The following is a 288,358-nucleotide window of genomic DNA, read 5'->3' on the forward strand; positions in this document are numbered from 1 at the left end:
AAAAAAGCTCCATATGCTGTTTTTAAGTAATAAACTATAGAATAAAGTCAAAACATATCAAATTATTTTACAAGTTTTAGGAACATGGCCTAACTATAAATTCATCTGCATGAATTTCAGTTTGCATATTGCAGACAAAAGACAATTGCACACGTAACACAAATGCAAATGTTTGACCATCCATGAAAATCTGAATGAAGTGCCAAGGGCTTGACCTTGTTTCATCACAGCGCTGGAATAAATTAGGCCAGATCCACTGTTGACAGTCCTGGCTGGAGAGTTATTGATATTCATACTAGCAAGTATTGTACGAGAGGTCCCAGTGTGAATGTCTCTCTGCAGGCCTCCTCAGCAAGAGATTGAAGGCAAGGGGGGGTGCACTGTTCACCCCCACACCTTATGGGAAATCCCCCCTCACCTCTGATCTGATCAGTTTCTGAAAGCGGTCAGCTTGTTTCGAAGCTTCAACATGCTCCTGGTAAGCTAGAGGTACCTAGTTAGAGTTTTACTAAATAAATAGCGTTGACTGTAGATAAAGATGGATGATACGTCTCCATCTCCTCCAGTTGTTCAAAAATAAAACCAAAATACCCCCTGTGTCATGAACAAGCATCAACCTCCGGTCTCAAACTATGAAGCCCATGCAGAAGTGTTATAAACTGTAATTCATTGAGAATCTGCTTGAGGCTGGCTGCAGAAACACCGGAAACCACATAGACACCAATTCAAAAAAGACGATCTTTGCAGCATTAATAAACATGTTTACAGCCTGGTACAAAAAACGACTTTGCCCTACGTAGCTAATTCCTCTATCACTCCCGGATGGGAACACATAGCTGTTGGCTAGGAGGCTCAAACTCCGCCCCTTTACGTCACCCTCTGCCTGGTTGAGTTCCGCATTTCCAATATGGCTGCCGCCGTCGATTGGCTTCAAAACAGTGTTCAGGAACAGATGGGTGACGTCACGGATACTACATCCATTATTTATACAGTCTATTGTCGTGCACTGACATCTTGCACATTTGGAGCCTGAGTCTGTGCAGTTGAGGTTAGTTCCAAGTGCTGCAGTATTGATATCCCACCCTTTTAGTAACCAGGAATCTATAACATTTCATCTCTTTGTTTTCTCAGTGTTTCTTTCTGGTAGTATTTCTGAGCAACATTCTTGGCACAAAAGGATGGTTATAAAATCAATGTCGGGTCTTTGTGGATAAAAACTGCAACACGTCTCTTATTACTGGTGTTAAAGGACAGATTGGTTAATGCTTCTAAAGAGGAAACCATAAAACATCTCACATGGGTTTTACATGAGGTTAATGATATCAATGTCCTCTACAAGTCACAGAAACAGCTGGTGCAGATGGATGATGGATGAGTAGGCTCACTTGTCCATTTTACGATCAATCATTTAAACACTAGGACCACAGCTCTGGGCCGCTGAGCTTTAAACTGGAGGAGTCTCAGTGGAACCTGATGAGAGGTGGAGGAGTTCTCATCTGCCACACATTCTCTGATTTCTCTCAACATCTGAAAAATCAAGTCCCCTGCCAATTCCTGACTTCTGTCCGTTAACTATATGGACAAAGCAGATCTGAGACAAGAGTGGATTTTATGTCCATGTGGTCTGGGGTGCTAGGTTGCCATGGCAATTTGGTTTAACAACAGATTTGGATTGCCATTAGCACAGGTCATTAGGCAGAGCTTCTTCTGGGGCCAGGTGAGGTCATGAGAACACCACTAACCCCTGGACAACGGCCTGTTCAGAGACGATAAACGGACAGGGATGTGGAACAAAAGCTGTTCATCCAATCCTTCCATAGGGCCTAATCCCAAAAGCAAACAAGGACGAGGGAAAATCTTGCAGCTTTGGACCATCTTTGAAAATCTCTGTGATCCCGTTGGATTTGTGTGGGTTAAGCATCAATCACTTTTGCCTCATTTAATGCGCTTAGACGGTTGATAGGAAGCTATTTTCCAACTCAAATCAAGCTGATGATACCCTGATTATTTTTACTTTCATTCTTAATAATGGAAACAGAGTTAGTATCTGACACCAAGACCCTCTGACACCGCGCAAGACAAATTCTATCCCACTCCAACCACTTCTGTCATCCATTAGAGTGGCTCCCTGACAGAGTTTTCAAATAAAACATGATGGTTAAAAAGCCACCTCTATAATAAGAGAGATGTAAAGTTGAAAATGGAGTACTCTACGCAAACTGCTGCTCTTTGCAATAAGGGCTATCCTCTCTTCCTTTGAGGCTATAGGCACAAAAGAACCGAGGTCATTAGTTCAGCCTGTCTCAAACCCTCCTGAGCCAGGGATGGCAAGACATTCATCTGAAAGCACAATTACAAAAAAAAGAGTCTGTGTTCAGAAATGCAGAACAGGGCAGGGCAGAGCGTAGTGCCATAGAGGGGAGAGAGAGGGGCCCTCAAGCCCAAGACTGAACAGAGGTCTCCACAGACTCCCACACACACTTTTCTTAGAGTCACACAGTGTGACAGCATGGGTTAAGTCTGCATAGAGAGATGGCAATAGATGAGAAAAACAGACTTGGAAATATATCAAAGTCAACCAGACAGAAGGTAGGCAATGGACAGCTAGTACTCTGTGTTTCTGAGAGCTTCCTCTGGGTCTTCTGCACAAAGAAGCAACACTTAACTGGCTAATTTTGATCACAGACAAAGGATGTTCAAGGTATGAAAGCAAAACGGAAGAGAGACAGAAGGAATGTGTCTGCCCAGCTCAGGCAGGTCACGCTGTAATTAGAACAACCAGTGGCCTGCTGACCTCTCCAGCCAATGAAACGCCAAAACAGCCACTATCGTCCCTTCAAAGTGTATCTCAAGCAGCCTGGCATGTTGGCTGATAAACTGTTTTTCCTCCTCTTTGAAGTATCAAGAGCAACTATTTTCTCATGGAAAGGGGGGTTGGGATAAAGGGGGGCTATCACTGATGTGTTGCTGTGCTGTAGATGACATTACCCCCTGCGTCCACAGAGTCCGCATGTATTTGTTTGGCTTCTTGTCTGTTGCTGTGCAGACATTTCCAAGGTCAGAGGCACAATCGATGCTGAGTGTACAAGAGCCAAACTAGGGTAATGGAGAGTGGTCGTTGGCTGCTATGGCAGACAGGAGGGCCTCTTGGAACCATTCTCCAAAATCTTCCCTATCAGAAGCCACTGGACAGAAGCAGCAGGAACAGATTTGACCGTTATCTTGTCTGTTCAGCTCTTATTCATTTGTCATTAGTTGGATGTCACTTAAACAGAACTATGGGTAGCCAAATACAATCTAAATGTAAGCAAGATGCATGTTATGCTTAGGGATGCACCGATACCGATACTAGCCGATCCGATCCCGGTATTGATTTAACAATCTCTATTCCTTCATGTGAGGATAGAATCATGTTTTGGCAACTTCAGGCTTTTCTGACTTAGTAAACCAAAATAAAGTAAACATTTTTAAACTGACAGTATCACTATTCAAGAGACTACAAATGTGTACCAGCAGTCTGGTGGGTTAATCTTCATAACCAATAGATATTGTAAACACAGAAAAGCATAGAACTGAGATGAATAGATCTGCCATATGGATCGGCACTATATATTGGCCCCTTGTCACCGATATCCAATCTAGCCTTTTGAGTCTGATCTAGATGATATCCAATACCAGGATCGGATCGGTGCATACCTAGTTATGCTAACAACTTCGAAGGGAACTTGCAATATGTGCAAGTACAAGCTAATGCACGTTCAAGTTAACTTTGCAAGATTCCAAAATTTTATTTCAAAGCGTTTCAAACAGGTCTCGAATCATCCAACCTGATTTCAACCGAAGAGGGAAACAAGTCAGACAAGCAGAGATTTGAAGATGGGATTAAAAGTTGGTGTAATGTTGGCGCACAACTCACTTACCGGCGACATCCATCAATGAAAATCGGAATAGGAATATGGCATCAAGCATGAGTACGATTAAAGCAGCTTAAAAGATGAGAAAGATGTGAAAGTTATCACTGGCTGACATATTTATTACAGCCTCTATGTCATCTTGAAATCATATGTGGTGGTGAGTTACTAAAAAGGGAAATTGCTGAAATGAACATGGCAGGCTAAAAGAAGAGGTGAAATGAAATGGGGATTGGAATCTTCACAACTGTGTATGGGATGTAATACTGATTTAAAGTGGGTCTTGCAGAATGAATTTGAGACATGACTTTTATTACTCTGTATTCAAGTTACAAACTCACAACTTGTAATGCAACTGGCTTCAAAGTGGTTGCTGCCTTAGTCTTGTTTTTAAAATGTGAAATATTTATGTGTTTTCTAATGACATGTCAAGAAATGAAAAGTGGGACAACATAAGGTTCCCAAAAAGTCCCCATAGCATCAATGTAAATCTGGATGATTAGCTGAAGCACCATTTAAGGATTGTATCAGTACATTTTGGCAACCATGTCTATTTAGAGCCTTGGCATATGATCAGGAAATCATGAGCTTCATAAGGCGTTTTTCAACCGCAGGAACTTTACCCCGGAACTAGGGACTTTACCCCTGAACTACATGCGTTTCAACCAGAGGAACCAGGGTCTAAGTTTAGTTCAGGGGTAGATGATCATCCCCCTGAAAAGCCCCTGCTTTGGGGGTAGTACTTTTCAAATATCCTGGGACTTTCAGCTGAACATAACGGTGTTTGTGGAGTTTACACAGTTGTTGAAACACAGAGGGAGTTCCTGTGAATGCATACTAAGCAAGACTAAGATTATTAAGATTTCAAAAATATTCTCTGTACTTTTTTTCTCCATACGTCACTGGCCTGATTTGCACAATCTACCTGGGACTTCAGCCCGCGGTCGAAACGCAGACAACAATGGGGGGAGAGGAACCTTTTAGTTTGGGGTAAAGTAGTTCTGGGGGCTAAAAGACCCCAGAACTCTTGGTCGAAATGTACCTATAGCCTTTCATCTTACATGTCCTTAGTCATGTGATGAAAAATTGAAATGTAACCGAAGAGCCTAGTGTTTGTTGTAGAAGTCTCTGCAAACAGAAAACAGTGAGACTGTCCGAGCAGGTTCACAGCTTTCTCCAAGAGCCCTTATTTTGCTTTGCACAGAGGGAGAGACGGTGTGTGTCTAATGTGGATACACCTGAGGTCTGTAGGCGTATGTGTGTGTTTGTGAATGTGTGTATTCGTACATGAATGAGTGTGTGTGTGTATGTATGTGTGTGTGTGTGTGTTAGCGAAAGATGTGGTTTGAGCTACGCCCTGCTAATGGTTGCCTGCTGGCTGCATAGTGCTTTGATAGTCGTGTAGGTCTGCACACTCAATGGTCCTCTTTGTAGATCAGGTGCATTCTTTTCTCCACCATTTTCAACCCTGTGATGACTGTCTGGACATGGAGATCTAGACAAACATGTCTGGGAGCTGAAACAGCAAACATGAGCCAAAAAGCCTCTTCACAGTTCTCTTTTAATTAACATGACCAGAAGAGCACTAGATGGTAACATAAGTAGAACATTTGTTTTGTTCTTATGTGAAAGCTACAGATGTGTTTGTCCCAGAATTTTGAGACTTGAAGGCTCAAATGTGAAACTACCCAAACTCAAAGCTGCATGAGTTTTTTTCAGAATAAAGTGTTTTCCAAAAGGAAAACCATGAGCTGATGATAAAGGAGTCAGTGGTTCTGGTCTGAACACTAGTTATTATGGTTAATCAAAGGATGTCAATAATGTCTCTTGAGGTTGCTTGCCTCTCTCTCTGTTTCTCAATGTGTGTGTGTGTGTGTGTGTGTGTGTGTGTGTGTGTGTGTGTGTGTGTGTGTGTGTGTGTGTGTGTGTGTGTGTGTGTGTGTGTGTGTGTGTGTGTGGCATAACATGGAGTCTGTCTTCCTGTCCTGTACAGGTCACACACCGCATGTAATCTGTGGTCTAGACATCCTGCGGTCGACTGTGTGCATCTTGTTTGTCTGTCAGTCTCCGTTCAGCTCTCTAAAGTTTGAAGGAATCCCAGAGAAATGTAGGAAAATAACTATTATTCATTCTAAGTTATCATATTTCTGTATCACAGTATCACGGACTTTAGTTTTCCTGTGCTGTTTTAAGCAAACAACGGTTTTAATCGAGACCGACACCAGCACTATATCTTGCAGTGCTTCTTCACCTGGAGCTCTCGCTCAACCTTGATTTAAGAGCAGCTCTCCTAATAAAAGAAAAAGTTAAAAACTTCCACCCACATTGGAAGAAAACTATGAGGGAGTTTTCTTTGAGTTCCCTTACAAGCCACAGGACAAGGAGGGAGCGTGTCTCAAAATGGCTGCGGTAGATATGGCTTTGGAGGAGGCTGCCACCCAGCTGTTGGTGGAGAAGAAGCAGGCTAACATCGGCACTTTGACACTGGAACCTGTGGGCAGACTGTGTACTGAGCTGTGTTTGTAAATGTCTGTGAGGTGAGGTGAAGGTCGGCCACCTTGTATATGTAAATGTAGGTAAGAGGGTTCACTGTGATCATGATGAACCTGGTTTGGTGTTTTCTCTACTGTGATGTTGGAAGAATGCGCCTGACCGACGAATGCCACACACCTTAGAGGAGGAAAAAAAGAGCTTGGAAAGAAATCTGTGCAGCCCGTATTGGTAACATGGAGCACTTCCTTTGCCAGCTAGATGGCTATAAGTGTTCTGAAGCCAAAGTGGTTGGCATACATTTAAAAGATCAAATAAGGAGAGGAACATGTAGGGTTAAAGCAAGCCTGTAGAGTTTTTGGTATTTAAAGCTTGTTTTTCTGTTTGAACAAATAACTGCTAAACCACCTGTGGTTATTGTTTATTGAAGGAAGTCTCCCCATAACAGTAAAAATTCCTCTTCGCAAACCCCTGAGGGCATCTGAAAGAGAAAGAATACAGACAACAGAGAAGGAATCCCTGCAATGTCAGCTGCAATTTTACTGAATCACAACAGAAAGGGAAACACGGCACAGACAACAGATGAAAGATTACAGAAATCAATGCTGCAATCTCTGCATTGTCTGCTGCTCTGTTCTTCCAAACTAAAGCACAGAAACAACAAAATAGTGAAAAAGACTGCTTCAAAATTATAAGCAGCTTTATCACCACCTCACTGACAGGCACCGACAAAACTTAGGATTACAAACTTCAGAAAGGAAGTATTTATTATGAGGCTATCGTATCCCCCTGAAGGAAATCCAGCACGTAATGTTAACCTATGACCTCTATCATCCTTGTGGTGCTTTAGTTTTTCAAGCTCCATATGAAATCCTACAAAATCCTACCAAAAAAAAGTCCGGCTTTGTAACCAATTTGCTGTTGTCTAACCCCTAGTAACAAATCACTGCTTCATGTCAAAACACCCAGGAACTCACAGAAACTGCAGAGACGGCATGTACCAGTCACCGCCACAGCTGAGGCAACAGCATGCGGTGCTTAATAGCCTCTCTCTCACACACACTTAAACACACACCATTAGTTTGTGTATGTATCCTCTACCTCGTGAACACTCCCCTTCATCTTTTACTTATCCTCCTGAAATCTAAATGAGGTTGCTTCTAAATTAAAAATGCCATTAAAGATTTAACATTTCTGCAAGGCAGCAAAGTAGTACGTTGAACATCTTTGTCTAGAGCGGCTTATCCTCAGTTGTTTCTCATTATTTTAAATTGTCATAAGAAAAAAGCACCCTCGACGAAGTAGAGTGGCCTCATGCTCACTTTTAAGAGGCAAGATATAGTGAATTTGAAAAAAAAAGTAGGTATGTCTCATTTTAGTGGGGCTTTGTGGTGCAACTGCAGTACTGTTCAATATACAGATAATGTACTCCTCTTCTTCTTCGTAATTAGTAGGGTTGCAAAGGGTTGGAAAATTTCCATGGGAAGTTAAACTGGGGAATTTTGGAAATATTCCAAATTGGAAATTAAGGGAATTTATGAGAGTTAATCAGAATTTATGGTAATTAACTGGGAATTGAGAGTAATTCAATGGAAAGGTATCATATGCCAGCATAAATATTTGTTTTATTATAAGCAGACATCCATCCAAAATAATACAATTAAAACAGTTGTATTTGTAAGTAGAACTTTATCAGTGTTAAATATTTTATGGAACAATCAATTATTTCATTAAGACCAAAACATGAATGTTGAGTTAAATATTACTCATCCCCCTGACCCAAACCATTCAAAAATTTACAAAAAATACAATCCCTACAAAGTCCCATTTAAAATGTTCAATGAAAAGAGCCGCTTTCCCTACAACAAAGTCCCATTCAACAAATAATAAGTGCATGTAGGGGGCGTGGTCTCTATAGCCCTACCGTCAGAAGTGTGCTATGTGCATGATATTCAACTGTTGTTTTAGTCAGGATTATGCTTAAAAAAAAAAATCCCCAACTATATTTAAGTTCCCTATTAAGAGCCAACTTTCAATTTAGTAAATTCCTGGTTTATTCCTGTTAATTCCCATGGAAAGTTTCCATTCTTTGACAGTTCTGGTTTCATTTCGACATTTCTGTCCATAAAGGACACTTATTGTCCCTTTGAATACAGCCTGGGAAATTAAAGCTGGTCAGTTTGATTGACCCCCATTTGCTGTGCGGGCCATCAACAAGGGGGCTGCTGCCTCCCATCCAGCCAGGTGCACAAGTAGCTTCTGTCTCCCTCACTGCCAAACAAAACTGAGAGAACTCCCTGCCAACTGGAGATGGTTGCATATCTGTTTGTGTGTACATGGCTTGTGTGTGTGTGTGTGTGTGTGTGTGTGTGTGTGTGTGTGTGTGTGTGTGTGTGTGTGTGTGTGTGTGTGTGTGTGTGTGTGTGTGTGTGTGTGTGTGTGTGTTGGGGGTTGCAGGAATAAACAGCTGAAACCGTTATCAGCCACAAAGAGTGCGCGGCAAAGCGTGCTACTGTGATTAACACTGCGTCACCCACAACAGACGGACAACTGTCGTGCAGCTGCCTCAACGAGTGGTTAGCCCAAGCTGGTGGGCCCTCAGAGGCACATGCAGTCACACGCTTAGCAATTAAAGCAGAGGCAAAAAATGCTGGTTCTCTGGGTCACATAATGAACAGGGTTGACAACACTCCCAGGGCTACAGCAACGGACACAACAGAACACTTTCATTTGTTTGAGTTTATGAGATTCAGCCATGAGGCCTCAGAGAAGTGAAAAAAAAGAAGCAGCCTGCAGATCACTTAAGCTAAAAAGTGAATTTAATATTGGTGGGAAAATGTAGGCTTTTTCTCAAGTGTTTCCAAGGGATATTCAGGGCTTCGAGTTTAGATTTACTTGCCCCAGAAAGCTTTAACCTAGCCAGAAACTAGACATTCATGGGATTAGCCTGTGATCAAGTTAAGCCCCATGCACTTCTTCAGGCTGGCAAGAAGAACCAATTGATGACAAGTGACTTTATTATGGGCACTGTGGACTGGCATCACCCTATGTGCCTCAACGCTCTTTCTGCAAAGGCCTTCTTGTTGAAATGAGAATAAGAGTGACATTTCAAAAGAAATTAAGAGGTGTCCAAGTACCTCTGTGTATGCACAAGGAGGAGGAAAATCACTGCAATGCACAGGGTATCGTCTGTTTGGAATTACTATTGGCTTCTATATCAACAGAGCTGCAGAAGGATGTTTGCATCGGGAGAAAGACAGGAAGCAACATATCCTCACATGGGACTATCCCAAAACAATTCTACAACCCTTAGAAGAAGTAATTTGTTTTGCAGTGAACTACAAAGCAGACACTGCTGTGATTTAATGGGAAGTCATAGGTGAAACTCGCAGTAAACTCCAAGAGGGGCCTCTATCCTCAAAGAGAGCACCAATTAAAACTCGGTTTGATTCTTTACAATATAATCATCTTCTTGTGCCTTGGGGTCCAAAATCTATTAACTCCAGTGAGGCCTGCCTGCAATGTAACCTTTCTCAGAGAATGCTGACATCAAAGGCAGCAGGCCACAGCAAACTTGCATCCCCACTTGTGGAATGGCGGACCATAAAAAAAAAGAGACTACTTAAAAGGGATTAAAAGGACCAATTCCACACAGATTCCTTGCAGATTGAGTCTAGAAGTCAAGAGGAGGAGGAGGAGGAGGAGGAGGAGGAGGAGGAGGAGGAGGAGGAGGAAGGATCTAGGAGGAACACATGATGGAGAGACTAAATTAGCAAGCTGTGTGTTTTTTTGTGGTCTTGGCATTGGGGAGATCCCAGAGGAGAGCTAATGACTGTAGCGGTATCTGGCATGGGGGCCAAGTTTCCTTGACTGCTTTAAAGTTGCCTCCAGTCCATAGCCACCATGTCATGAGCAACATATGCTGAGCTATCTTGCAATTATACCATTATCAAGGTCCTCCTCCGCTGATTTCCATTATATGTTGCTGAGCAGACTTTAGAGGAACTTTGTCTTTCGGGTCCGTCTGAAGGATGGAAAGTCTGCACAGCATGACTTCGATGAAAAATAGCCAACAATATGGGATTTTTGGGACTGAAATTCATTTTGGAGAGAAAAAAATCTGTGAGTCTGAGCTTGAGTGTGAATAGAGCTTTTTATAGACTGTTCAGCATTATGATATGCACAGGAACTCAGGAGGCTAATTTCTTAAACAAATAACAGCTTGTTGGCATAATATCTAAATGATCCCAAACACTGATGTCTTTCTGTGTCCTGTAAAAAGTGTGTTCACACTTACAAGTATCTGAAAACATTTAAAGAACTCCATTACTAACACATTAGCAGTTACCAAAGACTGTATAAATAATGGACGTAGTATCCCTGACATCACCCATCTGTTCCTGAGCGCTGTTTAGAAGCCAATCGTCGGTGGGAGGCATATTGGTAATGCTGAATGCAACCTAACTGCTGGAGAGTGAGTGTGAGGTAAAGAGGTGGGCTTCGAGCCTCCTAGCCAACAGCTACAGTGTTCCCACCTGTCAATCAAGTCAGTCATGTCCTTAAATGGGCAAAACTCATAATCTTAGTCGGGTTAGAAAAAAAGTCACCATCCCGTGCAGTGTGTGCCGATTGAGAAATGAGCTATTCAGACCGAATCCCGTTTTTTTAACCAGGCTGTAAACATGTTTATTAATGCTGCAAAGATCGTCTTTTTTGAATTGGTGTCTATGTGGTTTCCGGTGTTTCTGCAGCCAGCCTCAAGTGGATTCTCGATGAACTGCAGTTGTAACACTTCTGCATGGGCTTCATATTTTGAGACCATAGGTTGCCGCTTGGCAGTTACTGATCCAATGAAACTGACCACTTAACACACTAGTCCAGCTCTATGAGTGCAAACAGGACTTTAAGAAACAATTACGTGTTACAGTTTAATTTAACACATTACAAAATCCACTAAAAATAAAAGATACATAAAAGCACTAACTGTTGGAAATATGAGAAAATACCAAGCCTTAAACTGATGCTGTACCTGCTAAATTAAAAAAAGAAAGGGAAACATATAGAGGCAAGGATATAAAAAAAAACCTCTCTTGTACCAGGCATTTCATTTTAAAACAACTTTCTCTCCCAAACCATTTGGGATCCAAATTAAATCTTCTTTCAAGCCTTGCAGAAGGTGAAGTGAATATTTCATGTGCAATATGGAACTATCTTGTCTCAGAGACTGTTAACTGCACTGCAGTGTACCCAATTTGATTAACACGGGCCTCTATCTGTTATACAAACCACATTTAGGAGCCCAGTAAGGACCTGAATTTACAGAAGAATTGTCCTCCTCAAGGACAATTGACAAGTAAACACAGGGTGGTATGACAAGGAAATGTAACACATCCATTGACATAGCTACCTGTAATGACATTCTCAATTAAACTGTATTCCTGACTTAAACACTAACCATATGTAGCTCTTCACAACAAGATCTTGTGAAGAATATTATCAACATGTTAACTATTACAAGTTATTTGCCAATGATCTGAACTTTTCATAAAGTCTGACCTTAAAAGCCATTGGGGCCTGAGAATAAAAAGAAATTCAGTTGAAAATGTTCCCCCATGTAGGAACAACAGAGGCGCAAAGTGACCACTGCTAGCTGTTGTACCTCTGTGACCTCTCATCTGTCCTAAGAGCCCTAAACAACAGATAGGAGTGGCCAGATTTTATTGTCCCAGCATGAGAAAGGGAGACAGAGCTGCTTAGCTTGATGGATGGTGTCCAACTGGGAGAGTAAGGCTGGGATAAAGGAGCTGTATCCCGCCATAAAACTCTGCTGCTCCCAGACTTCACGTACGCAGAAATCTCCTGTGTTTAAGTGTACCGTATATGTGTGTATTGGGTGAGGATGTGCAACTGTTATCAGAGTGATTCATACATGTAAGACAGGTTACAGCAGCTTGATAGAAAACAATACCAGCTGCCCCCCTCCTCCCTCTGTAATGTACCGGAGAGCAATAAATGTGAATGATGCCTTTACTTTTAGCGCCGACTATTGAGTGAAACAATCACGTCAGACATAGACAGAAAGAGCGGGGCTATGAGACATGTACCTACTGTCTACAGTGACTAAACCAAACTACCTGTAAAAACCAGTCCCTGAGGTGGTAAATCAAGTCCAGGCTGGTAGATGCACTGTAAGCATAAATGGCTATTTGCTTCGTCAAGACAGATCATTTGAGGGGGGCCGGTGTATGAACAAGAGAAGAGTCAACAATGAATTACTGAGAGTGACTCATGTTTGGTCATGTTTGGGAAAAAAAACTTCAGATCTCAAAAAAGGAAAAGAAAACATCTGTTATGACACAATGGCTGGGTTGTCTCCACAGTCAGAACCTAGTTAAAACAGATTTAGAAGTTTCAGTGTGCCAATGCTCATATGAACCGTGAATGATTTTTGAGACGCAGTGAGCCAGTGCAGGCTGGGGCTACGTCTATTTTGGAGTACAGCATGCAAGATTACACAGTTGTGACTTTCTCCACATCATCCCTAGATGGACTGAGCCTGCCCTTAAGTGATGCATTGTGGATCATTTATATACAACAGCATTGTAAAACTCTATATTTAACAAAATGTTCAATAACTTTTCCATGAATATTTTTGTATAATTCAAGTTCTATCGGAGGTACAGGAAATGTGCTTTTAGTCTTAAACAAACTAAATATTAGAATATGTCATCTTAAAATGAACACTACCACACACAGCAGCCCCCACACAACCTGCCTTCAGCATTGTTGTTTTTTAGTTTTGTTTTGAGTAGGGATAGGCCGATTATCGACCAGGCCGATTATCGACCAGGCCGATTATCGACCAGGCCGATTATCGACCAGGCCGATTATCGACCAGGCCGATTATCGACCAGGCCGATTATCAGCATTTTGACGCATATCGGCATTAGCCTTTTTTTAAAATCCGACGGCCGATAAGAGATCATTTTAAAACTGGGTTGTTTTAGCCCTGATGCAGCCACGCCTCTCTGTCTAGTGTCACTACACCCTCTGATTGGTTTCATGCAGAGCCACGGCACGGGCAACAGCCAATCAGAAACTGCAGGGAGAAATGGAACGCAAGCTAGGCGGTGACGGTGTCATTTCTGCTACGTGATTTAGGGATTTTTTAAAAGATTCCATTCCAAGCACTCACTTCTGTTTAGGTGTACGCTCCACTTGGATTTGCCGCCGGAAAGTCAGTTCGTTTTCGCACAGCCGCAACACAGACGTGCTCTTCCGCCTGCAGCAGTTACAGCTCCAAATATCGGTTATCGGCCTCCTTGACTACTAATAATTGGTATCAGACCTGAAAAAAACATATCGGTCTATCTCTAGTTTTGAGTAAACAACCTAACTTGAACTGTGTTTACTTTATTCCTTTCATGAAATCATGTTTACGAGCTCTTACTGCAGGTATTTACTTGTGTCAGTCAATAAGAACCACATACTTTACCTCACAGACAGAGCCGCAAACATTAAATCATTCATTGTGTATAACTGCAAACCACAGCTTGATAAGATGTTTCGAATGTTCACTTGAGACTTACCGTGGCTTATCCGCTTTTATCTAGAGTTGTTACAATACCAGAATTTTCAAAAATTTGATACGAGACCAATAAAAGCCAAATTATATGGATGGAGAATGACTTTAAGTATCTTAATATTGTCTTTATCCTGCAGTTCTTACATGTTACTGAGCAAGGTGTCAATAGAGGCGCTTTGAAAAATGTCCCAAGCAGTGTTAATTTCGTTAACGAAATTATGACGATAAATGTTTTTCAACTGACTGTCTGTCCAGTGCGCCTGTCACTGCAGGTACATTCAGGGACCATCATAAATGTGCAATACAGCCCTTTCATGTCATTTTTCTTTGAATCAAGATAATCTAAATACAGTCACAGCAATCACATCAAGAATGTTTTCTTTTAATTTTTTTGTAGGGACAGGATGAATCATTTAACTTAGATATTACAAATGTTGACGATTTTAACACTTAGTAGTCATCTTTGTCGACTAAAACTAGACTAAGACTATAAAGGGCTGAAAAGACTAAAATGTGACTAAAACTAACAGGCTTTTTTGTCTAAAGACTAAGACTAAATCTGAAAATAGCCACTAAAATTAACACTGGTCCCAAGTCAGAATAAGATGATCAGAAGTGTTTGCACATCTGCCTCTGAAACACAGTTTGTGTATAAGTCTCTGGGGTATGACGGTATTTGTTTCCTGAAACCTAGCATGCTTGGGGGGGGGGTTTTATCTGGATCTCTTACATACCTGAATCTTTCTTACTCCCCTTTCCTCCATCTCTGTTCTTCTTTAGCACTGCCTTAAACATGGTAACAATCTTGGAGTCCTCCCTGTAGGGCCCCTAGGACAGAAAAAAATAACAAATTCAGTCACTCAGAGCCACAACAAAAGAGCAGAAATGCATCGATTGCCGGTCATATAAAACCATTGAAATTAGTCATCAACACAAGCAGGGCAGTTTCTATTCATAGGACAGGACAGAGGCCATTTCCTCTGTTCACCTGGAAAAAGAACTGCTCAAACACATGCATGTTGTTTTTTTTAACGCAGAACTATCCAAACAATACAAAATGTCCTCGAAAACCTAACATAGCAATAGCAAAACAGAGTACATCCGCATTTCATACTGCTTAGCTGGCACCCGCCTGAGAGCTTTCCCACAGCACTCCCAATCCTGCAGGTCATCAGTGGAGGGGTGCATGGAAAGAATGCTTCAATATTTAAACAGAAAAGGACAAGTTCTGCTATCTTGTTATGCAGGAAAACACTCGGTCAAATGCCCTGAATTCCACATGTAATTGATGCTATAAGGATGAACTTGGGCGCCTGCAAAGTTGCTTTCTGTGCTTTCCGCCGAGACAGTGTGCATTTTAGAATCCTCAGAGCTAAGCAGTGTAACACCAACTCAGGGTCCAAGCTGCAGATTCTTGGATGTGCTTGTTTACTTTGGAATTATTTATAGTCTTATGTTGTTGGACATTGGTGAAAACCTACATGACTAAACACAGCAGTGTGGGATTTTGGGTTTCTAACCCTCTGAACACAGTATAGGTTCCTACAGGGTAAGCTACTGTATTATTAGCAGCAGAGCAATCTTTCCAATGAAGAGAAAAGAATAGTTTCAACCAAATAAGGGTATGCTGTCTGCAAACAAAACACACAGTCCTTGCAGATGCCAGACTTTATATATCTAGGTTCTCTTACTGCTGCTGTTAAGACAGGCTATCGATCTGCCTCATCTCATTTCATCCTTTATGGTGTCAGAGAAAACAGTGAGGCAGAGCTCACTGAATCAGTTAGGTGAAGTGGAGGCATGGGGGAAATCCCCGATGAGCCTTGCACCTTAAGTTGGCCTTGGCTGGTCCAAAAATCTTTGAAATATTCTTGGGGTTTCACTCAAACAAACGCAACTATAGATCATGTTTTGAAATGCAGTTTCAAGGTAGCACAGAAACCTGCAGCTGTGTTCATTCCAAAGCAGACAGAGAAAAAAAAACACAGATGAAATCCGGCAGATGCAACCCAGCGTCCTTTCTCTTGAAATAAATGCACAGTTGTAGCATCTTCGGTGGAATAATTGGTTTCACGGGGAGAAAACAAATACCAAACTTAGCCACTAACACAATCGGATTAGAGAGATTAGGTACTTTCACGTTGCTGCCTCTTTCAAGCAGCAGCTTGTCTCTAAAATGAAAGCTGCTCAAAAAGTTAAGTGCCTTGATTTTGCCTGTAAGTCACTTGATCTTGTATAACATCGATGATTCTTTAGAGTTCTTACTAAACCAAGTGTTTTCTTTTTTTTGATCCATATCTCTTGCACTAGTTATCACCAACAAGCAGGTATCTAGTCAATCAGTGTAACAGAGCTGTGTCGTATGTTATTTTATGATACATTGAAGTTGTTTATTCCCAGGTTAACATGATAAATGTTCACACGTTATTGAATTTGTATGTTCATCCCTCATGACGCACATCCTACAAGTTAGCTAGAAGTTATAGCCTCATGTTCAGATATTCTCTTCTTCTTTCAGGACAATTTAACAGTTAATTTAAGTTATCCTACCACTTGCACCAAATTTTGACCGAAGTCACCCACTTTGAAACATTCCTTCTTTGGATTTCAAAAAAACGTTGTAACTTCAGAACAGTGACCTTCTACATTGACTTCAGGAACCTGATGGCTCCCTATTATTTGTATATTATAGCTCTTCACGACCCATCCTTCTCTGTTTGTCTGCTGTAGTTCAAAACCAATTTCCTGTGGCCCTTGTTCTGCCAAGGACGACATTTATTTCTGAGTGATCCAGCATCAACAGTGTTTCTTTATCATACGAGCTAGGAGAAAAGTCTTCAGAACATTTGATAAAACAGAGGTACAGTACGGACATGTGCAGAGGAAATACAGACATCACCAACTTTAATAAGTGCTACTAATGTCTTTCACCTAATGGTATACTCAGACAAACAGACATCAAACTACCCCAATTCTTAGTAGGGATCCCGATCAGATTTTTAAAAATATTTGCTGATACTGAGTCCCTATCTGATACTTGTGTTTGCCTTGATAATAGATGCACAAGAGATAAGAGAGTTGAGGTGCACTGTTCTTTTTCTTTTAACAAAAAATAAGTAATGGTGCGTCTGCATTATGGCACGCTTAAATCTGAGGCTGCTCTGAACGCACCTCTCAAAAGACGGTGTGTGATTCAAGATGGCAGAATCCGGTTGCGAGACAGAGAACGTAAACTTTGGGAGTGACAGCAAGATCGAAACCCGCCCGGTTGCATGACACTAGCTACGGAGCGGCATGTTGGTATACAGAGAACGGCAGCTGCCGCTAGCCACAAGGTTGTTAGTTCTAGTATAACAGACTATCCTGTGTTTGGTTTATGATTACGCCTTTTTGAACCACATGTCCCTGGAGAGTTACCGTAGAGTGCGTATAGCATAGTTGATAATGGGATCTGGATTAACTAATTCTTAGTAAACTATATTGCTAACTAAATCCAACATTGCATGTTCTCAGACTGTTCCAGCATGCCACAGTACAGTGCAACAACTCTGGTTTAATGACGCCAACAAGTCACAGTGAGGTGAGATATCACTTCAAAATTTCTTACAATAAAAAGTTGAACCAGCCACTTGTACATTTATTAACCATATGGTATTACCATAGACTGTATAAAATATGGATGTAGTATCCGTGACGTCACCCATCTGTTCCTGAGCACTGTTTTGAAGCCAATCGTTGGCAGCAGCCATATTGGAAATGCAGAACTCAACCAGGCAGAGTGTGACGTAAAGAGGCGGGGTTTGAGCCTCCTAGCCAACCGCTATGTGTTCCCGTCCGGGAGTCAAGTCAGTCATGTCCTTATTTGGGCAAAAACTCGTAATCTTAATATCTTCTGAACCATTGTGTTAGAAAAAAATTCACCCTCCGCACAGTGTGTGCTGATAGAGAAAGGAGCTACGTAGAACCAAGCCGTTTTTTGAACCAGGCTGTAAACATGTTTATTAATGCTGCAAAGATCGTCTTCATTGAATTCGTGTCTATGTGGTTTCAAGTGGATACTCGATGAACTGCAGTTTATAACACTTCCGCATGGGCTTTATAGTTTGAGACTGGAGGTTGCCGCTTGGGTATTACCCTATTAAAGAATGTATGCATAATATAATCCAAAACTGGTACATTGCCGATAGATCACTTATATGAAAACTACAAATTTGTGGAAGAACAACCAATCAGATGGCAGACGAGAAATAATAAAACAAGGATTTTTTGAAAATAAGAGTGATCTATTCTGTGTTCTTATATTGTTCTTGTTATGAAAATACTGAAAGATTACAGGGAGGTCAGAAGTGCAAAACTGGAACTTGATCCATGTAAATCTCAAGAATGTGGTGTCTGAATCCCATCCTCGGGTGCTTAAGTATCTGACAACTAAAAACGAAAGCAAGTCAAGTGCCCGGTGTTTCACAGAAAGAAACACAACTCAGAACTGTTTCCCTCTGTTCTGTGTAGAGCTGTGTAAGTTCAGTATAACATAGACTAGTTATCTTAGCCAGAGGAAGTGCTGACTGCTGTGTGATGTGTGATGTGTGGGAGCTGGCTGCTCATCCTCACTGTAACAATAAACATCACTCAGGTTAACCCAAAGGAAATGAGAAACGCCCTCTCCAAACTCCAAAAGCCAACATGACAAATTCCTTCCACCTCCCCTCCTCCACCAAAATAACCAGACACACACTGTTAGTGCCAACTGTGAGAGTGAGTGAGACACTACCTATTACATCATTATCTACAGTCATCACTCTTAACCTGAGGAGGTATGACGACATGCGCCACTTTTAGCCCAAAGTGAGGGCAGTTGGCCTGAATACTACTTAAACGAAAGCCAAACATGAGGTGGTGTTGTCACTAGTTCTGACTTGCTGGTGAACTGGGGATCACATCATACAGTATATTGTCAACAAACCAAGAGAACAGAGACAGACACAAGCTAGCTTATAGTCAAAGATACAAATGATATCATTGAAGAGTTTTGGAGGTGCAGCAACAATGTAATCATAAGTCACCTGTGTACTGGCAAGAGGTGCGACTGTTAATAATTACTTGCTTCATATGAATAAGAAAGTATGGATGTGGAGTTCTGCGGGTGTTTCCTTTACACAGGAAGAAGAACAGATCTGTGTAGATTTTGTTCATCTCTAAATCTCCAGTTTTTACATCATACATTGATCACCCTTCAGGAGAGAAACCTTGGTTTCAGTTGACACTAGCTGGTGTTTGTTTTGGATGCTACACTGCATCTGACATCTGAAGCTAGCTTCACAAAAAGCAAATATGGTTATATAGTTAAAGCTGGGGTTGGTAGTCACGGAAAACTAGCATGAATTTAAATGTAGCATTTCCTCAGGACTCTGTATATCCCCTCCCCTCAGAGCTCTTCCAAAACGGCGCCCCCGCTCACATGCACGAGCGCCGCTGCTTTGCGACCATATGATCACGACTGATTCAAAACCGGTCCTCAGCACATCGTTTGCGTTTTGTTCTACGTTAACTCGTGTCTCACTAAGCGGGAGGATAACACCAAATCATTATAATAGTGAAAATTAAAAACACAAACAAACATGGCTATTGTTAGTACTCACAACTGTCATGCTTGCATTATCCAGTTGTACCGCTGACACGATATCAGGAGAAAAGCTATAGTATACATTTTCCGTAGGACTTACTAAATGTCATTACTTTTTTTGCTTGTCAGAGCCCCCGTGGTGAGAGGTTTTTAGACTCTGATCCGGACTACAGTCCTGAGTAAAGCACCTCATCGGGTCAGAGGGGACAGGCCCGAGGTTAAGCGAGAGGGGCAGTAAATAGAGGCAGGGGAAGCAGTGGCAGGGGACGGGGACTCGGAGTGAGCGCCAGGGAAATGTACACGCAGGAGGCGGGCAGAACAGCAGGACAGGATTTGATTGGTTTCATAAATTGGACCCTAATGACGGTGATTGGTTGGTGTTTTCCCAGGTTTACTCCGGTTGTAGATAGCGGCTTCTTTCCCTCTTTTTTAAGAACACATTATGTATTGATTGCCATCGGGACATAAAGATCATTGTAACCAGTACAACAAAAAGTGTATCTAAATCTGACTACCAACCCCAGATTTAAGTGGCAACTTTACTGATAGTGAGTATCAGTTTCATCTACTTGAGGCTAAGATTTCCTCTAAATTACAAGGTAACACAACAAGTTTCTCCCTGCAGAGACAAGACATTTTGCTCTAAGTATCTTCGGCAAGTCCTTACTATGAATGCATGATCTGAAATAGGCATGAGGATGATATGTGTTGATGCTGCCTTAATGTTTCGGCTGTTTCTTGGAAGTAGATTCCAAAGCAGAGGCAACGCAGTTGACTTCAAACACAGCTACGCTTAAGCTGTAGTGAGAACATAATTGTGACCTTTCTGAGAAAGTCTCCTCAGAGAGGAGCCATGGACTGCATGGTATGCAGCAAGACGGGCATCGAGATTCCTCAAGCCCTCAAAGTCAGGTCCATCCGAGTGCTTTTAAGCTCTGTTTAGATATCAGCCTCAAAGCATGGGGGCCTTACGAGGGGGCCTCTCAATATTAAAACAGAGCACTGAAAATCCCAGTGTCTCGCAGGTCTTTGTGGACACACACTGGCTGAATGGACCATGGAGACCCATAATGATCACAGCTGCTTTGTGCAAGGCAACCAAAGAATGAGCAGCAGCCCAAGAGAAACAGCTGAGTGTTGTTTCATAGTGCTGCTGCTTCTTTATTTACATCATGAAAAACAGGCTAGTAATTAAAAGTCCTCAACAGGCTTCAGATTCCCCAAAGCGTCTCAAGAAATAAACACCAGACCTTTTTGGTGCATTTGGGCACCATGCATGCTTCCTCGCTGCAAGCATTGTCCACAGTCTGGCGTATGTCAGCTGTATGACCTTCACACGTGGACTGTGTGGTACAGCTCAAGGCAACAATAAAAACAGCCTCCTGTCTCTGATTCAATGTAGAGACAGTTTCCTTTCACACAGAAGAAATTGGAAACCGAGGTGGTTAAGAGGTGCCTCAGGTTATCAACATGTATGTTTTTTCCAGGTCATTCCTGACTTGATAGAGTTCAAATCCACACAGGCTGTGAGGAAGAAAAGATCCTCACCTGCACAATGCTGGTGTGACATGTGGCTAATGGGGCCAACCAGCTATACCACAGTCACCTGAGAAGACGGCTATATATAGAGCGGGAATAAGATTGTTTGACCCAATTGCCTCCGACAGGGAAGCATTTCACATGCATTGGCGGTTGAGTTAGAACCTGTTTTGTTCTCTGTTTGGTGGCACACAATAGAGAGGGCACCCTTAAGCTCAGATCAGCTCCGCCACTCTTCCAGGATTGCAGTTTTTCCCACCCAATGAGTTCATGTCTCGTTTAAACGGCCTGCTAGCTTTCTTCCCCTTCTGATTCTACTCCAATGATCCCGCTCAGATTTCCACCTTGTTGTCATAGCAACATGGAAAGTCTTCCCATGTGCTGACCTTCAAGCTTATTTATCAAACACCGTCTAAGAAGTGATCGGATATTTTCAGATCCTCCTGTGAACTCCATAATTATCTGCTCTTTTGTTGTCCATTCACTGAGGGCAGGAAACAGGCCCGGCCTGGACGGCGAGTTCAAGTGGTCGATAAACAATGGGAAGTTAGCTAACAAAACTTTGAGGGAGGAAGTGTTGGGAGTAAGTATGGAGGACGGCACAGTCTCTGTGTCGGCCATTGTAAGCAAAGGTTGTTATTCACACTAACATAAGTGGAAGGGAAATAACAAAAGAATAGACATTTTATGTCACTAGTCTACCGGTTTGACTCAAGGGCTTCCCGCACTGACCTCCACCTAAAAGCCTGAAAGAAACAAACCCTCATCTCACAAAGAGCAAACACTGAAACACCTCAATAGTTATTCAGCTATAGTTAGGGTTGCAAAATTCCGGGAATTTTCAAAGTTGGAAACTTTCCATGGGAATAAACGAGAATAAACCAGGAATTTACTAAATTGAAGGTTGGCTCTTAATATGGAACTTAAATATAGTTGGGGAAAATATATTTTAGCAAAATCCTGACTAAAAAAACCAGATTTCATGTAAGTATTGTTAAATATCTATGCGATTCCTCAATCACATGCACATAGCACACTTCTTACGGTAGGGCTATTGAGACCACGCCCCCTACATGCACTTTTTATTTGCATGTTGAATGGAACTTTTTTGGAGGAAGAGTGGCTCTTTTCATTTAACATTTTGAATGGGAAATTTTTTAATGGATTGGGTCGGGGGGATGAGTAATATTTAACTCAACATTCATGTTTTTGTTCTTCATTGAAAGAATTGATTGTTCAAAAAAATATTTAACACTTGAAAAAGTTCTACTTTCAAATAAATCTGTTTTAATTGTATTATTTTGGATGGATGTCTGCTTATAACAAAACAAATATTTATGCTTGAATATGATACTTTTCCATTTATTACCCTCAATTCCCAGTTATTTCCCATTAATTCCCATAATTTCCAATTTTGAATATTTACAAAATTCCCCAGCTTAACTCCCCATGACAATTTACGGGAAACCCCTTTGCAACCCCAGCTATAGTTGCAAAAAAATATGCATTGAAAATGTTGCTTTTGAAGTTAAATGAACGCAGTTAAGTGTTCAGCTCAAGTGTTTCATTTTGAAGTAAACCTTTGAGTTCAAATTATCAGCATCTGTATGCAATACAAGGCATCTGGCAAGACGCCCACTGATGCTGTGGCTCTTGAAGAAAAATGAGACGGAGAAGAGAGCTCAAAGGAAGAGAAATCATCTCAAAACAATCAAATCCTAAAGTGACAAAAATCTTGCCACATGCCACATTCTGATTTCCTCACGTCAGAGGCTGCATGATTGTACTTTACTATTTCACAGCATTCAGTGATAAAAACTCCAACCACAACTACTGGGAGCTTATAAAAGTACCACTTTAGGAGCGGGGACATTTCACGGACCCCAATCACAGTCCAGGATCTGAACAGGGAACCTAGTTCCTCTAGTTTAAAAAAGATTGCTGCATCTACAAGAGTGTGCTTTAAGGCTAAAGAGAAGAAGAAGAATATCACCAATGGCTCTGGGGGGGAAACATATCTCTACAATATGTCTGATATATATCACATACTATATGTGAACATGATCTGCTCATTTGAGAGACTGTATGACATTTCATGGGAAGATTCTTCCAAATTAAAAGATGAAAAAAGAGGCTGGTACTCATTTTAAGACAGCTCGGATTATTGACCTTTACCTAGTGGGGATTTATACCGTCTCATCACAGACACAGGCAGATTTAAAGCTGCAGCTTGGGGCAAGGCCAGCTAGCTCTTTATTGGGGAGGCCTAAACACATGGCTCAGTGTGAAATTAAAAAGGATAACAAGTCTGATCTACTCATTACACTACCATGGGAAAACGCACTTTCATTTAGGAAAGACTGACTCCCCCTCTGAGCCCACTTGTCCTTGATCTTCTAATATGACTGATGAATAACTCCAGAGGCAGAACTACATGCTGGCTCAGCAGTGACAACAGGAAAACCTTTGTCTTATTTTATCCCAGCAGTGCTGCTCCAGAAGTGTCAAGGCATGTTTTAGAAGGAGATCATTGCTCTAAGTTTACAGTTACACCCTAGGCTCTGGAAACAGACTAAACCTGCGTTTAAATGTCAGAATAAACACTAGACTCTGAGCTCCACACAGATTAAAGCGTATCCCCTAAATTAATTCAGCTTGACGCAACAAAGTGTTACATTGATTTATGGATGAGTTATGGATGCCCTCCAAGCTTTCACAAAGCGGTTTTGCTGCTGTCAAATTACTCTGAAGTCTTTTCACAATAATTACACACCACCACGTACCCCCCCCCCCCCCCCCCCCCCCTTTTTTTTTGTCATCATCATCATCATCAGGCAGCAACAGTTCTAACTGCACGCTGAGTAACAACAATCATCTCATCAGAGCTACAGTCATTAACTCCTGCTATCACCGCTGATTAAACCTTATCACTCTATTACCAATTTGCTGAAGCAATCAAGTAAGTGTTAATGAACATCTGGAGCAAGAATAAATAAGGCCGGACCGCTGTTGCTTACACTCAGTTTGACATTTGCCTCCCAGTGAGCCTGGTATTTGATTACGGGTAAAACATTAACAAGTTGTGTTTAAAGTCTACAGGAAGTTCCTGCCAACACTTTGTCGGTCAGAGGGTCACATATAAATGACACAACATGTTGGATGATTTATAGATCTGCAGCAATATAGTTGATTTGTGTCAAAGAAAGATAATACCTATTGTAAGCAGGCATGTCAGGCAATGCATATTCAAGAGGGCTGCAAACCACAGAGCACTTTGCAGATAAGATGCCATTATCGCTTGTCAACTACAGGTTTATTCTTAGCCTGACACTCTATGGCTATACTTGGTGGGCAAATACAAATGTTATTAAGTGTTTGGAAGCAAAAGCTGAGGGAAATTAATAAAGGAAATGTGGTGGCCTTTTCATGTCATGACTAAAAACAGACGACTATTAGCCTCCACAAAAAGTATAGAATACTATATACTTGCTCACACATACCTATAATGCAGATACACATGGATAAATCCCATTGAGTGTACATCAAATATTCATTTCTATGACATGAAAAATTCTAGCTGAGTGAAATAATTGTAGGTCCCCCTACTGTTTCTATTGAGGACTTTAAAGGGCTGTTCCACTGGACTCTAAAAGTGCTTTCAGGCTTTAAGGGAAGAAACCACCCAGCCTTACCCCTAGGTTCCACAGGAAGCATGTGAATGTTCTGCCAGCGCCACATGTTCTGGAGCTGATCCGTGCCCACTCTAGTCAGTGCTTGTGTTTCCACCATAGACTGTATAAATAATGGACGTAGTATCTGTGACGTCACTCATCTGTTTCTGAAGCGCTGTTTTGAAGCCAAGCATCGGTGGGAGCCATATTGGATATGCTGAAGTCGACCTAACTGTTGTTGAGCTAGTGTGAGGTAAAGAGGCGGGCTTTGAGGATCCTGACCAACAGCTACATTGTTCCTGCCTGTCAATCAAGTCAGCTGTGCCTCTCATAATGGAAAACTCGTAATCTTAATATTTTCGAAATTGACGTGTTATGAAAAAATTCACCCCCCGTACAGTGTGTGCCAATCAAGAAATGAGCTCTCCAGACTACACTCTTCTTTTGTACCACGCTGTAAACATGTTTATTTCTGCTGGGAAGATCGGCTTTTTAAAATTTGTGTGTATGTGGTTTCAGGCACTTCTGGAGCCAGCCTCAAGCGGACACTCGAGGAACTGCAGTTTTTAACACTTCCTCAGTGGCTTCAATTCCCACTCTTCAAACATTCCTCCAGTGCTCCCTGTGAAAGCAACCACAGAACATTATTGACTAATGATGATACCATGATGGCATACTGGTATATCAGTTCTAATTTAAACTGAGACAAAGTAACAAACTGTTCTTTTTAGTACTTGTTGAATATGAGCCTCACATTCTAGTCCACAGACCCAGAAATAGAGATGTCTCAGTCCAGGTGGGGTTTTAATAAAGTGCTGTCACAGTCATACAGGGATTGGAGGGACTTTTCTGTAGCTGTCAAAGCTAAAATAATTCTACCGAAGAGGAAAGAACAGTCATTTTGCTTAATCATTTTGCAAGATCCACAAAGTAACTACAATATCAATGCCTCAACTTGGTCACAATTACAGAATACTACACTCCTGGTACATATGTATAGGGACTGATAGCTGCATCTCTGCCTTCCTCTGTCTGTATCTGGAGCTTTCAAAAAGGCTTGACAAAAATGTAAATCAGTAACAGCTGTTACCAAGATGCACTCCCCAAACACACACGTGCTTTAGATACACACATGTAGTCAAGTAAGAGCATTCGTTTGCACAGAGACCTTGACAACACACACACACTCACACACACATGCATGCTTACCTTGATTTTCAACAAAGCTACAGAAAATAATCGTGAGCGTCAGGGTGAATTCATGATTGGCACATAGTTACCGAGTGGCACCGCGAGAATTTAAGCCAATGAGGACGTGTTAAAAACTGCAGTTCCTCGAGTGTCCGCTTGAGGCTGGCTCCAGAAGTGCCGGAAACCACATACACACAAATTTTAAAGAGCCGATCTTTACAGCAGAAATAAACACGTTTACAGCCTGGAACAAAAGAAGAGTGTAGTCTGGAGAGCTCATTCCTTATCGGCACACACTGTACGGGAGGTGGATTTTATCAAAACACGGCAATTTCGAAGATTACAAATTTTCCATTATGAGAGGCACGGCTGACTTGATTGACAGGCGGGAAAACTGTAGCTGTTGGCTAGGAGGCTCAAAGCCCGCCTCCTTACCTCACAGTAACTTGACAGAAGTAAGGTTGACTTCAGCATTTCCAATATTGCTCCCGCCAATGATTGGCTTCAAAACAGCGCTTCAGAAACAGATGGGTGACCTCACGGATACTATGTCCATTATCTATAAAGTCTATGATAATTACACAGAAATGTTACGCTCAGACACCATTCAACATCATCACCAAACACAATGGTAACTCAATGTGTATGGCTGTCATTCTGTGATGAATAGGGCAATTAAACAATTACAGAAATTGTTATGAGTCTTCAAAAAACTTGAGCTCCAAGCTCTTAAAACTTTAACACCATTTAATGTTCGAACCAAAATGATGTATCCATCAGCTGATCTTATCAAACTGCTATGGCTCTGTCACAAATGAATATGGAGAATATGTTTTCACTTGTGAAGCTGGTAGTCAGCACCAGAGGTGGTTGGCAATGTATAAGATACTTCCATGAATACACTATTATACAGGAAGCAGCATCCTGTTACCTTGGCAAAATACAATCCCTGAAGAATTGATCAATTTTCCCTCCAGCTCAAAATCTCACTATATCAGCTGCTAGACATTCCAGAGTCCTGACTGTTAGCAGGAGTTCAGTTCTTTAGAGACCCTGAAGAGAGTAAGTGGAACATTTCAATGGTTTTAATATTCGTGGTCAGGCTTGGTTTTAGGTATCAAGTGTCCTAGATTCCCAAATCCCAACAACCCCACACTACAGCATTCAGGATTTGTTCAAGAGCCACTCTGGTTAAGCAGTAGGCAGACTAAGGGTCCCGAACCCAACAAAATCCTTAAAAATATGTCCTTCCGATTGGAACCATGTGCTTCACCCATGAGTGGCCCCTTTCAAAAGTACAAAATCATCAACTTCATCATCAACAACTCAGAGTGTGCTGTCTGTCAGGTCACTGGCTCTAATAACTTTCCCTCCTCAGCCATAACAATGTGACTCTGGTGCCAGCATCTGTTACTGGCCAACTGGCTGGGGACCATGGGAACCAAGCTCTGTAGAGACTGGGAGGCAGACCCTTGTGGCTCTTTCAATAAGACAAGTGCTCTGTAGTGCAAACATCTCATAACCCTGCAGTCGGTAGACAATTGGGGTAGCTCTAACCTTGGCAAAGAGGCATGCAAATCCATGGTAATAGTTCCATAATGAGCGTAAAATTGCCTGAAATGATGTTTGAAAGTTATTACTGACTGTCCCAAGGTTTACTTGCAGACACAATGAGTATAAGTAGCAGATCCTGTTCCACCTGTTGAGTTTAAAATGAAAATTTGGACATTGTATGAACAGCGGAACTGCCCTTGGAGCTACATTAAGACAAGCCCCTTGACACAGCAAACAGAAAATATTGTGGCAGATTCTGTCAAGGTAAAGCGCCAAGGGGTTATGAGCTTATACAGACTACAAATATTTGCACAGAGAGCACTCCAAATCGATGACTTCATGTTCACACAATGATCAAAGCTGCATCCTGACACTTACAAGCAATTTCTCAGAAGGAGAAAACAGAGCTTTGATTTTCAAACACCTGGCAGAGTTACAAGGGGAATCCTTCATTGGAATTATGCTGAAAACAGCAAAAGGCATATAAAGCCAGTGGTCAAAACATCAATGACTCAATCTATGTGGGTGGATGAGATTACAATCCTACTTTAGCCTTAAGCCTACAACTATATCTGGGTTGGGTTCTGGTTTTGAAAACCACCGAATCCAATCACAAAACTACAGACTAGCATTAGCATCAAACAAGACCACACAGTTATTGGAGAAGTAATGAAATATCTTGGAAAACATCTGCATCATACAGTCTGGAAGATGTTATTCTACAACTGTTAGATAGGTACTTATCTTTAAAATATATCTAGGACATTTTAAGAGCTACTGTAACACACATTTAAGCCTGGAATAAAACGCAGCTTTCATAACTCATTAAACTTTTTTAATTAAATTTGGTCCAAAACTTTGAACAAACCTATTTCATACCTGTTTTGTCGAGCCAAGAGCCAAAGATGTTTCAGTGGAAAACTAAGACATTAGTGAAATCGTCGCATTGACACACAAAACCCACCTTTGACAGCCATTTCATTTAGTTTTCTAACTTTGTATGAATAAAACTCTTCAGAAACCACCATTAAAACCGCCTAACAATTAATGTTTTAATGATAACTATCCATTAACCCAGGGGTTCCCAAACTTTTCAGCCCGTGACCCCCAAAATATAGGTGCCAAAGCCTTGTGACCCCCAATGTCCCTTGAAGTGATTTAATGTGGCTTCATTTAGCTGGTCTGCAGAAAATTAGGCTACCTATATGAGCATGTGGCTGTGTTTCCTGTGCTGTTATGAATTAACCTCCTGCTACTGATGCTTTTGATAATTAACTGTTCACTAATCCTAAACTTAGGAGTCATCTGGAAAAAAGAAAGGCAGAAAACTCATTACTTTCTATTTTCAAGGTTTTATTTCAAATTTAGCAACTAATTTTGTTGATATTTTTACTATAATGGGTAAAATTTACCATTTTTGGATAACTTTTGCCATTCAACTTTTTGTATTAAATTTTTTTCAGTATTTCTTTGTTCACCACAAGCTAACAAATTTTATGAGTAATACAAAACCAACAAAGAAGAATAAATAAATAAATACAAAATAAATACAATAATAATAAAGAAATAATAATAATTAACAGTACAAACAAAAAGGAAGATAAACATAAGAAAATAAGGTAAATAAACAAAAATAAATAATCATTTATTTTAGATAACTTAAAAAAAACACACTTTGGGAACCCCTGCATTAACACTTCCCTTGCCATGTATGACGACAACTTTGGGATTTTTTTTTTTTAAGAATGAAGGAAACTAAAGTACACTTAGAATAAAAAAGGGACACAGACACGATCAGCTCATTTAAAAATGTTTGAACATGTTCAGTTTGATTGAGTTTTTAGAGTTTACCTCAACTCAAACTAATCCTAACGGAGGACAAACACACCTGTATTAGTTGATTCAACTTTGCATCAGCCACGTTAAGCCACCACGTGAGTTTGCTGTCAATACAAACTTCTTAAAGTAGCTGTTACTAGAAGGGACAGAGAAACAACTCGAACAAAAAGTCTAAATACCTCCAACAAGTCTGAGATGAAACACACTGCTGTCAGTCCCGTTGGTTTTGACGGCTGCTCAATGGGCATGTCCCGACATTCCTCCCCACAAACTGCCACCAAACTCCGGAGCAATTTCACCTACTTTTCTGAACCGATAATCCGGAGCCTTCACGGTAACTACGTCGACACAAACAGCGTGTAGGTATTTCAAAAATCTTACCTGATAAATGTCATGGATATAAAGTACCACGAAAAGTTTTCCCAGTCTTCCAACAGCGTATCCCCACACAAACTCAGTCTCCACTTGATTCACCAAGGTAGGCTACAGGACGCCGGGCTCCTCCTCCTCCTCCTCCACGCATGAGGTCATCTGGAGGGAGGCTCACCAGCACAGGGAAGGAACCCAGGATAGGCAACCCGTCCTTCCTCCTCCTGTTTTCTCCTTTTCATCATGCGTAGTCTGTGCCAGGGTCTGTGCATGCTTCATGGTCGTGGCATGATGCAAGAGATGACTGTAAAAATGGAGAAATAAGATAAGAAATAAGGAATGTTAAAATCGTCTTCTATTTCATTACTACACCACCTGTTCAATGATTAATCCTGCAGGTTTAGAACAGTGCTTACAAGGAATTTCCTCACAATGAATGACAGTCTAACTAATAACTAACTTTCTCAAAACCAACTGTGTTTGTCATCCCAGTGATTAGTAGACTACCAGATCAGTTTTGGGGGTTTTACTTTGTTTTGTTTTGAAAGGGGTAGGGGAGTTTAAATATTTGGGTCTAAATAGCTGACTAAAATCAACCTGTTCAAAGAGGCATCCTCCTAGCTTTTCTTTAAAAGGCATAAACCCCCTGTTCATTATTAGATGATGATAAGTGTGATTAGTAGACTATCAGATCAGTTTTGGGGGGGTTTTACTTTGTTTTGTTTTTTGTTTTATTTTGAAAGGGGTGGGGGGATTGAAATATTTGGGTCTAAATAGCTGACTAAAATCAACCTATGCACAGAGGCATCCTAGCTTTTCATTTGAAGGCATAAGTCCCCAGTTCATTATTAGATGAAAACTTCTTAGGCCCTTACCTTATCACTTTTCACTATGGTTGCATCTCATGACTGTATGACACAATACAACTTGATTGATTAACTGACTTTTAATTGGCTAAATGGATAATGAATTTGGGAACTACTTGAAATCAAATATAAGGTTACCCAATATGTAATCACTATTTCATAGACTGCTTTAGGCTAGCCTTTATTTTCAGCGACTTCACTTGTAGAGTCAATGTCAGAGTTTAGAGGTGAAATGTTAAAATTCAGAAATTAACCATTAATAATTTTTCATGATTGGAGTACAATGGTTTGAGTTCATTGAACAATACTTGCAGACATTTGTACTCCCGGCTTGTAAAATCTCCTGCTTTTCTGCTGTTTTACTTTTTACAGCATTTGATAAAAACTCTTTCATTTTTTATACCAAAAGGACTTATACAGAATCTCAGTCCCTAGACACTCCTCGATCTCCTCTGTCTTTTATTGGCGGAACAACTGATAGAAAACAACAGATGTATTAATCAATATTGTAATCTATTCTGAGCTACACCCTTAATACAGATGAAAAATACCTTCTTTATTTAACTTTTTCTCCATGTACCAACCGTATGTGTTAAATTATTTGCCATTCTGCAGCACAAGATTTAACACATACAAAGGCGCTCATAAAACATGATGTACAGCCACATTAAACTATCCAAGGGTAGATAAAAAACATGGCCACCTGGACTGTCTAAAACATTAAAATGCTGCTTTGCATCAAAGATTTATCACTCAGAGTTGGGCTTGTCTATATAAGCACGTCTTCCTCTGCTACTCTGCAATGCAATACCCATAAATATGTACTTTTGCATTGCTGAGAATAGATAAAGTTAGAGGTGCATTATTTGTAACAAGTATTGTAACTGTTGATAATCTATTTGAATTAAAGCATCTATTGGTGGCTATTTACAGTTGGAAGTCATGCACCTTAATTCACTCTTCTTAGTCCGAGTCCAATGAAGGTGATTCAAATATTATTCTAAAGGAAAGGTTATACATTTTCTCAAAATGCATGTTGATCAAAACAGTATCAAACCAACTTATTACCATGCCACCACCATGCATGCTTAAAAAGTGCAAAGTAATGCTTAGGCTGCTTGGAATTGTTGGAATAAATTACTTGCTCTGCAGCTATCAAAACTATGAGACTGATCCTAGATGGTGAAACACTACACACTTTAGCCTATAGTGACATCATGAGGTCACAAAATGTAATGCATCTTGTGCAAGATTTCACCAAAGACATGTTAAGCAGCAGATTAGGAACAAACATTGTTGATTTTTTTTGTAGATGTTTTGCATTGCTCTTTGTTGGACTGCAGGTTTTGTCATTGTACAGCAAAGCTTTCATTTTTAAAATAATATTTTAATTCTGCAAACCACATCTCAGTCTTTCCACTCCTGTGTGTGAGGCGGTGTGTTACAGTCAGCGTGCAGTGTTTTCTCAGCAGTGCGGTGGGCGTCTCGGGGTCGGCGAGGCTCCTCAGATGGCCGGGAACAGACAGACACTGGCAGTGAGAAGCACCCCGTCTGCAAGTCAGAAGACCACCAACTGCTTCCCCTCCTCAAGTGGAGCAGAAGAGGTCCCTGAACATCACACACAGATGGTATCAAAGGCATGTGTGAACAGCATGAGCAGTACAGAGAATTTAAGGTCGGGGCATTGTGTTTACAAGGCTATCATCAAGTACTTTGTTGGTGAAGGAAAGAGCAGTTATTGTTTGTGGACTTTCTGATACAAACATGAAGGACGTGTATGAACACACAACAACAGGGACAAACACACTAGAATTTTCTGGATCAACCTCTTGAGGTTTTAAATATTTGGTCTGGGATGTGCCAAGAGGGGTGGCCAAAATCTGATTTTCCACGCCTGGTGCTTTCACTAAATCTTAAACTATGATTGACTGTTTGCATATCTAGAAGGGACCTATGTTAAAATCAACTATATGTACTCTGTTGCAAGGCTGCTTGTAGTTTTCTTTGCATTTTTATGAAGCATTTTTCTTTTTAAACTACTTTACACTTCATATTTGGTCATACATCTTTTGAGTCCTTAAAGCATACAGCTAATATGTTGCCAGTCTGTTGTTTAAGTCCTACTTTTAGCAATAATTAATTCTACACAGGAACAAAAAGCTGACTGATATTTGAACAGATGTGAGTAGATCAGCAAAGATCAGTCCCTTGTGGATGGCAGAAAGTAACATCAATCAAAAGCCTTATAACACATCAGGGAGGGAAGAAGTGTGTGGTAAAGGGAATGAAGAGTTCAGTACTTCTTGAGAAGTCAGTCAAGTCAGTCAGCTGAAGTCCAGCGACAGGTAGAGAACCACAGTTCATAGGATATCAGTAACCCTGTCACTGAGGGGGGTAGTGCTGTTGGGTGGGATAAAGATGGCATAGAGGCTGGCCTACCAGCAAAGGATAGGACCTGTAGGCAAGAATATATCTAGAGTTGCCCTGGGCCATCCAGAGTTAGATGGCCTGGGGCAAATAAAAAGAAAGAATGGCAGATGGTAAAGTGGTTGGAGAGATTGAAGCCAGGTGAGTCGAGAAGATAGAAAGACACAGAGAAATTAGTCAAGGAGAAGAGACAACTAAGAAAGCAATGGAGAAAGGTGACTGTAGATGACAGAGAGAGAATCAATGGTCTGCAAGAAGAGCTAAGAAACTGGTTGGCAGTACTTACAAGGGCAGAGCATCTAAGGAGGGAGACAAAAGAGAGGGAAAGAGTCAGGACAGCATTTTATAGAGACCCTTTTAAGTTTGTTAGGGGACGGTTTAGCCAAGAAAAGGGAGGGCAACTCAAATTTTCAAAGCAAGAAGTAGAGCAACATTTAAAAAAAGACACTCAGAACCAAGAAGAAAAGAAACATGGACCTTCCCCCTGACATACCACAGCTAGGAGAGATAGCATGGGTGTTAGGCCACCTAGGTAGAAGGAGGTAGAGCAGTGATTTTCAACCACTGTGCCGGGGAACACAAGTGTGCCGTTACAGATCGTCAGGTGTGCCGTGGGACATTTTCCAATTTCACTTAGTCCCAAAAAATATTATTTATATACTGCAAATAATTTGCTATGTAGTGCATCTGTACCTGCACTGTAGTGACTGGTGGAGTAATTCAATACTCGTCATACTGACCTTGTTCATTTAAGACAATAGAATTAATGATGCATGTGAGAGGTGTATGTGACAAAAAGTAGGTGTACAACAGTGATGAATGAAAATTCCAAACTGGGCCCTGGACAAAATTCTAACCTGGATGAAGAGCGTAATAAGGGTGGTGGAAAAGGCAACTTTTATGAGAAAAACTACAACGGTGTCTGCGAGAGCTCTCAAAGCTAGCTACTTAGTAGCTGAACTCGTGGCCAAATCAAAAAAGCCACACACTGTGGCAGAGACATTAATACTACCTGCAAAGACCATTGCAAATAAGATGCTTCAACCTGACACAGTTAAAGAAGTGGCCAAAGATCCTCCCTCAGATAAACAGATTAATAAATTGAGAGATTAAATGTGTCATTTTGTAACACTTTCGGTTGGTGGTGTGACTCAGGATTTTTTTTAATGTAAGAAATGTGCCTTGGCTCAAAAAAGGTTGAAAAACACTGAGGTAGAGGCTGTAGTAAGGTGTGAAAAGGCTTCTTCAGCCCCAGAGACGAATGAAGTCCCAAGGGTTTATAAAGAGTCAAAAGTGAGTCAAATCAAACTGACTTCTGTAAATATGGACCTTTAAAATCATTCAGATTAACAAAAATGTTTTGTCTTGGGTTAGACATTTAAGTTCTTATTTTTTTGTTCCACTTCAGCTCAGTGAAGTTTCTAATTTGTGCAATAAACAAGCCAAAGATAAGGCAGACACAAATATGTATTGAGCATATAAAAATGCACAGGTCGGGATCAATTAAGAAGTTGACCTTCCAAAATACAAATGAAATGCTGTTTCCTTTGCAGCTTTAATTGTTAGACGACTAATTAAGTTGAAAGGACCACACTCCTGTTCTTTCAGGTTTGCAGATTGGCGGTTTGTTTAACTAGAGAAAGTTTGGTCCACTCTGAATGGATCTAATGACAATTATTTTAATGTCATTCATCCCACATGTGCAGGACTGCATATTGGATTGAACAGTTTAAGGAAAGTTGTCTTAAGCGTTGCTGAAGAGGGAAAGAAATCTGTTGACATTATACCTACCACAAGCAGGTATGGTATAAGGTGTGTTGTTTGACTACATATGTTATTTAATTTTTGTGTCCTTTTTTTAAAAATTGTACTCATTTAGCGTTTTCCCCCAATGAACCATCTTTTGTGTTCCTTTACTCCCCTGTTTCCAACTGTGCTGGGATGGGATAGGGAGAGGGTTGGAGGATATTGGATAAGCTTCTACGTCAGTTTACTTGACATGCATATTTTGCTTTAGTTGTGCATACCAGAATGTTAAATGACTTATATTTGTATCAGTTTTACTAATGTGAAAGTTCTAAGAATAAAGTGTTCACAAAAGTACAAGAAAAAAGAACCAACCTAACATTCAATTTGAAAGCAAAAACAAACTCATCACAAGTTTACAAGCCGATGAAGGTGCTGGTTTCCTTATCTAAAGAACCTGAATGGCTTGCATAGTTCTTGTAACTCATTTGAGATATTCTTCTGTGCACACATGACAAGAAAGAAAGCTGTAAAGTGAGCAGGTTGAGGAATGTAGAGTATGAACCAGGTGTTTATAATCCACTTGGCACTCCATCCCTCTTTCTTCTACCTCATTTACAATTCACCCCGGGGATAAATTCCCAGAAAATTATTACAACCCTAAACCCCCTGCTCTGTCCAGACAATAGTCATACACAATATGTGTAGCATCCGTAAAGTTCTGGTGAAGTTAGCATGACGAGGCACCCAGGTGTCTTTTGAACAGGCGAGTGCACAGGAATATACGTTTCTGTTACACATAAGCAACCTCTGGATGGCTGCACTGTTACATGTATGGCAAAGCCTTGCCTTGAACAGGTAGAATATGCTCATCAAATTACTATAAATATACATCCTTCAGCCTTATATTGCTTTTGTAAATGTGACATTTTACATAAAGCTTAGGATTCCAAACCAACACAGAGTTGACCTCTTTTCCAAAAAGCTACATGTTGTTTGAGTAATTTACCCTCAAGCAAAGTCATGCAATTTCTGTGGTTCTTGTTGAGTGACAAGACCTGGAAACACTTTATGGGAAATTCCCATGAGCACTTCCAGTCAGACATTTTCAGGACAAGTAACAATCTGACAAACAGGGATCATTCATAACAACCTGGAGTTCAGAAGCAGTACATAAAAAAACAATTGGCAGGAACTAAGATGTTTTGATAAAATAAACTGTTATGGGATTGCATGGTGACGTGTGTAAATGCAAATGAATGTTTGAAAATGTGAGACATTTTTTTTATGGGTGTGCAACTCTAATTTAAGAACCCTAAGTGCCTCTTAAGTCAATAAGCAACTAAATACTGCCATCTAGTGATCAGTTTAGGGTAGTGCAGAAGAATCTGAGAAACAAAGAGATCCACAATCTAGTGATACCATGCGATATATTTTTTTATTAAATCTACTAAGTGCCAAGCATTACATAGTAAAGATTTCGCTGGAAAAAACTGTCTCAAAAACATGATTTACAACCCCCAACCCGTCACCATTAACATACCCAGAATCCATCTGTTTTTCATCAGCTGGTAAACACAACTACAGCACTTTTCTTACGACATTAGAAAAGGGGCGTTAGATGCTGGTTTATAGAATTCTCACAAAGACGCACAGCCTGGACAAAAAGAACTTTCTCTTTCTAGAAAGTAAATACAAGAGTTTGATGAAAGCTTTCTCTCCGTCAACACCGACACTTCACAGACAACCTATCAGTCCCCCTCCCCCTGTGTCCAACACTTCATGTTTGTCTTTCACAGTTGACTTAACAAAATTCCCTCTGTTTTTTTTTTTCTTCTTCTTCAACATGTGTTGTTCACTGCTTCCTCGGCTGCTGGATGAAAAAGCTTCGGGACAAGTGGGGCTTCTCCACGGCAGGCCGCACTTTGCTGTGCCTCACGCTCACTGGCGTCTCAGGGAAGTCATGGCTCAGCTGAAAAACAACAGGATGAAGTTAATTACCCACAAGACTCTGCGGTGTGATAAATTACTTCTTTTTTTTTTTTTTTTTTTTTTAAATGGGAAAAGTTGTTGTTTACCTTGTCAAGAGTTCCTGACAGGAGAATGTTGACTTGTTGCATCCTGTTGGAGGTGGCCACGGACCTGCTGCAAGATCACCAGTTACTACACACTACTTTAAAACTCACATTTTAACTCACGTTTTATGGCTCACTTGAACATTTTGTATCTGTTGAAGATGAAGAATACAGGCCTACCTCACTTTATCAGACCTCTTGGTGTCCTTTTCCTGGGCCCCATGGGTGCCACTCTCATCCAAGCTTTTTTTGGCCACCCGTTTACCTCCAGCCTTCACTATAGAGCCAGAAGAAGACTGATTTTATATCTTGTGTGAAGTGTCAGCAGGATTGAGTGGTTGGCAGAATTTTAAGATACTGCAGTTTAACACTTGAAAACATAGAAATATGATCCTGTAGAAAACAGCAAAGCAACAAATACTAAAATAGTAAGAAATTTAAACTTCTTAAAATGTTTGCTTTTGAAACACTCCAAACACTTCACAGATGGTCAAAGCACCATTGCATTGTTCTGCAGTAACTACAAATCAAGTTGAGGGATTGGACTATATGTCCCCGTCATTTCAGTCAGGGTCAGGAGAAAATCAGAGGTCTGACCAACTGAATCTTTCAGATTTCCATTTTTGCTGATTTCCCATTCATTTTTACAAAAAGACTATAAAAACATCCTGGATACTCTTTTCACTCAAACTCCATGTTTACACTAAAAGCCAACGCTGGGATTTAGAGTCGTACAATTGGACTTTGCTTCACTTTAAATGATCAAGAAAAAAATTAGTAGCATATGATCTTGCATCTTGATGGTTTTTAATACTGAAATCACTTCCACATAAGTACAGCAATTGTCACTCAATAAGAAAACATTGAAATTACACTCAAATAGTATAAATAGCTATATACAAAAAAAAAGAAAAGCCAATTAGCATTTAAGAACAGGCTGTTCCATCAGCAGGATTTTGCATGCATTAACAGGGGTCAACATGAGGATTTATTCTATGAGAACACAGTGTTACTTTCACACAGGGCCTGCGCGAGACGAAGGCGTGCGAGGAAAACACGAACGCAAAGGCGACGGGTGCAATTATTGTTACCTCACAAATCCACGAATCACAAAATAAAACACCTACATTGCGACAAAAAAATGTAGCATCTTTCACGCCATTGCGGTAATGAGAAACATAGTAAATACTGATGGTGACTTTTTGTGTGCACGGCTCTGTGCATGCGTCGTGCTGTGCAAAACAACATCGCTTTGTCTGAACGTGGAGAAGAAATCCGAACATTTCACAGTAAGTGCAAATAAACAGGTTTACCTGCCGGGGGGTGTCCAGCCTTCAGCAGAGGACTATCCCTCGCTCCTGATTTGGACAGTTGCTGCACCATTTTTGAAAGTTTCCGAAGATAAGCAAAGAAAGCACAAAACTCTTCACAACGCCCACCTCGATGTTTTTATGCTCAAACTGAGATGACGTAGGGCTTCCTGGCGACAGGAAGCCTACAGGCAGAGACACGCCTCTTTTTCATTCCCCACTCATTCTGAGCTTTGTTTGTTAGATCTGAAACCTGGAACATCTGCACAATGGCACTTCATCGTCAGTTACTAAATACTTTTACATTTTTGTATATCTCTTACTACTCAACTCAACTCAACTTTATTTATATAGCACCTTTCATAAATAAGACATGCAGCCCACAGTGCTTAACAGAGTAACAGAGAGACAGAAAACAACAGCAATGGTAAAATCATAAAAGGCATGATTAAAAAAGAAATACTTAAAAAAGAAAATCAACACAGTAAAATTAATAAAATAAGTAAGAGTGGAAAGAAAAGTTAAAAATAAGGTAGAGTTAACGATATCAGATGAACACAAAATAAATAAGATAAATAAATACATGTTAAACAATGGTTTAGATAATAATGATTAAAAAAAAATATATTTAAAAAAAAAAAAAAATAAAAAAAAATAATAATAATAATAATAATAATAATGCAGTCCAGGGCTAAAATAAACTACTCCAATTTAACAGCTAGATTAAAAAGAGAGCTCACCGCTTTAATGTCCAGAGGCAGAGAGTTCCAAAGCTTAGGGGCACAAAAACAGAAAGCTCTCTGGCCGGTGTTTGTGTGAGACACACGAGGAACATTTAAAAGGGAAGCATTCGAGGACCTCAGTGATCGGGCTGGAACATAAAATGACAGGAGATCAGTGATGTAGGCTGTTAAAAGCTTTAAAAACAATTAAAAGGACTTTAAAATCAATTCTAAAAGAAACAGGGAGCCAATGCAGAGTTATTAAAAGAGGGTTGACGTTACTACGACGAAACTAGTTTAATGAGAGGAAGTACGTCATCCCCCATCAACAACACACTGAGCATGATGAATAGTTAGAAAAGTACAAATTTGAGGCACATAAGGTGCATTTCAACCAAGAGTTCCTGGTCTTTTAGCCCCCAGAACTACTTTCCCTAAAAACTAAAAGTTTCCTGTGCCCCCATTGTTGTCTGCGTTTCGACCGTGGGCTGAAGTCCCAGGTAGATGGTGCAAATCAGGCCAGTGACGTATGGAGAAAAAAATTATATTAGATAATATTTTGAAATCTTAATAAAAAACTAAACTAGTATGCATACCCAGGAACTCCCTCTGTGTTTAAACAACTGTGTAAACTCCACAAACACCGTTAAGTTCAACCGAAAGTCCCAGGACCTTTGAAAAGTACTACTCCCCAAGCAGGGGCTTTTAAGAGGGGAGATTATCTACCCTTGAACTAAAGTTAGACCCTGGTTCCTCCGCTCGAGACGCACATAGTTCAGGGGTAAAGAGTCTAGTTCCGGGGTAAAGTTCCTGCGGTTGAAAAACACCTTTAGTTTTATTGACTATCTCAGTTTTCTTCGACTTTATTGGCTGCTTCAACCATAAAGTAGAAGCCTGCTGAACTCTGGTGGTGCTCTGTAGTCTCGGCCGCTCCCAGCCATACAGACTCCGGTATGAACAGTACTATACAACGGACTACCTCAAAACTTGCACACTGTACATTTGCACATTCAATTGCACTATGACATAAATAACTCAATAAGTCCATGCACAATATTTATATTTGTATTTATATTTTTGTATTTATTACTAATGTGTTCCTTTAATTGTGTGTTCTTTGTGGCTTTATACGGGACCTGAGAAACAAAATTTCATCCCATATCATGTGACAGCTTGTATTGGTATGACAATAAAAAAACCTTGAATCCGTCAATCCTTAAAGTAAACAGCAACAAGTACCTGCACATTCTAAGTCAATCCTTAAGGGACTGAAGGGCGACTGTGTTTCCACACTTGCAACATGAACATAAGCACACATGCAGTGCAAAAGTCAAATGAAGTTCTAGTGCAAGGTATATTTGAGTAAGAATACACATGCATTACAATTATGGTGGTGGAAGTTGCACATACATCTCTTAAAATACCCCCCATAAAGGAAGTAAACTGCAATACCCATACTGATTTTGCACGACAGTATGAGAACAAACTTGTCATCTGATGGCCCACTTGATCTTTAAATGTGTTGTTCTGGCTGATATCTGACCTATTAGAGTTATGCAAAGCTGGGTGTTCACTATGACAGTTAGTTTCTTTTGAAGGGAAAAACCCTCTTCAAGATTTATGTAATGGAACTGCAAAAACAGGTCTGACAAGTCAGTCAGGAGGTTCTGACTAAACACATTCAGCACATGTGAATGTACTTATCTCTACAGTCAAAAATAAAACAAGTCCTTATTTGTGTATCCTGTACAGCTTGTTGTTTAACCACAGATAACCACAGATGCTTGAACTTCACTTCTGTGGATACTTAGTCTATAAAAGTAAATGTGCAGCCTAGTGGTAATATTGTGATTCTGTGCTATGGCATACAGGGCTTTTCTTTTATCTGGGAAAGTGTACTAAAATAAAAATGCAAACTAGAAGGTGATTGCTATATCACGAAGGCTTTTTAATTTATCTTGACTTTATGTGACAGATTGCATTCAAATTTACATTATGGCTTTCATAATGTGTGTGCAAATGGAAATAAGCTACATTGTTTACATTGCTTTAGAAATGCATTTGAATACTGCTCATTTACCAGCAGAGTACAACTTTGAAAAATAAATGTCACAACTTTGCTATTTTTTTTCTAAAATGGCCACAGGACTGCAAAGTATGTTAATGTTAATATGTAATGTTAATATGAACAGCATATTCGTTTTCAAGTTAACATTATTATTGTAACATAGTTCCTCACAGACCTTCATACCTTTACTTACGTTTTTCTTGCAGAAGTAAAAATGTAGAAGTGTTGCTCTCAGGAACTGAAGGCCGCAGGTTTACATTCCTCCTCTGCTCCCTTTGGCTGTGGAATCTGGGAAGCTTTAGGCAATCACAGCCCATTTTGGTGCACATACACAGGATGCAACATTGCCTTCACAAATACAGCTTAATATCTCGTTATTAAGGTTCCACAAATATACATTTAAACTCTGTCCTTATACACTTTTAATATGTGGAATAGTTTCACTTCAGTTATGTTTTTTGATCCCAGCAGATAAAGCTAATATATGTACTTGCCCTACAGTGAAAAAGACAGGACCAGGTGCTGATCAGTGTTGGCAGGGATTCAGTATTCTGCTTCAGGGCTGTGCAGTTTTTATGGAACACAGATCTACTGGTTCAAAGCTGGACTCCCTCTTCTCATGTTCCTGTAAATCAGTGTAATGAAATGTTCTTCCTGCAGCAGCAGCAGAACCACCTGTGGAACTCCCTGTGTTCACACTCATTCCTGTGTGTGTGCTGAGAACATGACAGGAAGCAGATACACATTATTTAAAAAACAAAACTGACCTTTTATTATTTTAGCATGGTTGTGTTATGATGCCATCTTTGTCTGTTTATTTCTTCTTATATTTATATATCTATAGAGATTTAACATGGCACGAGTTTCTCTTTTAACAAGTGCTGATGAGTGTAAACCAGGTAACATGTTGTTTTTTTCTGTATTTACAATAAAATGAAAGAAATGTACAAGACTCCATGGCATTACACAGCTTTGACATTAAGTACAGATACAATTTGATCCCCCTGTACAATCTAACATCATGTGTTTACTAGATTTTTTTTTTATTTTACAGATGAGTTCATGATCCATTTTGGCTTCGGCACATACATATTCCCCATCTAAACTCTTCCGTCTGACCCTCGCGCACATGACTCACACCTTTCATCATGCTATCACAGCTAAGATTTCATAAAGAAAATATAAACTAACATCTACACAGATCAGGACGCACGGTTCGTCACGGTAGTGTCCGGTATCTGCCCTCGACAGACCCTCTCAAAGCATGATTCCATCTTCTTCTACTTGTTAAAAAATAATTTAAAAAACATTCCTTTACTTCCTTCTTTGGCACACATTCCATCTTTCCATCTGTTATCGCTCTGCTGAACTCCCCTCCATCCTCGCACATTCACTTTAAAACAAACACACTTATAAAGCCAGGTTCATGAAAAAGTTTCTCAGTTTGCTTGTTTGCTCATCTCCAGGAGACACATCGGTGATGAGAATCAGGGATGAAATACGTGTAACACCGGAGCACCTTCAGACCTATACCCAGGAGTCTGGCGAGCCGGGGTACTGCTCTGCCCTGTAGGAAGGCCTCCGCGTGCTAGCATAAAAGTCCACATAGTTAGTGGTGGTTTTCAGTCCGTGAGGGGTGGAGCTGTAGTCCACTGTAGGTGGGTAAGCGATGACCTCATCCAGGTATGAGTCATCATAGCCGTGGGGATGCTGCAGGTACATTCTGTACGTATCGTAGTTCCTCCTGCCTGGGTCGTCTGTATAATACATGGGCTGTAAAGAAGAAAGAGAGAGAGAGAGAGGTAGTCAATTAAAGTAATTAAATTACTTACTCTGGATTGTGCTCAATTGCATTTACTAAAGTAAGCCAGTTTAGGAGCTTTAAATTGTCTGCACACCCTCTATAGAGCTGCAGGCAACCAGATCTCTACCACATCTAACTCTGAAATAAGGTAACCAAAGACTTAACTTTCATTAATTTTAAATACATAAATAAAAAACCACAACATCAAGAATATAGGTCTCATCAAAATATAGAAAGTCTGTACTTTACTCCAGAGGGAAAAAGGTCCAAACTGTCTTCCTGAATGCAATTCTCATTTCGTTAAGCGACGTCCAAACTTGCAGTCTCTGTACAGTGCACAAGCTGTTTCTATCACCATCTGTTTATGCCATGTAGACTTTGCTATCCTGCTAGCTAACAGTAAAGTACTTTAACTCAGCCCACAGTCACTTTGATAGCTTGTGAGTTTTAACAGATGGGACATGGCTTAAACTAGGAAATGAAATACTCATCAAATAAATTGTTCCTCAAACATGCTTTCTGTCAGCAGTTAGTTCTTATCATGCTGATTTATGTCAGTGTTAATTTTTCAGAGAAGCTTAATATTAGTTGGACAGATGATTGATTGACAGCTCTAATGACAAATGTGGGCTCTTGCAGGGTTCAGTACCAGAAGAGGAGAAGCAGTGAGGGAAAACTATAACCACACAAGAGTCATTGAACCTTTCATAACCGGGAGTGTCCACTTCAAATCAACACCACAATCAGTTCTACTGTGGACTGTACCTACCTGAGGGATCTTTGATGTTTTATCAGTAAGTTATCAATGTATTTTGGTTGAGGGAAAGGGTGTGACCACCTTATTGCTAGTTCTTTAAATGCCTGACTCTGACCTCAGGTGCATTTCGACCAAGAGTTCCGGGGTCTTTTAGCCCCCAGAATTTACTTTCCCAGGAACTAAAAGGTTCCTCTGCCCCCATTGTTTTCTGTGAAATTCAGAAGACTGATAGAACTGTGTGTTTTCTGAAATAAATGTCTGTCTTCAAACATTAACTGGTGTCAAAGTGATGAAGGACTCTTTCTGTCTGCTCCCCTGCTGCCTCCTTCTCACTGTGCCCATTATCTGAATGGGCACACATGGACGTGTCCCACTGTGACAGTTTCCTTAGACGCGCCCAGACCATCCCAATCCTAGCAGTCACATCCACTCTGCCTCAGACAATAGCTGATGTGCTGGGTTGTTCCCAGCATCCCCATTTATTCACAGCGGAGTATGTGTCAGTCTCTTTGTATTAGTCAAGTGGGGTGGAAGAGCCGGTCATCCTCACTAGGTTTATGCGGCACAAGGGAGAGATCTCAAACGGGGGGACCTGTACTGGTACTGTCAAACAAGATCCTCCAAAAAGGTTGCTTTTCAAGGGTAGGAAAACCACTGAAGTTTGATTCCGTGCAACAGAGCCAGTTAGCCTTGAAACAAAAGAAAGGCTGAAAAAACGAGTTGAAGTTCAGGGGGGAGAGAGCTCTTTCAGAAGCAGCTCCGAGGCTCCTGGATGTTCTACCACTACATGTTAGTCTGTCTCCCTCGCTGCCTGTTTTTAAATCAAACCTCAAAACACACTTCATTATTCTTTGGCTTCTGGCTCAACATGAGAGGTTACTTTTATCCTTTTCTTTCCTGTTAGTATGATAACATTTAATTATTTTCTTCTTCTGTTGTTTCCATTTGGTCTAATTGTTTGATTGCATTATTTTTTATTATTTTAATGCTTGATTGTACGGCATTTACGTTCACTTTTTGTTGATAAATGTCTTAAATAAATTTGGACTAAATAGGAAAAAATATTGTCAAGATATGGAATTTAATTTGAAACTTAAGGTCATTTACTTAGCAAAAATTTAAAAAGTATTAAACCTTTATTTTAATACTGGTTTAAACAGCAGGATTAATAAAAATCACACACCAGGAAGTTATGTTAAATACTAAAAAAGGACAGCTTTGTAACAGGACAAGTGCATTAAGTTGTAAATTAGTCCCTAATCTGTTCATGATGTCAAATGCTCATTAAAACTAGGTCTCAAAATAAAACCAGAATCCCTAAAATAAAATTGAATCATAAACTCAATCCTAGAGAAGGGAGCAAACACTTTAAAATGACTTCTACAAAAGACTGAGCAAGTTTGAGAAGTCTTACTTCATTTTATGCATGAACTAAGATTATAGCTCCTAACAGTTTTAGTAGTCAGTGTTCCAAAGTAACATATACCTGAGCTTTTCGGATTTAAAATCTGGTAGTATCTTTGGCCCTTAGACTTTTCTTTCAAAGCTATGGGAATCCAAGAGGACGTTTCCTAATTCTATTAATTAAAAAAATATATCAAGTGACAAGAACAGTGTTCGTCATGGGCCCTGTTGTCAAAAAGGTTTATTCTGGATAAAAATGATCCAGATTTGAAATTTTAATTATTTTATCCAGGATTTTGTCCTGTTTTTCCAATGAAAACTAGATTGGATCAACCTTATACAGACTTTAGAGAGGACCTAATTCAGTTTAATCCAGCGATCCACATGAAGCATAATTTGCCCTCAGGTGGCGCCAAAATCCACACAAACTCCTAAATTCCAGCTGCGATAATTTTTTTTTTTTTATATGCTTTAACTGCTATTAAGTGAAATATTCTAGGGGGACTAAGTCCTTCATTTTTAAAAACCCTAATGTCTACTTTCGCTACTTTGTCACAGCAGTCATTTAGCATTTCAAGTGCAAAATAAAAGAACATGTCTAAAATATTAACCTCCTTGAAATATGTGTTTGGCCAGTTTAAAAGTTTTACAACAACCTGAATCCACCCTCTTCTGAGATCAGGGTAATCCTGATTTTTTTAAGTTATTCTACAAAAACCGTAAACAACACACACTAGAGTTTTTATTTGGATAAAAACCTAGCTTGGATTATGATCTAATCTGATGGACAAAAATATCTATTTTGTTCAACAATCTGATCCAGTATGACAGCTTTAATCCAACCAGGTTACTTTTGCACAGCTGGGTCTGCAAATCTTATCTTGGTTGATTTTGTAGTTGTTTCAATCTCTACCTTCACTTATGGCGCCTGTGAAGTAGGAGCAAACATTCATGCAGAGCATTTATATTCACCTGTGTTCTTCTAGGCTCCTCTCTTGTTGGGGATGGGTAGTAATACGGAGAAGGCTTCCCAGATCCTGGAAATAAAATAGTTGAAATAAAACAGTTTGTCTTGAGGCAAAACATTCTTCATTTCATACCAGTGAAAAAGTCTGCACATCCCCGCAGGGCAAATGTCTGTATTTAGACAGGGTAGGATCAAGATGTGCTGTGATGTAAAGGAGAGAGAAAAAACACCAAGTAACGGAGTTGGCTACAGCTCCTCTGATGTTGACTTTACCCATGGGATCGGTATTTTCTGTTGGCATTTTACCCAACTGGAGGAATCCTGGAGCTTGATTTCCAGCTCTGTGTGCAATATACGGACGTTTGAGGCTGCAGCTCGTTTTTGTTTACTCTGCCCTCCCTTAACCAAAGCAGCCTGGCGAGATCTCTCCTCCGGCTGTAGTATGTCTGGGTAACCACTCACTGCCCCCTCCTGTCTGCATGCTGTGACTTGGGCCAGTTAACAATGGCACCATTGTAGACCGCCTTCATCACCACTGGCTGGCCTAGACAACGTCCATCACAAAAACAGCTCTGAATTAAACTGAGTGACTGTCTGAGGGCTGGCAGGCTTTGGTGGGGATGATAAGAGGGGACTGTCTTGGCAGAGACACGAGACAAACCCTGGAATCTGCTCGGAGGGTTATGAGGGATGAAACAGATAATGCCCTGCACAGAGAGGACTGGAGGGCAGCCTGTGATTACAGTCTGGAACAAAATACTGGAAACTGTTTGAAGAAAATTGGAAAACTACTAGAAAGCATGCAGTTTCAACAAATATCAGATATTTGTGTTTGGGTACCTGTATACTGGTTTTTATGGATGCTGTTGTCTCCTTGGTAATTATAAAATTGCATAGTTGACTGTGCTCTCTGATAATCTCTGATAGTGTCTCTATGCTCTTTAATGCCCAGCATTGCAGGAGACGACGTGGCACTGGCAGCTGTGGAGAAACAAAAACACATTTTAACATGACATTCCAGAGGTTTTCCTGTTTCAGAGGCGGTGTCTATTTTCATCTGGCACAGTCTGTAGCACACTGGAGCTCACCAGGGTGGTTGACTGGGGACATCTGAATGGTGCTGGTGGGGAGGGTGGGCTGGGATTTGAGGCGGTCCCGTTCAAGTGTCGACACAGGAGTGAGGAAATGGTTTTGGTTCCATCCATCCTGTTGGGGACAAACATGGAGGAAAAAAAGTGGTGGTTTGAATAACTGGAGCAGAGCTGGATGCTGTCCAACCTGGCTTTAACTTGTGGTATATTCTTTGTTCACTGAGGGAATATATGAAAAATGACTTTGCCTTATGGAAAAAAAAATCCTTTGCTGTATGGACCATATTAAAAGAAGAGTGTACCGTAGGGGCCCTAGTCTCAACATTTTCCTCCCCCACTAGTTTGCACAAGTTTAATAATAATAATAACAATAATAATAATAATAATAATAATAATAATAATAATAATAATAATAATGCATTTTATTTATAGGCGCCTTTCTTGACACTCAAGGTCTCCTTAAATCATTAAAACAAACCGAGTTTAAATAACAAGTAATAAAATACTATTTAAAAAGTTTTTAAGAATTGACAGTGGAGCTGTGGTCAGATGGAGTAAGTCAGTTTAAACAGATGAGTTTTGAGTTTGGATTCAAAATGTGGGAGAGAGTCAGTATTACAGAGGTCAGGTGGGAGAGAGTTCCAGAGCTGGTAACAAGGCGAGCAAGGGGGCAAGTTAATGTCCTTAATTTTACGGAAAGTTATAGTGCGTGGAGGGTTGGATTTTGGAAAGTGAAAGATTGACACTGAAAGACAACAACATATGGTCCGAGACAGGGAGGGAATCTGCTTTGCAGTCAACAGGTGTAACACCTGAACAGCAGATTAAATCCAAAATGATGATTTGATGTGGGTGGGAAAGTTGCTAAAGTCCAAAACTGTCTAAACAGGATGTGAAGTCTTTGGTGAGGGTATTAAAATCCCCCAAAAGCATTATGTTCGGTGAGAGTGTGGAGGGGTGCGTCAGGAAGGCAGCAAAGTCAGGGATACAATCCTTGTTGGACTTTGGTGGGCGATATAAAGTGACAACAATAGTGGGAGTAGGTCCAGAGAGCTGGCCTTGAATGAGTGACAGACAGGAACTGTCACAGGTGCTATCCTCCACTTCTTGCAGTAAATTATCCCGAGACCTCCCCTGCGGCCAGACACATGTGGTTGAGAAACGTAAACAAACCCTGGAGGAGTAGCATCATTGAGCGGAGCAATGTCATTTGGCTGCTTTAAGCCATTAGTCAAGTTTTCATTACACATCAATGATAGTAATTTGATCATCTAAATAAAGGACAAACTGTGATAAAGATTTAAAAATATATATATTTTACAATGGCAGACACCGAGACAAATGAAAAATACTGAGTGAAAAAATGGTAAATGACGCTGAAAATGAGAAGAACAACGAGCAGGAGGCTAAAAATGTTATTCAAAGTCACATACTATGCTAATTTAGATACACGTTTCTCTCTCTGCAGCCAGTGTGCGGTGATATACTCTCACTCTCAGAAACCTCTGGAGTATCCTTGCATTGATTTGCAATTCAGAAAAAATTCCCTTCATTTTTTCAACTGGTGTCTGCACAGCCAACTGTCTTCTGATTGGCTAGCTCTCCAGAAGCCCACCTGTTACAGACCATGACCACATAAGGTGTTCTGTAGAAAACCCAGTGTGACGCTTGGTGCTTAGAGTAGCCTGTCAGACTGAGGTATTCATGAAACTTTGCTCACGTTGGACATTCAACATTGTAATTACAAATATATGTCTGAAATATGGAGCAGCTTAATACTCCATCTTTTGTTAACAAAGTATAACTTTGAGTATTAACTTTGATTAACAGAACTGTTAATTGAAGACTCCTGTTTTTTGTGGGATGATCCAACTGGCTTTAGTTTGCGTTGTAGCTTTTTATCAACAAACATTTGGAGAGCCCTTGTGTGCGGCATTCATAGGAATATGAAAACTATTGTTTAAAAGATGAGGTAGGGGGTGGTAGAGGCACACATCCAAACCTGGCAAGAGTGAGCTCTAGCCTTAACAGGCTTTTCAACCTGCCTCTGCCTTCCTTGTCCTTCTTTTAGCATCTCTCTACATACTCTTCTCTCTGTTAGAGCAGGGGGAGTTTGATACGCACAGCCTTACCCAGCAGGGGTGAGCTCTAGCCCAAGCAGACTTCTCACCTTGGCTCTACCATCCCTGCACACTTTTTAACATTTATCTGAATACTTTTCTCTCTGCTGTTTCTCTTTTCTTGTTTAAGTTGGTGTGTAAATGAGGCGGGAGGTGAGAACTAGCATGAAGGTGGGTGGTTCTGGGAAGCCGGAGCTAACTGTAGAGCCTACCCAAGGTGTTGTGAGCCTAACTCAATGAAACACAGGTGAAGGGAAGTGCCCACTTGCTGCCCATTTATCCCTGTTTGTCTTCATACTTGGGTTTTGGGGGATATTTGGGGTAACATGGTAGGTTATGTAACTTATAAATGTAGCATAGTTGTTAGGGTTGCGATATAATGGGATGAGTTTCTTCCCTGAGTACTTATCCATTCATTAAATGGTAAATGGTAAATTGTAAATGGACTTGTACTTCTACTTATATAGCGCTTTTCTAGTCTGTCTGACTACTCAAAGCGCTGTTACACTACTCGTCACATTCACCCATTCACTCACTGATGGTAGAGGCTGCTATGTAGTGAGGGAATGTGGTCTATCAGTGTTAGCTAATCTCATTCATACCCATTCACTCATTGTTGGAAGAGGCTGCTATTTAGTGACGGACCATCAGTATTAGCTGATCTCATTCATATACATTCACACACCACTGAACAACAGAGGGAGCAATTTGGGGTTCAGTGTCTTGCTCAAGGACACTTCGGCATGTGACTGCCGGAGCTGGGATCGAACCGCCAACCTTCTGATTGATAGACGACCAACTCATGTATACATGTATACATGAGAGCATGTATACATCATGTTCATTTGAAACAAAGTGTTTTCTGATGTCAAGGTAAATAAGTAAGAACATCCTTATGTAGTCTAAACTAGCCTCCAGGCTCGGAGGCATTTAGATGAATACTTTTCTAACATTTAAACTGCTGGCACTTGCAATAAAAACATAAAAAGTGACTTTGGCAACAGATTCCATAACCATTAGTTCATGAGTCGTGATGTTCTTACTTTCTTATAGATGGTACGCAGATCCCGATACTGCCACAGTGTGTTCAGCACCTGAGCAGCTGCTTTAACCACCTTCATGGAGTACCTGAAAAAACACACAAACATTTATTTAAAGAATGACTTTAACCTTATTCTATAATCCACAGTAAATATTGCAGGACAACATAGCTGAAGGAGAAGTGTGTCCTCGGTGTGTTTTAACCTGGAACATTACTGAATATATAGCAGGCTGGAAATAGCTGCTGCTCCATCATTCCACAGGGACATAAAACCTCAATGCACACAAACCACCTTCCCTGTGGCGATGGCTTTCCCCTTCTGCAAGCATTTAAATATTTGAACTTGTGTGTGTGTGTGTGTGTGTGTGTGTGTGTGTGTGTGTGTGTGTGTCTGTGTGTGTGTGTGCATGCTGAAATGTGTCTTAAACACACACTGTCCAATATCAAGGGCAGCCTGTACAGCCCAGTCACATACAGCTGCTTCTAACAGTGCATGTTAGTGAGTCAGCATTGTGTCAGTGTGTGTTTGCGTGTGTACTCTACCCCCCCTGCTAGGAAGCACTGGGACAAGTCTGCACTGCTGTAACACACCTGTCTCCTCTACCCTTGGTGATGTTGACCAGCTTCTCGATGCCGCCTGTGTCGGCCAGGGCCTTTGCGTTCTCCATGTTCTTGCTGGTGACCTCGTGCAGGGTGCAACAGATGGCCGCCACAGTCTCGTCCGACAGAAGGGTGGTGTTCCCCCCGGGGAGACGATTGACCAGGTCCCTCATTGCGTACTTCCCTGAGAGGGAGCAAGGGGAGGTGAGACATAAAGGAAATACTATGACATGCAGTACAGCAGGTTAGTGAGCAGAGGCTTATGCATGGGGAGAAGAGGCGACACATACCTACAGAGATTTTATTCCTCCTCTTTATTACATGTTACATAAAGTAACAGTGGATTCCTGCCTCAGTTACCTGAACTACATTTGCTAATTTTACATCATGAATGACATATTAATTTGGCCTCACACTGCAGTCAGTAAGGCAGTTTTCCTGAATGACACTGCATTATCACCACAAGGACTTCAGAGTCTGTGCATGTTCAAAAAGGGATTGTTCCCCTATCTCTCCTCCAGCAGAGCAGCCCAGCTGAAGGACCTGAATACACACACTGCACAAACTCCCCCTGTCTCTCTCCCTCTCTCTCTCCTACTCTATCTCTCACTCACACACCAGAGCACCTTAGACACACACTGCAACTCCTCCCCTCTCTGCTAACAGGCGTCATCCCTGCATTGCTGGAACAGTAATTCCTTGTTAAGTCCACCGAGAAAGCACATAAAAACATGTTTTATATTAAACAAGACTGTTTTATGAACCATAACAGACTGAAATGAAAGATAATGAGTGGTTGTTCAAATTTTTACAAAATGCCCTGTTTGTGTCTCTGCACCAAACGTATAAAACAGGCTCTAAATACACTGTTTGACATGCTTATGCGGTCATAGGTATAATATTTGCAGAAGTCATAAAGAATGCAACAATCTTGTATGTGTTGCTCTGCCTTTTTAAGTCTAAAAACAATTCGGAGACAATTTGTACCAATTTTCTGAGGAGCCCACTAAAACTCTGTATGTCATGATTTTGCTATTTTCCTGCAGGTAGCCAAGCTGTATCAGTCACGACATGGCTTATCAGCGCAACCTGAACAACTGTTACACACAGGTAAGCATAAAGACTTCTTCTCCCACCAAGTCAAGAGCCTCAGCGTCATTCTGGACAGCACCCTCTCATTTGCACCTCACATTCAAAACATCACCCGGACTGCATTCTTCCACCTCCGCAACATCTCCAGACTTCACCCATCACTGTCCCAATCCAGCACCGAAATCCTGGTTCATTCATTTGTCACTTCCTGTATCGATTACTACAACGCCCTCCTCACCAGACTCCCCACCAAACTCATCCACAGACTGCAACTCATTCAGAACTCGGCCACCCGGATCATCACCCGCACCAAATCATCACCCGCACCAAATCATCCGACCATATCACTCCTGTTCTCATCCAACTTCACTGGCTCCCTGTCCAATACTGCGTCCACTAAAAAACCTTCTCCTCACCTACAAAGCTCTCCACAACCTGGCCCCCACTTACCTCTGCAACCTCCTTCATGAATACACTCCCTCCCGCTCCTTCCGCTCAACCTCTGCAGGACTACTAACCATTCCACCGTCATGCCTCAGTACCATGGGTGCCCGAGCCTTCAGCTGCTCAGCACCCAGACTCTGGAACTCCCTCCCTCCACACATAAGACAGTCTGACTCCATAACATAATTCAAGTCCAAACTTAAAACTCACCTGTTCAAACTGGCATATTCACTCTAACTGGACTCTGTGCACCTCACTAGTTTTTATTTTTTATTTATTACTTTTTGTTTGTTTGTTTGTTTGTTTTTATGATGTTTTAATGATGAATGTTTTTATTATCTGTAAGGTGACCTTGGGTGATCTGAAATGCGGCCAAAATAAAATGTATTATTATTATTATTATTAATATTATTATTATTATTACTTGTCATATTTGTTAATCATCTCACTTAATCTACCTGAATCCATCACAGTGAGAACTTTTAGACAGTGTGACTCCTCACCTATGAGCTCCTTGTTCCTCACATCCAGTGCCATGTTTCTCAGTGCAGTGGCAACCGAACACACCACCCTGTCGTTATCCATCCTCAGCAGCTCCACCAGGATCGGCAGCCCCTTCTCCTTACGCACTGCTGCACGGATGTACGCTGCAAACTGTGCACACACACACGCACACGAACAAGAATGCATTAAACCTTCAAAAGGTCAGGTAGACACACGGGAGAAAAAGATGGTTCTGAGGTGCACATTGCAACATTTGTGATTCCATGTGTAAAACTAACATCAGCTCTGACTGGCGCAGAGGAGGTGAGCTGTTAAATGCTTTTTAACCAGTTGAATAGATGCGTTGTCTCAGTGGATATCACATTCAACGGTGCATATGAAAACAAAACAAAACAAACAAACAAAAAAAAACTATGTGTTTGTTTGTGTGTGAATAGATACACAAACTGTGATATTGTACCTTCCAGTTTCCAGCTGACAGGTTCTGAAGGGACCCGGCGGCGCCCTCGAGGGTGGCAGGATTTGAGCTCTCAGCCAGTAGTGTCAAATAAGGCTTTACCACCGCAGGGTGCCATAGCATCTCCGCACCCTTGGGGGACTTGGAGAAACCGGGGATGGGTCCCACACCATCCCACTGAAAAAAAACACAGAACATAGAATTTAGTAATGAGTCATCTTACATCATGTAAAACAATGCTTAAATATAGGGATGCACCGATCCTACTTTTTAGGTCCTGATACCGCTATCAGGGCTTTGGTATCTGCCGATACTGATACTAGCCGATCCAATCCTTGTATTGATTTAACAATCTCTATTCCTTAATTTGAGGATAGAATCATGTTTTGGCAACTTCAGGCTTTTCTGACTTGATGGTGAACTGTACCTGTGTTCCAAGTGCTAAACCAGAGGCTGGAATCCCTTAATTTCAAGGATCCGGAACAATTAAATCCAATAACCTGTCTGCTTTTTCACACTTTGAATCCATTAATAGAAGGTTTCTTCCTTCTTTGCAGTGGGCTACAGCTCACGTAAACTTCCTTCTTTGGGCTTCTATTATATTTTTCAGCGCGACTGCCATCTGTCGAAACATTACCGCTGCATGTTTCAAGTTTGCGGCGGAGTTGTTAACAAAAGAAGCGTGACATGCACCTAAACTACAGAGCCTCTGTAGTTATCCTCCATCATGCTCCACTGCACTGATGACGTAGGAGACACACATGGTTATTGTAAACACAGAAAAGCATAGAACTGAGATGAATAGATCTGCCATATGGATCGGCACTATATATCGGCCCCTTGTCACCGATATCCGATCTAGCTTTTTGAGTCCGATCTAGCCGATATCCGATACCAGGATCGGTGCACCCCTACTTAAATACAAAGGTTGACCCACTGCATCTAAGATAGGGAGGTAAAAAGGGGAAAAACGAAGGAAAGCCCTGTAGAGTTTGAATCGTAAACATAGATTTGACGGCATGTCAGATGACAGTAATAGTAAAATACTTGAGAGGAATCTGTTGGAGAGGTTATTGGGAAGTTAATCGTATAATAAAAACATAATTACAGAATAAAGTGAACTCAGAGCTTTCGCTATTCATGAAAATGAATGTCACATAAATATAGTCCTCTGTGCGGGCCTGTAATTCTGTTAATTTAGATGTTCTATTCACCTTGACATACATACTGATGACATCACCAACCTGCTGCTGGTTTAAATACATCTTTGAGCCACTTGTAAAACAGCACACTCACTGTATCTTCCGTCAAGCTCTTTTTTTTCTTCTTCTTCTTCCTCCCCCAGCAGCTGGAATCCTCTTCTTTACTGGCCGACTCACCGCCCAGTAAGCCATCCAGCTCCTGCCCCCCTGTCAGACGGGACGGCGGTATCTCCAGCTCCAGGCGATATGACAGGTTTCTTAGAGTGCAAATACAGTTCTCCACCGTCTAGCACCAAGGGGGGGAAGGACAACAGGGAGGTTTTGGGTGGGTAGTTATAACAGCAGCTTTGTAAATCACCATGACAAAAAGCAACAACACAATAAACTCAGTGCAGCACGCTACAGTATCTACAGCCGGTGTGCGGCACACAGGCCTGCTATTCGCTTTGTTACAAATCAATTAGTTATGGAACCCAAGGGTCTCCAGTTAGAAAGAATATCTGCACCAGAGAAAATGGATTAAATTCCACGCTGCTGGAGTCCTCTACAGGCTTTACCTCACAGAATGTCAATGAGCATGGAAGTTTGACAAATTTAAGGGGCCCACTTCTCAGGGGATGAGATTTCCATGTTGCAGACGAGCCAATTGACTCCAGTTTTACACCATATAGATGCACGTGAGAGATCACTACAACTAAGAAATGCTCATATACTGTGTGCAAGGTCAATCATGGGCCCTTTGGGATTCAGGAAATCTACTGTTTTGCATTTATGGGTTGTTCTCAGAGCAACAAAGCACATGAAGCAGTCCTGCATGATGCTTTGAGGGCCATTCAAACACTGATTTAATGATTCCATCTGAGTTAAAAAGACTTTCCCCCAAGCCTTTTTATCATGTGGCAGCATGTTTTCCTCCTCCTGGCTAAATGTGTGAGTGTGTGTGTGTGTGTGTGTGTGTGTGTGTGTGTGTGTGTGTGTGTGTGTGTGTGTGTGTGTGTGTGTGTGTGTGGGTGTGTGTGTGTGTGTGTTTGTATATGTGAGTGGGTGGGTGTCTTGGTACCTTGCTGTCAAAGTCGGAGGTGTTTACACAGGCTTTGATGACGTACAGGAGTGAGTCAACCAGACCCTCACAAATGCGCATCTGTTTTCTGGCCTCCTCACCGGCTGAACTCAGGTTCCTTTAGAGAAAAACACACACACGCACACGCACACACACACACACGCACACACACACACACACACACACACACACACACACACACACACACACACACACACACACACACACACACAAATAAATGAAGCCTTTGATTTGTGACTTTGCTCAACAACCAAATAAGCATATGTGTGTGTTATGTGTCCCGCATGAGTGTGTGATGTGGGGTTTATCATCCTCAGACATGATCCATAACGTATGATGTGTGTGTGTGTGTGTGTGTGTGTGTGTGTGTGTGTGTGTGTGTGTGTGTGGTCTGACTCTAGCTCATTATAGCACTTTGCAGAGTAAATAAGGGACTAACCAAGTGTGCCTCACACACATACACACAACCTATGTTTGTGAAGAAATACGGTGCACACACTCACACACACACATATACAAACACAGTGATTAGGTTGTCACCAATTAAAGGCTGAACTCTATGGGTCTTCAAAGGAGGAGTCCCTGAGAGAGACGCTGGAAACATTACATCACAGACTTTAAGTGTGCATGAACTAACGATGGCTTTAGAACAGGGACAAGAAGTGTCTAAAAGCTTAGATGAAAATATGCACAATTACCAGAGTGTCATGTCATTTTAAAGCCATGCATTCAAACCCTTCTTTGAGACAGTTCTGGTATATTTTTCCCTGTGAATGAGACTCTTTATAGCTCTTTAAGAATGAGCAGCACTGTCTTATTTTTCCTCAAATCTTCTTTAAAGACAGCAGAGTCAGTAGCAGCTCTAACACGACAGATGTAATAGCTTCAGTTGTCCACACAGGGGTGCTAGTGCTCAGCATGTTCATCAGGTGGTTTACCTCAGGCAGCCCGAGGTGTTCCTCAGCACCAGGGAGGAGTGAAACTTCAGCTTGTGGTCGTCATCGAAGGTGGAGCTACTCCATCCGGAGTGCGGGATGATCACAGTGTTGGTCAGAGTCGTTAAGGCGTCCCGAATGATTGTCATCTTGACGGCGTCACATGACGACAGGTTCCACAGCACCCCTGGGGAGACACCGGCACGCAAACACAGACATTCAGAAAAGGCAGGCAGGCAAAACCTCAGGTCGTGTCAGCTGTCGTTCGTAGGCAGAGCAAACCACCAGAGACAGCAACAACTTTGGCTTTTAATAGCTGTGTGTGTGTGTGTGTGTGTGTGTGTGTGTGTGTGTGTGTGTGTGTGTGTGTGTGTGCATGGGTTCACAAATATAAACAAAAACAAGTAAGCCGAGACAGACAGACACACACACATTGAAAACTCTTTCCTTCACAATAAATCAAAAGCTCTGGCATGACGGCATCAGACATTCACATCAAATTTCATCCGAGCAGAATATCCTCGGGGCAAAGATTATTAGCTCGAAATGAAAAAAAGAAAGAGGACGGGGTGGAGATCCATATGGCACCGGCTCAGTCATTTGAAAATGAAACATAAATAATGTAACGGATTTAGAAAATTATGCCATCATTTCACTCATCTCGAATATACTTTTGGTAACCAATGATAATCACACACAGTCCTGGCAGTGCTTTGATGCTGCATCTGTCAGGGATTAGCCAGCATGTAGCATGTTCTTCTAATTAGCTGCCTCTAGCTGCTCGGCTTAAACTGAAGGCTGACTTCTGCTGGGCACCAACAACCTTGGAGGAGGCGAATGCTGCACCAGCTGGGATCTACGGGAGGAAAAGGAGGGGAAAATATGTGGCTAGTGCTCAAAAATGCAACCCCAACAGAACGAACTACAGGGTCAAAATGTGGTGGCTTCTAAAATTAGGCAATCTGAAGTTTTGTTCTAAAACTAGCAACAATGGTGTGAAAATAAAGACCATAATATAACCTAGAGAAAGGGCCTAGCTATTCAGAGCTCTGTGTGAGTATAACTGTGCATCGTATGCAAGACCATCACATTGGAAGAGGACCTCACTGTTATTTCCTCTCTGCACGCTCTCTCTAATTGAACCAATAGAAGCGATAAGAGTCTATAATATGGCCCAGGAGTCCCATTCAGGCACGCTGTTGGCAAGAAGCTATATAAATGGATATGCGACTGCCAAGCAGCATCTCTGCCAGTTATTTAATCAACAGTCTTTTCATTTTCCATTATCCTTCTTAAAACTACATCAAAGGGCTTTAAAACCCATTCAAATCCTTAAGTGAACTTTCATCATTTCGTTTCTATTTGGACAAAATAAAAAAGACAAAGCTGAGAGTCAAGTGATACTCAGCCTCTTAAAAGTTTGGATGCCGCATGTGCTCCTTATCAGAGTTTGCCAGCAGTTCATGTGGGGCTGCATGCCGAAGCCTCAGCATCAGGTGGACTGATAGCTCTGCTCTGTAAGCACAGCATTCTGATCCTAGAGCACAACCCTGAAACTAGGCCACTTAAGCAGTCAAACTCATCATTTCTTGGGGTTTGCTCACCGACTTCCCGATCCTTTTACCTCCACAATGTACTCCCACTCTACGATAAGTTCCTCCACATCCTATCTCCTGTCAATTTGTAGAAATGAACATTCTCTGCCACCATGGAGGCAACGACATGAGGGAGAAATCAGGAGGCAAATTTACTGAGGTGTGACTGACAAAGCTGTCAGTGGTGCAACAGCAGCGGCAATACCAATAAGTCATATCTGTCAGTCGGACAGAGCAGACTCGTGTGTGTTTCGTGTGTGTATGAGTGAACAGAGTCCTAAACTGTGTGTTCTCTGCACAGTGACATGTTCTCAGGTGGCTTGGCCTGGCCTTGAAACTGGGCACAAACATAGTTGTAACACCCGGGCTGATAGTCCATCCTGAGCTAAACTCAGGAGAGAACAAGGACAGAGGAAGTAGCTCAATACAGATAGTTTGAATTCCTGTAATAGCTTAAGAAACACGTTCCAGGTAGTAAGTCAATGAAACTGGACATTAGCCCATCACATTTAGCTCATCTGCAACCTTTCTCTGTTTTTTACATAGAAAATCAATGATGTGAGCCATTTATTGCATCACTACTTTGTTTTTTACCTCCAGTTTTGTTTCTCTTCAACATCCCAGGCTGAACCAAACCAAATCTTTACAGTGCTGATACAACTTTTTATGAGAAATCCATTCTTTTATATTACAAGCATATAAAGAAACTGCTTAAACAGATTAATGGGGGCATAGAATGAGTAGGATAAATTACAAGCTGAGGACAGTGGTGGAGTACTACATCTTGCAAAAGAGAAGGACATATTGGAGATGTATGTCACTGCTTATTTTTCACATTTTTCTTCGTACTGGATATTTCTGGAAGGGAAACGTGACAAAAGGAGGTCTATAACAGACAGTATGGGGTGACATTAATATCCTTAAGGCTCCTTCGCAGAGTTTTACCTGGGTATTAAACAGACTGTTACTAATACGAATGCCACTATATGAGCTATAAAAGCAAACCAGACCATCAGCATAAAGACTATTTCTATGTTATTTTGAATGCCTGAAAACGCAGCCATGGCGTAGATGTCAGACTAGCTACTTGACAGAATGAGACTTTGTTTACATTTTCCTTGTCAAAGTTTCACAGTGAAGGATATTTTGACCATCAAAAGCAAGCGGATAGGATATTCAGTTAAAAACATTTCTTAAAACATGTACAAGGACAAAATCAGCAAAGACCACTTTGTCCACAGGGGGCACCAAAATAGACACAAACAGAAAGCTGCTCACAGGAGCTTTAAGTTAACTTTCTTTCTACCTGCTAGTTGATGCAAGTCTTTTTTTTGTCTAATGGCTCGTTTCCACCAAGCGATCTGGTATGGATCAGTACAGTTTGGTGTGGGTCGGATTGGTAACGCCTGATCCTGTTTGCGTTTCCACAGCCAACCGTGCCCTACTTGGTGTGCGGCGTGTAAGCCGGATGCCGATAGCTGCATCAGCTACATGATAGCGTGAACTCATCGCAGCGTGACACAGTGTACTCCGCTAATGAATGCAACAAAAAAGAAAAACACGAGGAAAGTCTGCACCTCCGCGCTCAACCATGGAACGCTGTTTCTTGACGCCATTTTCCAAACGAAAAAAGTTATCTTCCCGAAGTCCACTGGGGATTTAAACATGGCGGGGTTATGTGTTGTTCTTTATTACCGCTGTCGCACAGGAAGTGACAATTCTTTAGACCAATCAACGGACTGCAGTGTTTCTATCTCCACCTTCTGGGGTTGGATCAGTATGTCTGGCACCCCAACAGAAGGGTACCAAAAAGTGGGAAGGTACGGCTCGGTAATTTGGGGACCTGTCCAGGTTTCAGTCAATGGAAACGCCACAAAATGCGTGCCGTACCGAGACGAACCGAACTGAACCGCTTGGTGGAAACGGGGCTTTAGAGAGTTCACACTTTCAACAGGGCGTACTGTCATCCTGACTTGTGTGTTATATGAGTATTGTGTTGCTGGTGTGAGGCATTTTCTTTTGTAAGCTCCTGAGGGGAACTTCCTATTTGTGTCAATTTTGGCACCACCTGTGGACAAAAGTGATACCTCTCATCTCTTTGCTCATGGTGCCCTGCAAAAGCAGTGTTTTCTGGTATCCTGCTTTCTTTTAATGATCAAATGCAGTAATCTGAATAAATATTTGTCTCTACAGCAGACTGTTAGTCATCTGGTCTGACACCTACCCTCCTAATACTAATTACAGGCATGAAAAAAGACTATTAAAACTGTCCATCTTGTTGCAGATGCTTTTGTTTGCTTTTGTAGCAAATAAAAAGGCATCACAGTGAATTTCAGTCTGATGAAAACTCCTCATTAGAGCTCTAATTCTGAAATATTATAGCCGTCTAAAAGGATTTCTCCCAATCCAGCTCAACACATCGCTACTATTACAACATGATTCTGTGTATCATGGTGCTAATGTCATTAATCCTGCACTTTTCCTTTTGGGGTATTTTATATTAAAGTGATATATTGATATATAAAGTGATGTAAATATTGGGATGTATCATTATATGATTGTCTTGCAAGTTATCATTGACTACATCCCTGCATCATGGTCCATGTTTCTGTTATCATATGGTATCAAATCGAACCTTATCATATCGTAGGTTACCAAGCAATTTCCCACCCCTACTGTCTACCATATGGTAAAAACTGGGCTTTCATTCCTGTTTCAGTTCCATAACAGAGTTTCTATTTCTTGTCCAGGATTTTTTCTGTCCCTCGGCCTTGCAGTGATCATTGTTCAAATTTTGGTCATAATTACATATCAGGCCCCTGGCTGTCTAACACTAAACATGACACACTTATAATATTTGGTCAACATTTAAAGGTAAAAAAACATTGTTGTAATTATTACAATGACTCAAATACCCACTAGGTTTTATGTGACTATAACAAGCACAAAGGCTCATAGCTTTAAAGTTGTGGATACAGCAACGTATCCACTGTTATTTCCTTCTTATTAGGTGTCAGTAATCATTTTAAACAATCTAGTCACCAAAGGAGTTCATTTTTCGCCTTTGATGGCACACATCTAGCAGTTTCTCTATGTCTGTAGTAATTATCTAAACAAAGATTATTAACAACCCACAATTATCTTTCTACTTGACACATTTGAGGTTTAATCTATCCTTGGATGGTTGATTTGCTAGACTGCTACTTTTGACAATCTTTGTCTCAACAATCACAGGCCAGAGTGTCGTCAGCTTTGCATCTACTTTAGTAGGGAAACTGAGCTGGCATTTATTTCAATCTTTGAATGTCTGCAGATCATTCAAAACCACCCACTTTATTAACCTTTCAGTTTTCAGGAGTCTGGCTGAAAACTGCTGCAATCGATCCAGACTATCAGTTTGGTGTGTTTTTTGGAGGATAGTGGGCGTTTCTCATTTTCTCTCTCTTGCAGTGAAAGTCATTCATTTGTGCTCACGGCTATGACTGAATTTATTTTGGAAACAGATTCAGTTTTTCATTTCTCATTTCATCAAAAAAAAGGTCCTAACCTCCTTGGTTTTTGTTCTTAAACAAAACAAATAGCGCAATTGATTCAAAGTGCCAAAACTTGGCAGCTGGTTCTATATGTTGATGCTTCTCAGTCACTCTTAGATACAAAGAAGTCTAACTTTTTTTAAATGGTGTTTGCAAACTAAAAAATACAAATACGCTTCATGGATAGAGTACTTCTTATTTGAAGGCCACTCATCCCCAAAGAACTTTTGGAGTTGCAATTGTAAAAGTGTAGATGACTACAAGTATAATTAAATGTGGCATGTTCTCAAATAAGAGAATACAGACGTGCAAATACCGGTACACTTGCTTTAAATACCTCAGAACAAACACTTTAAATCAACATTGTATCAGCAGTGGTGTGTTGAAGTTTTAGCCGTAAAACAAACAGAGGGATTTTTTTTTTAAATCCCCTTTGGCTGATAGGACACCTAAGAGGGAGAGGAAATGTTTATGAGCAAAGAGTAGGGGATGACATGCATTTAAAGGCCAAGGGTCAGAGTCAAACCTGGGGCCACTTCAAGGACTGCAGCTTCTGCGTACGGTCACCGCTGAGCTGAACCAGCTCCCTGATGAGGAGTTTATTTAATTCATTATTCATCATTCATCCAAGATCCAGAGATTTGTCTCTTCAGTATGACCTCCTGAATAACTGACTCTTTCTATGAAGCAAAAACCTCTTTCAGTAACAAGAAAGGGTTATCTTTAGATCCACTCAGAAACTCTCGAAAGCTCCAAACACAATGATATTAGTAAGACTGATACTATCTAACACAGAGCGTGTGTGTGCGTGTTTTTGTTTGTGTGCATGTGAGTTCCTGTCAGTTCAGGTGTTCCCCACCATCGAAGCTGTTGGCAGTTCTGTGCGCCTCAGCCTTTTGATCTGAAAACTGTTATGAGGACAGAGCAATAACCATAACAGCTGCTGGGGGACAAGGCAGGTAAGGGAGCCGAGCTCATTCTGTTGTGTGTCCCCACAACATGACCTCTGACCTGGAGCTTTGGGGGGGGCTGCCTGTTCTTGCAGCCAGTTCCAATGAAGCACAGGTGACACCTGGACCTCCCAGATGAGTCTGGCCGGAGCCAGAGACACAATGGGAGCCACAAAGCCTCTTGTAGATCAAACACCTGACTGACTTCCTCACTGGCCTTGACAAAAACACTGATGCAGCTTTAAAAGAGTTTTAAGTAGAAAGGTGCTGCGGGTGAGTGAATGATTTCTGTCTCCTCCGTTTTAAGCGTCGTTGTGGGACGCCCTTGTCATTCAGCTGAAGGCTCTTTATGTGGATTGTTCTCATCAGCTGTAATTAACCAGAGGTGATGGTGCACCGCTGACCTTCTCTAATTGCTCCTTATCCTGGGGCCTGCACTCACAATTAGCCACAGCAGGCTTGTAGATGAAAGAGGGAAACTTCAACAGAGCTCACATTAAAGGTGCTTACTCTGACTGAGCAACACATGTCTGCACAACCTTTAGAAATCCAAGTGAAGTTCAAGAAGAAGGAACTATGGTGTTGTTTAATTCTTGCTAACTTCACCTTGAAAAGAGTCGGTATGAAATCTCCCCCAACTGTATGTTTTCATCAACAGAAACATTTCATCACAAAAGGAAACTGATTACAATCTCCTACCAAACAATAAAGGAATCTTACACACCGTGCTGTGTTGATACTCAGGCTGTATTGTGTTCCTTTGGGGGTTTGCTGGACTGTAACATGAAACTGTGTTACAGCGGGGGCTGTAGCAGAGCGCAAACAGCTGACTCAGCCACCTGGGAGCCAAATGTCTTAGCTTGCTTATTTCTGTAGTGCTCCACCCTGAGCCTAAACAACATGGATTTAAACCCTGTTTGCAGAGCTTAGACGACACACAGATACTACGGAGCAGAACCCAGCGTAATGCAGAGGAGGAGACTGACAAGCAGACTGTAAGAGACAGTTGTTTGTAAGGCGGCTAAAGCTCTCTGCAGCCCAAGTAACAGAAAAATGATGCTGTGAAAATGTGTTTTCATGTCTTTGCTTTTATCATAAGAAGGAGCGACAGCAGTAGTGGCAGCAACTTAGGGAAAATCCTCCTTGACTATGGAAAGAGCTTTTAACATTAAATCAACAGAGCTGACTCAAAGTGATTTAGCTTTACCAGTGGAAATTACAATTCAGCGTGAATGAATGTTATTTTTGACAAGTTCAAATTTTGTGGCAACACAAGTTCACAGAGGAGTTGAAACCTTGATGAAGGCTGGGTGCTGAAATGAATAGCAGGTTGTTTTTAGGTCTAAATGACCTTGCCATGACATATAAGGAGCTTTAATTGTTTAAAAAAAGAGAGCGCTTTAGGGTGCATTTGGACTGGAGGTTTAGGCACATGCCCCATTTATAGAGGATATAGTCCTTGTTGCAGTGGTTGCTGTTTCGGCTCCCGGCATCAAGCATTAGCTGCTTGTCTTCCCCTGCTCTCTACTCCCCACATTTGCTTTCTCTCTTTAGCTGTCCTATCAGATAAATGCAAAAATGAAACTTAAAAAAACAAAGAGTAAAAAAAGAGGTAGATTTTATTTTTTCATAAAGTTTGACTACAAGAAATGTTCTTCTTAAATGCAGAGAAATTGGATTGTTGATATCAAGGATTGACATTTTAAGATAAATTTCATATTCATTTCTTCTTGTCAGAAATACAACAATAAGGTAATTTTGGCTTTTAGTTCAAACTAGGGTTGTACATTTTAAGTATTTTCCGTGATCGATTTTTGGAAATGTTATTGATCAATTATTGATTAATCAATAATACATATACTATTCTTAGGTGAAAAACAAAGCCAAATTCGTTTTTTCCACCAAAATTTTATTTTCTAGGGCAACAAAATGAATATAACTGACAGTATTGAATACGGGTACATGTTTAACACTGATTATCAATGATCAGGCTCATAAAAATATTCTCAGAGGACATAATCTTATAAAGTGAAGGCTCATAATACTAACAGAAAAGTACTTAAGACTCACAGAGTCCAGTTTTCTGTCTACTCGTTCTTATTGAGAAAAATAAACATGTGTATTCGGTCAGGTGTCAGCCGGGAGCACAACCGGGTCATAAGCAGTCCAGACAGCTCTGATGTTGCTGGTCTGCAAACATAGCATACTAGCAATTCCCACCAGTCTGTTGCATTTGTATCTAAAGGTGGAAATGTCCTGTTTAAAGTTGTCAACCTTTGTGTCATTGTTGGCAGCAGTTGCGTATTGATCCTCTTTAAAAAGCGGAGACCTGTCACTCAGCCGCAGCCGCAGCTGAGCGTCTCCGCTGTGCGTAACACCTTTAACAGCTGATTCACATCCAAACATGCTTTAAACTTAAAACACCTCCCTGATAGCTGAGTGTAATATGAGACCACGTTCCACATGACGGAAAATTTAAAACAAAAATGCGTGTTTTGAGTAATTTCTTAATCAATTAATCGATAATCGATTAATTGAGTGCATCCCTAGTTCAAACTGATCCCCAAACAACTGTTCATATCTACAGTTGCAATTACTCTACTGAATGATGTAAAAGTAGTGTGACACAGATACTACGACAATCATAATCTCATCATGTAGACAGCTGTTAAACTTTTGTAGTCAGACTGTTTCAATTGATGCCTAATCTGTCGGTCAACACTGTACAGTTGAGCATAACTACCAGAAAACATGAGCTGCATTCACAGAGCACAACACAAGTCATGAACAGGCAAACAAACACAATGTTGTACCTATCTAACTCTCATGAAACGCCCTCAGGTTTGTTTTAATAATTCAGCTACTCTTTAAACTGTTCCTGTCCTGATGTAACCTTACAACTGATCTGCCAAAGACCTGATACAGTATTTCAAAATAAAATAGTGAACAAAGGAGGTGCTGGATAACTGTGCTCAAAGAATAAATTAGTCAATCAAGCAATCTTTACAAATCAAAACACATTTTGGTATTAAATTAACAATACCATACTATAAGCCTTTAGGTTGATGTGTGGGAGTTGTAGCGTTTTTAAGGGAGAAAAACCACCAAGCTCAGAATTCACTTCACAGTTTATATATTTCTATTTCCTGAGTCTTACCTGTGACGAGCTCCCGCACTTCTGCATCCACAGTCTTCCTCAGCAGGCGAAGCAGAGCTGGGATCCCTCCTGCATTCTTCACAGCCGTCTTGTTCTCGTCCATGGCTTTCCCATAAACCAGGTTCCTCAGAGCTCCACAAGAGTTCTTCTGAACCTCAAGGACTTTGTGGTCTAGCAGGTCCACCAGATATTTAATCCCTCCAAGTCGACACACCTATGGACAAATGTGAATGAGATCACTCACTTTTTAAAGCAGATATTCTAACTACAAACAGCTTTTGTCTCAGGGTATAAACTGTGGACCCTGCAACCATGCATCTACTCACTGAAAGGAGGAACTACAATTTGTTCATATCAGCTAAAACTTTTTTTTATTTAGAAAAGTAATGCTAATCTAAAATCCTAAAGAAGGCCTCAGGAGATAACAGTTTGAAAGACTAAATTTACATTTTCATCTGGAGAAAATAATCAAGTATACTGCGAGGAAATAACTCCAACAAAATAGGCTTCCTGTGATTCATCCAGCAGTATTAATTTTAGGATGTGATGACATTTGGCACGTAAGAAAAAACATCCTTCATATCTCATGCCTCAGTCATTTTTTGCTGTGACTTCCTATCATTCCTCAAAGTCTCTCATAAAAATGTATCACCTTGAAAAGAATGAGGTTGACCTTTAACATTTAAAGAAAGGAAAAGGATGGAATCAAGGACTTTCATCTGGTACTGTTTGTGTCTTTATATCATTGATTTATGCAGAGAGCAGGGTGAATGTGTCTTGAGGGCTCAAGACCATCACATCTTGGTCTATGTGTGTTAATCATAGACTGTTGTCCTATCTTGACCGCCCATGATGGGTAGATGCAGAAGGAATCTTTGTGACACTGGCTTGCTTGCATAGTAATACGTTTATTACAAGAAAACAATACCAGTATCGAACAAGCACCCGGAATGCTTGGGAGAACAGCTCTGCAAATCTGCTGACTCCCAGAGTGCTGTTGACCAAGACCTTTTATAGGTCTTTGAGCCAATGACATAGCCTACTAGAGAGTCCAAACTTATCTTAACCTCTAGTTATTTATTGTTCTCCCCTTCACTCTGCTAGCCTAAGGGTCACAAAACTTGTCCATGCATGTCACTAAATTGGAAGGGGGTCTCAATCTAATTTCCTTGAGAGTCTGGGACAGCATAGGTTTCTCCTTGACTTGTTTTACGTCAGTTACTTATTTCCTATCAGATATTTCACTGTATAAAATATGGACGTAGTATCCGTGACGTCACCCATCTGTTCCTGAACGCTGTTTTTAAGCCAATCGACGGCGGCAGCCATATTGGAAATGCGGAACTCAACCAGGCAAAGTGTGACGTAAAGGGGCGGAGTTTGAGCATCTTAGCCAACAGCTATGTGTTCCCGACCGGGAGTCAAGTCAGTCATGTCCTTATTTGTGCAAAAACTCGTAATCTTAATATCTTGTGAACCGTTGCGTTAGAGAAAAATTCACCCCCCACACATTGTGTGCCGATAGAGAGATTAGCTACGTAGAACCAATCTGTTTTTTGAACTAGGCTGTAAACATGTTTATTAATGCTGTAAAGATTGTCTTTTTCCCATTCATGTCCATGTGGTTTCCGGTGTTTCTGCAGCCAGCCTCAAGCAGATTCTTGATGAGCTTCATAGTTTGAGACCAGAGATTTTTTAATACTAAAAAATTGTAACTAGAACTAAAACTGAGGATGACATGGATGTATGTAATACTGCAGAATGATCATGAGATAAATTTATATAACCAAAAACAGTGTAATGCAATTCATCCTAATGAGAGATATGAAACTATTCATCTCAATCAGAAGCAGAAAAAACGTCAATCAAACTGTAGAGGTTCTGGAAATCATGTTTGTTAAAGTGGTATCATTCTACTCCTGAATGCTCAAGTGCTTAAAACTGAGCAGTTTGTTCCAAATAAATGCTCAACAATTGTCTGGAAGTGGTCCAGCCTCAAGCAAACTAGCCTCAGCTGTAAAGTTTTTCTAAAGTCTGCAACAACTAAAAAGCATTGGCTAATTTATTCCAGCATCTCAAACAGAGGCACACAGCTGAATGGGAAAACTATGTATGGTAGGGAGGGAGCAGGGACATAGCTGCCAAATGATGGTAAAAATCAGCAATGTAGAATCATTATCAATTTTGAATCAGATTTGTTGTGAAGAAATTTGAGTTTTTATTTTTAGTCCATATCAAGCAGATTTCCCTAGAGGTGGAATAAGTAGAAGAGACATGGAATTATCAGAGCTCATGGGATTTATCCTCTTATGACATTCAAGTCTATGGAATAGTTCAAGGAAGTCCACAACCCGACATGGTTAATGGTGGACCCTCCACACAGTGTTTCTCAACACTGAGAGATGATTAGCAACATTATTCCCTACGTTTAGTTTTAGTAACAAACAAGAGTCTGAGCCTAATCTTCCGGCTAATCTCATTCTCTCTTGTTGAAGGACCGGGTCTATTTTTAGCGTGTTGCCCCGTTCCAAGACTTCAGCAATTAATTTAATGAGTCACTGCCATCGAATCCAAAAGAGCCGATAGCCAGAGCCACAGAAGTAACACCCATGAATGAAACCGACAAATGTTTGTTTGCACAGTGTGTGATAAATATTATTACATTCAAACAAAGCATGGGATTATCGGCTCAGTACCTACCTCCGCTTTAATTCGATTATCGCCGTAGCACAGGTGCTGCAGGTAGGCAGCTGCATTGGCTTGCACTGAGGGGAAGTGGTGCTGCAGCATGTGGATCACCTCTGTCAGCTCTGGGTCACGCCAAGCAAACTCCCTACAATTACAGAGAAGAGAGTGTGTGAGTGTGTGTGTGTGTGTGCGTGCGTGTGTGTGTGTGTGTGTGTGTGTGGAGGGATTGGTGAGGTATCAGCGCAACCACAGAGGCAGGGACAAAGCTGTTTCATTGAAAAACTGCAGCAGAGTTTCCCTCCATAAAAGCACTTGAGCAGCTCATGGCAAACAGATAAGTCAAGGAAGTTACTTCAAGTTCTATATCACAACCCACACACTTCGATTATTGCTTTCTGTATGCAGTACACTACAGAATAAAGTGATGCATGCATCATTTCTTGGCTGAAATATTTTACATTTACTGGCATTGTTTTGATTTAAATATCTCCAGGCTTCTATTTGATTAGGAAAATATCATTTGCAACTACATACACCAATAAAATGAGATTATGAATGTTTGTGTTAAAGATATGCAATTGGCTCTCACGTTATGATTATGTGCAGCAAGAACCTCGGCTTGTAAAACTCCTTTTTAATTACATTGGAGCAAAGAGTAAGAGCTAAAATATACTGCACAAAATTTCCCAAGACGGAAATCCTGTCAAATATTCTCAGGGAAATTTTACTCTTATGCACTTCCTGCATGGACCTATGCAACGCTGGTCCCAGGGGTGCACTCGCATCAAGTGGTTACCCTACAGCAACACACAGGCGGGTAAAACAAAGCTCCCAATGTGCAAGGTCAGGGGTTTATGATAGAGTTCAGCCCGCTCTCTGTGTTTACACATGGCTGTACGACAAGAGCAGACGCAGCAGTCCCAGTGTATGTGTAGAATCTATTGTTGAAAGGCCAGGCATAGTAAAGCAAGCTTAAGGGCTAGAGCTGCATGCGACGAGCCGGGGGGCTCCATGTTTGAATAGTAAGAGGACACCCCTGTTGACCCAGCAGAACAGGGATGCCTTGTAAGCATAAGTAGTCCATGCTGCACTATGTTAGTTACTAACCATGTAGTGGTTCAGACATGCACAATTTCACCAAAATATGAGCTTTGCCTACCTTGGATCCTTCTGAATGCTGTCTATGGAGGGAGAGCGTGTGGCACCGTCATCCATGACAACAGGCTGGCGGGTGTAGTTTGGATCAGAGGGCCTGTACTGTGCTGTGCGATAAGGATCGGCGTAGGTTGCTGTTGTGTTTAGAGCGTAGTTGTTTCTTTGGTAGATCATGGCACTGCGCTGGCTAGCCGACCGCTGGAGACTTCCCACACCTGAGGGCGAAAAACAAAAACTTCAGACACAAAGTTTGAAAGGAAAAAAACACACATGCAAGCCGACAAAGCTGTGTTAGTGGAGATTAGCAGTTTTCAGACCTTTTCAGCTCAGCTCTGAGCTGTGCACAGCAGCAGCATACAACTTTAAACCAAGCTGAAAATACAAACAAGCGGCCGTTCTGTCAGAATCAGCAAATTCTGAAATCTGGAACCAATTAATGACTAGGATAAAACGCAGCTCCCGTGGTTCCACAAAGCAGACGTCTTCTTCTTCTTCTTCTTCCTCTTCTTCTTCAAGGCTGTTTGCTTGCTGCTTTTTTATGAGATTTGTTTAACCAAAGAGATCCTGCTGTTTTTTTAAGAGGACAACCTGCTCAAATGATCCACAAATCCTGTCCTCACCGCCTTTTTGCTCCTTTGCACCACTGCACTCGGAGACTAACTTTGCCAAAGAGGGCAGAGAGGAAATGCAAAACCAAGACCGGCTCCAAAAACAGTAGGAGACACACTTGCAAAGCGGAAGCAGCACAAACATGCAGAGGAGTCATCCGTCCTGGCAAAGTCAAATGTTCTGCCTGACAGCATCTCGCTTCAGTCATCTTTCCTTCGAGTGATATTATGACCCAGTTCTTTAACACAATGGGTCACAAACACAGAACTGCATAAACAAGCTCCTTCTCACCAGAGCCACGTGATTTGTGGCAGTGTGACTGCTGCGCTGGTCAGATCTCTATCAGACTTCCAAGCAGACTGAGCATGTGCACCCAAAAACACTCCCTCCTCCCAGAGAGCAGTACGTCAACTCATGGGGCAGCTCCAAAAACACAATTTCTCACACCAGTGGACTGCTATGTTGGGCAGCAGCAGCTCTCTGCAATATGGTTATCTCCCAAAAATGCAACATGACAGAGCCAAAGACACTGGAACGCAATTTATAAACAACATGATGTAGTTTCGGATTGCTCTCTTCATGTTTTCAGCCAAAGATCTTTCTGGGATATTTTTCTTTAGCATAAAAATATTTCTCTTACTTTGCGCAAAGCAGTACAATGCAGGCTTTCAGACAAAACAAAATAATAAATGTAAAGTCAGGGGATGTGGCCTATTGAAATTTAATTCCACTAAGACATTTTCCTGAAAATATTTGGATTACATCCCTCTTTTTTTTATTTTTTATTATTACACAAAATTATAATACAGCAACACAACTCTGACTGGACAAGGTCTAACACACACTGATACACAAACTAAAAAAAGAAAAACAAACAAATAAACATGTGATAACCTACAACAGGACAACCCTCAGGAGCAAGGGGTGGAGGGTAAATACTGTTCAGTGATAAAGAGATAGAAAATTGAAGGAAAAAAAATGTATACATTCATAATCATTCAAAAATTGATGGGGTTTGAAACTCAAGTATCAATAGGAATCTATCAGTACTGGACTGTATTCATGTAGATTGACAACTTAAATCTTTGGAATAGCCATCAAGGCCTTTTATCTATCACTGATAAAATACAATTCAAAGAGCCTCTGTGGCCACTGCCTGGATCTACAAGTGCTGATGCTGCTTGCTCCATAGATATCAGTTCCAAATAATCTTTAAGCCAGCTGTCAATATAAAAAAAAATTGGTTTTCTTAACTTCCAATTCATTAAAATTGTCCGTTTCACAGATAGAAATGCTAACGTGATCAAGTGTTGTAATTCTCTGGAGGTTACTCCATCTATCTTGTTTCCCAGTAGGGCCACTGTAGGACATAATGATATATTGACATCAAATATTTTGCACAAAAAATATTTTACATCAGGCCAGAACCTCTGGATCTCTGGGCAATGCCAAGGTTGATGCATTATTGTTCCCGTCATCCCATACGTCCCTCTTGTTTTCTGCCAAATATCCTTCTAGGTGATTTCTCCTGAGCATAAAAATCTTGCTCCATCCTGCATGAAAAAGCGCATTGAAAGCTTCAAGATAATCAGCACAATGTGTGGAGAGCAGGTCGAGGCACACTGAAAATTCATTTAACAACATAAAGAAATCCCTGGAATCAAATTAGATTTTCTAATGAGCTAGCTCTTATAAAAACTCAATATCGTACACTCTCTCCAGCTCTGCCCCACTCCCCCTTTTTCCTCAATAAAGTAGGCATGAACATATTAAAGATGTGCTTTTTCATAGCATCAGTAGCATTTATTAGGTCTAACTTATCGGTCTACGCAGATCTCCAGTGTGCCAAGGAGAAAGCTTAATAGAGAGCGTGTGTCTGTGCAAACTAAGCGTGTATCGAAAGGCGTGAAGAGGAGGATAATGAGACAAGAATGCCAACATCATCAGGAGGGCTGCAAGTGAGCAGGCTGCGGATGTTGAAAACCAAGCTGTCCCCTGCCCCCTCCATCCTTCTTCTCATTCTCAGAGTGTCACACAGGTAATGGACTCCTTTGTGGCAGGGTGACATATCAGTACCTGCCTATTAACTCATGCCTCACCCTTTTCTGCCTGACGGTGGAGGGAAGGGGGAAGAGAGGAGGGACGGAGAGAAAGAAAAATAGAAAGCAAGAAAAAGAAAGACATAAGAAACGTAGGGCTAAAGGGCAGACGGACGGAAAAATGGTGTCCTCCAAGAGTCAAGTCAAGATGAAGTGGAAAACACTTTGAAGAATTCGAGGACAAAGGGAACAAAGTGCTCTGTTCAGCTTGAAATGAAAATGTTAGAAAACCTGCATGACTCCACTGCATGAAGATACAGAGACAGCGAGAGGTTAAGGGAAATAACTCAACCAAAAGGAATTTCTGGTGGGTTTGGGAAAACTTGAAGTCAGATCTGTTTTACATATTTTCAAAACAAAAACACTGAGTGTTGTTTCAAAGCTTTAGCACAGTTTTTTTTTTTGCACCATTGGAACCAATTTTATATTAATGCTATCTCCGAATGTCCCTGAGGGTAGGAGGGGGGGTCACAGTTTCTAAATAAGCCTTACTTTATTAGAAGTATTATGTGATATGCTGTCTCAGATTCTCCTTCACTGTTATTGAATTCTACTCATTTCATGCTAAAGTAATAGGAGCCAAGTACATGCTGATAAAATGGATAATGACAGCTGATTAGCGTATTTGCTGATGAAGATGAATCTACAAAGATATGAATCACACAGGTCAGGACACCTTGAATAATATCTTTGCCTATAAAAGATGTACACTTGTTGTTTTAAAGGCTTTTTCTTTATGTCAAATATCTTGTTTTTTGCAACCTTGGTGTCTTGTATGTTGTTTTATAATCAACCAATCAACCTCTATTTATACTCGAGAGATCATTGAGGGGCAACCCTCATTTACAATGATATTAAGTCATTTACAGTGACATTTAAAAAACAAACACAAACAAACAACAATGCATCAAGAGTATCAAAAGTCATCAAATAGGATATTTTTTTTATTTGGAAATAAAAGCAATTCAAAAATAATAATAATACAAATAAAAGGAGGTGTTGGGGATTGGCTATAAAAGCACTAAAATAAGAGGGGCCGATGATACAAATGATACAATAATATACACAGGTTAACCTAGCTAAAACAGTTGCAGAGCGGGTTGAAAGGTTAAAAATTAAGTTTCTGAATTGTCCAACGGTTAAAAGTACATTTAATTCAAGACACTGCTGCAACTTGTTCCAGGAGTCAGGGGCAGAGAAACAACAAGCAGTTTTTCCCAGTTCTGACTGAATTCGAGGAACATGCAAAAGTAGCTGGTTTGAGGTGCGAGTCTGATATAAGTGGTCTGGGTAATGAAGAAGTTCAGTAAGGTAGGTTCGTAATTTTCCTAAAACAGCTTTATAGATAAAAAAGATTCCAATGGATATTGCGTCTTTCATGGAGAGAGGGCCAGCCAACCTTATTGTACAGAATGCAATGATGTGTGTGAAAGGGGTCACTTGTGATAAATCGTAACGCGGACTGAGAAATGGAGTCAAGGCGATTGAGGGTTGAGGATGGTGCGTTTCTGTAGATTACCCCCCCTTAATCCAAGACTGATATAAAAACAGCCTCCACAACCCTCTACAAAACATTGGAAATATAGATCTGTTTCCATAGAAATAGCCGATTTTTTGTTTGAGTCTGTCTGCAAGGTTATTAATGTGTACATTCAAATTTAGGTTTTCATCAATGTAAATACCAAGATATTTATACTCTGTGACTCTTTCAATTTTGAATCCTGTTTTTGTGACTATATTTATATAGTTGTGCTCTATTGATTTGGCTCTGGAGAATAGCATCACTTTTGTTTTGTCAGCATTCAGAACCAGCTTTAAGTCATCCAGAGTATCTTGCAGGTTGTTAAAAGAATCTTGTAGATTACCGACTGCAAGTTGAATAGAATCAGCAATACAATACAGTGCGGTGTCATCAGCATACAGATGTGCATGACAGTTGGGCAAACAAAAAACAATATTGTTAATATATATATAGTAAATAAAACCAGACCTAAAATCGAACCTTGTGGAACTCCCTTTGAAAGTGCTAAAAAACTTGAAAAATGGCTCCCAAGTTTAACAGATTGAATGCTAATAGTGTCATGTTCTTTCTTTTCATGAGTGTTTGAGATGGCATGCAGGATTTTGCTGTGCTAAAAAAATGTCAGACCAACCTGAGGTACTCCTGTAAAGGGTGCCCTGCTGGTTGTGGCTGGGGCTGCGGTACAGTGGGCCCTGGAACGTCCGATCCTCGTAGATTGGTGCTATGTGGCGGTCTGGGGACATGGCTGACCGTAACTCCTGGCCCAGGTGGCTGTGCTGACTGGCATATGAGCTCCGCATTCCTGAAGAAGTAAGACAGTGGTTAGAGGATAAGTGGCGGAGTGATTACTTGATAGTCTCACAACTGAAGTGCCAAAAGTTTGAGGCCTGTGAGAGCAAAGATGTGTCAATCAGCTCCCCTTGGTCCTGTCAGAGTGCTATAAGAGAACGACTGAATGACTTTGGCTTTCAGGGTAAAAGCATTCATCAAATGTCTGAAACTTAGAGTGGAAAACAAAGAGGAGACAGGAGACAGGATTGGATCTGTTTGCTTTATGAGAAGCTGTTTTTGAACAGCAGGATTCCTTTTCCAAACTTCCCTCCTTATTTTCTATCATTTCTATTAAATAATGAAAAAAATGCTTTAAAGAGTCTTAATAAATGTTAAACTCTGATAATGAATCATATTAAACAACATGTCTCCTTTCATTATTGTAAAAGTTAATGTCATTGTAGCATCATGAAGCCTTTGCTGCATTTACATAAAAACAATAAAACAACCCTGCCAAAAATGAAAGGCGATGTGACGCTCTCTGTGACCTCTGCCAAGCAAATCTTATGTTTGGAGGCTGATAGTCATTGATGTTACCAAAAAAAACAACAACAAGGTAGTAAATAACATGCATTGTTTTATTTAAGTCTGACTCTATGAGCAAAAAACTCAAAAATGTGTTTTTTGACAGCTCCATGATGTAATAATAATAATAATAATAATAATAATAATAATAATAAAAGCTTATAAATAACCATTTAATTGTGTGTATCAGATGATAAATGTTACATCAAGTCCAAAAAATAGACCTCTGTCCAATATATAAAAAAAAATGTATTATCATCAATTGGAAAAGTGGAAATGTTTAAGTATAAAGGCTGGAATAACAAACTAGGTCTTAATCAAAGTGATTTTCTCCCCTCAACCTAAGACTTTAAAGCATTCTCTTTTATATTCTCTATAAAGATACAGAGCCAGAGAATACAAAAGCCAACTTCAGAGAACCAGCACTCACAAAAATTGCCAGATGTGTTGCTTTAAGTCTTCTGTTACTTTAAAAACAGACAACACTGAGGTTCAACAAAGATGTATTTGACCAAAAACATGCATGTTCTTTAAAAAGCTATGCAGAGCCATTTAGCTTTCAACTGTCACGTCTTCAAACAGTTTAAGACTCAAAATAAAAAACGTCTGATGAAATAATTTAAACTGGCACTGTTAAGTTTTGCTTTCAATCTGTGATCTGTTTCTGTAGAGAAATAAATGGAGGGACAGATTAAATAGTGCACTGATAGATGTTAACTAGAACCAACAGACAAGAAGACTGTGAACCAATCAGAGCATGGACAAAGCACATACTGAGAAATGTGTGGTATAAGAAAAATGCCTCTCAAAATAAGGCTCAGGCTAACCTTGCATGGGTGAGAAACACAGGTGGGTGCTGCAATTACAACTCCTCCACATAAAGTCATTTTAACAATATGCTGTGTGGGCGGCATGACGCAGAAAGTCCAGTCTGACTTAGATCCAGTCCAAATGTGAAACAATTACAGCAGAAAGAGCAACTGGTCCTTTCATATAAACAGGACCAAACAGTTCATTTATCATCTTCACTCCCTTACCCAACCAACCTCAAAATCTAAAACTAAAACAACAACTATCTGCTTCAGCACTTTCTCACAGGGAGGAATATTCAGTACATGGTACCTCTGGAGTAAAAGTGCTTCCAGTCTAAAGGTTTATGTTTTGTTCTGGTTCTGATATCTAGATATTAAGAAACAAGGCTGACAAATGGATTTTAAGGGTTTAGAAAAAGTCATTCACATATACTTTTTGGAAAGTTGCTCGTATCAAAAATGTAGGAAGCACAGCTACCTAAAGTTTTGAGAAACCTCTGTCTCAATGCTACTAGGGTGGTGGGTGAGGACACTTCCTCTTGTCGCAGAGCTAAAGACCTCCTGCATACGTTGCCCTCCCAATGAAGCTTATTACAGTCTGGTTATAAGGGTCTGATGGTCTACATCATCCCCAGATGAACAGTAGGGTTATTTTTTAAAGCTAAACATTGTATTCTTTGTTTCTGTTTGTATGAAACCTCCCATCAGTGAGGCTCACTAAACCTTGAAGCCCAACGGACTGCTGTACAGTTGGCAAATAACTGCTCATTGCACATTTCACAAGCCTCCAAACGCCACTTGGGTTTTCTCCAACTGCATCAGCTCAGGCAGAACCGGCTAAATGAGGGATTCTTGTCACAGTTTGTGCCGGAGGAAATTAATAAATAAGAATGTTTGCCTCCTCTGGGAGCAGAGGGCCTCTGTGGCAGAAGCAAGGGAAGATTTTAGATGTAGATATCTAGACAGACTCAGGTTGACCTCTGGGGGAGGCATGGGGATCTGGTCCAACAGCTTGCTAACCCCTTCGAGAATAATATGTTAATTTTTAATGTTTACTAAATGTAAGAGTTAAAAAGTTGAGGTTGTGTTCTTGAGACTAGTTGACAGACCTGACTAGCCCTCATACTGTCATGTGATTGGCTTCAGAAAAAAAGCAGGAACATTCCTACTTCTATTAGCATTACACAAATATATATCCAATGTCATTTATCCTGCAAATTGAGGTAATGTGAAATAATGATCTGCTTTTTAATCCCTTTTAATTGCAAAAATGACACCTGTTCAGTTCATGTAAACAGATTTCAAACCTCTGTCTCATCTAAATATAAGAACTGCAGGATTGTCACAACTGTAGGCTCTCGGACCCTTGTGTTGTTGCAACAGTTCTTGTTAGGGTAAGTGTTTGGGTTTTGGCCAGGCTCAAAAAATGGTTATGTCAGATGGAAGTGTTATAAACTGCAATTCATGGAGGATCCGCTTGAGGCTGGCTGCAGAAACACCAGAAATCACATAGACACCAATTCAAAAAGACATTCTTTACAGCATTAATAAATATGTTTACAGCCTGGTTTGAAAAACAGCTTGGCTCTACGTAGCTAATTTCTCTATCGGCACACACTGTACGGGGGGTGAATTTATTTCTAACGCAACGGTTCACAAAATATTAAGATTAGGAGTTTTTGCCCAAATAAGGACATGACTGATGTGACTCCCGGACGGGAACACATAGCTGTTGGCTAGGAGGCTCAAACTCCGCCCCTTTACTTCACACTCTGCCTGGTTGAGTTCTGCATTACCAATATGGCTGCCGCCGTCGACTGGCTTCAAAACAGCGCTCAGGAACAGATGGGTGACGTCACGGATACTATGTCCATTATTTATACAGTTATACAGTTATACATGTTTTTAATGGATACCCATGATTCATGTGAGTCGCCTCATCAGGTCAGAAAATACAGTCTCAAATGGGGAGAATCACATCCCTATGTTTGGTTAACTTCCAGCTTCCAAATGAAAATAATTTGCCTTTCTCTAGTGTAAAATGAAAGGTTTTGTTCTTTGTGGTTGTGGTTTAACCACCAAATAATTTCTACACAAAACAAAGCCATGGTTAATTTTTTCCACTTAATGCAACAGGTACAATAGGAAGCTGTCATCTTCCTCCTGAGTTCCCGACAGCACGGAGCCTCTCTGCATTGTTTTATTTCAGGGCTTAACATTGGTCCAACCACACACCTCCCTTCAGGTTGCTCCTCTATTGTTTAAAAATTACCTCATGTAAAATCCAGCCATTTCAATCAGCCATTGTAAAGAAATTATTCTTCAGCACTGTTTAATAAAAGCAATGAGCCACTTAATGCAATGCTTTTAGAGCAGCTTAGAGGGTGTTTGGCACTCCAGGGCGAACGTCTCTTAGCTGTAAGTGTGCTCTCTTGTGGCTTTTTGCTAAATTAACCGTTATAGTTCCACAAAATACCGCAGATTCACACTACCACACTTCTAGATGGATTCGTTTAAATACTCAAACAGCCTTGGGGCACGAAAAACTTAACGACAACTTCCAAAACAAGTGCTGTGAAATGGCTGGCATGTTGTAGTGCATGGCAAGGACTAAAAGTGAGTAACATGAAATAAGGCTGCTTCTGGATGCTGTAGTGGCACACTCAAAAGCCTAGAAAGCCTTTCACTTTGTGGCAGAGCACACACAATAGCCACTAGCTGCAGCTTGGCAGGAAATCAGTTCAGCTTCTCTTCTTCAAAGGTTTTGAGGAGGTTGAGGAAATGAGGAGAAAGGAGGCATTGGGAAGACATGTGAAAAGGCGGGAGCAACGGAGAAGAAAGCCAGGGAGGGTATAAGAGGGGGGAGGGAAAGAAAAGATGAAAATGAAAAGAGGGTTAATGAGGCCGTCTAGGACCACCAGAGACTTCTCATCCCGTGTAAAGCCCGGCTACACGAACAGTGCTTTTGGCACAGCTGCGACCAAGTGAGAGGGACAGAATCTCCCAGGCACAGGAGCCTTCATGCGTATCTCTGGCTCTCAGCACCCCGACTCCTGAACGTAGAAACATTCAAACAACCTTAGGAGGAGACTAATCCGTCTGTCTTCTCTATTCTGCTCCCTGGATAGAAGAGCTGCAGTCACTTCTAAAAGCATCTGCAAATTGTCAGGGAGAAATAACATAGTGCTGTCTATTGAGGATGAATGGCCCACATTCCTGGTGCGTTATAGTCATTTAATTCTCCCCCTCAGCCCTCTCACTGTGACTTTAACAGATTACACTTGGCAGAGGCTAGATGAAGGGCGGTGGCGGCTTGGCGTGCGCTTGCTCTGGAGAAACAAACACTTAAATGGATGCAGCTGACTGCATTCCTCAACAAAAATAATTCTCAAAAAGCCCTCTCCAAACAAACAGGAGAACTGGCAATAAACACCAGAAAATCGTTACACATAAAAGTAAGAAAAGCCGTAAAAATAGAGTTTACTGCGGTTAAAAGTACCATGGCGGCGAGGCTGTGAGATTGAGAACACACAGATTTGCCATCTCCCCCTGTTCTTTCTTTATCCCACTCTGCTCTGAAATGGACATTGAGCGTAATGAGCACATTATTAGGGACAATTTATCTTCATTTCCCATTTTTCCGCGACAGAGTGAAGGTATGACTTCCTGCCAATGACGGTGCAAAAAGGGGAGCAGGTGGGAGGTAGAGAAAAAAGAAATGAGAGCTGGGATAGGTGACAGATGATACAATGTAACGAATAAAAGTCTGCGGAAAAAAACAGAAACCACAAATGTGACAGAGCAAAACTGAAGTGAGAAAAGGAAGGAGAAAAGCATCCTATAATATATACTGACAGGAAACCCCCAACAGCAACAATATCAAGGTCTGGCTGTCGGATGGCGTTTGCTGAATGCTTGATGCTGAGCCTGATCGTGTGATCATCCCATTTCCTTCTACTTTGGCTCACAAACACTGACAAATAGCTGTGTGAGAGCTGTAAGGCTGCACTCAAGTAAATACAAGAGAAAGGTAGAATCTAAGGAGGACGCAGGTGATAAATACAGGAGGGAGATGATGGGAGTGAGAAAGAGATGAAGGGAGGAGGAGATAGAAGAGGAGAAAGAAGCTGGTTTTAACTCTGCTCAAAGGACAGGAACTAAAAACCTATTTGTGTCTGCTCAAGCCACCATCACTCAAAGCAGTGTGACATAACTGCCTACTCACAAGATCCTGGAAATGAGCACCTGAGAGGATGGCAACACATCCAGGAGAGATGGAGAAGCAAGTTGCAACAAGATGTCACACAACTTCCATGATTTAAAGCTGAGGTTTTTAAAGTCTCATAAAAATGATATCTGTTACAGGCGATGTGTATCTGATATTCTGAACAATAGCTAGCAGTAGACCACCAGCTAGCACAAAGGCCAAAACAACTGCTTGTGATAGCTGTACAGTTAAACCCTGGCAGCAGTCATCCATATTTGCATTTTCAGACTTGTATACAGAGATTTAATTTCTGACGTACCCACTAGTCTAAAGGTATGGTAAAACTCAGAAATCTGTCAAAATTGAGCACAATTCATTAAACATCACTAAATTATGGATCACAGAATATGGGTGTAAACAATGTTTAATGTGTCTTCCAGCTACAGTTGACTCGCACTGTCCTGCTCTACTCTGGGAATCTGTGTTCAGCTCTGGAGTGACCCAGCACTTGGTACTTTGGTCATTATTGTGGTGATGACAAGTTCATTGTTGATGATGATAATGGAAGGTCTTAAATGGTTTGGTTGCTTCATTGTAGATATTCCTTATTTTGATATTGAAAAAAAATAAAAATAAAAAAAAATCCTTATTTACTTTTGTGCATTGCCTTTACACTGCTTGGCAGTACCTGCACCCAAATTGACTTGAAGCACTTTTTTACTCGTACTGATCTTGTTTCCTCTTGTCTAGATCTTTGCTTGTGTTGTTCTTGTTCTGGTATGTACGTCGCTTTGGATAAAAGCGTCTGCTAAATGACATTGTAACATTGTAACATTAATGGGTTTTCTATGTGTGGCAACCATTAGCAGAGTTAGCACCAACAGCCTTCAGCCCTGCGTGCTGGTTGATGTCCAAAAACCTGTGCTGGTTTAACATTGCTCCTGCTGAGTGGTATATGTGAATTAAACCTGACAAAACCTACATACAAATTTATCAATTGTACAGATTCAAATCCTGCCAAACTGTGCTATGATGTCTTAAAAACTGGTCTTTCTCAGATATGGTGTTATACCTCCAAACTGCTGACATTTTCCTTCATATTGGACCATGAAAACAAATCATAATTTATCCTATAAGTGACTGGGCAATAGCAATGTTCAACCCGTACATTGGCGCATCCCTACCATAGACTGTATAAAATATGGACGTAGTATCCGTGACGTCACCCATCTGTTCCTGAACGCTGTTTTGAAGCCAGTCGACGGCAGTAACCATATTGGAAATGCGGAAATCAACCAGAGTGTGACGTAAAGGGGCGGAGTTTGAGCCTCCTAGCCAACAGCTATGTGTTCCCGTCCGGGAGTCCAGTCAGTCATGTCCTTATTTGGGCAAAAACTTCAAATCTTAATATCTTCTGAACCGTTGCGTTAGAAAAATTTTTTTGAACCAGGCTGTCAACATGTTTATTAATGCTGCAAAGAATGTCTTTTTGAATTGGTGTGTAAGTGGTTTCCGGTGTTTCTGCAGCCAGCCTCAAGCGAATTCTCGATGAATTGCAGTTTATAACACTTCCGCATGAGCTTCATAGTTTGAGACTGGAGGTTGCCGGTTGATCCCTACCCACAGTGTGCCCATGTGTCAGTCAATTCAGCCAGCCTCTAATTATATTTAATTATGCCTAAATCTTAGCCTTAATGTAATCAAAACTCATTAAAAATGTACTCCCCATAAAGATAGTTGTAAAGAATAAAGAAAGTAGCCATAGATATGAACTGGTATTTGTTCCAGGATGTAAACATGAGTAATTATGCAAAAAAATGTGGGATTAATTGGGTTTCCTTGGCTTTTGGTGCACACCTCAATTACACACGGGAGAAACTCTGTTTCTGTCACTCACACATAGGCCTCACTTTGTCACACTGAAGGTTGCTGCTTGTTTAAACCACAAAGGAGCATGCCATCTCAAGACACATCACCACAATATATACACAAATGGTAGAAATAACAACAACTGACCAGCGACGAGTATTTGATGGAGACCAAACAAAAAACAAATGTCCACATGCAGCACCATCATGCAAACACAATACACTGAAGATGATAGTGATGTCAAACGATAACCAGAATATGTTCACCTTGAACGTCATCATCAACCAAGGCGTCTGAGGATATCCCCAGGCAGCAGGAAGTCAAGCACAAAACAGTTTGTTAACCTTGTTACAATAATACAGGGATTTGCTGAATAATGTCAAAAAATGTTCTTAGGTTTTAATGAAGAAATCAGCTTTTGTCAGTCTTAAATGACTGCTTTCATTTCCTGGCTAAAGCTGAAAAACCTTCAGATATAAGAAAGGTGTGATCGTGCTATGGAATAACTGTGGTTTATATAATTTGTTCAAGCTTTATTATTATCTCAAATATAACTCAAAATAAGCAAAAAGCCAGCCTCTTCCTTTTTCTGTGGAGTTAAATTGGTCGGTCAAAGATGTGGACACTACATGTTGGGTTAGAAAACATTAACTAGAGGGAGTTTGTGCCTCTTTTCCCCCAAAAAGGACAACACACAAGCCAGTTCAGGCATGCTCTCCAGCTATTATCATCCTGATTTTCTCAACTGTTTTTTATAAACTACACACACATATGCACGCAAACACACACACACAAGCGCTCACAGAGGCATTAAGCGTTATATAGCCTCCTTATTCCTTTCCTAGTGAGTGCCCACGCCATAGCCTTGATAAAGCACTCATGAAAATAATGGCTTTGGAAGGAACGTTATGTATGAGGAAATGTCTTCTTCTACCATAACCATTTATTTCATCACACCTCCTTTTGGAATTTAATCTGTAGTATTTATCACTTACTGAACCTGCAAACTAAAGCTGTTTTGCATTAACAGAATTAACACTCTACAACAATCAACATCATTTATCAGCTTGCTCGAAATAAAAGAGCAGCTCAACAGTGACTGGAAGTGTTTCTCTCTTTTTACTTCCTTTGGTTAAACTTCTCACCTTGATGCAGTGAATTAGAAGTACGCTTCAGTAAGCAGCAAAGTTAAACCATTTGAGGTACTGTTGAAGCTCTCTGGCTATCTATTTCTTTAGAGTTGACTGAAAATATAAAATGCAATATTTCTGCACTATCACCACAGCCACAGTGATATGGGATATTACATTTACACTGACATATGGGCTTCAGTATGAGGACTGCTTGATTTGGTTTCCTCCCTCTGTTGCTGAAAGAAAGCTTGCTATTATTAGCAGTCTGCTCTTCTCATGGAGCTAAGATTTGTCTTCTTGCAGGAACTATGATTTGGCTTCAGTCCAGGACAACCACTGCCCTCACAGTCACAGTTCTCTTTTTAAATTCAGTACACCGAGCACTGAGCCAACAACACGACAACAAGATCAGTGTACAAATATTTACAGCATGTGTCAGAAAATTATCCACTCGAGGAACTCAGTAAAATTTATGAAAAGCCATTTTATGATGGACCAGAACATTTAATTACTAAAGCTTTATATGCCAGGAAAAACTTGCAGGTATGATTTACTGCAGATAATTACAACATGAGTGTTTCAACATGTTATCCGCTTACTGACTCTAATTTACATTCTTACTTTTAGAAACTGGGCTTCTTCCAAATCACAACCTTTATGGTATATTAGCATTTCAAATCGATAAGCTCTGTTAAAAATGTGGTTAGGTGTGGCTTTATTTATGATTGTCCTTGCAACACTGTGTTCCTCCAGAGGCTATGAACAGTGGTGGAGCTTGGCCCATACACACAAGCACACACCCTCAGTCACACACAAACTTAATATGACACACAGTGATAAACACAGCTGTGAACTAAATGAAAAGAAAGGACTGCAAACGAGGCAAAGAGAAACACATCATGTACCTGTTTCTTCTCTCTGATTCTAGGAAATGTAATTTGGACTGTATGATACACGCATCAGTGAGATATGGAGTTGAGAATAGCTGATATGTGCTGATGTGAGAGTCTAAGAGTGTATGAGTGGACTGTTATAAATGTAAATGGCTGTGTGTGTGCTTGAGTGTGTATCTGTTGGAGCACCTGTGAGGCTGTCAGGTCGCGTCATCCTCTCATAAATGTCATAACTCTGGGGTCCGTAGGGGTCCGTGTTTTGGAGCATGGAGCGGGGCAAAGTGGAGCTGTAGTGCTGGGGCACCGCGGTCATACTGGCTCTGATCGGAGATGAGGAGTGAGTGGGCTGCTTAGTCAAAGGAGGGTTGAGTCCGTCCACCATGGTTAGAGGCGAGCCCATGCGGCCTGATGTTGACCCAGCAGTGGCCTGATAGGGCGAAGTTGTGCGGCTTGCACTGCCTGACCGTGAGTTCGTGGAGCCCATTCGTCGCAGTGCAGCGGGGGAGTTTTTTTGCGTGGAGTAGGGTGAACCGCTGCCCCCGCCACTGGTGTTACTGCTGCGGTGAGCAGAGGGCAGGGTTGTTGAGAAGATACTAGAGAGGGGTTTAGGTTCAGTTACGATGGGGGAGCCGTAGGCACTGCCAACTGGGGTGCGCAGAGAGGAGCCTCGGGAGGGGGACACACCGCTGGCGTAGGCTGGAGAGTGAGAGCGAGAAGGCACTGAGCTTACCCTCCGCATAGCACGGCCAGGCACTGCTGCTGTCACTGCTGGAAGCTGCGAGGCAGAAAGAAAACAGTAGAGCTAATACAATAATTTCCTTCTTCCTCAGGGAGCTATAGAATCTTTAATAATCATGCTCTATGCCCTGACATGTATCGACTACTAACATGCTAAATAACACAGCATAACACAAGCCAATTTATTACAGGGCATGACTTTTCTCTAGGCCATATTTATTTTCTCCTTTCCATCCCCCCCTCTGCTGAGTGTCACAGTGCCATTTGGTGTCTCAGTGGTTGTGTGTACAGCGCTGTGTGAAGCTTGATTATTTTGCTCTGTGCACTGTGTACCTTCTGTGTCTTTAAGCTTTACATTCACAGAAAAACATTTTTCCTGCAATTTCATGTGTGTGGGCATCTCTTTTGTTCTCATGAAAATAAAAGCTTACAGTCGTTGATTTGATTATATTTTCTCTGCTCTGAACATCGGGAACGATGACTGCGTAATTAAAAAGAATCTGCGTATATGCAAGAGTTATTCATGGACACCTTCATACAGAGATATTTTGAGCTGAACAACAGAAATATGTTGTTTGTGCGCTTGCTGGCAGTACCTGCGTTGAAGTCTGGCCCTCGGCCCTGGCGTTCCTCAACAGGGTACCGGTGCCGGCGCCAGGGAAGGAGTGCTGCATCCTCAGCTCGGCCTTGCCCAGGTTCTGGCTGCTGACGTAGCCGCTGCTGGCATCCTGGTAGCCACTGTCCGAGTAGGAGTTCATCTGAGTCGAGCTACGGGAATTCCCCGCGGACCCTGAGAGAGAACGAGAGAGAGAGTGACAGAGGGGGATAGACAAAGTTGAAAGGCAGAGAGAAGAGGGAGAAGGAGAGAGACTTGTCATGGATGGTTTTGGAATAGATATGACCTTTACCTTGACAGCATTACTAATGACAGCAGGAGGAGAACTGCTCTACCACACTATGATTCACCGTGCAACTGTACATCATTCAGCCCTTCATAAGCTGTGCTGAGGGGTCAGTTGTTATCAGTGACACTCAAACTGTCAGGTATCAGTATGGAAAAGACAAAGGTGCCAGATGGAACAGACTTTCTGTATCATTAAAAGAGAAGTGAGGAAGAGATTTGCAGTTGAAGAATGGCTGTATAAATTTAGTGGGACAGCTTTGAAGTCAGAAAACATAGAGAGAGAAAAAAGGGTGGTGGAGGATGGACAGAAGGCAATGACAGACCCTCACTTTCATGGAGGGAGGACTGCTCCGGGGAGTACAGAGACACCTGCTCTGACTCAGTCCTGATGCGGTAGCTGGGCGACTGGGAGCTGTCAGTCATCCGAGACTTGGTGTCCCCTGGGGCGGAGGCATCTGGGAAGACAGAGCAGGAAAACAGATGCAGAGGAGGAACTTTGAGTCTGGAACAATTACAGAGTTTTGGCTTTATTATATATAAAGATTATAACAACCGTTAAAACCGCCAACAATTTCGGAATAGAGAGGAAACATTAACGGACAATAATTTCTGCAACACTAGTTTCCTGCTTGTGTACAGTTGTGGTCATTAAACTTGACTGCTGTACTCACTTTGGAAGGCAAATTAAATAGCATGTCATCTTAACTGCTACACAACCATGCTCCAAACGGTTCACCTGCTCTACATTTCGTTACATCCACTTCTCCTCATGCAGAACAACAAAAACCAGAGTGGCAAACAGGAACTGGAATTAGCCCTCTAATGCTCCTGCACACAATGGTCCCCATAATCACAATCTAGTTAAGCGTGACCAATGTCAGTGTGTTACTCTGCAATCACTAGAACAATAGGCAGCAAGTGGAGGGGAACAGGGAAGCAAACATTGGCTGACAGGGTCTGCCTGGTGAGCTGCTGAGAGACAAAGAGCTAAAACCCACGAAGAAGCCGCCTGGCTGCCCAAGCTGACCTGTTGAGTAAATCTGTGGATGTATACGGCTGTTGAAACGTACGCCTCATGTTCAACAGCTACACACATGCAGTCCCACCTCAGGGGATCTGAGGATGGCTCTCTATAGTAGTGAGAAAATCAGCCTCCACTGTTCCTCTGTGTTGATACAGTTATTTCAGGGAGTCTTGTCTGTTTCAACTAGGGTTGCAAATTCCGGGAATTTACAAAGTTGGAAACTTTCCATGGGAATTAACGGGAATAAACCAGGAATTTACTAAATTGAAGGTTGGCTCTTGATAGGGAACTCAAATAAAGTTGGGGAAAATATATTTTAGCAAAATCCTGACTAAAACAACCAGATGTCCTGCAAGTACAGTTGAATATCTATGCAGAGCCATCCTCAACAAAGCTGGACAGTGACACTGAAGAGGAAGAGTTGGATGTTGGATGTTGAGGAAGTGGACATTGAGGATGTTGATGAGACCCAGGAAGAGCCCACTGCCTGAAAGGGTTTAGCAAAAATGCAGAGGCTAGGCTTGAGAAGCTTGAGCGAAGATGCTTTTTTATTTGCATGTTGAATGGGACTTTTTTGGAGGGAGAGGGGCTCTTTCATTCAACATTTTGAATTGGACTTTTTTGGAGGGAGAGAGGCTCTTTTCATTTAACATTTTGAATGGGACTTTGTTGGGATTGCATTTTTGTTAATTTTTGAATGGGTTTGGTCGGGGGGATGAGTAATATTTAACTCAACATTCATATTTTTGGTGTCCAATGAAATAATTGATTGTTTACTAAAATATTTAACTTCATAAAGTTCTACTTACAAATAAATCTGTTTTAATTGTATTATTTTGGATGGATGTCTGCTTATAACAAAACAAATATTTATGCTTGGATATGATACCTTTCCATTAAATTACCCTCAATTCACCGTTAATTCCCATAAATTCCCATGGAAAGTTTCTAATTTGGAATATTTCCAAAATTCCCCAGCTTAACTTCCAATGGAAATTTATTGGAAACTTTCCACCCCTTTGTAAACTGTTTCAACAAACCTCACTTCTCCTCTGAGTTTTACTATTTCTAATTTAAGATAACTGTTAAATGAAAAATCAACCTTAAAGTAAATTTTCCAGTTTGGTCTTACTGTCTCTCTTTCTTTGCCCTCATCTATTCATAGGCCAATAAAAAGGGCCAAATGTTCTTATCCATGCATCCGACTTCCTTGGTAAGGCTTCTTTTTATTGGAATTTCAGCCCCATTTTATGTGGATGTCCAATCTCTGTTGATGATAAATGCCAAAGTAAAGTGAAGCAATCATTTTTCTACATTGACTGAGAAAGTTGAGCTCCTCTTACTCACAATTTTTTGTCGACTGAACCTACATGCACTGGGATATTCTGTGTGCCAGAACCTGCTGCCTCTGCCTCAAACCTCTGTAATTCTTTGCTGTGTACTCTGCCTCAGATAAATAGAGCTCCATATCAGAGTCAGCCCCTTATAACCTCTGCACTCATATTTTGGTAAAGCAGGTTCCCTATTTTGTTGCACAGTTTGTAACACAAGTAGAGGCAGAGACTATAAATCCAACCTGTGGTTCTTCTGGGTCAACGACTATGTGAAATGACTGTGCAGGAGGGCCAGGAGAACAGAATTTGCAGCTGGGTCGAGGATAACCAGAGACACAGGGAAGAAGTGCAGGTGTTTTGCTTGCTCTAACTAGGATAGACAAAGATGATGATGAATTCTGCAAAATCTGCCAGGATGCATTAATTTATTAATAATAAGATAAAAGGAAAAATATAAATATATTAATATATTTTGGAGTTTTACATTTTAGGTGTATAGTTGGTCAGAGTTCCCAATGGATTTGCATCATAATAACTATGAAAGATTCTCAATGTGTTCCATGCAAAGCGCTGCTCTTTAACTTGTCTGATTTTATTTGATAGATTTTAAATTTAGCTTCAACATTATGAAACAGAAATGTACATACAACTTCAGGCATCACTTAAGCTGCATTTGATCAATATTTCTCTCACTCTAGAGAGGCTGTCTGGATCTGGTCCAAGGCTCACTGCTTCGACAGACCAGATTAAATTGCTACAAGATAGACAGTAATCAAAATATTAAAGGAAACAATATATAAAGCTGGCACTGTTGGCACAACATAACCCAGGAGAGGTGAGGTGTCACATGTCCAAGATAAAGAGACAACAGAAAAACAACACACAAAGCAAACCTCTGCCCTCAAGGGTATATAACGTGCTGCCAACCCGAGGTGCATCGCTGGTACTTGGCGACAGACAAGAGAGATTGTATTTGAGATCATTAAAATTGAATTTGGTTGCCACAAGTAACCTGTTAAAGTATGTACAATAAAACAAAACTTTCAGTGGCATCAAAAGGAATTTTTCTGTCCTTTAAGCTCTAATAACCACATAACTGGACAAGCTCTTTGTCTGCCTCTGTCCTGGCAGTGCCTCCATGTCTGGCACTCAGCATGTCGTTTTAGACCACAGGGTTTTTATACTGGGCCTTGACCCTGTTTGATAAATGAGACGCCAGAAAGCCAGAACAGAGGAGGAGCTGGAAGAGAGGGAGAAAGAAGACAGAAAGAAGACTGAAAGGAAGACAGACGCCTCTTTTCTACAAGGTGAAGATGAAACATTGAAGGCCTCAATTATCAACGTCTGACAGAGGATTCTGGTGTTCAGAGTCATGGCTCCCATGCGTAATGATTCAATGTTGTCAACATTGCTGACAACACGACCACTCCGGAGGACTGTTTTGCTTTAATCCAAGACACTGAAAAGAGGTTTGTTCTCAGACAGGTTGCCTTTGCTCTGAACTTTAAACGATTTGTGTTGATGATGAGTGTTTATCTACAACTGGCCAATGCTTTGGTAACCTCAGTTGTCCTCATCCCCCTGTGCCCGCTTTACTGCATATAGTTTCTTGTCTTTTAATCATATATTGGAAAAGATGACAGTGTGTGCCGCTGCCTGGTTTTTATGAAGTCCAGCAGCATCCACACAGACAATGAGGTTGTCAGTATCTCAGAACTCATAAACTGAATTTAAATAGAAAAATCAAGATGCAAATCCCAGGCTGAGTCCAAGTAGTAACCTTTGGTGATGAAAAATGAAGCCAATGAAAAGTGCAAAATAACTGCGTTTCCTGAAGCGCCCACTTGAGGCTTGATTCAGAGGCTAAGGAATCCCCACGAAACCCTGTGTTAAAATGTCAATTATTAAAGCAGAAATGATCAGCCTGGTATGAAAACCTGTTACAGTCTCTATGGCTCCTTTCTTTTGACTTTTTTCCCCTCTCAAAACAAAAACTCGACAGGGGTGAACTTCTTTTGATGACCTCTGCTCCGTCTCTTAACCCGTTTCTACACTGCTCAAAAGTGAGGCTGAGTCAGCATTCCAATATGGCGACCACCACTAATGAAGTTAAGGTGTTAACTTAAATTCCCTCACCTTTCTCTGCTTCAATTAACCTTTTTCCCATATCCCTTTCTACTCAACTTGTGCTCGCTTCTTCCGTGCCCTTGTCTAATTCCAGATACAGCCAGGGGTCAAGCCATAATGGCTTGGCAGGATAACGCTGAGACAGAATCCCCATCCTGCGTCTTCTTCTGATGGGCCACACGACGCACAACTAACTCAATAAATGTTCAAACTCATATCCTTGTGTGGTGTGGTGCTTGCTAGTGAACTGGGCTTTATAATACCTCTTCAGAAACGGTTGGCATCACTGAGACTATGTATATGTTGTACAGTCTATATGTCAACTCAAGAAAGAATTAAAATGATGTGCTTTATAAAAGAAGATACTCATATAAATCCCATTATGACATCCGTAGTTCTCAAGTTTATTTCAAATGGAAAAAACAGACAAGATGTCACATTCTATTTATTTATACTTTTTATTTGATAGGGACATAATGGAAAGTTGCCAAGCTGAGTCAGATTAAATAACAATAAATAATAATATTTGCTAGCTAAGAGGTAGCTTATGATGAAATCCACATTTATTAGAAATAATTTCCCAGCTGTGTTAAATAATTGATTGTGACTGGTCCAAACCCAATGACAATGGGGATTAATTTTCTACTACAAAAGCAATACCAGAGACGACCATTGTCTCAGAAATGTTAGTTTCCATCACATGCTGGTATTGAGAATATGGGAATAATGATAGTTACTGGGCACATATGTGAGAGCAGCCTAGGGAGCACAAACATCTCTGACAGGGAAAAAGACAAGCAAGATTCTGTTCTGCAATGCAGACAACATCAGCAGAGCTGGCGAGTGCATCTCTAAGTTACCGATCACTTTAAAGTAAGGAGTTTTGTAACATTTGCCTCATTTATGTTTAAATGTGTCAACTGCAAAGATCCAAGAAGAGGGAGAGTTCATTGAAAACAAAAGTCTAAATAATTAGTCCTGAAGAAGTCCTGTTCACCTTGTCTAATGTTACCTTTGGTGGAAATGTTCAGTATAATGAAAATTATAATGAATATGCAGGTTAATGTTTTAACTTGAGCGATAACTGGCATGTTCAGTTTAATGTTGAACTAATCAATGAAATTATATTTAAATCAATATTTTGAGTCATTTTGTTTATGTCTTTAGTTAGTAGCAGAGTGATAAGTGGGGTAATGTAAAGGGAGCAGGTGGTGCAGATTACTGCAACGCCCTCCACACCGGACTCCCCACCAAACTCATCAACAGACTGCAACTCATTCAGAACTCGGCCGCCCGGATCATCACCCCCACCAAATCATCCGACCACATCACTCCTCTTCTCATCCAACTTCACTGGCTCCCTGTACAATACCGCATCCACTACAAAAACCTTCTCCTCACCTACAAAGCTCTCCACAACCTGGCCCCCACTTACCTCTGCGACCTCCTTCATGAATACACTCCCTCCCGCTCCCTCCACTCAACCTCTGCTGGACTACTAACCATTCCAGCGTCACGCCTCAGTACCATGGGTGCCCGAGCCTTCGTCTGCTCAGCACCCAGACTCTGGAACTCCATAAGACAGTCTGACTCCATAACATCATTCAAATCCTAACTCAAAACTCACCTGTTCAAACTGGCATATTCCCTCTAACTGGACTCTCTGCACTTCACTAGGTTTTATCTTTTATTTATTACTGTTTGTCTGTTTGTTTGTTTTTATGATGTTTTAATGATGTATGTTTTTATTATCTGTAAGGTGACCTTGGGTGATTTGAAAGGCGTCCCAAATAAAATATATTATTATTATTATTATTATTATTATTATTATTATTATTATTATGCAGATTAGAATCTGACACAAAGGAGTCTTCTGTTTTTCACTCTCACTGTAAAACATACAGAAGATTCAGCAGACTCCTGTTAAGCAATTCTTTAGTATAACAGGGCTAAACATGAAGACAAAGTGTGATTGTGTGATACAAACGACACTGAATGAAAATTATATGCCAAACAGACAGGCTATCGATAGAGTGCATGTCTGAAAAAGAATAAGCAGACTATAACACAACGTGACAGAGGACAGAAACAGAGAGAAACTTTCATTCTGAGGTGTTTGTCCTCTCCTCTCAGTGGATATGAGGTGTGACTGCATTGACATTTCCTGGGGCTAAAAGGCTTGTTTCCACAGTAACACTTCAATCCCAAACTCTCAGACAGAGGAGACGTACAGTGGCTCACGAGGCCAATAAGCCTCACAGACAAACTCGGCCCACTGCGCTGTGTGTCGCACAGTTAGTCTTTAATTCATTTGGATCGGAAAAACTACAGTGCCACATCTGAAGATCATTTATCATTTACACTAGGATGAGAAATCAATACGGAGCAAAAACAATGATTGTGATTAGTCCACGGCTGTGTTCAACACTAATGGAATACATTCAGCGAGGTAGCAAATGAGAAAAGTGTGTAGTATTAATATTCCCAGTGCATCCGTAATACTGTACCCCCCTTCCCCACATAGGCTCTTAGGCTCTTCTGTTGGGATCGACAGTAAGAGATTAATGACCATTTCAGAAATATGCCAAGTCTCACTATGCAATTAATAAGCCATGAAATACATCAGTAAATTCAATTCATTATCTTTTCTCCGCTGAAGAACCTTCAAGGATGTTGACTGAACAAACACAAACAAAAGAGGTCTGAAAGAGATTCTTCCGCTCCCAATAACTCAATAACTGATGCTGGCAGTGAGTGAGTGGGCACAAATCACTCTGATAAATATTAAAAGAAGAAAGTGCCTTGGGCTGTTCACTACTGTAAGTCTAGTTGTCATGTGAGCAATGATTGTGGAAATGTAAAACACATAAACAAACACTTAATGAAGCCTGTATGGAAACAGTATGACAAACACAGAGTTCATTCTAGCAGAAGTAAATAATAAGTTAGAAGCACTTAGATAAACATTAGTGCTTAACTTATGCTGCATATGTCACGTTTTTATCACTCTGATTGTTAGAGCCATAGAGTTATTTGAGCGTATGTGCCTTTAATTGTCATGCTGCAGGTAATTGGTGCTGCTAAATGGGAGCAACTGAGCATGTGCGATTCAACGTGTGCTTTCATCTGAGCAGGACAAGGAGCAACATTATTTTCTAAACGTAGCTTTGTTTGGTTTTTTTATAGTTTTGTAGCTTTTGTGGAAATATAAGTTAATAGCAACGAGATAAGTTATTTTGTTTGTCTATATTTTTAATAAATTCTCGGTTTCTTTAATTGTATACAGCATTCATTTAATTTTTCAGTAAACCTATTTTACAATGCACAAGTCAGAAAGATCACGTCCTGCAGAAGTGTCAAAAGAAGGTTTTTTTCTTAAAAGTTGCCACTACACTGATGCTTAAATAAAAGCAGAGTCCGTTCATCATTTACAGCAGGCCGCATTAAGTAAAGCAAGAATGTGTGAGTATATGAGTATTTAATGTCTACCTGTGGTTATTGACCTCTGTCTGTTGATTTCTATACGTTTATTGAGTTGAAACCAGAGTCAAGCAGGGACAGAAATTGATCAAAAAAACTTTGTACAGAGCTCCAGAATGCAATATCCTCAGAGACAAGTTTACCAAGCTGCAATGTTGCTTGACAGATACTACAGCATGCACAGAGCACACAGTAAAATGTGAGGGTAAGTTTGCCTATATATACAGTAAACACTATATATTTTCCAGTGATGTCATGCAGAGGGAGGGAAGTAATGGGAGTGCCCGGTGAAGTCTGAGTGGGGATGGTCAAATTGACAAGTTACCTTATATGAGTATCAGCACTTTGAAACGTATTAAAAAACAGGCTGATGAAATTGTCAGCATCTCCAAAAGATTTCTCAAAAGATGATACAGCAGTTGGAGTGAGGGTTGTACCCACAGTGTTAAAGATAAGACCACCAGCGTGTGTCTGTACAAGCAGCAACCTCTGATGCTGGAAAAACTGCAGTTCCTTGTGTGACACTTGAGACCGACTCAAAAAGCCCAGGAAGACCATTGATGAATGTATTAAACTGACAGTTTTTACACGTTTGCAGCCTGGTACAAAAACACAGTTTAGTTTAGCTAGTAGTGTTGTAGTCAAGACCACATTAACCGAGACCAAGACATGTCCGAGGCCAGAGTGCTCCGAGACCAAGACAAGACCAAGACATTTAGGGATCAAGACCGAGTCTAGACCGGGGCCAAGGCAGACCAAGACCGAGACAAGACCAAGACCATATATACCAATGAAAAATCATCATGAGAGTTAACAAAATAAAAGACTTCTGTTTGTTTTATTTAAGTTTGCTTTGAATACTATTGACAGCAACAAACAAGGTTTGGTTTTATCTTTGTTGCCTTTCTTTTGACTCCTTAAGTTTAGTTTTTCTCTCTTATCACAGTAATGACAGGAGCACAGAGTGCATCAGTGGTGGTCTCAACCAGTCTTGATATAAAATACGGAGTCCGCCCAGTCCGAGACCAAGACAGGACCAAGTGAAAATGCTTTTGATTCCGAGACAAGACTGAGACCTGAAGTAAGCGGCATTGAGACCAAGACCGGTCTCTCTCGAGTACTACAACGCTATTAGCTAGCTCATTGCTTCTCTCATAAACACTTCAAAGAGGTGAAATTTATTTGACCTCATCTGTTGTGAAAATGGTACTACTAAGAGTTCTGCTTACAATTACATACTAAAGGACACAGCTGAGTTGACTGACAGGTTAGCATGTCATAGCTGTTTGCCAGGAGGCTAAAAATGTGCCTCAGCTCCACCTCTTTGTCTGGTTTGAGACTGATCAAAAGTTAGGCAAAGTCTCAATTTCCAATATGGTGGTCGCCATCATTTTGCTTGGAAAAGCATCTTCAGAAATCAATGGGTGACTTCATCAAGACTACATGCATGACTACTTATACAGTCAGTATTTGAACATTGCATCTTTGGCTCGACAATGTGAGAGCAAAATAAACAACAACATCAATGTCTTGGCCACTAAAGTAGTCCGCTAAGTAATTGATCAATTTGCTTGTGCGAGGTCAAAAGGTTTCACTGATGTCTGCATCAATGATACTGTAACCTGAAACTGACAGAGGAGCTTACAGATAGAGCTACACAACTATCAGAGCGTTGTCACCTTAACTACATTCAGTCAGTTTTACCTCAGGCTGCAATACATCTATGGAAGATGAGCATTAATATCTACAGTGATATACACCTCTTCAAGAGCTATCATTTCCAAACTTAAAACTAAATGGTTGAAAATTAATGTTCAACTCAAATTGGTCTGATTCTCAACATTTATATGAATAACAACTTGGAACACAGCGGTATCAAAGAAGAGGAAGCTGTATACGATATGTGGTACTACATGATAGGATTTTGAAAAAAGAGATTTTTTTCTTGACAGAATAAAATATACTTAATCACTATAATGTTTGAGTTGACACATACCTGGAGTCCTCCAGGGCAGGGACTTCTCAGATGAGCTGTGGGGAGGAAAACAAGAGAGGGAGAAGTGAATACATGAAACACAAACCAGAGATGCCACAGTGAAATACGATGAACAGTCAGAGTCAGTGAAATCATGTGGAAGAGACACTTTGGGGCTCATTTACTCTTTCCTTCGGCTTTTCACAACAGGGTCACAAAGTTATAATCACTTTGTTTGAGATACACGGCCAGAGGTGTTGAGTTTAGCGCCTAAGTGCAGTTTGAATGTTTACAACACGGATGCAAAGTTCATCCTTGTCATCTGTGCTTAACAAGAACAAAATGTGCTGTTGGTGACATCTAGTATTTTTTCAGGACCCATCAGTGCTGCTTAAACAACTGAGCAAAGGACTGGAAGCTGTTTTTCCACCCACAGCTATAATAAACACGCTAAGCTTATAAGCAAGAAAAGAAAGGGGATTGTTGACATCCTGATGGAACTGAAACTGAACATGGACAAGTGAAGCAAGTTTCTACTAGCAACCTTAAGTGACAGATTTTGCAAGCATATGGCAATATTTGGTGTCAGAAGCATCTAGTTTGTAATCCAAATGTTATGTCCACTGGTGTAAAGGTGAGTATATAAAAAATCACCCCCAGTGTGTGTCGATAGAGAAATTATTATTATTATTATTATTATTATTAATTTAACCTTCATTTAACCAGGAAATGCTCATTGAGATTAAAAATCTATTTCCCAAGTGAGTCCTGGCCATGATAGGCCGCAGCACAGTTACAGAGTGACAATTTTACAATAGACATAAATACAAATATATCAGATGCATACAACAGCTACACAACAGGTACCTCCAGAAAAACAGCATGTCACATTTTAACAAAACATCTACAGACAGATGCTTCAGCCTCCAAGTCGTTTAAGGACCGCTTAAAAGCATTCAAAGATTTCATATCAGACAGTTTTAGATCCTTTTGTAAAGCATTCCAGGTCGAGGGAGCAGGAAACCTGAAGGCCTTTTTCCAAAGTTCAGTCCTGACCCTCGAAACAGATAGTAATAAAAGTTCCTGAGTTCGAAGATTATGACTTCCTGAGTTCTTTTGTGCAATATATGCAAGGAGGTAAGAGGGAAGTAGTCCTAGGATGCATTTATAAATAAGAAGATGCTAATGTTTTTTCCTGTGTGAAGACAGGGAGGACCATCCTACTCTCGAGCACAGCACACAGTATTATTAGCTACTCAGTCCTAAACTGTTTGTGAACCAGGCTGTAAACATGTTTATTATTGCTGTAAAGATCGTCTTTTTTAAATGAGTGTATATGTGGCTTCATATTTTAAGACTGGAGGTTGCGGTTTGAGAAAAACAGGGATCAGAAGAAGCAGAAGTGGTCAGCTGTAATGCAATGCAGAAACCTACTGGTGGTCATCTGACACAGCTTAGACTGATCTCCATAAACAGATACTGTAACTGAATGCAAGTGCAGCTTATGATCCACAATAAGATGTCATCGCCCAACTCAAAGTTTTTGCTTTCTGCTGGTTTCACTTGTTATTTCATGACCCTCTCTCTGGGGACTGTATATTCCAGCATAGACATATACACAGTCCCCAGATAATGAAGTGAAAGAATAATAGTACAACCACAGAGTGATAAAAGTTTGGGACTATTTTCAGCCATAGCACTGAAGTACTAAAAAAAAAGAGACAGAGAGGACCTTTAGACAGAGTGTGGTGACTGATGATGAATCGCTCTGGATTAAAGGATGAAGGATCATAATAAATGGCAAGCTCAGAGCAGGAGAGCATCAGACTGGGCACCCTGAAGACAATGGCTTAAATACCAAAGAGGTCCCAAATGAATCTTCAGTATTTGCACATTGTGTCTCGCCTTTAATTGCCCGTCTGTGCTCTTGATCACATGTGGAATAATGCAGAGCCTCCCTATCACTTTGAAACATGGCTGATATTTTTGTCGGTGGTTTTCTTGAGTGCTATCTTGTCGTGTCATTGATTCCTGTTTTTATTGCACACACTGTTTTCAGGACCTTTATTCTGTTTGGGCAATTTGAGGTGTCTTTTCAACAAAATATCATGGGTGGGTGCTTCTGGCAGAGAGAAAGCTTCTCTATCAGTCAGCTTGAGTTTTACTGGTGAACCCTAAAGTGCTGGAAGTATCTGGTCCGACCATATGGAGGAGCAGGCTGTGGGAGGAATTTTTTATTCCTGTCATGTTTTCATGGTAGAAAAAAAAGTCTGCTATGGCATCTTAATAGCTGGGTTTGTAGTTGATGGAGCAGGTTAATGAGAGCCCTTCTAAAGTTGTCTTTGGTTATGGTTTGATAGTTGAGCTTCAGCTTTTACATGTTGATATAAACATCTTATTCAACATGCATGAATTCTCATTACAGTTACTCTGTGATATAAGAGGTTGATGGGGGAATCATTCATCTAAACTGTATTTATGTCACCACACAAATCATTTTACCAAACCCTATTACTGAATAGAAGACGAACACTATACACCCGTCAGTCTCCGAGTAAATAAGGTCTGAACTCCAATAGCTTTGCAAATACAGATTCCCAAAAAGAGGATTACAGCAAGTCTTTCTCTAACTACCTAAATGATAGATGTGGAAAAACACCACACCCATCCTCACCATCAGCAGTTACCATTTGGCTGCATTTTGAAGGGCATGTCAGCTGCTAACTGATGTATGTATGGCATAACATTGTACCACTAAAGCATGAACCCTGTACATTGACAAAGAGGAAACTCCTATGTCACATATTCCTTTAGTCGAGGTGTCAATGTCAAGAGTAAAGCAAGGTCGAAGCAGGGAAAAATATGACACAGTTCATGCTGTAGCTCATTTGCTCTTCTTAATTTCACCCTTCAGCTTCTTAGATGATTGAAAGCTTTTCATCCAAGTGCTTCTTTGGATGGAGTACAAATTCAGTCTAATACATTATTTCAGGTTTATTCAGAGTTCCCCAGTAATTTCTCTACTGCTGTGTTCATATATGGAAAAAAAAAATACTGAAAACTGTGTTAACTTTTCTCCCCCACCTTTATTTGACTTTTTCCTGCCAGCTCTTCGGTAAAATTTCTGCATTAAGTAGGAGCTGATGTCAGAATTACGCAGGAAATATTTGGGATAATTCATCACGAGCAAGCAAGCAGGGTGATGACGTTTATGTGTGTATATTGTGGTGTGAACTAGGGATAAACCGGTCATCGACCGGGCTGATTATTGGCGCTGATATTCAGCATTTTGACACATATTGGCATCTGTCTTTTTTTTTAAATCCGACAGCTGATAAGAGATCAATTTAAAACTGGGTTATTTTGTCTCATTTCTCCCTGTGGTTTCTCATCACAGGGGACGAGCTGATCAGCATCCTTTGCGGCCCCTACAACTACTAGTGATTTAAAACTCATACAACCCCACTCAAAAAAAATGAAATATCCCTTTAAAACAAAGAGAAGTGAAAGATTAACATTTCAGTTATATTGACATTTTGGAAAACTTTATTTACTGTAGAAAACTTTAGAGAGCTATTTATTTGTTTAAGTTTTCATTTAACTTTATAAGACATGTTGCTGAGCCTGGGAGCTCCCTGCACTTTGTGTTAGAATTTTAAAACAAAGATGTCTATTGTCTAAGATAAAAAAAACCTTTAACATGTTGCAAATCTGAAAAGCTGTTTAATAAACATATGCTTAAAGGCATTTAAATTAATTTAAGTGTTGCAGTCAAAATTTTGATGACAATATTTTCCCTTTTACTGCAAATAAATATCGGCTCCAAATACCGGTTATCGGCCTCCTTGACTACTAATAATCAGTATTGGTATCGGCCCTGAAAAAATCATATCGGCCTATCTCTAGTGGGAACACAAAAGAGTGACACATAACAGGCTAAATAAAAACATCCAAGGTTGAGAAAGGAGAAGTATTTTCAAGATGTCTGAACAGCCCTCTGTTTGCATGTAGCACTGGTATATAGCAACAACTGTCATAGTGTCTGACTCCGTTGCTTCGTCGGCTGTCATACTGTAAACATATCACTGTAGCTTTTGAAGTCATGATCTGCCTCCTGAGACTCTACTCCCCTGCCCACCACTTCCCTCATCCGACAGGGAAGGCTTCAGACAAGTGCAGAGGCAACTTTGGAAAATTTCTGGGGCAGAGCTCTCGAACATTTCTTGAAATATAAATTGAAAAACTTAAGAGGTTTTTCTTACCCAAACTAAAATGTACCAAAAACGAACCAAGACGTCTTTGTTTGTTTTTCAGCTGAAACTAAAAAGTAATCCTGCAATAGATGCATTTCCCTCCAATGACTGTTTACGGTCCTAAGCATAAAAGAAAATGCAGAAATGACGCATGCCCTCAAAATAGCCAATTAATAATTATATATTATAAATAATAACCAACCCATGTATGTGCCTATTAAAATACTGACTGACAAAAGGGAAGCAATTCACTTTCTTCAAACAATTTTTCCGCATCTACTTATTACGACTGACAGAGGCTGAGCAGGAGACCACGCCGCAGTGTTCCCACCCCTTTTCTTTTAAACACCCACTTTCATCTGGTCATTACTATCAAGTGCCTGATGTTGCAATTGCTGCTATTTTTCCATCTAAGGTGACACTCAATGAGCTTTAAGAAGCACTGCTGTCTGAATTTTAATGAGCACACAAGCAATTAAAAAGAGGAAGTTGGGAAAGTTTTGCTCCACTGAACCATGCCGATGAAGTTGAAGAATGGCGACCATAACGACGACACGCCATGCCTGCTGCATGCCGACCGGCTGCCTGGAAGAAGGCAGTTTAAAGTGATTGTAAAACTGCCGCAGCTGATAAACAATAGACCTAACCCTGACAGGACACTTTATATCCCATCAGCCCCTCTGGCTAGCTGGAGGTTGCATCTTTTAGTAGTTTTTTGCTAGAGGTCAAGTTAAATGACCCCCCCCCCCCCCCCCCGTATTCTTGGAGAAATGAAGGCGGTGGTCGACTGTGGAGGTGTCGTGAAATGTAATGACTCCCATCAGGACCCTTCACTGCGCTTTCACCTCCGCTGTCGTCCAGCTGAGCTATTGAGCTGGAGCAGTGTGACCTCCGTGGTTAAAGCTAATCTCCATTCACACACAAATTTCCAGTGACAGCCACTTTATTTGTTCCTCTCTGGCTTTACAAAAGGTGTGAAAATGGTGTTACATGTTTTCTTTATGCAGAACCTAGCAGGTGGTGGACCAGTGCAAGTCCCCCAGTGGGAAAAGTGGCTGCGTTTACATGTGCTCTTAATAATAGGATTATAACTTTCAGCAGCAACTTTTTTTTCAGATACATTATTAACAAGGGAATCTTGGCAAGTTTCTAACAAACAGGCTGTGTTATTTACCTTATAATTAACTCTTGTTCGAGCTATGTGTCTGAAAGGTCTCTGGACCACTGTTGTGCCAAAGACCCCTGAAAGTACTGGTATCTCTGGGGTAACAGTGAAGCAAGCTGCAAGGAAAGTGCTTGACTACTTAAAGCCGTTTGGGGTTCTATCCAAAGTAATTAAATCCAAACTCAGGCTCCAACAGGAAAGAAAGCAGTATTGATTTTTCTTCTAGAACTGAAAACACATACTATCAAATAAATCAGGACGGAGAGGAGAAACGTGGGGAAAGTAAGTGAATTTGTTCCCTAAAGACAGAGTAAATCATAACCATATACTACAAAATAAAACTTTTTATAAGGTTAAATAATGTTGCCAAACATTTGAATCCTGAAAACTGTGATTATAATTGCTTGCTTACAGTGTGAATGAAACTCAAAGCTTTCGATACAAGGAGTAATATAGAGAAGTTGGTTAGAGAGGGCTTTAAATAGAACATAGAATACACCAAATGATGTCATAAAAATGAAAAACACTAAAGCTTTCTTCATGTTTAAACTTTGTCATTAGCGACAAAGTGTTTCCAAGACAAACACAGGAAATACGTGTGCCACTTTCTCTAAATATGTGTTGTGGTTGACTGTCTGAAATACAGATCTTTCAAAAGAGGAAATGAAAGTAAATAGTGTGGCTGTATGTATTTTCAGGGAGCTGCTGTCCGGACCTTTTTGACAGCACTTGAAGCTCTTCTATAGCTGCAACCCTCACCCTTTCTAAAAACGGAGAAAGGGGAAATGGACGCTCTTACTCTTGAGTATGGCAATCTGCTAGTGGTAGGTGGTTGCTTTTTACAGGGATGCAGGTTGGAGTGCAAGGATGCATTGTATAAGGGTATAGTGCTTATTATTGCAAAGCCAGTAGAGATCACAGAGAACCATTACAGACACTGTTCAGAGAAATGTCATGTATCCAGATATATCTTAATAGGATCATGATCTGTCTGAGAACAAATGCAGACAAAACCTGACATCAATGACACGTAATGCGGCTATTTGCAGATGATGTGCTAATAACCCTTCCATTTATTTAGACATTATTTCATGTAACCCGAATAAGACCGGCATGGTGATATGGGGTTTAGCCTTAGTTAAAAACACTGGCATTTATTACGGTGTAGAGTTTTTGGTCAGAAAAGTTTGTTGAGCAAGGTAGCTCAGCTAAAACAGAAAACAGTTGTAGTACTGCTGCACTGTATCTCTCAAGTCTGGTAGCTAACCAGCCTCTAGAATACAATATATAGGGCATTGAAGTACCAAAAGGCTCTCTCAATCAGAAGACAGGTCAGAACAAAAGGAGTCAGTCACCAGTGCCATGACGTACACTGAAAACACCTTTAGAGATGCTCTGACTAAATTTCTTCCATTCCAATACAGTTCCAATACCTCGACTTAAGTGCCAACCAAGCAGCAACCTCCTGTCTAAAAATATGAGTCCAATGCAGAAGTGCTAAACACTGCAGTTCATCGAGGATCTGCTTGAGGCGGGCTCTGGAAGTACCAGAAACCACATACACACCAATTCATAAAAGCTGATCTTTACAGCAGAAATAAACATGTTTACAGCCTGGTACAAAAGACAAGTGTAGTCTGGATAGCTCATCTCTCGATCGTCATACAATGTAAAGGGGGGGGATTTTTTTCTAACGTGGCAATTTCAAAGATATTGAGATTACGAGTCTTCCAATGAGAGGCACAGCTGACTTGATTGACAGGCGGGAACACTGCAGCTGTTGGCTAGGAGGCTCAAAGCCCGCCTCTTTACGTCACAATCGCTCGACAGCAGCAATATGGTTGCCGACGATGATGCCTCAAAACAGCGCTTCAGAAACAGATGGGTGACGTCACGGATACTACTTTCATATTTTATACAGTCTATGGTGCCAACTGACACTGAGTATCACTTCAATACCAGAAATATATATATATATATATATATAAAATTACAGATCATAAGGGGAAGAACAGTGAGTCCTGCAATTCTTTATGCTTCAAATGTCATCACACTGTCACTTAAGAACTTTTTTGTGTGTCTGTTGTCTTTTTTCACATGATAACTCCCCTTAAAACCTATTGCCAGTACCTAATACCAACAAGAACAACTCCACATATTCTTAAGGCAAGGCATGGTGAGGATTCACAGTTCAATTCAAAGTAACAATAATAATACATTTTATTTATTACGCACTTTACATTCTGAAACAAATCTTAGAATCTCACCATTATATCTTTAACCTACTGAATCTCATGTGTAATCATTCAGATGTATAAAACATTTGACATAACTCTCTGACATGAATGCATAGGCTGTTAAATCATTAGTGAAATACCCCACAATACAGCACAATGCTTCGCCGTCAAAACTGCTGGCCTTTGCTGAAGCAAATAAGCAAAAGCGACAAAGAACCATCTTATTAATAGAGCCTGAATAATCTGACCATGAAGCAATCTCTTAAATGTCACAGTCTATTAACCTCTATTGTAATTTCCCCTGCCACTTAAAGGAATTACATTTTAAACAGCCTAAAAGATGATTCAGATTTCACTTACTTAAAAAGGGCAACTACGACTGAAAACAGTGACACATGAGTGTTAGAATCAGTCACAATATTTCAAACAATCTCACTACGACTGCTTTTGTTCTGTCGTATTTGATTATCAGTCCCAGCTGTTATTGTTAATGCAGCCTGCTTTCCTATAATTGCCTGCTCTTTAAATCGTCCTGCATCTTTGACAAATGACATTGAGGTAAACCATGAAGCCATGAGATAATACAAGACTGGTGTCAGCCCCTCTCCACAGAGCGTCTGTGCCCACTGGGATAATAGTACGTGTGGTATCGAACTGTACAAATGAACCTGACACGTCTGAGCCGGAGCGGACGGGACAGAATGTGTGGTCACTGAGGTGTGATGATCAGGCTGGCTTGTGTCTTAGCTGATGAAGTGGGAATGAGTTTCTAGAACAAACTCAGACGCTCCACTCTCCTCCTACACTGACAGCAGCGCTTCACTGAGCAAACAACACCCAATATCATGCAGTTGCACACACACATAGATATGCTGTCATAGAAAAACATAGGTTTAGTATTTTTCCTACAGATTCATGTTGTATGTTTTCATTTTGAAGGACTCAGGACAACCAGGAAGGTCAAATTCCTGATCATACAAATTATTAACTGTGGTTTCATAGATAAAAATCATGCATTTATATCTATCACAGAACAACAGGACAGGAAGGAAATGTGTCACATTTAATGTCCAATCAGATTTGAGCACACTGGGTTGCTGCAACACTATGCCATAAGGTTACACTATGGAATACGGCCACTGCTGTGAAGGATGAAAAAGCCATGTGTTGGATTGTGGCTCTGAGTATGTTTTTGTGTGTGTGTGTGTGTGTGTGTGTGTGTGTGTGTGTGTGTGTGTGTGTGTGTGTGTGTGTGTGTGTGTGTGTGTGTGTGTGTGTGTGTGTGTGTGTGTGTGTGTGTGTGTGTGCATCTTCTCATTACCTGCTGCTACCAGCGCCTGGCGACTCGGCCCCGAGTCTGCATCTTTCCAGCTGATTGGCCACAATCTGCCTCTCCACTTCCAGCTCCCTGGTTAGCCGCTCAAACTGGAGCTCCTGCACATACAACACCCAGAAAGAGACAGAGGAGAAGAGGGTCAGAGATTTGTTCTCATCAGAATGAGCTTTACATACGACTGCTGACAGAGCGGACAAATGTTAAGTCAATACGAGGGTGGCAGGTTGACAGCTTGCTCCGATAGCGTTGTGCTTAATCATGGTATGCAGGTTAATAATGACACTAAAAAGAAGCTTAAGTTACTGCAAACGGTGATTCTAAATATAAATATTAGCTCACGTGAGGTTAAAACATAGACTGAGTTCATCCCAGTACAAACATAAGTGTACACACATACACACACAGACACATACATCACCAGGCTTTAAGGTACTGCCATTTTTCAACCCACACAGAGAGATAAGCACCACTTCAATGGCTGATATTTAGCCTTGGTGGCATTGTTCCTATGGGAGTCGTTTAGAAATCAGCATTTGACTAATTATCTACCCTGAGCAAGGCTATTACTTGCGCAGCTCTCTGGCTCCAAGCACTGCATCATGCCACTCATAAGATACACACAGGGTCTTTTGTGTGCAAAAATAACTATTGAACAAACATCCACATGGCCATTTACATAACTTTAATACACCTTTCTACTCACCCACACCTCTACCTTGGCTGCATTAAAGAGTCTCAGCACTCTAGCACCAGCACTCCTTGCTAAAAGGCCTCACTCACCATAGCTCCATGTACAGATGACAGGATCCCTCGCATTGCTATCATCAGTTTAACCATGTAATGTCCATTACCATGGTCACTTAAATTCACACACACACATACTGGCTCTAAGCTTCTTTTGTGACCTGACTGAGGAAGTTTAGTCACTCCACGGCACTTAGACCAGCCTACTTTTCACACCTACTCTCCAACGCTCCCTGAGGGCGAGCAGAAATCTGCCTTCACATTGTAGATTTGCTCCACTCTCCCCTCCCCCTAACTGCTGCTTTATACCCTTCACCGCTCTCCTCTCCTCTCCCCTCAGTTGTAGAAATGTGAAGCTTGGCTGCAGTGGGAGGGAGAAGGCAGGAGGGAAAACTGTTCAGTCCTATTTCCTAATATAAATTTCTTCATGTGGCTGGGATACACAAGCAGTGATTTGGGAAAGCCTGATTGTATCTTATGCTGCATGCAGCAAACAAACTGACATAGACCTAGACAGACAGAAAAAGTTTGTACCCAGGCGGTTTGACATGCAACATAAAAGATATAGTATAAATATACAGACAGTGTGGTTTGGTAGAAGCTATACCTTCTCGATGTGGGAGAATTGTTTTGTTCTGAACATACTTCAATAAAAACCTACAGCTCAGCAGCTGTATCCTCCGGTAACATACGCTGCACCATTTTGTTGGGTGGCTTGAATTGGAAATATTGCGTGAGTTTGCACAAATCTTGTTGCTAAACCAATTTTTTATTGAACAATAGCTCAGCCAACGCAGCACTGCTAATCTTTGAGACAAATAAAATGTGTATCCCGCAGCTGCTTTTCAGTAAAGGCGTCCTAGGGAATCCCCGTGGAAAGCTTTTAATATGAAGCCACAGCAGAAAACATAAGAGTTTGCATTAGCAGCAACGAACAGCAAATACAAAAACAGAAAAACAAATCTTTACTCAAAATGACAGATACTGAGTCACAATCTAGAAAACACAAAGCTTCTTCTCTGTCCTCAAAACTATTGACCAGACAATAAAATAAATAAACAAAACAGAACAACTTTTTCCCATCAATGTAATTTCCTATGTTTGTATGCACTCACTACTTATGTGATATTAGGCACATAATTGGTCATTTGAGCTGCCATATGAATCTCCGATTGAAGGTTTACTTCTGGGCCAATCTCCCTATCATTTACCATCAAGCACCGGCACATGTTGAGAGCAAAACTGTATGAAACAATGGTCAGAAGAACAGCTAGCCTGATTGAAACCATACTTTTCAGAGCTCCCCCTGGTGACTGGCTGCAGTACAGGTCTTAAAGCCCACCTCCTCCATTATAACAGATGAAACATGGGTCAAACTAGAAAATAAAAAACACACATCAAATACATTTTCTGAAACATGCTCTCTGTCGTTATAGTTAGTTCTTATCATGCACCTTTTAAAGAAAGTGTTCATTTTTATGAGTAGTTCAGTTTTAGTTAGTTATTTGATTCTAAAAGTTGATTGACAGCTCTGTTGTCAAATAAGGGCTCCTGCAGCATTTATTACCAGATATGCAGAGTACAGGAAGAATGGTGCGAGAACACTAACACAAGAGTCATTCAACTTTGCATAAGCATGAGTGTCTGCTTCAAATTGACATAAAAATGTCCAATGTCAGGGACTATACAGACCTGAGGAATCTGCAATGTTTTATCAGTAAGTCAAATGTATGTGTTGGTTAGCTGAGGGGGTGTGACGTCAGTCCCTTGGCTCCACCAGTGGAATATGACAGCACCAAGAGGCAACCTCCAGTCTAAAAGTATGAGTCTAATGCGGAAGTGCTAAAAACTGCAGTTCATCGAGGATCCGCTTGAGGCTGGCTCCGGAAGTCACATACACATGAATGGGAAAAAGACAATCTTTACAGCAGAAATAAACAAAGCCTGGTACAAAAGACGAGTGTAGTCTAGATAGCTCATTTCTCGATCGGCACACACTGTGAGGGGGGTGAATTATTTTCTAACGTGGCAATTTCGAAGATATTGAGATTACGAGTCTTCCAATGAGAGGCACAGCTGACTGCAGGAACACTGTAGCTGTTGGCTAGGAGGCTCAAACTCCGCCTCTTTATATCATACTGGCTTGACAGAAGCAATATGGCTGCGGCCGCAGCCGATTGGCCTCAAAACAGCTCTTCAGAAACAGATGGGTGACGTCACGGATCCTACGTCCATATTTTACACAGTCTGTGGGTATAACAGACACAACATTTACAGACATGTGACCCTTTAACAGAATAAAAATACATCAGTCTTCACTGGCAATTCAACATGACTGATTAAATACCTTACTGATCTTGTTCCAGTTAAATTTTTTACATTTCTTAATGCTACTTCTACCTACATTAGCAGCGAGAAAGTCAATTGAGTCCTGTGACAAATCTGCCCTGTGCTGTTTTGAGAGAACCAGTGCTTGTGCTGTGTGTCTGCCTGTTCACAACACATGAATGGTCTTGTGATGTGCTCTTTCAGGTGTGTTTCTCTGGTTGGAAATTGGCTCTGGAACAGTGCTAAGAGGCTTGTCTGGATGAAGATATTTTATCTGTTTAAAAAGCTGTTTGAAGATGAAAACTCTGCAGTGTGGCATAGCCTCAGAAGAAGGCATGAGCCATCAATCCTGTGTGACACACAACCCCCTGCTGAGAGATTAAGTCACATGAAAATTGCCATTTTCAACCTTTCATTCCAACCATCCCTGTATCCATGCCTTTTACTTCTCAGACAGATGAAACTGAATTTTCAAAACAGAAAACGCTGAATTTATTTCAGCGCCTCTGTGCAGAATGACTTATTGAATTCAAACACTGCTTTCAGCACACCCTTCCTTCAAGACTAAAAACTGTTCTAATTTATAAATATTTGGATCCGAACTCTTGAACACTCAACCAAATCCTCATAGAAGTGAAAAAAGAGCCTTAAGGCCCAAACGGTACTCCAGGATTGAACCCTTCAAACAACAGGGCAGTGTTAGTTAGAAGAAGTTTCGTAAAGTCAAAAGCTTGAACCATTAATACACCATTTGTACACACACTAGTCATCTGAATGTTGCGTGTATTTACAAGCCCTTGATAAAAGTTGGATATTACAGCGGAAGCAAGGAATGAGAGTCTAGGCTTGGCCTTCAGTGTATAGCAGGGAGAGACACTGAATAATAGTGATAAGAGGGTGACTCACACATGCATGAAGAAAGAGAGAGGCAGTGATGATTCAAACAGCCACTTGATACAATTTTTGGATTTACTCCAGTGTGAGATTCAGCCGACAATGTGTGTGTGTGTGTGTGTGTGTGTGTGTGTGTGTGTGTGTGTGTGTGTGTGTGTGTGTGTGTGTGTGTGTGTGTGTGTGAGTGAGTGAGTGAGTGAGAGAGAGAGAGAGAGAGAGAGAGAGAGAGAGAGAGAGAGAGAGAGGGAACATAAGGTGAAACTGACAAGAATCCATATGGACACACAAAGCTATAGGAAGCAGGAGAGAGAACATTTGAACATGCAAGTATTAAGATACAGTTTAATGCTAGATATTGGAGTTCAGGAGGGCACGACCACTGTCTGATTAAAAATTGGCAAAGTAAGATGGATAGAGGAAGTGTCAAAATGGAAAAACCACAACTTAAATCCAGATTGACTTACATATGCATATCACTCAAACCCACATTAGCACCTGTGCACACACCTGAAAAAACTCACCTGTGTGTAAAGCATATTGATTCAGAGTGTCATGTATGAAAATGTAGCAGATGTTTAGGGAGAAAAAATGAACATATGGTGAGAGCGAGAAAGAGAGAAAGAGAGAGAGCATACTGGGTTGTTTACCGTCTTAACGGAAGACAGAGATTTCCTGCTCCTGCAAATGTCACTATTTTTGGCTCGCCATTTCTGTGCCGTCTTTCTTTTCAGCTCATTATCCGATTGTTTTGTTTGGCAGTGTGTCACCTTCTCAAGTCCAGCAACCTCATCCAAGGCGGCATTTCTCATTATGCAATGCAGCATGAAGGCAGGGAGGAATAAACAGCCATGTCTTTTTTAATACTTCACACAGGGAAAAAGTGGCAGGTCTTCAATGCTGCTGATTAGATGGTCTGTGATCTTGATCAAGCACGGCAAAAACAGACATCTGTTGCAACCATAAGGCACAGAAATTTCTGTCATGACTAATATTCAAAGCGGTTCCGAGCCTATAGCAGGCAGCCATGTTGCCTGTTCTTGTTTTATGGAGGATCATGGAGACAGTCCAAACCTTCATGTTTGGTGCTCCTCCAGGTGGTTTTTGTTGTTGTTGTTATTTTGAGTTTTTTTGCTTGACAAATTGGTTGCAGACATTTTCCTTGTTGTACAATCACCAAATATGCCCTGTTGTTTTTGTATGAGTTTGGAAGTTGTTTTCATGAAGGTGCATGGAAAAGAGTAAAAAAAAAACTGGGACTTAATCGGCAATAAGTGATGAAGTGTCAATTTGTAGATCACAGAAAATGAACTAGCAACTATTTTGATCACCTATTAACAGTGGTGGACAAAGTATACAGCTTCATTACTTAAGTCAAAGTGTAGATACTCCAGGTGAAATATTACTCCAATACAAGTGAATGTTGCTGTCAGATTATTACTTGAGTTAAAGTACTGAAGTACTTGTTTTAAAAATACTGAAGTATTCAAATTACTTTTTAAAATATCTCAAAACTTTGCATTTTCACAAAGCATCATGGCAGTCAAGATTACATAGGAGTTCATTTAGTTACATTATGTTTATTTAGAAAACATTACTTGAAATCTCTAAAAACTAAACCATGGAATAAAAACAGAAACTAAGTTACTCCAAGCACAGACAACTTAGTTTGAAATGTTCATCTGGAATGAAACAAAGGTTACGTAGCTCAACACGCTTTCTCAGGTTGGACAGTGAATGTTTGTTTGTTTGAGCAGAGTGGGAAACAGGGAGAACATTTCAAACGATACGTATCATTCTTCATTTAAAAAAAACCTCTAACACGGGCTGAAGATATGACCATGGGTGCTCAGGTGGAGAATTATAGCCATCATCACCACCTCTAAATGAACTGACTGATCTGAGTGAATTTTGCTCTGTGTTTGCTCCACATTCAACCGTGGAGACGCACGATATACAGGTACGGCTAAACCACTGAGACAAACAGAACTAGACAAACACATTTTACTGTCTTAGGGATCAGATTTCAGAAAGAGAAGGAAATTCATGAGCTGACTTCAAAGATAAAGTAGTGAGTAACTAGAGCATTGATAGAAATGTAGTGGAGTAAAAAGTACAATAATTGTCTTCTGAATGTAGTGGAGTAAAAGTAATAAGTATCCCCAAAAAAGAATACTCAAGTAAAGTACAGATACTCTGCTTCTGTTTGTTGAGTGTATTTCCTATAAAAAGGACACATGAAAAGGCATAAAGAGAGACTGTAATGACATTTATAAACAAAACAATGAATCATTGATCAAGAAAATAATCAATGCTGTATGAGTCACTGTTGACATCATCACACATGTTAATACTGTCCCTGGACTTAACATCATTACCCAGAGTTGAATTGCAGAGGAGTGATACATCTTGCATTCTCTCTATCTTTGCTGAGAGCGGCACATGAGACACAGCAACCAAGAAGCAACAAGTAAACAAAACTGAGTATCATAGCGGCAACCAATGCATCACCATCACGTTATAAAGTTTAAAAAGTCCAGAAGCATTTGACTTAATGCAGCAAAGAAAAGAGCTGAACTTGCTTTTAATGAGTGTGTCAGTATATGCGAGTGTTTGAGGAGAAGGCCTGCCTGGTGACATTCAGCTTAACGATCCAAAGTTAAAGCCACGCAGTGTGAGTTTAACATTTTCAGTCCCTCACCTTAAAATATTTACCTTATAACCCTTCATCTCTTCCTCTTCTACTCTTGCTATTAAACAGTGGAGCAAACCTTTACCACGCTACACATTAAAACTAAATCATTTTTTTATAGGTGCTCCCAAATTCAGAATCTTGCAAAAATGTAGGAGCACTCAGTGAAAATGAAGGAGCACAACGATTACATTTCACAAGAACATTTCTTCCATTAAAAAACAGCATCACCATTAGCACTCTATGGGTTTGGTCAAGCTCTTGGGCTTAAAATGTGTAGGTTTCATGACAACCGCAGCGTCATCTGCAATCTTTATCTAGCATGTTTTACAGTGATCGCAGTGCATTGTGCCAATTTGATAGCACAGCGATTCAAAGTCTTTCAGTCACTCTCTCAGAAAACTGAGTCGTCTTTGCTGCTGGCACATCCACATTCACCACATTACCATCGCCATCACCAACTTAAGTAGTTACATTTTCTGTTGGCCTACAAAAGAAACCCTCATTATTCTCTTAAGTTAACTTTCTGTTACATGACAATGAAGTGCAGTCAAAGGGAATGATTGAAGGCAAGCCGACCAATCTAAAGTCAGCACTGAAAGTTAAGCCAAGGTGAGGTTTGATTGGATTGAATGGAACAGTGGTTGATAAGTAATGCCTATTAAGAGGCAAACGTCACTCTTGATTGATGTCATAATACTATGCTTCTTATAGCAGGCATTATTTATTTCCCACACATCACCATATTGGTAAAGTGTATTAATGTTTTAAGAGAAATAAAAGAAAAAAATTGCAGCCTAACAATTATTTGCACTCAAACAAATGCTTCCAAATGTATTTTGAGGTTGCACAGATTACATTTTGGGAGCATATGCGATCAAAATATTCACAATTTCAAGTCCTGGTAAGACAGCATCATTCTCTTTTCTGCTCGACAGCACAATACCTCCACTCAAACACTGATATTATTTGTATTCGTATGCGAGTGTATATGACCAATTACACATAGCATTGTTATAAAGGCATTTCAGAGTCATACTCAGCCTTTTCTGTAATCTTGTTAATGTTACAAAAATTAGGTGACTGCCTCAGCAACCTTTAAATGTCATATCCTGCCTCCTGAGACCAACCTCCTCCAGTCCCACTGGGAACACTTAACACTGTGGGGGACATTAGAATAACAACTTTGGAAAGTTTCAGGGGCAGGCTGACTTGAAATATCTAGAAACTTCCAGGAGTGCATACAGGCAAAGGGCTTACTCTATCAGGTAGATATGATGACTACCATGCTTTTTTGCCTTTATATCCTCAAGCTCTCTTTAGAAAAAAAAAACACATTTTTAAATTCTTTTATCCTCACATATTTCAACTGGCTTATTAAACTCCTTATTTATGCATGACTTATTAAGATTATTATGGAAAAAATGGATCCAATATATTCACAAGTTGAATTTGATAGGGAAGGGCTTTGAGCCAAAACGAGTCCTGGTCTAATGAAACAGAAACAAGGATCACACTCATAAGTGGGCCTCACATTAGCCATGGAGAGAGCGTACTCACTGCTCTGTGTAATTCATTGCATTGGCCCCTACACAAAATGGGACACATCCATTCAGCATAACGATCCAAGTCAGACTTAGCGCAGCAGTAATGACCATTAAACAAGCCCTATGCTTATTTAACGGGTGTGAGCCCAGCCTTGGTTGGTACCAGAGGAGGACAGAGACAATGGGTGGCCGGCTTTCCTATACCAACAAGGCCTCTAACGCTTTTATTTGCTCATTACCGTGAGCCTGTTGGGCCTGATCTGCCTGTAGTCCATGAGCTGATTCAGATCCTGTCCCCTTGTGTCCTCAGATAGGCCCTAAAGAAACAGATGACACATGGCGGAAAACCACGCTACCAATATACAGTGTCCCCCTGTCATCTTTATGGACGCTGACTCTACAGGACCCATCTGCAGTGCCTGGAGTAGCTTCTGCCTGCTGCTACTTCAGCACATAGACAGTGGCTCAGCATAGATAAGAGAGGATTATGCGCACACAAACCCCAAATGCTATACAGCTACATACACTGACCAACACACATTGTAAACTGACTACTGCAAACCTGTGTTAGCTTATATAAATCACACAGTATGCTATAGAAAGTATTCATATGGACTTATACCCATTGAATCCAATTGAAAACACTTTCAATTTTAACCAACTACTCAGACAGTTATGTTTCTTAATTTGCAGTATAAAAATTCAGCAGCAGAAATTCTCTGAAACAAGATGCTGCTGACTTTGTAGTAAACACAGAGCTGTCAATCAAGCCGCTCTCTTAAAACAAGAAAAGATTAACTGTCTATGAAGTGACGAAAAGTCTCTCCCTGCTGAGGGAATTTCAAACATTCTTCACACAATAATTGATCTACCAGCTCACTAATGAATTGTTCATTTTTTTCTCCCAAAAAAATTATATCAATTGGACGACTGAAGAAAACAGCAACAAGTGTCAGCAGATCCTGCAGCCTGTATCGTAGCAGGGGAGGTTTTAGGCAGATGGTTGTCAGTTCAGAGGGAGTTGAATACATTGTTGTACACATTTTAATGCATGTGTTATACATTTATGGGCAGGTTAAGGTGCATTTGGTTCAAGATTGGTTAGTCTAAAGTCTAAATAAAATCTCAAGGGAATTGCCAGAACTCCGTGGGTTCTCTCTGGGGACTCTGGCTTCCTCCCACAGTCCAAAAACATGCTAACCAGGTTGATTGATCACTCTAAATTGCCTGTAGGTGTGAGTGTGTCTGTGTCTGTCTCTCTGTGTTAGCCCTGTGATAGGCTGGCGACCTGTCCAGGGTGTACCCTGCCTTCCACCCGAAGCCAGCTGGGATAGGCTCCAGCCCCCCATGACCCCTAATGGGATAAGCGGTCAAGATAATGGATGGATGAATTGCCAGAACTCTTCAAAAGTTTTTCAATAAAAGTTCCAGTGCCATATATCCAACTCAAAAGTTGGTTAGTCAACTAAAGTTTTACCAAAAAGTATCAAATGGTCGATACCTCAATGTAAACTGCTCCACTTGTTTACTGCTAAGTGTGCTGACAGAGTAATAACTGCATTGTCTTAACTAGTGACAGACATACCAAGATTTGTGACACCATCCTTCTAACTCACAGTTTCAACATGAATGCATATTTAAATCATGTGAGATTCAACATGGATACAACTTGGAACCAAGCAGGTGCATCATCTCACCTCCTGTATGTAAAACAGGGACCCTACAACTGTCATACATGCCACCTATACAGCATGATGAATAATGATAACGTGATGCAGTGCTAGTGATGTGTGAAATTGTGTTTGAATATTCTTGGTGACAGCAGCCTCCTGTCTATGTCAGAGTTATAATTGTGAGGTATAAATCATATTAATCTATGCCCAAGACGTGGAGGCGAGAGCCCAAACTCTGCTATTAATTAAGTCTTTAGATCTTATCCTTAACTATTCTCAGTGCAGCCACTGAGTCTTTAAGTCTGCTTAGATTGTGCTGATTTGGGCTGAGGCCTGGAATGAAAGGGCTCCATGTTCATTTTGGAAGTTCAGATTCATTTTGCGTAAGTAGTGCAGATGGTAGATTTCCTCATAACCAAAGATTAGAATCTAACAGAAATATGTTCGTTCATTAAGTGGCAATGAGGCTTGACAGGCCTGCATCCTCACTGCAGTGTGGCAGACTCCAGCCGACGAGAGCATGACAATGCTGCACAGTGGGAGTATGACAGCAGAGGTTAAAGGATTTCTGCAGCAGCAGGGACAGAAAAGCAGGCCTGAGGTGTGAGAGAAGAGAAACAGTCCTCTGAACAACTGTGTGACCAGACCTGGAGGAACCACGCGGTGCAATTACTCAGAAAAGCTGCCACAAAGTCACCTTGTTAAAATACTAGGGTTTGAGGAAACTGGCTGCAGAATTATAATAACCACAATGAAAAGAAATGCATATAAAAATACAGTGAAGTGGCCTGCTGATGTAAGAGAGCGTACAGCTGCAGGCACAGCTATAGGTGAATCAGAGGGAGGAAATTGCTTTAGCACCCACTGCTGCACTGTAGCTTTTATACTGTTAAGGATGATAATGTGACCAGAAGCCTCATACGGAAATATGAAACACCATTCATGCTCAGACAATGGGAAAAATTCACAGAAGATTATTATTTGTTCAAGGATTTCTGATGCATCATCACAAGCATTATAGCAGGATACTTGCAGAGCACCTAAAAATACTCTTTTTATCCTCATCAAACTAATAAACTGCTTCAACAAACACTACAATTGATGACTGGGAGACACTGACTTGCTGTCTATTTAAAGCTGTAGTTATAACATTGTTCTCTCGTCATCACCACTCTGAAAAATACTATTTTTATTAGCAGCATTTTAGATGAAAACACACTGCCGACACAAATGAGTAAGACCTCTGAGAACATTGTTTGATATATTGGAGCATTGCACAGAAGTTACAATTTGGCTCGATAATTAAAATGTTGTTAAGGAAATTGTCATTTGTGTGGTGAACGCTATTAAAGGAGCTGTCATCTGCATTGGCAAGTGCAGCAGCCATTAGTTGCCACACAAGAGATTGACGACAAAAGAATGACTGTCAATAACAAAGACGGAGAGGATTGACTTTAGAGTGGGAGAGAAATCCTGTCAGTGCTCATAGATGGATCCAACATTTCAAAATGTGTTTCGAGGATTTCGTCACTGATGGTTCATTTTGTTGTGAATATTTGCCCGCTTCTATTTTTTTCATGCTCTGATAAAGCTTTGGCTCATTTACAAGCACCTTTAAGTGGAGTATTTTTGTAGCTTTTATCTTGGTGGGCTGTAACTGGCTCAGGTTATTTGGGCAGACATAAGGAACATGTTGGAAATTGGCTTATTTCTGAGCAAGTGGTGGAGTAAATTCCTTTGCATTTCTGCCTCATTAGCATGCACAGCGAGCCACACATAATTACACTTTAAAAGCACAATTTATGCGCCATAAGTAGTTCAAGTGGAATCAGGATGATGTGCAATCATTTGAAATTATATCAAACTTACTTTTTTGAGTAGCAATAGGCATAAACCAAGTGGCAACTGCCCGTGTTGAAAAATGAAGCACTGCAGAAGTGCTAAACTGCAGTTCCACGAGTGTCCACTTGAGGCCTACTGCAAAAGCAAGGGATCCCCATTAGGATTGTTAAAATGCACAAATGAGTAGCAGAAAGAAACATGCTTATGGCTTGGATCACAAAATGTTTTTGTCAATGTAGCTCATGACTGGCTGCACGGTGGTGCAGTGGGTAGCGCTGTTGCCTCACAGCTAGAAGGTTCCTGGTTCAAATCCCCGGCCGGGCGGGTGCCTTTCTGTGTGGTGTTTGCATGTTCTCCCCGTGCATGCGTGGGTTCTCTCCGGGTTCTCCGGCTTCCTCCCACAATCCAAAAACATGCTCAGGTTGATTGATCACTCTAAATTGCCCGTAGGTGTGAGTGTGTGCATGAATGGTTGTCTGTCTCTCTGTGTTAGCCCTGTGATAGGTTGGCGACCTGTCCAAGGTGTACCCTGCCTTCCGCCCGAAGCCAGCTGGGATAGGCTCCAGCCCCCCGTGACCCCAAACGGGATAAGTGGCCAAGATAATGGATGGATGGATGGATAGCTCATGACTTTACTTGTACCTACTTTATGGAGGGGATTAGGTCGAGTGAGCATTTCAAATATGGCCACTGGGCTTCAAATCACCTCTTCAAAAAGCAGTGACGTCACAGAGACTACAACCATGTGTTGTCAGTCTACGTAACACTATTTGTAACACAATCTTAGCTTCACATGTGTGTGATATCTGATCATCAATGTGCCACATATCTGTTTGATACTGTAAGAACAGGGTTCCTAGAGGCTGTGCACTTTCCAAACAGCATTTTCTCATCATCTATACTTGTAACTAAGGCTGTCAATTGATTAAAATATTTAATCGCAATTAATCGTATGATGTCCATAGTTAACTGGCGATTAGTCTCAAATTGATCGCACATTTTTTTATCTGTTCTAAACGAACCTTAAAAGGGATAATTTTCAAGTTTTTAATACTCTTATCAACATGGGAGTGGACAAATATGCTTTCTTTATGCAAATGCATGTTTATTATTATTGCAGCAATCCAAAACAATGAAAAATACTGTCCAAAAAAATTGCCACACAACATCAAAGGTACTGCATGCTCAAAAAATATGCTGAAAGGGGATTTTGACCTGAATGTAACAAAACTTAGTAATACTACTGTAAGATGAGATTTATTCTGGTCTAAGTATTTGTATAATTGAGTTCTTTAATGAAGTTCAAAATACTTCTATTTCATATATTGCACCGCCTCTTTAAGGTTGCTGCGGGTGATATGGTTTTGAGTTGAAGTGAAGGTGTCACATGAGTGCGATGTGCTGTTGTCCTATGTTGAGGAAGAGTCATTAAAGGCATCACGACGCACAGCAGAAGTTGTCCCGTGCTCTTTCTTCCCCACAGCCCTTAAGTATAATTAATTAAGTTTCTAGTTAACGCTGTTGAAGATTAACAGTTCCAAAGAGATTAAACAAGTTACGGCGTTACACTACCACCATGTAATATCCACCTAACTAATCCTGTTTTTAAGCAGCTCAACACAAAGTGATTGAGCTCAGGCATCACAACAACAGACGCATTGTCCACGCGTCTCCGTCACATCGACAGTAAATGCAGATCACTTTGGTCTTGTCCAGAGAACCATCTGGCAGTGCTTTAAAGATGAACTTGCCATTCAAAACACCCTCTTTATTCATTTCTTCTTGTCATCTGAAATGTTATGTTACTGCTGTATCCATTCCTGATTTCCCAAACTAAGGGGCGGGCCGAGGATCATACACAGAATGTGCGTGCATTATTCGCGCGTCAAATAAATTAGTGGCGTTAAGGAGAATTTGAATTAACGCGTTACTATCACGTCAATTTCGACTGCCCTACTTGTAACACATTTGTAAAAGTCTGGATGTAAAAACAGGATACACTGTGGCAACTTACAGATGTCCTTCCCTACTTCTACAATAAACTCCTCTTCCTCCTGCACTAGAAGTGTTGATCAAAGTTTTGCAGTCGACCTCCTGTTGTTTTGTTCTGCCACAATCTGTTGAACCTCAACTGAAGCTCTTATGTGATGCTGTTGGTGATAATGCTTTGGCAGAGAGGCAGTAATTGAGAGTAATTCAAAAAGGCAATCTGTACCGCCTCGATTGGAACAGAAAAAAAGTTAAAATGCTGCAGAGGTGCAATCACACTGCCTGTGCTATTCACGTAGATGTGAGAACATACAATTCCACTGAGAGATCAATGGCAGTGTGTCAGACTAAAAGAACATTGCTCCAGGCTAAAATGAGGTGAGTAAGCAATCTAGGGACTGTCAATCTGGAGGTCGGTGTAGTGAACAAAGACTGCAGTGACTGGTGCGATTACTCCAAGATCAGTCCTTGTCTCTGTTTAGGCAGAGGAAGGATACAGGGACATAAACCTGATTGGTAATTCACTCAGTCAACTTCCTAAACTTCCTCAGTGGAAATATGGTTTTCCAAGGACAGCCCAGCAGAGTATACTGAACTTCTTCTTCTCCTGATCCTAAACGATCGGCTCCTCTGTGGGCGCTATTGACAGTGGCAATGATTATAGTAACACTGATGATGATGACAGTGATGGTGATAGGTATTAACAGGGCTAGTTGCAGCAGGATCTCCCAGGGCTGTGTTCAAAACGACAGCACTGTGCCAGGCCAGAAATTAACACAAACGCACACGCATTTCACACACACACACAAATCCTTTGACATCATGTCACATTGGGAGCAGATTATCTCCTCCTTTTTTCTGTCTTTTCTGTTTTCCACAGCGTTGACAGCCCCCTGCCACAGCACTTTAGAGAACCATTCACAGGTGACAGCCTCTCTGACTCTGCCTCTCTCCATCATGCTCTCCCTCTCACTTTTTGTCCTTTTCTTCTTTAGTCCCCACCCTCAAGAGGGGGGCAGCCTCCCCACCCCACTGCATGTGAGCGTTTTGTCTTTCTGCTGTACATCTCAGCTCTCTCCTTCACCTGTATCCCTCCCTCCTGAATACGTCTCCCCCTCTCGTGCTTGTTCTGTTCCCCCATGGGGTAATTGCTCGGAGCCGAGCTTCCATTTTTATGACTATAATCGAGGCCAGAATGCTTATGCCTCCAAATTTCTCCTTGCCTGTGTCACACAGCAGCAGCAGCAGCAGCGGTGGTAGGGAGGGGAGTGCAGATAAGACCCTGAGGAGTGGAGAAAATCACCAGTCGATTGTAATTAGAGTCCTTATTTCGCCCATGGAGGTGGAATAGACACTATCGCCTGTAGAGAGGATTCAACCTTCCTGCTGTGCTGCCAGCTTGGAAATTCATAATGGTGATACAGCTGCCATGAAGCTTTGACCTGACCCCGACTGTTAACTCCTTAAGCTGGGTCAAAAAGACAAAAAAAGACTTTGGCTTCATTATAACATGAGAGAGGCTTGCATTGGTATCTCAAGTGGGTAATATTTTAGCAAGCTCATCAAGCCTTTAAGAGTGAACTGGAGTTGTAGCACTTAAAGCAAGGTCAGATCATGGGCTCAGCACAGAAGGCTAGAGTCTGTCTGTGTCTGATTTGGATGAAAACCAGGTCACAGAGTGTAACTCCAGTTTGTCAGTGAGAACCAGGAGGCAGACAGACTTTTCATGTGTAATAGACCCTCATGCGAAGTGGGAAATTTTCCACTGTGGAGTTTTCTGGGAGGCTGTGAGTTGAAACAGTGCAGTGTTCCTGTAAGGCCAGCAGTGTGGCACATAAAGGCATGTTCAGGCACAGAAAATAAACAGCATTACTCTGAGGGTAAAGCCTCATAATGGAGGGGGACGAGTAGCGCACCAGCTCACAGCCTCTGCAAGGAAGAGAAACTGACACTACACATGATCTGCTCTACTGCACTTAAGGCGTAAACTGGCCGCAGAATTACAGTTTTGTTTCCGGAAAATCCATAACTCAGAGAGGACTAAATCAACAGTCACCTTTGTGTCTGCCTGAAGCTTTTATTGATGTAAACACATCTAAAGTACCTGCCAAATAAAAAGCACTGAATTTGAACGGGGCCTCCAATCAAGATCCTTTCAACAGAAACACACCAACAGAAACACGGTTACAGAAATATTTGCTGAATCTGCTCAACAGTGCTGCAAAAACTTTGCAACAGAAACAACACAGTCATGTTTTCTGAAAGCCGTGACATCATGAAGGTTAAGTTAATAACCCTTTATATGCCAACTATGCACTGCAAGTTCACTGCTGTGGGCTGTCAAAGAGCACCAGCCTCGTCATCACCTACTTCCCTCCCACTGGTTCTGCTCACCCAGTCCGCTGATGCTGTTACACAAACATGACTAAAATAGGCATACAGGCAAGCCATTTGAAGATGCATGTGTACATTAGGAGCGCCTGTGAGGATAAAATCAAAGTCGACTGGAGCAAAAGGGCCCACACGGTCCTGCAGCTATTCCTCTCCTGGGAGCTGCGGTAGGAGGCAGAGATGAGGGTAGAGTGATCAATATGATGCTCTTTAAAGACCTGACCTCACACTCATTGATGGCTGCGCACAGTGGGTGCCACAGGCTCCCTTACAAGACAACCTGAGGGCTCCGGTATACTCGTTTCAAGATCGAAAGTTGGCTCGATTTAAAAGGCTGTTGAATACAGAGCTGAAGGCAACTGCCAGGATACTCCAACATCTGCAGCCCGTATGATTCATATTCATATAGGAGGACATCTGAATGGAAACATTAGATATTTCTTTTTTATGAATACGGTGTGCTCATGTTTAATGTTGTAACGAGAGAGCAAAGTTTACCAGAGTTAAATTCCTTGTATGTGCACATGTATTTGGCCAATGAAGCTGATTCTGATCTCTCAAACCAGGAGGACGCACCACTACCATATTCTGATCTCTCAAACCAGGAGGACGCACCACTACCATATTCTGATCTCTCAAACCAGGAGGATGCACCACTACCATATTCTGATCTCTCAAACCAGGAGGATGCACCACTACCATATTCTGATCTCTCAAACCAGGAGGATGCACCACTACCATATTCTGATCTCTCAAACCAGGAGGACGCACCACTACCATATTCTGATCTCTCAAACCAGGAGGATGCACCACTACCATAATCTGATCTCTCAAACCAGGAGGATGCACCACTACCATATTCTGATCTCTCAAACCAGGAGGATGCACCACTACCATAATCTGATCTCTCAAACCAGGAGGACGCACCACTACCATATTCTGATCTCTCAAACCAGGAAGGATGCACCACTACCATATTCTGATCTCTCAAACCAGGAGGATGCACCACTACCATATTCTGATCTCTCAAACCAGGAGGATGCACCACTACCATATTCTGATCTCTCAAACCAGGAGGACGCACCACTACCATATTCTGATCTCTCAAACCAGGAGGACGCACCACTACCATAATTTGATCTCTCAAACCAGGAGGACGCACCACTACCATATTCTGATCTCTCAAACCAGGAAGATGCACCACTACCATATTCTGATCTCCTATGTAAAGCAGCATTTCTGGTTTAAAGTTAAATTGTAGATTTGTTTCTCTCAAATCACCCAATCTAGGTTTAACTTCAGCATCATGTGCTTCCTTGAAGTCTTAAAGGTGACATATCACGCTTTTTTCATCAATATATATTGTTCTAAGAGGTCCCCAAAACATGTCTTTAAAGTTTATGCTCAAAAAACACTTTGAAATCAGATTTTGGCATGCCTGAAAAGCCCTCTTCTTCAGTCCTCCTCAGAACACTCTGTTTTCCCTCTGACCACGCCCCCTTCGGAAGTGGATGTGCCTGGGCTCTCCAGCACGTTGATCTAATGTTTACATGTTGGCTGAATATACACGGCTGCTCAGAGATTGCGTTACTTCAACCCTCTGAATCTGATCCAGAATCTGATCGTGACGGAGAGGCGCCTGCAGCAGGACCTTTCTGAAGGATTGGTCACAGATTCTGTGTTTCTTGTTGTTTTATTTGTCAGTATGTAGACGTGTGTCTTGGTACACGGCTACAGCTACGACATGTAGCTATGTAGCTATGCTAACTAGTGCTAGCACTTATCCATGATAAATAAAAATCATCCACTATATCTTCAAATCTGCAGACGTGGGGAGTAAAACCGACCTTTGTGTTTATTAAGACAGCCTACAACTAGCATGCCTCCCTCCTAAGCTCCTTGTTAGCACACATTTGTGCAGGTAATGAAAAACGGAGGAGGGATTCAGTATTATTTTATACAGTCTATGGGCTGAACAAGCTCCGAGCTCTGACTCCGTGACAGACCAGATATTGTTGTTACGTAACAAAAACACGGAAGTCTGAAACGGCTCGTTTCACACACATTTACAGAAAGGTGTAGAAATCAGAACAGGGGCAGAATGGATTTTTTTCATTCTCGGGGGGTTTGTAGACTTTCAGCAGAGCAGCAGACAAGGGCAGACTTGTACCAATGGCACAGGACTCATCACAAATATCAGGGCCAGACACACTATCTGAGGGCTAGTGACTAGAGCACAGGCTGGTATTCAACCATTGTCCAAGTTTGTCTGAGCTCTCACAGATACACTGACAAATGTAATACTTTTGCCATCATCAGCCTGTTTGTTTCTTTGAAGCTTTTCTAATAAAAATAAATACAACTTGGCTCCAAGTTGAGTTGCAATTAGTCTCGGCCTCCATAACTGACTTGGCAATGATGTAATCCTGTGGCATGCTCTTCCTAAAATTAACATAACAGGATGCATTAGCATCAAATTAGCATTTTGTTTTACCAATGTTTTGAAAACTCACTTGCAAATTGCATACTGTTAAAGTAGACCAGTCCCATTAAGTAGCCAATCAAGGCACAATGGAGGGAAAACGTACCACACAGTTAGGCCTTTAAGACATACTATTTTACATATTTAGTTTGCTGGAGGTGTCGATACCATAGACTGTATAAAATATGGACGTAGTATCCGTGACGTCACCCATCTGTTCCTGAGCACTGTTTTGAAGCCAATCGCCTGCAGCAGCCATATTGGAAATGCCAAACACAACCAGGCATAGTGTGGCGTAAAGAGGCAGAGTTTGATCCTCCTAGCCAACAGCTATGTGTTGCCGTCCGGGAGTCAAGTCAGTCATGTCCTTATTTGGGCAAAAACTCGTAATCTTAATATCTTCTGAACCGTTGTGTTAGAAAAAAATTCACCCCCTGTACAGTGTGTGCCGATAGAGAGATTAGCGACGTAGAGCTGAGCCATTTTTTGGAACCAGGCTGTAAACATGTTTATTAATGCTGCAAAGATCGTCTTTTTTTAATTGGGGTCTATGTGGATTCCAGTGTTTCTGCAGCCAGCCTCAACTTCATGGGCCTCAGTTTCAAGACACATCATGAGGAAATATAGGAGATATTTGACGTCTTTCATCTGACTTGTAGGATTTGACATTAGGCCCTTTGCAAAGATTACAGTCAAGCACACTAAAGAGGTGTCCTAATTAGGCAATCATGCAGCTTTTTTTTATATGTACACAATGTTAACTTTGACGAAAAGCAGTCAACCATTTAATTTATGGAATAGCTGTAAGCTGTTGATGGCCAAGTGGTTGAAAGCCACTTGATTGAATGCGGCCATCAGCACACTCTAGTATCAGTGAACGCTTCATTAGGCACACTGGCTACAGGCATGAAGACTTTAATGAAAATCTTTGTGCAAGATGCCGTGCTATCGTGCTTAAGGACTTCTTCAGCTGTTTCTGATACTAAGGGAGTGGCTGTGTTAGAGAATAACAGGATTATAAGTATCCTTTGGCTTACCGTGTCTAAAGGCGAAAGGTCGAACAGACTCCACTCAAAGTTGGGGTAAAAAGATGTGATATTAATCTAAAAATGTAGAAAGTGGTACACATCATCTGACAATCTCCCCTGGGAGGCATTCATGCTGCTGCCCTTGCTTGTTTCACAAAGAGTGCAAAGAATGACACTTGACTGAAAAAGAGTTCTGCAGTGAAGTTCAAACCATGTTGACTTTCTCTCCTCTACACTCTGGGACAATCACTACATGAAGTGGGCGGGAAAATTGGATTGCAAGAAAGGGTATCAGGGGAGGGGGTTTCCAAAGCTGTTTGAGTATCAGATAAGCACTTTTGATGGAGTGTACCGGTGCCTTGAAGGATCCACCATGTCATGCTCCCAGAGCAGGCCCAGTTAGATGAATCCACAGCAGGCTTAGAGGACGAATGATTCAGTCACTGAGGAGCTCAAAAGACAGAGGAAAGCAAAGTAACAGGTGATAAGAAACTACTTCTGCTAATTTGACTCTACTTGGTTGTACAACACAGACCAATATAACCACATCATTATTATACTGTATAAACTAGATACGATTCCAAAATGTGGGGCAGCAAGGGATGCATAATGTGGCTTTGCTTGAGTCGGATAATTCTGATATGCAGTTTTTTTTTTTACCCCAGCGGCCCTGAGGGCTAAACACACTTTACATAGGAGAACAAATGCAAATAGACAAAAAACAAGCAAATTAAGAAAACATGAATTTTGAAACACATGTGCAGCATTGAGAAAATGTGCCCCCAAAAAATGACAACACAGCTAAAGCAGATGCCAGCAATTAGCACAGCATGATCAAGTCATTATTAATGAATAATTTATAAGGAAATAATAATTACAGATCCATCGATGACTTTCCCATGTTACTACTGAGATGATCTTTTTTCAATGTTTTAATAGATGCCACAGACAGCTGTGATTTTATGCCATAGATACAACTTAAATACACTGAAAAAGGGCCCCATGAATGCTGAATAATCCACACTAGAGACAATCTGTCTGAATGAGTGCCACAGCCTCCCTCTGCTTCAATTACACTTAAGATGAAACAGATAAAAAAGTAGGTCTTAGATAATCCTCGAAATTACCCCTTTGGCTGATTTAAATTCTAATGAGATAATAAATACGGGCAGAAGGGGGAATTTGTAAAGTTAATTCTAAATTACAACAGTTTTAGGTTATATGGATGAGTCAGACTTAAAAAAAATAACAGCATGCATGCTTCTTCAAAGCCAGTTCGAATGTGCAGAAAGAAAAACATTGACATTTAAAAGCTTAAATGAGGACTGTAATAAACCACTATGGATGTGACATCCAGATGGAGGATCAGTGCTATTAAAGGAAGCACAGAGCAAAGACAGGACACTAATAACCAGAATCTGCAGCAAGACAGAACCAAATCCCCAAATGAATGGCAAAAAGGCGGGGGCTTGTTGGTTGTCAAAACGACAAACAGAGGGAATACAAGCCCAAGCAAATGAACACACATGGAGAATTATAGTATGTTGGTGAATCTGTCCTTGTTTGGGCATCTGAGCAGAGCCTGTGCAGCTGTAAATACAGCTGTGACAGACAGAAGTTTGTGGAAAAGACGCAAAGAAAACGAAGAAAGAAGAAACAGAGTGAAAAGACAAATAGAGGGGGAGAAATCAGCCAATGAAGAGGCAGTAAAAAGTGCTCTGAAAAGATACAATAGTAGAGCCCAAAGAGTAAACACTTACCAAACACCCAGTCATCCTAAGCCCCAGCCCTAACCACGACCACAGCTACAGCGCAGCAGCCTCGCATGTTTACATCAACAGAGAGTGAGATCCCTCGAAGGTCTGCCTCTTAACAATCACAGGAAAACCTCATGTATAAAGCACAAGAGGGAAACAGCACTCTCACACGAGCCCAGTCTCTGACCTCCTGCATGTTTTTTACTCACTCACACTATGATTTGCCTCTCCAACTCTGTTAAATACGGAGGAGAACGGTCATTTTCCAGCTTCCAGTCTTTAGCAGGAATCCCCTCCGAGGCATGTCTCCTGCCAGTCGCTCTAAAAGCAACAGCTCAGGCAGGCGACTCACTCTTCCTGCTCGTCTGGATATATCTGCTCTAACCGGACGAGCCACCGAGGAATACTCTAGGGAAGGAAGTGACATAGACAGGTGCTACCTCCTTCCTTCCTTCCTTCCTTACTCGAGCAAACAATACAACACTTTCCCCGCAGTAAGCCTAAATAGGGTTTCCTTGTGCAAAGTGTAAACACGCACTGCCTGACACATTTAACTCATCGCAAAGTGTAGCACAACTTAAGTGTCACTCAGGCCAAAAAAAGATATGCCAGCCAGGTGTCACACGAGGGAATTAATGTCATTAATAAGAGCAAAAGCTCTTTAGCCCAGTTTGCCCTGTGTTGGATTCCAATAATATGCAATGCTGGAGGGAAGCCAGAGAGGAAAGGAGAGTGCATGTGTGTAACAGAAGGGAGCGTGGATGAATCACAGAGAGAGACAGGCATAGATGGAGTGAGTCACAGGGCATGTCCCTCCACGGGCTCACAAACCCTGCAAGAGATGATCTCCTTCCTTGTTCATTGATGCAAGCCGAGGCCATGACTGAAGGCAGTAAACAAAAAAAAGCTTCTAGTCACGCTTATTCCAATTAAAATTTTTGCACAGAGCAAAATAGTGGTCAGTCCAGTAAGACTGCAGTTCTGCTATAAACAAAAGTCGTTTCATCGTCCCACACATGCAGAAATTACGACTCCTAACTATGGATTTATGATTACAGTCACAACAGGGTGTGTGGCATTTATATGCAGTTAAACATGTCCACCCACTTTGCCCTGTGGATTTCTTTTAGTACAATGTGTCAGTCAAAAGCACATTAAGCATTCTGTAAATGTCACTGTACATAAATGGGTCATAAAGCTTTAACAGTTCTGTGAAATGTAACTCATGACATGAATCAATGGGCTCTTGAAAAATCAAAGGAACCCGCTACCTGTTCTTTGACCGAGGCCAGGATGTTGTTGGCGGTGTGTTCAGCCTCCATGTTGCGGCCAGTTGATCTGTCGCGGATGGTCAGCAGAAGCCCCTCCTCCGTCACTGGGCTCTGCTCAGGAGCTGGCATTCCTCCTGTGTGAGCAAACAAACGCACACATACACACACCATGATCCGGTCAGCACAACTCTCCTCTACAACAGCAAAACAACACTATCTTGTACACACATCCCAGGCAGTGTGCATGTGCAAACAGACACTGCTCTTGAATACACACTTGTGTCAACCACTTCTCGATACACACAGGCGCGCTGTGCCGATAACTATCAATGGTCACATGTCACCACGAGCAATACAAAAACACACACCCACACACACCATATGGTCCATAGAGAGAAAGACTGTCAGTGTTTCATGTCTGTGACCGTGCAAATCAATGCCATATGGGTTGAGACAACACAAGTTTAATAATGATTAGTGTGTGTAATAAGTCAAATAAGAAATACAGCACAAACAGAACAACAGCCAGGGATGTAGCGTAGGCCAAAAACATTAGAAATTCAAATCCTAGCGGTGTACAAGCTGCACTGAAATACCGAGCATGTTTGCACAGGTGAAGAATATACCTGCTTGTGTATAATATCAGTGAGAGGTTACAGCAGACAGCGGGGCAGGCCATCGAGAGACAATAAAACCAAAAACAAGTCAGCAGCCCGACAGTAGAGATAAGGCGTTCCTGTCAGCGTGGCTCTCTCTGGCCTCTTGTCCAGGATTGAAATGAGAAAGTAGAACGAATAGTTATGGCCTCATTATATCTGTTGACGGGGGAGGGAGTATCAAGGGAGCAATGCTGAAGGTGGATCCATATTTACTAGAAGGAGCCTGTTGAGCCAGACAGGGTGGCTGAAGGCTGCGATGACTGCCTCACGGCTCAGGCCTGCAGTAGAAAAGAAAAGGAAGGGCTCCAATAACACAGGAGGTTTGTGAGTTTGGGGAAACAGGGATTTTAAAGTGACTTTTACTGCCTTACAGATGCACTGTCTCTGTCATCTCAAAGATACAAAGACATCTTCAACCTGTTGGTTTTTTCACAGGTATCTTGACCTGCAAAATGTGCTTTACTGAACCACAACAAAGGGGCGTTTCAAATCAATGAGATGAAAAATAACTACTATAGCCTTTTTTAAACAGCAGAGGGCGTTAAATGCTTTTTACCTCTCTTTTTTGACATTATAGCTTCTCTTAGGTCTGAATCAAGCGGCAACCTCCGGTCTAAAAATATGAGTCCAGTGCAGAAGTGCTAAAAACTGCAATTCATCGAGGATCCGCTTGAGGCTGGATCCGGAAGTAGCGGAAGTCACATACACATGAATGAGAAAAGGCTGATCTTTACAGCAGAAATAAACATGTTTACAGCCTGGTACAAAAGACCAGTGTAGTCTGGATAGCTCATTTCTCCATTGGCACACACTGTAAGGGGGATGAATTTTTTTCTAACTCAGCAATTTCAAAGATATTGAGATAATGAGTCTTCCAATGAGAGGCACAGCTGACTTGATTGACAGGCGGGAACACTGTAGCTGTTGGCTAGGAGGCTCAAAGCCCGCCTCTTTACGTTACAATCACTCGACAGCAGGAATATGGCTGCTGACGACGATTGGCCTCAAAACAGCTCTTCAGAAACAGATGGGTGACGTCACGGATACTACGTCTATATTTCATACAGTCTATGGATACGATACAATACAATACCTGCCACCCAACACAGATACCCTGTCCAGGATTACGTTTATGTCACTACTCACTACTAACATTTTTTGGATAACTAATCAATCAATAAAGACTATTATTTAATGAGACATCACACTATCTGATTAATTGAAGTAAACATAATGCCCCCAAGTGCAGGATTAATGTCACTAGCACCACATCAAGGAGTCACAAAACAGTTACATGGTGAGTCTAATTGGAAGTGATCTATTTATAGCGCTGCATTATTTTTTTTGAAATGACACTTTAATATTTGGGACTTGGGGTACAGTACTTACGGCACAAGTCAGGATGATGATATATTGCTATAAGATTTGTCCAATTCCTACTAAAATCATTGTATACAGTAACTCTTCTGAGTTTGTCAATTTTGTGCAAACGGACTTTTAAAGGGTTAACAGTGTCATTTTACAGAAGTGAGAGACCTAAATCCATCTGTTTGTGTACACACACACACACACACACACGTAGGGAATCATTTAGCTCTGTCCGACAGCCAGTTTGTGTGAGCTGGTTGGTGTGTTTACAGTAAGAACATAAAAGTTTTTGGCCAGGGATGAGGCATCGGGAGGGGAGGGGGTTCGTGGGAGGTCCCCCAGGCATTTGGAAGAAATGAGACCCTGAGGTATTCTGGGAGTCTGTCACCGAGGCTGCACGAGCATTTCAAGGTGTCTGAGCTTAACAGAGCCATGTGCCAGTGCTGGTGTTAAATGACAGATAAGGATTTTACTACAACAAAGTATGTGAGTCCATGTATCTCCCTGTCAGTCTCCTGAATTCCTTTCCTGCTCATTCACAGTGTTGCAACACACCGCCCCCATGAATACCTCCCGCCTACTTTACAGCCTTTTGAATCAAGGACATGCTATTTGATTTCCACCAAACACAGCAACAGGAAATGGGGAGAGCTGTTTGAATTCAACAAACTCCTCCTCCCTGACTTCTGCACAACACAGACCGGACTGGCCTGGTGCAGTTTTTAAAAGTGACAGAAGTTGCAAACCCGGTCAGGGAGGACAAATTCTTTCATGTTTTTTCACAGTATCCTCTCGGAACAGAAATGTGCAGCTTTGGAAACTAGTCTCTGTTATGGTAATAGTCATTTAAATTAACATAGATATAGTTTTAAAAAAGGGGCTTATCATGCCTTTCTGTAAATGTTCTCTTTGTGATAAAACACAAGCCCCTAAAAAAATGGCTTCCCAGCGTGTCAGAAAGAGGAAATTCCTCACGCCTTGACCAGAAGCTGTGTATTTAATCTGTCCATGTGAATACATCTCTGCAGTATAAACTTGACTGTAGGAAAGTGCACACTAAGCAGACTGTAGGAAATGGAACCACAGAAAAAACAACATACAAAAGGAAAGTGAACCCTACTGTAGGCACCACTACGCAAAGAAAACTGATGTGTATCTGAACCTACCTCTGAAATTTCCCATTAGTTCTAATCCAGAGCAGAACGATTCCTCCCTGCTGAGATTAGCTTGGCCTTCTCAACAGCTTCAAGAAAGAAGTGAAGGCATCGATGCTGCAGACAATGTACCAAAGTCCTAAAAGCACACAGCTGACTGGTTCCTCAACATTACTCTCTGCTTTCCCCTTCAAATACTGAGGCGAAAAATAAACTCACCCAACTACCGAGCTGTTAACAGCTTTGGTATGTCAAGACCTGAGACAGTTTGATGCCCACACAGCTGAGAGGTAGAAGAGACGCTAAGTAGTCAAGCCAGGTCTGCGAGGACTTTTAGGCTGTCATTAGGTTAATGCCTGAGGTCCAGACTGGGTAGTTCCCACAGAGTTAAGATGACCTCATTCTGGTCTCAACAAAAAGGCAGACCAGTGTCTAATTATAACTATTATTGCTATTTCCCACAACTAAACAAAACACAGAAACTCCCTAAAGGTCAGAATGACAAGATCTTTGAGCAAAGAGGACAAAACTATGAGATAGTATTATGGACAGGAAACAAGGGGGGAAATGAGTGTATTAGTCCTATTATTGATTACAAATGAGGAGCTGAAATGTAGAGGTTAAAATTGAAGTGCTGAGAATAAAGTCAGAATTCAGCTTGCAGAGCCAGGACTGCAGATTGGTAAACAATGAGCACAGATCTGCTTTTGTTTTTAAATTCTGCTGATGCCATGTTGTGATATCTAAGACTTGTTTTCAACCTTTCGGAACGCTTATCGGGACAATGTCTTAATCAGCAGCTGTGACCTGTCAGATCATGCTGTTTCCTTCCTGTTGCTGTGATGGATGTGTGACAGATCAATGAAGCTGGGAACAGCAGGCCCCAGTTCTTCAAGAGTAATCTAGTCAGATGGAAGTCATCAGATTGGATATTATCTTCTTCAAAGAGAAAAGGATTCTTAAATCAGATCCAGGTAAACTAGTTTCTGTTTTGATCCAGATAAAACTTCCTGTTTGTGTTGGTCAAAACTTTTGAGTAGGCCTGAGATCATTTCGATCCATAATATCAGGATTATCCTGATCCTAGCAGGAGGCCTGATTCAGGCCAGATAACAGAAATAAAAAATAAGGAACAAAGTTGTTTGTAGAAGTTTTTTTCTTACCATTTGGAGAATTAAGTGGAAATGTCAAAAATCTTATTGATGTCATTTTTTCTTGTTATATTCGACAGAAATGATGAAAGTTTGACATTATTCCCAACATGCCAGCTCTACATTTGACATTTCGACTTATTCCAAAAGCAAAAAAACAACTCCTCCTTGGATTGATTTTCTCCTTACCTGTCAGAATTACTTTCAGTTTGACTTCAGTCTGGGAAAACAAAAGAAAAATGGTTCCCCTCCCTCCTCCCATTTTCCCCAAACGCCCAGCTATGCTCTTCCATCCCAGACAAACTTGATTACTTTGAACAGTATTTCTTTCAGTGACACACTAGTCTGACTTTTCAACATAGAATAATAACCATCTCCCTTAACAGACACTCTTTCAGTCGAAGCTTAAGCTCCTCTCTAAAGCCCCAATGTCTCCTGGTCTGCCAAGACACAGTATTAGCCTGACCCCACCCTGACTCATTGCATCATGTGATCTGATCTACTGACCTCAGACTGCAGCCACTCCTCTGAGCTTCTTACACAACCCCTCTGTCCGTCCGTGACTCTCCCTCTTTAAATGTAGTTTATGGCACAAGGAAGGAAAAAGAAATGGGAGCTATGGTGGAATAGGTTTTTGAAATCTGACAGTCAAAGTGTCAAATCTTCATAAAGGAGGATGTAAAGGCTGCTGGAAAGAGTTCAGACAGCTCTACCTTCCCAGATATAAATACTGCCTTATGCATCAATTTCCTCTGCAGACATGAATTCATCAGTTCGCTGATCCCTCTGAAAGCCACCTGTGCCTCATGTCACCTTCCCTGCAGGAGCAGCACAGCAGCATATAATATCAGTCGTCATGCTGGCTGCCTTTACAAGCACACAGAAATCCAGGTTACTGGCAGAAAACAGGTGAAAGTACATGCAGCATAGTATCATGATTTCTGCAACTCGTGTGTTTACAGGGAGCTGGACAGTGAGCGTCTTTCTTTCAGGGAGTACATCGAGCCAAGACTGCATATTTTCTGTAAGTGTATCACTGGGTTGTCATTCTGCTGCCAGAAAAATGTTTTCTTTTCCTTTTATTGGGAATGGTGGTGTGTGAGATCATGCTCTGGTTGAGGAGAAGTCTTTGTGTCATTCTGCTCTTGGACTGTTCAAACCAGCTTATTTTTTTCAGAGTCTGTTTCAGTCTGACATATAGATTGATCACTTTGGATTCAAGAACACACCCTTATATCTATTCTCACATATGCACTCCTTCAATGTTTGAGAAAATTCTGTTTGTCATCGACGGGAGCGGCGGCAGTTACAAGGGCGCTGCAGAAATCAGTGTTATGTGTATGGGTGGGAATTGATAAGATTTCATCAATGTCAATGCCATTGTCGATTCTCCTTATCAATCCAATTCCTTATCAATTCTCCTAACGATTCCTGAGTATTTTTTGAGGGGAAAACAAGGAACCATTTTATTTTTTTCAAAATTATGTCTGCACAAGACTGAACATGAACATATTCATCTTGAACGTACTGAACATAGGTTGACCTCATTCTCGGCCGCAACGTGGCCCCTGGAGCCTGGAGGAAAATACTTTGAATTTGGTGAGGAAAACGTTTTTCCTCCGGGGTCATCGCAGAGGTATTTTACCCGCTCTTGGTGCCTCATTTTCGGCCGCATGACGGGGGTTCACCTCCCTGAAGCGAACATGCTCACATGGAGCCACGCTTTAGACCGCTTCTTCCTCTCCAAGTTTCCTCGTGGTTGAAGGAGTTCTTCGTCGTGGAGTGTGTGACGTAATGCAACGTACCGCAACGTGACGTGACATTGTGCCTGGAAATGAATTGTTAAGAAGAATAGATAACATTTGAGGTGTACAATTCCGATGGAATTGATCAATTGGAACCGGTTCTAAGTCGGCTCCGGTTTTCGATTCCCACCCCTAGTTATGTATACATTTCAGATATCCAAGATCGCAGACAAAGCAGAGTCCAAATCTGAAATGTGCTACAGCTTTAATATAAAGGCAACCTATCACAAAGTGTATTCACATTATAAAGACATGAGTGGAAGGGAACATGCTTGAGAGCTAAACAGAGCATAAAGCTTTATCAATAAATGCACAAAGATCACACAGACCTCATACTAGTCACATGATATATGTCTAGGGGTGATGTGTGTGTGCGTGTGTGTGTGGTGCATTCACACTCAGCTTACGCCAACTTTTTTCAGAAAACTTCCCTTGCTGGAAGGCTGGCAGGAAAAAGTCCAGGCAAATTTGGGGTGAAAAATGGGGCCGTTTAGATTCACATTTGCAGCTAACCCTGAAAATGTAGTAAAACTGACAACATTTCAATGCATGTGTGAAAAAAGCTTAGGGGAAATCATCACTCCTTTTTATTCCACTGCACACATACATGACACGTAGAGTATGTCCCATATCTGCAGCTAAAATCCACCCGTTATCTCTTCTCTCAACGCTTACACAACCTTCAACTGTAACCTTCAAGACTTAATCTAAAAGCAGAAATCCAAAATCAGGTGACTCAAGCGCAGTCACTGATGTATTCCTGTATTTCTGTCTTTTCCTTCAAAGGGAGATAAACTGTTGCCACCTGAGCACAGGCAGTGTTCCTCCAAGTCAATAGATCCATTGTCTGTCAGTCAGCGAGAGGAAGCGATTTGTCTTCAGGAGGCTGAGTGACACCAGGTCACAGACATTCAGCACTGACAAATGGAGATGAGCTCAGAAATAATTATACATCAGCCTGAATTTCAATTGCAGGGAGTCACAGGGAAGCAGCAGTTCAAATGCTGATTACTCCGCCTTGCTGAGCTTTAAAGGGCCGCAAAATCTGCTGCACAAACAGAGCGGAGGGGTGCTTAAGGAGCCTACAGCAGGGCATATCTCTCCTCTATACCACACCTTTTTTCTAAAAGAAGGGATAACTCATTGTTGATTCGTATTCTTTTGAAGGACTTTGGAGTTCCACACAGAAATGTGGCAAACAATGAGGTGAAATTACAACCCATTTAAGCTGCTTTGTGCGCAATGAGATAATAAATATTTTATAGTTCACAACCCCTCTTAACCTCAAAACCTCTTGAATCAGAGTCAGACACAAACAAGAACTAAGCCAAAAGCTAAGTTAGATATTCTCTGATTTGCACAACTTCATTTTGTGCAGGGGGGAGCTGATCAGAGCAATCATGTTGTTTATTTTAAATGAAAACCCACATGCTCCTTAGCACATGGCTGCTCTATCTTATCTAGAATGACCTTGCAGCATTAGGTAGCATGTCAAACTTTGTTGGTCGAACTCAGTTTATATGCTAATCACTCAGCAGATTTAACGCCGTGACATCCCAACAGACCCACCAGGTTTAATTGCTTCTTTCAAACAGTGTATTGACTTGGCTTCCTTGTATAAGACTGAAATTTGAGGTCTGGTATAGTTTAACAGAATCCACCAAGATGTATAATAACAAACACTTTTTCTATCAGCTCAGACAGCATTCTGGTTTTCAGTCACTGAGTTCCCAAACATTTTCTCAAACCCCTGCTGCAAACAGTTAGGCTAAACACAGGGTTAGGAAGTGCTGACTGAAGCCCTGAGAGAGTAATAGTCCTGAGCTGATCGTGAATGTGTGTAACACAAATATCTCAGTGGTCCTATACATACTACATGTCATTGCTTAACCGTAACCTCAGAGAGCACACTCCTAAGTATTTGTGACCTCTGTGTCACACGTGGAACATTCTTTTAAAGAGGATGACTAATACTTGTTTAGCGTATGATGGATTCACCAGCAGCAAAACAACATATTATTAGATCCCACAATGTTTCTCTCTGTCTCGCTCAGCAGCTGAAAATGCTTTTCTCATATACTGACACACCCAACAGCGAAAGAATGCCTGCTTTCCAGAGCAGAAACACTCTCACATGTAATCACTCTATCAATCATTAGCCTAAATAAGCTGCAGAGAATTCCTTTTTAAATAGACACATACCTGTTCTTCTGTTGGTATAGGATTAGACAATGTGACAGGTATGAGTGGAAACATCAGCCAGGCAGCATCTCCTCCACATTCTCAACAAAGCGGCCACACTGAGAAGCAAATCACTGAGAAGCTGCACCCATGCTTTCTTTCTTCACACCTTGAACCTCTGCCCGACTAATGTTGCAATAACCTGCGGCTGATCAGAGCATGTGTATCCACAGGGCAGGGCTGGCCTCTGAGTAAAGGCAGGAAACACAGTCATAGCGAAATACACCAACCTGCAGGGACTAATGTCAAACACTGTATGCATAGTACTCCCGAGGCTGCACTTTATCTTCCAAGATGTGTTTACTCAAAAGGGACATTGGGAAGATGACTGCAGTCCAAATAATCCCTGTTTGCACTGTGCAGCGGTAAAAACACAGGACTAACTCTCCACCGCTTCCGACAAACATCATTCACCCACCCTCTACACCATTTCCTTACAACAATACCTCCACTAATGGGAAGCAACTCCTGTCTCATCAGCTGCTTCCAACATGTCACCAGCAGTAATATGTAGTGACAGAACGGGACATGAATTATTCTGATTGCATGTAAATCCCATTACAGAATCAGAGTTTATGCCAGACGCAGACATGCTTCATCCTGTCACACGCTGTTAGACAAATACATTTAACACCCTAATGCTTTTCTGCATGCAATTACAATGCAAACACAACAGCTATAGAGGCAATGCCTCCCAAGAAGGAATTACAACATAATGCTGTGTACATCTCTGGAGAAGTCAGTAAGGTGAAGTCATTTCTAGTGAATTGGATGTGGCACGGGACAAATGTAACAGAAGGTTTCATATGCTGAGCTTATTGACAAAGTTGAAACTTGGCTTGGGAAATGATCACTCACGTTAGGGCTAATGTGTAGTCAACAGGTGGTGATGCTGATTGGAATCCTGACAGGGTGAGCTGGACCTCCACACAAGGGGGCCTTGTCTCAACCTGAAGGGATATTTATGTTGACATTAACATTCTCATTCAGCTCTCCTTCCTCTCAGAGCTTTGTAACTTTGAACAGTACTACTATTATCATGGTATAAGCTAGTTTGCAATCAACAAGTTAAAGGTGCACTCAGCTCTGCTACCATTGCCTGAATCTCAGAAAAGGATCTTTCTCCACTTGTCCCTTTATTCAAGATGTTAAGGGCCCAGCAGCTCCTCAGGCTGCTCTCATGTCCATGTGTCAAACTGCCACAATGTTTACCGATTAACACAGGACTTCCACCAGATCTGTGTCCGGTCCTTCTCTGATACGTTGCACTCCAGCTCCGTGCTCTCTCGTCCGTCAACACCCACCGGTTGTGTTTTCAGAACGCAGCACAGAGCAGTACCGCCGGACATCTTGAGTCATGTGACCGAGGTTTTCCAGGGGTAATCACTGAATCAAGGATTCTCCTCCTCCTCTCCTTGTCCATGTTGTCTTTATCAGCCTCTGAAAACCTCTGACTTGATGACTCCAGGCCTGCCTCTGCTCTAAATGACCTTTTGTGGTCATAGTTAAGTTAAAAACGATCTAACGATAACAGTGTTTCATTCTGAAATTAACCGGATGTTTTAATTTTGTTTTGGTGCCTGACTTCCTGTCCCGCTCCATCTGCTCTGTGCTGAATTGATGCGTCGTGCTACGGCATCCGGCAAAAATAGTAGCGTTCCGGCTTCGTCTCTGATCCGGCAGGTCGGAACGCAATGGATCGGATCCTGTGGGGGTTAACAGATAGCGTCAGATCCGGTGCCGTGATGGATCAGAGATGGACCGGAGACAGATCTGGTGGAATTTGGCCTTTAGAATGCTTGCAGAAACTAAAATTTTTGCCACAGTGTCAACAGGCAGTGGTGACGTATGCCAGACTCCTTTCGGTCAAATTGATTCAATACGATGTGGGGGATCAGGTTGTACCTGGCGCCACTTTTGCCACTGAGAATGAATTAGTATTGCTCTGGGGTTTTGACCTATCAGAATCAGGTATTTAACACTGCTGGGTAATAAGCTCAAAATGTGTTTAATCAATGCTACAGTGTATCATCCCCAGTTGCTGTATCACAACAATGTGCATATTGGTACTAAATGATAAATATGGATTTGATGTCATGCTAGATTCTGAAAGAAAAACATTGGGGCCACAGTCCTCCAAATGAAAAAGTAGAGAAGGTACATTAGCATAACAAATACCTGCTATCAGCAGTGTCCCGGCTCTCATAATGTGAGGTGTCTCTGAGGTGAATAACTGAGCTCACTCAGCACCTTCTATTAAGACCGATTACAGTGAGAAATGAACTATCCCGGGAAAACCAATCAATGGGAAGCTATGAATTGTGTAAATCTAGCTGAGCTGACTGCGCTGTTATGAAAAGGACAATTTTGTAGGTCTGTTGTAATGAATTTGCAGAAAAAAGAATGATGGTTTTTACATTTGCTGTCAAATAAACAACTCACTATGACATTTAATGAACAGTTCATGTGCTGAAGGAATGAAGAATAGGATTTAGGATCAACTATCCGGTCCAGTTTTGTCCTGTCATGTCAAGCTGTGACCCTGTGATGGCAAGGAACTCAACTATACACTTTTCCTGTCTTCAAAAAGGGATCCACTTATTTGAGGAATGCCTTTATTGAATGATTTGTCCACAAGTTAGTGGATTTATGAATGCTGATTTTATTTCAAATTGTTAAAAGTATTCCTAATGACTCAAAGTGCCCAAATTTGAGGATTTCTTGGCAAATTAATGTAATCAAATTTAATCCACATCTGATCCAAATCAGATTCTGAGCTTAACCAATCATGCTTCCCAAAACATGAGCAAGGGATTTTCATTAAGAACCCTTAAAGCTCTCTAACACAAAAAGAGCCCTCACATATAAATCCTCATTGGATAGTAAATATTATATTAAACACAGATTATGATTCTTCTTAGTGAACTGAAATCAACTTTGGGAACCAAATATAGCAAGAAATGAATCTCTGATTGACACTACAGTTTGTTTTGAGGAATAGCTTCTCTGCCCCTTTTTTTGTCATTCAAATTCATGGAATTCAAGACCTCTTTAAGTATAGTTATATAGTGATCTCCTGCACCCAAGCTTTGCTATAACAGTTATCTGTATTCAAAAGGCTTTTCTAGACAAGAAAGAATATTTAGATTAAAAGACTGAATTCTTCTGAACATTGGTTAACTTGAAAAATCCAAACACAAGAGAGGAAACTCCTGTTCCTGTGAAGTGTTATGAAACCAGCTTAGACAGAGAAGGATAAGCACAGGCCTGGCCATGTACTTCCTGACTTCTGGTTTGCTTTGGCACTGCCGACTTAATGCTCTGTGCTGCAGTGGACTGACGGAGGTCATGAAACTACATGCTGTTACCCATTCAAATTTGGGTAATTGAATCATACAGACACATTATTAAGCAGGAACAGTGACTGATATTAATATGTTATGGTACTATTATGAATTCTGACAAGGCGTTTTTTGGCACTTAAAGACTGCATGAGATAAAGTGTAGTGATGCATAGTTTTAAATAAGGACTGTCATGCTTCTACAAATTGATTTGACTTTCACTTTCAGAGGCAGGATCTGTTTCAATGATGAGCCTTTTGTAAAGCAGACAGTGATCAAAGTTGATAACCATTATTAGCTATTATTATGACAGTGTGTTCAAAAAATGACACAAGTTTATATTTTTTTAAGACACTATCTTTGAGAAACAGCTATTATCAAAAACACTTCAAATAAGAAACAATTAGCAAGAAGATGCATTTACTTGGTACAAGATCTTAAACCAATATAAAAGTTTAAAAGTATAATATTAAAATCAATGAAAATGACATCGACCTGATTGGATTGCATCTTAAATCAGAATTAGACCAATTCATACGATCATTTTAGACTATAAAAGATATTTTTCAGGCAGTGGAGAAAAATGCTCCTAAAAAGAACAAAAAAAGGAAAAGATTCTTTCAGTTCATGGAAATATCCCCCCTTCCACATCAGTATAGTCCACTTCAAATCTGATATTACAAATGGACAAGAGAAGCTTGCATCGGAATAAGCGTCACCATGCTCGCTAAACAACACTAGAGTTACTAGTCAGTTAAACTAATTTCTCATCATGTTGGCCCAGAATGTCGGTCATATGTTGTGTTTAAGCTGTAGCACAGCCACCCACCAGTAGCACCGGTTAGTAGCTACTGCCATACTGCTCTAATGCTGTTACTCAGGTGTACACAAGCACAGGTGAAAAATGACCTCGTAGTGTGGCATTCAACCATCTGACCACAGCAATATGTAACCAACAGAGGCATTTGGACATTAAGTTGCAAGGCGGACCGAAGTCTGGTGGTGCTACCTCTTTTTTGTTTGAAATATATAGCACTCAGTTTGAACCCTTCAGACGAGCTGGCTAGCTGGAATTTAAATTTAGTTTGAAAAGGACCATAATATGAGTCACTCAGGAACACCCTTAATATGAACATAGTTAAAAATCCTTAATCCTCTCTATTCGGACCTGTCTTGATTCACAGCCTGTCTTACTGCTGCAGAAATGAGTACATTAGTACTCATGTCTGCGATAACTTCATGTTAAATATAAAAAACTTTCTGCAATCTTTGGCAATAATCCTTGCCCTTAGTTTGTAAAGTAGCCTGATCTTCTAAACTTTCCCTTTACAGGGCCTGGGGGTACACATTAAAAAAAAGAAGACAATCTCCCAAACCTGGCAGTATTTCTAATATTGATATTTGTAAGAGTGACAATCACTCAAAGTCCTCAGAGAGACGCTCATCTATAATTCTGTGCAACTCGGACACCCTGCACACCCTGCTGCAGACGGCCAAGTAATGCCAGAATCAGATTTTCTCTGCATGATAAACTTCATATTCGATGACTACACCTGTGTATGAGTTAATGAAGGATGAAAGCAAATAAAGGAAAATGTTAAACGAAAGAACTAATAGACGTGCTCTGAAGAGTAATTATTTTATAAACACCCTGCAGTCAGTAGTTATATGAGAGACGTTTCAGATACGGCATGTAACTGTACATAACACAGCTAAAGGGGCAATGTAAAACAAACAGCTGCAGCTTTCATTGATACTGCACACCAGTTTTCACAGTGCACAATCAAAAGCTAGAGCTCTATTGTTCAATTAAATCTCATACCTGTAATTAAAGCTATTTAAGTAAGACACCAGGGGAACATTTACTAAAAGATTTTTAGCGACTAAACAGACTGCTTTTTAAAACTGCATTGAAAGAGAATGAAGGATGGCCTCAAGATTACACGCACTATGATCACAGTGTGTGAGAATAAAATTTAGAAAACACAAGTCCTATCTGTAATAAGGAGAAAGTGTGAGACCAACCCCTGAACCTAACCATCAGGGCAGTGGTGTGCATTGAACTGTGATGCAGACAGAAAGACAAAGAAAGGAGGAATGTAGTTACTTAGGTAAATGTCAAGTTGGCCAGCCAGCAGCAGCTGGCCTTTTAAAACAACGATTTGGGTCATGTGAGTTTACACTGCATTGAATATCCAAACTTTGAATTTATTGGCATAGTTAAACAAAAAGAGCTCTGGTACTCGAACACTGACTGACATGAGGCGATTATCTTTGACCACGTTGTCTTGAAAGGAATGTAAGGTTTATTAGATAGTACCATATGGATAATTCATCACAGGGGGCTTTAATTGAAAAAATAAATCACAACACAAAAGTTGGTTAAAATAAATTCCCTTTATATGTACCCCGTAATAACTCACAGAGGATGTGTATGACTTTGCAGTTCTGCTGAAGTACCGAGGGTTTTATTTGAGGCATTGCTTTAAATTTATGTCCTTAGGGTGCTACAGACTACAAGAGTGGGGGCCATCACCTTCATCATATCACACAGGAATCCTTTTGCAGGTCTGTCTCTTATCCAGTGTATGAGATAACAATATGTTATATATTTGCAATTCATCTTCAAGCTAAGAGTTCAGTTTTTCCCTCATTTCTAAGTTCATTTCGTCTTCAGTTGGATATCCTAAACAATGTGTGAGCACCTGGGCGTGAATGTCCATCCAAAAAGAAGAGGGCTTGGCATCATTCAGGGTCACTGGTCCATTAAGAGGAGAGTGAACTCTGAAAGTCTGAGAAACTGTTCGCCCTAAGTTGAAAACAAGCATTTGAACAGCTCTGAGGGTTTGTGTTAGATGGGGAAGGGCTGGGTTTTCTTGGAGATTTATTTGCTTCTTCTTGACAAAGAGGAATCGCAGATCTAAGAACTCAGCTCTGTTGTAGAGAGAAAGGAAAACTTCTCAGTTTAAGTTGCATCAAATCTGTGCAGGGTTGCCTTAAGGCTACAAGTTTTACAGCTTTGATGTCATCACTCTAACAAGTTGCTTTGAAAAAGTAAGAAAAGATACAGTATAAGCTTTGATAACACAGTGCGCACATGCCTCCCTACTCCACAGCCAAATGCAAAGCTTAGCATCCATAAAATGCCATTTTAAATGTCATGTGCTTGAACTGTATTTGTTCATTTCCAATGTCAACAGCTCTCTTTTCAGAGTTAATTTTACTTTGTAGCTGTCTTTTAAATGCCTTGACATTTAAGAAGTGAATCTGCTTCCAGCTACTTGGCTGGGTTTTATGGAAACAGGTGAGGTGCACAAACCAGACGGTTTCAGTTTTTAGTTGTAGTCTGGGAACAGGCGAAACCCTTGTGGGCATGTAACCTGACATTGGGGAGATGCCTTCACCTTCTGACTAAATCCAGCCACAGAGTGCACTCACATACCACTGTGGGATGATACCTGATCCCACAAACAAGCTATTTTAGGTTTAAAAAGTCTAAACCAAGAAGCACACAGCCTTGGTTTGTGGCATAGGTGCTTAAATAATAAGTTAAGTGAGAGACGCGTTCACCAATTAACTGTTTGAGTCTTTAATGAAACAGAAAATGTAAAACATTATCAGAAAGTCAATTTCTCAAAGAGGGTTGTTGATTTTGTCCGGGTTTAATTTTTCTAATGGAAGGCAACCTATGGATAAAAATGTGTTTAGGACGATTCATGGACTAGATGATCAATTAAATATAAAACAGTTGAACTATAATAGCAAGAAAATTGTAAATATTCTCTGCTTGCCCCGGTAGAAACACATAAAAGATTGTAGCTCAGAGTTAAACTGGTATAAACAACACCAGGGTATCCGTCTCAAAAACTCCCTATTCAGCACCAAGTGTCACTTTGCAGCAACTCATATTTTTATGACTGTAGAGGACATGGTTGTGTTTTCAGAGGTGCTTATTTGTTATGTCATTCATTCCCTCCAATGGGATGGAGTCCCACTCCACTCCTCCTTCTACAATCGGTAAAGAGATAGCTTCGCCTGGGGTGATAATGTGAGTAGCACTTTGAAATATTCAACAAGGTATTACGTGCCCTGTTGAGGTAATTCTGTAGTCAGATAGGCCAAGATAGATGGGATTGTTTGAGCTGTGAGCCAGTAGGAAGTCCCAAAAAGTAAAGACAAAGAAAAGGACTGTGGTAATAAAGCTCCGTCCCTTCACTGCCGCCGTCCTCATAGCAGCAGACGCTGGCGAGAGGCCGTCTCTCAGACTCAGCATGTCAGACCAGCAGAGGGCTATTTTACCGGACAAAAATCTATTGTGCGCCTAATCCCTGAAAGCGCTGACATGCTTTGTGTTCTGTATTATCTTTAGCTGTCCCGGATCCAACCAAAGCATGAAATCTGGGGACTCTTTCAGGAATCCATCTACATATCCAGTTAGATCAACAATCAGACGGCAACCGCACATGTTAAGGCTTACCCAGAGAAGCCTTAGCAAGTCTGAACACACTCTACACCTGCAGTATGTTTTTTTTTTTATGATAGGAAAGCACATTATTAAAGGAATGAGCAAGACAGCAAATTCATGATTAATGTTAAGCTTTCACTCCTCCACACACTTACACTGTACTGAACCTTCACACAAGATATTTAAAAAATGAAGGAATCATTTTTGTAATTATTTGTGTGCCTTTTGGTTTACTTCACAAGTCTCTGGAGTGATGTAACCGAAATGGATATTACATATTCACAATGGAAATCCCCTGCTCTTGCATATGTGTGTTCTCAAAAGAGGCAGGAAAGAAAGGCCAACTCTTTTAAGACCACACTATGCAAATGTGGAGGGAAAGACGCTATGTGGGGTACGTGGGATTCAATGAAAAAAAAAGATTTTCCAGTACAGTTTGAAAAAAAAGCTCTTCTTATTTCACCACAATAGATGAGAGTCCTTCCCAGACGCAGAAAAAAAACACATTTGTTCAACATTTCTCACACTATTCAATCACACATTTGCATTACAATGCAACCTCTTGAATTTTCCAGTTAGAGATCTTTTTTTTGCAGTGCAGTCATGGATAGTCAAACATAAATTCAGTTTTTTTAGCGTGAATAGCGCATCTGTATTCATGTTAATTCTGCATCAAAGCTATGAATACACTGATCTGATAAAAGAAACTTTCAAGGGTTTGTGAGGTAGTAAATAAAACACAGAAAGCAGACTGCCACTTGGTAGATGCTCTACTTCTAAGAGCACTTGACTCTTGATTGAATTGCACACAAGAGATGCTGACCTTCTCTTGCCTGACTGAGGAGAGAGGTTGAATCTTCAGCACTTTACTTGACTAAATACACACATGCATGCACACACAGCACAGAGACAAGACTGATAACTATTTTGTATCAAGGCAAAACAGCTGTGAGGCAAAGACTGGAAATATTTTCTTGATTCTTACAGAGGGTGGGGGGATAGTTTTTGATCATAGAAGAATAAGTAAATCTGACTTTTGGCCTAACTCAGGGGTTAGGGCTTAAGCATTGATGTTGGGGCCAGAAATAGGGAGTGAAAAAAAGTACAAGGAGGAGAGGCCCGCCAAAGGGCGCTCAACTATTCAACTGTTGTCAGTTCCCATTAATAAGGGGTTACCATGAAGGCTGAGTCAAACAAACACAACAACACACAAAGGTCTTCTCTAGGCATTTTTGTGGTTGTGTCATCTAAGACACAAGGTTGTTTTTTTTTCATGCAAACAATCCTCTTATTTCATGTAGTAATATCTCCATGGCCAATATGGACAATTTCAAATGCATGTATTGTTATCCCTTACACAGCAGAAGTAATGAAAACATGGAGGATGACGGGTAAAACTGACAGGCAGTTGGCTGAATGTCTGACCTGCTTAAACATCTCTCTTTGTGCCAAACACAGTGTCACAGCTTAGACCAGCAGCAGAAACTACCTACAGACAAAAACCAGAGAGTTTGGCTCTTCAATCCAACGTCCTGCTGTCCTTTCAATTCCACACTAAAACCACCCTGAACGCTTGTCAGCTGTGTGGCAGTGCATGTCTAGTGCAGTAATGTGAATCACGAGGGGAGTAACAAAGTGATTCCTCTCGGGTATGTGTGAGAATGAGTGAGTGTGAGGGTGAGTTCACATATAATCGCATTTGCCATATGCACGTCTTCTGTTGGCTAAGGGGGAAAAAATGTAGTTGCATGATCATGATCACATCACTGATGCAAGAAGATAACCTTTCCACACCTGCATGGCAACAGAGAGACTTGAAGCAACGCTGCCGTTGTTGCTCATGTGAAAGCCTGATGTGATAAGTGTGAGACATGACTTTCGGTTGACATAGCAAGATTAGTAACTGTTTACTCAACCCTAGGTTTCCTCTGCTATGCAGTCCTAACCAGATTGAAACATAACAGGGATTACAGTAAAATTGCATTTTCTCTATTCTATGGACGCCCTAAAAAAATGCATCCATACAGTTTCTGTACTGTTTTCCCATGATCAGAGTAGCCTTCAGTTGTTTTCTTGAGATCTTGACGTAATGTCAGATGATCATAACTCAACAGAGCTGCAAACAAAGCTGAAAACAAACACTGACATGGGCTTAACTTACCTCATTAGTGTAGGCGACTGGCAGCATTGCATTTTGTGGCCTGCCCTGCCCCAGTGACCAGACTATTGTTTCATATTCTAGATCGTCAGAAACTATCCTGTTATCACAACAAAACAAGTTTTGTCATCTCGAGATAATGACTACAGCTAATCTGTAATACTGGGAAAATCAGCAATGCTATCTTAGGAAGAGATAAACAAGTTCAAATCTCCATAAAACCAGAGATGATTTGTAATCATAGGGATATGTGGTAAATAAAATGTAAGAATGCATGACCACAAAGAGCCTCTGTTTGTATATCCTTGCAGGAGCATTTTTCACAGTGGGATTCTTGTGACAGTTCATAAGTCAAGTACTAGTTATTACAAGTGTTAGTTGAATACAATGCACCAATTATCCTAGCAGAATTCCATATTTTTATTTATATTATTATTTAACTACTATTTTTTTAATGTAAAAACTACCTCTGCTACTCACCACTGCACTATCATCATTTTATTTTAGCCTGTACTAGTCATGCCTATATTGTTGTTCTTTTGTATTTATAGCTGATGTTATTGTTATTATATTTTAAGTTTTATTTGTATGTCTTATTCTTATACCTTGTACAAAGAGAGCACAGTTTACCAAGTCAAATTCCTTGTGTGTTCAAGCATACCTGGTCAATAAAGCTGATTCTGATTCTGATTCTGAAGACAGGGACACTGTGTTATACTGCATTCAAAACAAACTATTACAAGTGAGACCTACTTTAAAAACCAAAGTAGGACAAGGTAAATCACATGTGCCTTGTGTGAGGGTGCAAATCCTGAGTGAGTGACATCATTTGTCACAACTCCCTAGCTAATTAACCAGGCTATCATAATGCACATGGTCAGGTAATTTGACTTTATTTGACAGCTGTAATACAGGTGAGTCAATCTTCTGCTTAAATGGCTTGCTCGTATTTCACAGTGCAAAGCAATGGATCTGCAGTTAACAGATAACGCCCCTGCTTAAAATGCAGATTAGGGTCATTAAATATGGCGTACTTTGAATGTAGCTTGTAAACGTGAGGGTAAAAGGTAAGCTTATCTAGTGGGAGCAAAGACTCTGGATCTCCGCCCCTCGGCGACTTGGCATTCCAGAGATTCCCACACTGTAAGCTCACCTTGCCTTTTCCTTCACCTTTTAACAACATGCTTTCAAGGGCATTGTCACAGAAAAAGTGAGTTGCTGTGTGTGTTTTGTGACAGGGAAAACATTTTTGGGGAGCTAAGTTTTCATCCCAGCGGTGAGGCAAAGACATGGAAGACAGCAGCGCATGAAGGTCCCTCAAAGGTGTGCGTTGTTGGCGGTGAATCGGTCACAAGATTAGTATTAGATCCACTCCCACTGTGAAGAAGCCTTAAGAAGTTTGGTTGTACTAGAACACATACAAGAGAAGCCCACTCTCACTTCGCAGTGTAAATCCCCGACTTTCTGAGTCTCCCTCCTGCCTTGCGCACAGATTCTTTTATTTTCCCCCTCAATTATTCCGCAGTTTGTGAAGCAGCCAAGGAAAAGGAGTTTACATACCTTGAGAGCGCTGTGGTTAAGCTGCTGCTCGGTTCTGCATTAGTACAGGTAAGTTCATCGGTAAAAGTCCCGTCCTTTTAAGTCCCATGCATGTGGCAGAGTGAAACGCGCCTCCATAAAAGCTTACAGCCGAGAAGAGGAGGAGAACGACCCCTTCCTTCGCTGCTCCCTCCCTGCTTCCTTCCACCAGCAGTCCCAGGCAATGCGAGGAGCGTGCATGACGTCAGTGGGAATGTGGGGAAGCAGTGCGTACTCCTGATTGGTTGGGATATGGTCAAGGGGCGTTCCCAAGGAGGATCGCATTGTTGAATGGACCAATTACCGAAGGGATAATAGTTTCCTTGGTTACAAATTTTGTCAACCTTCTGCACAGAGAGGGATAGCACAAGGTAAGCTAGAGCTCAGAGGGGAAATGTACATTTTATCCATATTTTATTGGCATAGCAGATGTGACATTTGTAGTCTGTGTTTCTGTATGTTATACTACGAGACTCTGTTAAACTGAACGGTGTTTTCTCTCACAATATCTTTCTTATGAACGTTTTTCAGACTTCAGTATTAGCTTGTTAGTTAGCCCTCTTGTTATGTTGGGGGTCAAATTGACCCTTTTTGAATTCTACTTTAGGCATTATATGTCTTCCAAGTTTTATACAGTCTATGCTTCCAAACCAGCTAAATGCAGCATACAAACCTGGACAGCATGTGACAGAAGAGGAGTCGTGTTAATTTATCAATATCATTTCATAAAAATAAAAAAAACAAACTTTTAAAAATAAAATAAACAAAATATTTGTCATGTAAAACTAAGGTGATTATATTCAGGGCTTTCCAATCTACATTAAAGAAGTTTGCCATGATCTGTGAGAATTAAAGAACACCAATGGACTAAATTCTGATTTAAATGTTCAGTAAGGGAGTTAGAAATTAGATAAAAAACATATATGTATTGGGATTTTTTTGGGTTCTGACATTTTTGGATAATTGAATATGCCCCGGGTCAAATTGACCCAGGACCATTATTGCTGTTCCAGAGAAACGAACATAACCGGAGGGTTAACTAACAAGGTAACAGCTGCTTAACCGTCCTGTTATGTTGTTCTTTAAAAGTCTATTTTAGGCAATGCCTTCCAAACCAGCTAAATCCAGCAAAAAAATCTGGGCAGCATGTGACAGAAGAGATGTTAATTTATCACATAACTTCATTAAAAAAAAAATTCAAAGTGTAAAATTAAATAAACACAAATCTATGTCATGTAAATCTATTGTATTTATATTCAGGGCTTACCAATGTACAATAAAACAAGTTTTAACATTTGTTTTAATGAAAAATGAGCGAGTTAGCCTCATTGAACCATGATCTGTGAAAATTAAAGAACACCAATGGACTAAATATGGATTTAAATGGTTTGTTAAAAATTATAATATAAAAAATGTGTATTGGGATTTTTTGGTCTTCTTCTGACACTTTTGGGTAATTGAATATGCACCGGGTATAATTGACCCAGGAACATTATTGCTGTTCCAGAGAAAAGAACATAACAGGAGAGTTAAATTACACACCTAGCGTACTTGGCTTTTATGTGTGTTTCTGTGTAAGAGCATTAACCACAGCTTTACTGTAGCACTGAGCTGTTGTTTCCAGTGTATAGTCGGTTTATCAACTAATATAATAATATCTCAGATCCTTAGACATTTGCAGTGAGATGCTGCAGATATTTTATCAGTCTGTGGTGTCAAGTGTGTTATTCCAATCCTGCAGTCTGCTGGGGAAGCAGTATAAAACAAGGATGTAAGGCGACTGGACAAACTAGTGAAAAAAGCTGGCACTGTGATTGGAACCAGGTTGGACTCACTGGGGGCTGTGGTGGAGAGATGCACTCAGAAGAAGCTAGAGGCCATTCTAAATTACACAGATCATCTGCTTCACAACTTCTTTGTGGACCAGAGAAACAGCAGCAGTGGACGGCTCATCTCTCTGCGCTGCAGGACTGAGAGATACAGAAAATCATTCATCCCTGCAGCCATTAGGCTTCATAACTCTCTAGCCAATGGGAGATGAGCTGACAGACAACTGAATTACTTGTTTTATGTGATTTTTATAATTGTATCTGCCAGACACCTGAATTTCCCCCTTGGGGGATGAATAAAGTACATTCTGTTCTTTTCTGTTCTGTTCTAATAACATGTGAAAGGGTTTATCACTATATTTGTTGACCAAAATTGTGTTGAGTTGGTTGAATATCCAAAGACAATTAATTCTCCTCTTTCATCCGAAGAACATCAAATAATTTAGCAGCTGAATCAAATGCAAACTTGGTTGAATTAACTGAAAAATAAAGTTTCTGATAACTTTTATTGACTGAAGATTAAGTAACTGGTGAACCTGAAGCTGTATATTCAAATATAAAATGCTACATGTCCCTCTGAAGTGAAGTCAGGAATAAGTAAATCAATGGCTCGTGTTATCCTGTCATTCTGTCCTGAAACCTCACCGCAGCATGCTGTTTAAAATATTCACTGTGTTCTGTGCCATAAAAAAAGAAGACATTCTGTCTGCTAAAAGCAAGCAAAAAAACATCAATTATCTTCAGTGGATCCAGAACAAAGCATGCTCTTTTCAATCACAGATTAAATCAGTTCCTTCATACTTCACACCAATCCATTACATCCAATGTAAATCTTAACCAACATTTTTTCTGTGTGGCTAAAATTGTCAAAGCTTAAATCAAAGAAAAGAAAAGAAAATGTTCCAGAAGAATATCGGATCGCGCTGCGGCATCATCTGTCTCCTTTCAAACACAGAAACTTGTGAGACTCAACTGATTTTCCAGCAATGTCATGCAGACCTTGTTGGCAGAGTTTAGTTTTTCATGGCTCTATTGCTCCTGACTTGAATTCTCATGATTTGAGCCAGTGGAAGTAAAAGGTTGTTTTTCATAAAGTGTTGTAAAATTCTTATAAAATGGTGCATGTCTCTTTTTTTTTGCAGGCAGCGTGGTGCATGCAAATCTAACTCTCTGGTGATGAGTGGAAAGGATCAGCATGCATTCATTACAAACTACAGGGCAGAAGATGTGGGTAAGTCAGCACAAACTGGGTCTGAAACATTGCTGACTTGTGACAAAGTGGTCCATTGATCTGCTGAACAGATTTGACCTGAAGTACCCATGTTGAATTCTCCAGTTACTGTCAAGTCTTTTGATGCTTTTGTCAGAGGCAGCCTTGTTTGTGTTTGTCCACCTGCCCCTTTAAGTCACAGCTGAACTCTTAAAAAGCTGCCTGTTAGTTTTCTCTCTGCTACCCTCCTCCACCTAAGCCCTTTCCTGTCCAGTCATTTCTGAATTACCCATAAAATCCATTAGCTCTCAGCTGGTGCTGTTTCTCTGTCTTTACCTCTATTGCTTTCTTTGCTGAAGTCAGCATAAATACTTTACTTTGGACACTAAGAGTGATGAGATTTTCAACAATTCCAATGATCTTAATTCAGCCATATCATTTACTTTCACCCATGCAGAAAAACTGACAGTTCGGATGAAAAATGGTCTTGGAAGCTCCAAGTACAAACCTGCTGAATATGAAAGACTACAAGCCATTGTTGATGCCAAGCGCCTGGAGTCTGATCTAATTGGACAAAAGGTAAATTTAGTTGGAATCAATAAAATGTCCATGCTAAAAACAGCATTTTTATTGCAAAATCAATCCCTGTTAAATTTAATTACAAAATGATTCAGCAGCAGATAAAGAGGAATGTTCAGCGACGCTATGATATAAAATATTTTTTACAGCAAACAGCACTCATAACCCTCCACGGGAGAAGCAATATGTGACCTTATTGTGAGGTAATAAAACAGCATGTTATAAACAAGGAATATAGGAACATTTATCTTTGTTTGTGTACCTTTCTTTTGTCGTTCTTGTACTCTGCATGATGCAAAGTGATATCGTAACAGTCATTGCATAATCTTTATAATTTGTTTAAGTACATGAAAAAGAACTGTAATATCACCACCATACACAGCAGCATTTCCAGCTTTATGAATATTCATTTGGCTGCCTAGGGTTTTTCTGTAAAACTGATTGAAGTTCATAGTAGACTCTGAGCAGAGCTAAAAGTTAATGCCAGGAGCAATGAAGATAAGGCTGTCAGACCTGCAGTGTTTTAATTGGTAAACTGTGGCAGAAGCCTTTTAGTATCATTATGGTCGCCCATGGCTCCTTCCAGCCCTGCTCTCTGCATAACCTAGATAAGACTATGTTCACGTTCGGTCGCCCTGCTGAAAGGCAGGCTTTCAGAGCATCTCCCAATGGTGATGTGATAGAGGGGAAATAAATGACCATGAGTGGCTTCAAGCATGGGATCATTTTGGGCTCTCCAGGAAAGGACTTGAAGCAATGGTAGATACTAAAATCCTTAAAATTTTACCTCTTGATAAGATTTCTTACCAGCAGCACTTAACCTAAATGTGAAAATAAAAACAAGAGGGAGATGGATTCTTAAAGCTACCGTCGATCAAATAAAAGCTTTTCAACTGTAGACATTTAAAAAATGAAAATCGGGGCACCGATTTCTTCTAGTGCTCATATTTCGCACAGAGGCTAGTCCTAGAAGTGGGCGGTCTGGGTTTGATTCTCACCTGCAGCCCTTTACTGCGTGTCAATTCCATAGACTGTATAAAATATGGACGTAGTATCCGTGATGTCACCCATCTGTTACTGAAGAGCTGTTATGAGACCAATCGGCGGCGGCAGCCATATTGCTTCTGTCGAGTGTGTCGTTTGACGTAAAGAGGCAGAGTTTGAGCCTCCTAGCCAATAGCTGCAGCGTTCCTGCAGTCAGCTGTGCCTCTCATTGGAAGACTCGTAATCTCAATATCTTTGAAATTGCCGCGTTAGAAAAAAATTCAACCCCCTGTCCAGTGTGTGCTGGTCAAGAAATGAGCTATCCAGACTACACTCATCTTTTGTACCAGGCTGTAAACATGTTTATTTCTGCTGAAAAGATCATCTTTTTCCCATTCATGTGTATGTGACTTCCGGTACTTCCAGAGCCACCCTCAAGCGGATCCTCGATGAACTGCAGCTTTTAACACTTCCGCATTGGACTCATATTTTTAGACCAGAGGTTGCCGCTTGGTCATTTCCCACTCTCCCGGTTTCCTGATCTATCCACTGTTCTATCCTTCTGCCAGAATGAGTTGTTTTGATGACAAATGATGATTATACCTTCATATAATTTGAAAATATTAAAATTTGTAACCATTACATGACAGTTCTGTAAGACATTCAATTGTAATTTAAATTTTAGAAATACAAAATTCATAAAGTACATGGAACAGTGATAATTCCTATTCCAAGATCTAGGTTTAAGAATATTTAAAAAAGTAAGGAACAAAATGTGAAAAATGATAGCCAAAAAACCCAAAAGACATTGTTCAACCCACTCAGAATGTACAAGAAAACAATTACATTTCAGACCTTATTGAGTTGAGCATGTAATCTTAATATAATATCTAGTCATTATATTTGAAGGGAACAGAATGCTCTCAGGCTTTTCGTTGTTGACCTGCACAGATTGGGTCATTATTTTGTCTTAACAGGTTTCTTTTTTCAGGATTGTGTGGGCATGAAGGCGACTGAGCTTTATTACCATCTCACTGACCCTGAGGTTTATTTTGGGAGGGAGAAGATACACCATTATAATTCTCCAAATGCCAAGATAGATGATTGTCTGTAATTCCAGTTTACGGCCACCAAGCAGCAACCTGACAAAAAAATTTATTAGACAAAATAAGGGGGAACACCTATGTGGATGTACAACTGTACACAGTCTTGAAAACAGGTTTCTAAATCTGTCACACATCTATAGATGAAAAAAGTGACCTAACATGTATTTCCAACTTGAATAAAACTTGTATTTTAAATTAATAAAGAAATACTCACAAGTATTGTAGAATTGTTATCTTTTAATACATTTGTGGTGGCTGGTTCTGTTGTAAATATTACATAGAAAAGGTGGATATTGGTTCTTAGACTAGAAATGAGTTGATGAAAGTTTTGCTCCCAGTCCAGTTTTTGTAGTTTAGTTTGTAGTTTTGTAGTGTAGTTGAGTTATTAGACAGCCAATGCAAATTAAGATAACCTACAATTGATTGCCTGGAAGAGGCCTGGGATGACATCAATTTGGCCCTTTTCTTTCAGAGCAGCAGTAGTTTCAGACTGTCTGCTGATTCCAATAACTATAAAATAAATGTCACCCTGAGGGTAAACCTTTAGCGCAATATATTTAAACCTCTTTCGCTCCAACAGAAGCAGCAAAATGACACACAGATACACAGTAATGACATAAATCAACACCCTTAATCCTTTACAATTACTGTTAATATGAGATAGATTATACCCATGTATTAGTTATGTGAGATGTCTTTTTGTACAATTATCTGAGCCAGTGGCCTGTGTATGAAAACACTGATAGAGGAGCACTCTGAATGGGCCTTCTTCTTTCAAGATGAAAAGGCAAACAAATGAGAGTAGATTATCTCTTCTCTCCACCTCCCCCTCGTAATAACATGCCTCATAGTCATCCTTGCGTCATGCATGTTCCAACTTGATTGTTTTAATTTGCAGCTGTTTATGTTGCGATCACGCTTTAGCAGTGATACAGTTCAGTTGAATCACTTGAGTTTATGAGCCTCTCACAGACACAATAATGATAATAAAGGTTGAAACAGACGCCTGTTTAAAAATACCCTTAATGTGCAGAGCGAGGGAACATTTTATTCTTATCTATAGCGCACAAACTATAAACTTTTTCACCATCTTTGCAACATCATGATTTATTCCCTTAATAGCAGGTATGCCATAATGGCGTTATAAAATGTTCCAGATAATTGATGCATTAGAGCCGTGCATATTCAGGTTTGTCCTGATGAAGCTAATTGTTAGTAGGAGGGAATAAATGCCATAGCCAAAGCAAACACTTAAGTTATTGTTTTTCACTGCTTATTCCTTTTTATTTTTGCTGTGCATTAAACCTTTGTCTTAAAGGTGCAGAGGACTCGCTACACAGCCAAGGCGACCAAGGAGAGCTCCATATTACGGCAGCACCGACAGGTGTGGAGCAGAGAGTGCCCCAGGCTGCAAAAAGCTGAGTAAGAGCCCCCTATTACTCCCTGTCATTATCTGCTGCAGTTTTCTGAATGTGCTATTACACCGCGCAACCGTTCCAGTTAAGCCCCATTGAACCCAGACAGGAACCTGCATGGAAAAATAAGGTGCAAAAATAAGCTTGACACGAGAAAGTATCAAGTAGAAAACAAGAAGAGAAGGGAGTTGGTTTTCTTGCAGCGATGGCGTTGAATTAAGGGTGAGAAACAGAGAAAGTTCCGGGGTTGTGGAGCTGTGTGGGTGCTGAATGGAGAAATACTCTCAGTCTGCGTGCTGACGCTAGAAGTGTGGGACGGGGGCCCCAGCGGTGTCATGCCTTGTGAAGTGAGAAGGGCAGCGCTAGCTCTGGGGGTGCAGCTTGTTTGGCTGCGTAATGACTGTGTCTGAGCCACCCAAGGTTAATGATGTACACAAGTGTGGGCCTCAGTAATGAGCCCAGTCATAAAGATGTGCCACTGCTTGCAACTCTCTATGCATATACCCAGTTAAATTACCATGGGATTCAAAAGCCACCTTGTCAAAAGGGAAACAGAGGAAGATATCTCTATGGTTACGCTTTCCTTTATTAACAACAATGTCAACCCTTTTTCTTACCATCCTATTATTTTGCAGCACACATCCTGTCTTCTGTGTTTTATTTACTACCCTCCCAGGCCTAATCCTCATTTTTCTGCATGAATTCATCAACTTTTTTATCTTCCTTTATATTGAGTGACGACAGGTTGTCATTACTTATTATTTCAACACAAGTCAAAGTGATCACAAACACGATGATTCACTGAAGCTTAAATGCATAACTTTCTTTTTTAGAACCAAACTCTACACAACATATAAAAGACTCCTCCACTGTTGTGGTTAGAGTCTTGATGTGATGATGTCAAAGAGATTTTGAGTTGCTTCTGTTTTGGTGATTAATCTCAATTTACTTTATTAAATTTTTCAGTTCAATTCAATTCAATTTGCTTTATTGGCATGGACAAAGACATGTTGTTGCCAAAGCACATAAGATTCATACACACATATAGAGGAGAACGGGGTTGGTTGTCACACGGTTTGGTTGGCAGACTCGTTATATCTCGCCACCAGAGGGCACTGACTCTCAAATTGGGGTATGGACATTTCCATACCCCAATTTTATTTTGGAAATTTTTTCATGTCAAATTGTAAATATTCAGCTCCTCAGTATTTTTCTTCTAGGCTTTTAAACGATGGGTTTATAACAAAACAAGTGTTACCCTTACAAAGTGTGAGGGGAAAGCTATAGTTTAGATTTTTATTAGCTAGCTAACTAGTTGTTAGATGGTTGTTAGCCTTGATGCTAGCAAAAAATTCCAGTTGGGGTTGGTCGTCACATTCTCTTTGGGGTTGGTTGTCACATGTAACAACCAACTCCTATGTTGGCAAAATCATGCATGGTGAAATTAGTTGGAGTGTGCAGACCCTACATTTGCCATCACTGTAACTCAGACAGTGACTGCATGTAGCCTAGTTGAGTAGGCCATTATTGTTCGGCCTATTTGTTTTGTTCTTTATGTTGTTATATAGGCTGGCCCAAAGATGTGTTTCCTGTTCATGTTCCTTGCTCATTTTATGTTAAAATGCATTAAGTTATGTAGGCCTATCACTTGTCAGTGCAATTAAACTTTCAAATTTAGTTCTGCCTTCTTGCCTTTTCTAAAAGATTTTTCCCATTGAAATACCATTGTGACAACCAACCCCATAGTGTGTGACAACCAACCCCATAGTGTGTGACAACCAACCCCATAGGTTCTTTGATAGTTAATTGCCTCTTTGTTACAATGAGTTGGAAAATGAGAGGGAAACACATTTCAAGCCAACACCTTAAGTTTCAATTTAATGTAGGAATGACCATTGAAAGATGTTTTAATGATGAGCAATCATCAAAACAGTAAAAAGTGTGACAACCAACCACGTTCTCCCCTGCATTTCATATAAATTAATTACATATTATATATATTACATATTTTATACGCATTAATGAACAATGGTGTCACCCATACAGCATATCTCAATGTCCCCACTTGATGCGGTATGCTCATAAAAACTTTACCTAAAATCAGATATTATGGGATGGTGCGTCCCTCAGGCTGTGACAGGCAGACACATATTTAGCAGCCAGAGGAGCTGCTGACCCTTCCCCCAGGAGAACTGACAGTTTCTCTTCTGGGGTTAATGTTGGGAAGTTTGTTACCATTTTAGTAATTTCCCTGTAGTGGGAATCTCTTAGTAAAGAGAACTTGCTGCAGTGGAGGAGGAAGTGCATCTCTGTCTCTATGTCCCCTGTAGAGCAGTGAGCACATAGACGCTCCTCTCTGGGCAGCCATGTCTGCCTGTGTCTCCCTGTCTCTACAGCTAGCTGGTAGTCACTCAGCCTGTATTTGGTCAGGATACATCTTTGTTTTGTATCTCTGACACTGTACAGATATTCAGATAATTTATAATCACGGTTTAGGGTCCTTCTCTGTGTCTGTTGTTAACCTTTCATGGCCACACAAAAGCAAAATACTTAACTATATACAAAATGTTGATAGAAACGATTCCAAGAGCTGGTTACTTAATCTAAAAAAAGCTATGCGATTTGCAGACTGAATTATGTTTTAATCTAGGAAATATGGAGATTTTGTATCACCAGGGATGATAGATTCGGCCCTTGAGTTAAAGAGAGTTTGATATCAGGGGAGACAAAGTGTGGGAAAATGTTCTAGAAATCTAATTTTATCTAAATTTTATACCTAAAATATAGAAGTAATGACTTTTAGATTAATATCACACACGTAAAGAAGAGCCGATTTGTCCAAGATAAAATCAATGACCATCAAAGAACAATTATTTCAAGGATAAACTGAAAACTCAGTTAAGCTACTCAAGTCCTCAGCCAAAGTTCCAGTACTTGCTGTACATTGCAGAAATATTGCAAATTCAGTCAGTGTCAATCATCAAATCTAAAACTTTAACAGAATATTTTGAAAGTAGCTAGTGAGCCAGTAAGAAACTTTCCATAGTAGGAGTGACAAAGTATGCAGTGGTTGAAAATAACAAAAAACATTTATGTAAGTGCCGCTCTCAGCCACAACTTTGAGGTATAGTGCTTATTTTTAGTAATTTATTCAATGCTACTTTACATAATTTAAGTCACATTTGCTGCACAGTGAAATCATTCACAGCAATGCATCAATAATTGTAATCTTATAATAAAATATGCAGTCCATTTTTACTGCCTGCTGAATTTACTCAGAGAAGATGATGCTCGGTCAAAACAGAGGGACATTTTTCTCATGGAAAGTTAAGCCATGTACTTAAACAGTTGTAAATTTGGTGCTGTAGCTGATGCAGTAGCAGACTAGACCAGTGATTTTCAACCACTGTGCCGGGGAACACTAGTGTGCCGTTACAGATCGTCAGGTGTGCCGTGGGACATTTTCCAATTTCACTTAGTCCCAAAAAATATTATTTATATACTGCAAATAATTTGCTATGTAGTGCATCTGTACCTGCACTGTAGTGACTGGTGGAGTAATTCAATACTTGTCATACTGACCTTGTTCATTTAAGACAATCATTAATGATGCATGTGAGAGGTGTATGTGACAAGAAGTAGGCATACAACAGTGATGAATGAAAATTCCAAACTGGGCCCTGGACAAAATTCTAACCTGGATGAAGAGCGTAATAAGGGTGGTGGAAAAGGCAACTTTTATGAGAAAAACTACAACGGTGTCTGCGAGAGCTCTCAAAGCTAGCTACTTAGTAGCTGAACTCGTGGCCAAATCAAAAAAGCCACACACTGCGGCAGAGACATTAATACTACCTGCAAAGACCATTGTAAATAAGATGCTTCAACCTGACACAGTTAAAGAAGTGGCCAAAGATCCTCCCTCAGATAAACAGATTAATAAATTGAGAGATTAAATGTGTCATTTTGTAACACTTTCGGTTGGTGGTGTGACTCAGGATTTTTTTTAATGTAAGAAATGTGCCTTGGCTCAAAAAAGGTTGAAAAACACTGGACTAGACTACTGTAACGGTGTCTTTACAGGACTCCCTAAATAGTCCATCAGACGGCTGCAGCTCATACAGAATGCTGCTGCTCGAGTCCTAACAAGGACCAAAAAAGTAGATCTCATCACTCAAGTTCTTAGATCTCTACACTTGCTTCCTGTCTGTCAGAGAATAGACTTTAAAATCCTGCTGATGGTTTATAAAGCACTGAATGGTTAAGGCCCAAAATACATTGCTGATCTGCTGCTACTTTATGAACCACCTCGACCTCTGAGGTCATCAGGTACTGGTCTGCTTTCAGTCCCTAGAGTCAGAACGAAGACATGGTGAAGCAGCGTTTAGTCATTATGCACCACATATCTGGAACACACTCCCTGAAAGCTGTAGGTCCGCTCCAACTCTCACCTCTTTTAAATCAAAGACTAAGACTTTTTTTATTTGCCTTCCTATTTTAGCTTATTTTAACTCACTTTAAATGCAAATCTTAAATTTACTTTTAATATATTCTAATTTTCATTTCTTTTCTGTTTTATTATATTTGTCATTTTAATTGTGTTCTTTTATGCCTGTCTGAATGTTTCCAATGCTTTTAATGTTTTAATGTAAAGCACATTGAGTTGCCCTTATGTATGAAATGCACTATACAAATAAAGTTGCCTTGCCTTGCTGACCAAACAGCAAGCAAAGTCAACACAATTCAGAAATATCTTGGCAGCTAATCTAAGTTTAGCAATACTTAAAGATAGGGTTTGTATGCATGTAATGTGAACTTAAAGGTGCTTTTCTTTTCCTGACCAGAGAAGATTTTGATCGTGTCAATGATGCAAAATTAACTTGTTGATGTTATTGTGTTTTCCCAAATGACACAGGGAGAAGGCTGAGAATGAAATCCATGATTTTTTGGAGATGATCAGACCGATTGATAGAACAGACACCGCCATCTTCTCACTCAGAGAATATGGTAAACAAAAGTTACAGTTTCAGTGATTATTAGTAACTGTAATGTTTAGGCTCTGCTGTCTGTGATTTTCTTTTACTAATATCTGGTCTTTGTGTGTCCTTTTTGGGTTTAGCTCTGCTCCTTGAGAAGGAACAAGAAGCCTTCAGAAAAGCCACAGTGGAGCCTGTTTGTCATCTCAAGGATGACCTGTGCTTCAGACTGGGTGAAGAACGTCAACACCACGGAGCCTCAGGAGCACGCTTGGAACAAGTAAAACAACAGGTGATAGTAACATAGCTGAATGTCCACGGTCCACAGTAGTAACTTAAATAAAGATTTAAAATAGCTGATTTGTAGAAAGTCGGCAGAATAGTAAGATTTACATCTCTCCATCTGTAGAGTAAAATCAAAAGATTGAAGCTTTTGGAATTTTTTGTTTTTTGATCCCCCAGGACACTCAAAGCCTCAAATAATGACTCCTGCCAAACCAAAAACACTCAGTCCTGCATTTCCAACAGAGGTTTCAACTCCTCTGCTTGTGCACACAATGATCCCAGCTTGCACACAGCGTTGCATTCACTGTCCAAGAATCTCTTGTTTGTTAGATATCCACGGTACCGAAGTCACAAACTCTGCCTTTGACTCTCAGAGGCTTTATGCGAGCTCCAGAGATGAATGGTGAGATTAAGGAGCAAGCAGGGGTCTTTAAAGACAGACTTTACTTGGAATAAACCGTCTGCCAGCCATTTTGTCTCCTCTGTGAGGCTCAGGCATGCTTGTTTCTTTCCCATGACCCTCTCTACTCCTGCTGGCCCACAGCCCTATCCCACCTGATTGCATGGGCACAATGGGACCCCCCACACTTGCCCGGCTTGCACACAGATACACAAACACATAACGATTATGTCGCCTCTTGTTGTCTTTTCCTCCCTCATGACCTTTGACGGCTTGTTCTGTTTGCTTATTTCACTGCATTACTTTGCTCTCTAACTCAAAACAGAGGGATCCGTTTTAATTGCACTTCCATCCTCAAATGTTTTAGATAGGAACTCAGGGAACTGAAGAACATGAACAGAAAGTACCAAGCTTATTTGAGGAAGAATTAAAAGTAGACAGTCAAACTGAAATGATCCCCCATGATCAGGGATGCACCAATTGGGGAAATCAGGACCAGTTTTGATCCGAAGAAGAAACTTTCTTTATTAATCCCCAGGGGGGAAATTAAATTTTTTCCACTCGTGTTATATTTTTTGGTCATGCTACACGACAGTTTGGTGTATATACATACAATTTTTATGCACAAACATGCACTTAGGGAGAGATGTCAGTGAGGATGCTGCCATCGACCAGCGCAGTTGGGGGTTCTGTGCCTTGCTCAAGGGTACCTCGGTAGTGCCCAGGTAAGTGAACCAGCATCTCTCCAGCCACCAGTCCACTTGCCAAACTTTGTCCATGCTGGGACTCGAACCAGCGACGCTCCGGTTGCCAAGCTAAGCCCCTATAGACTGAGCTACTGCCACCCCAGACTGAGCCACTGCCGCCCCGGACTGAGCTACTGCAACCCCACCCCCATACCACTTATTGTTCAGTAGCATTGAATCATGCAAAAAAAATTAATGATGAATGGTGGTACAAGGTTTCTGCCTAACAGTGAAGGTATACTGCCTGCAGAAATAATTACTATGGAGTGGAAAAAATTAATGTAATGGGCACATAGGCTTTTATTTCCTTACCGGTAGAGGGTTGGAGTCACAGTTTGAGTGATGTGTGATCACCTCCAGTTAAAAGTAAAAAGAGAAGCTGGTCTGTTTCGCGCCTCCTTTTAGACAAACACATACACCTAGGAATTCTGACAGCAATGACTGGAACTAACTCTGGCTATGTAGTGAACTCAACGCTATAGAGTTTATAAAAAAATATGACATATGACTTGGTTATTTAACACCAACTCTCAACGAGGAATAACAACCTTGAAGTTGAATCAGATTTCACAAGAGCTGGAATGACTGTAATTTGACTCTTAATTATGTTGAAATGCTGAGCATTTCAACATATTGTTCTTCTACTTTAAACTTATTATTATTTTTCTTCTTCCGTGACCGCTTTCACAGCCTTCAAATTTTGTCCGATTTTCACCGTTCAACTTTTAAACTATTCAGCTTCTTCACCATTCGCGGGCTATATCTTTTCACATCTTCAACCCTTATACTTTTTGAATAATTCAACTTTATTTAACCTTTTTTTTAACATTGAAACAGATGGGGCGGAATCTTCAAATCCACTTCAACTTCTTCAACTACTACAGCTCATAGCTTCAGCTTACTTTCACTTATAGACTCCATTCAAACTTTAAACTGTTCACAAGACTTTCAGCTATCTACACTTGTTTCACTTTTTTGATACCTTTCACAGTTTCACAGATTTCACTGTTCAAAAATTCATCAAATTTCAGCTCTTTCCTCACTTTAACATTGGTGTGTGTGGGGTGGAACTCTGGTGGGCAGAGTGAGAGGTTCAAAACTTAGAGTGGGCAGGCTGGGAAAAATATGGGACATGGCCTCTGGAAAAATTGCCAGAAAATCCACAAATTTCACTCCACATACACAAATAAGACATCAAAACGTTCCCTGTCTTCTCCTGCTTCTGTTAAAGAGGTAACCAAAGCAAAAGATTGTACCGTTGAGCCAGCAGGTCACCAACTGTCAGAGAAAGTCTCTCTGCTCGGCCATCTGCCGTAATGTTAAATATTTCTGGAGGGCAGCAAAAGTTTCACTTTTCTTAACTCGCTGCCCTGACTACATTTCTGACTGTACAGACATGAAAAACATATCACTGTGTTCATCAGAGTCTTTGGATGCTCATGGTTTGATCCTTTTTCTGATAGCTATTACGGTTATCGCATAGTGTTGGCATTTGTAGACCCTAATTTAGTCCATGAATCCCATTCTTAATCAACTGTCACACAGCAGTTACACAGCTGGTCCCATCACAATGGAAACAGTTAATGACAGTTGGAGACAGTTAATGACAGTTGGAGACACAGGTGATTCAGATGACCTCCTCAGTTCTGACTGACACAAAGACACACGCACACACATGTGATTCAGATGACCTCCTCAGTGAGTGACAAACACACACACACACACACACACACACACACACACACACACACACACACACACACACACACACAAGCAGACACAGGTGATTCAGATGACCTCATCAGTGAGTGACAAACAAAAGCACGCATGCACACACAAACACACACACACACACACACACACACACACACACACAGACACACACAGGTGATTCAGATGACCTCATCAGTGAGTGACAAACAGAAACATGCACGCACACACACACACACACACACAGATACACACATACACACACACACAGGAACACAAACACACACATGTACACACACACTCTCTCTCTCTCTCTCTCTCTCTCTCTCACACACACACACACACACACACACACACACACACACACACAGGTGATTCAGATGACCTCATCAGTGAGTGACAAACACAAGCACACACACACACACACACACACACACACACACACACACAGGTAAGACATTTCCATAGTTTGTCAAGCAGTTTATAGATGCTACTACTTCTAACACTTTGACTTCTTTTTAATTTTTCCGCTTTATTCACTTCTTCTCCTTTTTCACTTCTTCTCCTTTTTCTAGATTTTACCACTCCTTCACCTTTTTCCACTTCTACTTTTTCCACTCCTTCAACTTCTTCTCCTTTATCCACTTCTTCCACTTCTTCAACTTCCTCTCCTTCCACTTCTTCTACTTCCACTAATTCAACTACTTCTACTACTCTTCCACATGTTCAGCTGTGTTTCACAGCTTTCAGCCTTCAGCTTCAGCATTTCAACGCATTTGCTTTCAGGAAATGCAACCTTTCTAGTTTTAACACTGAAAATCTAACACTTTCATGTTGCTGTGTAGAAAAACACTATACAAGTACTAAATAAGTACTGTCCCTTTACCCTTTACTTATTAACTGTAAGGATTCATATTTCTACCATGCACACATCAGAGTCAGGTCCATAGCAGCTCTGTCATTATTAACCCTCCTGTTATGTTTGTTTCTCAGGAGCAGCAATAATGTTCTTGGGTCAATTTGACCCGGGGCATATTTAGTTATCCAAAAGTGTCAGTGTTTCTTTCTAAAACAGGGAAACAGTACAAATGGCTAAATACACACCATGTCTATTCCTAAATAGCTGTTTTTCCTCTCTCTGATATTTAACATCATGTAAAAACAGCATGGGAAGGAAGCAGTTACTGAACACTAGCCTTTACCGAATCACTCTGATGATAAATGTTTCTGAATCTAGACGTCTGGGAGAACACAGGGGACCAGAGTTCAAGCATTAATGTTGATCTGAGCAGACATAGCATAACAAGAGGGTAGAAAGTGTTACAGCCAATAGCTGTGATCTCTTGAGTCTAGTCTGAGGATCCCCACAGTGCCAGATTTGTTTGAGCTGTAAGAAGAAGAAAGGAGTTTCTCTCTCAGAGTGTCCTAGATACAAGACTTAGAACTTTAGCAGCCCCCCCCAAAAAACAGACTTGATTTGATAGAAAGGTTAAAATGTTTACTTTTTTAGATTTATCCTTCTATAAATTTATGTTCAAACTGTGTGTGTGTGTTTTAAACTTTTTGAGACATTGTCATCATTCTGTCACCAGATCAACTTTGTCAAAGACCAGCAAGATTATGTGACTGTCAGACTTCATGAAGAGTATCTGGGCTTGGAGGAGGAGATCATTGGTCTTGGCTTGGAGGTAAATTCCTCACCTTCTGTTTGATATCTTCCACCTGTTTCAGCAATTTTCCACTTCGTATAACAGTCTACACTGGAGCAAAGAGGCAGCTGCTTCAAAAGCAAATGTCTAATCATTTCAATTTTGGTCTCAAAGATAGTCTTTTTTTCTCTCTACAGAAATATCTCACAAGTACTTCAGATGATGTGATTATTAAGGAAAATGTTCCAGAAGAGGTTTTGGGTTCAGACTGTCACTGCCCTTACCCAGAGCTGAAGGACTCCCTGGTCCAGGCCTTCCAGTCCCTGTCAGAAAGGTACCAGAGCAGGCTGCAGAGCCTCCAGGAGAAACTACAAACAATTGACAAGTAAGCCTGAGAACAACTGAAGTTCTGCCCTACTTCTTTTCATAATTTCAAGATCTTCCTCATTGATTGAATGAGAAACGTTTCAGCTTATCTGAAATATGTGTGATGACACTTCAGTTTCTCTCTCTCTCTGTGGAGAAATGATTCCAATCTACCCATTTTTAAAAATCTTTCTATAGGCAGAACTCAGCAGATCAAGATGAGGGATTACATTCTCAGCAGGATATTACCAGCATATAGTAGCACAGTCAGTTCTCTGACAGACATGAGTGACAAGTGTTTCTCAGCAGGAGGTTGATTATACTAAAGTGTCAAAGCCACTTTACATCTTGACTTTGATTTCCATATGGTAGCTATATGGCACTGTTGGCTTCTGCAGTTTATAGATATGCATGTCATAGTATTCATTTTAATGTACATGTTATTTATTATGTATCTATGTTTTATACATGTACTTCATTCATGAAATAAGCTAAAATATTTTTTATCATGGAGATTGTTCTGTTTCAGGTTCTGTGGCTGGTGTGCAGATGATCACCATCACTTCCAGTTCACTTTGTCTCAGTACATTCCTCATGACGTACCCAACCACAGAGCACTCTGCATGGACATGCTGCAAAGACTCTTCCCTCAGAGAACTAGACAGGAGCTGGTTAGTATTTTACTTACTGTTAAAGCTACTGTAAGGAGTTTTCAGCTGGTAATGAAACAGACAGAAATCCATACTGTTGTGACTTTATTATTTTATAATTCACTTTTTTTATTGTTTGTGCAAAATTCAGGAAGAAATAAAACAATACAGAAAACAAATACATTTCACAGAAAAAGTAGTAATAAGGCCAATTTCAAAAGAAAGACATAGCAATACCAAACAAACAGTAATACAAAAAAAAATAAATAAAATAAAATAAACAAACTACAAAACTAATTTCTCACAGGGAAAGCACCAAGCTCAGTGCATCGGGACCAATCACACACTCTCATCACACTCATAAGCAGAGGTAGTTATTCCGTATTGTATTATGTCCATAAAGGGGCTCCATATGTCCAAAAACATCTCCTGTCTGTTATTTACCTTAAAAAATATGTTGTTCATAGGTAGCTATTTTAGTCATCCATTATGTCTTCATGATGTACAAAAGCAAACAAGATCGTTAGCGACAAAATTAGAAAAATAAACTTTTTTTTTTTTTTTTGAATTTATTTTTTATTAAAATTTTGCATTAAACATTTCCATGGTATATACATCATCTCTACATTCTCCACATAAGCTTTAAAATCATAATTTTAAAGTCACATATATACCAACGGAATTAAAATAACATAACAGGACCTAAAAGGAAACTATGTTCAACAAGGGAGTAGTCTTTTCTTTACTTAAAATATACTATAAAACTAATAAGCAGTGAAAATAAAATCCGGTCTATGGAGGGTTATAAAATTAACCCATTTCTAGTTAGCAGTGAATGGCTCTGACCTTGTGATTAACAGGTGCTGTAGTCTTTTCCATGTTGTAAATGTCCATTGTAATGTCCATCCATCCATTTAGAGTTGGGCTCTCCTGTGTCAACCATTTCCTGGTTAACGCCTTTTTAGCTGCAGCCAGCAGAATGTTCATTAGATGCTTGTCTTTTTTCGACCAATCTTGAGGTATAATCCCAAAATCCAACATCTTGATCTTAAGAGGCAGCACATCTTCAAAAATATCTTGTAGGGCATTGTGTACATCTCTCCAATAGTAATTGATAACAGGGCAGCCCCACATAACGTGGCAGTGGTTTGCATTTTGGCTACCGCAGTTCCGCCAACATGTGGGGGGATTTCCATCATAGTAGGATTTCTGTGAGGGTTTTATAAAATATCTTATCAGGCTTTTCCAGCTGTATTCCCTCCATATTTGTGAACTACTACACTTGCAATGGTATTAAAAAAATACATATATTTCTAAAGACCTGAACTGCTGCTGTGGGGTAGGTGTCAGTCAAAGCGATCATCAAATCTGCCTTTGTTTAAATTTCCATCTCAAAGGTTCAAAATGACTGATATGTTTGACTTCTTAAAAAGAATACTCCTTGTACGCACAGGACGGAAGCAGCAAAGAGATAAAAGGTACTGTTTCTCACAGGAGCTTTAAGTCATGCTATGTTTTATTTAATTTGTGTTTTCCCTCTTATATTAATGTTAACTATGTATTTTGATAACTGTATTAGTGTTGAGGTTATGGCCAAGGAGAAGTGACAGGTTCTCAGTGTTTGAAAGTCTCTGCTTTAGCCCTGATTTTGATTTTCTCTGGGGGACATTTTTCATTATTTTTCTCATATCAGAGAACAAATGTCAAAGTCTTGGCAAATTTAACTGATAGAGAAAAGACTAATGTTGGTGCTGGGTTTCACTTGGAGTGATATTATCTTTTTCATATGAGTCTATTCTTCTACTCAGTTAGGATCTGCCTGATACGACATTGTGGCCCCTTAGCATTTGGAGATTTTTTGCCTTGGTCAAGGGTAAGATTTGGCAGCTGCCTTCTTCCCTTTTTAATTTTTTTTCTGCTTGAATGAATGACACATACAAGCCCCACTTCTTCATACCCAGATGTATGCAGTTCCACACGCCCATATCTAAAAAATCCCCTCTTTAGCTCGAAGCATCCCTGCAGTGTGAGTCCCCGACTCCCTGATCAATGTGGCTCAACAGCCTGAGCGGCGCAGACAGACGCACAGTTAAGCATGGACAATGACTTGCTCAGCACGCTGCAGGATGTGCCATGTCACCCACTGTGGACAACTCGCTCACACCACCGCCCCGGCATCACCATGACAACCGCCAGCCCCGCTCTCCTTCCTCCCTCACCCGCACCCGGAGACCTGTCCTCATATCAGTTCCAGCTGGGTGCTGCATTTAGAGCTGTGATCGTTCAGCCTTTGGGGGGTGACAGGGAAAGATGTGTTTCTCAACAGTCTCTCACCACACTTTTCGCCTCCCCCTGAAACAGAGTTGATGTAGTGAGTTGATGTGATGCTGAATCCTCCTCATTCAGCTATTAGTCATAATTAAGCTAGCTTGCATATGGTGGGTAATTAGTGTTCACAAAAGTGGATTGCTGAAACCTCACTGATTGAATTCATATATGCTATTTTTTGTCAGCGTTTTAGAAACTCCCAGTTTTACACAACCTTGTTTTGGCATTTTCTGTATCTAAAACCTAAATTAAGTGAACAAGTACAACATTGATTAGAAGCAGTAAGCTCAAAGGACAGTGCCCCTGTGACTGTGAGTGTTTTGCTCCATTAGATATAAAGAGAAAAAGAGAGCATTGAATGTGTGGCACTACTCTGCTTTGGGAAGATATCTGCTTTATATTGTGGAACAGTTGTAGAAAAACAATTCCAACTGCTAATTCACTCTTGTGGTTGACAATTTGACTTTCTATAGGTCACATTTTCATTACAGAATAGTAATATAAAGCAAGGTCTCAGCTTTAAGCCTTCCTTATCTTAGTTCCCACTTCAGAGCATTGAAAGCTGTTCTTGTCTGAGTCTTAATAACTCACTTACCTGCCATTTAGATCCCTCTGCAGGCAGTCGCATCATGATGATACATAGTTTTCTTTTACTTTTGTGAGTATAATTTTAATTCTAATACAAGACACAACCGTTTTGTTTTATAGCTAGACAGCAGATGTGACATATAACTACAGCCTCAGGGTTTGTGCAGTCAAACAACCTCAAGGCCTTGGTGATAAATCTGCAATAAATGCTCTCTTCAAATGGTTGCATAACCCTTGTGTTTTGAAAATCTATTTATTGCTTGAGAGTGAACCACTGCAGAGAGTTTAATTTTATGCTTTGTAAAAGTTTTGTTTTTATGAGAATGTAATTTCATTTTTTTTATTTTGCAGATAAATGTACAGACTTGCAGAAGTTGCTGATTTCAAGACTTTGAAGTTCGCATGATCATAGCCTGCATTTGCAATCCAATTATCTGAGACTACTGTCTCAAAAAACGTCTGCGTGTAGATGAATAGGAGTGTGCATATCTTGTCATTTTCATTAGGTAGTGGTGCTAGTTTAAAGTGGACATCTCCCTCTGCTGGATGGGGCTCTTTATTGTTCATTATGACCTACTCTTTGATGTTCTCTTATAACAAATAAGAAGACAATAGAGTACCAGCAGGATCTCATATTAATACACTCATAATTTCCCACAGCAGTAGCAGAAATAATTCATACCTCATACCTTTTCATGATGTGTCTGAAAGAACATTTTTACTTAGTCCTTTGTGTGGCTCAGTCCTGGTGGAGACAACTTAACAGTCTCATCTCCATTTTCTCTGCATTGCGCTGAGTGCGCTGGATGCTCTCACATACATACTGTATATAACATGTTGGCTGAGGTGCATGCGTGACTATGTGCATACACACTTTGCATGACAAGTACAACAACCCAAGAAAGGCAAGGGTAGTAAGGGAGAGGACAAGAGGAAGGGTGAAAACAAAGGGTGGATCTCCCCTAAACTTCTGAAAGTGTGCATTAATAAACAGGATCTGCTTGAATGGCTCTTGCACTTCTGTTCCGTTGGCAGGTCTGTCAGCTCACTCATTTTCAATAAAACCAGTCAGCCGCCTAATGCCTTCCCACCGTCAGTTAGCCGCCATTAGCCCATAGATGAATATCATTCCCTCTGTTCCAGGGAAGCAGCCAAGTGATGCAGCCTCTGTGAGTGCTGACACAATGATGAATAGCTACAGGCAGCCCTCACACAGAAAGGAACTGTTTTCCTTCAGGACATTTCACAGCCAGGAGAGACGGACCATTTTATACACCAGCACAGCTATATCTGACACAGAGTTTTCCCCATGGGCCTGCTGCCATTATTATTATACAGTACATCATGTAGGGCTGTTTGTGTTTGCTTGGATTGTCATTTATCTGACACTACATTGTTTGTAATGCAAAAATAGCTCATTCTTACAACCTCTTATTATCCTTCTTATGTATGTATGTTTGTGGTGTGTTTATAATAAATAGTAACACAAGTGATCGGTTCCATCAGTCAGCTATAGTGAGTAGCGACCCATCTCACACAGTGACTCTCCATGTATGTTTTTTTTAATTTTTTTTATTTTCAGTGTTGCAAAAAACATTCTTCACATTTCAATTTACATTTTGTATATATATTTATATGTATGTCTTCTATTTTATTTTTTTACATTTATTTTTAATTTAATTTAATTTAATTTAATTTAATTTAATTTAATTTAATTTAATTTAATTTAATTTGATTTAATTTAATTTGATTTAATTTAATTTGATTTAATTTAATTTGATTTAATTTTATTTAAACTGAGAGAAGTCAGATGAAATTTCATTGTACTTGTACAACGACCATAAAGCTGATTCTAATTCTAATTCTAATGTTCCAGATAGATCATGAACGTTTGTTGGACTGGCAGCTCTTCACCCAGGCCCAGCTGAAGGTGGTGACCCAGCAGTGGCAGCGGGACCATGAAGAACTGCTGGCCAGAGCCCTGGTCACCTTGCAGGAGGCCCAACACTCCCACCAGGAGGAGCTGAAGCTCCACAGAGACCGGCAGCACCAGCAGGACATCTGCTCACATCTTAAGAAGAAGGTTAGTGTCTATACTGTTCCATCACAATCAGGAACATTTCCAACTTTATGAGATGGCACTTTTTATGTCAGCAATTAGAGAGTTACAGCTCTCTGCCTCCAGTCCATTTTTAAACCCTGCAGGAAGTGGATCTGTAACTTTAATATAATGCTTCTTCATTGTTCTGAGGCTTTCTAAGTATGAGCCCTCTGTGGTCTTCTGCTCCACCAGTGTGATTTATAAGTTACACTCACATTTACTGGTGGAGTGGAAAGAATTGAGCTGGTTTCAATGATATATTTAGAAGGATATCCTTTTCCAGCAATAATTTTTTTGTGGGACCAGACCAGACAGGCAGCTGCGGTGTCTGGCTGCCTTCTTGTGTACAGTATATCTGCTGACGAGACTGCCTTTTCCACCAGGCTGCCTGACAGCATCTCTCGCTTTAGCTGCCACTTGGGATGGGCTGTGAATGCAAACAAGCTAATAAGGATGGTCTTGCAAACATGATGGTGCTGTCTCAGAGGGGTGCTAGTTCACATTCACACAACAAACAAGTTACTCATGTGAACACATCCATGTCTTGTTGATGCAGTGCTGTACAAATTGAATTTGCTTTGCCTGACAGTTTTTAAAAAATAAATGGGGCTCATATCCTGTGGCTGATTTAATAACAAGACGCTCTGATGAAGTGAAGTAGTGTTGGAGTGGGTATGTCGCATGGCAGTGCATATCTCTGATACTCTGTGAGACCCTGTTTTGTCCTTATTTGTTGCAACTGTTTAAGTATAACAGGTATGTTGACAATGCAAATGCAACAAAATATGGCAATCCCTCCCTTAGTAATATTATAAACTATCTGTAGTTGATTTGTAACCCATGTCACACTAAAATGATCAAATTTTATTTATGTAAACACATTCCTGCAAAGACAGGAGAGACAGATAAAGAATACTGTCTCAAAGTAGGAGTCTAAACCAGGAGATCTGCTCTGTGAGACAATTTCACAGCCCAATTAGCCCCCCCCTCATCTTTTATTGCAGTGTTATAATTTAATTTTCTCACAAGGCTGCAAAAAGTGTGGCTTATAATAAAAACTGGCTCTTTATTTTGAATGCTGCAGCTTACTATGCTAGTTGTACACACTCGGTGGCATTTACAGCTCTGTGATTTACTGCAGGGAACCTGATGCTTGACACCAAAATCTGTCTCTCTCTTAACTTAAATAATAAATAAAGGAAAGAAAGGAAGTCGTGTTTTTTGGATTTAAAGTGTGTGAGGTTCAAAGTTGTTTGATGAAAAAAATAGAAACACTGGAGTTTTTTATTCTCTTGAATGTTTAAACAGTCAAATTAGAAGGGAATAACTTTCAGAGAAAGGCGGGAGAAGGCCCCGGAGTAGACCCAGAACGCGGTGGAGGGATTATATTTCCCGCCTGGTCTGGGTTCGCCTTGGGATTCCCCAGGAGGAGCTGGAATGTGTTGCTTGGGAGAGGGATGTCTGGGTCAATTTGCTTGGACTGCTACCCCCGCGACCCGGATCAATGGATAACTTGCAGAATGACCCTTGACTAAAAAGAAAATACAAGTATTGTTTCCCTGCAGCCACAAGTTTCCATGAAAAACAGAAACTTCACTTGCTGCAGTGGAAGTCTAATTCAATCAGTTTTTTTGAAGGTTTGCATAAAGTCCTGGAAGTTATAATCCCCTATGCAGTCTAACAATGAGCAGCTTGTGGGTTCTTTCACTTTGACATCTAAGAGAGGACTTCAGTTGTAGTTTTTCTCCCTAACTTTCTTTATCATGCTGCCCTTGGCTGCATTAACTTGGAATCTATTCACTTTATCCTTCACTGTGCTTTTTCTATACTGCTATAGTAAGTGAAGAAGCAAATTCAAGGCTATCATCCTTAGCTCTGTCAGACTGTAACTAATTTATAAACTGCTGCAATACCTGTGGCATAATATACATTATATAAGCAAAAAAGACATTCTATTTTTTTAAATGATGGGTTGTGTTATTCAAGGCAGTAGTGTGTTTCTGCAATCTCCTTTTTATTGTATTTTTTAAACAACAGGAGCCTTTGGTTTTCAATTTCATAGAGCTTGAAGTTGAACATAAACTACACACCTCTGACTAAGGCTAACACATTGCTTTGAGTTTTGTTTTCATGCCTCTCTGAGGCAATAAACAAAATAAAATCACATTGCCATTTTAAGTCCCCTGACTGTTCCACATCCACGTTTTTGTTTATTCAGTGAATGTGCACATATTGGAGTTTGTGTGAAAGGCTCAGATGGTCGCCTGTTTGCATCCAATCTTTCTCTTCTGCTGCCTTTATCATCCCTGCACAGCAACACAGCAGAGAGGCAAGATATTCTCCTGAGTCTCCCGTGCATTATTTAGCCCTTGTGTGATCATTCCTACACTGTAATTTTCTTTCAACTTATGTACAGTACATAAAATTCAAATTTATTAGATGAACAGTGCAATGTAGCTGTCAGGCCAGTCATAGATGTATGAAAATTTTATATTTTTTGGAGGTCTAATGGTCATCATGCTATATAATTCAGGAGAAGTTCATCCTCTGTTGTTAAACTTGGCTTTCCACATTGTGTTATTTATGGGTATTTGTATCCTTGGGGTACTTCTTTTTTTTTTTTTTTATTACTTTATTTTTTAAGTGTGTTTCACCAATGTGACATACATCAAGGTAATCTCTTTGTACACAACAGTTACAAAGAAGACACCTAAACAGAACAAAACAAAAGGAACAACAAACTGAACAACAAAAAAACAAACAGACAGACAGACAGACACATAGGTACAAAACCAATTTCCCCACAGAAGTATTTATATATGTAGTACAGTTGGCAGTGAAGAACTAATTAATCGCTATCCCAAATTGAGGATATGCATATATATCCATATACATACATATATACATACATACATGTACACATACACATACACGTACACTCACATACTCACATACTCACATACACACACATACATACATACATACATACATACATACATACATACATACATACATACATACATACATACACACACATACATACATACATACATACATACATACATACATACATACATACATACATACATACATACATACATACATACATACATACGTACATACGCACATACATACACATCTGATATAAGTAGGTGGAATTTGATTTCATAGACAAAATGCAGTGTGAGTAAGAAATAATACATTGAGATAGCTTGTTTAAGGATACCAAGATCAAATACTTATTGAGTTGCCAACTGTTGGAGACGAAAACACTTACAGAGATATAAAATAAAGTAAAAGATAAAATATATACATAAAACAATGATATTAATAGTACTATTAATATCCTTGGGGTACTTCTGCAGTTCTAGAGGTTAAGAGGCTCAGCTAATTTGTACAGCCTAACTAATTCAACCAAAAAATGGGAAAGTGATTAATTACCAAATGACCATGTATCTATTAAGGAGGGAATAAATAGCCCAATACTAATACAAATTGAGCATTATGTGAACCTGAAATGTTTATAAACACTTAGTTCTGTTTTTTGAAAAAACTATCAAGTAAGCAGATTTGTAAAAAATCTGCTACAAACAATGAATAGTTGTGAATAACTGTGATAAAAAATGTTGATAGATTGTATGAAAGCACATAAAAGGAAGCCCTTGTTACAGTCCACTTCAGGAACAAATGGATCAGCAGGTACGCCTACAACATTAAAAAAGAGAAAAGCTGTTACAAATAAACAGTTGCCCATAGTTTCACAAAATGGTATGGATTACAGATTTGAATGGTTAGGGATACATCACAGTTATAACAGCAGAGAAACTGTCAACCTAGTTAACTAACAGTAACGAGTATAGAGCAAAGGTAGTGAGCCAAAAGAAACAGATACACGTAGGTTGAAGGAAATGGAGGTAAACAACTGATGTGATGGGAAGTTCGGCTCTTTTCAGAGAGCCGGCTCTTTTGACTCAGCTCCTAAGGAAGAGGGGGCTCTTTCGACTCCTGAACGGCTCTTAATTTAGGATCTTTTGTAGCCGTATATTTCACCTTAACTTTGCAAAAAATAATGGTTTGTCTGTTGAAAACCCTTTTACGTACAGTGTTTTTATAAGAAGCCCTATAGTTGCCTAATTCTGTGCATTTATTCTGTTACAAAACCATTCTTACTTTTGTTTAGTATTTTAATCAAACTTTTTTATCGTGCAAATTAACAAAAAACTGCAAACATATCCACAGAACAGAACCAGAACCAAACTCAAGCAAACATTATTAATGTCCTCAGTGCAGGTTGGCATTGAGAAAAATCAGATGCCTCAGCTTGGATGGGCTGATCCGATTTCTTACCAATCAAAACAAAGTTCTACCTTGAGCAGAGCTGGGGCTGAGCACTGTGAAAGAAAAAAACTGGGAGCCGGCTCTCTCTCGATGCGAGCCGGCTCTTCTGACTCACTATAAAGAATCGGCTCTCAGAGCCGCAGCTTATGATCATGACACATCACTATTATAAATGAAAAATTTGAATTGTTAGCTAAAAGTAATGTTATTGTAATCAAGGTAAGGGCTTAAAATCTTCAATAGTTAGCTTCAAGTCATTAAAAATAATTTGAAATAGTTAATTAATGGATTACATAGCAAATAGAAGTGGCTAACCAGTTGAAAATTGTTTGCTTATAATTTAAACTGCCTATCCATAATTTAAGCTAAGTGTATCGGATAGAGAGTGAAATAGTTAGCTAAGAGTAGAGCTAAATAGATAAATGGTTAGCTCACAGTAATAGTGAAACTTTTTAAGTGGCTAAACAGAGGGTGTAGTTAGCTCATGGTAATGGATGAATGAATTGTAAGCACTGGTCTCAAAGTTGCTTTATCACTATAATGTAAATAAACTTTTTTTTCACAAAAAAACAAGAAATGACCGTGACTTTTTAATGCCACATTTGGTGGTGTTAATAAATTACATGTTGTCACCTGAGGAACAGGTGAAGTTCTCACACACTATGAGACCATCTTGCTATAGCTTCTATCAATTACTAGGTCTAGGCTACTCCCCTTCCAACTACAGTAAAACTATTTACCACTGCTGTTATGTACTTTGTAAGACAGTATGTGACTTTGATGTTAATATTTCAGATATAAATTTGCAAATAACCATCCCCCTTGCCTCATCTTCTTTGTGCTACCCTGGGTTCAGATGAGGGCCTTTATTGGATGATTTTTGGTCAGTGCTGATCTGGTTCTGACCTCATTAAGTAGCGAGAGCAAGGCTGTCTTCTTCCGAGGATGTAGTGGGAAGAAATCTGGGGTAATTGATTTCAGAGTCAGCTTTTACCCTTCTGTTTTTGAAAGGGCATGCCCGTTACACAGAGCCCAGCTTCTTCTTAAGAAGGCCATGCAAAGGTGACTGGATGGATTCATGTGCCTGGACACAGATGACATTACAAATTCAAAAAGAGTTGTTAGTTTTAAGAAGGATCTCCAGATGTAGTTTACAGAACAAGATATAATAGGAGCTAAAACAAAATGGATTATTAAGATAAGTAGATACCATTTCATGCATGAGATGAGGCTCATTTTATTACAATTTATCTCTGAAAGACAGACTCTTCTTTTCAAATGATCGGCTGTTTGTTCTGCAGCACTCTGGCTGCTGTAATTAGCTGCCATTGTTCTTGGTGTTCCTGTTCATTCCAGCCTTTTATTCTGTCCTTGCTTTCGTTTTGCCTCCCACTTATATCTCCCTCTCAGGCATCTTTGATGAGTGATTGTGTTTCCTTCATGAGTAAATAAAGCCTGGAGGGACGACAGATTGTTTCAGCATGCTCAGGTGGGAAAGGGATAAGAAGGCCAGCAGGACAAGCGACACAACAATCAAAAGACAGAAGATATTCATGAGACAGGAGGTTTTCTCTCATTGGAAAGCTAATTCTCCATTTCCTACTTTCAAGAGGTCTTTGTATTACAAACAGAGTAGTTACAGATTGATTTATGCCCAGATGATCTGAGTGCCCTTCCTTCAGCAGAAACCAGTATTCTCTGGGCTCTTTGAGTCAGCTGATCCCCTGTCAGCTAGTGTTAGTGACTAAAAGTGCAGCTCTTCATTCCTCTGGTGGCTGTAGGAAGTGAGTATTACTGGTTTAGACAGTGCATGGACATGCACATAATATTTCAAGTGATCAGTCTCTGATTAGTTAATTGCTCATATTGGTACGCATTTTCCAGCTAGAAAACTTCTTTTAAATCTCAGGAACCTCTCTTGTAGCTTGCTGCTATACAAAGCAATTGCATAGTTTGGCATCTCAAATAAGTAGACTTAGGTTTGCCACCTTTCAGGCAAGGCAAGGCAGCTTTATTTGTATAGCACATTTCATACATAAGGGCAACTCAATGTGCTTTACATTAAAACATTAAAAGCATTGGAGACATTCAGACAGGCATAAAAGAATTAAAATGACAAATATAATAAAACAGAAAAGAAATGAAAATTAGAATATATTAAAAATGACATTAAAAATTGCATTTAAAGTGAGTTAAAATAAGCTAAGATAGGAAGGCAGTGGCAAATAAAAAGGTCTTAGTCTTTGATTTAAAAGAGGTGAGAGTTGGAGCAGACCTACAGCTTTCAGGGAGTGTGTTCCAGATATGTGGTGCATAATGACTAAACGCTGCTTCACCATGTTTCGTTCTGACTCTCTGGACTGAAAGCAGACCAGTACCTGATGACCTCAGAGGTCCAGATGGTTCATTCAGTAGCAGCAGATCAGCAATGTATTTTGGGCCTAAACCATTCAGTGCTTTATAAACCATCAGCAGGATTTTAAAGTCTATTCTCTGACAGACATGAAGCCAGTGTAGAGATCTAAGAACTGGAGTGATGTGGTCTACTTTTTTGGTCCTTGTTAGGACTCGAGCAGCAGCATTTTGTATGAGCTGCAGCCGTCTGATGGACTTTTTAGGGAGTACTGTAAAGACCCCGTTACAGTAGTCTAGTCTGCTAAAGATAAATGCATGGACCAGTTTTTCTGCATCCTGCTGAGACATAAGTCCTTTAATCCTTGATATATTCTTAAGGTGATAGTAGGCGGACTTTGTAATTGTCTTAATGTGGCTGCTGAAATTAAGGTCTGAGTCTAAGACTACATCAAGGTTTCTTGCTTGGTTTGAACATTTCATCTGTGCAGATTGGAGCTGAGCAGTAACCTTTAACCTTTCTTCCTTGGCTCCAAAAACAATCATTTCAGTTTTTTCTTTGTTTAACTGAAGAAAATTCTGGCTTGTCCAGTCATTGATTTGTTCATTGCATTTTAAGGTCAATATGTTGTTTATGTCACTAGTAGGGGATCCAGCACAAAGAGAATTGGTGCTAATCTGATAATTGTAATTATTCCCTCAGGTTTGCTCCTACAATTCAGAAAAATGACACTGAATATTTAGAGATTCACAAACACAAGATTTATCCTGTTTCTGCGTGTTTCACTCATTTGTTTGATGTTAGACTTTGACATAAAATTATTGTTAATGAAAACGTTTTGATGGCTGTACTACCTCTTGACAGAAGGCATTACAATGACTGTACATTTGTATTAACAAAGGATTTACGCAGCTACAGTGTGCAGATAAAGACGCCATCATTCTTTTGTTATTCTGACATCTCTGCAGTCATTTTTGTGGCGCCTTGAAAAAGGATGGCGTTCCATTTCCCTTTGAATTCACAGAAAAAGAGATCCCAGTGACAAATTACTGTAGACTGTACATAATAAGCGTTTTATTCTCTTTGTGCTTCCAAAAAAGCATTTTCATCTCTGCCTAAAGGAGAGAAACATACAAAATACATTCAGACTTTGTGGCTTTTCCAGTGTTCACAGTGATCTTAAGCTGATATTCATCTTAGATTGGTCTGTGACTGAAAGCTCAATCAAACTTTTTTTGCTTTATGATACCATAAAGAAGCGAGTCTTATCTGCTACATGTTTACTAGTTTCTCAGAGAAAATATGCCGTACAGACCCACCCACCAAGTTGTTTGCAAACCTCATCTCCTCAGAGCATCGAACATGCAGGTATCTTATCTGGGCCAGACCTGACCTTGATGGATGGTGTAATTATATGAGCTTGTTTTTCTTCAAATTTTCAAAACAAGGCCTCTTTTATTGTTATTAACAGAGCAAGGTTAAAGGGATGTTAAACGACAGGAAAAGAAGAAACCTTCAATTAAACTTAAACCAGGGCTTCTAATTTACAGTACATAGCTGAGTTCTAGGTTAGAGTATAAAGGCACCATGAAACCCTGAAATACAGTTAGTTTATTATGTATTTAACAGTGGTGGACAAAGTACACAGCTTCATTACTTAAGTCAAAGTATAGATCCTCCAGGTCAAATATTACTCCAATACAAGTGAAAGTTGCTCTGTCAAGTTATTACTTGAGTTAAAGTACTGAAGTACTTGCTTTTAAAAATACTTAAGTATTCAAAGTACTTCTTAAAAAATATTAAAACATTGTATTTTCACAAAACATGAGTGCAGTCAAGAATACATAGAAGTACATTCTGTTACAATATGTTTATTTAGAAACCATTACTTGAACTCTCTAAAAACTATACCATGGAATAAAAACAGAAACTAAGTTACTCAAGCACAAACAACTTAGTTTGAAATGTTCATCTGGAATGAAACAAATGTTACGTAGCTCAACACACTTTCTCAGGTTGGACAGGGAATGTTTGTATTTTGGGCAGAGTGGGAAACATTTCAAACCATACGTATCATTCTTCATTTCAAAAAAACCTCTAACTAAGGGTGAAGATATGGCCATGGGTGCTCAGGTGGAGAATTATAGCCAAAAATAATACTCAATTAAAGTACAGATACTTGAAAAATGTTCTAGTACTCAAGTAAATTTACTCTGTTACTGTCCACCACTGGTATTTAAAGCATTCATATGCACAGTGTAGAAGTAATGTCTCAGACATTTGAAAGACTATGTAGTCTCAAACAAAAAGTAGAAAGAAATATTCCCTTGTTTTCAAAAGTATTCAATTAGGCATCTTTATGTTGAAAGTGGAATTTGCTTTTGATGTTTTGAATAGGTTTCATTTGCTTGGGGTTTCTCTTAAAGTCATTGGAATCAATAACTGTGACATTTCGCAATTCTAAGATTAGGTTACATGAGACAATGTTGGTATCAATGTATACCAAAGGGTGTACAAACTTTAAAACAGAACAAATAGACAGCCCAAAATAAATATTACCCAAAGTGAATGTAAGAGCAAAAATATTTACCATATTGACCGTCACTGCTCTGTCAGTACTTGGATGACTGTTCCAGGAAAATAGAGCCCCCCCCCCCATGTTTGCATAACAGCACATTTTCATTTCTAAAGAACACCCCTGTTACACAAACATCTTTAACACTGACCTGCATTAGAGGCTCCATTGTTCTGAATCCTCTTTTAATCACACAGCTGCTGCTTTTACCCAGGCAGACATGACATATGATTGACTCGGTGATACTGTTGGTGTTAATGTGAGTGAGACCATGTTAATTTGCAGTTCATTCCTTCAGGGATTGCCGGGCTGTCCTGTGATAGATCTGTGAATCTGTCCGCCCGGTAGGAATGCGACACTTAAATACCCGACATGCCGCAGAGAAGCTACCGCATAACAAACCTGTCACTCAAACACCAAGGAAATGTTGGTGTGTGTGTGTGTGTCTGTGTGTGTCTGTGTGTGTGTGTGTGTGTGTGTGTGTGTGTGTGTGTGTGTGTGTGTGTGTGTGTGTGTGTGTGTGTGTGTGTGTGTGTGTGTGTAGAAAGCTGGTGAATAAAGAATGCTTTCTATGCATATGACATCATTTTTTTTAAAGTAATATATCAATGTTTGATTTTAGTTTTACCATACTGTCACACTCGTATTTAGGAGCCTTTTGAGTTCACTATTAATTATACCTAAACATAATATTTATGAAGTTGATTTTCTTTATGAAAGTTGTCATTTTTGAGATCATTTTTTCTTGGATAACTTTTAAACTGAGAGTTTAAAAGCTGGATAGAATTTAAGGCATAATTGCATCAGTTGTTCTTGTCATTTTGGAGTTTGTTTTTAATACTGGACTATTGTATGAATGACTCCTTGCTCTGTAGAATAAATTACATTTGAATAGGACTCAATGATCCAGTGCTCTGAGGAGTCCTGAGGTGATCTAACACAAAGTGTGAATGACACTTTTTGACACCTTCTCTACAGTTCATGCCACACTTGACACCATGGTGGTGGTGCTCAGCTGGTTGCCTCCCTGTGACTCACTCTTTTACGACAGCTGTTGATAGACATTAACCTGCTCTTTGTTTCTCCCTGGTGTGTATTTGCATGTGTGCTTGCAGCTGCAGCAGTGGCGGGCTCAGCAGGAGGAGGTGGCGAAGCTGGAGGCGGCTATGGCTTCTCGACAGCAAGAGGAGGAGGAGGCTAGGTTGAAGAGGGAGCAGGAAAGGGAGAACGCCTTCAGATCACTGCAGAAAGAAAAAGTAAACACAACGACACCACACTCATCACAATGCCTGTGCCACCCTCTTCCTGCTGCACTTTAGCATATGAATGTTTGCAAGTTCCAAGCTGTGTTCTGGTGCCTTATGTACCTTATTGCATTATTAGGGTCAACAATCTTTGTAAAATACGTTATGAATTATGACATAATTTTTTAAGATATCACCATAGATGTGTTTGTTATAGTAAATGTTCCTGCTAAATTATGAATGGCATTGTTAATGCTGTTGAAACAACATCCATATGTTGTGTGCATAAGTTATTATCTTGAGGCTAAAAAGTTGATCGTTTCAGAAAAAAGAAGCAGAACTGATTTTGTATTTTTCTCCTTGTTTATCGTGCAGCTAGAACCACTTGGGGTGCACACATCCTGTGCAAAATACAGAACACTCAGCCAATCAAAAACACAAGACCGTCCACAGCAGGGGATGATCTGCTGCATTTTTTAATGGAAGATGGGGAAAGACAGGTTGCATTTAGATTTATGTTTTCAATGTGCAAAGGAAATTGCCTCGGAAAAAGAGGAAGTGAGAGTCATACTGACTCAGCTGGATCCCAGACACTGGGCACACAAATAACCAAGATTTCACACAAAATCTCTTTAGTATCAAATTATCCTAGTATGGGGCATATCAGCTCATGCAAGAAACTTTCATAGAAATAATGTATGAATGACTCCTTGCAGAAAACAATATGGCCTATAGAAAAAACTCCATTATACAGAATCACTGAAATGCTATTTAGCAATCATTAACTTTGAGTACTACTTATTAACTTCTTTGTTTTAAATTGTTCAAAAACAATAACGTATTTTAAGGTAATAAAATATGGCTGAAAGCTGTACGGTGGTGCAGTGGGTAGCGCTGTTGCCTCACAGCTAGAAGGTTCCTGGTTTGAATCCCCGGCTGGGCAGGTGCCTTTCTGTGTGGAGTTTGCATGTTCTCCCCGTGCATGCATTGGTTCTCTCATGGTACTCCGGCTTCCTCCCACAGTCCAAAAACATGCTTACTAGGATGATTGATCACTCTAAATTGCCTGTCGGTGTGAGTGTGTGCGTGAATGGTTGTCTCTCTCTCAGTGTCAGCCCTGTGATAGGTTGGCATCCTGTCCAGGATGTACCCTGCCTTCCGCCCGAAGCCAGCTGGGATAGACTCCAGCCCCCTGTTACCCCTATAAGCGGTCAAGATAACGGATGGATGGATGGATGGAAATATGGCTGCAGTTAGAAAACGATACACAAAGTTAAAATTGCGTACCACTTAGTGTTTCACTGTTTGAAGGATTCAATTGTTATCACACAGCTGCATCAGATTAAGGCATACACTGTTATAATTATCTGTATATTGATAATTTGTTTTGCTATTGTCCTCACAGGCACAACATCACCAGAATGTGTGTATGCGAGTCTGTATGTGTGTCTGACCGTTTCATTAACTTGCTCCTCAGGGGTCTGTAAGGAGAGCATGGACAACCCGAGACACTCCCTGATTAATGAGGGCATTTAGGCTGCAATAGATTCCATATAATTTAGCACAATAGTCTGACAGACATTGAAATATCATCTCATTCTCTGTGTTTACACCTATCTGATTTCTGTGCCATCACAATCAATAGGACATGACGATCTAGAGAGTTTTTGCAGGAGTCCAATTAGAGGGAGTGTGACTCTTCCTGTGGCTGTTGGTAACTTTTTCTCATCATTTTTTGTTAATTGTTGTTTTTCCTTCCCTTAGGTCAGACAGTTTTATTTAAAGAAGCAGAAGAGGAAGGAGCTGCTGGAGCAGAGGGACCAGGAGAGACTCACCAATCTGAGGAGCGTCATGGAAGAACAGGCAAGGCGAGATAAAGAGAGGTAAGGAAGGCACCATGGGACCTTGAGTTCATAAAGTAGATGTTAAAAGAGTTGCCACAGAGATTCATGTACAGGTAGGGTACAGTAGTTCCCATTGCTAGGGATGAAATGACAGGTATTTACCTTTTTGCTTACAATCACAAAAATCATACAAAAACATCCTTTTTGATAAATATATCCAATACCAAACTACCAGTACTCTTTAATGTCATGTGGCAGCCTCAGTATGTTCCAGTTAACATGGGACCAAACTAAATGATAATACTTGTTATAACATATTTCAAAGGTTGAGATATGCGTCAGCCTTTGAAAGCGCTTATGTAAAGTCATTTCAGTCAGACAACTCACGTTTACTTAAGATAAAGTTTATTGCAGCATACAGTATTGTGTTTGGCGCATGGGCTCCGAACCTCATTACTCCTCATAGATTATTTAAATGCAGGCATTTGGGAGTAATGAGATAGGACTAACCCCCCTGGGAGCCCGCAGGTGGATGCCAGGGAGGAGGTGGGTACGAAGGAGCACTGGCAAAGCAGAGGCAGAGACAGGGAGACTTGCAGCTTAAGTAGACCTACAAATGAGGATGTTGAGATCAGATGATAGAGAGGATGATGACGTGTCAGTATGAATGAGCGCAGGTCGAGTTGTCTGCCTGAACTAGCTTGCAGGCGGCGCTCCATTTGTGGATTTTAGAAAGACCAAAGTCCGCAAATATAAGGCTGGTGATGTCATCAAGGCCGTTGTGCTTCAAAATTTGAATATGTATTTACCAGGTATTGTGGGTCTTTTTTAAGCAAAGCCTTTGATGGCATTTTGGGGAAACGCAGCAACATCACATGGTGTTGAAAAACGGATAAGTGCAAAAAAACTGAGTGTCCACTTGAGGCTAGCAAAAGAATCCCCATTAGGTCTCATATTAAAATGCCAATTTTTACAGCAAAATTAAACATGTTTACAGTCTCTGCATAATCAAATGAGCTAGGTATGTGGGCATGTTAAAGCAGTATGCCAGGGGGCTAAAAGCACACCTTCGGTCCACCTCTTTGCCTGTGTCTAGGTTGCTTGTAAGTTTGATTTGATTTGATGTCTTTATTTCAAACATGTAAAAGTAAAATAGAAAAAAACAACAACATACAAGTAGAATAGAAGAAATAGTTATACAAACATACAAGAAAAAAAAGAAATAGTTATTCAAAAGAAACAAAATCAATCAGTTCCATTAGCAAGCAGTGAAACATTTTACTTTACATGTGCAAAAAGGAGTAGGAAGAAGTTAGAAAGTATCTAATTCTACCCCTTCAATCACTATTATCTGGCGTTATACTAGTGCACTCCCACAAGTCAAATCTTCATCTCTTATCTTCATATTTACACCTACAATCAAAATTAAACCCCTTGTGATTATCAAAACTTGTCTTCCTCCTTGTACCTCATGAAAATCATTTCTTTATACCTCTTCTTGAACTGGATTGTGTTCTGACATAGCTGTAGCTCCATATTGAGTCTGTTCCACAGTTTTACTCCACAGATTGAAATACTAAAACTTCTCATTTTGGTCCGAACACTCACCATCTTTAATCTTAACTTCCCTTTTAAGTTATAACCCCCCTCTCTTTCAAAGAACAATCTTTGAATATTTCCTGGAAGGAGATTTTTCCTTACCTTTGTTAGGTCGAGTCAGCATTTCCAACATGGCGCCTGCCATCATTGGCCTTCAAAACGTCTCTCTTTTAAACGAGTGGGTGACATCATTGGGTGTTCATCCATGTGATCTCTAGTCTATGTTTGGGATTTATAGGACTGAGTGTTTTTGATGGACTGAAGGTCCAGATATTATTTTAATTGTGAGGTATCCCACTTTGTTAAAGAGCACAATAAACTTGCTGCTGCTAAAGAAAGAGTAAGTAAAGGAGAGTTTGAAACAGTATTTACTGTGAAAATACCTTCCTGAGTTCCCCTAATTAACTTAGATAGTTGATATTAAACAATGAACTTGAGAAAGAATTTAACCTTGAAGTATAGCACCAAGACGCAACTGGCATCATTACAAAATCATTTTGTGCAGCTAGACAATGTTCAAACTCAAAAACTTACTTTGAAATGTTAATGAAGTGCCTCAAATTTTCAGAGATCCTGATTACAATTGTTTTTGTAATTAGCTTTAAAATGGTACAATACGAATGTTTTCATGTTTGAAAATGATGCAGCCATCCAAAAAACAGGGATGACACTTGGTTACTTACACTAAGTCAGAAACAATGATACAGAGATGTGTTGAATAAGAGTATTTTAATAACCTTAATGCTATTTAAGGGGGGAAAAGGTTGTTGACTCAAGGTTTCTTTCATTTCATGCACTTGCAAATTAACATCAGCTAAAAACCAAGCTTGGACTGACCTTGATTGATTTGATTTCTCACTATACTTTTGTGATGTAGAAGTGCACAACTACATGTGAACATACATAAAAGTTGGGTGTGGTCAGACATGTCATACGTGTATTAACACACAAACTTTTCCCAGGAAAGAGCAGTGAATCCCTTCAAAGGCACTCCCCAAAAAATACAGGACTCTGCATTTGAAACATACCCTGTATGTTGTGACTGCTTAGCATTTCTCTGCAGACTCTCACAGGGACTGGCATTAATACCAGATAATGGTGTTGACTTGTGGAGGGGTGAGAAAGAGATAAAAACAGGTGATGGGAGAGGCGCTGCACTCTGGCGACTCCCATAAAACCCCTCCACAGCCCAGAGGCCTGCTGTGTCAGGAGCGATAGGTAATTTGGGTGCTGGCAGTGGCAGAGAAGGAAAGAGAGCAGGGGTCTGCTTAGCTCTGATGTCCACTCCCTCTGTGCTCCCTCTAGGGTGCAGTTTCGGGCAGATATGCTGCAGAGGCGAAGGGAGGAGAGAGAGGCACGGGAGATTGAGCGGCAAAGGGAAGAAGAAGAGAGGGAGCGTTGCCTGGAAGTTCTCAGGAACCAGGTGGGTCACTCTCTGCTTCTTTGATTTTCAGTTGAGATGACCCAGAAGGGCAGGCTTGGACTCATCCTTATCTAAATCGAGGCATCACTGCCACCTTATGGCAGAAAGTGAGAAGACAATTTCATGGTTATCACTCCATAAATGTTTTTCGCCTATTTATCTCAGGTTGGGGTGGTGGCAGAGGCCGATCCAGAGAGGATGATGGCAGATACTGAAGCCTGGAGGAGTCACCACTTGAATATAGAAGAGTTTGAGCTCCAAAGGCCTCTCTACAGCATCAACACGTACACAGACACACAGGTGAGACCCGATAACATCCTCTCTCCTTTAACCCTTAGCTTTGCATGATTACAAAAGCTCTACAGCTGAGTGATCATTTACCCCGAATTCTTTATCTTTGTATTGAGCCATCAAGCCCTCCTTCCCCATATTTGTTGATGACATATATGTGTTAGTTTTATGTTAGGTGGTACTGACCGGGAACCAGGGAAAATTATGCAATCTGGTTGACTAGTCAAACAATGTCTGTCTTCATCTAGAGAACATTATACACAGCTTTGATCTCAAGGCCAGCCAGTTAATCAGTGCACTTTAGAGTATGTTGGTGTGTGTGTGTGTGTGTGTGTGTGCTTTTGCCATAACTGGAGAACTAGGTAAGAATTGAGTTATTGTGTAACACAGGCGATGACTAATGTCAAAATATGCAACTTTATCTCCCAATACCAAACCATGAAGGATTAGTGATTCATGGTGGTTCTAGAATCAAATGTGAAGCAGACCATTAAACAAACAATGGAGAAACCCCAGGTGTGATTTTGCATAAAACAGCTGGAGATTTATTGCTCACAGTGGATTTATTTTTTTTTACATCTGTTTTCCAGATCGTGTCTGACCCGAGAGTGCGGGTTGAGCAGGCTCTGCGGGAGGCCGGTCTGCACAACACCCAGTATGCCAAAGAGGTTATGTCCATTGTCAAGCCCCCCAAACCACCACGACCAGATACAAAATCCATAATTAAATTCTGATCGGAGACTTGTTTGGGGTCATGTTATTAAACCCTACCTACTCTTGTTCTGTTTGAGTTGAATTCATTGGAAATAATGCGTCATATTTGCATGTGCTCATATCAGATACAACTAGTACAGTTACTGCTCTCAAAGTAAACTGGTAAACAGAACCTTGAGTACTGACCACAAGTGACACAACACATTTATCAATATTTAATTTTATTGTAGGTTTTAAACTCTACAGCATCTTGTGAGAAATACATAACAACTGTGACTCCTCAGAGCACTGAGTCTTTGAATCTTTGAGTCTTTCTACATCTGTCAGTGACAATACATCCAACAGATACTAATGACCTTTCTGCACATTTTTCTTTATTACTGACCACTTATGCTACATTCAGGAAGTTTACATTTGCAGCTTGTCTGGTAGAAGCAACAATGTGTAATGCAATAATACATCACAGGAAGGCCCTCATTATCTCCTTGCATTGCAAGAGAAACAACCTGACTTATTACAGTATTATGTGCATGAATATTTAAATCAATAAAACATCAAGCAAGTTTCTCAAACTTACAGATATCCTCTGATAAAAGGTAGTTGTCTTTGGTTCTGTTAAACTTGTAGTGATAGCTAAAATTATTAAAATATGCAAACTGTGTTTCATTTTTTATGTGTATGTTTAATGTTCAAATCAAGATACAGAACACATTCTTTATAAAATTGATCTTACTAAAAAACACCTGAGCAGTAAATATTAAGATAAAATATACACTTACATTTTTATATGCAACATATTAAACATCTTAGCTTTATAAACAAAATGATATAATCTTAACTTTTTAAATAAGTGTCTAATGTCCATATCAAAATGTTTATTATGCTCTATATACATATCCACATATTAGTCAAAACTATGTACATTTTCATTGAAAAGCTGGGGTTGAGGTGGGAGATCTAGGTGTCTCAGACTAAAAGTCCCAGCCGTTTTTTGATAAAGTGTGACACCAGGACTTGAGGTCTCTGCTGGTACTCCACCAGAACATCATGAGAGGAGGTGATCTGGTCGCCCTCAAAGCGGTTCAGCAATGCAACACAGATTACAGCAGCTGGAGAGAAAAAAAAAGGAGATGTCATTGATCCTGATATTAGAGTCAAATATCCACACCAGGCAAGAAACAGTAATACATCAATACTCTATTTAGCACCACTTACAGTATGTCAATTCTAACTGCAATGCAGTATTTTCAGATACATCAATAAGGCATGCAACTCTGCAGAATATGCAAAATATTGTAGCAGAAGAATGTACCTTTGAGGCCACAGACGCGGCACATAGCAGCGAACACTGTGGACTCCATCTCAATATTCCTCACTCCAGCATCATAAGCTTTCCGCAGATACTCAAGTTTCTCTTCATGAGAGAAGGAGCAGAGAGCTCCATCCAGTCGGCCTTGACCTTTTGGGACAGAACAGGATTTGTCACTACTTGAACATTCGTTTTGAACTGTGTAGATGTAGATGAGATGTGATCACTAACAGTCTTGACTATGGGACGCGGCTCGTACCTTCATAGAAGTCATGGGTGCACATGGTGTTTCCGATCACTGTGGGGATGTTTTGAAGCTCAGAGGAGCACTGCAGAAGCTCATTGGCTACTCCCTCGTCCAGCTCAGTGCTCCTAGTGATGACTTTGCCCAGAACCACCTGCTCAAACTGGGGGCGGAAGGAGTAGTCCACGGCTTTATCTGTGACCACAACAGTACCTGGAGCCAGACCTAGAGACCACACCAAGAACGACCTTTATTTTTTTTCCACTGCATGCTAGCAAGATTAGAATGTAATTTAAAGGAAAGCCCCCATTTGCAAAAAATGCTTTCAAAATAAATGAATAAAAACGCTCTTACCAACACCACCAGATGTTCCAAGGCGAAACAGAACCACGTCACGGCACTGAGCATGGTGCAGCAGTTTGATGAGCTCGTGCAGCATGATAGAGATGGAAGGGACACCCATGCCATGCTGTGATGGAAACAAGATTAGGTTAGAAATTACTCAAAAAAGGGAAATAAAGGTACAGGCCATTAAAAATAAACAAAGAGGTAGTTCGTACACTTATAGAGAGCACTGGTCCCACTTTGAACATGCTGTAGCGGTCAGTTCCCTCACAGATATCCCCGATATCCTCTGGGTTTCCAGACAGTTTGAGCTCCTGGTGGATAAACTGGGCAAAAGCCTTCATCCTATTTGCACTGCCACCGACACAAACAAACTATAGGAAAAACAGAGAAGAAAAACTTTTGACTTCTGATTTTTAGCTTTCAAATACGGTAACCAATTTAATTAAATAAGCATTTCACACACCTTAATGTCTCCAAACATTTCTGGGAGGTTGTGAGTCTTGGTGCCCAGGCTGAAGTGGTAGAGAATATCCTCCTCCATGGTGTCCAAGTAAGGATTTTTTACCTGGACCTGCTCCTGATCCCTATGAGCAATATTGGATGTCATATTAATAAATGGACAACTTAAATAAATCCCAAGAAGATGCTTTGAATGGATTTACAAAATAAAAGCATCTAAAAGCAAAAAGGCTTGATTGAAATTTTCCAAATACTTACTTGATGTAGTCATTGTGGTCATTTCCCATACAATTCAGTAAAATCGGTGCCATGACTGCAGATCAAACTTGAAAGTTTAGTTTAAAAAGGTTTCAGAAGTTCTGCCAATATCGTCCAAATGTCTCTTGAAGCTGTTACAGAATAAGAATTATGTCTGGCTGCAGAACTGATATAGTCTTGACCTCTGATCTATCCACTGATTGGTTCCACAGAGAGGAGTAGCACTCACAAAAACATCAACCAGCCCCCAAACAAACAGAGCAAGACAAGTTAAACAATAATGATAAATGGTCTACTTTCAAGTGTGTCTTGAAAAAGAAGTGTATCAGAAGCAATGACAACAACACGTGACACGAGCTCCATACTTAACTATGCTAAGACATTTGCTATAGGGTTTAGGGTCTTAAAAATAGCCAGTCTGAGGCCAATGAATAACTGATGTGTTATGACATGAAACTATTGCAAAGAACGGTTAGATAACCTCTGACTTTGGCACGCAGTAAACTGGTGTGTCAAAACATTGACAAATAGAGGCAACTTAACAGACAACCAACAGGAACTCAGTGTGCAGTTTCCCTGATAAAAACTTATGTCACACTGAGGAATGTTTCACTTAAAGATTCAATTCAAAGAGACTACAATCTGTGGTGAAAACAAATACTATTATGTAAGCAAAAGTAAATAAGGATTCCAAAACCTTAGAATAACTTTCATTTTATTTAATCATTAATTGCTACAAACACAGCAAAAATGAAACAAACGAAATTGATGAACTCGCTACTAACTAAATTTAATTATAATGCATCACTGGCAACAACAGTGCCTCAAAAAGTCCTAGTTTAATTTAATCCACACTTTCATACTTGAGTAACACATTTAACATGCACAAAACAATTTTAAAAACACAGTAAAATATTTGATGTGGCTCAGCATCGGGTAAAAAAGTCAGTATTGTTTTAGGACAGGATGGCAACTAATCCCTTTGGAAGCATTTGAACTTGTCCATACTTTTCCCACGTAGAGGCAGTCTTCTAATCTGTTGACATAGAAGTGTATACAAGCATGAGTCAATACCACATTATTCACTAATATACCCAACAGCACACCGCCAAGAGGTGTCATGAAATCGAGATGGCTGCTTTTTTTCTAACGTTTATCTGCTGAAGTTTTCGTACATCATTTTATAATGTGCTATATCCACTTATTGAGTCACATAAATCAATACAACAGCTTGGCGCCTTTTCCTTTCAACGTAATGGAGGAGACTTATGAGTTCTCCATGAAAAAGCAAACAGAAAATATTTCAAGGTACCTAAACTCTTTGCTTCTTACTTGTTTGATCTGTGCTGCATATTGTTGGTTTATCCTCTTCTACATAGCCAAAACTCAGCAGCTTAGACATGTTGACAGGAGCTGGTTTCTTGTCATGAACTCTGCAACACAAACACAAAGGCATGAAGACAAAATGCAATGGAAATGCATTTTTTTTTTTTTAATGGAGATAAAACCAAATGATGATTATGTGGTTACTAATGTTATGTAATGTTTTGTTATGCCCACAAAGTGTCTCTTTGACCAACACGGGAGGCTCAGGCGACTTTGACGTGCAACATGGTCGACAAACTCTGGCTACTCATTACAGAAGTATGACATACTGCACAGGGTCAACAAATGGTATATACACAATACCAGCCTGTCAGGTGTCTCTATATCTCATTCCAGATCACCAACAATGCAAAACATTTTTTTTATTTTGCTTGAAATAAGGCAAGAAAACGGTTTGAAAGACATCCTTTTACAAGATCAGATAGTTGTGTATCAGAAAATGTGAGTCTACTCTGAAATTAAAAATCTTGCACGTGAAGCCAGACTAGATGATCACTGCACTGACCAATTTTTTTTTCTCTTTTTTCGTTGTTTTGTGTAGTGGTTAGACTTTGTTTTGCAGCGGGTCCATTGTGAAATTTGTTGAACTTTGTTGACGTGCAGTATCAACAGTTCACAACACAGACCACACATTGACCGTGGTCTATGTTGTGAGCTCTGTACGTAAGGTCGTTTTGGGTTTTTGGCTGATCATTGACTTTTCAGAAAAAGTACAAGAGACACAAGGCACAGATTAGCAGCGAGCCAAAGCAAACAGGCTGAAGTCCAGATTTGTCTAGACGCTCAGTCCCATCCGGTGCAAATATGTACATTGAAGAGGTTTTGTTGTTCCTATGACTCATACATGCCGTAAAGAGATCTCCTTGTTTTACTTTAAATGTAAGTGAAGGGGGAATTTCACAGTTCCTCTAGGCCTTTGGCAATCTGGGTTACATATGACACAGACTTTTGATCATCTTTTCAGTGCTAATCTTCCTCAGTATTTTTCTGTGAGTCTCAGTGGAAGAAATAAGAATAACCAACAATAATAAGGCTTTACATTTGCAGGATATCCACCTGATTTCTCCAACTCAGGGGGCTACAGTTTCTTGTTAGCTTCAGATACAAATTTGACATATTACATTTCGCTTCACAGAATAAGGATTTATCCCGTTTTATTCATTAATGACTAGTATGAGACTTACAGCAGCTAACTGACAATTTAAAAAAAAAAATTGTATATCTTAAAAACTGAACTTCACTTCACTTTCGTTATTTTTCTAAATGTATATCAATCTTTCACTATGGATAGAACTTCTGGCTCTTGATCGGTTAGATTAGTTTAAAGTGTGTCCTATAGTAGCATAACTGATCTGAACCCATGACTCCATACTCCACCAAAACTTTCTGACATGGTCTGACATAACAGGATAACTGGTCTTTGATAAATCAATGTTTTCAAAGTCTTTCTCTGGGAGTCTTCCAGTGCTTTCACTCCAACCACCTATATTGAATAAAATGAACAACAGCACCATCTTGTGACCACATAAACTTACATCCTCTTGAATTTGCTGGTCTCATGGCATTGATTGGATGCCTGCAAATTCTCTACCTGGATGTGTTGTTCATTGTTGTTCTGCAGAAGTAAAAAGCAAAGTCCCCGTTTGTGGGGGTTATTTTGTGCATGAAACCAGGATCAAGTAGAGACTTAATGAGAAATAAAACACTAAGGCCTTTTTAAAAATCAAGTGATAAATTAAAATTAGAATTGTGTGGCTCATTTGGCTAAATTACCTCCTGAAATGACTCAGGCATTTCTGTGTTTACCTTCTCTTTGCCATTGCTGCTGTTATCATCCCTCTCCCAGGCTGACATATTGTCAGTCCCAAAGGGAGGCTCTCGCGGTTGAGAAGCTCCAGGGTTTTTCTTCGCTGCACTGTTAATTAGACTGTTGGAGAAAAACAATATAGGGATATGAAAAGTATCCTTTGCTTAATGATAGTTGGATCATAAAACGAAGGATAAACACTAAAAACAGGCAGTATGGCTACTAATTATTATTGTTTGTATATTTTTTGTATTTAAAAGTACATTTAAAGCTTATTATAAGTAATACTGTAATAGTTGAATGTTAGCAAATGTCAGTCTTAAGGAATGTTGTATTTCAAACAGATTATCTACACGCCAGAATGCATGATAATAATAAGACAAATGTTTCAAGTACCTTGGGGTAATGCCTCCTGATGCACTGAACCAGTTTGGAGGTTTGTATGAAGTCGGCTCAGAAGTAATTGGGTCCTCATGCCACAAAAGTCCTGTTGAAAAAGAACAACAACAAATGAATTACAAATAAAGATTATAAAACTGTGTTGCCCAACCTGAGTAACATTTGTAGAAGAAGCTAACTGAATGGCTCCACCTTTATGTCCTCCTTGTTTTGCAAGTTTGATAAAGTCAGAATCACTCTCATTCACCCCTCTTCTCCGCCCTCGGATCTTCTCCTTAGTTAGAGAACTGATGCTCGGGGACAGTCCTGGGATCTGGGAGATGTGGCCATTTGTTTTGTCATCCCCTATTACCAGACATGTCATTTCAACAAACACACAAAACAAAGAGAGACAAAATGAATGTACAATTTGTATTTGTCTATTTTCATTAGTAGGGTTGCACAATTCCGGAAATTTTCAAAGTTGGAAACTTTCCATGGGAATAAACGGGAATAAACGGGAATATATGGGAATAAACAGGAATATATGGAGTAAACGGGAATAAACCAGGAATGTATTAAATTGAAGGTTGGCTCTTAATAGGGAACTTAGGAAGAGCCCCGGAAGTGACCATTGCCTGAAAGGGTTTAGCAAAAATGCAGAGGCAAGGCTTGTGAAGCTTGAGGGAAGATGCTTTTTTATTTGCACGTTGAATGGGACTCTTTTCATTTAACATTTTAATGGGACTTTGTTGGGATTGCATTTTTGTTAATTTTTGAATGGGTTAGATCGGAGGGATGAGTAATATTTAACTTAGTATTCATGTTTTCTTCTTCAATGAAGGAATTTGGAATAAAATAATTAACACTTGATAAAGTTTAACTTTACAAATAAATCAGTTTTAATTGTATTATTTTGGATGGATGTCTGCTTATAATAAACAAATATTCATGCTTGGATATGATACCTTTCCATTAAATTAACCTCAATTCCCAGTTAATCCCCTTTAATTCTAATTTGGAATATTTCCAAAATTCCCCAGTTTAACTTCCCATGGAAATTTACCGGAAATCTTCCAACCCTATTTATTAGCATTTTTGTCACATGTACTACTTGATCCATATGCAACATTATATAGCATGTATAGCATCTTCTCATCAGGGTCTATCACAGCACGAGAAAACTTTGAAGTCACTCAAAATATTAACATTTTTACTCGCCAGGTTGTGATGACTCGAGGTCATTATTCACGAGAGTTGTGTCTTTCCTGGTAGAAATGGAAACAAAACAAAAACACTGTTAATAATCTCTTCGACGATAACTTTGAGGGCCTGTCATCAACAAACTACAGGGACGTTAGCCTCAGTTAGCTAGCCCCAGTTAGCTAGACCCAGTCAATGTATCCGAGCTTTGTGTTGTTAAACATACATGTCGATGTACGCTTACTACATGTCGAGTATAAAAGGTCGACTTTAATAAAGGAAATGTTCTCTGTACTTACTCTGAAGTCATTTTGGACGCGGAGGAATAAACTGCTGTGTGAGAAGACTGTTTGGATCTGGTGATATGTTACCATGGAAACTGGTTTTCCACGCAGCCTGGAGTGCAGCTGCTGCTCAGTGGTGAGCAGTGATGGTGAGGTAATGTAATAGTTCACTAGTTTAATAGTTAAAGCTGCTGCTCAGTGGTGAGCAGTGGTGGTGAGGTAATAGGTAACTTAAGACTTACCTTTTTAATCTAGCTTTTAATTTGGAGTAGTTTATTTTAGCCCTGGACTGCATTGTTATTATTATTTTTTATTATTATTTTGATCATTATAATCTAAACCATTGTTTTAACATGTATTTATTTATCTTATTTATTTCTTGTGTTAATCTGATCTTGTTAACTCTACCTCATTTTTAACTTTTCTTTCCACTCTTACTTATTTGATTAATTTTACTGTACTGATTTTCTTTTATTCTTTAAGTATTTCCTTTTTTTAATCATGCCTTTTATAATTTTACCATTGCTGTTGTTTTCTTACTGTCTGTTACTCTGTGAAGCACTTTGGGCTACATGTTTTTATGTATGAAAGGTGCTATATAAATAAAGTTGAGTTGAGTTGAGTAGTTCACTAGTTTAACCCTCCTGTTATGTTGCGGGTCAAATTGACCCTTTTTAAAGTCTATTTTAAATAATAATATCCCTTACAAACCAGCTAAATACAGCATAAAAAAATGGGCAGCATATAACAGAAGAGGTGTCTTGTGTTAATTTATCAACATCACTTCATAAAAAAAAAAAAATCAAAATGTGGTTTTGTTTCACTATAAACATACCATTATACACACCTAAAGTTGTACAAGGGCTTTATGCTTAATGCACTTAAGAAGTAATCAATAAAATAAACAAAAATCTATGTCATGTAACACTATTGTATTTATATTAAGGTCTTTCCAATGTACATTAAAAACAAGTTTTAACATTAATTTTTAATGAAAAACGTGTGAGTTACCCTCATTGAACCATGATCTGTGAGAATTAAAGAACACAAATGGACTAAATCTTGATTTAAATGTTCAGTAATGGAGTTAAAAATTAGATTAAAAAATTTGTAAAGGTTTTTTTTGGGTTCTGACACTTTTTGGATAATTGAATATGCCCCGGGTCAAATTGACCCAGGACCATTATTGCTGTTCCAGAGAACCGAACATAACAGGAGGGTTAATAGTTATTTTTTTAGTTATGGTAATGTAACTTGCGTTGCATCAGTTAAACATGAAACAACAACGAACAACAAACAACCAAAAAGCACAACATTAAAGGTGCAGTTGGTAGGAATGGGGTAAAAAAAATGCACTTTTTTGTGCTGGGTTTGGAAAAAGAAGTCAGAATACCCATCAGTACATATCTGTAATTGAAGTAATTTGAGATTATGGCGAAAATCTCTGTGTTTTCCAATGCCTTTGTATTAAGCAATGTTATTATTCCCCTTGTTCCCGTTATCATGGACCAATCAGAGCTACTCTCCTACCCTCTGTCCTGATTGGTCGAGTGGCGGCCCCTACTACGTCGTCCTGATTGGCTGGGAAGCCGGCACTACTTCCTCATAGAATGTGCACGAGAGAAGTAGGCAAAACCTGATGTTTATATCACGACTACCAACAGCAGCTTTAATGTAGTAATATCCAAAATAGTATGACTTCTCCCCAAAAGAGTTTCAGGCAAAATAGTTCAAATATCGGAATATTTTGTAAAGCTTTATGACACAACACACAGGTTTCCTGGGGTAGAAACCATGGACTGTAAATAGAATGGCCTATATATTGTATTATATTATATTATATTATATTATATTATATTATATTATACTATATTATATTATATTATATTATATTATATTATATTATGTTATGTTATGTTATATTATATTATATTATATTATATTATATTATATTATATTATACTATATTAAATCAAATCATATCATATCATAGCATTTCATATCATATCATATCATATCATATATCATTATATCATGTCATGTTTTTGACGTTGAGTATTTTACAGTTTGATATCTGAAATGATTTTGGTTTCATAAACTGTTAATTCAGCATTTTATTTTTAAAGCAGACATGATTTTAATTCGCTAACATAGCCTATGGGCTTGAACCATTCACTCCACAACATCATTTATTATTATCATTTAAATGAATTACTTCATTAAATGTATAATTGATAACTTTATTATTATATTCATCTACTAAAATGTGCACTCTGGCCTAAACTAATTTAACTTATTCATTTCTTTAAAAGTACTTCTATACCTTTATTTGTACAGACAGTATTTCTTATTTTCATGTTGAATTTTTAGATTAGATTTTAGGTTTCTATATTGATTGTCCTTAATGTCTTTTTGTCAAATACTAGTGTTCAAATCAGCACGTAAAATTCCTTGTGTGCGTTGTTCACTTGGCAATAAAGCTTTCTTGATTCTTGATTCTTGATGAATGCTGAGTTGGGAACATGTGCAGAGCGAAGGAAATGGTGATGATATTCCAATTGTGTGTACTTTAATTTTTAAATCCAGCAGAGGGAGCCTCAACCGGCTGTGAAAAAATCCGACCTCTGAAGTTTGTAAAACATGCATTCTTTTTAAAGTCCAGCAGAGGGAGCCTCAACCAGGTGTAAAAAAATAATATGTTGAAGTTTTTAAAACATGCATTCTGTCACTAGGCTAGCAGGTGGTACCTAAACTGCTTTAATAAATCTGAACTTAAAGTACTCAATTTTTTTATTCATTCTAGAATCTAGCTGGGGGAGCCTCAACCAGTTGAATAAAATGTAGTATTGAAGACATTAAAACATGCAATCTCTTAAGAGTCAAGCAGGGGAAGATCAAACTTGTTATTTTTTCTTTAAACAAAGAAATTAGGAACAGTAAAAATAATATATATATACAGATATTACAAAAACTCACATCATCAGCGCTGAAAAATTTTAAACATCAGAAATAGATTTTAAATTTTACTTTCCTTCATTTTTTTTATAGAAGTGAATTGATAAAATGTATTGTGTGATTTCATGTCATAAAATAAATAATGGTTTATGGCTAGAGTACAAATCCCAACAATATGTTTACACATTAAAGTGAAAGCTCTTTGATCAATATTCAATCATAACTTATTTTGGACATTTCATGACTGAGATTTTATCATTCAAGTCTTCTGGAAAACGTTTACTAATGAAACAAACAGAACTTAAGATACCAATGTGTGATGTCATAGAGACTATACAAATGTTTTATACAGTCCATGGTCTCCATCATGGGCAAAGTGAATTGCTGCAATAGGGCTCCCCAGCAGAGCATCTCCAGAGGCATTTTTTCTTCCATACATGATTTTTGTACTTTTCCTCTTTTGTTCACTGAGGAGTGGGTGCTGGACTTGTAAAAACAACCTCTAGCGTGTATTCATGATGTCAGTCACACACAATGCTCCTGCCCCAAATACTCATTATGCACCTCATGCGGCTTTATCTCCTGCTTTAATAGTTCTGTTGGTTTAGTGAATATACAGTGAGAAGCTGATCTAGTATTTTTGATTGTGTGTGTATCTTGAAAGTATTTCCTCCTGTTTGAATGACATTTTCTCAAACTACAGTTAGCTGTTTTCTGTTTGAGCAGTTCACTGAACATCTGGAAATATTCTTTATTTCCATGGGATTTGTTGATGAAGAACAAGCACTAACCATCAGTGTGACACTCTGAATACATATGATGAGTGATGTTATCTTTATGCTTTGAGATACCTTAAGATAACCATGGAAGCTTCTGTCCATCTTCAGTGAATGTAAGTCACAGCCCCCCCTGCCTGTTTGCTCATTACTTTCAGGTTCATGTATTTGATAAGCTTTGCGAACATGGAGTACCTGAAAGCTGTGACCAGTCTACTTGTAATGACCATTTCATTTTGTTATTTAATGTTGTGGCTTGTGGTGACATTGCAAATCTCCTCATCTAGCTGTATTTTCTGAGTTATGTGTCAGTTTGAAATGTCCGTCAAGATCTGTGATTCCAAAGAGACTCTTAAAACCACACTATAGGGAGTTGTAAAAGTTTTTTGGTGTGCAGATAATATTACAGTCTTCTGCCACATCAAGACTATCATCTCCAACCAGTTCCATATCCCACATGCAAGGCAGGATGTTTCGCTTTTCACTGCCCACCTGTTTCATCAGTGACAAAAAAAATATTAACCCTCCTGTTATGTTGCGGGTCAAATTTAACCTTTTTAAAGTCTATTTTAGGCAATATATGCCTTGCAAACCAGCTAAATGCAGCATACAAATCTGGGCAGCACGTGACAGAAGAAGTGAGTTGTGAATTTATCAACATCGCTTCATAAAAATTCAAAATGTAAAATAAAATAAACAAAAATCAATGTCATGTAAAACTATTGTATTCATATTTAGGGATTTCCAATGTACATTAAAAAAAGTTTTAACTGTGAGAATTAAAGAACACCAATGGACTAAATCTGGATTTAAATGGTTAGTAATGGAGTTAAAAATTAGATTTAAAAAAAAGTGTATTGGGATTTTTTGGGGTTCTGACACTTTTGGATAATTGAATATGCCCTGGGTCAAATTGACCCAGGAACGTTATTGCTGTTCCAGAGAAACTAACATAACAGGAGGGTTAACAGATGGCAAGTGTTTAAGACACACCAGTATTACTGGCCCGCCCACGTAGTCTATATGAGATATGTGCGGGTGATAACTCTTCTTATGACATGTGCCCTGGCAGACACACAGAGAAATAGATAACAGTAGGGGCAGATATGCAGCACACCTAAGGTGCATTACATAAGTGGCCAGACATGCAAACATGCAGGTGAAGTCTTGTTGTGAAAACGAAAAAACACCATTAAGTGGAAACAATGTGATGGGCTGACATTGCTCGGTGAAACCCATGTGCCAGCAGTCAGAGTCTGCACAAAAATAGAAGAAATTTGCTGCTTCAATGAATGTCTGGTGAAAGTGGACTGCATGGAAGAAAACCCTTTGACTGTGTATTGCACGTACAGCAGAATCACTACCTTTGGTATGCTAGGTCACCGTAGGAAACCACATACGCACACATTAACCCTCCTGTTATGTTCCTTTCCCAGGAACGTTCAACTTGACCTGGGGCATGTTTAATTATCCAAAAGTGTCAGAACCCAAAACATTCCCAATAAACATTATTTTAATCTTATTATTAACTCCATTGCTATCCATTTGAATCAATATTTAGTGCAATGGTGTTCTTTAATCCTCACAAATCAAAGTTCAATGAGGATAACTCACTCGTGTTTTTATGAAAATTTATGTTAAAACTTTTTTTAATGTACATTGGAAAGACCTAAATATAAATACAGTACTTTTATATGACAGAGCTTTTTGTATATTTTATTTTACATCTTGAATTTCTTTCATTTTATTATTTTCTCTTTAGATTTTTTTACTTTAAATGGGTCAATTTGACCCACAACATTACAGGAGGGTTAAAAAACAGCCACTCTTTTCAACACACACATACAAAATTGACAGCCTACAGTAAGGTCCATATTATGACTCTACAAATAAACTAGTTATCATAGAATGGCCCACTCCAGGATTTGTATCATGGTATTTATTGTAGTTTTGAATGCATTAGTGATTCCATTAGGCTTACTTAATTGTTTTAGCTGACAGAACTGTAGCACAATTTAATTGAGATCAGTAAAATTTATTTACATGCTGGGTAGCCTGGGAACTCCTCCATACAATCAAAATATATAGTCATGATATCACAATTAATTTATAATATTCTGCAATCATGATCTACATCTGAAAAGTAACTAGTAGTCAAACTAAAGCTGTTCTATTCAGTGAAGTAAAAGGTACTGTTTTTTGCCTTAAACATTAATTTAAGTAAAGGTGACAGGAGCTGGTTTCTTGTCAAAAACTTGTCAAATAAAAATACAAATTTTCTAATGGAGATAAAACTAAATGATGATCATGTACCTACTAATGTTATGTAATGTTTTGTCATGACCACAAAGTGCCTCTTTGGCACACGGGAGGCTCAGGTGACTTTTTGACATGCAACATGGTCGACAAACTCTGGCTACTCATTACAGAAGTACGACATACTGCACAGAGTCGACAAATGGTATATACACAATACCAGCCTTTATTTTACTAAATCAGATAGTTATTTATCAAAAGATGTGAGGCCTCTCTACCCTATTCATTCTTAAATTCAAAATCTTGCGCCTGAAGCCAGACTACATGATCACTGCACTGCACTGACCAAAAATGGTTTATATTTTCGTTGTTTTGTGTAGTGGTAAGACTTTCATTTGCAGCGGGTCCATAGTGAACTTTGTTGACGTGCAGTATCACCAGTTCATGTGTGTCCACACCAGTCCTGACAGTCGTCTATGCTGTGTGCTCTGTAGGTAAGGGTGGGTTTTTGGCTGATCATTGACATTTGAGAAAAGGTACAAGAGACACAACAAGGCACAGATTAGCAGTGTGCCAAAGCAAACAGACTGAAGTCCAGATTTGTCTAGATGCTCAGTCCATCCGGTGCAAATATGTACATTCAAGTTTTTGTTGTTCCAAATATTCATACAGGCCATAAAGAGATTCCCTCATTTTTCTTTCAATGTAAGTGAAGGGGAAATGTCCCAGTTCCTCATATAAGATTTGACAGTATAGGCCTTTGGTAATCTGGGTTACATATGACAGATTTTGTATACTCTGTTCTGTGCTAAATTTCCTCTGTATTTTCCTGCGAGCCACAGTGGAATAAATATAATAACTGACAATAATAAGGCGGAAAATTTGCTGTCAAGGACATGTCCCCTGTTATATCCATTATAGACAAGTATGACACCTGCAGGCTGCAGCAGCTAACCTGCAATTATTCTATAACTTTTTTTTGTATAACCTAATAAATTGTGAACCAAACATCACTTGTTTCCCCTGGGTTATCTTTTGAAATGTATATCTACACTTATCTTACATTGCAAATAGAACTTCTGGTTCTTGATTGGTTGGATTCAGTTAAGTGTGTACCATAGTGGTATAACTGATCTAAATGTAACAGGGTCAGATATGTTCCCGTATATTTACACTTTTCTTTTTGGTTGGCTACACAAAATATACCTTGCAACTGTTTCTATGTAACTCCGAGGACCTCAAAACTCTACGTGTAGCCCCCATAGACTGTATAAATAAGGTAGCCCCTCCTTCCCGGGAATTTCTTCTTCTGTGGTTTTTCCAATATATTTTCATTGCCTCCTCTCTTGGCCTCTCGTCCTCTATATCCCTGCGAGAGAGTTGGGTATCTATTGTTTTGCTTAAGTTATTGTCTTGATCCACAATCCATCCTTATATTTATTTAACTCTTTTATTTAAATGTTTGTTCCCTACAGTGTTATAATATCTATAACTAAATGTTGTTAAGTTGATTTCATTCACATCATGTAAAAACTACTATTTCGAATGGTTACAGAGCTATCTAAACATGGACGGCAAGTTATGCTAATTTACATGCTGTAATTTTATCTGTGTAGGAGCTGGAGTGGGCTGCAGATTTAGATGGGTTTTTTCTTCTGTCTGTGTCTGTGCCAGACTAAACGATGGTGCAGAAAGAAAGTATTTCCGGGGTCATAGCATCATCATTTCCAATCACCCCACAATGCAGAATCCCATCGGTTGCATAAACCTATGAATCCATACTCCACCAAAACTTTCTGACATGGTCTGACATAACAGGATAACTGGTCTTTGATGAGTCAATGTTTTCAAAGTCTGTCTCTGGGAGTCTTTCAGTGCTTCCACACCAACCACCTATATTGAATAAAATGAACAACAGCACCATCTTGTGACCACATAAACTTACATCCTCTTGAATTTGCTGGTCTCATGGCCTTGATTGGATGCCTGCAATTTCTCTACCTGGATGTGTTGTTCATTGTTGTTCTGCAGAAGTAAAAAGCAAAGTCCCCGTTTGTGGGGGTTATTTTGTGCATGAAACCAAGATCGAGTAGAGACTTAATGAGAAATAAAACACTAAGGCCTTTTTCTAAAAATCATTTTCCCATTAGAATAGGGTGAAACTGATGTTAAACAACTCAAGTGATACATTCAAATTAGAATTGTGTGGCTCATTTGGCTATATTACCTCCTGAAATGACTCAGGCATTTCTGTTTACCTTCTCTTTGCCATTGCTGCTGTTATCATCCCTCTCCCAGGCTGACATATTGTCAGTCCCAAAGGGAGGCTCTCGCGGTTGAGAAGCTTGAGGGTTTTTCTTCGCTGCACTGTTAATTAGACTGTTGGAGAAAAACAATATAGGGATATGAAAAGTATCCTTTGCTTAAAGATAGCTGGATCATAAAACGAAGGATAAACACTAAAAACGGGCAGTATGGCTACTAATTATTATAGTTTGTACAATTCTTCTATTTAAAAGTACATTTAAAACTCATTATAAGTAATACTGTAATAGTCGTGTTGGAGATTTGTCTGAATTAGGTGTAGAAGTAATTGTGTCCTCATGCCACAAAGTCTCTTGTCTCTTTTTATTAGCTTCTCTGTCACATGTACTACTTGATACATGGCAGTATAACCCAGTAGCATCTTCTCACCAGGGTCTAACACATCATGAGCCAACTTTCAAGTCATTCAAGATATTAACATTTTTACTTGCCAGGTTGTGATGACTGAAGAGCATTACTCATGAGAGTTGTGTACAGTGGCCCTGAATAGCAAAACACAACAACATTTCAGAAAACACAACAACATTTCACAAAATGGAAAGGGGGGGGGGGGGGGGGGGGGGGGGGGCAACACCTCTTGTTGACACCACCTCATTGCCTGTTTCGATTACTACTACTCAGCTGAGTCTCCTCACAAATTTTAAACTGAGTTGGAAGGATTACAAGGAATGGAAGAGGAGATGGAAATAATAAAGGAGTATTCTGATAACATGTAATTTGACTACTCTTTGGAAAGTACTCTGATTACAAGTACAATGAATGCTTTTGGGAAAGTATTCTGATAACATGATAACTTTAGGAACAGTAACAGGATGGTATTCTTTCTGATTGGTTTGGGGAAAGAACTCTGATCATTACAGGCACGTCAATTGTGTGGTGGTTAGCACCATAGACTGTATAAATAATGGACGTAATATCCGTGACATCACCCATCTGTTCCTGAGCGCTGTTTTGAAGCCAATCGACGACGGCAGCCTTATTGGAAATGCGGAACTCAACCAGGCATAGTGTGACGTACAGAGGAGGAGTTTGAGCCTCCTAGCCAACAGCTATGTGTTCCCGTTCGGGAGTCAAGTCAGTCATTTCCTTATTTGGGCAAAAACTTGTAATCTTAATATCTTCTGAACCGTCGCGTTAGAAAAAAATTCACCGCCTGTACAGTATGTGCCGATAGAGAAATTATCTACGTAGAGCAAAGCCGTTTTTTGAAACAGGCTGTAAACATGTTTATTAATGCTGCAAAGATCGTCTTTTTTGATTTTGTGTCTATGTGGTTTCCGGTGTTTCTGCAGCCAGCCTCAAGCAAATTCTTGACGAATTGCAGTTTATAACACTTCTGCATGGGCTTCATAGTTTGAGACCGCAGGTTGCCTCTTGGTTAGCACAGACAATCTTCAACGTAATAATTCTTGGTTCATGTCCTGGACTGAGGCTTTTCATGTGAGGAACAATTTTTTCACATTGACTAACAAGTGCTTTTAAAGTATCCCAATAAAATGTTGAAATGAAAACACCTAAATCACATTTAGATAAACACTGCCAGGCATCTTAGCCACAATAAAACACAACACTGTAGCAAACTGCGCTAAGATGGCCTGTGATGTAGCCGTTCAAATCTGGCGTTGCACACATACAACGTGTGGCAGGTGCATTATTTTGAACTTACCAGCTACATCTATGTAATTCTATATAATTTGATCCGTCAACAACAAAATGAACGTAAAATAGTCATGGAAATTTTAACTTGAGTATCTGAACATACGGTAAACAACCAAATGAAACACCAAACAAAACAATAAAGCACAACATTAATGTTGTAGTATATTCCAAATGGCATGACTTCCCATAAAAAGAGATCCAGTCACAATAGTTATCCAAATATCACATTAATTTGAGAAGCTTTGAGAGGCTCCTGTGACACAACACAATGAATCCAGAGGCTATTGAACATATGAACTTTGGCACAGTTTAATAAACTCATTCAGTAAAAGTAAACACTATAATGGGCAGAAATTAGCCTATGTATTTTATGAGTCATATGGTTGATCTAATAAATAATCAGATATAAGGCTGTATTCAGTTTTAAACTTAAAAGACTTCGTTCGATATAGAAGGGAAAGCGTTATTGCTGTGTAATTACACTCAATTTTAATGCAAATTTCAGAGCTGTATGGAAAAATATTCAGTAGTCCTATAATTAATCATATGATATGGTACTAAAGTTGCTTTTTAATTATTTTTTAGTTGTGTAATCTCCAAAAGTATTTATCACTGGGAGCTCCAGGGTTTGGCTCTGTAATTAAGCTAGAGGAAATATGTAAGGAAATAGCTATCTTTAACCATTTTTCCCACCTTTGACCTTAATAAATAAGCAGTCCATACAGAGACATCAAAATAAACATCAAATATACACATCAACAATCTAATATCTGAAACGACTTGAGTTTTGTAAACAGTGAAGTCAACCCGTTTCATTTAAAACAGACGTGATTTTAATTGGCTAAAATATGCCTATGAGCTTGAACCATTCACTCCATGAATGCTGAGTTGGGAACATGCGCAGAGCGAGGGAAACGGCGATGGTCTTTTAATCACTGCGTATGTCAAGGTAACATTAGACTAAGAGTCTATGACCGGAAACAAAAGTTTTGTACTTCAGTATAAAAGCAAAGCGGGTTGCCATTGAGTCGTACCTTAGTAATCTTATGGGGATCAGAACACACCTTCTTCAACTTATCCGACGAATTTTAGTCAACATATTATCATTATTATTATTATTATTATTATTATTATTATTATTATCATTATTATTATTATTATTATTATTATTATTATTATTATTATTATTATTATTATTATTATCAGCATTATTATTATTATTATTATTATTATCCTGATTATTATTAGTACCATCATTATTATTATTATTATTATTATTATTATTATTATTATTATTATTATTATTATTATTATTATTATTATCCCTTAATATGTCTTGCCATTGTTTTATTTCTGCTTCTTTCTTGTTTTTCAATCGCTGTAAAGCACTTTGGGTAGCATTTGATTTGTATGAAAGGTGCTATATAAATAAAGCTTGATTGATTGATTGAACATTTTAAATAATTAAATACTTGTACTCAACGTGTTTTTGTGCTTCATTATTTTGTATTAGTATTCTTGGAAGTGTTTTTATTGATTTGACCCTTTATTGCTGGGATGTAGATCTAAGTTTTAATCAACAACAACAACAACAACAACAAGGTATTTTGTTTGCTAATAAAATGCAATGTTTGCAAATCCAAAGTGCATTAAATTTGTTGATAACCTTTTGGAGGTGATGGGACACACACCATAGCATTGTATTTGCTTACATGCATGGCCTTAAAGTTGGTTCTGTTTAAGGCCAAATACTGAATGCACTATTCCAAAACCAAAATAAAGTTTTAAAACCGTTCCTTCGCCTTTTTTCCTATTGTTTTTGTGCTCAAATGTTAACCACTTCTCTATTCAAGCAAAGTTACTCTACGAATACAATTGCAAGAGTTAAAGAAATAACCTAAATCATTTAAAGTGTTGGCCTATCCTTTGGGGTAGCAATTCTATGACAAACAGGAACTACATCACAAATAAATGTCCTGCATAAATTATGGTATGGGCAGGTATTATATCAAAGTATACACAGTATTGTAATTAGTTGATAAATGTATACAATTCCCCAATCAGTAATTTATATATAAAGGGCCGTAATCATTTCTGGGTTTTTTCCTCTGATTTATTAATGCGTTCATTGCTCTCTATTAGTTTAATTATGGTTTATATAAAAACTTAAAACTCACTTCAGTGTTTGACAACACAACATATTCGATACACATCTTCACAAAATAGAGTATACACTGTCCATGAACAAACAGGAGCAGGTAGAAGAAAAACTTATAATACCTGCCCCTTCTCTTAATAACAACATAGTATACCACTAAACCAGACGGCTAACCCGTTGGTAATCACCTTCTCTTTTCACAAAACATCAAATGTAACAATAAACACTGAAACAATCAAATAAAGATTTACTGGATGAGTTTGTAGTTCCCCATTACTTAACCTTTTAACATTCTTTTAAACTGTAAAATATTTGAGCAGCATTTTATGTCATCATCCAGAGAATTCCAAAGTTTAATTCCACAAACTGAAACACACATTTGCTTTAATGTAGTGCGTGCGTATGGACTTTTGAAATTAAATTTCTGTCTATGAGCCTCCTCATGAGATGTAAACACAAACAACTTCTTTAAGTTTTCAGTTAATTATCTGTTTCTGGCTTTAAACATAAATAATAATGTTTTCATTTCAACAATATGAGCTGATAAACTGATTAGTATGTTCTCTAACATTCACCTTATTTATAAGTCTGGTTGCTCTTTTCTGTAACACATAAAAAAGGGTTAATATTAGTCATAGAAGTGTTGCCCTCAACCTCCCAGCAATAAGTTAAATATGGAAGAACAAGTGAAAAAGTACAAAATACGAAGAGAAGCAGAATCCAAACTGTCCTTGGCCCTGCCTAAAACACCTACACATTTACACACGATCCTCTTTATATAATCTATAAGTGGTTTCCAAGTCAGTTTATCATCTATTATAACTCCCAGAAATGTAGCTTCTGACACTGACACAATAATGTTTCGTGATGAAATTGAATCTCTCTAATAACAAATTAACGAGGAACTTGCCTTCAAATTTTACAAGGAACCTCTTACACTGTTTTACAATCCTTGACTGGTACATAAATCATATGAGAAAAGAAACGCTTTATTTTGAAGGATCTTACCGGAAGCGCCTGTAATTGCTCCTGTAACTTACCTCTGGTTAATTACAGTGAGTTGTTGCAAGGTAACTTCCTCCTCCAATCGTGGCTTTTTTCCTTCGTGGAGAGTGCGAGTTGTGAAGCACAGACAGTGCAAATGTGTGAAGAGGGACAACGCCACAAAATGTACTTTCATCATTTCCCTCCTCTGAATACAAACATCGAGTGAATTTGTCACTTTTTATTTTTTAGCAGCAGCGCGCGACGGACTAAAGATCATGTTGGCGTCATGTAGGCTCCGCTTTTCAGACTTTGGAAAACAAATCGGGTATTGTCGGTGAATTCTCGGGAGATGGCAGAATAGTTCGACCTGCGCCAGACACACCAAGCCATCCAAGCACTTTGAAAATAACCCACAAGGTAAGTGTTATCATGATGTACTTTGAAAAGTCCTGTTTTGATTGTAGAAAGGACGCAGACATGTCGGTAGACGTGGAGAAGTTGGCTGACTCGCAGGGAAATGTTTCGTGACGTGCTGCTCCCAAGAAATCCTGTCTCCCTCCCAGATATTCTTCCAAAAATCTTGGCCTGTTTTTATTGCAGTCTGAATATTTTATCCATCATCTAGTGTACCTGCATTTGAAATATATTTAACAGAGCTTCACCCTTACTGCGTTTATTTATTTTTATTTGATGTGTTTTTTTTGGTTAGTTAGAGGTTAGATAAATGGTGATGCGTTCAGGGCCAAAACGCTGAAATTAAACCTCTCTTGTTTCACAATCGCATCAGTCTCTCAACATAGCGACTAGTTGTGACTTTGTTTGGAGTTTTTTGTCATGCAAACATTCTTTGGGAGGGTCGTTCCTGCTTGATCGTGTGTCTCATCATCCCCTGCTGTGCACTTTTAACATCACAATCACAGCACAGGAGGGGAGGGGGGAGAGCCCAAAACACTCATGATCACACAGTATTGTTTAGAATTAGAGAGGGTTTAATTCTGAACTTTCTGTCTATGAAAACCCTCCAATGTCTCATATGGAGTTTTCATAAACCTGCAAGAGTATGTGTTTACATTGGTACCTAATAGATCAATCAATAATAATAATTTTATTTGTAGAGCACTTTTCAAAACCAGGTTACAAAGTGTTTTACATGGGCATCAAAATAAAACAGGCAGATGATAAAAACACACAAGTAAAGATAAAGAAATAAAACATAAATTTAAAATACAGAAAATTCCCCTAAAAGAACTCTAAAGGAATACAATTATTTTGAAATATATTTCTTAAGATGGTTAAAATAAAATAAAGTCAAATAAAATTCAGATAAAATCCAGGAAGGCTCTGCGATAAAAGTATGTTTTAAGAAGAGATTTAAAAGAGCTCACTGACTCAGCAGACCTGATCTCCTTGGGCAGATAGTTCCAGAGAGTCAGACCCCTCACTGTGAACCCTGTCCCCTTTTAGTTTTCATTTTAGTTTTTGGAATAAACAGTAAAACCCCTGCCCGAGGATCTCAATGAACATGTCCGCTCATAGAGTATTAAAAGGTCTGCTATATATCTCGTAGCAAGACCATGCAGGGTTTTAAAAGTAATCAGTAAACTCTTAAAAATCACTTAAAACATACAGGGAGCCAGTGCAAGGAAGCTAAAACTGGAGAGATGTGGTCGAATTTTCTGGTTGAAGGGCAGTTCAATGTAAAGCCAGCAGATCTGCCCCAAAGGAAGGTGCAAACTTCATTACAAAGGTGTCAACTCTAGCTGAAAGCATTCAGAGATAATTGTGCAGATTAAAAGAAGTGTGAATGGGGATGTCTCACACTGAAGTGTTGCTCCCCAGAATCAACTCTTTGTGCTGGAGCCTTGCTCTAACTAAATTACATTCCCACATACTAATCAGGATTTTCTTCCCTGGAAGCCAGAGTGTCTGGGGAGCACTTGATTGTTCATTTGTTTTTCCTGTGTAGTTTGTGTTATTGAACGCAACAAAGTCAAGCTTTTTTCTTAATTGCAATGCATTCAATTGACCACACTTTAATGTAAAAGCCTGACCACAGAGACTGGTGTCTGGCAGTGTAGACTACTGTTTAATCAATATGAATCAGCCATTGCAAATGTATTTAAACATTAATGACCCCCACCAGTTCAAGATTCCCAAGTTGTGTCTCTGTGTGTTTGTGTGGCTGCTTCATGATCTGGAGAATGTAACCCCCATAGCTGACCAGTCACCGAAGCCGGACCTCTTGGTGGGCGCCTGCTGTTCTCTAGAGGGGGGGGGGGGGGGGCTTGCGTCACGGAGTCTGGCTGATAGTGGTCAGATAAAGGGCCGTCAGGCAGTCTGGGCTTAGTCGCGCTCAACTGCAGGGGATCTTGAGGATCCTGTTCTCAGGCACCATTGTGATGGGAACGCTCCCCGTCTCTTGGGCTTCAACAATGTGATTGTTTGGCTGGGGGACATTTTCTTTGTTTTAAATGGCTTATCTGTGGTAACTCAACCAGTTAAAGGTTATCTGACTGTCTTAGTCAAACTGTAATCCCAATGATAATGTCTCAGACAGTTTTTGCATTTCTATCTAGGAGGTTTGTGATTCATAATGCTTGACTGTGTGTCTGTTTTTATATATTTATTTCCTCAACAGGGGGGGTAACTGCAGGGTTACTTATAGTCCAGTACCGTATTTATGGCCCTATGAATATAAAGATTGTCTTGATTTTGTTGACTTTGAATGAGCCTCTCATATCTACAAAGGAAGCCGATCCCTTTCCTCGGAGGCCAACATCCACCACCATGTTTCTTCAGGTTGGAAGACAAAGAAGAAGAGAGTGGTTGTTGTACTGGTAGATATTTTGACTGGAAAACATGACAAATAGAGAATCATGGTTATCTTTTTGTCTTTGGAGGCTACTGTAGCTTCAAAGGCTGAAGGGGAGAGCAAGGAAAGGTCTCGTTCTAGAATCTGACCACTACATCTGGCTGAATATTCCCATTTCTACACACTGTACCTTTAAATAATCAAGATTTGGTACCAATGATGCAACAGTCGGGGCATTGCACAACTCAGGACAGTAGCTATGTTTACATGGACCACCTATAATAGGAATAATTGCCTGATCAGAGTCAAAATGCTTCATGTAAACAACTCAGATTGGTTGACATTTAGAATGTTAGTCATGTAAACACTTGATCTGATTGTTTCTTCCTGGTTGGGGTAAAACTATAGACTGTATAAATGATGGATGTAGTATCCGTGACGTCACCCATCTGTTCCTGAGCGCTGTTTTGAAGCCAATCGACGGCGGCAGCCATATTGGAAATGCTGAACTCAACCAGGCAGAGTGTGACGTAAAGAGGTGGAGTTTGAGCCTCCTAGCCAACAGCTATGTGTTCCTGACCGGGAGTCAAGTCAGTCATGTCCTTATTTGGGCAAAAACTCGTAATCTTAATATCTTCTGAACCGTCGCACTAGAAAAAAATTCAGCCCCCGTACAGTGTTTGCCAATAGAGAAATTAGCTACGTAGAGCCAAGTCGTTTTTTGAACCAGGCTGTAAACATGTTTATTAATGCTGCAAAGATCGTCTTTTTTGAATCCATGTCTATGTGGTTTCCGGTGATTCTGCAGCCAGCCTCAAGTGGACTCTCCATGAATTGTAGTTTGTAACACTTCCTCATCGGCTTCATAGTTTGAGACCGGAGGTTGCTGCTTGGGTAAAACTATTCTTACTGCCCATGTCAGCTCAATGTGACCTGACGAGCTCCCACTTTTGTTTTTGCCCAAATTGATTGAAACTTAGTGGCAGCAAAGCAAAACTGATCTGTAGCCAACACAACTATTTTTCTTGAGACTTTTAAAGAACTCAGGTTTGTTGAAATTTTTGATGATCAATCTATCTATCTATCTATCTATCTATCTATCAATCTATCAATCAATCAATCAATCAATCAATCAATCAATCAATCAATCAATCAATCAATCAATCAATCAATCAATCAATCAATCAAACACAGAAATCTGAAGTCACAGACCTGAGAGAGGAGGCCTAAGTGATCTCTGGTGCAGAGGTGAGTGGAGGAGCAGTATGTAGAGGCAAGTAGTGATGGAACTCTTTTTTTAGTGGTCATTCCAGACTCCTACAGACTACTACTACTACTAGTACTCCTCCTCTCATCACTATCACTGCTCCCTCTATCTCTTATTCTCCTCTATCCTTCTTTCCAACCCTAACTCAGTAGAGGCAGATAGCTGTCTAACATGAGTCTGGTTCTGCCTGAGGTTTCTGCCTGATAAAAGGAAGTTTTTCCTCGCCACTGTAACTAGCTAAATACTGCAAGGTGCAATGCTCATGGTGGATTAAGGTGGGACTGAGTCTTATCCTGTCTTGATGTTGGGTCTCTTTTAATAATTTAACATAGAGTACGGTTCTAGACCTGCCATGTTTGTAAAAGTGTCTTGAGATGATGTTTCTTGTGATTTGGCATTATACAAATAAAGATTGGTTGATTTACACTTTATTTGTAGAACATGATATACAAGGAGCCAGATTATTTACAACAGACACCCTTATTAAAGCTTAGTCTTATTCTTGCAACTATTGCTGATGTTATTTATTGACTCAATTGTCAAATCTTTCTATTGTCGTTCTGTCAGAGGTCTGAAAACCTCTAAAAGCACTTCTTCTATTCTGTCCTGATGATGAAATCCAGCTGCCATGTCAGACCAAAGTCCAAGAGGAGGTTTCGATCTGCTATCACTAGTTGATGTATTATCTGTTTAGCTCTCAACTTATTACAGTAGTCCTTAAGCCATTTGCCAAGAAAAAGATCAAACTAAGTCACTTCCAAATATTGATCATTTTGCAAATTGTGTCTCTTTGTGTTCTGCACGTTTTGCTTTGCCAGGGAAGAGATTTCAACTTGGGAAACTGTGATAGTCCTTTCCCCCTCCCCGCTTTTTCCAACATTTTACAGACTTGCTGCTTAATCAAAAAAGAAACTTTTCATCAGATTAAGTGATGCTGAATATAATCACGAGATGCAGCAGCAGGACTGCTTTGAACAAACTTTTAGAAATAAGAGCCTTTGATCTCAATCTGAAAGTTTTTGCCTCTCCCACGCAGAACTCATTCAAGTTTTCACTTCTGCTTTTCCCACTCCTGAGTTCATCAGCTTCAGTGGGCTCTTTTGTCCTATTTTGGTGGACATTAAGTACATAATTTGCCAATGGAGGTCTTAGAATTGGTGAAAGAATGAGACTGGTGTGAGCAGGGTGGTGGTGGTGGTGGTTGTGGGGGGGTTTGCAAGGGGGGCGCTGATAGCAATCATTTCTCTGTGCACAGTAATTTGGCTGTCAGAAGCAGCTGGCAGTTTGGGTTGGAACAATATGCAAGCTCCCAAAAACCCTGAGAGAGTGTTTTAAGGATGGGGGAGGGATGTGTGTGTGTGTGTGTGTGTGTGTGTGTGTGTGTGTGTGTGTGTGTGTGTGTGTGTGTGTGTGTGTCTGTGTGTGTGTGTGTGTGTGTGTGTGTGTGTGTGTGTGTGTGTGTGTGTGTGTGTGTGGAATCAGGTTACACAGTCTGTCATTAAGAAGAGAAGCGCAGTTATGAGACCAAGATAGACTGCTTCAAGTCTGAGCAAGAAGAGTCGGAGGCTCTTCTGTGTAGGTGGCTCTCAAGTTGGGGGAAAAAGGAGGGAGTGAGAAGAAGGAAGGCGGGGAGGGGATACTGTATGTCTGCCTCTGTGTGTGTGTGTGAGACGGATTATGAATGTGTGTGTGATTGCAGGTGGAAAGGGGCAGCTGAGGCTAAGAAAGAAGGCAGTATTTTGGGTTGATGTCAAACCCAGAGTAGCAATCTTCAGCTATCTTTCTTGTGTGTGTGGGTGTGTGTGTGTGTGGGTGTGAGTGTGTTTTGTGTGTGGTTGCACGTGCAGCTATGTGTGTTTGTATGCTGACTTATCCTAGAAAGTTTGACTGGCAACAAACCTGGCATGAGATGAGGTGGCAGGCTGCAGAGGAATACAGCATGTGGGTTGAAATTTCGCTTCTGCTCTGTGTTCGTGTCCAGCTTTTCAGAAAAAGGGGCCCTCTGTCTGCAGTGTTATTTTTAGTCAAAAAAAAATCCTTGAGCCTTTTAATAATCATCAGCCTTATGTAGCCCAAACATATCATGATGAGAAGAGCTGTCTGGGACTCGCGGGCACTGCAGTCTCAGCATGACACGGGAAGTTAGAGAAGGGGAGAAAGGGAATGAGATAAAAGGAGTGCCTGTGTGTCTGCCAGATTTTAGTCCTGCTCTCCTATTTTTCTTCTTCTTTTTCTTCTGGTGGCTCTGCACCAACATATTGATTTCTCTTCTTCTGTCTTCCAATGTGCATGGAGACCGGTGGAGACAGATAGACAGGAGACAAGACACTACTGTCTGCACAAGTGCTCTCTCTCTGTGTCTCTCTGTGTCTCTCTGTGTCTCTCTGTGTCTCTCTGTGTCTCTCTCTCTCTCTCGCTCTCTCACACACACACACATACACAGACAGATCTGCAGTGCTCTCTCTCTAACCCCAGACTGCACCGGAGACAGTCTGCAATACACATTTTATGAGCCCTTCACTCGCCTCAGTGCTCTTGTCTTATCTCTCAGCTGTTAGTGGGGAAAGTTATGGCTTTGTTTCTGTTGCTCCCTCTTCTCTCTGATCTCATTCCCAGACCCAGGAACAGGCTCTTATTTGGTGTGGGCACGTTGTCTGCGAATTGAGAATAATTTATGTTTCATCTATGGGGTCATGGGGTCATTTACTGAAGTACTTCTGTCACATGGTGATACCTCAGCGGCTGATTTAGAGAAGATGTTTGATATAGTAAACCATTCCCTTGGATTGGGCCAAGTTATATAAATTAGGGATGCACGATATTGGATTCTTTGCCGATATTTTACAACTCATTTAGCCGATTACTGATATTTTTTCCCGCACACCTAATTGCAGAGATAAACAATTTTCTTCTGTATTGGAATTAGCGTACAGTATTATGGTGATACTCTTATCCCATTTGTTATGTAATATTCATTTCTTGTGCAAAATAAGAAAACTACTTAATACTTAAAACTGCGTATTTATTTATGACAATTGCTTTCAAACAAAATTCATACAAAAAGATACATCCTACTTAAAACTTGGATGATGCTCTCCCTGGGACAATCATAACAAAACCCACAACCAGGGCAAATTTGGCCAATTTCACATTTGACATAGTAACAGGGTTCCCACGCGTCCTGGAAAAACTGGAAAACAGTTGACCAGTTTTCCAGTACTGGAAAACACCTGGAAAATGGGAGAAAAAGTAAAATGTCCTGGAAAATCATGGATTGTCCTGGAAAATTATTCCAACATGACTGTGTGCGATCTAACAAGGTCAAAAAAACACATCTCCATTCAACATTTGTGGCCATTTTTGTCATTCAGATCTATTTAGGTCAATTTATGCACTGATCCTCTGATTATTATTATTATTTATTTATTTCACTAAGGCAGCTTCCAGAGTCTTTTGCTGTCTCTTTTGTTTTTAATTTAATCTTTTTTGAGAAAAGAGGAAAGCTGAGATGAAAGTTGCCCATCATTGTTGCTTGGTTGCACTAATAAAGTGAAGTGCTGTACATCTGTGGTTCCATTATTCTATAATCAATTTGCCATAATTTTTAGGCATGTAAGAGATGATTTGATCGATAGCCATAGACTGCATGTCATCAATGTAGACTTCCACTCAGAGGAACATATTAGATTATTTAGGAACTAAATTAGGAACTAAATTTAGACTGTCATACCAGCTTGATCATCACTGAAAATGTCCTTGAAATGTCCTGGAAAATGATCTCTGGAAAAGAGTGGGAACCCTGAGTAATCAAACCTAACCTCTGTTCACAGGGAACATGTGAAAAATGCAACTGTACAGCAATTAAACCCAAATTAAATAAAAAGTTTACTCTTTGACAGTAAATGTTCCTAAATTTGTCAGCTACATGTTCCTTACAGACTGCTGCTTAAATTCAAATTGAACTTAAAACATGAGCCCAACATGTGTGCAGCAGCCCATTATTTTATTGGTTAATTATATCGGCATGTTGGCCGATATCCGATAGTTAGATACCGATAAGGTGCCGATTATATTGTGCATCCCTAATATATATTATTATTTCTTTCATTGAGTCTGCCTCTAAGGTAGGCCAGGAAATTATGACTGGAACAAACATTACAATATAAAATAGGTCTTACTGCTACATCTAAATTTACATATAACAGTATCATATTGCAACTAAACCACAGCTAAGAGTCAATCTCAGGCAGAGATGAACAAATATTCTAACAATGGATGGATTTTTAGTTGATTTTAAAAATTTCACATCACTGGTTGTTAGACAATTAAAGATAGTGTAAAACTGATGATGCAAATAATTTTCATTTTAGGATCTGAATTTAACAGATTTCTGGTATTATAGCTTCAAGAATAATTCTGCTCCAATCTTCGAATTTCAGTTGATCAGCTTTGATTTTGCTTAGCAAAGTATCTTGAGAAATGGTGAATCTTTCTCCAATGCAGCGATATGTTTTTAAAGCTCCTGTGGGGAATATTTGGTTTGTGTTAATTTTGGCGCCCCCTGTAGACAAAGTGTTACCTTGCCTGTTTGTGGTTGCATTTAGGGTTGCAAATGGGTGGAAAATTTCTGGTAAATTTCTGGAAACTTTCTGGTAAATTTCCATGGGAAGTTAAGCTGGGGAATTTTGGAAATATTCCAAAATTGGAAATTATGGGAATTTATGGGAATTAACTGGGAATTGAGGGTAATTTAATGGAAAGGTATGATATCCAAGCATAAATATTTGTTTTGTTATAAGCAGAAATCCATCCAAAATATACAATTAAAACAGATTTATTTATTAGTAGAACTTTATCAAGTGTTAAATATTCTATTGAACAATCAATTCTTTCATTGAAGAACAAAAACAGGAATTTTGAGTTAAATTTTACTCAGCCCCCTGACCCAACCCATTCAAAAATTAACAAAAATGCAATCCCAAAAAAGTCCCATTCAACATGCAAATAATAAGTGCACATAGGGGGCATGGTCTCAATAGTCCTGCAGTTAGCAGTGTGCTATGTGCATGTGATTGAAGAAAAGCATAGATATTCACCTGTACCTGCATGAAATCTGGTTGTTTTAGTCAGGATTATGCTAAAATATATTTCACCCTACTATATTGAAGTTCCCTATTAAGAGCCAACCTTCAATTTAGTAAATTCCTGGTTTATTCCCCTGAATTCCCATGGAAAGTTTCCAACTTTGAAAATTCATGGAATTTTACAACCCTAATCAGTATTAATCTTATCCTTTTCCATAACCAGCTAAAAACTCCTCACAGGAGCTTTAACTACATCAGATCCCCTCCACTATGACTACAGAGAGGCACTGTACAATCAAGTCATTACAATACCACTTATTCATTAAGATACTGAGAAGACGCACAGCTTTACAATGGTGCTGAGGTACAGACGACAATATACACATATTAGTGCCCACATGTATCACGCACATCTACATAGGAAGCCTCAAATTCCTGTTACTGGCATTTTTACAGTTGGTTTTCTGATCCCTTTCTTTAAAAGTGTCATCACTGGAACTCCAGAAACTCCCTGGCCGTAAAGTCTTTGCTGGCAGCAGGATGTGATGGCCCCGAAAATAGTCCTGTTAACACATTCATTGTTCTATTGCGAGCTGTTTGCAGAGCGATTATCATCATGGTGGTGAATGGTTTAGTTGATGTTTGTGGGTCACACAACAAGGGTTAGCACCATGCTCAATGTCGGATTCTTTTAGCTCAGTCTGTGCTTGGCATGGAGCAGAGTCATCCGAGGCTGAATACTCTCTGAGCTTTAAACAGGTGTGCGCACAATTCTTTACTTTGTTTGCCTCGTTCAATTGTTTCCCAAGAAGAAAAATGTGATTAAAATGTGCAGCGTGCCACAAATCAAGGTGTCCTTTTTGAGAGAAGTATCAACCCGGGCCCGTGAACTTTTGCGAGACGGACGTTTGGAGGGGAGAGTGTTTGTGCATTCCTCTGTAAGCAAACATGGCTGACATGAAGACTGTTTGAACTGGCTGTTTCAGAAGATTTGACGGCTGTGTGAAAATGGTTGTCTAATTGCTATGGTGACCAGTGCGTAGAAGGCTTGTTAACAGTGTCTTCACTGAGCTGTTAGAGCTTTTTAAAGTTGTATCCCACGAGTCTTCAAACAACACGAAGCTGCAACCTCAGGAGACTACAAAAACATGTTGACATTCGAGGGATTTGCTTTGGTTGAACTCTTTGTACAGGTGGTGCTGTGTCTGGGAATCATTCACGTACCTGTCTCTCTTAAGTGTCATCTCCTCTGTAACAGAACCACATTGTGATGCAGCTTCACCTAAACAGTATTCGTAGTCATGGTTGTCTGTTGTGAGTTAGATAGGTGTTTTTGGTGCAGAGGTGAAAGGAAGGGTGGGATTACAGCAGAAAGACAAGGTGACTATTGTCTCTGATTACATTTGATCCAAGATGAAAACACTTCTGTGTGTGTGTGTGTGTGTGTGTGTGTGGTGTGTGTGTGTGCTCACACCCTAGATCGTATCTAAGAAACATAAACTTGCAATGTTGTTGCCTACAACAGTAAATGTGCTAGTGAGAGCTGAAGTTGGATGGGGGTTATTTGCATTTGGTTACATTTCTTTTATCATGAAAGGAGTGAACTGCTGAGATACTGTAGGACTCTGAGGGATGGATCCTCACTCGACCTGAAGGAAGGGTGAACAAGCACTCCTAGGGGCCTTAGAAGTCCCTTTGAATCTCAAATTGGATGAAATGGATTTATATTTTGTGGGTGTCAAGTAGGGTTGGAAAGGGGTGGAAAATTTCCGGAAAGTTTTCTGGTAAATTTCCATGGGAAGTTAAGCTGGGGAATTTTGGGGAGATTCTAAATTGGAAACTTTCCATGGGAGTTATGGGAATTAACTAGGAATTTAAGGTCATTTAATGGAAATATTTATTTGTAAGTAGAAATTATCAAACAAAAACATGAATGTTGAGTTAAATATTACTCATCCCCTCCGACCCAACCCATTCAAAATAAAAAACTCTGCAATCCCAACAAAGTCCCATTCAAAATGTTAAATGAAAAGAGCTGCTCTCCCTCCAAAAAAGTCCATCAACATGCAAATAAAAAAAACATCTTGCCTCAAGCTTCTCAAGCCTAGACGCATTTTTGCTAAACCCTTTCAGGCAATGGGCTCTTCCTGGGTCTCATCAAACATCCTCCATGTCCACTTCCTCAACATCCAACTCAGACTCTTCCTCTTCAGTGTCACTGTCCAGCTTTGTTGAGGATGGCTCTGTGTCAGGCTCAGAGAGCCTCAAGTTAGACTGAATACCAACCAATTTTTCAACTCTCACATTTGTGAGCCTGTTGCGCACCTTTGTGAGCGTGTTACTGAACAAGGACCAGTTGCGCTCCGAGGCGGCTGATGATGGAGGGATCTGGAACTGTACTTGCATGAAATCTGGTTGTTTTAGTCAGGATTATGTTAAAATATTTTCCCCAACTATATTTAAGTTCCCTATTAAGAGCCAACCTTCAATTTAATAAATTCCTGGGTTATTCCCATGGAAAGTTTCCAGCTTTGAAAATTGAAAATTCCCGGAATTTTAATATTTAATATTTTAATATGTCTTCCTGCACGTTACATACTTAAATATTTCATCTGGCTCTGCTTGGTTTATTCATTGTAAATACATTTCCTGAATACGTTTCAGTGAAACGATGAGGAGTTTTGGAAACTTTTGTTTGTGTTTCCATGAAGCAATGTTTTAGTGAGTAACAGCCTCCTTGCATGCTAATTAAAGCCCACTTGGACCACAAGAATCTATGATGTATTAACTTATAGCTTTAGTGATAGCCTTGCTAAAACCTTCTTTGAAAAAACTGCTCTCTTGATGTTGTTTTTTAAGAGCATATTTCTAAATGATCAAGCCCAGTATCTCTCCTTGACTTTCATCTTGTTGTCCACTTGATGTTTGACCTCAAGACAATGTTAGATCTTGGCTTCTTCTAGTAGACAGCAGGTTCCAAAGCTCTGATTTTTTTTTTCTATTCCTACATTTTATGAGAAATTCACCACACACCTTGAAGGTGGAATCATACAGCCTGACACAGATGTGGGGCGAGATTTTATTAGTCATCTTGAAATATGTGGCATGCAATGAACCTATCCAAGATCATTGATATTACTCGGTGTATACGTAGGGGCCTCAAGCCAAGCATCAACAGGCCTTCAACTGGGTGACTGGAGCCCCTTAAATCCTTAACTGGTTTGCCTCAAGATGTTATAGAGATGAGGAAATCTCAAGTTCCATCATTTGCTTATTTTCGCATCTGATTCTCAAATCATGTGGATTTAACACAGATGCTTAGAAACATTAATGTAATCCCACATTTTACTGAGGTTTTTTTGCACAGTTGTATCAACTCCAAGTAGGGCTGGGCGATAAAACGATAACGATAATTATCGTGATATTATTCTTCTCAATATAAATCCTACAAATGTATGTTCAAACGTTGATATATTTAAACCTGTAATTACACCCCAAACCACTGGAACGAGAGGGGGCGCTAGTGTGTCTTAAACGCTATTTCGACCATAGACTGTATAAATATGGACGTAGTATCCGTGACGTCACCCATCTGTTCCTGAGCGCTGTTTTTGAAGCAAATCGAAAGGGGCAGCCATATTGGAAATGCGGAACTCAACTAGTCAGAGTGTGATGTAAAGAGGCGGAGTTTGAGCCTCCTAGCCAACAGCTATGTGTTCCCAACCGGGAGTCAAGTCAGTCATGTCCTTATTTGGGCAAAAAAACTTGTAATCTTAATATCTTCTGAACTGTCACGCTAGGAAAAATTCACCGCCTGTACAGTGTGTGCCCATTGAGAGATTAGCTACATAGGGCCAAGCCGTTTCTTGAACCAGGCTGTAAACATGTTTATTAATGCTGCAAAGATCGTCTTTTTTTGAATTGGTGTTTATGTGGTTCTGGTGTTTCTGCAGCCAGCCTCAAGCGGATTCGGGTGAATTGCAGTTTATAAAACTTCTGCATGGGCTTCATAGTTTGAGACCGGAGGTTGCCACTTGATTCGACCCCAACATTAAACAGAAGAAGAAGTCGGCATGGAACAGCCAATCATGTCGCAGGGTAAGAGGTTGGTGCGGAATGTAAACACAGCTGATATGAGCGACAGCGACACTGAGAAAAGACAAAACCTACCAGCTCATAGCTGAGTGAAAACATGCTCGACAAAAAGATCACTAAACTTCATTAGTGAAGATTTTTTGTTTGTTTACTAGACTTCTAAATCCCAGATACAAGCTAACAAACTGTCTGGCTTCTTCAACTTTACTCAGGAGAAAAAAATCTCTTTAAATGATATGAAAGAATGATTTGATATTTGTTGTGAAAATGATTGATATCAACTGATATAAAAAATGTTATCGTGATAAAATCTTTTTCAGTATCGCCCAGCACTAACTCCAAGTATGTATTTCTTGTAAGGGGACGATACCCTACTCAGGATTCTGTCAGTGAATCAGATTTCTGTTTTTAAAAGTCTAGAGGGATGACAGACTCCTCTACCACTGTCATGTTTTACCTCTAATATGCACTGAAGTCAGAGGTTTGTAGAACACAGGCCCTCAGCTGGATGTTAAACGTAACCAGGCTACCATTTCCCTCGTGTTTGAAGTCTTGTTACTGTTGTTTTAACCTGACAATTTAAACCTGTTGAAGGATTTGAGTCGACTACTCAGCCTCAGTTATAAAGCTGGGCTCTCTCTCCCTAAAAACCCTGCTGAAGGATTTCAGACAAACACTGATTTCAACATGAAACTGCTGTAGTCAGTGTTTAACCACTATTAGTCACCGGTTCTGTTTGTTTTAGAGAGCAGGAGACCTCTGTGGATAATTTGGCTGTGGATAAAAAACCTCATGAACAATGACTGAACAATTTGTGGCTTTTAAAGTTTACACCCAGTCATGCTGTTGCTCTGGCGCTGCTCTGTGTACAATGATGCAGCTGAAAAACAAACATGCACAGTTTCAAAAGACAAATTGTGAGTTGAATTAGGATTTTTCCAACTGATAATTAGGACTGTAGTCTTTGTAGGAGGCAGAGCCACTTATAAGCTACTAAAGATATGTGGTTTTACTCGATTAGCTTAGTTTTAGTCATCCCTGGTGTTGTGTTTGACTGTAGGCAGATTATGTTTTTCAGACTGAGCTGAATGTGTTGATTTGCTGAGCTGTAGTGTGAATATGAATGTGGGCTGCTGCAGAGAGGAGGACTTTCGCCCTCAGGTCTGTATTAACACCCACATGCACCTAGGAGCGAACCATCTGTGTGTCCCTGACGGCATGCTGACTCTCTGGCTGTCTGGGTCCAGGGACGGGACAGGGAACAGGACACGCACACAGCAGGCTCTGCATTGCCCCAGTCTCCGCCTGCTCCTTCCCTCACACTCCCCGCAGTTTTGCTGCAGTTTCTTTCTCAGTGCCCGGCTATTTGTGCCATGGTAACTGTGCCAGCCTGCCAGCTCAGACACAGATTCCACCCCTCGTCTCCCTCTTCGCCAGCATGATGACTCAGCAGCTCCTGCAGGGCCTCCAGCCTCCTCCCTCCTCAACCTCGGTGATACACCAATGCTCATCAGACAAAGTAGTGTTTTGTCATTCTCTCCTTCGTCATGACTGAATACAAAACAGACCAAAATAAAAAAAGCATCCAAGCTGACTGAAAGGTTTCGTTGTTGTTGAAATCTTCTTGAAAATCTGTTAAAAATTTCACCAAGAGATAAAAAACAGGAATACAATCTAAGGTTTAACTTGATGGAAATATGTACCACCACCTCCACAAATGTATTTAAACAACGTAACTGTCCCACATACGTCCCTCTCTTGGGTTCAGCTGAATAGATTTGAGTGGCATGTTTAATCATCGCCATCTAATCACGTTGATCTCTGCTCAACTTCTTAAAGCGGAGCTTATCGAGATGGCCCTCTGCAGTGGGATCACTGGAAAGAGTCTGGGAAGGAAACACGGTGTCATAAAATGGTAGCCTTGATATGTAGGATCACTTTCATGTCCCTCCAGCAGCACTCAGCAGGAGTCAACCTAACATACTTTCAGTCTGGTCCAACTATTCCTCTCTGGGTTACACACACACACACACACACAAACACACTTTGGCTAGCTTGTGTGGAGGTCAATGTGGTTTCTGTATTTCCATGAGCAAGGTCAGTGCTTACGCATTTCAGAGGCATCGATATCCTCAACAAAATACCTACTGTGGATAAGTATTTAGATTGTTTAGCATTAGGTAAAAGCATAGGTGGAAGGATAGGTAGTATAGCATTGTCAATACCTGGAGTTTGCATGAATTGAGTCTGGAACTTTTAAAAGGTAGCAATGCTGTTTTGCCCGGCAGTGGTTACTAAGAAACATTGGTAAGCTGTTTAAGGCGTTTTCGACCAGAGTAGCTTTACCCCGGAACTACGTGTGTTTCGACCGACTAACCCAGGGTGAAAAAGTAGTTCAGGGGTAGATAATCTCCCCCTAAAAAGCCCCTGCTGGGGGGGTAGTACTTTTCAAAGATCCCGGGGCTTTTGGGGGCAGGGCCTGCAATGCTGAACGTGTTTTGATTTCTCTTTCTTTAATTTGTTCTACCTTTTTTGTATGTGTGTGTACTTTTCAAAAGAAGAAGCTGTGATTTACTTGATTTAGCAGCTTTGTAATAGTAGTCTTCTCTCAGCCCACTGCAAATGCATCTATCCCGGTTATACGGTTTTAAAAGTGACCCTGTAAACTGGAGACCTTCAGCTGAACGTAACGGTGTTTTTAAAGTGATTTTAAAGCTGTGTTGAAATGTCTTTGCTACTCGCGCTTATCTCCTCTCACGTGTTGATTCAGTGAATCCATCTGTGATGAAATATAGCACCATCTAAAACAGCACCAGCTGAGTGTCTTCCATGCTAACAGGCTTACTGTTGTGATACCTGCCTGTCCGTCTTCTTCTGTGGTGTCATCTGTGATGAATGGCATTTGTCTTTGACTTACTGCCCTCTACTGGTCTGGTGTTGTAGTGCATTTACTTTTTATTTCCTCCATACGTCAGTGGCTTGATTTGCACAAACTACACAGGGCTTCGGCCCCACGATCGAAATGCAGACAACAATGGGGGCACAGAACCTTTTAGTTCAGGGTAAAGTAGTTCTGGGGGCTAAAAGACCCCGGAACTCTTGGTCGAAATGCACCTATAGCTTATAGTGAGCAAAAGCACGGGGATGAGAGCTTAGCCCTTTTCAGTAGGGCACAAGTATCTCGTGTTTATTTTTATTTTTTGAAGTATGAAATCTATCTGCAAAGTAGCCCAAACTCAAGTACTGAGATAAATGTAGTAAGGGGAAAAAAACAACACTTTTCCTCAAAAAATCTGGTGAAGTGGAATTTCAGACTCGCTGGAACAAACTTGGTAGTAGCTCTTCAAAACTACTCAAGTACAGTGCTCGATTTACTTTCCAAGCTCGAAAAATGTGAGCTCAAGACACCTTGAAATGGTGGCCAATATAAACTGCCTAACCTTTCCCAGATTGAAGGAGGGAGTTAAAGTGATGGAATCATCACAATGCAGAGTAAAACAACAACTTACTCATAGTCGCACAGTTAAAATAACGTTTTTGGACACCTTTTTTGTGCTTGATAAAAAACGCTACTTGAGTCATACCCTAGTAAGACCCATTAGATTTTCATCCCAACAGCAATAAACACAAGAGAGTAAGCTATAAATACCATGTGGTATTTATTCTGGTTTCCTATTACAGCACCGCATCAGAGGGTAAAGGAAGAGGGAGTAAAAAGGAAAGATGGGGTTGAGGACAGATAGAGAAGGGGAAATGAGAGCACACCCTTGGCAGGATGTCAGCTCTGTGAACACACACACTGCAGAGCACTGCCAGAGAATTCAATACGCAGGGATAGAGCGCTGCAACAATGGACACACACACACACACACACACACACATAGATGCACACACACACACACACACACACACACACACACACACACACACACGTTCATACACACAGCGGCATGAAGTTGTCTGCTCAGATCGCAATCGGTTCTGCAGATGCTCTCGCCCTGCCTCTCTCCTTTCCAAGAATCCCTTCTGAGGTTCCAATATCAGGACGAATCCTAGCTGTGTTCATTTAACAAAGCTGTTAGCTAGCATGATGATATATTACATCTAGCTCTGCCTTGTGTCGAAGGATGCGGAGTCATGTGTTTGTACACAGAATCTTTTGGAAGTGAAGTAAGCTCAGTTGATTTAGTATCTGGCCGCTGCAAAGGCCCACAGGTTCTGCAGTGCATAGGCTGTAATACTTGCTGTTTTACATATGGTAACTGCGAACTAATAACAGTGCAACTAAGCCGCTTCTTTGGCTCCCACTCACTGTATGATAGCTTATTTAAGACAAAGTGTCTGCGTGGGAGAGATAAATAGAGACAGAGATGATTAAGTGCTCCGTTGGAGGGTCCTTCTGCAGTAAATGTAAACAAAAAATGCAGCAAATCATTTACCTACACTCATCGCAGCCATTAAACAGAGCCCATGACATGCTCTACTTAGCTAATTGAGGTGAGTTATTGATCTGTCAGCAGTGTGTGAGTGTGTGAGTGTGTTAGGATGTTGACTGATATATGAGTCAATATGAAGATAAGCTGACAGACACAATCACCTCTTTCTTTGGCTCGAGTGTCTGGTCCAGACTATTGTTTCTTTTCCTCCTCTGCTTATCTCTTTATCCTGTTTCCCCGCAGCCCCCCTGGCTTCAACCGACCCCCCCCCCCCCCACGACTCACTCAAAGCAGCGTGGTGCCCTTCTTCCCGCTGTCCCTCTGGGCGCTGACACCAGACACCTCCTTGTCCCACTTCCCTCCATTTAGCCTACTCGACGCTGCAGCAGCACACATTGGCCCTGTTCCTCTGCCCTTCTCTGACCCACTGTCCCCCAGTTGGCCTCTGGCTATACACCTCCCTCGCCTCCTCATGCCCTCCTGCCCGTTCCCTGCCCCCCCCCTCCTCCTCTCCCCCAGTCCAAAGGGAGAGCAGACAGAGCTCCTGATTATCTCTGTGTGGCAGCCTCTGTTTTGTGCTCCGATTAAAGGAGCAGCATGTGGTCTGTGTGCGAGCGGCCCGTACAGACGCCGCCGTTGGGCTAATGCTAACATTACGTGCTTAATCATTTATGTCTGGGAGACGGGCACAAAGGGCCTGGAGGGGGTGGAGGTAGGGGGGCGGGGTATTTATCTGTGGCACAGATGCACTCAGGCGCACACACACATGCTTCCAAGATAACGTCCTGTGTGCTTAGTATGGCATAAACGGGGCACGCTGCGGGCAATGATGTCTCCGCAAAAACTCACATATCATCTTTATGAAATGGGTAGCTGCTCCCTCGAGTTTACAGAGCAAGCTAAACTGGTCGTCTGCTAAAATGTGTCACTGGGTAAAGCAAACAACCAAACAGAACTGCATGGCGTATGTGGGCACTCTACAGACGCATTAAATATTGAAGGATCAGACTGTCTCCAGGTCTCTAAACGATAGTATTTGGGCACCCACACTCATTCTCTCTGCTCCTCTTCCTCCTCCTCCTCCTCCTCTTCTCTTTCGTCCTGTCTGCTCCTCTCCCCTCACACTGCCAAGCAGCCTGTCCCTCCAGCACAACCACACACACACACACACACACACACACACACACACACACACACACACACATCAACACACACACCCACATGCAGGCACAGAGGCAGCCAATAGGGAGAGCACAGTCTCCCATTGCTTGCCACTCACTGCCTTGTTGCCAGGACAACAGGAAGGCATGAGACCCACTTTACTTGTGCATTTTAAACTTGGTGTTGATTCTTTTTTTTTTCTTCCCAAAATAAGAAAGGCACCCTCTCTAACACTCTTAGGTCGTCTGCAAATCCTGTCGTTATCTGTCTCACTCTTGTCCTCTGTCTCCGCTGCACACTGTCCCAAAACATCTTTCAGAAATATATTCTAAGGCTGCAAATACAAGAATCGTGACGCTCACTCTGGGTACTACCCTGGCCCTTTCTAGCCTGGCTTATTTGGTGAAGCAGAGCACTCATTTTTCTCTTCCTTTTTCTCCTCTTCTAGGTCGACAATGACGGTCGGGTGGCATGTCTCTTTTGGTTCTGATCATCCTGGTCCTTCCCTGCTCCAGCTCCGAGGGTAAGCATCTTTTTCACAAGAACACCGTCTGTCATGTCAGACCTTAAGGGAAGGCGTTGGCTGAAGAGAGGGAGAGGTTTCTGCTTGCATGAATATACAGGATCTGTTTTAACTTAGCTTTTCTGCTACGTGTGAATGCTGAAAAATGCAGAGTCATCAGCCCTGTTACAAAAGAAGAGAGAAGACTGTAGGGCATACACTCGCCAGAAGTCCCAAGCACATAAAGATACTGTCTGTGTTCCTCCATTTCTCTTAACTCAAGTAAACACACCCACAAACGTTCAGCCTCTGTGTGTCTCTGTGTCCCCCTTAAGTCTCTCACAGGCATAGACCAAAAATTCACACTTTTTTTTTTTTCCCTTCCCACTGCCCCTCCTCAGTCTGTCTGCCTCTCATCTGCTGTCTCTCAGTGTTATTTTAAACAACTGCAGTGGCTGAGGAGGAATGCAGTGGAAAGTGGAGCTTCTATTGGGTTGCTAACCCACAATTTTCTCCACACTTCTACTAAAATACACACATCCCTGCAAACAGAGAGACATGAGTCACAAAATTAAATCAACTTCTGTTTGGGGGTTATATCAAAAATATTAAGGGTTAGATTTAAACCTTTGACTGCATATTAGTGTTGCAGTCAAGTCACCAAACCCTGAGTCCAAGTGAAGTCTCAAGTCCTCAGTGTTCAGTCAATGTCAGTCCAAGTCACCAAAGAAAGCTCTAAGTGGAGTCTTAGTCAAGTGGAGTCAAGTCTGAGCTATTATTCATGTTATTTATCACAGAGAGAACGTCTGTTTCACTCCAAACTATTCACTATCCCATTTTAGCGCCCTTATTAGCTCTACACTGACTTGTACTCCGTCTGAAATCTAATCCGGCTCCCTCTTTTTCTCTGTGGTTCCAGGATGTCATATTCTTACTAAAAATGAAAAAGATTAGGGAGGTGCTGGGGGCAACTGAAAGAGCTTCTTTCAAAATGGCAACTCAACTCATTATAGGCCTTACCGCCAGACTGAGATTCTATGATAATGTTTTTCCTTTATAAGTTTTTCTCTATCCCATTTTTTATGATTTAGTTTTTTATGATAGAAATCCTTGAACTGTTGTTAAAGCTGACTTTTGCTTATTTGTTTAGTAGTATTATCTATGATATTCCTTTGTTTGTTTGTTTGTTTGTTTGTTTGTTTGTTGTCTGTTCCTTAATTGTTCTGGGGAGGTAGGGGCTAAAAATTAACAAACAAGCAAACAAAGGCAAGTTTATTTAGAAAGCACCATTCATACAAAGAGCAATTCAAAGTGCTTTACAGAGTTAAAAACAAAAACCAGAACAGTAACAATCAACAAACATACAGTAAACACTTAACATTAACATTTTATATTCGGCCAGTCATGTTTGATCTTCTCTCTCTCTCTCTCTCTCTCTCTCTCTCTCTCTCTCTCTCTCTCTCTCTCTCTCTCTCTCTCTCTCTCTCTCTCTCTCTCTGTACTTATGTAACTTAACGTACATGGTAATTATTATTTCAATTAGGAGGGATTATAAACAATCAGCCCCCTTCCCTGCTCTGAAGTCCGTAACTTGCAGAATTTTACTCTCCCACCGGACACAGAATCACAACTGATCTTGTCTTAACCGAAATGAACCCTTTACTTATTCGATTCATCTCAGAAACTTCTCCCAAGATTAAAACTCACACATTGAGTCTTTTCTGTGTCGAGTCGCAGCCCTGAAGCTGGCTCAGACCTCTTGACACCCCCGCAGGGTGCCCGTATGCCCAACATTTAATTGTAGATCCAAATATCAGGTTCATTCCATAACGCCATACCATGTCAGAAAATACCCAATTTAAAATATGAATAGAAAGAAATTGGTTAGATTAAAAAAAAGTTTTAAAGCTCACTATCTCTTTTTATCAATTAAAATCTAACCTACTCCATGATTTTCTTTTTCTTGTTCAAGGTGATGTCGGTGTGGACAAACTCTGAATGTGTTGTGTGAAGGATCATCCTGCAACAGCGGGGAGCGATGCGTGGGCCAGCGGTGCTTCACCTCCCTCTCCATACAGAACGGGACGTCGATATTTCAGAGGGGCTGCATTGTGAGCGATGAAGAAGGGTCTCCACGCTGCGGAAACCCACCAACACCTGAGCTGGTGGTAGTGTGCTGTTTTGGAGACTTGTGTAAACACCAACATCTCCTTGCAGTTGCGGTGAAAGGTAAGCTGTTTCGCCTCACAAAAACACTGTTACACAACTTAAACAGTTGTCAGATTTTCTTTAGCCGTCTGATTGGAACAAGTCTCTTGGTCGGACTCCAGTATTCATGTTTTCTAAAATACAGACAAAAGAAGAATGTGTCATTCTACCAATAGCAGTAGTCCTGCTTTCACACCTCAATTTTTTTTCTTCTGCCTCAATTTTATCAGAATTTGTTTGTGATATTTGTGTTGGTGGTATATCTGACACTTCAGAGGCTGCTGCAAAACAAGCCTGCCACTGTTTTGGGGGGGAAAAAAATACAAATAAATCTAATAAATGCCCACAACCCCTCTGCTGACGTGCTATCAGTCAACAGTATCAGCTGAAATTCCATTAGGACTGTGTGATGTAGTTAAAACCAGCAACACAACAGCACAGATGTACACAACTATAAAAACTAACAAGTTGACTTGATTAGCCCCTTCAGCTAGCTAACAGAGACTGCATTTCCAACTTTTTTTCTGACCTAAGTGAATGCCATTTAATTTAATGGGATACTAATGCTCTACTCTAATGGTTTTCCCCATATCTCTGTTTCCTTTTATCAGATACGGAACCGTCTGCTGGCAGACCAGTCCTCAGGGAGCAGGAGTGTGCGTGCGAGGGCGGCGTGTGTGAGCGTGACCGTCGCTGCACGGGCCAGCACTGTTTCTCCTCTCTGAAGACGATTGATGGGGTGGCTGTCCAGCAGAAGGGCTGCCTGAGGGACGACGAGGAGGGCAGAGCCACCTGTGCCACGCCACCCTCATCGGCTCGCGTTGTCAAGTGCTGCCAGGGCCATCTGTGTAACATGAACGTCACTGTGCAAGCTCCGGGGAAGGTGACTTTGTTCACACTGTGCACATTTCTCCTGGCTGCCATTCACTGCAGACCTTATGTCACTCAATAATTTTCACTTTATGACAAACTCCTGATGGATGTAGACTCTTAAGCATCTTTAAAGCAATGTCAGAAAGGCTTGAATTATTTACCAACAATGTCTCTTTCCTTAAATCATCTACAGAGGTGGAGGGGAAGCCCTTGATGAAAGAAGAGCACGAGTGTGTGTGTGAGGGCAGCTCATGTGTGACAGGGAAGCGCTGCATGGGCCACCAGTGTTTCTCCTCCTTGACGGTCAGCGGCGGCTCACTGGTGTACCAGAAAGGCTGCTTTAAGGTCTATGAGCAGAGCACGTTGACCTGCAGACCCCACCTCCCAGAGACCAGATTGTGGAGTGCTGCCACGGGCACCTTTGTAACATGAACAGCACGGTGCAGCTTCCTGTTAAAGGTACAGTACTATGCTAGCTAGACTGCACCAAAAGCACAGTTTAGAATCATTATCATATTAATGTACTCATCAGACGGTCCAATTCCCCAAGTTGGAGATTATTGTCAGCAAATTTATGAACGTCCATTCGTGCGAAGGACGCATGAAGCTATGAGGTTTTAAAGATTACACCGTTTAAAACATACGGATCTATTTTCATATGCAAGGTGAGCACAAGTGAGCCCTTAAAGCTAGGGTTGGTAGTCACGGAAAACTAGCATGAATTGAATGTAGCATTTCCTCAGGACTCTGTCTAACTCCTACCCCCCTCCCCTCGGAGCTCCTCCAAAACGATGCCCCCACTCACATGCATGAGCGCCGCTGTATCGTGACTGATTCAAAAACGGTCCTCAGCACATCATTTGTGTTTTGCACTACGTTTGGTACTCATGTCTCACTCAGCGGTAAGAAAAACACCAAACATTATCATAGTGAAAGTTAAAAACACAAACAAACATGGCTATTGTACTCACAACTGTAATGCTAGCATTATCCAGTTGTACCGGTGACACAATATCAGGAGAAAGCTATATACATCTAATACATAAACATTTTCTGTAGGATTTACTAAACTTCATTAATTCTTTGCTTGTCAGAGACCCAGTGGTGAGAGCTTTTTAGACTCTGATCCAGAGTACAGTCCTGAGGCAAAAGCACCTTACAGGGGACAGGCCCGAGGTCGAGCGAGAGGGGCAGTCAGTAGAGGCAGGGGAAGCAGAGGCAGGGGACGGGCAGTGCACGCCGGGGAAATGTACTGCAGGAGGCGGGCAGAACAGCAGGATGGGATTTGATTGGTTTCATGAATTGGACCCTAAAGGCGGTGATGTTGGTGTTTTCCCATGTTACTCCGGCTGTAGATAGCAGCTTTTTTCCCGCTCTTTTTAAGAACACATTAGTATCGATTACCATCGGGACATAAAGATCATTTTAACCAGTATAACAAAAAGTGTATCTAAATCTGACTACCAACCCCATCTTTAAACAGCTGTTATAAATGTGATCCGTTGATTTGAGTTTCCCCTCAGCGTGGTCACACTCCTGGCACCTTCAGGGAGACAGTGGGCAACCAAAGGCAGGTTGAGAATATTACTTAGTCATGGTTCACTTGCCCTCTTGTCCTCTTGGAGGCTGTCAGAGCGGACTGACAAGAGCCCAGGGGGATGAAACCACCTGGGAAATGAAGGAGAGGCAGGTTTCTATACATAGAGCTGTTGTTTCCTTTTTGTTTTGTTTCTACCTTTACTTTTCCCTCAATATGTGTGCAAAAAATACCGTGGCTATATCATTATATATCAAAAATAGGGATAAGATGAACGATCAGAAAGATTTAAGAACTGTCAGTTTGAAAATATTGTTTTGCACATAATCACTAAATTTTAACAACCTTATCAACAGAAATAAATGTGCAGTATTTTTGCATTATTGGCAACATGAAGTCTAGATGAATGCATCCCTTTGCACGATGTGTTGGGTTTGAATCTGGGGAGCATCTACAATATGTTGCTGTATGTGTCTTTGGGAGAAGCAGTTCATTATATGAGTAGAGAGAAGGGGATTATTGTCTCTGCTGCAGGCCGAGCTGAGCCGCCTTTTCCTTGGAATGTTTGTAAAGTGTGAATGGCAGTCAGTTCCTCAGGCCGGCCTCTGCTGACTTGATGAGATCCACTCTGTGTGTGTGAATGTGTGAATGCTCATGCTTGTGTTTGCCCTACAATCCCCCCCAACACTTTACCAGTTTCTTCAGAAGGTCTGCAGGGGGCTGCAAGCCTGTGAATTGTGAATCCCAGAGCCTCAGTTCAAGAAAGACAAGTTTTCCCTCAACATACAAAACTACAATCACCTTTTCTGAAATCCTGGCTTAGTTCTCATGGACGCTCTTCTCTGTTATTTATAGAAGTGATGACGTGGCTCCACCCAGTTATCTGACAGATGCAAACCAAGTTTAATCTTAAAAGCCAGTTATTTTATTCTAAAACATGTCCACGATGATAACACAACTTTCTGAAGAAAACTCTCATGTTGTACCTTTTCCTCTCCTCACACAGCTGATGAGCCTCCCAACTACAGCGTGACCACACTGGCTTTAGTCATCGTCGGGCCCATCATCGTCCTCATCATCTCTCTGCCATCGCTATCCTGGTGTTCAGGCGCATCCATCACAACCAAATGGAGAGGCTCACATCCCGAGATGCAGAATATGGAACTATTGACGGCCTGATAGCGTCCAATGTGGGGGAGAGCACTCTGGCGGTGAGTAGTGTATACCATGTGGGAGGATTTCTCCAAAACTGATTAGAAAGAATTGTAGAGGGCTGCACGAGGCAGACTAGAATGACCACAGCCTCTTTTCAAGCACAGGATGTCTGCCATGTCAGAGAATTAGAATTAGAAAACTAAACCATTCAGTGGTTTTGCTTTAGTGAGTTTGAAAGAACAAGTTTAGTTTGGCTCTTGTAAAGGAGTCAGTGGATACATTTAATAATTACTTTGAGTTGATTTTACTTCATGTATCTGAAAGGTACACTTTGAGCCCAGCTGTTTATGGTAACATAAATAATATCAATTCAGGACTTGATAACAGAATTATGAAACATCAAATCAATGGGATTAGGGATGCACCGATCCTACTTTTTGGTACCTGCCGATACCGATACTAGCCAATCTGATCCTGGTATTGATTTAACAATCTCTACTCCTTAATGTGAGCATAGAATCATGTTTTGGTAACTTCAGGCTTTCTGACTTTGTAAACCAAAATAAAGTTAACATTTTTTACCGGCAGTATCACTATTTCAAGAGAGTATAAATGTGTACCAGCAGTTTGTTGAGTAAATATTCATAACCAACAGATATTACAATTCAACTGTAAACCTCAGCAGTGAATCAGAGAAATTGTCTTCTGTTGTAAGTTACACAGAAAGCATAGAACTGAGATGAATAGATCTGCCATATGGATCGGCCCCTTGTCACCGATATCCGATCTAGCTTTTTTAGCCCGATCTCATTTCATACACTTTTTAAGTGGATTGATGCTCCATATTTATCCAAGTGTGTCCCCAAAGTTCCAGTTTTGCTAGAGTTTCCCAGCCTGGGATCAATATTGTAGCTGACAAAACTGCATCGCTAGCTGGAGGTCCTGGCTTACACGTGTCTCCCTGTTGCATCCAGAGCAATCCTTCACTCATGAGCCGTTAAATGTTGTAAAAACTAAAAAATACTTTATTTTGATGTTCCATCAGTGTCACAAATCCAAAAATGTAGCAGATGATGCAGGATTCCATGATAATAAACAAACTCTCCTAACCAGTCTAGCTGTAACTGACTCCTCCCACTGTCTGTGCCACACACAAACCTATATTAAAGAGACAGGTGTCTTCTTATCAAAAATAAACTATAATAATATGTTAAACAACCCAACCTATTATGTTTTTCTACATTCTTTACCACAATTTCTTGATTATACTAACGCTAAATAAATCTAGAAATAGTCACTAATAACCGGAAACATTACTTTGCCCATACAATATAGTACATCCATCAGTCTATCTATTTCACATATTCCTACTTAAAGCCTTCTGATTTTTCTCATAGCATATGTTAGCATATATTTGTACTTCTTTTCAGCTGCTGAAAATTATAACCTTTTCTGCTTTAAAAAACATTGCAAATCAAAACTAACAATGAAAAGAAGTGGAGACATTGGTAACCTTGAGTCTAATGTTAGTTTGGATCTTATAGAAATGTTATTCATCTTCCCTGCAAATCCAATCTTGTTTTTATTTGGGGTTTGTAAGGCCACCTTTTATGTCCATGTGGAGGGATTCTTTAAAGTCCCTTTGAAGAACAAGTGTGTAATTCATCTAAAATTACGTGTTACAGTTCCTCAAGGGATTCAGATGACGCGTTTAAAGCACTGTTTTGCTTAGATTAGTCAGGACGTCCGGCCCCTTTGCACTCTTATGCTCTATTTCCCACAAGATAACATAGAATGAAGACACAAAGGCATGATAAACCTTGTTTGACCTCTTTTAATCTAGATTTGTGATCAAAGCGTTCATGGGATGGCACCGACATCAAGAGTTTAGTCTTACTGAAGACGACTTGGAGCAGTTCAAAGAAGGGACTTTTTCACCATTCAAAAAACTTTGCTTGTGAAAAACAAAATGAGATCAAACTTCCAGCCAGGGCAGAATGAGACCGTGGCACTGAACCAAATGTTGTGAGTTTGTAAACACAACTCTATTTATCTGAATGGCTTCCTCAGTTCTGTGGTTTAATTCATTTAAATTCAGACACTGCATCTTGACACATTGAGGAATGTTTGAATAATCATTTTATGGTTACAGTAAACACATTGAACTGTTACAGTTCTCCCTCTTGGTTCAATAAATGTTATATCATTCTAGGTAATACACTCTACAAACACACCAGTAAATTTAAGCCTTAATATCTTGTAGTGCTTAGTCACAGTGAGGTCAAGACCTGTCTGCAAAAATGATTAAATTCAGCAGTGCAGACTTCGGAACTAATCCCAAGGGTGTTTGGTCATTCTAGTCTAAAAACATTAAAAGCCAAGCGCATAATGGCTGCATATGCATGAAGCGTGTGTGCGCGTGCTTGTATGTGTGTAGTGGGTGGTGCTTTTGCTGGAATTCAACTCTGAAAACTTGTTTTGCATCTTCTCAGTCTTTTTTTTCCTTCCAGTCTGTGGAGGAATGTCTTTTGCTATTTATTTTCTCTCCGCTCAACCGTGGACGTTAAGCTTTCTGCAAAGTGGTTTCTGTTTGGAGAGCAGCTAAACTGATCCAGAGTTTAGGTGGAGTCTTGTGGTTAAGGGTTCAGTCTGAATGGCAACCCAGCACATTCACTGGCTTGCACGCATGCATGCAAACACACACAAACACACACACACACACACACACACACACACTGTGCAATTAAGTTCAGCAGAAACTACAAAGTCTAATTTGTACCTTTAATAAAGCACACGGCTGTTACGGCGCACTCTGTAACCATACAGTGTTTACTCTAAAAAGACATGCCTTCATTTAACTTTAAAAAAAAAAATGTATATGCTCTATTTTTAGTTTTTCATTTTACAAACAAGAACATTTATTCCCTACATCCACCCATATTACCCACCCTAAACCCAGAGACAAGAGTGACAAGAATGAAAAAAAAAAACACAAAAATAAAGCAATAATAATAATAATAAAATTAAATGCAGTAACAATAATGGCTAATAATAAAAAAAAAATCTATGGATTAACAAGCAAATACTTACATAATAAATAATGTTAACAAAAAATAAATGAATACATACAATAACAAATTCTCCTAAAGCATTATTTCTAACTCCAGATCATACAGGTCTTTTTTTAATGAAACTTGCAAACGAGTGTCCAGCTGGTCACGTGATCTATTGTACATATGTGTGGGTGTGTGTCTGGGGAAGGCATGGCTGATTCTGGCTCCCCTCCAAGCTTATTTCCAAAGTCTATCAATGCACTCTGCAATAAAAAAATCCCAAATATGGAGCCACAGAATGTTTGTTTCAGCATAATTAAAAAGTTCTTGGCAGGATCATGAGACGGGTTATTAGGAACAGCGGTGAGGCTGTGAAAAGCAAATCAGACTGAAACACATGTGCTTGTCCCTCAGCAGCCCGCTGCCCACCAGCCCTCACTGATTATTATGATATTGCAGCGTTCTGATTCTGCTGCCTAACAGCCTGGCCCAAACATGCCCTCCTAAAAACAATCCTCCTGTACCAAAGAGAGGGATTTAAACTCTCTGCAGAGAAACTCATCATTCAGTTTGTGCTCTTGCATTCCTGTGTTGTGATTCCAAATTGTCTCTGAGGCACCTCTTGCATTATGCATCTGTTTATCTGAGGCATCACTCTTCTCTCTTGTTTTCAATCCTCATCTTCTCCTCCTAGTTGGGTGGTTTATTTCACTTACCAGCTGCCGACTCTGTTGCTGTGCACTGCCCTCATGTGTTGGCACTGGGAAGCTGCATGTCTTTTTAGCTGAGGTAAAATAAAAGGCTTAGCAGCATTGCGCCTGTTTTGGAGTCTAGCCCTTGGATTAGATAAAATCTCCAGCGCCCACACCAGTCACAAGGGAGGGGGTGGCACTTCTGTTGTTTACTCAGCAGGGGGCACCCTGCACCAGACACACACACCCACACCCACAAAAACAATATCCTGGTACACAATCAGCATGCCCCCCGCTTTTCTATGTGGGTGCCACATCAAAGGCCTGCTTGTTTTAATCTCCATCTGAGTCCCAGATGCTCCATGTTGTTTCATCGTTTTTAAAGGCTCCAGTCACAAGATTCCTTTGGGAAGGTTCCCATTCAAGTAGCTCACTTGGAAATACACACACACACACACACACACACACACCTACACACATGTAAACATACAAGCCCTTTAATCTGTGTCTCTGTCCTCCCTCTTTTCCAGGATCTGCTGGATCATTCCTGCACGTCAGGAAGCGGCTCCGGACTCCCTTTTCTCGTTCAAAGAACCGTTGCACGACAAATCACACTCAATGAGTGTGTGGGTAAGTGTCCTGTTAAGAGCTGTGTTCATACTTATGATGGCGCCCCCTCAGAAAATGCTGCCTCTTCATTCATTTCAATAAAGGCACTCTCACTGTGCTGACACAGTGATAAACACATGGAAGAAATGCTGCAAAGTCTGACCAAAAAGGTGACTCACCTCCCCATCTTAGCCTCAGTTTAGTCACATGACATTCAGCAGCAACCTATAAAAGTGTTGTATGTAAAAAAAAAAAAAAAAAAAGTATATAGTTCTCTCCAGCATAGGTGGTCCTACCTTTCTTTTGGCACAGTTGCCCGCTGTGACACATTGCTGTTTTGAAGCCAAACTATGGCAGTCACCATTTTGGAATTGCTGACTCCATCCAAATTTCAGTCAATATAGTTGTAGAAGCAGGCAGAGGTGGAGTAGAGGCAAAGTGCTAAAATGCACCTGCCTGTCTGTCAACTCAGCCATGCCTAGATTTGTGTGTAAATCTATGCATTTTAATTTCTTAAAAACTGATGAGTTGTAAGAAAGCTCAAACGTTTTAATAACATTAAGCCTGGGAGTTACAGAGCTTGGTTACTTTGACTGACTGGTGGTACCTGCTTGCACCCTGATAGACATCAATACCATGAATTGAGTCACTGACCTTAATCTCTCGACTGTGTTTGTGTTGTTGATGGGATTTTTCATCTAGAAATTGGACAACTATTATGACTTTCTGTGTAATTTATTGCACTATGACTGTCTTAAAAAGTTTGTACGAAGCTTGTTGTGAGTGATTACTGGATTGATCTTAATGCACTAAGTAGCAGATGTGCTATTCTTTCCATACCAGGCTTATTTGCTGTTAATTTTATTTATCTTAAATTGATTTATTTGTCAGCCAGAGTGAAGACTTTTGTTGGCACTTTGATAAACCTGCAAACTGGATATCCTGGTCCACATCTCCACTGATACAAACACACTGATCCTTATGCCTTACTTTTCCACAGATTATTAAATACATGCACTAGAAGTACTTTTATCCTCAATAAATACTTCACTTTCAAAAACATTTGGTTGCAAAACTGGGCTGTAGGGATATTCAGGAATTGGGCAATTAAAACAGTGTCACAAATCACTTTTTATGTAGCAATTCCCAGAGGCAAAAAGTTTCACAAACTTTATTTTGAGACTGGCTGTAGCGTGCTAAGTGTTGCAGAAATGATTACCAACAGCAGGCTCTTTTTTTTTCACGTGGGCTCAAGTGTTGCCATGGTTATCAGTGTGGAGGGTTAAGTCACTCTCGCTGAAAGAAATGAGTTTACTTGTCTCTCTCGGCTGCATCACTTTCACATTGTCACAATAAGTAGTTGCTTACCTACAAATCAAATTGGTATGTTTGGAGTTTACAGTCATTGCGGAGCAGCTGATATTTACTCAGACACCACCGTGTCATCACATATGTTGGCAAACTGCTGCTTATTTAAACATCATGTAGCTACATTAGCATGTTGGTTTAGTTTTCTTGCCACCTGACACATTTTCTCTAAAACACGTACTGTGCCTTTACCTCTGTACTAATTCCTCTGACTGGGTTTGCAGCTGTTTAATCTTCACATCCCATCCAGATACCTTTTAATGCCATTTGGAAATAGCCAGCTAGCTTAGCATACAGTTAAAGTTGTTGAAGAATGTTCAACTTTGGAAACTGCTGCCCATAAAGAGATGCTGAGCTGATGTTCAGTTTAATTACAGTGATGCTCTTACTTGTGCAGTCAGCAACCCCTTAATAAGAAAGACTTCCAAAAACATACTGATATCAAAAAAATGTAAGCAACACTCAGGAAGGTTGGAGATCTCCTCCTCCATGTGGATTGCTGTTCCATCTCCCAATCTCCTGAAGTCCACAACCTGGGTGTCATTCTTGACTCCACCCTCTCCTTCCGGTCACACATCAAATCAGTCACAAAGTCTGCTTTCTACCACATGAACAACATCTCCCGGCTGCGTCCATCTCTCTCCAATTCAGTTGCCCAGACCCTCATCAATGCTTTCATTACCCCCAGGCTGGATTACTGCAATAGAGTCCTGTTCGGGGTACCCAGGAATGCCCTGGACAGACTCCAATATGTGCAGAACTCAGCTGCCAGGGTTCTCACGCACACCAAGCCCTGGCAGCACATCACCCCCACTCTCATTCACCTCCACTGGCTCCCTGTAAAGTACAGCATCACCTATAAACTCCTCCTCCTCACTTACAAATCCCTGCATGCCCTTGCCCCCCCAATACCTGGCTGACCTCCTCCACCAACACACTCCATCCCAGAACCTACAGTGTTCGGACCTTGGTCTCCTCTCCATCCCCTGGACTAAGCTGTGGACTTTTGGGGACAGAGCACTCAGTGTGGTAGCCCCTACTCTGTGGAACTCTCTCCCTCCCAACATCCGCAGCGCCCCAACCCTGGACACTTTTAAGAAAGCAGTCAAAACGCACCTTTCCCTCAAGGCCTTTCCCCGTTAGATATCCCCACCTACCCCCCAGACCTCCTACCTGACCCTGTGAAGCGACCTTGGATTTCTTGAAAGGCGCTATATAAATACCAGTTATTATTATTATTTTATTATTATTAACGCAGTTGTTAAGGGACATGTCATGGAAAATGAGATCCCCGATTTACAAGGTATTGGTTTATATTTATCAGGGTACCTTAAAATCTGGAATTGAAGTTGCATTAGAAGACGTAGTCTGTTTTTGGAGCTCACCAAGTGGGACAAAGGTTTAATCCAATGACTCCTATTGCATTTATTGCATTCCCACATCGCACACTTTCAACATATCAAGTTCACAATTCTGCTAGCTACCAGTTCAGTGGTTGGGCTCAGTCAATAGGCATTTTTCGACTGCAGGAACTTTACCCCGGAACGAGGGACTTTACCCCTGAGCTACGTGCGTTTCGACCAGAGGAACCAGGGTCTAAATTTAGCTCCGGGGTAGATAATCTCCCCCCTGAAAAGCCCCTGGTTGGGAGGGTAGTACTTTTCAAAGGTCCTGGGACTTTCGGTTGAACGTAACAGTGTTTGTGGAGTTTACACAGTTGCTGAAACACAGAGGGAGTTCCTGGGAATGCATACTAGTTTAGTTTTTTATTAAGATTTCAAAATATTATTTAATATATTTTTTTCCTCCATCCGTCACTGGCCTGATTTGCACAATCTACCAGGGACTTCAGCCCGCGGTCAAAACGCAGACAACAATGGGGGCACAGGAACCTTTTAGTTCCGGGGAAAGTAGTTCTGGGGGCTAAAACACCCCGGGATTCTTGGTCGAAATGCACCTTAAGGTAACTTTGATGTGAGGTATGAACCCTCGACCACTTCAGGGAGTAGTGCCATACACCTCTGCTGGCCACATGTTGTCTTAAATTGAGGAGTCTTTTCAATTAAACCAGCACTCCAACAGGTTCATGTACTTAATAGTATACTGCTGTTTTCTTTAAGGCACGATTATGACCTAAGGGGGGAGAAAAGCTGTTGAGAAGTGGTGCAGCGGGACTGGTCCGCCTAGCTATATATCCCAGGATGCTTGTTGCTCTGGCTTTTTGAGCTACATCCTCTGGGCAAAAATCCAAACTCAATTAGACACATTTTGTACCAGCAGATTAGTCGCACTAGTGGTGCTCACTTTTCAGATGACAAGAAAGATATTCAGAGTGCATCTTCTACTCCAAAGTTTTTTGCCGCCTTCTTCCATTCACTCTCTAATTAGATTTCAGTTGTCTCCCAGCGTGTTGATTCTTCCACACAAGAAGGAGAAAATGTGCATCTCATAAGTCTACTCCTGTGTGTGCTGCTCGGTAATTTCTCCCTTGTTTTTGACCACCAGGCAAGGGCCGTTACGGTGAGGTGTGGAGGGGTCAGTGGCAGGGAGAGAGTGTCGCCGTGAAAATCTTCTCCTCCAGAGACGAGAAGTCCTGGTTCAGAGAGACGGAGATCTACAACACAGTGCTGCTGAGACATGAGAACATCCTGGGTATGTATTCTGTTTAATTTATACAGGCCAATATCCTAGTCGTTTTAAAATCCTGCTGTCTCTTGTGCCTCTTTTAAGACACTTAGAGTATAGCGTATATGATCCAGTTCTGGAGGTGCAGTTTCTCCTACTGACCAAAACATTTTGTCTCACTAACCATTCATTTAACCTCACAGAACTTTAATTTCATTGTGCATGTCAAGAGTCTCTTTCTCTTTGGATAGGCCGTTTGGGTGTAACGTTGTGGAGTTTGATTTGAAGGTTTTAAAGTGGGTGTGTTTACTTTTAAAGTAGGTTAGAACACAGTGGGAAAGAAGTATCCACCAGGGAGAGAAATTTGAATAGAATAATATTAATTTTAGCATTTCTTCTTACAAGTTGCTTCACAGAAAAAAAGGGAACAAAGCATAAATAAAAACAATACAGGGATCCTCAAACAAAGGAAAGCCACTGAATTTAAAATGAGAGATGTTGAATGTTCAAACTAAGCAAGTTTAATTAAAGAGGAATTCATGAAAATAACTTTCTTTCAAATCAAGTTTAAAGAAAGGCTTAAAAATATTGGTTTATCGGGTGTTTCTACAGAGAAGTCCTGTTTATTTATGGTCATGTGGCTCAGGATTGACCAGCCAAGCTACATACACAGATATCAGGGATCACCCAGCTACAAAGGCGATCAATAGATCTTGTTTTGTAATTTGGAGCAATGCCATTTAGAGCTTTAAATGTGATCAATATAATTTTAGAATCAATTTGGTATAAAAAGGCAGCCAGTGTAGGTTGCATTTCACAGGAGTAATGTGACAGGATATTCTGTGCCTGTTCAAATTGGAAACCCCACATTATGAAGTTGCTTGAAGAGTGTGTTGTTGAATCCCTCATTCCTAGATATTCATTCTTTTGTGTTTTAACCTAGCCTGAAGGCCTGTAATATAACTTTGGGGTCTTGCAAGTTATCTTTCAATGTATAATGTGATTATCTCTAAAAGAATTAGTACTTGTGCAGATCTTTTTTTCCTTGTCTATATCTGCTACGTGGTGTAAACATATCCCCTTTCTATACATGTAATCCAGGCTTCATAGCATCAGACATGACCTCGAGGAACTCCAGCACTCAGTTATGGCTGATCACTCACTTCCACGAGATGGGCTCCTTGTATGACTACCTTCAGCTCAGCACCCTGGATGCATCCGGCTGCCTCCGCATGGCGCTCTCCATCGCGAGCGGTCTGGCACACCTCCATGTTGAGATCTTCGGGACTCAGGGCAAACCGGCCATTGCCCACCGTGATCTGAAGAGCAAAAATATACTGGTTAAAAAGAACGGGCAGTGCTGCATTGCTGACCTGGGTGAGAAAACTGACTCAATACACTGCTTGTATTATCATTTTGATGTCCTTTCTTCTTCCTTTCTTCTGTTAAAAGGATGCGTTTTGAGTAATATCTCTCAACACCATCTGCTTTGCCGAATTTGTTGTTGATTTAGGAATAACAACCACTGCGGAAGGTACCACTCAGCCGCTAATCAAAAGCACATTTGGAGCTGCTCTGACCACTTTATCTAAAACACCAATGTTCCATTTGCAAATGCTTCAATCAGAAATAATTCAAGTACAAGCCCTAACCTGGCAACAGGCTTGACATGTTTACAAATTCGATGAGATAAACTCTTCTCCGGATGACGCATTTCAGACCTGGTAAAACTTGTTTGTCTTCAAAGCGAGTTGTTTTTTGGTCTGAGAACATCTTGTATGAGGAGAAAGGACCGCTCACAGAAAAACAAACAAGTGATGTTTTTTTAAAACTGGTTGATGTAGTGGGTCTATTTTTTTATTTTTATTTTTTATTTATTAGTTTATTTGACAGGGGCCATGCAAAACAAAAACTGTCAAGCCAGAGTTAGCTATAAGCTAATTTTCATCTGTGGTCCCTGGGCAGGAAGATGTTAACAAATGTACAATACAAACGAAAAAAAAAAAAAAAACATACTAGCATTTAAAACAATACATAGACTACTCAACACAGTCCATCACTAATAACAACACATTTAAAATCACATTTCATTGTCTCTAATTTGATGCATTCAGATGATCACATGATTGTTTTTCCTTGAGCCATAATTTCAGTTTACTTTTAAAAACACTGAGGTTTGTACAGTCTCTAATGTGGGTTGGGATTGAGTTCCATTTTCCTGCTGCTCTGACTGAAAATGCAGACTGTCCAAATGCAGTCTTCCTACGTTTAGCTGAACAGTCTCCTCTTGTTGATGCCCTGGTCTCCCTAAGATTGTTCCTGCAGAGTAACACACATTGTTTAAGTGGTGGTGGGGCCTGATCATTAATTAATTTATACATCAGACACATATTTACATAACAAAAAAAACTGTCAAGGGTCATTAAGTTATATTTCGTAATGATTTTACAGTGGTGGTACTTCCTTGGTTTTTCATCTAGAGTTTTCAGTGATTGTTTGTAGAGGGTGTATAATGGTTTTAGAGTGGTTGCTCCAGCCTGAGACCAGCTCGTGGCACAATAAGATAAATGAGAAAAAATCATTGAGTGCATGTATAGTTTAGCAGCGGCCAAAGGTAACTGATGCCTGACATGTCTGAAGTTCATAAGGCTGGCTCTTACATTTCTGCAGACATTTTTTACATGTTTCTTAAAATTTAGGTTGGAGTCAATTGTTACGCCCAGAAACTAGAAATGTTGAACAATCTGTATTACCTCTCTGTTTACAGTCATATCAGGTTGAGGTGTATTGTTTCCCCTGATAGAAAAATACATTCCGACAGTTTTGCTCACATTAAGCGTTAGACAGTTGTGAGTGAGCCAATCTGAGACTTTGTTTAATGCTGCAGAGATTTTGGATGCAGCTTGTTCTCTTGTTTTAGCATGGATATAGATAACTGTGTCATCTGCGTACATTTGGATCTGTACCTCTGGACAGATTAGGGGCAGATCACTAATGTACAAACTAAATAAAATTGGCCCTAGGATTGATCCTTGCAGCACTCCAACATTTTTGCACTCATCAAATCTCAAAAGAATCTCAGTTCCCTTCTAACCAAAAATGTGTTTGGGTTATTTTAGGTCACTTGGTTGATATTTACAGCAGAATTAAGCATGGGCTCATCAGCATTAGTTGCATTATAATGTCAGTCACAAACATAGACTGTATAAAATATGGACGTAGGTTCCGTGACGTCACCCATCTGTTTCTGAAGAGCTGTTTTGAGGCCAATCGGCGGCGGCAGCCATATTGCTGCTGTCGAGTGATTGTGACGTAGCTGTTGGCTTTGAGCCTCCTAGCCAACAGCTACAGTGTTCCTGCAGTCAGCTGTGCCTCTCATTGGAAGACTTGTTTATTTATTTAACCTTTATTTAACCAGGTGAGTTAATTGAGAACCAATTCTCGTAATCTCAATATCTTCAAAAGTACCACGTTAGAAAAAAATTGACCCCCTACAGTGTGTGCCCATCGAGAAATGAGCTATCCAGACTACACTGGTCTTTTGTACCAGGCTGTAAACATGTTTATTTCTGCTGTAAAGATCGGCTTTTTTCCCATTCAAGTGTATGTGACCTCCAGTACTTCCGGAGCCAGCCTTAAGAGGATCCTTGATGAACTGCATTTTTTAACACTTCCTCATTGGACTCATATTTTTCTGGAGTCTGGATCATGATCGTGTTCTGTCTTTTTATTCTAGGTCTGGCAGTCATGCATTTTCAAGACACAAATGAGTTAGATGTGGGAAATAACCCCAAAGTGGGCACAAAGCGCTACATGGCCCCTGAAGTGCTTGATGACTCCATCCAGATGGACTGCTTTGAGTCCTACAAGAGGGTGGACATCTGGGCCCTCGGGCTCGTCCTGTGGGAGGTCGCCAGGAGAACGGTCAGCAACGGTCAGTGAAAGATCCGCACAGCATGCCCACATTGGATTCAGTGTAGTCCTGTCTTCCTTATATCAGTTCTGTTTCTCAGTGTCTCAGTTTCTTTAAAAATATAGGTTGTGTCACTGGTGTATAAAACAGTGATCTCTCTCATACAGCCAGAGGGTTTATCTTAGAGTATATTGATGTGTTAGTCATACCATGGAGGCATTTTGAGGTACTGTCACAGGTAGATAAACAAGACCATGTAGTTTTCTTCAGATTGAACTCAGAAGTCAGGACCAAATAAAAGTTTTTCTGCTACAGAGAGAAACATACACCCTCAGTACATACTTCTGCAACCGCTGACTCTGTTCTGTGGAGAAGCCATAGGAGTAATAAAACCTATCTCTTCCATCCTGTGCCAAATATGTTTATCGTTTTATAGAGGGAACTAGGATTTCAGCAACACTTAAGATATTGATTTACCCCCTGACACTGTAATCTCATATCTCTATCTTGTCGTACGGCAGCACTTGAGAGCAAGATAAGGAAACAGCAGTGTTGCCACCTTATGATCGCCTCTTTATACATATTTATGAACCATTTTTCATTCTTTCATAAGGCTTGTTTTTGACTCTTTGTGCTATGTTTCTGATTTTCAAAGTGGACTGTTTCACACTCTGCTTCCTCTTTAGGCATCGTAGAAGACTACAAGCCACCTTTTCATGACGTAGTCCCGACTGATCCCAGCTTTGAGGATATGAAGAAGGTTGTGTGTGTGGATCAACAAAGACCCAACATCCCTAACAGATGGTTTTCAGACCCAGTGAGTAATATTCAAATGACCTGTTTTTTTTTTATCTCAAAAAATAAAAGAATATCATTAATATTGTAAGGACTACACCTGGCACACTGATTCATTGCTCTATCTTTTTTCTCTTTGAAGACTTTAACCTCCATGGCTAAACTCATGAAGGAGTGCTGGTACCAGAATCCATCGGCCAGATTAACAGCGTTACGCATCAAAAAGACTCTCACAAAGATCGACAACTCTCTGGACAAAATCAAAACAGACATTTGAGCCTGCCTCGAGGAGAAGAAGAGGCGGACTACGAAAGGAGGACATCCAGAGGGTAGATCATCATAGAGGAAATCACAAGACAAGAGACTTGATGGATTCAGTGCCCTTATAGTGGCACAGACCTATATATTTATTTTAAAACACTTGGCGGGACACATTTTGGCATCCAAAGATGGCTTACCGGACATTTCTGAGACTGTCAGCGGTCTTGGAAATAGAAAAATATCTATTCAATAATGACATAGGAGCTGGATTGTTAGCATTGTTCTTCAAGGAAGAAACTGAGCATTTGAGTAGGCTTTGTTTTTGGTAGAACAGCAGGTTTTGTTTGACACATTTTTTTAGTTTGAAAATGTCTGAACATATTAACAGTTTATCTATTTAATCGTACTGCCTTGTTTACTTGCATTATGGTGGATTCATTTGGAAAAACTTGCCAATTCAACCTGCATACTTTCTTAATCGGTGATCTCAACAAACACTATGTTTCCTTTGTGTGTCATGCACCTCTGTTTACAGTTCTGTAAGGTTTTCTGGGGATCTCACCCCCACTGTAACATTTAGTTAGCTCTTCTGGAAATATCATCCAACTAAAGGTACTGCGTTGCAAACCGTTTTGTATATCACAATGGATTTTACGTTGAATTATGTATCTGTTCAATGTTTTGTTTCTTCAGCTTTACAGAGACAAATGCTAAAAGAACAAATAAAATATCTGCTAGGTGATGCTGAACTCTATTCCTCCAGAGGCCTGTAAGTAAGCCTGTAAAGCCTGTATACTGTCTTAACGCGTGCATTGTCAAGTAAATGAAGTCAAACTTCAGCCTTTTTTATTTCTTTAACATTTTATATCAATTAGTGATTTATATTAATTAAATAGAAAAAAATGTGTTATATCTGTCTCATTTGTCTCGATGCTTTTTGGAATGGGTTGATTATTTTCAGCTATCCTAGCAGCATGGCTCTAAGTGCTTTATCCACCGCTGCACTTCAGAAACATGTTGGGTTTTTTTTGTTTGTTTTTTGGCTTAAGTTTTATTGGATTTTAAAATTCAACAGCAAATATCCACAACATACAGGATCAAATAGTGCCAGGCCGAAGAGTGAAACAAAATAAAAATAACGATAAAATGTGTGAGTTTGACCGGCATGAAAAATAACAAACAGACTAATATAGACAAAACAACAAACAGAGAAGAAAAATACTGTATCAGACAATCCAAAAAAATAATGCACAAATGCACCAGTATTAACACATTTTGGGCGAGTCAACAAGATGTCCATCGTACCACTGTCAGACGTCCTCCACCCATACTTCACATATAGATATTTCACTAGCAAGGACCACACCAATAACAGAATGGGATTTGAAAGAAAGTTTATTGATTATGGATTATTGTATTGATATATATTGAAAGCATAGTCGCTTTGGGGAAGTATCGTAAGGGGTTCCGCCGTAGCACCTGGGCACGACGAACCCCCTCAGGGCCCTATGGATAAGGAGGAGAGGAGCAGAAGGAGAAAGGGACGGGAGGGAGGGATGTGGAAATGAGAGCGAGAAAGGAGGAAATGGTCAGGTTTGAATTTATAGGAAAACGGAAGAGGAGCAGTTGAGGTGTGGCCCTGCTCCCGAAATTTTGATATCATCACCACTTAATCAATGTCCATCCAACAGTGTCCACACTGCTTCCTTTCACCACGCCATTGCCACACCCCCTGCATTCAGTTCAGAGTCCCAACAACCACACCGCAAAGAGAATATCTCTATATGTTTACAAATACAAACAACTTGTTGTACAATGTATACATTATATAGTCTGGCATTCAACAAAAACAGTCAGCTAGTGCCCAGAAGGTTTGTTCAGAAACATGTTAACAGTATGTTGAATTAAGAAAACAGTTTGCGCACTAATGATCCTTTTGAGGATGGAATTTCAAAAACACTTTTATATCCCACTACTCCTCCTCTAATCAGAACAGCTAGTGTCTAAGTAAATATTGCATCAGTATCCCTGAAATGTGGAACGAAAGTAAATGTCCCACCAAGGATGAATTAAAATCCTTTAAGCGACTTTCCACAGTGTCCTCATCAGGTGCAGAAATCATCCAGTACATTTGTTTAATTCAAAAATACCAGGAATGTCATGTTCACAAAGTTCTTAACATCCTCAGCTTGAAGTGTTAAGAGCTAATTAGCAATTGCGACTGCAGACCGCCATCTTTTTAAATTGATGTTGCTGCTGAGGACATGTTTTGATATGGGGGGAGAGACAGGAAATTTGGGAAGTAGAGAGTGAGGGAAGACATGAAACAAAGAGTCGAGGCCAACAAGCAACCACTGTGACGAGTACTGTAGCCTCCATACATGAGGCGCACCCCCTAACAACAAAGCCAAACCAGCGCCCCACAATTTTTTATTTTCCTGCTCATATGAATGCATTCATCCCAGACAATCGTTTTAAAACAGAAGTATTACAGTCCTGATAATCCAGCTGATCCTTCTGTTTATGTCAGAACAGGATGAAACAGACATTTAATCTGAATTCATTCAGTAATATGCCACAGAAGCCCTGTTTTCCTGTGATAACGAGTCATTTCCATCTGTCTTTTTAACTTATCTTGAGATCACAATGCTGGTCTTCCCGTGATAAAGAGTCAGTTTCTGGCAGTTTTTCTCGGTTATTGTTATCTTGGGTTAACAAACCTGCTGGGTCCCCCATTACAGCAGATTAATTCATCTCATTAACTTGAGATGACAAAGCTTGTTTTCTCGTGATAACAGGATCATTTTCTGGTAATCTAGAAGGCAAAACAGGAGGCTGAGCCAGAGCATGACAAGTCTTGCTCCCACTGCCCACACTAATGAGGTGAATTAATCCTAATTCTGTGTTTGTCTTGTGCTTTTACACTCTGGAGATACAAATTAATAATCTGACATTAAGCTAAGATCCCCAAGAGAGTGACTATAATTTACTCACTCTGACAGGAAAACGGAGTAAGTAAACTGTATGTATACATGTCCCCTTCAGGCTTCTATGATATTAATTCATTTCTACGACTTAACCTATTTCAGAACTGAAAGCAGTTGACACCTAGACTCTAAAGGGGACAAATTAATTTACATTCATCTGGAAAAGGTCAAAAACTGAGGTATTTTCTCTGCCAGCTGTAATCTGAGACTGCATGCACAGTGAATCCTTTGGCAGATGTCAAACAGAAACTCAGCTCCTGATGGTTCTTTCTCTCATTGATATGCCAGAGGAATCACAGGCCAGATTATATTTAACACAACAGTGTGTCTGAGGGCGCTTAGATGTAGACCTGCTTGTATGTAGACAGCTGTAGGACTTTGTATAAACTGTTATTCAGTTTATATATGGCTGTACCAAAGAAGCACAGATGTTTGAGTCCACCAATTTCCAAAATCCAACAGTGTTGATCTGAAGTGTTGCTCTTCCAATGTGGCTGTAACCAATTGTTTGTATTCTAAAGTCGATTAGTAATAAGAACAAGGAATCAATGAGTGCTGCAAACATATGCCACATAGACAATAAACTACAAAGACACACTTATTTACAGTGGTGGACAAAGTACAAAGCTTCATTACTTAAGTCAAAGTATAGATCCTCCAGGTCAAATATTACTCCAATACAAGTGCAAGTTGCTCTGTCAGATTATTACTTGAGTTAAAGTACTGGAGTACTTGCTTTTAAAAATACTGAAGTATTCAAAGTACTTCTTAAAAAATCTCAAAATGTTGTTTTTTCACCATACATGAGTGCAGTCAAGAATACATAGGAGTACATTCTGTTAAATTATGTTTATTTAGAAACCATTACTTGAAATCTCTAAAAACTATACCATGGAATAAAAACAGAAACTAAGTTACTCCGAGCACAGACAACTTAGTTTGAAATGTTCATCTGGAGTTAAACAAATGTTACGTAGCTCAACACGCTTTCTCAGGTTGGACACTGAATGTTTGTATGTTTGGGCAGATTGGGAAACAGGGAGAACATTTCAAATGATACGTATCATTCTTCATTTCAAAAACCTCTAACACGGGCTGAAGATATGACCATGGGTGCTCAGGTGGAGAATTATAGTCATCATTACCACCTCTACATGAACTACCTGATCTGAGGGAAATGTGCTCTGTGTTTATACAATATACAGGTATGGCTAAACCACTGAGACAAACAGAACTACATAAACACATTTGACTGTCTTAGGGATCAGATTTCAGAAAAGAGAAGGATATTCATGAACTGACTTCAAAGCAAAAGTAGTGAGTAACTAGAGCATTGATAGAAATGTAGTGGAACAAAAAGTACAATAATTGTATTCTGGATGTAGTGGAGTAAAAGTAATAAGTATCCCCAAAAAATAATACTCAAGTAAAGTACAGATACTCAAAAAATGTACTTAAGTACAGTACTCAAGTAAATTTACTCTACTACTGTCCGCTTATTGATAACTAAATACAATTTTGCCAACATGGTATCAGTCTTGATTGTAACTGTTACATTTTGGTTGACGAAACAGACTTTGTTCACTGCTTCTGTACATGTGTTATCTGTCCTGTGGCCTGGTATCTGTCTTTTGACAGAGCTTTGATTGTTTTTGCCAACCAAAATAGTCTTCGCATTTCTAACTGAAAAATATTTTGATCAGACGTGGCACAGTAAGAGGTTACAGTGTAGTAAGTAGTGTTTGCATAAACTGGAATAGAGTAAAGGTTTTGGGTTAAGTAGCTTCAGATTGTTTTTCCACCTTGGTGCTGTCTGTGCAGAACAAGTACAATGACAAGACTTGAGTGTAAATACATTGAAAATGTACACTCTGTACTTCCGTCTTAGCTCATGTACACTTTGGGATTAAGTGCAGTTCACTTCTTCACTCTCCCTGGTGACACTGGCAGCTGTGGTTGCTATGAAGCCTCAGCAACTCGGTCACATTTGACCTGCAGTAAATAACTTATTGCATGCACTTGAGCTGAGCTGGAACTTTGTACCCAGTTTAATGTACAGCCAGCTCATTTAGTATTTACAACTTCAGAGGATTTTACACTCTGTGTGGTGCAGTGGTATCTGTCCAGGCTGGCCTCAGGTGCTAGATAGGCTGGAAAAACTAAGCACACAAGGCAAACACCTACCTGTCTCTTGGGGGCCACAAACTTGTAAACTGGTCTTTGGTCATTTAATTGGCTGTAAAGTTGTTAGAGATTTTGTACCTCTCAAGTACAGAATCAACAATAGTGAGTCATGCATAATTAGTTTAAACTTTAGCCCAGCATCAGACCTAGATTTATGACTTTCATTAGTTTAGTTTGTGCTTGGGTTATTATGGTGTGCTGTTGGGCACATTCCTGGATGAATTTGTGTTGCTGAAAATTACCTCAAGATAATTAAGACAAAACCTGGGGCGAGTGTTTTTGCAATAAAGGAATACTATTTGTTTTATGGTCAATGTTGAGCAGGGGCATGCCGTGGAGGATGACCAGGGGTGGCATGCTACTGGCTAAAAATGGAAAAATAGAAAGCATCAAGCTTTATGTGGATGGTCGGAGAGGCAAAGTATTCATTTCAATCAGTTTTATAACCAAATAAAAATCCTTCCCTGTAGTTTTAAAGATGATATGATTGTGGAGATAAAGAGTGTAAATACAAGTTATGCATTTGAAGAGTTCATTTACAAAAACAGATATCTCCATTGTTATAAATTAAAAAAAACAAACATTTTTTTTGTAAATATAGATTTTTAAAAAAGTTACAGATACCTCTTATTAATAACGTCATTTTGACTTAGTCAAAGCCACCAAACTTCAATTGATTGATAATACCTAAAGTTATTAATAGAAAAAAAAAAGTTTTCTGAAACATTTCTTACATTTTTAAAAAAGTGAGTTATCTGTTTTTGCAAATTAACTCTTCATTTATAATTGTGTGCACACACCCGTACCCCTGCAGATGTAAGCCCCCCCAGCTTGGGCCACCTCATCCAAAAAAGTCTGGGCACACCCCTGTTGATAAGGCTGCCATATTGCGTTTACTCTGCAGTTTGTACAGTACTTAATGGGAATCTAACAAGGACAGGGTGCACACATAGCAGGGGTAAAAACAATGTTAATGCTAATGATAAACAGGTTAATCCTTCCATAGTTTCTGCACCTTGGCTGCCAATGCATGTTACTATAGAGCATTTATTGGCCCAACAGTATGTGGCCAACACATGGAGACAGAGTGAAGTGCATCAAACAAGCCCTATAGGCTGCTCATTAGTGATAGAAAGTTTAGCTTTAATGTGCAAGTGAGGAGTGTAGTGTGCTTGTGTGCTAATGGTGCATGCAAACTGGCTGTTCTGTCCTTGCATAAACTCTGGATTACATTAACCTATTCAGTGCACTTTGAACAATATGGCCCCACAGGAAGCAGTGAGAATTGACACCTTCCTTGTCCCAAAACATGATCAATATGCAGACAGAAGGAGGTCTTACACTGAACCTGCCGCAGTTAAATGGATGAACCCCACACTTTCTCTCAGGCTTTCATTCACATGTCTTTATCAGAGGTCTGCAGCGCTAATCCGCTTTAATCCCAGTCAACAGAGGCGGAGCAAACCTCTCATTGCGTTTTACAGTTTTCCTGGCCGCATTCAATACGAGACATTTGTGCGTGGAGCATGGTGGAAGGACTTCACCGCAATGTGTAACCTTGTGTTTGCGTGTAGAGTAGTTTGTGTGTAAAAACGGTGCGTCGGAGGGGGAGCAGATGCGGCTCTTGCCATGACTTGTCCCAGGAAGCAGAGCTTTCAGGCGGCGTTGATCTTGCTGTCTGTCGCCCAGCTGACTGCAGGTACAGTAGCTGACACATACCACTCACACTCTTTGCATTACCTTAGATAATGCATTCATGCAGTAAATTACTCTGTTATTATGTTACTTATTTAATCACTTACCTTGTGGTTTAGAGAGGATACATTTAATCACTTACCTTGTGGTTTCGAGAGGATACAAAGTTGCATCAGACGTCCTTTAAATTCTGTTCTCAGAAAGATATTACAAAACTATGTGCTTGGCTGTCATAACAACCAATACCGTTACTTTTACTTTGAAGGACACATTCTTTCACCAATATGAAGCCAGCTGTCTGAAGAAAATAGAAAGCTGATGAAAGCTAACTCCTACAAACCACCTGTTATTCCATACTAGCCTGTAGGTGTTCGTTTTTTAAATCCATGTTCATGGTCATGGTTAAATACTATGCAGTGGCAGTGACAACACATGCTTACACTATCAGAGTGGATGAAACGCAGCTGTTGACTGAGTTTCCCTCTTTCACCAAATTCATTGATACTGTTTGTTTACAAAGAAATAAGAACCACGTTGCCCCTGATGTCATGTGGTGTCAGGCATTTCAGATGTCTGAAGTTTTCTGTTCCAAATATTGAAAAAAAGAGAGAGTAGCATGTGCCTGTATGACAACTGTGAGGGGAGCATTACAGTAAGACACAAACGTGTTGCAGGAAGCTATGCATTTGTGAAAGGGACGAACGTGTGAACTTCTACAACAAGTAACAGAATAACACTTTTTTTCAGAACTGGTCCTGGTCAATGGGCAGGACTATAAAGGCTACCTCACCACTACTTCTGTAAAACTCCAATTGTATAAGAGAAATAACCAGAGGTTTTTAAAAATAGATCTATTCCCCCAAGTGGTCCCTTCTAGCTGATAGTGTTTTGAGCAACCCATGATTCTCAAAAGGAGTTCAGTTACAACAGACAAACAGTGATGCTTTGTAACTTTTAGAGAAGGTCATTTTTATGTATTTCAACAAGCGTTTGAAGTTTTTTTTTTAGAGAGATGGGGACATGTGCATATATAAATCTGCAGAATGCTTGAAACCAAAATACCAAGAAGATTCCTAAAAGTCACTGATTGCATTGAGGTTGTTGTCATCTATTTCCCAGTGTAACTGCTCCAACATTATCTCAAATAACTTTAGGCTAAGGGACAAATATCTAACCCCCCCACACACTTATTTAAAAATGGGTTACTTTTTTTTTGCACGTTATCATGCTTCAATTCCATAATCTTGTTTCTCCATGGTTGATGTATTGTATGACTTCCGATGCATTCATTGAAGTTCATTTGATTTCTGTTTCTTTAACTCAGCCATATAAAATGAGGCTGCCAAGGAGCCTACAGTCTGTCTTTGCACTGTACTCTGTGGGAGCCAAGAGGTAACAGGGTGCATGCATAGCAGGGGCAAAACAAAATGTTAATGTAAAGCAGGTTAATCCATCCATAGCCAGAAGAGTTACAGAAACTTTGAATCCAATGTTTACTTTCGATCTTATGTAAAGGGACCTTCGATGTTTGACAACTATCGATTTCCAGAGAGAGAAAAATATGTAGCTGCAAGATGAAGTGATGTGTGAATTTAGGATTGAGGGAACAGTTGCTCCACTTTGTTAAAGAGTTATGTTAAACTGCTGAATCAGACTCAAATGCCACCCTCAAGTAAGACTGTTCTCATCTATCAAAGGTCTACCTTCCTTCCCCTAACTCGTCATATGCATACAAAAGTGATGCAGCTTCTCCTGCGCAGCAACTGAAGGTGTTTTCAAGTTACACCCAGACTCCAACCTAGATGCTACAGAGGGAAGCGAACGCGGCATTTGTCAGAATATATTAGATTACTTATCTAATGTGTCTGAATGGATGGTCGTGTTGTTTATAGAGTTCAACACTGACCTGAGCTTTATTACAGTCTTTCAAATAAAAAAAAGGTTATTTGTTTTTGGTACATATCCCATACAGTTGTCATTGTATTTTTCCCCTGCTACCTGAATGCAAACACACCAATGTTCAATTATCGGCTTCAAAAACCTTTAAAATAACTAATCTCAAAGCTAAATTTTGGATTACAGAAGTTTAATAGTCTGTTTAATATGTACTGTCCTTGAGAAAGTTGTTGCCAAGCAACTTCTAGTTATGTTCTCAAAGTTTGAAAAAAGACACATTTTAGGCAACACATCCCTGAAGCTGGCTTTCTCCTGTTGGCCTTAGGTTTTGTTAAGCTTTTTTAAAGGGATCTTTAAAAGAAACGTTAAACTGATGTTAGAATGATGACTTCCTGCAGATATGTAAATGAACAGAAAACCCCCTAAGAAGACCAAAATAAATAAGAAATCAGTTCTGCTAAATTAAAAACATTTCTATAATTTATGAACAACCAGCTTCATTAAAATTAACATGGCCAATGTTGTTTAATTGTTGATCAATTCTTTAACTTCTTGGTGCACCTGATTATGATCAATCTTCAAATAAAAACAGTATCCATGAATGCACCATACATATTTTCAATCACATGGCTGATTCAGGGTTCATCGAATGGATAACTGCACCATTTTGTTGACATTATTTATCACTCTAGCTCCAACCAACTTTCTGTCCATGTGATAATGGCTCCATTAAATGTTTCTCTTCACATCAGCTTAATTGAAAAGTGTTGTTGTGCTGTGCCTCAGGGATCAATCATAGGTCCCATTTTATTCTCATTTTAAATAAACCACCTTGTTTTTGGATGATACATAGCTTAATCTGTCAGTGACAGGGTGTGAGTGGAACAGACTGAATCAATGCATTAGACCAGAAACTGTTTAATTCAAAGAAAAGAAGGGGCCAATTGTGTTCACTGCACACACTTTGATGTTTGTTTGATTGATTCAGTTGCAAAATGTATGTAGTTTAATGCCTGTTGTAGTTAGCCAAAAAAGGACTATTGCAAAACTCATACAGCAATATGCTTAGATGGATCTACTTTCAATCCTTTGAGAGTAAAAAACACAGCTGCCAGAAACGTAAAGCATGAGAAGTCTTTTACTGGTAATGAAACAGTCCTGCTTTTGTACCGTATGTATCAACTTAAAGAACAAACAAAACCAAAAATAAACCAACAAAAACAAATATTCCTTTGCTATCAAGCTAGATCAAGTTGTTGTCTAATTATTAAGAAAGTAACAGTTACAGTTACCAAACAACTAAATATGTAAGTTTCAGATCAACCGATGTGCAGGAACATAATCTAAATTAAAGAGTTGAGTTTTGTCAGATATTTAAATTTTTACTTTCTCAAAGCCATAAATGCAGATTTGCATAAATAAGGAACAGATTCAGATAAAATGTTTTATCTTTTTATTTCTTGCTTTTAAAACAAATGAATGCTCTGAGCTCTTCACCATACCAGGTGTACTGCTTTTGTCTGCAGTAGCTGCCATAAGATGTACTGCATTGTCCACGGAGGGTGTCTTTATCCACACTAATCAAAAGTTGCTCACAGTAGCTTTAATTGTCAAAATGGGCTTTAATCGCAGTGTAGCAGAACACAAATCAATTTGAAATGCTATCATAATAAATCACAGAAAATGAACTTTGAACTTGTTGAAAAATAATTTGTTATGATGTTTATTTCAAGAAGCCAAAGGCAAATTTAACAAATAAAAGGTAGGATACCAAGGTTCAGTTTTGTTCCAGTGACACTGAACATCGGAGAAATGTTCTGCATGTAAGATATAACTGTTGTAGTGTTGTTTTTGTCTCTGAGTTTCCTTTGAATAGCATGGTATGCTTTGCAATATTCAATATGATAAGGTTAGCATTCCTGTGGGATTTCTGTAGGTGTCTGATGGAGGGGAGGCTTACTTTAAGACACAGGGGATGACCCAGGATTTAGAAAATGATAGTAATTATGTATTTTCAGAAGCTATGGTTTGGCATGCAAAGACAGTGATTTAAAGGAAATGTCTTTGGTGTAAAGGGTGCATTGGGTTCATATACATTGGTGGGCCCAATGTCTATAACAACTAAATGTGATGGTCTTATTAAATGAGCTATAATCTAGGATTGATAGAACTATAAAATGGATTAACATACAATATTCTCAATGTACATTTCCAGATTTTTCTCTTCAGTGAGGTGGCAATGCAAGCTTTCTTATCAATCACTAGCAGTCTTATCAAACAAAGCATGACAGCAGCTCCAAGTAGAACACAAGATTATCTGGGTGTTAAACTAAGAGGCATTACTCTGGTCCCTCCACCTCCAGCCTTTTAAGAGCATGGGCCTTCTTACGTAAGAGGAGCATCCTGCTTCTAGTGGTAAACACCACTGACCACCATGACAGTCTCTTAATTAAACTGTTTATCTAGCTTCATTTACCCCCTCAGAGAAATCTCTGAATTCACCGGTTTCTGTGAAGATGATGATGATGATCTGTTCATCGTGTGTTTCAGGTCTGAAGTGTGTGTGCCAGCTGTGCATCAACCACACCTGCGAGACGACGGCAGACGGCGCCTGCTGGAACTCTGTGATGTTGATCGACGGGAAGGAGGAGACGGTTAAATCCTGCCTGTCGCCCTTGGAAATGAAGGGCCAGGTCTTCTGCTACAGCTCCAGAAATGTCTCAAAGAGGAACTGCTGCTTCACCGACTTCTGCAACAACGAGACTCTGCACCTAAATCCAGGTATATAGAATGACATGTTTTCACTCATGCAACATCATCTCTGAGTTTATTTTTGAATGAGTAATTTCTCAATAAGAGGGGAAAAAATTAAGAAATAAAAAGGAGACACATGCAGATAAGAAGTAAACACAACAGATTAATCCGGATTACTCCCGTCAGACAGTCAGTTACTGTCACATTGCTCAGTCGTTACAGTACTCATTCAACAGCACCAACAACCCAATCAGAGCAGGATTTCCCACTCATTCTGGCCCCGGCTAGACGAGGTGGATGCTGATCCTCCTAGATCCTGTGACATAACAAATCTGGCAGGAGCTATGGGACGGCGGTTAGCGATCATCCCCCTCCCTCTCCTGATTTATAAATACTCTGTCAGGCGGGTAGTCCTACTGCCAGTTCAAAGCCTCTCGTGGCTCAGCTGGGTGAAAGTTGTCCTTAAAGAAGAGGTGAGATTTCTATCACCTGTAGATACTCGTTTAAGAAAAGCACGTAACATCGTAGTTTATGATTTGATTAACACAAACAACTCTGTTGACTGTGTTGGATTTTTCTCTTTATTTGTAACCTGTCCTGTTTAAATTCCTCACGGGCCCAGGGAAATTGGATCATTCATAATACCTACTGTGTCCTTGTTCACTCGATGAAGCCCACATTTTAAAGTGGATATCTATATTTCCTGAAGCTTTGTTTGATCTTTAATCCTAAACAAGTTTACTCTCTTTGCTGCTAAATTCTCCTCTCTGTTTACCAGTTAGCATCTTACTTTGGCTATGTACTCTTTGGTGTTCCTGCAGGAGTTTATAGCTTGTTATAAAACAAACTGGAATGAATCCACAACATATAGCTTGAAATTAAACTGCTGAAGGTAGGTGTGGGACAAAACAATCAACTGCATGCTGCAGAACCAGACTTTTTTCATTTTCCAATGCAAAGATTCTCAATAAATAAGTCAATTGACTGTTAAATCTCTGGAACAAGCGGCAACCTCCGGTCTCAAACTATGAAGCCCATGCGGAAGTGTTATAAACTGCAACTCATCGAGAATCCGCTTGAGGCTGGCTGCAGAAACACTGGAAACCACAGAGACATCAATTCAAAAAAGACGATCTTTGCAGCATTAATAAACATGTTTACAGCCTGGTTCAAAAAACGGCTTGGCTCTATGTAGCTAATTTCTCTATTGGCACACGCTGTACGGGGGTGAATTTTTTTCTAACACGACGGTTCAGAAGATATTAAGATTACAAGTTTTTGCCCAAATAAGGACATGACTGACTAGACTCCCGGTCGGGAACACATAGCTGTTGGCTAGGAGGCTCAAACTCCGCCTCTTTACGTCACACTATGCCTGGTTAAGTTCCCCATTTCCAATATGGCTGCCACCGTCGATTGGCTACAAAGCAGCGCTCAGAAACAGACGGGTGACGTCACGGATACTACGTCCATATTTTATACAGTCTATGGTCTGGAAACACTACTAACACATGTCCGAGATCAGAAAAAGACCAGAGGTGCATCTCCACGGGAGTCACCAAAATCGACACACGCTGAAAGTTCCTCACAGGTGCTTTAACGTTGAGTGAACTGAGTGTATTTCTCCAACTGAGTTTCTGTTTACCCGATGGAGTCGACGATTTCAGAGGAATATTCTTCTCCTTTCAGCCTTTATGTCACTACCCTCTGACAGATATTTCTGTTTTAGCTGCTAAATTCTCCTCTATTTCCACCAAGGACAGTCTTATCTTGGCCTTCACTATTTTGTGCAAAGCGAGAGTAGGTTTATTAGAATTTTTTTTTTTTTCCCAAAACATTTAGAAAGGGGTTGATCTGCACAATACATAGTCATTACATAACAATTTCACAAATCATTCATATATAAATATTTTTTCTGAAAAGCTTTGAGAGGAAAAAGCAAATGCGTATTTTGTGATTGCACTATATTACCCAATTTCTGGCTTAGTTATTTTTTCAGTGCGTGCAAAAATGAATTCTTTCATCCCAGGCTTTAGAAAGCAACTGAATACGCCATTCTGGCTGATTTTTTCCATTTCTGATTGATTTACCTTGTATTTATTCTGTAAAAGGTTCTAAATTAAATAGGAAAATTGGGGGAAATGCCTCTCTCCTTATCACACAGGCTTGTGTGAGGTCTTAGTTTAGCTGAGCATACAATCAAAATGTTTATTATCATACAAGATGATCAAAACTAATAAACAGTGAACATTTTGCTGGCCATTGGTTATTTAAGTTGTTGCAATCTTTTTAGGGAGTAATTGAATCACTAACTATTTTGACTGTTGCAGACTTTTTAAAGTTAAGAACTGTAAGCATAAAAATATAACTAACAATATCTGCTGTTTTTATTCAAGGGTCCTGTTTTTTTCTGGCATTACTGTCTATATTAGATAGGGCAGCTGAAGAGAGAGAGGACACATGGGGAGTAGAGTAGAGAGTGGGGGAAGACATGCAGAAAATGGTCATGGCTGGGGGTTGAACCAGAGATCGCCGGGACAAGGACTATAGTCAAGTCAAGTCAAGTCAAACTTTATTTATGTAGCACATTTTCAAACAACCGCAGTTGACCAAAGTGCTGTACAAGCTTAAAAACACAATCAATAAAAACAAATAGTTAAAATAATTTAAAAGAGTAGATATTTAAAAAATAAAACACAATAGATAGTACAAGAAAAAGCCACAATAAATAAAAGCTAAATAAAAAGTTGGATGTCTTGCTCAATAGGTATTTAAAGCCAGTGCAAAGAGGTGCGTTTTAAGTAACGATTTAAAACTCCCAGTAGTCTGAGCGGTCCTGATATTAAGAGGCAGACTGTTCCTCAGTGTGGGAGCAGCCACCGCTAAAGCTCTGTCACCTCAAGTTTTTAACCTTGCTCTTGGGACATCAAGAAGCACCTGGTGCGTTTACCTGAGTGCTCTGACTGGAGCATGCAGGTTCAAACACTCGCTCAGGTATGGTGGTGCCAACCCATGTAGACTTTTAAAAACCAACAACACAGTTTAATACTGGATCCTAAAGCTGACAGGAAGCCAGTGAAGAGAAGCCAGAACAGTCGTCTCTTCCCAGTATAGCATTGGGTTTAAACCGCTGAGCCAACCAGCGCCTGGAAGGCAGGTGCGGACTAATCTGATTGGCCACCCCATTGGCCATGCTGAAATACTAAACCATGATTGGCTATTTGCCTTGCCAGAGGTGGCAACTATTTGGGTAGAGTTACCTTTCAGTCAAAGTTATATAAAAGAATCTAACTTGTTTTAAATTATTTTACATTAGACATTAAAGGAGATGTGATTAGTTGGGTTAACCCTTCCAGGTTTGGAGTAAGCCCCTAATGTTAACTAGCTTGGCCACCCTACAAAAGTCATTGCCCCAGGTCAGCCCCCCCAATCCAAAAAGTCTGGCTCTGCTCAAGTCTCCTGTGTCTCAGACCTCAGTGCCTTTTGGACAAGGACAACCTTAATTTTCCTAATCAGGTTTTACATTCTTAACTCTTTTCTAACTCAAGTTTTACATTAATATGAGTCTCTAACAAAGTTTTACATCTAAAATTAATAAAGTCAGTGGTCACTTTCATGAAATGCAGAAGTGATACAGGAGATTTGAAGCCAGAGTCTGCTGGTGAGGCAGGTCAGGGCAGCACCCCCAGGCTGCGATGGTGTTCACTGTGAATGAGGACACCAGAATCAATCTGTGTCACTGCTTTGCTAAATATCAGCATGTGAGCTCGTGCAGTGTGTTACTTTTTGTGTACATGGAGAGTGAATGTTCAGCAGTGCTATCGCTCCGGCTTAAACAGCAGAGTATATTATATTCATAGGTGAAGTTGAAGTCAGGGGGTTTATCAATTAGCATAAAAGCAGAACTGTCTGCAGAGGGTTAGACTCATGACCCATGTAGAGTCAGAAACAGTTACAGTTTGTTGGTCTTTTGCTACTAGGCCAGAGGAGAAGAGTCTTGTTTTCATCCAGATCTACTTTGCTCCAGTTGGACCTGTTACAGGATGTTTTTGGGTAAAAGGCTAAAAAATGTCTTAAGACACCGAGGTTTGATTCATGTGTTGATTTGCACATTAGGCCATCTGCAGATATTGCATGTTGAAGTCACACTTGTGAAGAAATGCTTTTGGGAGTTGAGAAGTTGATACAGCTACAAAAAAAGGGCGACATGTTTTTAAGTTTGGGGCTTTTCTCCAGATAATTACAACACGTGTCTAGTGAAAGAGACATTAATTACTGCAATGATTCCTCAGGTTGATAGAAGGCTAAATCCATCATTGTTGGCCAATTCAAACTTGGTGTTTTATAAAGTTTAAATATTTTAGATCCAGAATTTTCAGGATTTCCCCAGACCTATCATTTAATTGAAATGCTGTGCTAAAATCTGTTACGGTTTTCATCGTGAGTCTTTAAATCTCATATTATAACTGCACCCACCATCTGCTATTTTTGTCAATGTCAGGTCTCATCTGTCCACCCACATACAGAATGAAGGTCAGTGACAGAAATGCCAGGTTACAGTGTTCATCCACAATTTTATACATGGCCTCTAAATGCACCTGTTGTGGATTAGCTTGGGTCACTTATATTAAATGAGGAAGCATGCTATGAGAACAAAAAATATGTTTCCATTTTTGCTTTTTGAGAAAAGTGAATTGGCTCTTACAAATTCTGCCCCTGCGTCTCTTTAATACATTTGACTTGATTAATTAATGGGCAGTGATGAAAAGGTCTGGTTCTCTGGAAAAACACTTTTTTTTGCAGACATGACTTGGAATAATCTGCCAAATGTACAATTTCCATTTCTTCAAATTTGAAGATTATCTGAAGTTTGATGGCTCATGTGATGCATAAACATATTTCAGAAAACGTTGTGTGTCCTGATGATATATGGTCAACATCAGAGGTTAATTTCAGGCTACAATCTGCATATTTTACAGAACACATCTCATGCAATGATCAATAATCACCACCAGAGGGAGCAGTGCAAATTCCCTCTCATTCTACTGATTAGTTTGATAGGATCTTCCTGGAATATTGATATTAAAACAGTTTTTTCTACACTGTCATGTTGTTTATGTGTGTGTATTTTCAGAGAGGCCTTCAGAAGAACATGGGTGGAGCACAGAGCAGCTCACGTTGGTGATCGTGGTTCCCTCCTGTGTACTGTGTATGGGGATACTGCTGGGTGTGTTTGTGGTGCAGGGTCACCACTGTTACTACAGCAGGGCCCACAAGCAGGACCCGGAGGAGCCTCTGGACGACCAGATGCTCATGTCACCTGACAAGTGTCTCAAAGATCTAATATTCGACATGAGCACCTCTGGCTCTGGATCAGGTCAGCCCAGACTTTGATTCTTTCTTTTTTTAAACTCTACACGTAAAAGGTGAAATGGAGGGATGACATATTAATATAAGCTCATACTTATGTTTTTGCCTTGTAGGTTTACCACTGCTAGTCCAGCGGACTATAGCTCGGACTATTGTCCTGCAGGAGTCCATCGGGAAGGGTCGATACGGGGAGGTGTGGCGGGGAAAGTGGCGGGGAGAAGATGTGGCTGTAAAGATCTTCTCCTCCAGAGACGAGCGGTCGTGGTTTCGGGAGGCAGAGATTTTTCAGACTATCATGCTCAGACACGAGAACATCCTGGGTTTCATCGCAGCAGACAACAAAGGTATCAGAAACAAGTTGGATAAACAAAGAAAATCAACTTTACATCACAGTAATGAAATAAATGTTCCAGTCTTAAGTGTTGTATGCTGTGTGTTGCAGATAATGGCTCATGGACCCAGCTGTGGTTAGTGTCGGAGTACCACGAGTACGGCTCCCTGTACGACTACCTGAACAGCTTCACTGTCTCGGTTGAGGGCATGATCATTCTTGCTCTGTCCATAGCCAGTGGCCTGGCTCATCTCCACATGGAAATTATTGGCACACAGGGTAAGAAAGAGTATCTGACATCTGTTCTTTTTATTATTTGCATTTTAGAATGACTGAATATATCATCATTACATGTAACATGTTGGACAAAAAACGTCATGACCTCAGGTTGCAGCCACATATTATTTACTCAGTTAACTTATTTTAATTCAAATAATGTAATAGTTGTCATCTGTGTCAACATAATTTAAAGATATTTTGTTTTGCAGTGTGTCAGAATTTTAGTTCTAATGATTTTTGATCTGTTTATCCTGCAACAGTTGCTTTTTTCATTAATAACTGAAAGATATGTCACAGCATAGAGACACTTTTTTTAATTACAAGACATTCTTTGTGGTCTCTCTGGTTGTAGGGAAACCTGCGATTGCCCATAGAGATCTAAAGTCAAAAAATGTTCTTGTGAAGAAGAACGGCACAGCGGTCATTGCAGATTTGGGTTTGGCTGTGAAACACGACTCCAACACAAACATCATTGATATACCGTCCAACTACAGAGTGGGAACCAAGAGGTGAGATTCTCTTACGCCACAAAGCAAGAAACACAGACATACTCAGAGTAGCAAATCATAATGAACAGTTAGTGAGTTAAGACTATTCTACATGTTAGGACTTTGCACCTGGTTTATACATTTGCAAAGACAAGGAACACAGAACAACAATAGAAATAAAAACAGAAATATATGTTTTTAAGTAAAAAGCTTTTTAAAAGCAGTACTACTTCTGTCAAAGAACCTTAAATAGAAAAAAACTGTATTCTATACAACAGAACCTGGACAAAATATATAAAGAATTTTCAATGGAGAGCTTTACATTTATGCAGGAAAGTTCAGGGTGATTTGGGTGAAAAATCTATTAGCAAGAGTATAAACAAGACAGTGTGCAATGTGACAGACACTTTTTTGAGTCCAGTGTGCATTAATGTAACACAAGGCAATAAGTCTGATTTGGGATCTTAACATTACTGTGATGTGACGTGAGTCTGAGGCCACATGAGAGTCTGTGACAGGTGGCGGTTGGGGGTTAGCCCTGGGCATCATTCAAGCCTAATTTATACTTCTGCGTCAAATCGGGGGCTGATAGGCTGATAGCAGAGAGGAAAAACCTGTTCTTGTGGTGCAGGGTTTTGGTCCTGATTGAGCATAGCCTCTTGCCTGAGGGGAGGGTCTCATAGAGTCTGTGTCTGCAGTGAAAGGGGTTAGCCACAATCTTACCTGCATGACTCAGGGTCTTGGAGGCATACAGGTTCTGGATAGATGGTGGTTTGCTGCTGATCACCCTCTCTGCAAAGCAGATGATAGGCTGTAGTCTGCTCTTGTTCTTGGCAATGGTTGCAGGGTACCAGACTGTGATAGAGGAGGAGAGGACGGACTCAATGATGGAGGTGTGGAATTACACCATTATTGCCTTTGTCAGGTTACATTTCTTCAGCTGCTGCAGGAAGTGCATCCTCTACTGTCCTTTGTTGATGAGGGAGCTGATGTTCAGCTCCTACTTGAGATCCTGTGCTGATCGTCCCCATAGAGCTGAAGGACTGAGGGGCGCGATGGTGGCTGTGTTTTCCTTAAATCCACAACCAACTCCACTGTTTTCAGAGCATTAGGCTAGAAGTTGCACCTTCCACCATGTGTAGGCAGACTCATCCAAACCAGAGAGAAGTCCAGTGAGGGTGGTGTTGTTTGTAAACTTCAGGAGCTTCACAGACTGGTGACTGGAGGTGTAGCTGTTGCTGTATATGGAGGCGAGCAGCAGGGAGAGAATACAGCTTTAATGGGGGCCAGGGCTGATGGTCCTGGTGTCAGAGATATCTTTGCGTGCTGCCTCCCGTGTGTCACCTGTTACACAGGAAGACTGTGATCCACCAGCACGTGGAGGCAGACACGTTCAGCTGGGAGAGGTTGTCCTGAAGCAGAGTGGGGATTAGAGTGTTAAAAGCAGAGCTGAAATCCACAAACAGGACTCTGGCATACGTCCCTGCTAAGTTCAGATGCTGGACAATGGGGGATTAGCCTCAGAGTGTCTGCAAAATTAACATTTCTCAGCGTTTTTTGTAGATGCAACATATATATGCTAAGACTAAACGTGACTGTTTAAATCACTTGATTGTTGTTGGAGGTTGGATGAGAAAAATATTGTTGAAAGTTATGAACACTGAAGTAATTCTGAATCACAAAGCAATGTGAACTGATGCAGTGAGGAAAGAAGTAGTTACTGTAAAACCATATTGTCTTAATAAGTGAGATATTAACACGTGTTTACAGAATACACTGATCCAACTGTAACCCGATGTGATTAGGATACTTTGGTTTTGGCGACTCCTTGTGGTGACATAATGTACTGTAAGCAGATAGAAAACTACAGCCTTGGTTCACTTGTGTGGGTCATCTGTGATTGTATTTGTTCTTTATTATCCCAGAAAAATAAATTATAATAGCTTTTGGGCTAGTTGAGGTAATCGTTTCTCTATCTATTCTGTATTAATGGTTTTTAATTCAGGGACCTTTGTACAAAGATTCAAAACAAACTCAAAAACAAATCTGATAAATGAATATTCTAAGAAGTTCCAGGCTTTTTTTTGTTTCATTAGGTTTTAATCATTTGGTCCTGTGCAGGTACATGGCCCCAGAAATCCTGGATGAGACAATCAATATGAGCAGCTTTGAGTCATTCAAGAGGGTGGATATCTACGCCCTCGGCCTGGTGTTCTGGGAACTGGCCCGAAGATGCTCTGTCAGGGGTAACTGTCATCAGCTAAAGTAACCACTGATAGCACCTATGGCTTACACCTTCCTGTTTATCAGAATGCCTGTTTTATTTAAATTATTGCATGGGTAAGGTAAAGTCTCTTAATATCTCCTTTTTCTGTTACTTCCACAGGACTTCATGAAGATTTCCAGCTGCCTTATTACGACCTGGTGCCTTCAGATCCGACCATAGAGGACATGAGGAAGGTGGTGTGTGATCAGAAACTCAGACCCAGCATCCCTAACCAGTGGCAGAGCTGTGAGGTGAGCCTGAGAAATCCACTTGATGTATTGTCTTATACAGTAGATGTCAAAATAAGTATGATACCAACACTTTCTCAGTGTGTATGAACATAAAACAATCAGACACAAAAAATATATGAAACATGCTGGTTTATTACAACACTGGGTTATGTAGTTTTTGTAGAGGTATTCAGGACAAACTGAACTGACTGACTTGTACCTTCATTTTCACTGACTTTAATGGAAGCTTTCAGTGTTGAAGCCCACCTTATTAGAGTATAATGAGTGATGAGTTTTTATTGTTAAGGTTTTGGTTAAGGATAAAAGCTTACTGAGTGCAAAGACCAAAGAAACAATCATGATGCAGTAGCCTTGCTGTAGATTGTGGTTTGAATGATCAGGCTTTGTTGCTCAGAATAATAAAGGGTGTACAGGTTAGTTTAGTGAATACATCTTAGTTCTGAATTAGACTATTTGAATTTGAATTGACCGGAGAATTATGAAAACATTCAACTTGAAGGATATCTTTTGACCAGATTTACAAGGTGCCACACTGGCCAACATGTTAACACATTGTACATTGACTAAAATCAAGGAATGGAATACATAGCAAGTAATTAGGGATGCACCGATCCTACTTTTTAAGTCCCGATACCGATATCGATACCTGGGCTTTGGTACCTACCGATACCGATACTAGCCGATCCGATCCCGGTATTGATTTGACAATCTCTATTCCTTAATGTGAGGATAGAATCATGTTTTGGCAACTTCAGGTTTTTCTGACTTTGTAAACCAAAATAAAGCAAACATTTTTAAACTGACAGTATCATTATTCAAGAGATTATAAATATGTACCAGCAGTTTGGTGAGTAAATCTTCATTACCAACAGATATTACAATTCAACTGTAAACCTCAGCAGTGGATAAGAAGAATTAGATATTCTGTATAAAAAAACTGCTTCAAATGAGAAAATGAAAAAAATGTCAACATAGTGTTTCCATAGAGTGTTTCCCACAGAAGTACACTGTACCTATGGCTGGGATTCAAAACATTGAATACATTATTACTCTGCCCAGCTTTGCCCTTACTGTTTCCCTTCTCTGCGACTGATATTGTGACAATATTAATCAGCAGCACATTTTATAAAGACGCTGATGACATAGGAGACGCACATGGCTGTTTCTGTAAACACAGAAAAGCATAGAACTGAGATGAATAGATCTGTCATATGGATCGGCACTATATATCGGCCCCTTGTCACCGATATCCGATCTAGCTTTTTTGAGTCTGATCTAGCCGATATCCGATACCAGGATCGGATCGGTGCATCCCTACAAGTAATAAAATGATAATGATATAGGTAATCTGAGATCATCTGGCAGAGTATTTCAAACCGTAGGGTTAACAGGCTGAGACTCAGGACCAGAGAGAAAGTACCTGCCAGAGGATCTCAATCAGTATTCAGCTAGAGACAACAATCTACAGGAACCTATAAGACAAGACAGAGCTTAAAAGACTTGTTTAAGAGTTTGTTATGAGTGCATATAGATAAAGAGAGAGACAGGGAGAGACAAGACCAGTTCCGTGGGAATCTAAACTTATATTAACATAACTAAAGGCTGGTCTAAAGTAAGCCTGAGTTTGCTCAAACTATAAACTTTATCAACAAGGAAAGTCTTAGGGGATTTCTTAAGAGCAGAGAGGGTGTCTGCTTCCCAGACCCAAACTGGTAGATTATTCTGAATAGAATAGAATAGAATAGAATAGAATAGAATAGAATAGAATAGAATAGTATAGAATGTACTTTATTTATCCCTATGGGAAATTCTGTTGTTTGGCAGATAAAATTATGAAAATCACATAAAAGAAGTAATTCAGGTGTCTTTCAGCTCATCTCCCATTGGCTAGAGAGTTATGAAGCCTAATTGCTGCATGGAAAAATGTTTTTTTTTCTCTCAGGAAAAGGAGAAGGGCCTGTTAATTTTGGCTCTGCCTCCCATAATACTTTTGGAGACTTAATCAGCACACCATGTGAGGGAGGGCTACACATACCTGACAGTTTTTCTGAGCTTCAACGAACTTAGGGGATTGATTAAAAATCAATTGATGAGATAAAGAGTCTTTTTGTTTCAGAACTCTAATTGGTTGGATGTTCTTCCATTCATTTCACGAGACAAACAACTAAAGGAAGAGTTATTGAGCTCTGACTGCTCCACTGTTCTAAAATGTCACATTGTTTTCGGCCAATAAATAAAATGTCACTGCAAAAGCTTTTACACTCATCTTGAGTTATACAGACAGAGTCAAGTAAAGAGGTTAAGTAGGTCTTTTTGAGATTTACAAATGGATGGTTTCACTTTAGTGTGACTTTCATATCAAATAAATACTGTGTCTTGTTCATTTCATTTACCAGGCTCTACGAGTGATGGGCAAACTGATGAGAGAGTGCTGGTACGCCAACCCTTCAGCTCGACTCACTGCACTGCGGGTCAAGAAAACTGTGTCTCAGATCTCTGTCATCAAGGACGTCAAAGATTAGCTTGAAATCCAGCCTGCGGATCAGCACTGGTGCTGGCATCGGTGCTGCATGATGGACTGAGAGTTGTTTGAAACAAACAGGGAGAGAGTAGTGCTCTCTGTAACTGCCTGAGGCTGCCCTCTTCAGGACAACAACTGCACTGTTCACCCTCAGAGAGCAGAGTCAGGTTGTTTTTGGTGCCAAAGTCTTAAAGGGGGTGTCTGAGGCTGCTTTGCACACAGACTCCTGATAAACCAATGTGAACCAAAAAGCAGGTAGGAAGAGCCATATGAGATAAGAATGTGTGTGATGTATGTACAGATTATTTTGCTACCTCAGAAATGTAAGTGGCCAAAGCTTAAAGTTGCACATTGTGATGTTTTTTTGTGCCATATCGTGTAGCACACATAGTATTTCTTTGTAGATATGCTAATTTACAATCAGAAATAATTATTGGGTTGACACTTTACTGGTCATAACGTGTTTAAAATGAAGTATACACAGATTTTTTTTTATAAAAATCTGAGCTTTTAAAGTGCTTTTGCATTGTTATTACAGTACAAGTGTAGTAAAGGTTTGTTTGAAAGGACACTAAACAGGACTACAGAAGTGCATATCCACCTTGAAGTCACCCTTATATCCAAGTGGGTTTTTCTTAGGTTTTACATTACTGTTTTAACTAATCACTGTGGTTCAGTGGATGGTAATAAGGCAGTCAGTTGCCCAATCTATTGGTTAAAGGTGACATATCATGCAAAATCGACTTTTTAATGGTTTTCTACCTGAACTATATGTCCCTGCTATGTCTACAAACCCCCGAAAATGAAAAAAAATCCATTCTGCCCCTGTTTTCATTTCTCCACCTTTCTGTAAATGTGTGCTGAAACAAGCCGTTTCAGTTTTCAGTGTTTTTCATACGTCATAACGCCATCCGGTCTGTAATGGAAGTCAGAGCTCGGAGCTTGTTCAGCCCATAGACTGTATATAAAATACAACTCAACTCCTCCTCCGTTTTTCATTACCTGCACACATGTGTGCTAGCAAGGAGCTTAGGAGGGAGGTATGCTAGTTGTAGGCTGTCTTAATAAACACAGAGGTCGGTTTTACTCCCCACGTCTGCAGATTTGAAGATCTAGTGGATGATTTTTATTTTTCATGGAAAAGTGCTAGCGCTAGTTAGCATAGCCACATAGCTACATGTTCATCGCTGTGTTCAGAAAGGTCCTGCTGCAGGCGCCTCTCTGTCAGGATCAGATTCTGGATCAAATTCAGAGGGTTGAAGTAACACGGGTCTGTGAGCAGCCGTGTATATTCAGCCAACATGTAAACATTAGATCAACGTGCTGGAGAGCCGAGGCCACATCCACTTCCTGAGGGGGCGTGGTCAGAGAGCTCATTCTCATTTAAAGGCACAGACACAAAAAACAGCCTGTTCTGAGCAGGGCTGAAAAAGAGGGGTTTACAGGCATGCCAAAATCTGATTTCAAAGTGTTTTTTTGAGCAATACATTTTAAAGACCTGTTTTGGGGACCTCTTAGACCAATATATTTTGATGAAAAAGAGCATAATATGTCACCTTTAAAATACCTCAACCATCATGGATTGGATCACAACATTTGGTACACACTACTGATACTCAAGAGATGAACCCTAATAACCTTTGAGAAAGTCAAGCTTAAACTATCTACAGGACTATCTACAGTGCAGTGTTTGTGAAGCAGTTCTGCTGAGTAACCTCTACAATATGTCTCATTAATCATGTTCATTACACCTGGACAAAACGTAGCATCAGCTGTGTTGCCTCTTGAAAATAAGCTATGTATTGCTATGTTTCGTAGCCTGTTGCTTTGTTGTCCAATATCAGCTTCATGTGCAGGTCTTCATTTGTTTCTCTCTGTGAACTGATTTGTTGGCAGCATCCGTGTCATTGATAGATAGAAAACACTGAAGATTGCTCTGCCTGTGTCTATTGGAAAGGCTTGTGGTACTTAAAATTTTTGTTTGTATTCAAAGTTGGATCATCGTTGAGCCAAGATATATTTTATACATTGTGTCATATCTCCTTCTAAAAGCATCAGAGAGAGAGAAGATAATATAGCTGAGTGTGTTAAAGATGTATCAGTCATTCCAAAGAGGGGTGATCACCATGTGCAATTTCTGATGGTGTCTTTTTTCTATATATTGTATAATATGAGAACGCTAAATTAAAACAAATGTTATACTGCTTTCATAAAATAAAAACTATTTTTGATTTTTAACCATCAAGTCATTAAGAAATATATTTTTGATTATGTGAAACTGTGTTGTTGCTTGGATTTCAACCCATTGCATTGTATCTGTTCTCTTGCACTATTTATTCTGTATAAGTGATATCAGTGGGTCAATAAACTTTGTTTTTCATGGAGTTGTTGTTTCATAAAAAAAAGGATGATGTATTATTCTTTCAGTAAATCTCACACAAGATAATTGTAATAGTGAAAGCTCGGATTGTGCCGAGCTGCACACATTACTGCATGTAGGACAAAGTTTCCCGCAACAGCTCATCTTAATCAGGTCTTTCTATCCTCCCCTTCACTCTGTACCTTAACAATCATGACTCATCTCTGCTTTCTGTTGAACCGCTCTTTGTGAAAAACTTTTGATGATGTGGATGTGTCCGTTAGACAGAGGAAATGCAGATGTAACTGAGGCCCATCAGCACTTTGTATATGAGTCAAACCCTCAAGATTGTGCTGCTTCTTGGTTATGCAGTGCAGCTTCTAATTAAAAACAAAAGGGGTCAAACAGGTTCACTTTACAGGAGGTTTGTGGGACACATTTACAGTTTTCCCTTAGAGACAACAATGAGCAAAAGATCCAGATAAGAGGACTAGAATGCCTACAAAGCAAAATTAATATCTCAGCAAGTGGATTTTTTCTAATTTCTAATAAAAATATATAATCACTCTTATTATAAGTCAAATATACCTGACAAGTCCAGACATAAATCTTATTCCATGATATACCAAGCCAAAAATAAGACCTGATTTGCTTGTTATATATAAAAAATATTTGCCAATGCAGCTAGCATAATGTTTTCGGTTTCTGCAATACGTATTATATCTAATTTTAAACAAAACAACAATTTTAGCACCCTAACTCTGCACCCATGTTTTTCAAAATCTGGATCCATGTTGACTTTATGTTAAGGGAAGCTAATATTTATTGCAGGGTGACATGAGCTCTATCACCTATTATCTGCCCTTTTGTAAATACAGGGAAAACAATACACTGCAAAAACTCAAAATCTTACCAAGTGAAATTGTCTCATTGTCTTATTTACTCAACAAGTCACATTTGAGCAAGATAGAGGGACTTGTTTTAAGACAATGCAACTTAAATATCTTGTTAAGTCAAACAATCTTGAAATGATTTTGTTTTGAGTTGTAATTTAGAAGAAACAAGGTTTATTTTACATTTCATACATTTTTCAAGCTGAGAACTTATTTGTAGAAGACGAATAATCTTGATTTAAGACAAACACTGTACTTGATTTAAGTAAATGCATTTTATTGGAGAATCTATCAGAAAACAGCTCCATTGATAAAAGAAAGAAAGAAAGAAAATATTGTTTGTTTTTTAAGGGTGGGTTACAGTTTTCAGGCACTGTTTCTTCTAAATCAGATAAAAATATACATCCTCAAACTACATGCACAGAATGAAACACCTACTTTTGAGCATAGCTGGCTTATCCTAAAAAACAACATGACTGAATATTAGTATATCCAGCTCACAATGAGAAGACATTATATCTCAAAATACTCAAATTAAACTTTGTAATCTTATTTCAAGTACAAGATGGTCTTAAACCTAGAGAAGTGCCGCTATAATGAAGGATGAAGAAGTTGACATGAAATGTATTGCTGCAAAAATCTTTTTTTGGAGTGAAAAAATACGAATTGTTAGCATTCCTGGCTTATTCTGAGACACTAAGCTTTTGAATACTGGTAAAATATTGCTTAAAATAAGTTTTCTCTGCTAACTTTAAGATCACAGTTTTCTCAATATTACGTCTTATTTTAAGAAATCTTACCTAGCAAATTTTCACTTGTTCTATTGGCAGATTTTTTTGCTTATTTCAAGGTAAAAGTTTTTTTTTCTTGTTTTTGGAGCGGCATTTTTAACAATGTACTTTGCTCTACATAAAGTCAAATGTGGTTTTTCATTCCATATATGTGGCCATAGCACCTAAACAGTGAAATGTTTTGTCTATGTATTTCCAGTTGGCTGACTTCTTAAAAAAATCACACAAAAACAAACCTGAGTGGACAGATATTGGGGTAACTGATCTTCAAATTGCAGAGCTGCTGTGGCTCAGTATGGCAGGTTATCTCTTAACTTGGTGTTGAGGCAGTCGGAATATTGGTTAGTACCACTGACTGTGTACTAATATGGTCAGGGCACTATCTTCCCATTGTGAGAGGTGAAACCAAAATACTGCCCAGATGGGTGCTGACTTATTGTGCTGGTGGACGTCACACCCCTTCAGCCACATCCCTCAGGTTGGTCCAGTCCACAGCAGAACAGGTTCCTGTGCTGATTTGGAGCAGATGCTCAAGGCTATGCAGAGTTCAGTGACACTTTCCAAAGGTTTTTCTGTTTTTACATGGTTTTGGTGGGTAAATAGTCTGTCATGCCTCTGTGTCTGTATGTTGTATCATGTATCATGTAAAGCTCTCCTGTCTATGAAAAGTATTACATAAATACATTTCCCCTTCTTTCTTACCCACCAAATTTGCAATGTCCTAATGAAACAGGACATCTGTGTTCTAGACAGTCCCGTGGTTGGTTTGCCAACTGCTCTGCTAAGGGTCAGCGAGGCAGAGGGGATTACTGTGTGGCAATCTGGAAGTTCAAGAGTATTTCATTTGGTTTTATAGCAAAACAGCACTGAGCTTAAAATTTGTCTGTGATTTTCTGCTCACCAAAGACATGGAGCTTCAATGCAGGGTGAAAGCTGAGCTTGTCCTGCAGATCAAACAGTGAACCTTTTGAAGGCCTGGGTGCTGTAATGGGACAAGGTTGGTGCACTGCACCCATCAGCTATTGTCTCCCTGACTGCCGCCCTACGTGTTTGATTTCCCTTTTGATCCAACCACGTCTGATGCCTTGGGCCCAATGACCCATGCTGTGTGTTTAGGGAACGAGACTTGTGGCCCAGAGCTAAATCAGCCTTTTGTCTGGCCCACAAGTCTCCCTGCTTGACAGCACACAGGACTCAGGCTCAGGCTGAGGCTTAACCCTTTGAGAAACTGAGAGTGAGAGAGGCTGGAGGCAGGTGCTGCTGGAGGCAGGAGGTGGCAGTTCTTCATGCATTGCTGGCTTCTGACAGACCAGAAATCGAATCGCTCAGACTGCAGAAAGAGAAGGGGACTTTTCAGCGGGGGAGAGAAAAAAGCTTCTCCTTGTTTTGCTTTTTGATACAGCCGACCTCTTTCTCAAGAAAAAGAGAGAAAAAAAAGTTACAAGAGGTGAACAGGAAAGAGGGTATGTGAGGCTGTGATCTGCACAGGTCCACCACAGACGTCACATGATGTGGATTTCCGCTTTGACACATTTTACAGCACAGCAGGGCCGGGCCTCACAATCATTGAAGAGCTGCTGCAGCAGTGGCATGATGGTGCTTTGAGGACTACTCTACCATGCAGTCCACCATGAATTTCAATGGACTTGAGCGCAGGGCCAGCCAAGACAATTACATTGTGGATAATACTCTGAGGAAGAAGTGTTCCCTATGGTACCGGCGCTCACTGAGGGGAAACAGTGACAGACCAAGGCAGAATACTGGCTCTCTGCCCAGAGTGCGCAAGGTGAGACAATAAATCAAATGTTAAATACAGCAGCTTCAACATTCCTCTGCTTTCTTAAATGCAACACTTTCATAAATGTCAGATAAGAAATGGTTCTTTTATTGTTTTAAATGAGAAGCAGATCACTGATTTGACAGTAGCTTCATGCAATAGGGTAAAAGCTCTTCAACTATTTTAATCTTTTAAGGTTGTATAACTCATATATGTAACACCATAGGATCAGCTTGTTCACAACATTTTCCTGAAAGGATTAACCTTAAATCAGTTTTATTGTTCTAAAAAAGGTACTCTGCATTTCTTCTTCTGCAGGCAAAGCATTCCTACTCCACCTCACTGGTTGATTATTCAGACCCACAAAGGTAAATATATCAAAATCGGATGTGCAATGACACATGCAGTAGAAATGTCCTCTTTAGTCTAACTACATCTAAACTGCCATATGCTGCCCTTTTCAGTTTGCAATATATTAGTTATTGCATGAGAACTGGGAACTTAAAGAGTTTGTTTCTTTGTCTGCATGTCTCTTTTGCACAGGACCACAATTGTCCTTGAAAAGCACGACAATGAAACATTTGGATTTGAGATTCAGGTAAGCAAACTTTTATGTCACTCTTTTTAAATCTGTACTTTTTGAGTAATTGATAAACTTAACACTTGTTTAAGATGTTTTAATGTGGAGGAATATATTCTGACTTATTTGGCACACTCATCTCTCTTTTGCAGACTTATGGGCTGCAGGTGAGGGACAGCTCTGCAGTGGAGATGTGCACGTTTGTGCGTAAGGTGCAGGAGGACAGCGCTGCTGAGAGTGCTGGTCTGACCGCAGGTGAGCCACAGTTACTCTCTGCAGATCTCTTTCTTTGCATGTACCAAAAAACCCTGTGACATTCTTGTACCTTTATGTTCCACATAGACTCACAGTTATACCTCTCACCACTCATTCACACCCTTCTCGCCCACACACAGACACATAATGTTGCATGAACACGATAGAAAACCTGCTTAACTTCTTGTAATTGATTTGTTCCCTCTTTTTGCATCCTCATTTATTTATAGATGATATCATCATCACTATCAACGGTGCCAGCATTGAAGGATTGTCTCATGAACGCGTACTTGACCTAATAAGAGAATCTACCAACAAGCTAAAGTGAGTGACAGCATGGAAGTATGAAAAAGCATCACAGCAATAAAAGCTATCATCTTACAGTTCTTTGCATATGTTAGCATCCACCCTACAACATTTATCAATGTTACAACCTGGAATTGAGATAGACTTGTTTCTTCTATTTACTGTCTGATGAACAAACAAGAGGAGCAGAATCTGTTGGATGCACAAGTTCATCTAAAGTCAACCGGTTATGTTTGATCTTAGATGAGAGTTTCCACATGACACCTACAGCTTTTCATATTTTTTATCAGTAAATAGCTTTCCTCTTTAAAATCATAGATCATTTTGTGTTGGCCCATTGCTCACAACATCAAGAAAATCTGTATCAGTTCCAGGTTGTAAAACTTGCAATGCACTGTTATAGTTTTTTGTTGAATGTGTATGTAAAAGTGTGTTTTGTGTTTCTAGGGTGGAGACTGTAAGTGGAACTGTAGTGAAGCAAATTGAGTTGGAGAAGAAGCTGAACCTGCTTAAGGTGTGTCTCTTTAACTGCCCATGTTTGTTGTTTGCACACTGCTGCTCTGTGGTTGGAAATGAAACAGCCTGATAACCGCCTGTCACTAAATCACACAAACGTAGCAAGTAAAAATAACACAGCAACACTGCCATATATTGATAAAGCACAAGCTGACCTACTGGCAGTCAGAACTCAAACATTTCTTAAGTAAATCTGAAGATATGAACGTTTTACAACAGGGATGTAGATGTTCTCAACTCATCCTTCGTACATTCAAGCATGCAAAGTGATTCACGAAAGAACAGACAGAAAACAACAGCAATAGGTAAAATGATACAATGATAAAACAAGATAGAGGATAATATTATAAAATATTTAAAAACAAAATAAAATTATTGCAATTAAAATCAATAAAATAAAATCAGATACATACCATAAAAATAAAATAACATAAAATAAGATACAATATAAAATAAAATAAAATACATTTGAAACAATGGTAATAACAGTAATATTGTTAATAATGGTAATAAGTCAGGACTTAGTCCAGAGCTAAAAATAATTTACTCCAAGTTTTTTTAATTTTTTAATATTTTATTTGTAACTTTTTTAATGTAACAAGACAAAACAAATACAATAGAACAGGGGCTCAGACATGTGAAATGAAATAAAATAAAATTGATAATATGAAAAATAAAATGAATAAAATAAACAGATAAATAAATTAATAGAAAACACATGAAGAAAATGTTAGTTGAGAAATGATTTTAAATGACAAAATAAACAAAGAGAAGTAATAAAATAAATAGAAATACATATATATACATACAAACACACACATGCACACATATGCATACGTATGCATGCCAGAAATTACTCCAAGTTAAAAGCCAGATTAAAAAGGTGTCTTTAGTTCACTTTTAAAGATGCATGTTCTGAACACATTATGCAAAATAGAGTTTCACTGGAAGTTAAACCAATATATCTTTCTGTCAATACAGCTATCGCTACGTGAGAAATTGGTGGAGCTGCAAGCGCTGACATTACAGGAAAAGCGCCTCATGCGAGGTGAGAGCAAGCTCAGCTGTCAAACCACAGCACTTCCTTTCTCACAACTTATGTCCCCTTTCTGAAGCTACACTGTTCATGAGGCGTAAACTTCATACAAATAAGACAAAGGAGTTCCCCAGAGGATTGAACATTGACGAACTTCCTTTCGCAAACTTCAACTGAAACTCTTTTTATATTCCAGGTAACATGAACAGCAGCAACCACCAGCTCCCCCTGGACTGTTCAGCCATCCTAAACTCCCCCACAGGCCGCTATGGCTGCCGATTCTCCAGCGACAGCAGCTTCAGGAGCGTGATGACTGATGACAGTGACCAGGCCAGTGTGTTTGGGGACCTGTGCTCTCCCAGCCCCTGTAGTGCAGCCAGCACCACAGATGATGGCTGCTTCTTCTCCAGAGATTTCTCTGAGCGCGGCAGCTCCAGCAGGTTGTCATCAAGCTCCAGCCATCATCATCCTCATCACAACCAACATCCACCACTCAGTCGCTCCAGCAGCTCCAGTTTGGCCTCCAGCAGCAGCTCTCTCTCCTCTCCTTCCTGGGATGAAACAAGGATCTCCTCCTTATTTGGTACCCTGCCCCGTAAAAGCAGGAAAGCCAGTGTTCGCAAGCACATCTTCAAGTTGCTTCCTGGACTTCAGCGATCAGTGGAAGAGGAGGAGACGAACACTCAGTGACATGTTGTTCTCATGCTCCCTGTATCTACTTGGTACTGAGGGCTAACAAGGTTTCTCATTATGTGAACCAGTAGCAGAAAGAAAGAGACACTCCAAATGAAGTGCTACTTCTGAAATGAACTTTGCAACCTGTTACAGAAGAAGTGTTCCTTTTAAATGGGAAGGACCAGGGGCAGATCTAGACTTTTTCACTGGGGTGTTCAATTCAATTCAATTGAAAATACTTGATGTATCCCCAGAGGGCAATTAAAAGGCCAGAGAGCAGTGGTATAACAAAGTTGGTTACCGACTAGGGATGTACATTTTAAGCATTTTCCATGATCGATTTTTGGAAATGTTAACGATCAATTATTGATTAATCATTTAAAAAAAAACAGTTTTACTCTTGTGTTAAAAACAAAGCCAAATACGTTGTTTTTCCCCTAAATTATATTTTCTACAGCAACAAAATGCATGTAACTGACAGTCTTAAATACGGGTACATGTTTAACACTGATTATCAACAATCAGGCTCATAAAAATATACTCTGTGGACACAGTCTTATAATGTGAAGGCTCATAATACTAACAGAAAAGTACTTCCGACTCACAGTGTCAAGTTTTCTGTCTACTCATTCTTATTGAGAAAAATAAACGTGTGTATTTGATCAGGTGTCAGCCGGGAGTGCAACCAGGTCATAATCAGTCAAGTGTCAGAAAAGCTCAGACGGCTCTGATGTTGCTGGTCTGCAAACATAGCGTACTAACAACTCCCACCAGTCTGTTGGATTTTCCATCTAAAAGTAGGAAAATGTCCTGTTTAAAGTTGTCAACCTTCGTGTCGTTGTTGGCAACAGATGCGTATTGATCCTCTTTAAAAAGCGGAGACCTGACGCACAGCCCCAGCCGCCAGCTGAGCGTCTCCGCTGTGCGCAACACCTTAAACAGTTGATTCACATCGAAACATGCTTTAAGGTTAAAACACCTCCCTGATAGCTGAGTGTAATATGAGACCACATGATGTTTGTTCCACGTGACGGAAAATTGAAAACAAAAATGTATGTTTTGAGTAATGTCTTAACTACAACTAATCCATAATCGATTAATTGTGTGCATCCCTATTACTGACTTATATTTCCCCCCTCTATCACCGTTTATCATACTTTACCTGCTAACAATAAAGTACCCAAAAAATGTTACGTTCAAGTTTATCTTCACTTTAAAAGTTATGTAGCAAAGTTGAGGCAACATTTTTGGCTTAATCTTTTAAGGACTAGAAAGAATATTTCTCCTTCACAATTACTACTAACGAAAGGAAAATATGCTACATTAAAATACATAGAAGCTGCGAGCAGCCTATGACAACAAAGCCCAAATAGCTTATTTTAACTTAAGTACCACCTTTGACAATGAAAGCAGCCAATCACTGTGTAGAATTTCGAGGTGGCCAATCAGACTTTAATGTGGGGGCATCCCCTGGATCTGCCCATGGCGCAGACACAAGAAGACATTTTTGCACTTAGTACTTGTCAAAGACTTCCAGAGAGAGTCCAGTGAATCAGGCTCACTGTTTGGCTTTGGCTTGTTGTGGGTTAATAGCATTATGAAAATGTAAAATGATTATGCTTGAACAAGAACTTGACTGAATGTTACCTATGCAAAAGATTGTATTGTATGTCAAAAGTGGTTATGTTTGCTGCCAGCCTGTAGGCCTATATAAAACTAATAACTGTGATCAGCATTAATGACATTAGTCTGAAATGCTGTAGCTGAACCTCTGTAGCAACTTTGAATTGTAAAATGAGATTATTGTGACTGACCAACACGATAACTTCTGTATCATTAAGTCAGATCGACATGTAAATAGTATTTCTGTCACGTTCAGGTGCAAAAGCAAAACCAATCCTCCTCTCAGTTTAGATGTCTGCTCAGCTCATAACAGGATGTGGGCAGAAGAGATACCACTAAACTATTTTCATTTCAAATCGTGCTCAGGCTGTAAACTTATTTCCAGTGTCAGTTGAGCCACTCTGAAACTATATTTTTAAAAGCTGAATGTACAGAAGCATGTAAGTTTCACTTTCAAGAAAAATGAGCTCTTTAGAAAATCTCATTATCATTTTTGTATCAAATCAAATCTAAATGCAAAAAAAACCAAAACATAATAAACTTGTGAAGTTTTACAAATCAAACAGTTTCTTTTCAGATTCCAGATAATAATGCACATTCTCTTTTTTTTTCTTCCAAAGTTTCTTTATTGTTTTTTGTATGCACAGACAAGTTCAAAGTAGGTTCTGTGACACTAACAGAAGGAACAGAGTTCTTTGACCGATGTTACTAAACACTTTAACAAAGAACACTGATCACTTCACACACACCTCGCATTCATACCAACATTAATAAGGGGGAGACAAACGAAGAAACGAGCAGTACCAGGTAAATACATTAGAGCAGGGGATCCCAAAGTGTGGGTCGGGACCCCCTGGGGGGTCGCGGAACACTAATGGGGGTTCCTGAGATGTCATCCAGAATATTGCTGTTTTTTAAAGTAATCTAAAATTGTATATTTCACCCATTTTTGTAAAATATCTACAAAAATAGTAGTTAAATTTGCATATACAATATTTATTTTGATACCAGATGACTCCTTATGTTCGGGTTAGGGTTATTTAACAGTTAAATTACAGAAGCATCAGTAGCAGCAGGTTAGTTCATGACAGCACACAGCCACATGTGAATTGAGGTAGGCTGATTTTCTGCAGACCAGCTAAATTAAGTATGAAGCTACATTTAGTCACTTTGAGGGACAGTGGGGGTCGCAAGTCTTTGGCACCTATATTTTGGGGGTCAAGGGCTGAAAAGTTTGGGAACCCTTGCATTAGAGAAAACAAGATCATACAGAAATAGGAAATCATTACCTGAAAACAGGTAAGTGCATTGGGTATGTCACTTTAGGCTTTAGAGGCAAAGACAAAGTGCATAGACATAAGAGTGACATAGATTGATTATGTTTTTCAATAAATGGAAAAAAATAAAATAAAGAAAGGATAAAAAATAAAAAAGGTAAATAAATAAAATATTAAAGCTCCATACATAAAATAAAACAAAATGAAGGGAAAGGGAGGAATGTACTCAGTTAGTTGTCAATTTCTGCGTGAATAGACAGGGAGTCAATATAATCTAAGAAGGGCTGCCAATGCTGGTAAAACATATTTAAAGAACCTTTCAGGGAGTACCTAATCTTTTCTAATTTAATGCAACGCAGTATCTCCTGAATCCATGTATCATGAGTAAGGCGGAGGAGTGAGTCCATTAAAGAAGAATAATCCTACGAGTAAGTAAGGTGGAGAATGCAATGACTTTTTGGATGGGTTTAGGCATATTTTGCGAGGTAGAGATTCCAAAGAGGGCAGCAGGGGGCTCAAGGTCTATAGTACGGCCCAAGACTTTGCTAATTGTACCAAATATTTCAGTCCAAAACTCTGACAGCCGTGGGCACAACAGGAACATATGAATATAGTTAGTGGGAGACTTTTTGCATCTGTTACAACTGTCTGATCTGTCCAGGCAAATCCTGGCCAGTCTGGTGAGATGGATACAATTTTACATTGTAAAAGGCCATGCCTGGTGCATATCGAAGAAGTGGAGACACTGTGTAGCATCTGCTCCCACAGTTCATCGGATAAAGAGATCCCAAAGTCATGGTCCCAAGAAGCCCAAACGGAATGGCAACAGTCCATGGATGTAACTGTATATGATTGCTACAAGCCTTTTCTGCCAAATATCAAGAATTAGGAATTGATCCAACATTTAATCTGGAGGAAGACTGGGGAAGTGGGGAAAGTAAGATTTCACAAAATGCCTAATCTGAAAGAAGCGAAACATACGAGAATTCAGGAGGTTAAACTTTGCTGACAGGTCTGCAAATGAGAGGAAGGTGCCATCAGCAAAAACGTCATTAATAGTCAGCCGACCTTTATCAGACCAGGTCTTGAACACAGAATCTGAGCAGGAAGGGAGGAATAGGTGATTGCGAAAAACTGGAGTTAGTCCTGATCGTGCGTGTAAGCCAAACACTTTCATGAACTGGTTCCAGATCATCAATGTGTTTGTTACTACAGGATTGGGACTAACTTGTTAAACTGCCATAGGTAATTGAGAGCAAATCACTGGTTTCAAGCTGAACCCACTGTGAACGTTCATCTGATGCCTTATAAGAGTTCCAGAAGAGAAGCTTGTTGACATTGCAGGCCCAATAATAATAGCGGAAATTTGGGAGTGCAAGTCCACCTTTGGATTTAGGAAGCTGAAGGGTAGCTAGACTAATCCATGCCCGTTTATTACCTCAGAGGAAGGGACTGATTAGACGGTCAAGCTTGGAAAAGAAAGATTTACTCATGAAAATGGGAAGGTGTTGAAAAAGGTAGAGAAACTGTGGAAGCACTGTCATTTTTATTAGATTAACCCGCCCAATTAGGGAGAGAGGACCCCCTAGTAAGATCAGACGCACAACAGACGAGTAAAGAGCCAAAGTTTTCAGTGAAAAGATCTTTATGTACACTCTTTCTAAAGTATCAGTGTACACATTAAAGCTGTGGCAACAGGAAGAGCTAAGTGTATATTCAGGTTGATGATATTCAGTGCAGGTATCACATAGCCTACCTTAAGAAAAGACAAATGTAATGTTGGTAAGGTGAACATCTTAAAGTTGAGAATCGAAAGCTCACGCGTTTCCTGTAATAAGCCTCACTTCGTTGGTTTCCTGCTGTCACTGCTGAAGTCAGAAAAAGAGAGAAACAGCTACAGCAGGGTGTTATCACTTGATGATAAACCGTGTTATCTAGCTCTTGATGGTTAACATTTACTAGAACTTCTTTAAAACTTCTCACACATTTTTGTGGGTGTGGAGATTGAATGGTTCAATGGGCTCACAAAATATGAATCATGAAAGACAAGATGTTTCATTTATTTAGTTGTGAAAAAAGTATTCACATTTGTTCAGTTAAAGTCTCAAACAGAATAAAAAACACTTTGGTGTTTAAGTTTTTCAGATAAACATATTGTTTCATAAGAAATAGGTTAAATATTTATGATCAAAAGTTTGCAGTAATATGTCTTGAGTAGTTTGTTAATTAATGAAGTACTTGTGTTTTACTTGATGTTTTATACTTATGCATTGATGTGTAGGCAGCACAGTTAATGAAGCAGCTGGGGGTTGAACTAGCTCTAACTACTTATACAACCTGATACTTCTGTCCAAACTCAGAGGTCACTCCTTCCAAATTGTTGTTACTAAGCAGCAAACTCAAAGGTAATGTTAAACTCATGGTAGTATATTGAAGCCAATTTGGAGTGCCGACAACTGTAGTTTCTCAAATGTCCACTGGAGGCTGGCTCTAAGAGAGTCAGTCCCCATTTAACTCCATGTTAAAATGCAAATTCTGTCACTTGTTTCTTAGGGACAGCAATAATCTTCCTGGGTCAACTCGACCCGGGGCATATTTAATGATTCAAAAGTGTGAGAACCAAAAAAAACATCCCAATAAACTTTTTGTAAATCTCACTATTAACTCCATTACTAACCATTTAAATCAATATTTGGTCCATTGGTGTTCTTTAATTCTCACAGATCATAGTTCAATGAGGACAACTCACTCGGTTTTTATGAAAACTCATGTTAAAACTTTTTTATGTACATTGGAAAGTGATTGGGGTGACATGTGACAGTTGCAAAGTAACATTTAGTATTTGACACTTCTGACCCATTTTAGCTTGCAATTTGACTGCAAGGTCAAATTGACCCATGAACAGTATCAATGTGATATAAACATGCAGGGGGGGGGGTGAAAATGTGTGAAATGAACCATTTTAATTTCATATGTTGTTCATGCTAATTAAACCAAGCAGAAGAAGTTTCATATCGAAAAAAATACTTTAAACATTTGTTTTAGATTTTTGAACTTTAAAATGGGTCAATTTGACCCGCATAACAGGAGGGTTGACTTGTGTGTGTGTTTGTGTTTGTGTTTGTAATGTTGGATTTTTATCAACAAAATATCACTTACTTGGCTTACTGCGTGATTAATTGTACTCCCAATTATCAACACTACGATCAATGTTGTGTACGCCGTTCTCTGTTTCCTATGTTCTAAAAGCAGTCAATGTTTTTTGGTTTGACTCTGATCAGCTGTCGCCATAAAAAAAGAGAAAGATGTTGCAGAACACACTGATCTGATAGCTTAGGAATTTGCTTTGATCAAAGTGTTTAAAGTCTTAAGTACTTTGAGATTCTCAAACCCCTCTCCAGCGCCAGCCTCTCATCCAAACATTGTCATTTCTTGCGCCAACCATCAGTATAGCGTCAGATGTACTGCCCAAATTGAGGTTCCCAAATGGAGGTCCTCAAACCAATGGAGCCTATCACTGTGGCTACAAAAACCAAGTACTGCTGTTATATTAATGAAATTATATGATAATGTGAATTTTCAAGAAGCAATGTAGAAAGAGTACATGAACACAAATTCCTTGGTGTAACAATAGATGAAAACATTTGTTGGAAACCTCACATAAAACATGTTCAATCCAAGCTGTCAAGAAGCATTCAGTTCTCGACAAAGCCAAGAACATTCTGGATCATAAATCACTTCTTATTCTCTACTGTTCACTTATTTCACCATATCTCAGTTACTGTGCTGAGGTTTGGGGAAACACTTATAAAAGCTCACTACAACCACTGTCAGTACTACAGAAGGGAGCCATCAGAATAGTTCACAATATTGATTTCAGTGAACACAAATTCATTGTTCCTCAAATCCAAAATATTGAAATCATTTGACCTTGTGGATTTTAAAACTGCACAAATTCTGTACCAGGCATGGAAAAATCAACTTCCAGGAAATATTCAAAGATTTTTCTTTGAAAGAGAGGGGGGTTATAACTTAAGAGGGAAGTTAAGATTAAACATGGTGAGTGTTCGGACCACAAGGAAAAGTTTTTGTATTTCAATCTGTGGTGTAAAACTGTGGAACAGTCTCAACATGGAGCTACAGCAATGTCAGAACATAATCCAGTTCAGGAAGAGGTACAAAGAAATGATTTTCATGAGGTACAAGGAGGAAGTCAAGTGTTGAGAATCATGAGGGGTTTACTTTTGATTGTAGGTGTAAATATGAAGATAATATATGAAGATTTGACGTGTAGGAGTGCACTAGTATAATGCCAGATAAAAGTGAATGAAGGGGTAGGATTAGATACGTTTTAACTTCTTCCTACTCCTTTTTGCACATGTAAAGTAAATTGTTTCACTGCTTGCTCATATTCATTTTGTTTCTTTTTCTTTTATGTTTGTATAACTATTTCTTCTTTTCTACTTGTATGCTTTTTTTTTGTATTTTTACTTTTACATGTTCGAAATAAAGACATCAAATCAAATCAAATCAATTGTGATTTTGATTAAACTTTTTAACTGACATCTTTTACATGTCTGTGACATGACAAAGAGCCTGAACTAGTCCAAATGGTCTATAACTACTGCACCTTGGTTGCTTAATGTTTTTTTTTAAAGCATAATCTGGAAGTGAAAACTAAAGGTTGGGTGTAGCTATGAGAAAAATACACAGAAGTGAGCAGAATTTTTGTCTTGTATAAATGGTGGAATAAAGATGAAGGGAAATAAAATGAAAGCGCACTGTAGTTATCAGTATTCCTGGAGCCTTACTTAAGTTGTAAAGGTCTTTCTATCCACTTATAACTCAAGACATACTCTGGCTAAGCTTTGGCACATGTGCATTAACAGGGCTGGTTCATGAGATATACAGAGAACCTATATGGGAATGTTAATCCAGACTCTAAACCTAACAGAATGAAGGTGGTCACCCAGCAGAGATTATTTAAGAGTACAATCACTACATATACACAGATGCCAGACACACAAAGAGTCTCTGTTAGGACCACAACAAAACCCTTGTTCTTCTCTCTTTTAACACGTACTCAGACTTACATGGCACTAGCGCTAGAGAGCACACAAGAGAGCTTGAATGTGCAAAGCTGACTGAATGCAGGATGGGTTCTTTCTTCACTTACTGAAATTTTTGGACAAGAAAAAGGAGGTATATTGGAATACTGGAGCAGACAATGGGGCAATGGTTTGAGGTGCCTTAAATTCTGATTCAATCATCTTTAAAAAAAACGAGAGAACTGATTGTTACTATTTTTGATACCTTAGGAAAAGAGACATTAAAAAGATGGAGATTGACTTAAGCACAATTCCTCCAAAGCCACCAAGGCTCCCAGTGCAGGACAATGCACTTGCCTCCCAGGTACTGGAGGTCATAGGTGGGACTGCTCTTGAGGCACCACAGAAACTGGAGGAATCTGAAGTGTGGTCGATGGAGGAGGGAGACGACTCTGTGTTTTACAGTGATGGAGAACAACCTGATGAGGACATTCAAGTGAAAACATCTGGGGATTTTGGTCCCGGACATTGTGTCAAAAGGAATAGTGTGGCAGCAGATGAACCTTGCCAACAGAGAAAAGAGGGCTCAGCTAATGAATCCATCATTGGTAAGGAAACTTCAGAGTTGGAGAAGGAAACAACTCTACAGGTCATTCTGAATGAGCAAGACAAGCAATGCCAAGATCTAAAGAAAGCAGAACCTACTGATCATACAGATGCTGCATATCCAGAAGCAGAGTCCGACCAAAATCCAGAGAAGTCCGCGAGGAGCTGTGGAGGATCTCTGTCACCTAACTGCTTGATTGCAGACATGCAGAGTCCGCAAGAAGGCAACACACATGTAGAAAAAGGTAAGAGGATTTTGTGTTGTTGTGCACTGAAATAGAAGTTAAATTACTAGGAGTTTTTGTCAACAGAATGCTAAACAGATGTTTCTCTTCTTTTTCTTTCCAGCAAATCCCCTATTCGATAAGGAAGGTGTTCTTGTCACACAGACACCCAACCTTGAACCCTTTGATGTTGCTAATGAAGGGATTAATACAAGGCTGAATGGGGAGACAGGAGTCCCAGAGCAGATGCCTAAAGCTGAAGTGTTGATGTCAGGCAAAAAGCAACAGATTCAGAAAGACCAGAAGCCAGAAAAGGACCCAAAGTTCAGCGTCCCTATGGGGTTTCATCAAGACCCCAGCCCAGGCTATGCCTCCCTGCCTCAACCCAAGAAATCCGGTCAACAGAACCCTTTCGACCACCTCAATGCCTCCAAATACAGCACTGTGTCCTACCGCAGGATCCGCAGAGGCAACACACGCAAGAAGATAGAAGAGTTTGAGTACATGATGATGAATTTGTAAGATTTGTCTCAGCCCTATTTACAGGACATGACCCATAACAAAAAGAGAAGCATACCAGTGTCATGTGGGTCACAGTTTACAGCGCTGTTTTGAAATTTTCTTGTGGATCATGTTGAAAAAAACTCAAATGTAGCTCTTCAGGGTCCACAAACGTTACACAAAAGCTTTCTAAAAGGAGTGATTTTGTGAAGTGTCTATTAGAGGACAAAGTTTAACAGCAATCTGACACCTAAAAGGTGCTTCATATTTTTCATTTGATGCTTTTAGGATGAAACCATCTTCTTATATAAGGCAGGTATTTGGACAGCAGATTAGATAAATAAGAAGCTCAGGGTTTTTTTAATCCTACAGCCTAGAATAACTAAGCTACCGTTAGGTATTACAGCTTCAGTATTTTCACCTCTGGAGTTTGGCTCCAGTAGAGAAACTATGAGGAGATATTTTCAAGTGATTAACTTCTTGCGTGTCTTAACAGTTCCTGAATATGAACACAATAAATATGTGAGCTATTAAATCTTTACCTTCATCATTTTATTTTGACTTTCTGTAGAAAATGCAGTGTGGTTGAAGAGTTTGAGAACAGGTTACATGATCATGAAATCACAGCACAGGTTTATGGAGTGTTTTGAATCAACACTTCCCCCTAGTGACAAGAAGGAATTCATACAACAAGAGTTTTCACAGCAAAAAAACCTACACCTTAATTACAGTTATTAAAAACCAGAGAAGCAGCTGTTCACCAAGAATCCTCATCAAACAAAAAGTAAAACACACAAAAAAAAGATGATGTCTCACCAAAACAGGGTGATCGATATCACTTTCATAAGGAATCAATTGTACACTACCTCCACTCATTATTTAGTCCCAGCACAAAAAAAAGTAAGTCACTTTTTGACATCCCAAATCTTCAAGGCACTCTATCTTTGGCACTGAAATCATACATTTCCCTTTGGCATCTGATGAATTTTAGTCTTTTTTCCCCCAGATGCCAGTGCAAAGCATCTTTCCTAAAATGAGAACGCCAGTTCAAATCATAAAAAAACAAAAGATGCTCTATTTTCTTAGGCCCAAGTGTTCAAACTTAAAAGTCAGTCCGTTCTGATATGGTAACAGGGCC

The 288,358-nt window shown here is 40.1% G+C and overlaps 11 protein-coding genes across 18 annotated transcripts in view; 5 read left to right on the forward strand and 6 right to left on the reverse strand.

Annotated features, from left to right (window-relative positions):
• The window catches only part of tanc1b (tetratricopeptide repeat, ankyrin repeat and coiled-coil containing 1b), a 128,998-nt gene extending 99,306 nt beyond the window's left edge, over window positions 1-29,692 (reverse strand). Inside the window, 2 exon segments of the mRNA XM_034694453.1 lie at window positions 14,721-14,814; window positions 29,583-29,692. Coding sequence (XP_034550344.1) covers window positions 14,721-14,814; window positions 29,583-29,651 — 163 coding nt within the window. The 5' untranslated portion in view covers window positions 29,652-29,692.
• A 6,538-nt stretch (window positions 29,693-36,230) lies between these two features.
• Window positions 36,231-38,362, reverse strand: dap1b (death associated protein 1b). 2 transcript variants are annotated; one of them, XM_034694390.1, is made up of 4 exons: window positions 38,200-38,362; window positions 37,067-37,163; window positions 36,890-36,953; window positions 36,231-36,783 (listed from the first exon to the last, which is right to left on the reverse strand). In XM_034694390.1, the coding sequence occupies exons 1-4, from the start codon at window positions 38,267-38,269 to the stop codon at window positions 36,667-36,669; spliced, it is 348 nt and encodes a 115-aa protein (XP_034550281.1). In that variant the 5' UTR covers window positions 38,270-38,362; the 3' UTR covers window positions 36,231-36,666. The 2 variants fall into 2 exon arrangements, with proteins under 2 accessions (XP_034550281.1, XP_034550280.1); XM_034694389.1 differs by having other exon boundaries at window positions 36,890-36,956; window positions 38,200-38,356.
• Window positions 38,363-41,727: 3,365 nt separating this feature from the next.
• On the reverse strand, window positions 41,728-147,381 carry LOC117820614 (plakophilin-4-like). Of its 3 annotated transcripts, none has more exons than XM_034694444.1 (22): window positions 147,176-147,381; window positions 127,273-127,406; window positions 104,623-104,735; window positions 95,668-95,702; window positions 86,036-86,161; window positions 85,399-85,592; window positions 84,254-84,839; window positions 74,426-74,596; window positions 69,569-69,779; window positions 68,422-68,554; window positions 65,722-65,935; window positions 56,490-56,673; window positions 55,531-55,648; window positions 54,565-54,756; window positions 53,272-53,445; window positions 52,811-52,961; window positions 50,763-50,955; window positions 50,173-50,257; window positions 47,007-47,124; window positions 46,759-46,899; window positions 45,924-45,988; window positions 41,728-42,759 (listed from the first exon to the last, which is right to left on the reverse strand). In XM_034694444.1, the coding sequence occupies exons 2-22, from the start codon at window positions 127,399-127,401 to the stop codon at window positions 42,514-42,516; spliced, it is 3,579 nt and encodes a 1,192-aa protein (XP_034550335.1). In that variant the 5' UTR covers window positions 127,402-127,406; window positions 147,176-147,381; the 3' UTR covers window positions 41,728-42,513. The 3 variants fall into 3 exon arrangements, with proteins under 3 accessions (XP_034550335.1, XP_034550334.1, XP_034550336.1); XM_034694443.1 differs by having other exon boundaries at window positions 86,030-86,161; window positions 147,176-147,367; XM_034694445.1 differs by lacking the exon at window positions 127,273-127,406 and having other exon boundaries at window positions 147,176-147,380.
• Window positions 147,382-147,499: 118 nt separating this feature from the next.
• On the forward strand, window positions 147,500-186,561 carry LOC117820779 (coiled-coil domain-containing protein 148-like). Of its 4 annotated transcripts, none has more exons than XM_034694701.1 (15): window positions 147,500-147,564; window positions 150,165-150,253; window positions 150,690-150,811; window positions 154,220-154,323; window positions 159,229-159,320; window positions 159,433-159,569; window positions 164,023-164,118; window positions 164,277-164,464; window positions 164,975-165,116; window positions 169,888-170,094; window positions 180,494-180,634; window positions 182,387-182,505; window positions 185,371-185,488; window positions 185,654-185,788; window positions 186,370-186,561. In XM_034694701.1, exons 2-15 carry the CDS (start codon window positions 150,199-150,201, stop codon window positions 186,511-186,513), a joined length of 1,800 nt encoding a protein of 599 aa, XP_034550592.1. In that variant the 5' UTR covers window positions 147,500-147,564; window positions 150,165-150,198; the 3' UTR covers window positions 186,514-186,561. The 4 variants fall into 4 exon arrangements, with proteins under 4 accessions (XP_034550592.1, XP_034550590.1, XP_034550593.1 ...); XM_034694699.1 differs by having other exon boundaries at window positions 159,433-159,581; window positions 186,370-186,513; XM_034694700.1 differs by lacking the exon at window positions 147,500-147,564 and having other exon boundaries at window positions 150,199-150,253; window positions 159,433-159,581.
• A 690-nt stretch (window positions 186,562-187,251) lies between these two features.
• Window positions 187,252-189,704, reverse strand: upp2 (uridine phosphorylase 2). The gene is made up of 6 exons (XM_034694237.1): window positions 188,858-189,704; window positions 188,607-188,765; window positions 188,401-188,515; window positions 188,062-188,271; window positions 187,806-187,952; window positions 187,252-187,602 (listed from the first exon to the last, which is right to left on the reverse strand). The coding sequence occupies exons 1-6, from the start codon at window positions 188,999-189,001 to the stop codon at window positions 187,460-187,462; spliced, it is 918 nt and encodes a 305-aa protein (XP_034550128.1). The 5' UTR covers window positions 189,002-189,704; the 3' UTR covers window positions 187,252-187,459.
• A 176-nt stretch (window positions 189,705-189,880) lies between these two features.
• On the reverse strand, window positions 189,881-194,313 carry LOC117819748 (uncharacterized protein C7orf57 homolog). Of its 2 annotated transcripts, none has more exons than XM_034693190.1 (8): window positions 194,185-194,313; window positions 193,904-193,950; window positions 192,896-193,048; window positions 192,701-192,791; window positions 192,271-192,424; window positions 192,033-192,112; window positions 190,444-190,544; window positions 189,881-190,147 (listed from the first exon to the last, which is right to left on the reverse strand). In XM_034693190.1, exons 1-8 carry the CDS (start codon window positions 194,193-194,195, stop codon window positions 190,143-190,145), a joined length of 642 nt encoding a protein of 213 aa, XP_034549081.1. In that variant the 5' UTR covers window positions 194,196-194,313; the 3' UTR covers window positions 189,881-190,142. The 2 variants fall into 2 exon arrangements, with proteins under 2 accessions (XP_034549081.1, XP_034549082.1); XM_034693191.1 differs by having other exon boundaries at window positions 192,304-192,424; window positions 194,185-194,310.
• Window positions 194,314-228,618: 34,305 nt separating this feature from the next.
• On the forward strand, window positions 228,619-246,570 carry LOC117820298 (activin receptor type-1-like; the record flags this gene model as incomplete). Its single annotated transcript, XM_034694023.1, is given in 12 exon segments — window positions 228,619-228,871; window positions 229,462-229,732; window positions 229,915-230,093; window positions 230,096-230,182; window positions 232,267-232,335; window positions 232,338-232,471; window positions 236,691-236,790; window positions 240,643-240,789; window positions 241,864-242,139; window positions 244,499-244,696; window positions 245,362-245,492; window positions 245,613-246,570. Coding segments are annotated over 12 exon segments (1,980 nt in total), but the record flags the coding sequence as incomplete, so codon positions are not given.
• A 5,647-nt stretch (window positions 246,571-252,217) lies between these two features.
• Window positions 252,218-271,137, forward strand: LOC117819797 (activin receptor type-1C). Its single transcript, XM_034693260.1, has 9 exons — window positions 252,218-252,601; window positions 257,044-257,274; window positions 262,382-262,624; window positions 262,731-262,961; window positions 263,060-263,227; window positions 263,580-263,736; window positions 265,837-265,961; window positions 266,102-266,232; window positions 268,629-271,137. Exons 1-9 carry the CDS (start codon window positions 252,532-252,534, stop codon window positions 268,752-268,754), a joined length of 1,482 nt encoding a protein of 493 aa, XP_034549151.1. The 5' UTR covers window positions 252,218-252,531; the 3' UTR covers window positions 268,755-271,137.
• A 3,219-nt stretch (window positions 271,138-274,356) lies between these two features.
• On the forward strand, window positions 274,357-279,134 carry cytip (cytohesin 1 interacting protein). The gene is made up of 8 exons (XM_034694062.1): window positions 274,357-274,582; window positions 274,892-274,941; window positions 275,117-275,171; window positions 275,306-275,408; window positions 275,639-275,732; window positions 276,162-276,228; window positions 277,212-277,278; window positions 277,463-279,134. The coding sequence occupies exons 1-8, from the start codon at window positions 274,415-274,417 to the stop codon at window positions 277,954-277,956; spliced, it is 1,098 nt and encodes a 365-aa protein (XP_034549953.1). The 5' UTR covers window positions 274,357-274,414; the 3' UTR covers window positions 277,957-279,134.
• Window positions 279,135-286,178: 7,044 nt separating this feature from the next.
• LOC117820300 (ermin-like) lies at window positions 286,179-287,241 on the forward strand. The gene is made up of 2 exons (XM_034694026.1): window positions 286,179-286,740; window positions 286,844-287,241. The coding sequence occupies exons 1-2, from the start codon at window positions 286,179-286,181 to the stop codon at window positions 287,239-287,241; spliced, it is 960 nt and encodes a 319-aa protein (XP_034549917.1).
• Window positions 287,242-287,750: 509 nt separating this feature from the next.
• LOC117820708 (polypeptide N-acetylgalactosaminyltransferase 5) overlaps window positions 287,751-288,358 on the reverse strand; it is an 8,961-nt gene continuing 8,353 nt past the window's right edge. The window contains exon 10 of the mRNA XM_034694594.1: window positions 287,751-288,358. This exon is cut by the window's right edge and continues 275 nt beyond it. The gene's annotated coding sequence lies outside the window, so the exon portion shown is untranslated.

The sequence above is a fragment of the Notolabrus celidotus genome, chromosome 10 (genome assembly GCF_009762535.1).
Source record: "Notolabrus celidotus isolate fNotCel1 chromosome 10, fNotCel1.pri, whole genome shotgun sequence".
Classification (NCBI taxonomy): domain Eukaryota; kingdom Metazoa; phylum Chordata; class Actinopteri; order Labriformes; family Labridae; genus Notolabrus; species Notolabrus celidotus.

Coding starts and splice junctions, on each gene's coding strand:
- LOC117820614 (XM_034694443.1), bottom strand. CDS start 127,401: ATGCCAGCTCCTGAGCAGAGCCCAGTGACGGAGGAGGGGCTTCTGCTG. Junction 45,989..46,758: donor CCATAAAAACCAGTATACAG/GTACCCAAACAC, acceptor TTTTATTTCCAG/GATCTGGGAAGCCTTCTCCG. Junction 42,760..45,923: donor AGGAGCCTAGAAGAACACAG/GTGAATATAAAT, acceptor TCTTCTTTACAG/CCCATGTATTATACAGACGA.
- LOC117820779 (XM_034694699.1), top strand. CDS start 150,199: ATGAGTGGAAAGGATCAGCATGCATTCATTACAAACTACAGGGCAGAA. Junction 164,465..164,974: donor AAACTACAAACAATTGACAA/GTAAGCCTGAGA, acceptor GTTCTGTTTCAG/GTTCTGTGGCTGGTGTGCAG. Junction 180,635..182,386: donor GATCACTGCAGAAAGAAAAA/GTAAACACAACG, acceptor TCCTTCCCTTAG/GTCAGACAGTTTTATTTAAA.
- LOC117820300 (XM_034694026.1), top strand. CDS start 286,179: ATGGAGATTGACTTAAGCACAATTCCTCCAAAGCCACCAAGGCTCCCA. Junction 286,741..286,843: donor CAACACACATGTAGAAAAAG/GTAAGAGGATTT, acceptor TTTTCTTTCCAG/CAAATCCCCTATTCGATAAG.
- LOC117819797 (XM_034693260.1), top strand. CDS start 252,532: ATGACTTGTCCCAGGAAGCAGAGCTTTCAGGCGGCGTTGATCTTGCTG. Junction 262,625..262,730: donor CACCTCTGGCTCTGGATCAG/GTCAGCCCAGAC, acceptor TTTGCCTTGTAG/GTTTACCACTGCTAGTCCAG. Junction 265,962..266,101: donor CCGAAGATGCTCTGTCAGGG/GTAACTGTCATC, acceptor TTACTTCCACAG/GACTTCATGAAGATTTCCAG.
- upp2 (XM_034694237.1), bottom strand. CDS start 189,001: ATGACATCCAATATTGCTCATAGGGATCAGGAGCAGGTCCAGGTAAAA. Junction 188,766..188,857: donor AAATGTTTGGAGACATTAAG/GTGTGTGAAATG, acceptor TTTTTCCTATAG/TTTGTTTGTGTCGGTGGCAG. Junction 187,603..187,805: donor CCGCGTCTGTGGCCTCAAAG/GTACATTCTTCT, acceptor TTTTCTCTCCAG/CTGCTGTAATCTGTGTTGCA.
- cytip (XM_034694062.1), top strand. CDS start 274,415: ATGCAGTCCACCATGAATTTCAATGGACTTGAGCGCAGGGCCAGCCAA. Junction 275,409..275,638: donor GAGTGCTGGTCTGACCGCAG/GTGAGCCACAGT, acceptor ATTTATTTATAG/ATGATATCATCATCACTATC. Junction 275,733..276,161: donor GAATCTACCAACAAGCTAAA/GTGAGTGACAGC, acceptor TTGTGTTTCTAG/GGTGGAGACTGTAAGTGGAA.
- LOC117819748 (XM_034693190.1), bottom strand. Junction 192,792..192,895: donor AAAACAAGGAGGACATAAAG/GTGGAGCCATTC, acceptor CTTTTTCAACAG/GACTTTTGTGGCATGAGGAC. Junction 190,545..192,032: donor ACCAGCAAATTCAAGAGGAT/GTAAGTTTATGT, acceptor TTTGTGTTGCAG/AGTTCATGACAAGAAACCAG.
- dap1b (XM_034694389.1), bottom strand. CDS start 38,269: ATGGTGCAGCAACTGTCCAAATCAGGAGCGAGGGATAGTCCTCTGCTG. Junction 37,164..38,199: donor GGCTGGACACCCCCCGGCAG/GTAAACCTGTTT, acceptor CTGGCTCTATAG/TGAAGGCTGGAGGTAAACGG. Junction 36,957..37,066: donor AAGAGGTCTGATAAAGTGAG/GTAGGCCTGTAT, acceptor GTGATCTTGCAG/CAGGTCCGTGGCCACCTCCA.